The sequence below is a fragment of the Phyllostomus hastatus genome, unplaced genomic scaffold, assembly GCF_019186645.2.
Source record: "Phyllostomus hastatus isolate PE091 unplaced genomic scaffold, TTU_PhHast_1.1 phas_contig_329, whole genome shotgun sequence".
NCBI lineage: Eukaryota > Metazoa > Chordata > Mammalia > Chiroptera > Phyllostomidae > Phyllostomus > Phyllostomus hastatus.
In genome coordinates, this window is record NW_025333854.1 from 6,153,107 (window position 1) to 6,437,846 (window position 284,740).

The 284,740-nt window shown below is 50.4% G+C and overlaps 6 protein-coding genes, 1 long non-coding RNA gene, 2 other non-coding genes and 1 pseudogene across 17 annotated transcripts; 5 read left to right on the forward strand and 5 right to left on the reverse strand.

Moving 5' to 3' along the window:
* Positions 1-12,687: 12,687 nt before the first annotated feature.
* Positions 12,688-33,645, forward strand: HMGCS1 (3-hydroxy-3-methylglutaryl-CoA synthase 1). Of its 2 annotated transcripts, XM_045839916.1 has the most exons (11): positions 12,688-12,813; positions 18,341-18,399; positions 23,657-24,114; positions 24,427-24,552; positions 25,072-25,236; positions 27,252-27,417; positions 28,212-28,382; positions 28,866-28,972; positions 29,966-30,091; positions 30,321-30,484; positions 31,937-33,645. In XM_045839916.1, the coding sequence occupies exons 3-11, from the start codon at positions 23,667-23,669 to the stop codon at positions 32,024-32,026; spliced, it is 1,563 nt and encodes a 520-aa protein (XP_045695872.1). In that variant the 5' UTR covers positions 12,688-12,813; positions 18,341-18,399; positions 23,657-23,666; the 3' UTR covers positions 32,027-33,645. The 2 variants fall into 2 exon arrangements, with proteins under 2 accessions (XP_045695872.1, XP_045695873.1); XM_045839917.1 differs by lacking the exons at positions 12,688-12,813; positions 18,341-18,399 and adding an exon at positions 18,562-18,666.
* Positions 33,646-40,935: 7,290 nt separating this feature from the next.
* Positions 40,936-84,811, reverse strand: NIM1K (NIM1 serine/threonine protein kinase). 2 transcript variants are annotated; one of them, XM_045839925.1, is made up of 4 exons: positions 84,768-84,811; positions 53,112-54,097; positions 43,985-44,253; positions 40,936-41,737 (listed from the first exon to the last, which is right to left on the reverse strand). In XM_045839925.1, exons 2-4 carry the CDS (start codon positions 53,410-53,412, stop codon positions 40,988-40,990), a joined length of 1,320 nt encoding a protein of 439 aa, XP_045695881.1. In that variant the 5' UTR covers positions 53,413-54,097; positions 84,768-84,811; the 3' UTR covers positions 40,936-40,987. The 2 variants fall into 2 exon arrangements, with proteins under 2 accessions (XP_045695881.1, XP_045695882.1); XM_045839926.1 differs by lacking the exon at positions 84,768-84,811 and adding an exon at positions 54,540-54,609.
* Positions 84,812-95,704: 10,893 nt separating this feature from the next.
* Positions 95,705-125,441, reverse strand: ZNF131 (zinc finger protein 131). Of its 7 annotated transcripts, XM_045839950.1 has the most exons (8): positions 125,204-125,402; positions 124,208-124,346; positions 123,128-123,229; positions 114,016-114,160; positions 105,655-106,015; positions 105,330-105,552; positions 98,178-98,308; positions 95,705-97,561 (listed from the first exon to the last, which is right to left on the reverse strand). In XM_045839950.1, the coding sequence occupies exons 2-8, from the start codon at positions 124,329-124,331 to the stop codon at positions 96,875-96,877; spliced, it is 1,773 nt and encodes a 590-aa protein (XP_045695906.1). In that variant the 5' UTR covers positions 124,332-124,346; positions 125,204-125,402; the 3' UTR covers positions 95,705-96,874. The 7 variants fall into 7 exon arrangements, with proteins under 7 accessions (XP_045695906.1, XP_045695902.1, XP_045695900.1 ...); XM_045839946.1 differs by having other exon boundaries at positions 105,330-106,015; positions 125,307-125,441; XM_045839944.1 differs by having other exon boundaries at positions 105,330-106,015; positions 125,204-125,407.
* Positions 125,442-144,158: 18,717 nt separating this feature from the next.
* Positions 144,159-144,518, forward strand: LOC123819512 (annotated as a pseudogene).
* Positions 144,519-170,894: 26,376 nt separating this feature from the next.
* Positions 170,895-171,029, reverse strand: LOC123819568. Its single transcript, XR_006785839.1, has one exon. It is a non-coding gene; the product is annotated as a small nucleolar RNA SNORA2/SNORA34 family (small nucleolar RNA).
* A 1,416-nt stretch (positions 171,030-172,445) lies between these two features.
* LOC123819514 (annexin-2 receptor-like) lies at positions 172,446-177,147 on the forward strand. Its single transcript, XM_045839887.1, has 2 exons — positions 172,446-172,946; positions 177,049-177,147. The coding sequence occupies exons 1-2, from the start codon at positions 172,446-172,448 to the stop codon at positions 177,145-177,147; spliced, it is 600 nt and encodes a 199-aa protein (XP_045695843.1).
* Positions 177,148-179,035: 1,888 nt separating this feature from the next.
* LOC123819551 lies at positions 179,036-181,088 on the forward strand. Its single transcript, XR_006785830.1, has 3 exons — positions 179,036-179,182; positions 179,562-179,633; positions 180,816-181,088. It is a non-coding gene; the product is annotated as an uncharacterized LOC123819551 (long non-coding RNA).
* Positions 181,089-208,839: 27,751 nt separating this feature from the next.
* LOC123819515 (annexin-2 receptor-like) lies at positions 208,840-209,463 on the reverse strand. The gene has a single exon (XM_045839888.1). The coding sequence runs from the start codon at positions 209,461-209,463 to the stop codon at positions 208,840-208,842; it is 624 nt and encodes a 207-aa protein (XP_045695844.1).
* Positions 209,464-231,972: 22,509 nt separating this feature from the next.
* Positions 231,973-232,569, reverse strand: LOC123819516 (annexin-2 receptor-like). The gene has a single exon (XM_045839889.1). The coding sequence runs from the start codon at positions 232,567-232,569 to the stop codon at positions 231,973-231,975; it is 597 nt and encodes a 198-aa protein (XP_045695845.1).
* Positions 232,570-264,437: 31,868 nt separating this feature from the next.
* On the forward strand, positions 264,438-264,572 carry LOC123819569. Its single transcript, XR_006785840.1, has one exon. It is a non-coding gene; the product is annotated as a small nucleolar RNA SNORA2/SNORA34 family (small nucleolar RNA).
* Positions 264,573-284,740: the final 20,168 nt, after the last annotated feature.

Sequence of the window (284,740 nt, forward strand, 5' to 3'; positions counted from 1 at the left end):
AGACACTTACCCAAGGATGGGCAGAAGCTGCCTTGAGACTGGTAGGAAGGGCAGGGACGGGACAGGGGCTGGTACCGCTTTCATGGGTGGTGGACCCAGGGGGCCGCACGGCTGTGGGAGCTTCCTCCTCTGCCCGCCCCCCTCCCCGACAGGACTGAAACCTGGACCCCAGACCCGGCTCCCAAACACAGAGCTTGGGACCAGCCACCCATGTAGCCCCCAGTGCTGAGAGACCATGGGGTTTTTGTCTGCTGGAGACAGAACCCACTGGACACAAAGCCACTTTTTTTTCCCCCTTTTTTTCTAAGGGGCCAAAGCACAGGTTTCTCATTCATAGCTATTCACCTTGGACTCTGACGAAGGGAAGGCAGCAAGGTCTGGAGTCGCACGAGGACAGTCTGGAGCGGTATGCTGTGGGGAGGGTCAAGGTGGGACCTTGCGGGTGGGCTCCTGGTGCTGGGGCACACCTCCAAACTGTAGGGACCATCTTTCTTGAGAAGTATAAGCCTCTCCCAGGTGAAAAACAATAGCCCCACCCTGTGGGAAACCACTCATCCCAGCCTCCGGAATCCTGCTCACCCCGTCCTGCGTCTTTTTTTTCTTTTTCAAAAAATTTTATTCATTTATTTTTAGACAGAGGGGAAGGGAGGGCGAGAGGGAGAGAAACATCAGTGTGTGGTTGCCTCTCACACGCCACTTTCTGGGGACCTGGCCCGTACGTAACCCAGGCATGTGCCCTGACTGGGAAGTGAACTGGTGACCCGTTGGTTCACAGGCTTGCACTCAATCCACTGAGCCACACCAGCCAAGGCTTTTTTTTTCCCTCTTTTCTTTCTTACTTTCCCCCCAACCTGTATCTTAACCTCTGGCAAGGAGACAGCAACACAGGCAAACTCGGGGGTGTCAAAGACTGGCTTTGGCAGGCAGAGACCGGAGGAGGCAGGTCCTGCGGTGCTTTTGGTCAGTAGTTGACCCACCCCGGGCCCAGTGCGGATAAAAGCCAGCCTTGTGGAGCAGCGAGGCCCATCCCCAGTGCAGCCCTGCCCAGAGGAGACAGCCACAAACTGTGGATCACTTGTAGCTTCGATCAGGCTGCCCAGGACTAGATGCAGACAGCATCTGACCTTGGCTTACGCTCTTTTCAGACAACATCAGAGTCGTATCCAAAGGGTGAGCCCAGCAGGCAACCACTAAGCTCTGCTGAGACAAAGTTCACTTTGTTCTTTTTGATTGTTTTCCTTATTTTTTTCTTTCACATAGCTTTTCATCATTTTTTCTTATTTTTTCTTTCATATCTTTTATTTTACTCTTCCCTTTTCTTACTCCATTTTGCTTTTTCCATTCTTTTCTTATTTTTTGTTTTATTTTCCCCTTTCTTTGTTCTTTTGTGGTGATTTCCTCTTTCTATTCCTTACTCTTATTGTTTCTCTTCCTTCTATCCTCTCATAGTTATTTTTCTTTCCTGTGGTCTTCTCATATTATTTTTTCTTTTTTTTAAGATTTTAGTTATTATTATTTTTTTTAGAGAAAGAGGAAGAGAGGGAGAAAAAGAGGGAGAGAAACATCAGTGTGTGGTTGCCTCTTTCACAGCCCAACTGGGGACCTGGCCTGCAACCCAGGCATGTGCCCTGACTTGGAATCGAACTGGTGACCCTTTGGTTCACAGGCTAGTACTCAATCCACCAAGCCATACCAACCAGGGCTCTTTTTTTTTCTTATAATATCTTATTTCTTTTTTCACTTTTATTATTCTTTGCTCTTTTGCCATTAATTTTGCTGTTGTTGTTGGGTTTTGTTTTGTTTTGTTTTTTGCTTGTCTTGGTTTTTTTTTTTTGCTGTCAGTACTTGTACAATAGCATACAGACATGGTGGGCGTTGAGCCTCTCAGTCAGCCAAGGCAGAGGGGAGATCCCACAATGAATGGGCCACAATGATAAGACCAAATACAACAGGGAGAGCTTACATAGTCCACACAGGGGCATTGTTAGAGCATCCAGCTCAGGAGATCCAGGAGACTGCACACTGAGCCCCACAGGACTCCTACCACATAAGGCCACCCCACAAAGACAGGACATCGGAGCAGATCTATCTAATAAATAGAAACAAACAAAAAGAGTCAGCTAAAATAGGGAACAAAGAAACAAGCCCCAAACAAGAGAAAAGGCAGACTCTCCTGAAAAGGAGCTAAATGAAATTGAAACGAGCATTTTATCAGACAAAGTAATGTTTAAAAGGATGCTCAAGGAAATTAGTGAGAACTACAAGAAACTTAGTGGGAACTACATCAGCGTGAAAAAGGACATAGAAATTATACTTAAGAAGCAATTAGAAATGAAGAATGCAATATTTGAAATGAAGAATGCACTAGAAGGAATTAAAGGCAGGTTAGATGAAGCAGACGATCAAAAGAGCGATTTGGAAGACAATGTAGGAAAAATCCTCAGTCAAAGCAAAAAAAAAGAAAAGAGACTTAAAAAGAACAAGGAAGGTTTAAGGGGACTTTGGAACAACATGAAATGTAACAATCCACATCACAGGGATCCCAGAAAGAGAAGAAAGTGAGCAAGGGACAGAAGACCTGTTTGAAGAAATAATGACAAAAAACTTCCCTAACCTGGTGAAGGAAAAAGTCACACAAGTTCAGGAAATACAGAGAGTCCCAATCAAGATGAACCCAAAGAGGCCCACACAAGACACTTCATAATTAAAAGGGCCAAGTTTAAAGACAAAGAGAGAATCTTAAAGACAGCAGAATCAATCAGTTACCTACAAGGGAGCTCCCATAAGACTGTCAGCTGATTTCTTTTTTTTAATATATTTTATTGATTATGCTATTACAGTTGTCCCATTTTCCTCCCTTCATTCCTCTCCACCCCAAGCTGATTTCTTAAAGAACAGTTCAGGACAGAAGGGATTGGCATGAAGTATTCAAAGTCATGAAAAGCAAGGATCTGCAAGCATGACTACTCTAACCAGCAAAGCTATCATTTAAAATTGAAGGTGAAATAACGAGCTTCCCAGACAAAAAAAAAAAAAAAAGAAAGAAAGAAAAAGCTGTTGCACGTGGGTCACCGGCCAGCAGTGACCACGGAACGCTGTGGATGGCTCGACGATAAACACGCGAGAAAAAACACACATGCACAGAGACAAACTAGTTTCTGTGGGGAAGTAGGGACGAAATGGCCACCCCCCTAGTGGGGAGCGTGCCGATTTACAGTCCATACCTGCTTTTATTGGGCTCATTCTGCATAATAATTCAGGTAAAGTACAGTACTCATTAGGGGGAAGTAAGGAACCATAGAAAACAAAGAACTCTGCCGGTCTATTGAGTCGGGGTCAAAGAGCTGTAAGACTGAGGAACAAAGTAACTTCCTCCTAAAGACCCTTCTCATTCAACTGAGAGCATTCTAAACAAAGAAGGTTTCACAGTAATTTACATATTCTTTCTTAGGCCTGATCACCCCGGGGAATCCTCACTTCTCAGTACAGAGCTGCACCACCCTGTCATTGTTTCAGGCTTAGGTGGAGCAAGGGAACTAAGGCAACTGGGAGACAAGGAGGTTTTCTCCCAGACACTGAGAACTCAGGCTATGTCAAAGCCGAGGAGCAAGGGTCCATCACCCCCTTTTTGCTGCAGCCCCCCCAAGTCCTTCTTTTTGGGGGGCCTCCCAAAGTGATCGTGCCTGTCTTAGGTCGTTCCCCCCTTGGGGAATCTTACCCGTCTTTGGCTAACCAACCAAGCTTTTTGGGGTTCAGTTATGAATAAAGCAGCAGAAGCAGCATTCCTGCCAGGAAGATAAGCTTTTGTCTCCTTGCTGGCTTACGGTTCCAAGGGTGTTCCCTTAGCCTTAGCTAGGCGGGGATTTCAGCTTCTGATACCAGTCAGGGCAGTTCCCAACAAAAAGCTAAAGGAGTTCATGAACAGTAAACCAGCATTGCAAGAGATGATAAGGGGACTGCTTTAAGAAGAGGAAATGGGGAGGGGGACATAGGTATAAACAAATAAAATGGCAATGAACAAGTACCTATCAATAATAACCTTAAATGTAAATGGATTAAATGCTCCAATCAAAAGACACAGGGCAGCTGAATGGATAAGAAAAATATCCCATATATATGCTGTCCAGAAGAGACCCACCTCAGACCAAAAGATTTATACAGGATGAAAATGAAGGGATAGAAAAAAATATTCCATGCTAATGGAGACAAAAAAAGCTGAGGTAACAATACTTATATCTGACAAAATAGGTTTCACAATAAAGGCCATAACAAGAGACAAAGAAGAGACATAATACCAAAGGGATAGTTCCAACAGGAGGATATGGCCCTTCTAAACATATGTGCCCAATACAGGAACACTTTAATACATAAAGAAAATCTTGGTGGACTTTAAGGAAGAGACTGACAGCAATGCAGTCATTGAAGGGGATTTCAACACTCCACTGTCACCAATGGATATATTTTCTGGACAAAAAATCCACAAGAAAACAGCTGCCTTAAATGACACGCCAAATCAAATAGACTTAATTGATATTTATAGAATGTCTCATCCCAAAGCAACAGAATAAATGTTCCTCTCGAGTGCACATGGAATATTCCCAAAGATAGATCACATGTTGGGACACAATGTAAGTCTTAACAAATTCAAGAAAATTGAAATCATATCAAATATTTTCTTGGATCACAATGGCATGAAACTAGAATCAACCTCAATAAAAAAATTCAAAATTATTCAAATACACAGAAGCTAAATAGCATAATGAATGGGCCCTCAATAAGATCAAGGAAGAAATCAAAAGGTACCTGGAAACAAATGAAAATGAACACGCACTAACCCAACCTACAGGGCACAGTGAAAGTAGTCCTAGAGGGAAGTCCATGGCATTACAGGCCTACCTCAAGAAGACAGAAAAATCTCAAGTAGACAATCTAACCCTATACTTAAAAGAACTAGAAAAACAACAAACAAAGCCCAAATGAAATAGAAAGAAGGGAATCATCAAGATCAGAGAGAAAATGACATAGAGACTGAAAAAAATTCAAAAGATCAATGAATCCAGGAGCTGGTTCTTTAAAAAGATAAACAAAATTGATTAACCTTTGATCAGAAGAAAAAAACTACTAGACCTAATAAATGCATTTGACAAAGTAGCAGGATACAAAATCAATACTCAGAAATCAATGGCAATGGCACTACTATAAACCAATAATGAACTATCAGAAAGGGAAACTAAGAAAACAATCCCATTTACTATTGCAACAAAAAAGAAATGATGTACACAGGAATTACATTTAAGCAAGGAAGTAAAAGACCTGTATTTGGAAAACTATAGGATACTGAAGACAGAAACTGAGGAGGATACAAATAAGTGCAAGAATATACCACATTCATAGATTGAAAGAATCAACATCATTAAAATCTCTATACTGCCCAAAGTGACCTACAGATTCAATGCAATTCCTATTGAAATACCACCGACATATTTCACAGATCTAGAACAAATATTCCAAAAACTTATATGGAACCAAAAAAAAAAAAAAAAAAGACCCCGAATAGCTTCAGCAATCTTGAGACAGAAGAACAAAGTAGGAGAGATCACAATACCTGGTATCAAACTATATTACAAGGCCACAGTAATCAAAACAGTCTGGTATTGGCATAAGAACACACACATAGATCAGTGGTACAGAATAGAGAGCCCAGAAATAAACTCAAGACTCTATGGCCAGTTGATATTTGACGAAGGGAGCATAAGCACACAATGGAGTAAAGACAGTCTTCTCAATAAACGGTGTTGGCAGAACTAAACTGTACTTGCAAAAAGAATGAGACTACATCACCAATTTACACCATACACCAAAATAAGCTCAAAATAGATAATAAAAGACAAATATAAGTCACAACACCATAAAAATCCTAGAGGAAAAAAATAGGCACTACAATATCAGACATCTCATGTAGCAATATTTTTGCCGATAGATCTCCTAAAGCAAGAGAAATAAGGGGAAAAATAAACAAATGGGACTATATCAAATTCAAAAGCTTCTGCATGGCTAAAGTAACCATCACCAAAGTGAAAAAGGAATCTGCTGTATGAGAAAATATATTTGCTCATGATATATTAGACAAGGGTCTAATATCCAAAATATATAAAGAACCCATTTGACTCAACACCAGGAAGACAAACAATCCAATTAAAAAGTGAGCAAAGGACCTAAACAGAGTTCTCCAAGAGGGACCTACAGGTGGCCCATAGACATATGAAAAAAATGTTCCACATCACTAGCCATCAGAGAGATGCAAATTAAAATCACGATGAGATATCACCTTATACCTGCCAAGATGGCTATCATGAATAAATCAACAAACAGCAAATGCTGGTGAGGATGTGGAGAAAAGGGAACCTTGGTGCACTGTTGGTAGGAATGCAGACTGGGGCAGCCACTGTGGAAAGCAGTGTGGCAATTCCTCACAAAATTAAAAATGGAACTGCCTTACGACCCAGTGATTCCACTTCTGTGAATACGAGTATACCCCAAAAATCCCTAAATACCAGTTCCAAAGAATAGCAGTGTTATTTACGATAGCCAAGAGGTAGAAACAGTCTAAGTGCCCATTATTAGATGAGTGGGTAAAAAAGCTATGGTACATTTGCACAGCAGTAAAAAAGAAGGAATTATTTTTTTTTTAAGATTTTGTATGTATTTATTTTCAGAGAGGGAAGGGAGGGAGAAAGAGAGAGAGAGAGAAACATCAATGTGTGGTTGCTAGGGGCCATGGCCTGCAACCCAGGCATGTGCCCTGACTGGGAATCGAACCTGCGACATTTTGGTTCGCAGCCCGCGCTCAATCCACTGAGCTACTCCAGCCAGGCAAAAAGAAGGAATTCTTACCTTTTGTGACAACATGAATGGAAATAGAGACTATTAGCCCCGGTTGGCGTAGCTCAGTGGATTGAGCGTGGGCTGTGAACCAAAGTGTCGGGGGTTCGATTCCCAGTCAGGGTACATGCCTGGGTTGCAGGCCATGGCCCCCAGCAACCGCACATTGATGTTTCTCTCTCTCTTTCTCCCTCCCTTCCCTCTCTAAAAAATAAATAAATAAAATCTTAAAAATAAAAGAAATAGAGACTATTATGCTAGGTGAAATAAGCCAGTCGGAGAAAGACAAATACCATATATATTAACAAGCAAAACAGAATGAGAGGCACAGAAACATGGAACAAACTGACAACTGTCCAAGGGGAGGGGAATGTAGGGGCTGCCTGAGAGAGGGCGAGGGGGATTAGACAAAGGACCTAGTATCTTCTGGAGATATTATCTCCAAAAAAGAGAATTACCTTCTGCAGAGCAGGCCCCTTGTGGTACAGGCTTGCCCTGCTAGGTGAGTGTTCTAGGAACCCACCTGTTGTTGTGAGAGGCTGTGTTCAGCTTCAGTGAATTTTTTTTGAAGACTCTTTCAACCTGTGTGCCCAGCTCATGATGGCTGATCCACAAGCGCACCTGCCTGCACCGAGCTGTCAGTTTTTGAGCAAAAACGGCATGGCTCCTGTGCCCCACCCTCCCTGTTTACCCGATCTCACCCAGAGCAACTTCTCTTTGTCTCCCCAGACAAAAAACAGACCTCAAAAGGAAATGTTTGACCAACGTGGAAGAGATGAAACAAAAAACGACAGAAGCACTAAAAAGACATCAAAATCAACCCATTCCAAAACTGTTTTGAGCAGTGAAAAAAAGTCTCAATAGGTGTATTGCATCAAATGCAGAGCACTTTGAAGGTGACTGATGTTTACATGTGTTAAGAAGAAATGCACAATTTTTTATAGATAAATTCCGTTTGCGGGGGGCTCCCCCCTCATATATGCATGACCCATGGATGTGGACAAGCATAATCGCATAAACAATAAAATATTCAAAACCAAACCAAAGCGAAAAGAAGTCTGTGGAGCCCATGAGCCAGGCACCAAAGCTGTTCTAAGGTAAGATTCCCTAGGTAGCAAGAGCTGGCCCCTTATTACCCACCTTGCCTATCCGCCCCATCTGTGAGCACAGCTGTAATTTTGTCTGCGGAACAGGGGGCGGGGGAACATGGGTTCTGACATCCGAAGACCTGGGTTTGAGTTCCAGCGTTGCTACTCCGCAATTGAGTAGCTTGGAACAAGTTACCCCACCTCTCTGTGCCTCTGCGTCCTCATTTGTAATTTGGAGTTTGTATAGTAGGGTTGACTGAAGGGATAAAGTAAAAAAAGGACACATATTAGAACCTGGAAAAGAAGAAATACTCAGCAAACGCTCACTACAGATGTTGCCAAGTGAGGAATGGATTACTCTCAGGAGCACAGTGTAGGAAGGGCATTTCCTTGAACGATTCCTTCCCCTCCCCGTGGAGAAGAGAAAATGTGGCACCCGGCTCCATTACCGCTCCTTTTACCTGCAAGACCCAGCCCAAGGGAGAGTTCACGGTCACCGACCATGACTTCGACTTCCCCCGTGATTAGAGGCACAGTCCTCACAAGTGCACGCTGGATGGATCCCTTTCCCTGAAATGACTCCCCCTGCCCCTCCTCATCTTCACACCCTCTGGTCCTCGACCCAGAGAGCTCTGGGTAGTCCTTCCACACTCAGCTCAGACACGTGGGCCTTCTGTTTCCCGTTCTTCAAACAGGCTCGCCTTGGCCCCCGCTGGCCCCTCCCCTTGCATCGCGGGGCTCCCAGAGTTCTGTGGGTTGGCCCCTTCTGATCCTCAAGTGCCACTATTTCAGAGAGACCTCTCCCAACCACCTCACGTACGTATCCACCCCACCGTCATTTGCTGTCTCATTACTCTGCATTATTTTCTTTATTGTCTTGTCACTGAAGATAACTTACCAGTTTTCTTACACAGTGTTGAGTTTTCTTCCGCCAAGCCTGACCGGCTCAGAAATTGTGTCTGTCTTGTGCACGACCCAGAACCCCTGAGCCTAGGACAGTGCCTGGCACCCAGCAGTACTCCATCCGGATTTCAGAATGTGACTGACACGTGAATGAATATCACATGCTCTGAAAAGCCTTCTTTGAAAACCATAGGATGGACCGGATAGTCCTTTGAACTTACGTTATCCTTTGGGCATGTCTCTTTGTGTAGCACTTGAACCGTATCAAAACTGCCAGTTGTGTTATTTAAAAGCTGCCTTTCACCCTGGCCAGTGTGGTTTAGGTGGTTGGGCGTCATCCTACAAACTGAAAGGTCATGGGTTCGGTTCCCAGTCAGGGCACATGCCTATGCTGAAGTTTTGATTACCCTTTGGAGCGCCTATGAAAGCAACCGATTGATGCTTCTCTCCCTCTCTTTTCCTTTTCCTTCCCTTCTCTAAAATCACTAAGCATGTCCTCGGGTGAGGAAAAAATTTTTTAAAATAAAAACTGCCTTTCACTCATCCTCCCACAGCAGTGACCTTTTCAGGAGATGGGCAAGAGGAAGGGCGAGAGGTCAAACCGCAGAGCGGGCAGCGTTGGAAAACGCACTGGATTGCTGGGGCGGGGGTGTTAGATCAGCAGGGTTTCTGATCAAGTTCCCATTCAGAACTTTTGAGGGGGCCACATCCTGGGGAGAGGAGAGTATCTCCCTGGGACCCACAAGACCACTTTGGAGTGTGGCAGGAGAGTAGAACACGTGTCACTGTGCACTCAGGTAGGGACAGGCCACCCTGCCGCCCCCCCCTCCCATCCCCCTCCCCCACCGGTTCCCAAGTCCTGTGCAGGGATGACGGAAATTCCTCCTGTGGAGCAGGGGGAAGAAGATAGCCCAGCCCTGCTGGTTGGCCGGGCTGTGGGGCTTTGCTGCACACAGGCTGGGTGAGCCTGATGTGACACCTTAGGACTCAACAGCCCTGGGGACAGGCAAGGCTGGGGCCTGGCCAGCCAAGGAGGCCAGTCCCGGAACCCACAGGCAGGGCTGAGCCCCTCCTCTGATGTAACGACCCAGTCAATTCCATAAAACCCGACACCGTCTTGCCTAGTGGAAGGCTTTCGGAGAGATGGCCCTGACAGGGAATTCAACTTTGAATTGACGAAATGTTTAGGTAAATACAGCTGTTTAAATCTGAAGAGATGGAAATATCTTTGTTGGCACATTTGGAGGTTCCTCCCACCCCACCCTCTCACTCTGTAACTAGTGAGTTGCAGGCTGGAAACCCAGCCCTTGGCTCCTTGTTTTTCTCTCCTCCACTCTTCAGACTATGAACTCTTGAAAGAACAGAGTCTGGTCTTCCAACTGTCCAGCACCAGTGGAAGCTGCCTCTGTAGTTTTACATTTTCTAGCAGTTACCTTTAACACGAAAATGAAACAGGTAAAGTTAATTTTAATACTTATCTTTTTTAACCCAATATAACAAAAATATTATCTTTACATATAATCAACATAAAAATTATTCATGAGATGTTTCCCTTTCGTTTTGCACTAGGTCTTTAAAATCTGGTGTATTATTTTACATGCTTAGCACATCTCAGTGGACCAGCCACCTTTCAGATGCTCAAGAGACCCACGTAGCTAGTGTTCGCCTCATTGGGCAGCACAGGTCTAGCATGATCCCTGCCACAGAGCAGGTAGAAAGTAAATATTTATCCACTGGATGAATTTATAATACGAAATGTTATCATTACATCTTCCTGACTCTTGAGAAACTTTTGTTCCTTTCAAAGTAGTGCAGAACAATAAACTGATATACAGCCAGTTTTGACCAGTACTACTTGGCAGGACATTTAGAAACAATGTCATAAAACACATCTTACCATATGTTAATAATGCATATTCAAGTATGACACTGACTTCACTCTCCTTGTGTCCAATTGTAGCTCAAAAAAAAACCCTTGCAGAATAAATATAGGAGGAGTATGTATACTTTGTCCTCAATTGCATGGCCATATCAGATACTTGTGCCTGGTATAATCTCCTGTATTTTACAGAATCTCAGAGGCTTGTTTTTTAAAATTCAGTTGAGCCGTTCTATATTTAATTACTAACCCATTTTGTTATCCATGGCTTGGCTTCCCAGTGATCAACAACCATGCTCACTTTGTTTCAAGGAAGATGGATTGGATCGAAAAGATAGTCTGTGCCTGGTGGAAATTTCCTGTTGTACAAGATGATCGTCCTCATGACCGTCGGGCTAATCATTTCCTATTGTGTACTCCTGGAGCCGGAACTATGTGCCCACCCTTTCTTAAGAACAAAGCTGTGTCTTCTTTCTTATGTTAGCCCTTAACTGCCTCTCAATCCTTTCTAAGAGGCCAAGGATGTTTAATCCCTCTCTCAAAATTGCTGTTCATCACACTTGGGCTGTGTCTCTCCCTTTATCACCTAGTTACTCTCAGAAAGTATGAAATGGCATTGATTATGGAACAGAATGAATGTCACAGGTGACACTGTGGAGAGAACACCGTTAACGAGTGCTCCTCTCCCCTGGAAAACTTAATGCTACCACTTGTTCCATCGCCAATGTATGTTGCTACTTTGCTGCCGAGAATGTCTCTTACTAGATCAGTGTCTGTAGTGGATAATGCATTTTCTCGTAACGGCAGTTACGTGATGCATAGAATCATCAGTGACTCTTTATCAGCAGCTTCCAAGCTCAGAGGGTGAGAGACACGAACAACTCTGAACCTCCCACGGCCCCCCGACCAAAGCTAAGTGTTGGGGTTTCCCTATCTGAGGAAGAGGAGGCAGAGTCTCCTATAAGGTCCTAATTGTCCTCCTTTGGATTCTCCCAAATAGCATTCCAGCGATTTCCTCGGGCTTGACTTGCTCCCCTCTGCTTTCTGGGGGCAGTCCCTATTCTGTGGATTCCCTCCACTGAGAACCGTGGGGTGTCTTCCTTTGTCCAACAGCCTTTGATCTGGCACCTACGACATCTCAAGCTCAGAAGATGCAAGTGGGGAATAGGCCCCACGGAGCCCCTTTCTCCCAGTGCATGGGCTAGCAAAGAGCCCAGAATCGGGGTCAACTCCCCTTTCTGTCCTTGCCGGGGTCTCACCCCAATCTACCTTGTCTTGGGTTTAGTTAGGAAGGACTGTCCGACTAGCAGTCTCTTAAAAAGTCAAGGTGGCTTTGAATAGAGGTGACCATATTGGGTATTTACAAATCGGATATTTGGAACATTTACGGATTTACACATTCTGGGTGGCGTAATCTGCTCCAGCTTGTAAGGAAGGCGCACTTCGCAGCTCTGGAAACTAGAAAACGTTAAGATTGCATGTAAAACAAGTACTTCACCGATCTTACAGGTGAAGCCGAGCTCTGGTTGCTAGGCAACCTGACAGACTCTCAGCAAGGACCAACTTGTCTGGCACACTTGACTATCTCTCCCCAGTGGTGGGACGCGCCGGCCCCATTGGCCCCCGTTTCCTCTCGCTCGGCTCCCATTGGACGGAGAACCTCTCAGTCCGCTCCCGTTGGCTCTGGCCGTCTCGCGCCGCTCTGTCATTGGCAGGCCGGTTCTCGGGCCACTTCACGTCACTCTCTCACCCCACTTCCTCTGCCCTCAGACTTGGACTCCGCCCCTCCTCCCGCCCTTCCATCCACGAGGGAAAAATTTAGCGAGCTCCCGCCTCCATCTTCCTTCTGATTGGAAGAAGGCGGGCTGCGGGGCGGGCACTGCCGGCCTAGTCTGCCGGCCACGATTGGCTGCTCGAGCCTCTGCCCCGCCTTCCCCCGCCTCCCGGCGGTGCCGGAGTCGGGAGGCTGGACGGCTATAAAGCGGGTGGCGAGGGCCGGCACCGCACCCTGCGCCTTCGTGGCTCTCTTCTCCTTCTGTGCCGCCACCCGGACACCTTCGGGTGAGTGGCCCGCGAGGGGGACCGGCGCTGGGCTGCTGAGGGGCCGCGGGCGGGCTGGGGGCCGGGTGGAGGAGGTGCCCTTGACTAGGCCCGAAGGAGCTCGGGATCGGTCCGGCTCAGGACCGAGGGAGACCTGGCCCCGGGGGCGGCCCGCCGAGAGTCTGGTTCGTGCGGGTCTCTCCCCCCGCCCGCGGGACCTGGGGGGAGGAGAGGCCCGGACCCCGGTGCGGGCTGGCGAGCTGCGGAGGGGAGAAGGCGAAAGGGCGTTGAAGGTTACGGTTCTAGTGTTCCAGGCAGCCCGGAGCTGGCGGTGCCAGGGCAGGCAGGGGTCGTGACCACCGAGGGGGATGGGCCGGGGGGGTTGGGCATCAGGAGGGGCGAGAACGGAGCTGGGCCGCCGGGGCGTTCCGGAGTCCGGGGTAGATAAAGGTGGACGCCGAAGGATGGGGAAGATCGCGCTCAGGTGGTAGGTGTCCGGGGGTGTGTCTTCCTGGCGCCGCCGACGGAGGGGAACGGGGCGGGGAAGGAAGGTGGGCAGCCCGACTCCCCGGTGCCGGGTGCAAGGAAGCATCCCAACGGCGACCCGGCCTGGCCGAGCACTCGTGGTCTTCACTGCTCCGCCTGTGCTCGCCTCGGATAGCACAGATGCCTGCCTCCCCCACCTTCCCGCCTCCGGAGTTTGTATGCCTTGGTACGAAGAACAAGGTTTCGCGGTGTTCTGAAATCCTGCACCTCCCTCCTGCTAGCAGCTCCAGGACTAGCCTGACCTGCTAGGATGACTTAGTGAGCAGGCGGGCACCCACGAGCCTTCACACACAAGGACATTTCACAACCAGGTTCATGGAGTCTCTGAAACACACACACACAAAACCCCCCCAAAAGTATGTCCTGCCTTGACCAGCGGTCGAGAGAGGGTTGCTCAGAGCCACGGTACAGGAGGGATTGGACCACACAGGTAATGAGAGGTGGCCCCTGCTTGTCGGGCTTGCCCTGTGGCCTTGGGGCTTCACGGGCTCCTTTGGGTGCTCACCTCTGCTGTGGCCCTTCCCTCCCGATGCTCTCGCCGAGCGCTGCAGCAGGGTGGTGTGCTCTGCTGCTGCTGCTGCCGCCACCGAGTAACGTTTGCTCTGTTTCAGGGATGAATCAGGAAAAAGGATCACAAGGAAAATGACCAGGTTATGACAGGTGGAAGAGCTCATGTACTTGATAGATTTTTCCTTCTGAGATAGAGTGTGGCCTTTCATTGCACAGATTGTGTTGGAAGGCGGATGGAAAGTCCTTACCAAGTGTCTATGCCAAATGTTTCCTTGTAGGTTGAGACATCTAAGAAGTTTGTGTTCTTTCTTTGATCGAAACTTTAAAAAAAAATTCACTTATTTTCTTATCCACTTTGTATGGATAAGAAGAGCAGGAATAGCATGGCTTATGGGAGGGGAGTAAGACATCCTTTTCTTTGTGTCTGTCCTTTCTAGGTTTCTCTTTTAAGTGTGTAAGTTTGACCGATTTACAATTCTAGTTCAGTGTGATTCTGCTCTTGTCCGTAACTCCAGTTCTCCGGAGGTGTTTCCAATGGGGGGTTACACAGATGTTACGTTCGGAGCCATGGAAAGCCACGTCATCTGTTTTAGGCTAATTCTGGATCTTGTTTTTGATCCTGTTCACTTAAATATTCCTCCAAAGTGCTTTCACATCCTGTTTCTCTTAACAGGGATCGATTTTGAGTCTGATCAAGAGTTTAGATAGCTTTTCTCACAGGAAATGCAAAACCCCAATATTGATATAATGTGTTTCCTGGGTAGCCTAGAATGATTTAAAATCATAATCCAGTGGAACGGAATGTGGGGAGATGGAGTTGGTTGTGGGTGGAGGAGCTTGTTGGGCTACATGTCAGAATCTCTATTTAATTTCATTTAGGTAGGAACATAAAGTCTTATAATTTTATGTTGGGTTACAAAAAACCAATTATAGAAGGGTGTGGTGTTTTTGTTTCTCAAGAAGGTGGTATAGGGTAAAAAAATTGGGAAAATATTACCCAGCCTAAAGGAAGCATGGTAGGACTCAATTCTTAACCATCTATTCGTCCTGATGCCTGGCACGTGATGCTGCTCCCTTGCTGTGTTCTACCGACCGACTGAGTGTAGTCGGAGCAGTGGGGGAGAAGCCAGTCTCTCAAACTCCCAGTCTTTGTTTGTGTAGGGTTTGTGGTTGGGGGGGTGTGCCTGTGGGAATGACTGTAAGGCCCACAGATGGTCTCTTCTGATTCTGTTTCAACTCCTTACATTTTTCAGGCTAGGATCTGGGAGCAGTTGAAACCTATCATTTGCTTTGAACAACAACAGTAGAAAGGCAATTTTCTGGACACCGGTGCTACAGCTGATCTTAAAAATGATAGCAAAAAGAACGTGCCAGTGAGGGCTGCCGCAAGGACTTGCATCTACAAGATTTGTCCGCTAGTTGTTATAACTCCACATTCGGCCACTTAAAAAATGGCAGTTGAGTGCCCTTTACTCCAGGGTCTCAAAGGGCTTTCAAAAGAAACAAGATACAGTCCCTCCCCCAACAGGAGTCTAGGAACCCAGTGTGGATAAGAAGATCGCCCGTAGATTTTTGGTTTTTTTTTTTCCTTCAGAGCAGAATATGAAGACTTAGGTGTGAATGACGGGCCTGCTATAGGAGTGCATGGCCCTGATTAGAAAACTAGGAGATCTCCCTGGAAGAGGTAGCTTACAAGAGGGTCTTGAAATATGAACAGAATCTCTGATAAGCAGAGTGGTAACAGGGCGGGGGGTGGGGGGGCAGTAGGCAGGGAAATCCATGTTTTGTGCTTGGAGAACTAGACTAGCAGCGTGTACAGTGTTGGCAAGGCTTTCTTAACAGTGGTTTTGCCTCCTTACTCCTACGGTGGGAAGGCAGCTTATTCTCAGTGCCCTGGATTTCTCTCCTGTAATGGTGAAAAAGATCACTGGGTAAAACTGCCTATAGGTTACCTTGTACCAGATGAACTTCTCTGCCTACCTGCCCAAGTCTGGGCTAAAGGGGAGCCAGAGGAGGAGCGTAGAGCGCCCACTGGGCCCCAGCAGAAAGCTGCAGAGCAGGAACCTGGCTGGCCCTGGGCAGTCTGACTGACATTCTTCAGTTTTCACCTTTGCCAGACTCATTGCCTCTCAGGAATCTCCGCACCCAGTGGCTCGTCATTCTTTAACTTCGTCCTGACCTGCACTGCTCCACTCTGGCACGTGCTCTGAGAACACCTTCAGCGGGAAACAAGCTGGCCTGCCGGAGATTGGGCAGTGCTGTTGTAGTCAGCAGAGAGCCCCTCTAGCCCGAGCAGAAGAGGATGGGGAGCCTCATCCCTTTCCGACGGGCTCTTCCCCCCCCCCCAAACCCCCCTCCCACCCAGTGGAGTGGCAGTGCTGCCTGCACTTGTTCTCCAGGCCCCTTTCCCCTGCAGCCTGAGGAGCACAGCCGCCCTCTGGGACTCTGGGACTCGCCCTCTGGAACTCTGGGACTCGGATTTCCCCTTCTCCCCTCTGCCCCCTGCTCGCCTGCTCTCCCCCACCCCCCCTCTCCCCCCTCTCCCCCCCTCTCCCCCCTCCCCCTCTCCCCCCTCTCCCCCCCTCTCCCCCCCTCCCCTTCTCTCTCCTCTCTTCCCTTTCCCCTCCTCTCCCTCCCCCAACCTTCTTGCCCAATGTATTTATTTATTACTTTTTGAATTTTTGTAAGAGTTTATTTTAGCCAAACTGATGACGTACTCGGGGGTGGGGGGCAAAATCTCAAATGCACGCCTTCCTCAATGAAAATAATCAATAGTGGAAGAGGGCAAATTGGCAGTTCGGGGGAAACTTCCTTGTCATAAATAGTGTCAAATGTGTATACGTACATGGCTTCAAGAAGAAGTACCACTGTTACTGAAATAGTCTCAGCATGCAAAGGGAACGGTGTTTTTCCCCACCAGTGAGAACTGCTCTCCATGGTCTGCTTAGTTTGCAGATTATAAAAGCGTCACTTGAGATAATAAAGATCAAAAAGTAGTGTTTTTTTCAGAGTATGTATTTAATGCTTTAATCAAAGAGGGCTTTTTGGAATGTAGTCTTATTTTTTCCTGTAAAATTCAGGATTTATGTATTTTGGGAGGCGAGGGTAAACAATGAATTAAAAGGCACTAAGTCTGTAAAGAGCTCTTAAATCATGTGATGATGTAAAGGAAGTAAAGCTTTAACTAAACAGCATCTCATTGTAGTCTCTGGGCCAGGTGCCAACCTGACCAGTGATTAGCACAAAGGAGACTGTGCCAGCTAACATCGGAACTGTTGTCTCAAGGAACAATCCTACGCAACAGGTGGGCTGCAGGAAGTGCTGCAGGTCACCACATAATTTAAACGTTGATAAAGCTTGATGTTTCTTCTCTTGATCTAGCAAATGCTTGTCTTGAATACAAGTAGTAAGGCGGAAATCACTCTAAAAGGTTGAGGAGGGTGACGGTGGTTGAGTTGAAAACTAGGCGCATAAGAGTAAATAAGTGGAGATAATTACATCTTGTTAGGAAGACAGGCATTTTGTTTGAAGAACACTGAGAACTAGGATAACAGTCAATGTATTGGTCCGTTTGGCCTTGGCTGGGTAGCTCAGTTAAAGCGTTGTCCAGATACCCCAAGGTTGCGAGTTCAGTCCCGATCAGGGTACATAAACAAGAATCAGCTGATGAATGCATAAATAAGTGGAACAACAAATTGATGTTTCTGTCTCTCAATACAGGAAATTTTGTATTGGTCTGTTCTGTTACAAAGCATTATTCACATATTTTGTCTTCTCAAAAATCCCTCACAGTGAGCTGGGGAAGGCAAGTATTAGCTCCATTTTACAGATGGGGGAATTGAGGCTCGATGAGGCACAAATTATTGTTAAAGCCACAAACTCCTAAGTGCTGAGCAAGCTCTTGAATGTGTAGTCTCTTTACTCTGGAAATTTGCTAGCCCAGTACAATTTACCTATATTCCTTTCTCTCTTTTTTTTAAAGAGTTTTATTTGTTTATTTTTTGACAGAGGGGAACAGAAAGAGAAAAAGAGGGAGAGATACATCAATACGTGGTTACCTCTCATGCCCCCACTGGGGCCTGGCCCGCAACCCAGGCATGTGCCCTGACTGGGAATCAATCCAGTGACCCTTTGGTTTGCAGGCCGGCACTCAGTCCACTGAGCCTCACCAGCCAGGGCCCTTTCTCCCAATTCTTGAAAACCCAAATTTAGTAAAGAAGGCTACAACTCTCCCAGCATTGTACTTGCTTGAAAGCCCGAACATGAACTTCTGTCAGTTCGCTATCAGGATTGAACCTACCCCTGTAAGAGCTAATAAAATAAGGGGTGGAAAGTTTCATTTATAAGCTTTCAGTACTGTGTTTTTCTAAGCAAAGTCAAATTCTGTGGTACATAATGTAATTGGACCGGGAAATGTTTATTTTAACTCACTTTGAATAAGAGCCATTATTTGTTTATGACTTTAAACAGAGTTCTCATTTGAAATTTCTAGTGCCTGAAGGAGGACACACTGACAGACCTGGAGACTGAAGTTCATTGTCCCTCACACAGGTAAGGGGCGTTCCCCTGGCCGGAAGGGGGAGTTTCACTCCCCCCCCCCCCCCTCCCCGGGCAAACAGCCACTCCTCAGCACCGCCCGCCCGGCCTGGGTGACTCCTAGCTTTAACCGGGAGTGACGCAGTCCTGCTTCTGGAGCCCGTGTGCTTGTGCTTCGTTGGCGAATGGTTGAGACCTAGCACTCACTGACTTTGCAAGTTAGTGCTCACCCACAAGATAATCGACTATGACCACACGCAGCGTGTAGACAGGAGAGCACCGGTAAGCACGTATGCCCATAGCGCCTTTTGGGTTACACGCTCAACGACGCGTAGCTGGGCTGTGGACGGAGTTTCACCGATGTGTGAGACTGGACAGTGACTGTCAGTGTGTTTGAAGCAATAATCTGATTACTCACTTAAGATTCTGCTTTTTGTGTGTGTGTGCGCACACGTCAATATTACAATTTCCCACGATTACTACTGACTTCAGAAGGCCAGGAGAGATTCATTCATTCAACATTCAGCTTCTGCCATAAGCCAAATGCTGGGGTAGGTACCGCAGACACGAGGATGAATAAGACGCAGTTCCTGCTCTCTGGAAGCTTTTTGTCTAGTGCAGAGAGGCTCACCCTAAGTAACAGAGAAACTTGACGAAGTCTCCAGTAGCATGTCGACAACAGTCAGGGGTGCGTTTTGGAAAGCTCAGCAGAGTGCAGGCGGAGAACTCACCGAGGAGGCTGGCAGCAGCCGCCCGGCCAGGGGTGAATGCTGAAGTCCCTCCCTTCCTCGGCTGATCTCCCCGTCAGTCCCAGTTCTCCCTCAGGCACAGATTTTAAGTTCTCAGTGCATCGTGTTGGCCCCTACTGTGTCCTAGGAAATCAGACCTGGAGCTCCCTTTGTCTGCCGGAAGGGGCGAGCCTTCGCGTTAGAACAGACGTGAGTCTTTTGTTGGTGTGTTCTTGTTGGAAGGTAGCTTTGAAAGGTTTGCAGAATTGTGGTAAAAGTGTACCTTTACCCTCCTCTTTAAAGAAATTTACATGTTTTATTCTAAAAACAGAATTCCCATTACCCTGCTAGACTTTTTTCTTTACTGTTATGAGTACAATGCTCTGAAAAATAACGAAGTACCTTTTTATCAGCAAAAGATTAAAAAGATATGCAGATAATTTGCTAAACTGTCAGATTTTAAAAACTATTCTATTTAAAGTTTTTTTGTGATAGATACAGAATAGTGAACTAATCAGAAATACCCCATTCTCTGAGATTATGTGATTATACTTAAGGTGCTTATTTTTGAGGTTTTAATATGCACATAATTTGATAACTTATGGGCTAAGGGTAGATGCCATAATGTGAACATCTCAGATCTTTAGCTAGGCTTTTTTTTCCCCTTTCTTTTTCTAATTTGTAAGTGGCCTGCTTCAGAGAATATTTGAGAAGACAACGTAAGAACATAATAGGACAGTTAAAGGTAAACATTACAGACCAGAAACATATCCAACTTTCTGTTGTTTTAAATGCCATGGAAGCTAATTACTTCCCTGTATTTTTCCTCTTTCCCTTCTTAGTCCTATTCTTCCTTAATTTTAATCAAAATCTAAATATTTCACATGAGATGGCTTTTTACCAAGAGTATAATGAAAACTTAGCCAAGAGAATGAGCAATATTGACTGAGTTAGACAATGTAAAAAATGTTTTCCATACCAAGACTGGAGTCGTGATTCAACCTGATGTGTGTGGGCTATTTTAGTTTAGCTACATTTGTTTTCCAAATGAAACAGTTTAAGAATAACAGCTTATTTTGTAAGTGTCATAATACAAGAATTAATCAGAGCCAGTCAATGACCATAAGTAAGGTACATACAGATTAATTCGGGAATAAAAGCCTGACATTAATGGCTTGTTACAAAGTGGTTTATACCTTCAGAAGGTGATATGTCCCTGTCCGCTGGGCCGGGCAGGGGAGGCTACACTGTCTCCAGCGTGTTTGGCGCAGCCTGGAAAGTTGAAAAGAATCCATAGCGGGGGACCTTGTGGGACAGGCCGGGAAGGCACTTAGTTAATCCTCCTGCCTCCGCCCTGGTGACTTAGAAGGCAGCCAGTAGGAGGGGGTCCTCTCCTAAGTATATGGACTGGTCATTGATTTACTTGGTGCTGAAACCCAGGATCGATTTTTTTTTTTTTTTTAACACTGGTTGTAGAGCTCTTTTCTGTGGACCATGCGGAAGACTTAATCTTATTTTTGTTTTTCTCTAAACTCAGAGTCTGCCTGGTGACCTCTTACGTAGTCCTTTACATCCTCATTCCAACTTCGGTGTAGCAAGGTTTCGATGATAAATTGACATGTTGGCACGGGCATGGGCGAGGAGGAAGGTGGAACGAGGTGGAGACTTGCGTCTCTCTCTCTGTTCACGCCCAGCGTCCAACAGGGAGGCTCCCCCGGCCCAGAGCAGGGGAGGCTGCGCGCTGGGCGTCCCCCGGACGTTTCTCTTCCCGACGTCTGGGCAGTCACACAGTTCTGCCCGTTGGTTGCTTCCTCCATGTTTTTGGAAGCTGTTTGTCCTTCACCCCTTAGGCTCTGTAGGTCATGCTCTACATCTGGTTCATGACCAGTGTCTCACCTGGACTGCCGCCTCGGCGTCCCCGCTCAAGTCCATTTCCACACGGCGCCCGCGACTGGAAAGCAGTGGCCCTCAGCGAGGAGCACAGTTCACATGTGTGCGTGTAACTGAAACAGAAACCCCATGAGGAAAGTTCCCACATTTAACATGTGCTGGACAGTCTGGTGTCTTCTGGGTTTTAGATGTAAGAGTGTGTTGTTTGTCCTCCACGGACTTGATTCTAGAACTGGACGGACACTCGTCTGAACACTAAATATGACCGCGTTATTCCTGCTTTCAGTTCTCTGAAGGCTTCCCAGTGTCCCCGCGGTCACGCTGGCGCCCCCATGTCAGCAGGCCAGAGCCGTTGTGACCCGGGCAGTCACCAGGTAGACCTGCTCACTGTCTGAGCTCCTCGCCGGGCCGCACGCTTCACGTCCACAAATTAGTGACACGTTTTACGGTCCCTTGGAGGGTGCCTTTGTGTGTGCTGTCCGCCTTGCCGAAGATCTCCCCCCACCCTCGGCTTCTGCAGCGCTCAGCCGACCGCACCTCCTCATTCCTAAGACTCAGGTCGGCGGCAGGAACCGGGCAGCCCTTCCTGCCGCCGTCCCCGTCCCCGGGCGACCACGTGGTTCTCCAGCCAGACCGTGACTGGCCGTGTTGTGTCTCGCTGCTGTGTCTCGCTGCTGTGTCTCGCTGTCCCACGGGACTGGGGCTGGGGTGAGAGGGCAGGGCCCTCTGCTCTGGCACTCACCCTGATCTCTGGCAGGGAGTGTGTTTTCATCGGTTGGATGAAAAAAAAGATCAATAAGCTTCTAGTATTTAGAAGGAAGACTCAACAGATACCCCTTAAGGCCTCTGACTTAGATTATGTGATTATACTTAAGGTGATTATGTTTTTTTAGGTTTTAATGTACACGTAATTTAATGACTCACGGGCTAAGGGTAGACATCATGATTTAAGGACATCCTTTCTACTTTTGATGTTCTCTCAGGATTTCAACAGCCCACTCACGTGGCCGCAGTCTGTAATTTCGTTGTATCCTAAGACCATTCCAGAGTTCACAGAGCAGCAGGAGACAAATAACACAGATACAGGAGCTGACTGTCCATTCTCAGGGGTCAGATTAGTGGTGAGTCGGCAAATGCTGTGGAAGGTTAGCGAGGCAGTGTGACCCGGGTAACTCTCGTAAGCCAGGACCTTTGTGTCACGGGGGAGCTGACAGTCTGCCACTTAAGCAACAGCATCCTACGATGGGATACCTAAAAAGGAAATTGAGTTGCAGAGGTTAGATATGGAAAGAATTTTCTCTCTGAAAACAAGGACCGCGCCACTCCTCAAAGCCTGACACCTACAGTTCTCCGCCCCTGTGCCATCTGGGCTCTGCGAGACCCCTGGTGGCGGTGCTCCGGCGAGATCGGGAGGAGGAAGGAGGGCCCCGTGCCCTCGTGGGTGGCAGCAGGCTGGCCTGGGTCTCTGGGCCCAACTTGGCGGCAGAAGGGCTGGTGCTCGTGGCTCCGGCAGCTCTAGGGCCGGGTGGGGATCTCGGCATCTGAATGACCACTGCCCTTTGCTCCTGTAGCTTGGCCTGCAAGCTTGTGACCATTTCCCTGTGTTAAAGTCCCTCTGTTTGAAGTGTATAAAATAGTTTCCGTTCTCCTAGTTAATACAACCTCTGAAGAAATCGAGGCTCTGATAGTTTATGTGGCTTGCCCATAAGCACCCAGCAATGGTCTTGAGTGACTTTTTTTTTTTTATCATTAATAAGTGTATCTAAGACACAGCTATAAGTATTGACAGTGTGTCCAACCTTGTGGTGCCCTTTTAAAAAGAGAAGGGATGGTTTTAAGAAGCGTTATCTCAGAATTAGTTGCCATACTAATAATGTGTGAATTACCAGTTTTCAAATTTAATCAGATCTTTTCCCTAATTTAGAAGCTAAGTGATACCTTGTGGTTTTATGATCATTTATTACCTATACACTAGCTGTAGAAAGTATAGAATGTTGACATTTGACCCTGTGATAGGCTCTGGGACTTGTCTTTGCATAAAATTGCAATCATTTGGGTTTCTGGGTAGGGGGTTTCTTTGGAAGGATAGGATCATGTATCAGGCTGTGTATAGACTGGTAGACTTCTACAGTGTGGCTTTTCTACTTGCTGGGGTTGTGTAGATTAATAGAGAATATAGCATTATTTGATCTAACAATTTGTAAAGTCAGTAGCTGTGAATAACCAATGGATCTGTAATGAAGCACTGACTGACTTATTTAAACTTTGGGTGGCCGGAAATACATCAGGTACTTCGGATTTGTGGGCTGTATTACTAAATTGCCATCGTATTTCATCTTACAGTTCTTTACAACATGGCAGAATCTTATTTGAGCTTCCTTTACTTCTAATAATCAAATTATAAATCTATAAACCTGTCTAGTTTTGAGTAAAGGGCAAGCCTTTCTGAAAGATGATAATTTTAAATAATGGTACTTAGTTCTTGCATTAGTTGCTACTTCCCCATACTTGAATTTGACTGCCTTGAGAAAACATACTAAACTTAGGAAGTAAACTAATATTTTAGGTGGTAGTCGAACTCTTAATGTCAATTTCTCAAGTTTGAACTTGACAATTTATAACAAAACAGTATTTTTCTATTTTTCTTTCTAAAGCTCTTTCACCATGCCTGGGTCACTTCCTCTGAATGCAGAAGCCTGCTGGCCAAAAGATGTGGGGATCGTTGCCCTGGAGATCTATTTTCCTTCTCAATATGTTGATCAAGCAGAGTTGGAAAAATACGATGGTGTAGCTGCTGGGAAGTATACCATTGGCTTGGGCCAGGCCAAGATGGGCTTCTGCACAGACAGAGAAGACATCAACTCTCTCTGCATGACTGTGGTTCAGAATCTGATGGAGAGAAATAACCTTTCCTATGACTGCATTGGGCGGCTAGAAGTGGGGACAGAGACGATCATCGACAAGTCCAAGTCCGTGAAGACGAACCTGATGCAGCTCTTCGAGGAGTCTGGGAACACGGACATAGAAGGGATAGACACCACGAACGCCTGCTACGGCGGCACGGCCGCCATCTTCAACGCCGTGAACTGGATCGAGTCCAGCTCCTGGGATGGTACGTCTCTGTTCCCCCGAAACACTCCTGGGAGACGGGCGGGCCCCGACGACCTTTGCGCCGTTGCTGTGTGCAAACGTCACCACTCAGGCTTGTTGGCATGCACGCAGGAGGACAGCCATGACTTTCAACTTGCCTGAATTACGAATTGGTTGTCTTTATCATGTACGGTCATTATCTTGTCAAAATCTGGCCATTTTCTTTCTTTACCCAAGTTGGAAAGCATATTCTGGGGAGAATGCAACTCTTCAGTCTCCACACGTAGTGTTTACCGCGTGGGTCACCTTCTCTTGCACTGACGCTGTTTTCCAGGACGGTACGCCCTGGTGGTCGCAGGGGACATTGCTGTGTACGCCACAGGGAACGCCAGGCCCACAGGCGGGGTCGGGGCCGTTGCCCTGCTCATCGGGCCCAACGCGCCTTTGATTTTTGAGCGAGGTGAGTGTTTGGGAAGGTGGGTTTTGGTTTGGTTTCGTTTTAGCATAGTATGCTGAGGAATGTGAAAATAGAAGCTAGTGCTGACTGCGGATTCATTCAGGGCAGGCACTGCCTGCTAAGCGCTTCATGTGCATCACCATGTGTAGTGTCCCTAGCAGTTACAGGAGGCCAGCGATGTCATCCCCAGTCCGCAGAGAAGGAAAGTGGGTTTGAGCAGTCACTGAAAGGAGTCCCTTACGTGTGCTCATCTCGTCACTGGCAAGTTTGTTCTCAGTCCAGTAAAGCAACTGTGGTCTCCCACTCAGATTATGAAACTCACGCGGACATGCACATCCAAGGAGTCGTAGGCCGGTTGTGGACACGGTTGTTTCTTTTCGATTGCATATCGGCTCCACCTTGTGAATTTTATGCTGCCAGTAGCCAGAGGTGACTGGTTAAGGAAGGCCCTCGATAATGCCTCCTAACCTACAACATCCAGAAACAGAAACCCATGGACATCTGCCTTTTTGGTTTCAATAGGACTCCGTGGGACACACATGCAACACGCCTATGACTTTTACAAGCCAGACATGCTCTCGGAATACCCCGTGGTAGACGGGAAGCTCTCCATCCAGTGCTATCTCAGTGCCCTGGACCGCTGCTACTCCGTCTACCGCAAAAAGATCCGTGCCCAGTGGCAGAAAGGTGGGTTGTACTTTTCCTTGGCCTGGTCTCTGGGGAGGACGGATTGCTGGGTGCCTTCAGTGGGCGTCCTTCATCAGTGTCCTTTATTTCTTCCTCTGGGGGGGGGTGGCTCAGAGAGGGGACAGTGCTGCTGCCTGGCTTCTGGGGGGTTGCCCGGCACTTGCTCCCTTGCCCGTCACTTTTCCCACTTCTCATGTGCAACTGGCGCCCTTCCGGCTGTGGCCGTGGTGTTGAATCCCAGAGTGGGTGGGTTTGCGTACCTTTCTGAGACTATACAGGCCCTTTAAGCCGAGTCTCCTGAAAATCTGGCAGTTTCCTCCACTGTCCCAACCCCCACTGGTTTTTACAGCCAGGAGTTACGGGGATTTATCCTCCCAGTGCTAGAACCCTGGGCTATTCAGCCTAGCCCAGGGCAGGGTCGCTCGCTCCCAAGCTATCCCTTCTGACTTTTAGCCACCGCATCTGAATGTGGGATTGTCTGTTCCACTGCCGCCTCTCTGCACCACACAGTACGTCTCCCGAGCCACTCCTCCCACCTCTGTGGCTCCGCCCCTTCAACCTTCTGGGTGAATGTGGCTTTAAATCTTTGGTTGTCAGACTGCCCATACAGCTCCATTTTCTGACAGTTCTGGGCGTTACTTGTTTTGAGATCTAGTTGTAATTCTCTTTATGGCTGCTCAAGGAGGCGAAGCATGTGTACTCAAACCTCCATCTTGACTGGAAGTCCCCGTGTTTGCTTTTATAATGCCGTCATCATCTCCATCTTTAACCCTGAGAAGGTTCATCACTCCCCCCGTGCCCCGTCAGTGGTATATATTTTTTAATAATTTTTAGAAATCTGCCACAGAGCTTTTTAGAATAGGCATAATATAATATTAGGCACATGCTTTAGGATCCTCGGTTAAACAACAAGCAGTCTGTGTCTTTGATGACCACTCCAAAGAGTGGCATACTGCACAGTGTAATTTGGTTGCAGATGTCGAGACAGCCACATCATGGCGTGTTGTCTACAAAACAACATTCCAACAGTCAGAACTTCAGTAGAACCCAGCACAGCTTCAAGGGCTCAAGCACTGCTCTCTGGCCAAGTAAAGACTGCCTACAGTTTGTTGATGTATTTTGACTGGACTGAAAAATAGATGTAGTTGCTTAGTTCTTCTGGATACGACATATCTTTTCCAGAATGAAGCTGGCTCAGCTGAGAAAGTTCTGAGGTACAGAGAAGGACAGTGTTAGAGTCAGTGCTGTTAAAACACAGCGTCATATATACTCAGTGCTTTTCCCATTGTCCACCTTGCTGTGCAGAGGGTGTGGGAGGGGACTGAAAACCGATATTCAGAAACCTCATGGCTCTGGATAAGAAGCATTCTTGAAGTATGTAAAATGTCGCACTTTTTATATTTAACATCAGGTGTCATCTGAGGATATGCTTATTGGTTTTAGAGAGAAGGAGGGAGGGAAAGAGAGAAACATTAACAGGTTGCCTCCTGCATGAGCCCCAACTGAGGATTGAACCCGCAGCCTTTTGGTGTACGGGATGACACTCCAAACAACTGAGCCACCCAGCCAGGGCGTGATTTTATAACTTTATTAGGACCCAGAGTAAAAAATACACTATCAGCTATGTGTGCTAAACTCAAATAAAAATGTCACGAAATTACTTATCCATGCTGCAAATTGTGCGGTGTACTTTCTACTCTGTTACATTGAAAAGAAAAACCCTCTAATTTTTTAAGATAAAAAATAAAAATACTGGCCCTGACTCACTAAATTGATTACATAATCCACTAACAGCTTGTGACTCTTAGCTTTGAACACCAGTACTCTCTGTCCTTCCTCTGGGTGTCTCGTTGATACACATTTTAAACCACAGGGATTTTTGATTATACGGTATATTAGTATATTTTTGGTTGCGATTTAAAGATATAAAGACATCCTAGCCCTGTTCAAAAAATAAAACCTCAAAAGTTAGTGGCTTATGTGAGCTTCTTAACGTCTTTGGATTTCTTTTCCAGAGGGAATTGATAAAGCTTTCACCTTGAATGATTTCGGCTTCATGATCTTCCACTCCCCCTACTGTAAGCTGGTTCAGAAGTCTCTGGCTCGAATGATGCTGAACGACTTCCTGAGTGACCAGAACCGGGACAAAAACAGTATCTATAGTGGCCTGGAGGCCTTTGGGTAAGCAGTTATGACTTTTTTTTCTATGTGAGAATACTTTTTATATCTGTTAAACTCTGGTTTGTATAGTCCTGAAAATTTGGGAGTGACCTCGTCTGACCTCCTTGTGTCATCAGTGAAGAGACTGAGTCTCGGAGAGGCGGTGGCTCTGACCTGCAGGAGTTCTGTGGGTGTTTCCACTCAAGCTTTCTGACTCCCTCCTGGTAGCTCCCCGCCGTCACTGCGATCACGTTCCCTGCGAGTGCCCACATCTAAACAGCACCTTCACCAGCCTCAGCGGCCCGGGTGCCCCAGAGCCACCCTGCGCCCGGCCGCGATCAGAGTCTGCCCCCGTGTCCCCCCCACAGCCTTCCACTCGGAGGGCTCCCTGGCGAGCCGCGCCTGCTGAGCTCTCACCGTCTCTCCTGGCCTGTGTCCCCTGTCCGTCTGCTGAGACTCTGCTCCGCTCGTAAGACCCGGCTCCTGTAACGCAGTAACTCTTCCAACTAAGTAGACGCTGTGGACTTAAAACAGTGTATTTTGTTTGGTGGCAGCAATGCGCTAGTGGGTTCATTAACCCACTTCCATCAAGTTGTCTTAACCTGATTTAAAAAAAAAATGTGAGAAAAGGATTATCTGTCTACAGCTGCTGTGTCTTCCGTAGCAGTTAGTGTGCTGCTACTTGGCTTTTAACGTGGAGCCATGAAAAACAGAATGATGCCCGCTTGCAGGCCAGAGTGTTAGCTGGGCGTACGATCTAATGCTATAAAAAGGGTGTCTTTGAACACTAACACCGCCTTTTACACATTTTTCAGGGACGTTAAATTAGAAGATACCTACTTTGATAGAGAAGTGGAGAAGGCGTTCATGAAGGCCAGTTCCGAACTCTTTCACCAGAAAACAAAGGCATCTTTGCTCGTATCGAATCAGAACGGAAATATGTACACGCCATCCGTGTACGGCTCCCTCGCCTCTGTTCTGGCACAGTGAGTCCCGTTTCAGCTCCTCCCCTCCCTTCCCCCCCTTCCCCTCCCTGCCCCGCACATGGGGGCTGCTGGGGTTCTCAGGCCAAGTTCGGCGCCAGGTCACAGGACGACAGGTTACTTCCGGGCTCTCCAGCCGGTTGCCCACTGACTTGAAAGGGTCTGTGGGGTGAGGCTGCAGTCACTCCCGGGCATTGACTGTCCCGCTGGCCTTTCTGGCCACTGGTCCTGTGATTCCATTATTCCTGACCCACATCCGAACCGTCAGTCCCTGGTTGACAGAGTCACTTACGTTACCGTGAAAGAACTCTCACAAGTCCCATCGCTCTCCAAGGGATGAAAATGCTTGCTCCCGTCCACCTACTGTGAGGGCAAAGCGTCAGGTCAGGTCCCCGGGGCTGCAGGGCGAACTTTTGTTCCCGCCGTAGCTTCCGGCACGTTGCCGTGCGGGGCCAGTCCGCCATCCTGATCGTTCTCCCCGCACAGGTACTCGCCCCAGCAGCTGGCGGGGGAGAGGATCGGCGTGTTCTCCTACGGTTCCGGCCTGGCGGCCACCCTGTACTCCCTGAGAGTCACGCAAGATGCCACACCAGGTAAACGCCGAGGCTCTCTCCAAGAATGTGTTCTGGGCACCTACTGTGGTAACGTGGGTGCAGCCAGCTCCCCGGCAGGCACTGGCGTCTGCCCCATAGATCGGTAGTACGCTCCCTCCCCCACTCCCTCTTTCAACACAGCCCAGCTTTGACTCCTCATCTACAAATCTGCCGTATCTGGGGAAAGGGCAGGACTGTGTCCGAGTGACAGTGTCTCCTTTCCCTCCTTCCCAGGCAGAAACAAATACCAGTTTAAAGATTTCCTTTCATCTCACGTTTTACTCATATAGTCAGGGAAACAGGTAGGGTATCCACTTAATGCAGGCAGCTTTTGAGCGTTTAATGATTGAGTCTGATCACATGAGTGAACCATTTCTTCTTGTTTGCTCATATCTAAGTTACCTAGTTTTTATAGCTTTGTGGTCTTGGCCATATTTAAGGAAACTTGTGTGCCTTTCCAGAGCTGGTAGGAGCAAAACCGTAGAGAAAAAGTGACGGTGGACTTGGGTTGCTTTAAAAACTGTACACAGCCCTGGCTGGCGTGGCTCAGTGGATTGAGCGCAGCCTGCGAACCACAGGGTCACCAGTTCGATTCCCAGTCAGGGCACATGCCTGGGTTGTGGGCCAGGTCCCCAGTGGGGGGGCACGTGAGAGGCAACCACACACTGATGTTTTTCTCCCTCACTGTCTCCCTCCCTTCTCTTTTCTCTAAAAATAAATAAGTAAAGTCTTAAAAAAAATGTACAGAGGTCATCTGTAGTTTCAAACCCCACCTGCCCTCCGCTTCCTAACCTGCGTACCCACTGCCACCAGACAGACGGGCATCAGAGGCCGCGGGAAGCTGTGTCAGAGGGACACCATCTGTTTACTAAACCATAGCCAGCACTTCTGACAAACAGGAGACGATTTTTTTCCCCATTTGGCAACATTTTGTTTAGGTTTTTGGGCATGCTATTTTTAGTCTTTTAACGTTGGAATTATTTACTGTTTTAGGGTCTGCTCTTGATAAAATAACAGCAAGTTTGTGTGACCTTAAATCAAGGCTTGACTCAAGAACTTGTGTGACACCAGCGGCCTTTGCCGAAAGCATGAAGCTCCGAGAGGACACTCATCACCTGGGTAAAAATGTTACATTAAATGTACCTGAACATATGCCCAAAAGCCTGCTGGAAGGCCGTAACAACCTTAAACATGTCACGTATAAGATGAGGATACCCACGTACCTAGGCTGTATTCAGTCCTCATTCGATGGTGATGAAAAGTACAGGAAAATACGCACCTTCTGTAGTTGATTACCAGATAGTTGTGTGCTATAACTAATTTGTCACACTCTCTGCCTTTCCTTTAGCCAACTATATTCCCCAGAGTTCAATAGACTCACTCTTTGAAGGAACGTGGTACCTGGTCAGGGTGGATGAGAAGCACAGGAGAACGTATGCCCGGCGCCCCTGTCCCAGCGCCGACACGTCGGACGAAGGGGTGGGGCTTGTGCGCTCCAGCACGGCGGCTGAGGTGAGCCGGGCCCGTTGGGTCTGCTCCGGGGCTTTGGCGGGGTCAAGTTTTCCTGCCACAGGGAGCTGGCCTGCCTGGCGATGGCGAATGTAGCCCAGCCCCACTGGGAAGCCTGCAGGCACGGGCTGGCACACAGGGGCCAGGCCCACGGGTCGGCTCTCCCGTGGGGAACCAGGCCTGCATTGCGCCCAGGCTGCTCTGAGGCTGGCTCTGGCTGAAACTCCCTCACCCTGAGTTAAACAGCAAATGCTTGCTGCGTATCTTTAAAGTGACTTCCTAAAATCTGCTAATTCTCCCAAGGATGGAGTGTAACGTAACCAGACCAATCACTCTTATGCTCCCTTCCATGTGCAACATTTTTTCCTTGTTAATCTGTAAGAAGTAGTCAGTAACATCCTTTCCTTTGTTATCCGTAAAAAGTAATCACCTAAAGCAAACCTGAGCATAATGAGTGAGAACCTCCTCTGAAGAAAGCAGTAAGAGCCTGCCCAGGCAGGGGCCGGGGCGCTCTGTCTCCCAGAGACGGGCCGTGCCGTCCCTTGTTCTGCACAGGACTCGGTAGTCCGGGTGCGTTCGCTCACCGCACCCACGACGACACTCGGACCCCGCCGGACGGAGTCTGCATCCATGTGCAGGAAGCAGAGGAAGTCGGAGCGAGGTGCTAGGGTTGGGTGCCAGCTGTGCCAGTCTCCAGCTTTATAAAGCCCCGCCCTTAAACCGTCAGTGTTCTGAAAATACCAGGCTTTACTAATGCCGGGGTGTAAAGGAAGGCGGACAGAGAGAGGCTGTCTGCGGGACGTCTCCGTGCGAGAAGTCTCCAGGGCGGGGTGTGGGGCTCTGCCCGCTCCTCTCGCAGGCCGTGGTCCGCCTGGCCCCCGCAGCTGCCAGGTGATGACAGTGAGGGCCGTGCTTTGCATTCCCCCTTATGCTAGTCCTTTACTTGTATTTTGTAAGCTAATCCTCAAGGAGATCACCGTGAGGCCCATCATATTATGCCCATTCTAGAGACCAGGCTGCAGGTTGTCAAATGACTTGACCAGGATCGCAGCCAGCTCCAACCTGAGGACTTGACCATCCTGAGGTTTCCCATTTTGTCTGCGCATCCCCGGTTTGGTGGGTGCGGTCTTCTGCTGTCACACAAATCGGGCGGCAGGTCAGGCTTCTGGCGTCTGGGTCATGAATGTAACTTGTGGCGCGTCAGGCACTGTATCTGGTGGACCTGGGCCTTCCTCTGTGTCTCGCTGTGGGGATGGTTATGTGCTACCTTCTCCACAAGGTGAAGAACGGGTACTTAGTTCCCGCCATGGACAGTTACGTAGTGTATATATTTAGCTCACACCTGTCCGAAGTTATGCTCTCTGTTCTTCTATTGAAACTTTAATTAGCACTGTGGCTCAAAAAAAAAAAAGGAAAACAACAAGCCTTGAGACAACGTTTTCCCTTTGGTTTCAGCACATTCCAAGTCCTGCGAAGAAAGTGCCGAGACTCCCGGGAACGGCGGCGGACCCCGACGCGGCAGTCATCAGCAACGGGGAGCACTGAGGACTCCTGTGCGGGGGGGCGCCAGTGGGCTCGGGGGTGGGGGGGTGTGTGGGAACGGTTGGGAACGGGGTGTCTGGGGCGATATTAAATGAATACATGTTGCTTAACATTTTGTGTGACTGACACGGAGCCCGGGAAGCCGCCGCGCTCTCGGGGAGGTCTCTGCTCCGTGTGCTGTGCGCTCCCTGGTGGGGTCTGGCCGCCGCTCCGTTCCGCCACCGCCGGCGCCACCGCGAAGGGCTCTGTGCAAGTCCCCACCCCCCCGGCCGCTCGTGTGCATGAGGCTTTGTTTCAAATGCGGTTCGATGAGTCGTGTGCTTCTGGCAGAAGAGAGGTACTCGTCTTCTTCAATTTTAATGTGTCTGAACGTGGAGGAATTTTATACTTTGAACAAACAAGATTACTGAAAGTACCTGTGATTTTTGAAGGAAGTTTCTAGTTTAGGAATGTGCTTTTACGTGTGCTATACACAAACCCTGTTGGAAAGCAGATGTCCCTTTTCTGGACTTTGTACAACGTCCCGGAGAGAGAAGAGTTGGGCCGGTGACTCTGGCTCCGGAAGCGGGAATGCGGCTTCATACCCAGGCCCCAGGGACCGCTGGGCAGACGCCTGCCGCAGACGGCACGGCGCGCCGGGGGCCGTCCGTGAGCGCGGCTCTGGGTCCCTCCGGAGTCGCCGCGTGCGGGGTGAGGCCGGGCAGCACTGAGCTGTTCTGGAGCTGGGGCCCAAGGACGGTTGCTGCTGCCGTCCTTTGTACCTTATTTTGAAGAAGAAATAAACCATTTTTCTGGCTGCCTTTTGCAATTTTTAAAAAGGGAGGATGGGGCAAGGCATCATTAGGTTACTTCTGATGCTTGTGTTACAAACTCAACTGAAAAAACTGACGACCTAAATTCAAGGTGTATTTTTTTCCTTTTAGAAAAATTCTGTTTAATGAAAATGCAAAGGTAAAACCCATATTTTTACATACTTTGATCAGCCAAAACGAGTATTCTACTTCTAGACCTGGAAGTAGGATCTATAAAGGGTTTTCTCAAGACTTTCACCTTAAAAACACTATCACATAGTATGAATGAGACTGGTTAGACAGTTTGTAGATATTTTTGGTGCTGACCTAGGACATGAGCCTTATAGATTGTAAAATAGAGATCGTTGGAACTAATGTACAGAATTAAATTTCTAAAACTTCATTTGCTGTTAAATTCTGTGAAGTCTCGGTTATCTCAAACTTACACAAATATGAAATGTAATGTTTCAAATCTCAAGGTAATAATGTAATGTAGTGTTTGTAAAATACTCTTGTTTAATATTAACTAGTGGTATTTTGATTTGTACAGTCATAATTTGTTAAGATGATTTCATTTTAACATCCACTGGTACAGATTAATAATGGAAATTCAGATTTAAAGATTGATGGGGAAATGGTGCATGCAATACTTTTGCAAGTATTGGGAGTTTGTATGTTTTGAAAAGCAATTTAACCTTTGGGTGTCAGAAATGGATTTTCTCAAAGTCTATGGCCAACAATGGGCAGTCCTAGTAACACTGGCACTGAGAATTAACTGGACACCTTATTAACAGTGAGGTGAATAACTCTGAATAAAGTTTTAAAGAACCATTTCAGTCATTCGAGTATTTTTTTTCCTCTTGAACGAACATTTAGGCAATAAATCAGCTAATACTCTGTTTTTAAATAGGGGCATTCGTGTCATTTCCGCTTATTCGTTCACCAACCCATTCGCTTGTCAGCAAACATTCGAAAGCATGACATAAGCAAGGCACTCAACGGAAGTCACAAATAGAGCCGTCCTGGACTCTGGCCTTGCCTTCCGGAACTCTCCGTCATCCTGGTGACTTACACTCCAGACAAAGTGGGTCCCCAACTGGGCGATAAGCATGTGTGAAGTGAGCTGTGCATTTCTATGGAGAGAGTTACTTTGTTTTCGTAGAAACAACCTAAGACCATGAGTTGGCCTCTGAAGACTAAAAGCAACTTGAAAGCCCGCACAGAACTGCCTGCTGTCTGCTGGGGCCTCCAGCGCAGGGGCCACAGGCTTACGTGTTCCCGGTGCCCCCGGGGGCTTTGCAGAGAACGGTTGCACTGGGGGTCCTACCAGACGACGTGATCTCCGAGGATCCTGTCGACTCTCAGGATCGTATGAGTTAGGCACTAAACCTAATTTTCCAAAACCTGTTAGCTCATGTTTATCACGGCATGTCCAGATTCAATACCTAGTCATATGATTTCTCTTGTTTCCTGGGTCAGTCCCCCGTCCCTCGGGGGCATTCAGAAAAAGGCCAGTGTTCTCCAAGGTCCCTTCCACAAACTCTAGAACCCTGACTAATACGGCTTGGACAGTCCTTGCCCTTCTGATGGAACCGTTTTCCCACCTTCCGGGGTTTTGTTTCTGTGAACACCAACGAACAAGGCGAAGATGAGTGCCAGGTGACGCTAACAGAAGCAAACAACTGCTTTTGGTCCTCCTGCGACTTGGCTCAAGCATTTCACCTCGTCGGCAGTTTGCAATGTCCTGAGAAACTGAAGTGGAGACCAACACAGTAGGGACTGTGCCTTGGGGCTATGTAATCTTGACACAAAGGTGAATGAATAGTTTAAAATTTCTAGCGACTGCTCTTCATCCGGTCACAGGTTCCTCTTGGTTTCCCCCCTAATTGGTGGTGGGAGAAAGCAGATGACCCGTGATCTACCCTCCCTGCCCCCAAATACTGTAAAGGCGGTAATTTGATGCTGGAGATGTGTTGAAAACCAACCCTCAGGAACGGCCTGTATCACCAGAGCTCTAGCTGGTAATAGTAAAACACGCATTTGCATTTTAAACGTTTACAAGTGAAAAACAAGGAACTCTCTGTGTCCTGTTCCATCATTGTGCAGGCACCAACAGTGAAAAACAACAGTGAAGGTTCTTGAGTTTTGCAAAAGCTCAAACCCACCTTTGCAAGATCTTGTTGCCTGTGGAGTCGAGCTCAAGAGTGGCTTCCATCCTGCAGGCTGGCTGCCTGGCTGGCCGTACTCGGCACAGTAAGCGCTTGCCACCCTAGGCGTCCAGTTCCGCATTCAGATGCACGCTGCGGGACCAGTGCCTGCCAGTGCCACGCCCCCCCCCCCCCCCCCGCCGCCTTCTCAAACACGCCGAGTGCACTCCAGCCTCAGCACCTTCGGTCCACGCTTCAGAAACCTGGGGCCCCACTTCAGACCCCCTGTGCCCTGCGATCTCAACCAGGACCTCAGAGAACGTAATGCCCCCCCCTTTGGGTTCCTGCACACACCATTCACTTCGGCCTCACCATGGTATGGGCACCCCCCCAACCCAGAACTCACCTGGTACTCACGTTCACATCCCGGGAGTGCAGAGGGGTTAAGTTCCCACGGGTCTGCCCTTGACCAACGGCGGACGCTTGCTGGGGGTAGATGCCTTTCCTGTTCGTCCCCTGGGCAGCCACTTCTGAGAGGCATTCAGAAGATGCTGCAGAACCAACAACCAGTTTCCTATGGCCATTCAGCGATGCTTCTTTATGGTAGCGTTCCTCTTTTCTGTTTTACGCCGGTGGGTCCTGAATCTTGCAGTCATTTCCCAAGAAAATGGTTTGCTTGCAAGCTTTCGTCTCAAGCTCTGCTGTTTCGGAGATTTCAGGCTAAGACAACTGATAGCCAGAATACTCATAAAGCAGACCATCAGTCGTGGCCCACATCCCATAGCTGTCTGCAGTTGGCAGGATGGTGGCCCCACCCCCAAAGGTGACCACCTCCGGAGCCTGAGAATGTTACCCTGCATGGCGGAGGCAGGTATGATTAAGGTCAAGGACCTTGAGACGGGCGACTTTCCTAGATGGTGTGGACAAGCCAACCTCATCACATGGTCCTTAAAAACAGGGGACCCTTCTGGGCTGCGGTCAGCGGCGGCCAGGGCCGGGTGGCCGGAGAGACGCACATGGCTGGCTTCGAGGGTGGGGGAAGGGAACCTCGAGCCAAGGAATGTGAGACGCGAGTCTAGAATCAGGAAAAGGCCGAGAGACAGGTTCTCCCTAGAGCCTCCAGGAAGGAACCCGGACCTCACACCACCCTGAGTTCAGCACAGCGGGGCCCATGACGGGCTTCCACCTCGCAGAACGGCAAGATAATAACCGTGTTGTTCTACACCACTAAAGCATCGTGACATCGATAGAACACTAAGGCACTGTTGGTGGCAGGGTGCTGACAGCCGCTGGCGTGCAGGAGCGGCATGGTGACCGCCCAGGCTCACCGACGGGCGCGGGTGGGCGATGAGCACCAGATCCCGTGTGTGCCCGCCAGTGTGCTTGGACAGTGCGGGTGGTGAGAACGCCTGGGCTCAGCCAGCTTTTTTTTTTTTTTTTTTTTAATGAACTGATCTCTCTACACTAAGGAAGAACTACACCTATAGTAATTTTTTAAAAGATTTCCTTTTTAGCCCTGGCTGGCGTAGCTCAGTGGATTGAGCTCGGGCTGCGAACCAAAGTGTCGTAGGTTCGATTCCCAGTCAGGGCACATGCCTGGGTTGCAGGCCACAGCCCCCAGCAACCACACATTGATGTTTCTCTCTCTTTCTCTCTCTCTCTCTCTCTCCCCCCCTTCCCTCTCTAAAAATAAATAAATAACATCTTAAAAAAAAGATTTTCTTTTTAGAGAGGGGAAGGGAGGGATAAAGAGAGAAAGAGAAACATTGATGTATGAGAGACACATTGATTAGTTGCCTCTGGCACACCCCCACCCGGGGACCTGGCCCACAACCCAGGCATGCGGCCTGATGGGGAATCAAACCTGTGGCCTTTCAGTGTGCAGGCCGGCACTCAGTCCACTGAGCCACACCAGCCAGGGCTTGGCCAGCTTTTATTAACTGCTTTGGGAGTCTGGGAAAAAAAAACAACTAAGGAACAGGCTTAAGTCAGGCAACTATCAACTCAAGGCCTGCTGCGAAAGCACCAAGGCCTTTGAGGCAAGAGGGTGGATGGGCCTGAACATGTTGAAAGCCGGGGTCCCCTCCTGTGGGTCTTCCTTGCCTGAAGACCCCGCCGAGATCTCGAGGGAGGCAGGTTAGCAAGACAATGCTTGGCCTCCTCAAGATCCTCTGCCAAAGCCTTTGTCATCCTCCACACGGAGAACCGGGTCAGGTCCCAGCACAGCCCGAGCAGGGAAATACCACCGGGGCCTGGGAGGACACCGCTCAGACCCTGACGGGACCGCAGCCCCCGCTGGTGCGTGTTCCCAGGACCCGAGGAGCAACGTGGGTGAGTGGGTTTGGAGGGTAACGGGCCTGGGGTGGAGAGGCCGAGGGAAGAACATAAGGCAGGACAAAGGACGGCTTATCATCACGGCAGCATTCTCCCGGGACGTGGGGTGAAGGACGCACGGACGGGTCCTCACACTCCGCGGGGCGGCTGCGGAGCCCGGAGGTGCGTCTGGCTCACAGTGAACGAGGCGGGCACATTTGCATGGCCCTGGCGTGGCCTTCAGGAAGGGGACGGAGAGTTCCAGGAGGCGTGAACGCTAGGATGGAGTCATTACGTGAGACTCAAGAGCCACCTGTGTTCCCTGGGCGGCCGCTCCCTTCTCTGAGGCAACGAGAACACGCAGCACCTGTGGGGACTTGGGGGGTGGCCCCCCCGGGGGCTGCAGTGGGAAACCTGCCCGGGCACCGGACGGACGTGCTTGCGAGTGGGGAGGCCGAGGCTGGGTGTTACCACTTAAATGGCAGAGGTGGTGGGGTGGGCATGATATAACAGGTGGTAAGGCTGGACATCAGGGCGTCCTGACTTGACCTGCAGGGGTCTGTGACTGCGGAGTTCTGAGTGACAGCTGGCTGGGGGGCTCCTTGATGTGCGTGACCAAAAAAAAAAAAATGAAAGAAGAGAGGCAGGCTGGTGAGCAGAAGCCTGGTGTGGCCTGTCACAGTGAGAGAATCATGGTCCTGGATGTAAGTTAGTTTACAGATCTGGTGGAAGGTGGTGGGGTGCGGGGCAGGTCTTTGCTGCCTCAAGCACATGCAACATATACACCCATAATTTTCGAGGACTGTGGACAAAAGTCTAAACTGAGACGGACACCAGGGAAGGGAGGATCTAGAGCAGGTCACGTTTCTCTGGGCTGGACAGCGGTTGTCCCCAGGTGATGATAAACCTGCGCTACGTCAATATACCTATGTCAATATAGTCAGAAAGGACCCTGGTCACCTTGCCGTCCCGCAGAATGTCATGCTTGCCCACGGTGTCAGGCAGACTCAGCCTCAGAAAGTGGCAAGCACTCCAGACGCTCCAGGAAGGTCTATGAGAGCCAGAGGACGCATAATGGACGGCCGGAGGAAGCGGGGGCCTGCCAGGCCGGTGAAAACCTGAGAGGGCCGACCTGCGTGTTTGGTCTGCAGTGAAGGTCAAGTCCTTTACTGCACCCGCTGGCCCTGGGACAGAGGCACGGCATTTGCAGTCCTCTCTGGATTTTGCGAGCACACACGTTGTATTCAGTTTATTCCTCCAACCCACTCATCAGGGCTGCCAGTTCCACGTGGCCCCCCGCCCTACACACACACACCAAAGATCCGGTTTCAGGCTTGGGTGGAAACTGCAGTGCAACTCCAGCCACACGCGTGGCAGTGAAGACCACTGTGTGGGGCCTCAGGCAGCTCCAGGAGGGGGGTGGTCATGCTTTCTCACAACAGCTCAGACTCCTGGCGTGCAATACTGGGCACCTGATTCTGGCGCACTAAGGGACCCAGCTTTGGGGCTGTCTTCTCCCAAGCTGGGCATGGTCAGATCCAGTCACAAATGCCGGTGGGCACGGCAGTGATGTGTCCTTACCGGACTGGAATCTATTCAGGACATGGTTCGCCCTTCCTGCCCACGGCTGTTCTCCAACGCAGTCGAGCCACGGCAGAGGATGTCTGACCCATCATCGTGTGTCTCACCTAACGTCGCCTCAAGAGCCACTGTGTTTGCAAAGGCAGTGGGCCGAGGGGCACTGGATCACAGGACCTGCTTGTGTGAATACACACCTGAGCCCCCGCAGCACCAGCACCCACAGAACAAAGGAGTGGGCCGGCGAAGGCACCGGCTACAGGGCAGGGCCCTGCAGGGTGGAGGGGCTGCCCTGCAGGATTCAGTGCGCATGCGTCAACAGCGGCTGACCGACACGCGTTCCCCTCTGGTTAATGCACACAGGTTCAGGGACCCATGGGTAGACACGGGACTGACTTCTCTCACCATCTCGATCAGGGGCCCACTTAAAGAATCGCTACTTCTCTCTCCTGCGACCCAGGCTCTGCTAGATTAGAGGTTTTGGCTCCGGGGGCAGAGGGATGCTTTCGGCAGGGCAGCCAGTAAGGGCCCAGTAAATTGGGATCTATGACTGTCACAGGGTCCCTTTGGGACTGCCGTGCTAGTTGACAAGGAGGCAGAGAAAAGAGCTTTGATGATGGACCCTGACGATCTATCATAAGGAGTTAGAGAGGGGCACGTCTGGGGCCCACCAGAGTCACTCACTGGAGCGTCACTTCTGGGCCCTCTGGTAACGGTGACCATGGCCTGATAGGCCAAGCAGGGCAGCTGGAGACGTAGATGCTGTGATGACAGAGGTCTGGGTCCTGGTGCCCGACCCCGACCAGCTGAGATGCTGGCAAAGGGCCGGGAAGTTTAGAGCTGGGTGGGTCCAATTATAGGCTCAGGAGCAGCTGCCGTAGGGCCCTGGCGTAGGCGTGATCGGAGTGTGGTCCCCCACTAGCAGCAGCGTCACCCCCCAGGAACCTGAGAACCGCGGATGCTCAGGCCCCGCCCCCGCTGTACCCAATCGGAAACTCTGGGGCTGGGGCCTCCCGGGCTGCGCGGTAACGAGCCCTGCGGGTGTGTGGGATGCACCAGAGCTCGAGCTCCCCTGCTGTGGCCGCTTCTGCCAACCCTGCGGCTGGCTCCTCTGGCCCCACCCCTTGAAGGCAGCCACCCGGCAAAGGGCTGGGCGGGTGGGACGGCTCCTGTGAGCACTCAGACCCTTCTTCCTCCAGCCACTGACGCGGTGACCATCCCACCGTGCGCATCCAGACGGCTTCCCGCCGGTCCTACATGGCCAATGGTGAGGACCTCGCACTCCCCACGGCTTCTCTGACACGGGCGTGGGGGGCACTGGGGACCCACCCGCCTGGCTCCCACACAGCACCATCTGAGAGTGCAGGGCAGGCGACACCGTGGGGCCACTCTGGAGCAGACGGGTGAATGTTCTTCCCTTTGTGCCCGGGGCAGACGCCCGGGATGAGCTTCATGAGGCTCCTCGGAGGGGCCTGCAGGCCGAGCAACGACCACCCTTACACGCTTTCCCTTTACCCCCTCCCCCCACCCAGCCCCCACTCCTGCTCTCGGGGCTGCTCCCCGGATAAACTGCTCTACCTGCAAGCCTCAGTCTGGGGCTCTGTTTGGGCGGGGCCAGTCTAAGACCTCTGGCTGCCTGGAGCATGCCTGGTCTGCTTTTCAAGTTACTCCTGCTTCTCACTCACATCCCATTGTCCTCCACTGGAAGTGGCCTTTCCCAGTGATGTAGCCCAAAGGGGCAAGCCCCTCACATCAGCCACCCTGTCTGAATTCTCCATCCCTATGACAGCTTTTTCCCAAATCCTTCTGTCAGTGCCTCTGTCCAGCACTAGAATATCCCGCATAAAACAGGAAGAACCTAGCGTATGTCACTGTTTCCCCTAGCCTGGCCTATACTAGGCGCTGAAAAGGCACTTCTCGGTTCAATGAATAAATGCTAGAGTTTGAGAACAAGAGAAGATTGTAAATCAAGCCAGAACCTGAGCTAATAACACTTATTTGAGGGGGGAACACATGCATACCTTAAATTTAAATTTATTTAAAAATTACAAAAAAATATCTCCACCAAGTTGTCTGTGAAAAACTTTAAAAGCAGCAGCCATGATCCTGGTTCATCACCAGCAATCCAGCGCGATTTATAAAATTGAACAGAATTTGGACGTGTGTCTTATGCCTCTGTAGACACGGGACCCCTTCTTCAGGTCCCTGTCTGTAGGGTCTGGCAGTGTCATTACGGGGACACCTTCCAGGGCCTTCTTCCTCTGGACCCTGTGCAGAACGATCCGGTACACGCCGGTGACGGAGCTCCGCGCGTCGCGCCCCTGGTTGTTCCGGATGTGTTCCTCCGTGATCCCCAGGTGTGCCAGCGTGCTCTTGACCTCGTGCTCTTCCTCTCGGAGGGCTCCCGTTCCCGACAGATGCCTGGGGTCCAGCTGGAAAGGTTCCAGAGGGGCTGGGTACGGCACCCCTTGCATCCACTCATGGTTCATGATGGGGTCGATGCCCAGCCGCTCGCCGGGCACCGGCTGCAGGACGCCCTGGATGAGCCGCAGGCAGGGCTCCGACACGTGCGCGGGCACGCTGTACGCGCCGTCCAGGATGCTCCTCTTCAGCTTGGCCACGGTCTCCGCCCGGAAGGGCATGGTGCCCGTCACCATGAAGTACAGCAGCACGCCCAAGGCCCACACGTCCACGGACACGCCCACGTAGTGCTCGTCGCGGAAAAGCTCCGGCGCCGCGTAGGGCGGAGACCCGCAGAACGTGTTCAGCATTTCGCCTTTTCTGCTCACGGTGCTGAACCCGAAATCGCCCACCTTCACGCACGTGCTGCTGGTGTAGAACACATTCTCCGCCTTCAGGTCTCGGTGAATGATTTGGTTTTCGTGCTGCGGGAGAAGACAGACATAGGGGGAAATGATCATTTCCAAAGTGAAATACCAACATTAAAAAAAAAGGCCTTAGGCCCTGGCCAGGTAGCTCAGCTGGTTAGAGCATTGTCCTGCTATACCAAGGTTGCAGGTTCGATTCCTGGTCGGGGCACATATAAGAAGCAATCAATGAATGCATAAATAAGTGGAACAGTAAATCAATCTTTCTCTCTCTCTAAAAACCAATAAATAAAAATTTAGAAAAGGCATCAGTTGCTCGGAAACAGGGAGGTGCCCTCAGAGCAGAAGTTCAGCGGAGATGAAGCACATTCACAGGCCTCGAGAGCTGCCCTGGCCGCATAACTGTCAGCCACCCACAGGCCCCAAGGAGGTGAAAGGCTGTATCTTCCTGTGGGGTGGGGGTTGGAGCCTGTCCCACACGTGTGAACTCGGGAACTAGTGCCAGAGGTAAGACCCAGATCTTGTGCCACTAGGTGTTCCTGAACTCGATGACGTGTGAGGCTGGAGATGGGTTCTTCTGGCTGAGCAGCCTCTTGACCAGGGTCAAGTCCCAGAGGGCTCGCAGCCCTCCCCAGCTTCCCAGCCACGCTCCCTTGGCTGGGCTCCGTGGTCTCTACAGAATTGTGAGCAGGGACCCGGCCACGTGGGGGCAAGGTTCCAGCCGCAGGTGCCACTGCTGGTTGTCAGCTCATGCCCCACCCCCACCCTTGGGTTCTGACTCCAGGCACTCTGGACCCTTTCGGGCCTGGGGGCTCTTGGGAAATGGCTCCCTGGCACTGTTGCCGATTGATGGGCCTTTTGGGGTACGAATCCAGGCTTTGGAGCCCGACAGCGTGGTTAACTAACTCTAGGTTCAATGATCCCAGCTGCGTCGTGCGTCAGTGCTCCTCCTTGTCCAAAGGGGCACGGAGGGCACCTCTCGAGGGCATGGTGAGAACCGCACGTGACGCCGTGTCTGCCAGGCTCAGCACGGCGCTGGCGCGGAGCACACACACCCGATGACACTCGGAACTACGTCTTGGATTCGTCCTTCCTCTTTCCGGAGCCCGGACAGCTGGGAGAAATGGCAGGGCTCAGAGCCACGGAGGGCTCAGCCTGCACCTCTACTGCTGGGTTCTCCGCTGGGTTCTTTCCCCAGGAGACCGTGGAAGACTCCTTTCCTGGCTGTTCTGGTGTGTGACACGGGCCCGGCGTGCTCCCCGGCCCTGGGCAGGCTGGCCACAGTACAGACCACGGGAATGACCACCTTCAGGTCTGAAACACCCACCACTGTTGCGATCAGGGTCTGCTCTCTTGCTCACTTCTTCTTCCTCCCTGCTCCCTCCCTCCCTCTGGACTGCTATCTTGGGCCCCCAGGTCACTGATTCCCCTGCTGATAATGTGGTCAGAAAGTCACCAATCCCAGGCCTTGACCTCCAACATCCAGGCAGAGAAATAAACTAGAAACAGTGTCTCAACTAATACAGGCCCCGGACCAGGGTCTGTTTCCTGCCCGTTGGACTGACCGAGATCTGGGGGAGAAAAGGCTCAAACCTCTGCCCTAACAGCCGCCAGAGTGTGTGTGCTCTGCAGCCCGGGTGCTGCAGTGAGCCCAGGAACACGGCCAAGGGCAGAAAGGCTGCACGGAGCACCGGCTCCTAAGACATCTAGGGCGTGGGCTTCAGGAGCCCAGATGTAGCTGAAGGAATCATCAGAGAAGGGAACGCAGGGTGACACGATCAAGCCCGAGCACGGCGGCAGCAAGAGCGGAAGTCGAGGAAGATGGGTGCGTGGGCCAACGTGAGGAGAGTCTGGGCCTGAGGAGAGTGTCCGAGAGACAGGCCTGAGCTGGGCCGTGAAGTGTGGGCAGGGTTTGGAGGGCGAGACTCGGTCACAGGGCAGAAGGCATCCTTGACACGGGGCTCAGAGGACAAGGCTGAGAAGCAGCAAGGAGGTAGCCCTCCGGGTGATGGAAGATGGGGTTGGAGCGATGTGACCAGGGCCGGAGTGAGCGGCATCGGGCTGCTCAGAGGGACTCCTGCTAACCTGCGGGCGCCAGGGGGCCGCCCTGTGAATGGGGGCTCCTGGGTGTTGCGTCAGAGGCACGAGCACGCACGCAGCCAGGCTTTGGACGCGCACAGAAGGGGCCACTGCCTGCCCTGAGGGACGAAAGCCCTCTGGGCCCCTGGGATGCTGGCACACTGAGGCCCCACGCTCCCACTGTGGGTGGAATGGGAGCAGGACTTCCCTCTGCGTCCCACTCACCATGTGCTTCACGGCAGACACAATCTGGGAGAAGACGAGCTTGCTTTCCGGCTCGGAGAGCTTCCCTTCAGTGCTAATTTTCCCAAAGAGCTCCCCACCCCCTGCGTACTCCATCACCAGGTGGAGCTTGGAGAGCGTCTCCACCACTTCGTAAAGGCGGATGATGTTGGGGTGGTGCAGCTTTTCCATGCTGGAGATCTCACGGGACAGCAGCCGCTGGGTTTTCTGGTCTAGCTTGGTCTTGTCCAGGATCTTAATGGCCACCTTTTCTGGAAAAAAGAAAGTGTCAGAGCCAGCGTTCATGGTATTGTAGAAATTTAGAACGGGAAGGGAACTAATTAGGCCCCTTTAGTGTATGAGACACAGAGGGGGCATGGCTGTTCCCGAGCTAACAGAGCTCATCCCTGATCGTCCATGTGTCTCGTACGTTGTGGTGCCAGTGCCTGCCTCCCAAGAAGGTTTTAGTTTGGTGATCTTTACCCAGTTTTCTGGGTGCAGTTCAGGCTCCCTTGCTTAGCCGAGGAAGCCCCTCTCACGTCTTCAGCCTCCACATCCATCACTCCTGACCTCCATGCTCACCTCCCCGTGCACAGCTGGAGTCCGACCGCCACAGAGCCTTTGTTGCTCCCTTTCTCCCCGCCCCCCCGGGAACATTCCGCCGATCTGGCTCATGACCCCTTTCCTGCTCTTCCCTCGGTCGACTCCTGATGGTCCCTCAAGGCTAGCCTCAGAGCCAGCCTCTTCCAGGACGGCGTCTGTGGCGCCTGCTCTGTGACGGCCACGATGCTAGAGCCTGTGTTCTTCTCTGAACTACAATCTCAGCACGCTGGCCTGTCCGTGCTGACTTCCTCCTGCCCCACCCCGTGGGGGCTATGCTCTTTGCCAGTGCCTGGCCCCAATGGGACTTAGTGAGCAGGGGAGGTTAACCGGTACAATTCCTCAACTGTGATACCAATTCATGGTAATTTGGTGTTTATGCATCGAGAGCATTTAAAACGGTTGCACCTTTGACCCAGCCATTTCACTGTTGGCATTTAATCTTAAATAAAGCATCTGACATATGTACAAGGTTTCATGTGTGCATGAGAAGACTTCTGTGATATTGGGAATGGCTTGAGTATCCAGCAAGAGAGATGATTAACATAAAGTGTGGCTATCAAAATAATTACATGAAAAGATGTTCAATATGGAACAAGGGAGGAAAAACACACATACACAGTTGCATAGAAAATATTCTGGTCATTCACCAAAATGTTTAGAATAATTATTTTATTAATAGGGGGATCATGAATGGTTTTCTTTTAAAATTTTTCTTGCTTATCTATATTTTCTCATTTCCCTGCAACTAATTATGCACCCTAGATATAGAATTAAAATGGATTAAGTGTGTAATAAAAATGGTTGATGTTTGAAAATGAATGAATCTCTGCTCCAAGGTAATCCTTCATTCATTTTTTTGGCTCAAAGTGGACCAGACTGTCTACTGGATAAGAAAGATTTTCTAGGTCAGTAACCGGGGAGAACAAAATTGCACCCTACCTACTACACCTACTTGCAAAATACCTGCTTTGAAGAGGTTTGGCCCAGTGTTGACCCACACGGAAACAGACGCTGCTAGTTTAAAGTAGGAGTGTTATCGGTGTATCAGAGAAGGGCTTCTAGAATGGGACGAGGCGGATTTTGCTGGGGGCTGGGGCGGCAGTGCTGGGGAAGGAGGAGGAAGTAGACCCTCCAGGCCGGAACCGGGGCGGGCCATGGGCCCCAGCGATGGATCTCCGCACTGCTACCTGACACAGGAACTCCCAGTTTTGTGGAGCCTACTGGGTGTGCGGTTCTTCCAAAGCGCAGATTTCCTGGAGAGGAGGCCTCTGTCCCGCCTGGGTCCTCCCCTGGCGCTGGCCCAGGCTTCTGATAACATGCAGGCCCCTCTCGGCTGCCCACTGCTCCCCACCTTACGGCGGCTCAAGAGCCAGGTCGCCCACTTCCCTCTTCTCTCCAAGCATCTCCTCCGTGACTCCCGATGCGTCTGCACATACACCTGCCGACGCAGCCTCTCCGCCCGGTTGTTTGTCTTAGTTCGGGTTCTGCCAGAAGCAGACCCTGACGCAGAGAGTCAAATACAAGTAAACCGAGGGAGGGGACCCCAGGAAATGCTGGTAGGAGGAGGAGGAGTGAGGTAGAAAGGAAAGGCGGCCAGCAGAGTGGGTGTTGCTACGTTACCAGGTAGCCCTGCTGAGACTTGCGATGCCTACGTTTTATTGGGAGAAGAGCGAGGGAGCTGGGGTCCTTACCCATCTCCTACGCCAGTCACCGGTCGCTGGCTGTTCCTGGGGGTGTCACTTCCCCTGTCCCTGTGGCCTCCCCTGCAGGTAGCAGGAGGAAGCCCAGCGGCAGACAGATGGAGGGACTGGCATTTGCAGGGGGGGCGGGGCCTGCATGCACAGAAGAGGTAAGGCCCAAGGAGACGGTGAGGTGCGGAAAGCGTCTGCCATGCATGTGTGTAATAGACGTGTAATAAGCATGTGCAACATACATGGTCAATACTGAGCACGTGTTGCCCCCACGCCCACACCTGCTTCCCCTACACTCATCCCAACTTCAGTAAAGGCAAGTGCTCTTCTTGTCGCTGGGCAGATCAAAAACCCTGAGCACCTGACTCTTCTCCTTTATACTCACTCCATTTTCCGTCTATCAGCAAATCCCGTTACCTCTGCCTTCTACACAGAGCAGTGTCCAGCCACTGCTCCTGTCCTGACCCAAGGCACCCTTAGCCCCGGGCCTGGGTTATTGCCACAGGCTCCTAACTGACCTCTCCTTTTCTGCCTTTGACCCTTTGCAGGCCATCTTCAACGCTGCAGGCAAGGTGATCCTGTTAAGGCACAAGGCAGACCACATCGCTTCCCTGTTCCCTGCGAGGGCTCTGGTTCCCTGGGAGGAAAAGCCGTGTCCTTATCCCGACATGCTGGCCCCACGGGGTCTGCTGGCTGCTACTCGCTGCCCTCGCCCCCCGCGGCCGCTGCCAGGGTACAGCGGGCAGGCTCCCACGCCGGTGCCCTTGTGCGTGCTGTTCCCTCTGTCCGACCGCTTTCCCCCGTGTGCATCCGCGCCGGATCCCTATTTCCTTCTGTTCAATTGTCCCCTCGTCAGTCAGGCTGGCCCAGGCCGGCTTACCCAAGCCTGCAGCCCCCAGTGCTCCCGGGCCCTCCCCGCCCCGTTTCCCGTCCCGTCACTGTCCCGACCTCACAGAACGCACGACTGACGGGCCGACTTCCGTCGGCCTCTCCCCACCGGAACTGAGCTCCACGTGCCGGAGACTGCTGTCCGTTTCCTTCACTGCTGTGTCTCGGGAACCCAGACGGGGGCTGGTTACACAGTCGATGCTCAGCAACGGTCTCATTGAACCCCCACGGGGGCCCAGGGACAGCGTGAGCACCCCCGTGCGCGCTCAGCTTTGTGTCCTGCTTTTCCATTTTCTGTTGCACCCTGCACCTCTTCCATGAGGCCACACACTCTGCATTGTCGTGGTTTTTAAAGGCTGTGCAACCTTACATCCGGTGTGCGTGCTTTCATTTACTTGACTATTTCTATATTGTTGGATCATATTGCACTCCAAGGAACGCCACAATGAACACTTTTTTTTGGTAATTGTCTTTCTAATATTGGACTTATTTTTAGGATGGAGTCACAAAAAGTTGCTTACTATTTTTAAAATTTAAAAAACATGATTTTTAATTGATGTTTTTAAATTATTTTTACTTTTATTCTTTAAGATTTTATTTATCCACCTCTAGAGAGAAGGGAAGGGAAGGAGAGAGGGAGAGAAACATCAGTGTATGGTTGCCTCTCCCACGCCCCCTACTGGGGACCTGGGCCGCAACCCACGCATGTGCCCTGACTGGGAATCGAATGGGCAACCCTTTGGTTCACAGTCCAGTGCTCAAACAACTGAGCCACACCAGCCAGGGCAATCCCTGTTTTTAAAAAGGTTTTCAAGGAGAGAGAGCATTTTTTAGAATCAGTGGGTCTTCCCTATTAAGATTTTGTAGAGACTGCCAGTTGCTCCCCTCCCCCTACAGTCAGGTCATCCCAGGAGATTTTAGGAGATTAAGATGGAGACCCTCCCACAGGGCACTTCCCACCAGTGCTGAGCGTTCGTGAGAAGTTCGCACGCTAACCTACTTCACCTAACATTTGTTCGCTGTTTCTTACTGCGGGCGAACTCCAGGGATCGATATGACAAAAGGTTGGGCACCTGGGAAGTTGTGACCAGGACACCCAAGACTCTCCCTGGATTTGTTAAGGTCCAAATCTTTATTCCTTATCCATACATCATTCTCTTGGGCCCCGGGGTGGCTGTCGGACTCGCTGGCTCGTGACCTCCGTGTCCCTCCAAGCCAGTGCCTCCACGTCTCCCCCTCAAACCCATCTGTCCGCCTGCATCCGCTGTGGGCTGCTCATCGTTCAAGCCGAACCTGGGAGTCACCCCCAATTCCTCCTCTCCCTGCCCCCCTCTCCTCCCCCATCCAGTGGGCCACAAGGGTTTCCAGCACTCGGACAGATTTCTCTCCCATGCATCCCCTTCCCTCCATGCTCACGACCACGCCCCCCCCCCCCCAGCTGAGATGAACTAGGGGTCACGTTCATCGGAGCCATTAGACTAATGTTTTATTCTGACGCCCCTGACTCCGGTCGCACCCCAACTTCAGGTTCACCTTCCTCACTGAGACCGAATTCTATTAGTCGCTTGTGTTCATTGCTCGCTTTAAGCTCTTCAATGACTCCCAAGGAACCAAATGACAAAATCCAAATATGCAAGAAGATTCTCCACGGTCAGCCCCCGCCTACCTCACCCCCCGTATCTCCCGCTACTCTGCGGAGGCATCCCGGCTCCGGCCTCGCCGAACTACTTTCAGGCCCCCAAATACTCCCCAGACTGGCTCGCCCCTCCATGCAAGTTTCATCCTCCCTCTGCCCGGAATTCCCGTTGCCCTGTGTCCTGTATGATTTCCCCTCGAACCTCAAGACCCCACACAAGGCTTTCCTGGTCAACTGACCCTTTCCTGACACCCCCGGGCACAGGGGAGCCCACCCTTGGTACCTTACCGGGTGATGATGCTCACCCATTGTTTCCTGTCCGTCTCCATGACCTAGCGTGAGTCCCTATCAGGCTAGAGCAGGATCACATGCATCTCTGCAAAGGCCCAGAGCGAAGTGGGGGCACGGGAGAGTCCATTACATTTTTTTTTTAAGAGAGGAATAAGAGAACTGATAAATAAATAAGTTGGGAGGTGAAAAGAAATTGCTGCGGAAACACGAGACTAGAGCGACAGAGAGGAAGGCCAGGGGCAAGAGGTCAGGAAGGGCAGCGGCGGAGAAAGGGACAGACACCGCCCCCTCTTCTGCTTTTGTTGGTGACAGCAGATGGGACATGAAATATTCAGAGGCTGAGTGCGTCATCTCTTTTGAGAAATTTCTCATCAGCCTAGTTTCTGATCGTGCTGGCTTCAGCCTGCCCTCTCGGCTTGCAAGGCCCGAGGGAATCTGAGCTGTTAGATATAAAAATAAACCCCCGCCGGGGAGGGGGGCCTGTCGTGGAGTCTTTTTTCTAGAGACCAGGGCAGCGGGCACCTTTGTCAAAACTACCGTCCTGGGATGCCGTTCCCTTCTCTTATCCAGGCGGCCCGTGTTTGCTAGAAAACCTCGTGACAGCCCTGGGCAGGCTGGCTTTGTGTGGGGGGACCGTGCTGATACGAATCACTTTCCATTCCTACGTAATCTGACGCGGCCTGGCTAGGGGTCAGGGCGTTTGAGATGCCCAGCAAGGCTTCCTAAACCGCTCAAAAATAAATCTCCTTCCTCTTGTAGAGGTACAGATTTTAGCGGGCTGTCCCCCCTTCCCTTCTATTCCTGTCTGCTCAGAGCAGCCAAATGTCCCCTCTCGATCCACAAGACACAGTTTTCTCATCCCGACTCTGTCGTCCTGCCCCGAGCGAGACTCGGTCCCCCCGCACCTGCCTGCCCTCGCTGTCGGCATCGCCTCACGTGGATTTGCACCTGGGCTTGCACCCACCGCGTCCCCCTCTTCGGTGCCCGTCCTTCTCCTTTGCCTACTGTCCCCTGCGCTCGGGGGCTCACTGGAGGGTAGGGCCCCAGAAGACAGACGAGGCTCGGGCCAGGCCTAGGTCTTCATGAGGGGGCCTACGAGACCCGAGGTGAAGTCAGGGGTTTCTTTTTTCTGTTGCTTTCACGTGCCCAGTTACCTGCCGGCACATCTCTGTCATGTTTTGACCTCCCTCCCCCTTGGCACACATATCCCGGAACCAGGGGGGCCTTGAACCTTGGACAGCAGGGCGGGTCCGCACTGAGGATCGCGCGTCCATGAAGCCACCAAAGTGTCCAAGTGCACGGCAGGGAAATGCCTCCTCCTCTGAGCCTCAGGGGACGAGGACTGACTGACTTACTCACGACACAACGGAGCCCGCGGCGTTCTGAAGGGAGTCACCGTACACATCCAGTGGCCGGTGCTTCCCTTGCTCCGTGCGCCCTGCCCCGCCCTGTCTGCGGAATCCGGGGCTGACCAGTGTTTCTCGCTCGCTCCGCGCCCATCTCTGCGGTGGACACGGCTCTGTCCCTTTGCTGCGCTCTCTGCTCGCCTTCTCAAGGACACGTGCTTGGACCCTGGGCTCCGCGGAGAGAGCCTGGGGGCTGCTGACCCTCAGGGCTGCCGCTGACTAGACACAGGAGTGCCCGGGGCTCCAGGGGGGCCCATCGCTGGCTGGCTGGTGAGTGGTCATACAGGGGCGGGCCAAAGTAGGTTAACAATAATGATAAGAACCCTGGCTGGCGTAGCTCAGTGGATTGAGTGCGGGCTGTGAACCAAAGTGTCGCAGGTTCGATTCCCAGTCAGGGCACATGCCTGGGTTGCAGGCCATGACCCCCAGCAATCGCACATTGATGTTTCTCTCTCTCTCTCTTTCTCCCTCCCTTTCCTCTCTAAAAGTGAATAAATAAAATCTGTTTAAAAATTTAAAAAAATAATAAGAAGAAGAAATAATACCTGGCTGGCGTAGCTCAGTGGATTGAGTGCGGGCTGCGAACCAAAGTGTCGCAGGTTCGATTCTCAGTCAGGGTACATGCCTGGGTTGCGGGTCATGACCCCCAGCAACCGCATATTGATATCTCTCCCTCTCTCCCTCTCTCTCTCCCTCCCTTCCCTCTCTAAAAATAAATGAATAAAATCTTTAAAAAAAGAAATAAAAAAACAATACAATAATAAATAATAATGCAAAAACAAACTCTGTCTCACGCACTCACGTCTGTAGACCTACTTTGGCCCGCCCCTGTATTCTCCCTCGCTCTGAAGCCTGAGCTGAAATGGGACGAAACCAGTGGGCTGGAGGCGAACGAGGACGCTGAGGGATCGTGCGGCTGCGGGGCGTGCCGCAGGCAGGGATCTTGGACCGCGCGCCTCCACCGATCCAGCGGAGAGAGCCGCTCTGCGGCAAAAAGGGCGAGGGCGGCACACACCCACCAAGGGAAGTGGGAACGAGGAACCACGTGGCCCCGAGAACGAGGAGGGCTGGAGACAGCCAGCTGCTGAAACCTGGCTCCCGTCCCCGCTGCGGGTCCACAGACAGACGCGCCCTGCTCTGCGAGCTGCTGGAGCAGGCTCCCATGCCGGGAACGGGCGGCCGCGCGACGTCAGCCGTCAGCCGGAGCAGACCAGTAGCAGCGTCCTGGACATCGCCCCCTCCCGGCCTCCTCCCCTGGTTTGCCCTTATCCAACGTCTCCCCGCTTCCTGGCCCTGTCTTCTGTCTCCGGCCCCTCCCCTCCCCACGTGTTCCATCTTTTTTCTCTCATTCTTGCTCTGGACTCTTGAGAAGCAGCACCCGACCTGATTAGATCTGAGCTACAGCACAAGATCCCCTTGTATGAGTGGAGGGAGCGCTGTTATTGGCCGCATTTTACACGTGAGGAGCCTGCGGCTCACGGGAGGCCCGTGGTGCACGCAGCCAAGGTCGGTGAGCAGCCGGCACGCGGGCTCAGGGCAGCAGGGAAGGGCACTCGCAGCTCCAGTGACGTGGGAGTGTGTGTGTAAACGCACGTGTTTGTGTGTGTGTGTGTGGGGGGGGGGGGGTTAGGGTGTTTCCTCTATAGGGGCCAAACACAGGGGTGGGAGGAACGCGAGACGGGGGGAGGCGAAGGAAGGAGGACAAAAGACATACAAGAGCAGGGTGGCCCTGGAGGCAGCTGGCAGGCTGGTCCTGGCAGAGAACACGCCAGGACAGGGCCCCCAGGGAGGGGGAGGGCGGGGCCCATGGGCTTTGGAAGTCAGCAATTTATACTGAGTTGCAAGCGTTCCTCTTCTGTTTATTTTTTTAACTCCCTTTGATAATGTCCAGGCTTCAGCTAAGGGAGAGGTGACCCGGGTGAGTGCCCACGCCGCTGGGCTCTCGGCGGAGTTCCTCCCCGAGGCCAGCGTGCCGGACGCCGCTGCTCTAGAGTCCAGGGTGACTGGTGCCAAGTGGGTGTGGGCTTCGACGGACAGCCAGGAACCTCGCAGCAGCGAGGACACAGCAGGGCAGACCGAGGCACAGAAGGTCCTGAGATCAAACCCCCTTTCCCCAGATATCACAGAAGTAGCAGCCTCGGGCAGGGAGGGGACACTACACTCTGCTGTCCACAGACCGGCGCGATCTGGGAGGTCTCCCGGGCCATCCTGTGCCCTTGGTGTTGACACACACACAGACCCGAACAGGCAGTGCAAACAAGGACTCGGACTATGAGCTGCCTCGGAGCCAAGCCACACTCCACCTCCCCAGGACAGGGGCCCCTCAGTGTTTGAGTGAGTTCACCCACACGGTGTCGTGGGAGCGTTTTGGGAGTCAGGCCATCTAAGGCTGGACCGCTGAAGCCACGCTTAACTTCTCTGGACCCTAGTTTCCCTATCTATAAAGTGGAAATAAGAACAGTGCCCTCACCCCAGTACTGTGAAAATCAACTGAAATAACAGAGGATGGGGCCTCACGGGACCACGCTTCGCTGGCTTCCTTGCTGCCCCGGACCCCTAGCCCACCTCGGTCCCGTGGGGGCGGCCGCGGCCATCCCCGGGCAGCCAGACCCTACCTTTGGTTAGGGAGTGAATCCCGAGCTTGACTTGGGAGAAGTTGCCGCTTCCAATTTCCCCCCGGATTCTGTAGAAGCCGATCCGCTTCCCCAGGGTGATCTCTCTCACCACCTTCTCATCTTGGGACATGTCCTGGGTCAGCTTCTCGAAGGGCGTCAGCTGGCGAGCCTGCCCCTCCTCCTCCGCCTCCTGGTCGCACTCTGCCTGGCAGCCGCTTTCCACGCTGTCGCTGTCCCGTCGGTCCCACCTGGCATAGTGGGGGTTCACCAGGCCACCTCCGTTCACATACACCGCTGTCATCGTCACCGTCACCACGGGCTCACGTCGCCATCTCAGCACAGAGGCGCCGATCCAGGGCAGGTTGGGGAGGAGCAGAGGAGGCGGGGCGGGTGGGAGATGGGACTTAGGGACGTCCAGAGCCCCGAGTCCCCTGAGAGCCAGGGCCAGGGCCAGGGCCAGCCTGCAGCAAGTCAGTCCAGCCTGCGGGGCTCACCCGGCCCCGCCCACAGCTGCCGGCCTTGCTGGGGACATTTCACACCTTCCTTCGCGCGGGACTCTCCGTCTCTCACTGTGCAAGCGGCCCACAGCCAGCCGCCGTGGACACCTCCCTGGCAGGCTGCAGGGCCCTCCTGGCCAGCCACGCGCTCTGATGCTCCGTGGTAGGTGGCCGTGTCCCAGGACAAAGGCTCCCGTTTGCTGTCTCCTTGGGTGGCCAGCGCCCCTTTCACTCTGGAGGCCCCGGGCCCCTGCTGCCGGTCCTCGGCTCTGACCGGCCTCGTTTGGCACTAGTGGGCGGGCCCCGGAGACCCACGCATCTGGGCCTGGGCGGGAGGGCAGAAACCTGCAGATCAGCCTGCTGGTCACACGGCAGCAGCCGGAGGAGGATTAAATCCCTGCGACGAGGTCACTTTAGCCGGCCTTTAATTACGTGAGCCTTTCTCTAAGCTGTGAGCTGCCCCAAAACTTTGGCAGGCGCTGGTCCGACCTAAGAACAGAGAGGAAGAAAATGTATCAGCAAGGCCAGCGAACTGCACAGGATGTGGAATGAACGTGGGATCTGAAAGCACCTTCCGACTTTCGGCTGTGACTCATGCCAGCAGTAAACGCTTGATGATGTGTGACCTAGTAAGAAGAAAACGTACAACACACACTCCTCAGTCCACGCCTCAGAAAAGCCCTCCCAGCCTGGGAACGCTCCCAGCCAAACAGTTTTCCTGCTCTTTGAGGTTTAGGAAAATATGCGTGATGCCTTGGGTTGCTTTCAAGCCAGACTTTTAACATACAACATTGATAGTAACGATGATTAAGATGTTCTATTAATATCAGTTTTCAAAAGGTCTTACGTTGATTCAAATAGTAATGTGCTATTTCCAGCGTATTTCCAGGTGTCTGTTCTCCTACAGTTTTTCCTACACTTTGGCTCCTACCCCTTCTCTCTGTGGTCGTCCTACGACAAAGGCCGGTTCTCCTCCCAGCCTTGCTTCCTGGGTGTCTCTGATCAGGTGTCAGGCTCCAGGTCCCGCAGCTCCTTCGGAAGGTGCAGGAACAGAGGGTAGTGTTACCAAGGTCAGAGCGATAAGAACCACTGCCCAGCTAGAACGCCTTCGTGGCCCTTGGTCCCGCGCCCCAGAGTGAGAAACAATCACGTCCTCTCTCAGCCCCCGCGGCACGCGGTGCACGTTCCGGACCGTCTCGTCTCGTGAAGAGGGGCGCTGGGCTGGCTTTGTCTGCAGGTCCTGCTCCCCTCCCGTCTCCCTCAGCCTGGAGCCCGGGGTCCTGCGTAAAGAAAGTCTTTGGTGGGAGGGGGGACTGGATTGGGAGTAAAAAGGAGAAAACTGTATATGAACAATGATTAATAAAAAAAAAAGAAAATAAAAATGTTTAATACAAAAGAAAAAAAAAAAAGAAAGTCTTTGCTAAATGTGGGCTCAACTTGAGGTTTGGACTTGAGCATGCTGAACCGAAAACCTGAGGCAAAACAGGAGAGGTTGCCTTGGAAATGTGGATTTCCGGTTCTGTTTGATGAGATCACATTGGTACAGTGATGGTGACCTGCAGTTAATGACCTGGTTGTCCAAGAAGACAAGTAAGGACAGGGAGGAGGACTCCTGAGGGGCTGGGGGAGGGGGCAGCCGGAAGGGTCAAGGAAGAAGGTTTCAAGGAGCCACCTGTTAGTAACCACACACACCTCTAGGTTAGAGTCTGATTAGGATGTTTTAAAAGATGGTCTTATTGTAAAAGATCCTTAAGTAGTTTGAGGGAAATCTAAATCTGGTTCTTAAGCTTTCCGGGGTCCCAGACTCCTTTGAGATTCTAAGGAAATCTGTGACCCCATCCCCAGGAAAAAGGCACGCCCACATCATTTGTGTACACTCTTAAGGGGCTCATGGACCCTGGGAAAGCCCGCCCTGCCCCTCAGATTAAGAACCCCCTGGCACTAGATCTCAGAGCCCTGGCAGAAGGAGACCGCACAGACGAGAGGAAGGGTGGCGTTACGTGTGATCCTGAAACTTGAACTTAACGTATGCAGAGAGAGTAAGGACTCCAGACGGGACACGCTGCCTCACCATCTCACATTCTAGCCGGCTCCGTGAGGAGCTGCGCGTGGCTCTGAGTCCCTGCTGGCCGTTCACAGGACGCCCGCGTGCCTGTCTCGGGGCCTCTCAGCCCCCTGCGGCCTGTGCCGCTGACCCACCTGCACTCCAACGGGACAGGCACCTGGCAGGCAGGAACCTGCCCCTTCCTCCTCTCTCCCCCAGGACTCAGCACGGTGCCGGGCCCTTATCCAATAAAAGTCTGACAAAGAGGGAATGAATTAACTTACCAATTTATTGATCGCTACACATTTAGGTATGATTCAGTAGATGTAAACATCTTTACTTATAAACTAACGGCACCATCCCAGTATTTATGTGAATTCTTTCCAGAAGCTTATCTCCGTTCACATTCCCCCAAAGCCTGGGCTGCCTCCTACCGACCATCAGGGTTCCTGGCCCCGCCTCCTGTGCAGGTGACAGCCCGGTCCACATCCCACCATAAGACTGAGGACTGCTCGCAAAGCACAGAAAAAAAAAAGTCTCCCCCGACCTTGACCTTGCCACGTCCACAAGGCCGCCGCCCCGCCCAGGCACCCAGGCCTCATGCCTCCTGGAACGGGGTCTGGACTCCACGCAGCGGTCGGCGGCCGGGACTTTTTCTCTGCTTTCCCGGCTCCCCGACCCTCCTGACCCGCACCCTGTAGCTTCAGCTCCACTCAGGCCTGCGGTTTGCAGTCAGATTTTGGACTTGCTACCCTGATTAACTTCAGGCGCCCCCAGGAACCCGCCCCGTCCCCCCCCCCCCCAGTTCCCCGCAGAGGGGCCCAACACAGCTGCCAAGTGCGCTTGGATTACACACGCGACACCCACAGATTAAGTTTCCTGCGCAGAGGCTTCGAAACCGACTGCCTGGCCTTCGTGACCGGGGAGGCAGTGCATCTGGCTGGGTCAGATGCGGCAGTTTTACGGTTTCGAGAACGTTGCTGTGAGTTTGGATTGAGGAGGGACTGCAATTTTGGGGAAGACAGCCAGCCAACCGGAAAACACTGAACCTCTCCGTCCTGCCTACTCCAAAATCAAGGCCAACTAGATCACCTAAGCAAATGCAAAATAAATGAAACCGTAAAATACTAGAAAAAAAATCAGATTTTAAAAATGACCTCAGAGGAGGCCGTACAAGAAAACATTAAATTTGACTACATAAAACAATAACTTTCTGTTAGCCAAAAATATCATACACAAGTGAAAGAATTCAATGATAAACTGGTAGGGAAAGCTTCCCAATGTATGGGACAGACAAAGGACTAATCTCCTAGATAAGGAATTGTCACAAATCAATAAGAAAAATACCGATATCTTAAAAATCAAAGACCATGAGCAGACCTTTTACAGGAAGCACAAATGGCTCTATACGATACAAAAAGATGCTCAACTTCACTCACAACCAAAAAAAAATGCACAGAAAAACTACACTGAAATTAGAGTTTTTACAAACAGATTTGGAAACTACAAACAAATGGGGTCCTGCCCTGGTGGTAATGCAGAGGGTTTGGGGAACCGGAAACTCTCTCCCCTTTTCGGTTACTGAGAGTGAAAACTGGTACAACTGCCTGGCGGGCAATGTGGCTGTGGCAGCCTGTGAAATGCAAGTACCCAGAGCCTTTGCCTCGGCAATTTCACTTCGAGACTGTATTTTATGCACGCACGCATGCACAGAGGTATTCCTATTTCTAATATAAAAATGGGTCGGTAGATATTCACTGCTGCATTGTTTTGTAGCAAAAAAACCCCCTAGAAATTGTTTAATGACCCATTAGTAGGCAACCGATGAAATAAATTACTATACATAGATGAAATATGGCCTGTCCAGAAACTATCCAGCCATCACCTATGAAAAACAGAGATTTTTTTGAAGAAGATATAAGAAACATTGTACACAGAACAAGGATGCCTCAGGCCCCTTCAAAGTGGGCACCTTGGGACCTCACACAGTTCTCCTAATCACCATCAGCTGCCCTGTTGTATTTTCCTGAATCTCATCGATGGTCTGAAATCTCTTCCCTTTTAAAGGTGATTTTAGTTTTGGGAAAAGTCAGAAGTCACAGGGCACCAAATCTGGGCTGTAAGGGGGACTGAGTCACGTGGGTGATTTGATGTTTCCCCCCAAAATTCTGCACAAAACCTGATGCATGAGTGGGCGAGTTGTTGTGATGAAGTTGCCCATAGCTGCAGCCTTCTGAATCATCCAAATAGTTTATATGGAGGAATGCTCAAACTTAACACAAAATCTGATGCAGATTCGTTGCTCTACTCACTCAGTCTTTTTGAATGCGACAGCTACACAGTACACGTGCCCACTCAATGGCATCTACCACCCCCACTGACTACACAGTGAAGCTGTCATTGTTCACACATGCGCATTCCAGTCCACTGTCCTTGACCGCCAGGTTACTTTGATGTCACACAAACCATTTTATTATATTAACAATGGCTTGACTTTTTCTGGACAGACATTGTATACTATGGATTACTATGCACTTCTGAAAAAGCATGAGTGACAACATGCAAGATACACTGTGAGGAGGACAGAAGAATATACATAATGTGATCTCAGAAGTGTGAGAAAAAGGACCATATACCTAAGAAACTGGCAACAGTGATTGTATCTGGGGGCGGGGGGAGAACCATTGGACTGGGAATTGGAGTGAAAAGTGTGTTTCTCACTACTGATTTTTACATGATTTTCATCCCCCCCCCCACCACACACACACACTTGCATTTACCTTAAAGGAAGGAAACAAAAATGTGTCGCGTGTGGCCTCTCACAGAGCTGGTGCACAACAAGCTTGCTTGACCTTGGGCGATGCAGGGAAGTGAGCACGCCTGATTCTCTGATATCTAATGCATTGTTTTTTTAATGAAAAGATAATTAGGAACTCTAGTCAGAGAATATTTAACTTGCATTTATCCCTCCTTCCTTCTAAAAGCCGCCATAGGAACAGGAGGACAGAAGGTGCAAACCCACAGGACGTAGAGAAGAGAGGACATAGCGGCAGGTGAAAGCACATTTGGGGAAGGATGGAAGGCAGAATGAGCCAGTGAGATGCACCTTTCTGCACACTCAAGACTTCACACCCCAGGAGACCGAGGACCTCAAAGTGTGGAGGAACGAAGCAGACCAAAAACATGGGGGCTGTTGGGCTGTAGAGCTGTCCCTCCTCAAAGCCAGGTGGTCCCTCTCTCTGCCTCCCCCAGCCCAGCTCGGGGCGTGTCGGGAGGGCCGATCCATCCAGACTCCGGCTGTGGGAGCCTCTCGCCTGCTTTTGCCAGCAGTCCTGCACTCTGAGTTTCCAGAACGGAGGAAACCAGCATCTAATCCTCCAGGCAGGGGTTCCTCTTTCAGAGAAACTAAATAGCTCATGAGAAAAGACCTCCTGCAACCGGTATTGGGAGGTTCTCCTACACAAACACTGCCTGCCCACCTGCCGCTCAATCCTCCAGGTGCCAGGATCACCGGCACGGGGGAGCTTCCAGTCCGAGTTTAGTGCCTTCGCTTAGAATGAATGGCCAGTTGAGATGCACAGACCCCTGAGCGAAGGCTCCCAGATGAGAGAAAGAAACCGCACGCAACCAAAATAACAACAACAATGCAGGGAGCAGAGACAATGATGAGACAGTGTATCCAGAAAACCAGAACAAAAAGAGCTGTCTGGGAAATTGAAATGAAAGAATTTGTTGAAGAGTTGTAAAAAAAAAAAGTCTAGAAGAGATAAACAATAGAGGAAAAGCAAAGAAAACCAGGAAATCAATCCAGAAAGTCCGACACTGAATTATCAGGGTTTGACACTAGTGTGACACGACCATCCTCCCCATGAAGCGAGACACGTGCTTTCCATTGTACTTGAATTGCCAACAAGTCTCAGAAACTTCAAAAATAGTAATAAGTGGAGAAAAATTCTGCGCTCTCACATATTCCAACAGAATTAGAAAGTAGATGAAAAAATTCTTAACGGGAAAGAGAAGTCCTGTTTGGGTGCATAAATACTCATTTTTATTCTGCAAAACATTTTTTTTTCCCTAAAGATTTTTCTTGGATGCCTGGAAATAGAAACCCTCATTATGGGTTGTGAGGTTACTATAAAAAGGTTGTTTGGATGATGTCCTAGCTACATCATGCTGAAAAGTAAGCAAGTAACGGAAATCACGACATAGCTAATTGCAGATGAAACCCCTCTTTCTTAGACGCGAGTGGGATTTCTTGTCACTGCCTTCTGCCCTTTTGATTCTGACCAGTGTTTCCGGACAGTAATGAGAGCGTAGGAACCCAACCAGTCCAAACCACGGAGTCCCGTCACCGTAGATCAAAACCTCAAGTGGAGGCAAACTGGTCCTTAATTATTAACTCGCTGTTGCTGCACAGCAATGCATTAAATAAGATGAAAGAACCCAGAGCTTGCTTGGTAATTTATTTTCTTGACTTGCAACCCGCTGCGAAAATAATATCAAAGAAAACCACCTCGGCTTTGTTCTCTTTGTCTGAGTTTAAATTACAAAACTTCTGGGCCAGGCTGTCGGGCAACCCGGCAGAAGAATGGAATGGCAGCCAAGTTCTCCGCAGTGGTGCGTCCTCAGGGGGAGTTATTAGCAAACACGCTTCATTTGGAAATCACTTGTTGCCATTTAAAAACCATCCAGGGGTGTCCAACCCGTGGCCTGCCTGCGCCCCAAGATGGCTATAAATGTGGCCCGACACCAATTGTAAATTTACTTAAAACCTTTTTTTTTTGGCTCATCCGTTTTCATTAGTGTGTGTGTGTTTAATGTGCAGCCCAAGACAGCTGGTCTCTTTCCAGTGCGGCCCAGAGACGCCAGAAGTTGGACGCCCCTTGTACCACCTCAGCTTTGGCCTTTGGCTCCTCCATCCTCGCCCCACGTGTCCAGGTCCCACAGGTGGAGGTCCCACCTGGGACCCTTGAAGCAAATGGAAAACCAGTGTGAACTGGATGTGGCCTCCAGGTGGACAGCAGCGCTGTCCCTTGGTGCTGCCTCTTGTCCCTCCTGACCTCACAGGCTACTTTCTTGGCCACCCAGCCCGGGTCTCCCTCATTCCGTTGACCACCCACAGGTGTCCCGCCCCGTGGGATGGGTTGACACGGGCTCTTTCCGCACGGAGTTCTACCACGCTTGAGGCTCCCTGGACCGACGAGGTCACAGGCCCTCTGTCGAAATGGGCCAGCAGGCTTTCTGTGGGGTGCAGCCAGGCCCTGGGTGGCCCTGTTGAGGCAGCCCGGGCCCCACTCCAGCCAGGCGGCTGCACTCCAGTGCAGGCTTACTTCTTCCAGGCCTTGTAATTCCTCAAAAGCAACTGGAAATCAAGAAATTGTTGGTGAGCCCTTCTAATTTTTCAATAAGGGATTACATATTTTTTAAACATTTTGTGGCCCAGTGCACTGAACCGTCAGGCCAGATTTGGCCTTCAGATTGCCAATCTGCAGACTCCGCTCCCGGCTTTATTGATACGTCATCCAAAAAAGGAGGGAGGGCGGGCCATAGGCCCACAGTCTAGGTCTGGGAAGGTGCCCACTGCACCTCTCTTAGGTGTGTGCCTGCTCCCTCGCAGCGCGTGGTGTTCGAAACGCACAGAAGCACACAGACGGAATCTTCTCTTTGTTTGTTCCAGTGTGCTCTGAGTTTATTTAGCCATCCAATTAATGCTCACAGAACACCTTTTTGTCCTTGGCATTTTTCTTACAGCTCTGACCTCAGAGTTAGACAGAAGTGATCAAATACTCCAACTGTCAGTTAAGTATCTGTAAGAATTTGGGTCCCAAGAGGAAGATTGGAAAAACAACACGGCAGAAGATTGGATGAGTTTAACTCCCAGATGTAGTCAACTGGGTGGAAGCTGCCCAGCTCTGTGAGGTCTAGCACGACACAGTAGTTTCTTGGGGATTCAGAGTGTTTTAACATTGGGAAGATTTGGCATTAGGAACACAAGTATTATGCCCTGGCTGGTGTAGCTCAGTGGATTGAGCTTGGGCTGCGAACCGAAGCATCGCAGGTTTGATTCCCAGTCAGGGCATATGCCTGGGTTGCAGGACACAGCCCCCAGCAACCGCACATTGATATTTCTCTCTCTCTCCCTTTCTCCCTCCCTTCCCTCTCTAAAAATAAATAAATAAATTCTTTAAAAAAAAAGAACACAAGTATTAAAGAGACTTAAATTCCATAGTATTAATATTTTGTTTTGATGAGCCTGTAAAAATGGATATTTTATATACTTGTAATGTGAAGAAAATTAGGTATAGTAGAGAAACAAAATAGTTCTCTGATTCTAATTAAAAATGAAGACTTGAACAACTGATTTAGACTTATGATTTTAAGTTGAAATTTTATTGTCTATAAATAGCATTGGAATGCATTTAAGGGAACCTAAGGTCTACCCTGTTTATATGTTTAAATCATTATATTTATAAGAGTTGCTAGTATTTTGGAAGTGATTTTGTTAACCAAAGTACTTTAAAAAGAAATGAATAACTTATAAATGGAGTTTAAAATGCTAAAAAGTTTTGTTTTAAATGAAGTCAAGCATTAATCTTTGAAAATGGTTAGTCTGGACTGTGCTTCAAAATAGCCAGGAGTAGAGGGAATGCTGGGAATTTCCATGAAACAAGGCTGACCTTTTCCACTGAGTCAATAATCTTTGATGCTGGGTGGTGAGCACATGGAGGTTTATACTATAACATTCTTTGCACCATTTTTGTATTTGCTTAAAATTTTCTATAATGCAATTTAAAAAATGCTTGTTAAAATTTACTAGACCGAAAAATACAGTACTTGTGATTTTAAAATGCAAGTATTTTACAACAGGCAAGAGTGCCTGATGAATAGATGGATGGATGCATAAATGAATGGATGAAGAACAGGTTGGCCTGAGAGGTGAGCTTAAAACAAAGAACAAAAACTAAGACTGACTCCAGTTAGGAAATTGCCCCTGTTTTGTTTTGTTTGTTCGTTTGTTTTGTTGTTTAGATTCCGCATACAAGAGAAATCAAAACAGAAACATAGATCAGGGAACAAACTGGCAGCTGCCGGGTGGGGGGGTGGGGCTGGGTGAAACAGGCGGAGGGGAGTGAGAGGTGCGAGTGCGGGTTACAGAGCGGCCGGGGATGCAGCGGAGCACGGGGAAGCGACTCCATCGCGCCGCGCTACGACCGGGTCGGCTGGTGGACACACGTACCGCGGTCACTTCGTAAGGTACTCAATGTCTAATCACTACGTTGTACACCTCCAGGAACTAATACAATATTGTGTGTCAACTATAATGTATCTTTTTTTTTTCTTTAGCAATAAGCACGCCCAAGATAAACCTCACTGGCTACGATGATGCCACTGTGCAAAGCTCAACTATAATTTAAAAATAAAAAATTTTTAAAAGTCGCTCTTTTAGCCCTGGCTGGCGTAGCTCAGTGGATTGAGTGCGGGCTGCGAACCAAAGTGTCGCAGGTTCGATTCCCAGTCAGGGCACATGCCTGGGTTGCAGGCCGTGACCCCCAGCAACTGCACATTGATGTTTCTCTCTCTCTATCTCCCTCCCTTCCCTCTCTAAAAAAGTAAATAAATAAAAATTTTTTAAAAAGTTGCTCTTTTTAAAAGATGTCTTGACCATTAGCTCCATGAGGGTGGAGACGGGGGATTTAAGTAAACTTGACAAAACACAAAACATGAGGCATTTCAAACATGTGGGGAGGAGAACGGAGTCACGTTCCCATAGAGACATGGCAGAAGCTCAGGCGCTTCCCCCACAAAGATTTTAATCTCAGTTGTAATTCACTTCCAAACACCAGTCTTCTCATCTTCTCTGAGGGACTGCGCCCGCCTCCAGACCAACAGGGACCGACGCTGAGATGCTGGGTGGAGTCCCGGAGCGAATGGCATGCAGGTGGCCCGGAGCAGGAAAGCTGAACGGTTCTTCCTCGGACGTAACTGATTCAGAAAGCACCCTGCGGGAACCGTCTTGCCTATTTGCAGCTCATGGTTTATTTTGAGATTGAAACTATCTGCAAGTCAAAGCAGAAACTGCTCTTTTGCTGCCTCGTAACTTTCTGCAACTCCAGCGCCACGTGCGTTCACGAAGAACAACATCTGAGCGACCGCTCGGGGGGGACATTAGAAAAGACGTTCTTTTCACCGGAGCAGAACCCAAGACAGTCTTACAGCGGCAGGCTGGAGGCCACGGTCATGGCTGTGGGGCAGGAAAACCGTGCTGCAGAACAAACACTCTTCCCTTTACACCATGGAAAGTTCGAGTGGAACTTGGAACCTGTGTCCAGAGCTTCTCGTGCCCCCTAAGGGATCCCTTCTTGCAGGAGAGGCGACACCCCTGAGAGTTCTTAAGTGTCGGCCCAGCAGTGGAGGGACTTGAGGGGGAAGGGGGTGGCAGGGGACAGGAGAGAAGTTATTCCACGTGAAAAAGGGGGCAAGTGTCGGCATGCAATAGCACCGTGGACTAGCAGAATGGAGATGATTTATAAAAGGATTTTCATAGATATGGACATTTACTATGCAATAGAGTTGGCATTTCCAACCACTGGCAAGAGACAGATGATTCTTTAGACCACACTTGCCAGCACCGAACCAAGAGGCAGCTTAGGTAGGCCTTAGCTCTCCCGCCACCTCGAATTCTCTGTCAGAGCCCCTCCTTTGATACAGATAATTCACGCTACCTTAAATCGATGCCAGGTGCCGTGTGAACAAACAGAGGTGCACACTTTTCCCGTAGCATTACTGTCCCAGAACCCACCCATGCAGAAATTCTGGAGTCACTCCTGGGTGTCGGCACACGCGCATATGTATGCCTGTGTTTGCTTGTATATTCATGCAGAAAGGTCTGGAAGAACAGATCCTCGATGATACTCGGCAGGGGGTGCAGAGTGGGGTTCAGGTGGGAGTCACCTCCCTTACCTGTTCTTTCTTCTACAGCAGTTTCTCAGACTTGACGGCATGAATATCACCAGGGAGCTTTTAAAAAAATGCCCTGCCTCCAGAGATTACCATTGAGTTGGTTTGGGGGCGGGGGTGTTTTTTGGTCTTTTTTTTTTTTAAGTTTCCCAGGTGACTGTGTTGTGTAGCCAGGTCGGAAAACCACTATTCTAGAGCATAAAAGTTTTAGCTGGGCACAAGGCTATCCAACCGCTGTATTCCCCAGGCTCTTTTCCTAGTTAGCTTCAGCCGTGGGTCTGAGCTCCGGTCACGGGCTGTGAGCCAAAACGATAAATGCAACTTTCAGGTCGTGCCCTTGAAGGAAAGAAGCGTGCCCTCCGCCTCTTCTTGCTTCCTGTTCTCGCCATCAGGAGCAGAGACACCGCCCACCTGTGAATGGAAGCAGCCGCCTGAGACGGAGATGGAAGCGTGAATGCCAAGGGGCAGAGCCAGGAGAGGGGAGCAGCCTGCACCCCATTAGGTCACAGCCGCCAACCAGGTCAGCCCTGGATCGCTGACTTGTGTTATGATGCGACAGAAGGAGATTCTACCCTTTGTAAGCTCCTGTTGTTGCGACCTTTTTACAGCAACCTAACATTTGCGCAGCACAGCGTTATACAATGCTTATACTGTTCACATCATGAACTTTTACTTCGTATGTTTATGTCTTATAACACGTATAATAACTTTAAAAATTAGAAACGTGTGGATAGACACACAGATAGATGGACAGAAGAAAGTGCACAGGTCAAGGATAGAATAACAATTGATTAGCAATTGAGGAGACTTCAGATTTTGGTTTTCTGATATCAAAATATTTCAAGTTATTTATACCTTCATACAAAGCAAATTCACAAACACTTACTGAGGACTGGCCAAATGAAAGAAACGAAAGTGATACAAATGAATATATCATTGTTTTGCAAAGTACCATATTTACGTAATTTACTTACGAGGAAAAAGTTATTTTCAACAGACTATACCATTCCTCCTTTTCGAGTAATATTGTTAATCTAAATTGGTTTGAAGTTTTGTTTGTATTTAACTTGGTAAAATTTGTTTTGCTTTATAGATGTATACAAGCAACAAGGAAAAACAATTTAAATGAAGTTTTATATTTGTACATTTTTAGTATCTGTAATGAAGACTTTATATTTGTGTATAATAAAATAATTTCAGTCCTATCCATTCAGAAAGTTGTGATAATTCTATTCCTTTAAAAGTTATTGGTGGCCCTGGCTGGCGTAGCTCAGTGGATTGAGCGCAGGCTGCGAACCAAAGCGTCTCAGGTTCGATTCCCAGTCAGGGCACATGCCTGGGTTGCAGGCCACAGCCCCCAGCAACCGCACATTGATGTTTCTCTCTCTCTCTTTCTCCCTCCCTTCCCTAAAAATAAATAAATAAAATCTAAAAAAAAAAGTTGTTGGTATACAACAGAACTTTGAGAAACGCTGCTTTTCAGAGAGATTCTCCCTAATGAAACCACTGAATGGGGTGTGGGATAAGGACGGTGCAGAGCCAGAAGGAGGCTGGAGTCGACCTTCCCACCAGATGTCTGTGTGGCCCGAAGCAAGCTCCTCCCCCTCTCTGTTGGACAGCACGACGTCTAAAGATCTCACCAGCCCTGGCCTCTGAGATTCTCTGTTTGACAATACAGGGTGGATTCCAAAACATTTGGGGGTGGGGGGTGGGCACCTCCTCCGGAAGCTCAAGTGTCACATTGCCCCCTCCTGGACCTTTGCAGTGTTTATGTGGATGAGGTCGTTAAAAACCCACGGCCTCCAAGGACAAGCTGAAATGTTACAGCCTAGGGCTTTCCCCCTCGCCAACAATTTAGAAAGCCAGATCTGAGGTTTCCTGACAGAAGTATTAGAAGGCGATCTATGTCTCATGATCTGACTCTTTGTATTTTTTTCTGATTTGTGTGCATCGAGCCCCTTCGTGGTAAAAAAGCTAGAGGACACTCCTATTCATGATCAATTGATTCTCACTCCCCATCACCACCATCACTCATTCATTTGACAAACATTCATTCAACACCTATCATGTGCCATCAACTCCCTCTTCACTTGACGAGTTTGTTGAGGGCCCACTCAGCATCCCGGACACTCCTGTGCGTGCCCGGCTTGAAGGAGGCGATTGGCTCCTGAGATGAGAACAGCAGGTGCCCTGGCGGCTGGGTGGAAGGGGGCAGGGGCTGAGCAGCACAGGCTGGCAGTTACAGAACAGTCATGGGAATGCAGAGTGCAGCAGGGGAAACAGAGTCAATCATAGCGTGATTAACTACGTGTGGTGCTGGGGGGGACTGGAAGTATGGGGGCGGGGAACACTCTGTAAAGCATGTGATTGTCTAACCTCCATGCTGTACTTCTGAAACTGAAACAAAATAATACTGAATGTTAAAAAAAAGAATAGTGGGTATCCATCCATGTTCGATGTCTGAAGTGTGTTCTAGGTTTTTACTGAGAAAACTGACTAGAAAGGACCTGCTGTCCTGCAGTAACACAAGTCTTGATTGCACGAGTGAATTGTGTGCGAGGCTCACACACCGTGCACGTGGGGCAGGAATGTGGAGAGCTTCCTGCATTCAGCGAAGGAAATCAACATTCAGCCTCTCTACTTTAGCTGTCTAAAGGTTTGTTTCTTCAGCCTCAAGAAGAGTCTTTCTGCTTCTCAAAACAGCCTTCAATCCGTGGTTCAAATGGCCCCTCCATTTCCGTTGGTCCCATCGCCTCTGGAGCTTCTGATTTCTGAGCCCTCTGACCTGCCACAGCGCTGGTATCTCAGGCGCGAGTTCACTCACATCAACCTAATTCGACAGAAAAGAAACGGTTTTCCCTTCCTCAGCATTATCCACCCAGGGGCTTCCTCGGCCCCGGTGACCGCTGGGGTGGAGCTGGTTTTACAAAGGTAGAGCGCAGCTCTTCATCGCGGTAACCATTTCACAAAATGAAACAAATGTAAAAAAAAAAAGCGTGGTCGCTTCTTCATGGCTCAAGCTCTAAACTCAATACATGCGTACATACACTGAGAAGATGCTTAGGTGGCCAGGGAAATGGGAAACCTAATACTTTATTGAAATTTAATGGATAATCTCAATGAACGATTCTGGTCTTTTAAAAGTAATTATTATTATGTTCATAATAATAGTCCATATCATGGGGTAGGCACTATTCTCGGTGCTTTAGGTGTGTTAACCATTTAATCCTTACAAGAACTCCGGGAGGCAGGTGCCCATAACTCGCATTTACAGAAAAGGAGCTGTACTGAGCAGCAGGAGGTCAGGCGACTCGCCGGCGGTGGGGGGGGTCAGGTCCGGGCAGGGAGGCTCCGGTCTTGAGCCTCTCCGCCAACACAGCGGGCTGTGTAATTATCTCCAGACTATTTGTTCAACAATGAAGTGATATTTTCATGTCTGGGATATGGCATTTGGCATAAGGAAGGCTGAACCCTTGGCGCTGTGCATCTCTAGCCTAGTACAAAGCAGGCTGCCCACCAATGCTGTGGGTGAGGGGGTCAGAGCAGACCGTCCCAGCTCGCTCTCAGCTGCCTCAGTTGATCACCACTAGTTCTCACTGTCTAACCCCCACCCCACGAACTCGGTTAGCGCTAAATCTCTCCTGTCTTCTCTCTGCTCGGACCTAACCAGCCTGTGCTTCCCACCCCTCGTGGGCTGGGCATCCTGCCCGGATCCCGCAGGGCGAGCCGACAGTCCAGCGGGGGTGGGGGCACCAGGCGAGAACCCCAGAGGAAGCACCGGCACAGAGACACGGACCCGAGAAGAAGCAGAGGGTGTGTCCATTTGGGGGGCACAGGGGCTTCTAAGACAGACGCTCTCCTGCTTCGTCCTCCAAGATCGGCACCAGCCACGGGAGGCTCCGGTCATTCATTCAGTGCTTGCTGAACGTCCACTATCTGCCATCACGTACCGCTCCCTCAACACCACCACGACTCACACAACCTTATTCTCTTAGTCTCTTCATTATTCACTGCCACATCGCATCGGGACTCCCCCTCTGGGAGTTCACTTACCATCTGTGTGCCGCTCATTATTCACTTAGTCACATACTAAGTGAGCGCCTCCTGTGGGACAGACACCGTCCTGTCGCTGGGGCGCCGGGGACGCGATGCGGAGCAGTGCAGAGAACAGTCTACACTCACGGGGCTTATAATGGCCCAGGTCTCTCTGTACTTGCTGTCCTTTCCTCTCTCGTCTTCTTCGAAAGACGTGTAAGTCAGAGCTATAAGCCAGAGTTGTAAACAATATGTTGTATTTTTAATGTACAGAGATGTTATAAGAATAATAGCACAAGTAAAGGGGGGGGAGACAATGGAGCTGTAAAAGAATAAACTTTCTAGATCCCATTGGAATTCAGTTAGTGTACATCTCAGCTAGGTTCTGATAAGTTAAAATGTGTACTTTAAACCTTAGAGCAACTGCTCAGAAAATAAGTAGACATATATGGTTAAAAAATAATGGGAGGGCTATCCACATGCAGAAGAATGCAGTCAGACCCCTACCCCACACCACAGACAAAGGTTAACGCAACATGCATCAGAGACCCAGATGTAAGAACTCGAACTATAAGCCCTTAGAAGAAATCACAGGCATAAATCTGGACATTGGGCTAGGCAGTGACTTCTTAGGTGTGACAGCAAAAGCACAAGCAACCAAAACCACCAATAGACTGGACGTCACCAACTTAAAAATGTTTGTGCTCCAGAGGACACCCTCCAGAAAGCGAAAATACAATCCACAGTACGGGAAAACCTTTCTGCAAATCATGTGTCTGACGAGGGACTTGTGTCTAGAATCTGTAAATAAAGCCACTCACGAGAAAAAGATAACCCAACTTAAAGTGGGCAAAGAATCGGAATAGACATTTCCCCAAAGGAAAGATGCAAACGACCGATAAGCAAGTGAGAAGACGCTCCACGCCGTGTGCCGTCAGGGAACGCAAACCCCCGTGACGTCGCACTGCACGCCCACTAGGAGGGCCAGCACAGGAAAGACAGACGGCCGCCGGAGTTCGCCGGGCCGCGGAGAAACGGGGTCCCCCTCCGCTGCGGGTGGGAGTGTCCAATGGGGCGGCACCTTGAGAACCGATCTGCCAGAGTTTTAAATAGCCGAATCGAGTTCTCAAATAACCCGGCAATTTCACTCCTAGGTGCACACCTAAGGGCAATGAAACACACGTCAACTCAAAAACTCAGCATAATTCCTAACAGCCAAAGAGTAGAAACAGCCCGAATATCCACCAGCTGATGCATGGGGTCAGTGAAATGTGGTAATTCATACAATGCATTAATAAAAAGAAATGAGGTACTGATAGACACTACAACGTGGACAAACTTCGAAAACATTATGCTAAGTCCAAGCAACTAGTCACACAAGGCTGCATATTGTATGACTCCATTTGTGTGAAAGGTTCAGAATAGGCAAATCTATGTAAACGGAAAGCGGATTAGTGGTCGACCGGGGTTAGAAGCCGTGCATCTGGGAATGCCAGCAGGGCAGAATACAGCATCTCTTTTCAGCGACGTGAACATATCCTAAAATCGACTATGGTGAGGTGTGTACAACTCTGTGAATATGCAAAAAGCCATTGGATTGTATACTTTAAATGAGCGAAGTGTATGGTGTTTTAATCATGCCTCCATAAAGCTATTAAAACGCATTTAAAATAATTAAAGGAATTAAAATGTAACACTAGAAAATAGTCCCTGAACGTGAAGCACCCAGCTAACGGCCTCCAAATCTTTTTCCTTAGTCATGATTTTGAATGAAATGGAACCTAAAATTCTGCATCACTCGTGTTCCTCTGCTTCTAGTCACATCTCCGGAGGCTCGCCTCTTTCATCCACGCTCCGTGCTTGACGGCCGTCTCCTGCTTTGGCCTTTCATTTGGGTCTCGCCTCCTGGTCTGTGCCAGGCTGTCTAAAACGACCAGGACACTCACACAGTCACGGAGAGCCAGAAACAGAGGACCCTCCAGCTCCCCTCCTACCTCTTCGCCCCGTGCACTGGGAGACAGGGGCCCGGGGAGGCTGCAGGACTTGTCCTTGGTTCCCACAGTCCTTCGTCCTCCCTCACCTCCTCCAGAAAGCCTGTGTTCATTAAGGGCCAGCCTTTCTGCCCAATGTCCGATACCTTCATGGCATCAATTAAAGGTACCAAATGCACTGGTCTGAAGACAGTATTCACCTCCCAACTCAACTCTTGCATCCCAGAGGGGGAAAAGCAGCCCTTTCACCTCCACCACCGCCTCGGGCGTCTCAGCTACTTCAGTTTTTCTCCTGTTGTTGCAAACAATTCAAAATGCACAGGAGGCTGGCTTAGTACCAGCCAGGAGCAGACAGGGGATGGACTCCCTGGTTCCCAGTAAGGACATTCCCTCCACGCGCCTCCCAGGAAACCACTCCTCGGGTCTTCAGAAAAAAAAAAGAACAATTTAGTTCATATAAAATAAAGCACCTCTGTACTTTTAAACGCTCTCAGGAAAGAAAATGGCAACAAAGGGTATTGACTTTTCTTTGTGGGTTTATACCTACAGGTGTACCAGGATCAAAGAGCTGTTTTCTTTTTTAATCCGTAAATACTGGCAGAAAACGAACTCCTTCTAGACTGTACATGAAGAGAAAATACATCGAAACCCAACTGGCCTTCCACCCAAAGGGAGCCTGGTAAATACCGACACAAATCCCTCAGAGAACAGGAGTCTTGGACTCACGGTCCCGCGGTCCCACCGCCCCGGGAAAACCAAAGACACGGCTCTTCTGGAGAAGAGACTGGGCCTTCCTGAGTCTGCCTGTGCCTCTACTGCTCCGAGACTGCTGGGCGTCTGCACGGATGACCTTTGTGACCGACGTGAACGGCAAATGTCGTTAGAGTCCCCTTCTTCCCCAGCGCGGGGCCCATCTGGTCTGGGGCTGATGGCAGATGTGATGACAGGGAGCTGGGGAGGCAGCTAAGTGCTGTCCGCGGGGAGCCGGGAGGCTCCGGGGGCTAGTTCGGAGAACGACACACTGTTCTTCTGTGCGGCTCGCTAATTGACCTGGTGCTTCTGGCCGGAAAAAAAAACTCCCCCAGGGAGGCAAGTGAAAGTCGGGGATGAGCTGCCTTATCTTACAGAGCCGTTCCTGAGCACAGCTTGAGCTCTAGAGACCGGAGATTTCTTCAGTGCACAAAACTGCAGGAAGATCACAGACCGAACACGCGAAGATTCAGAAGTACGCATCCAGGAGCTTCTGCTGTGACTCTCGGCCCACGCGCCTCCTCCCACCCTGCCCGTACTCCTTCAGTTTGAACCGATGAGTTATCTATCATTGTAAAGATAAAGGGGGTCTGGGGAACCGACCGCGAGCTCTCCGAAGTGGGCACACTTCCGAGAACTTCGTAACAGTCGTCATTCATTTACGTGGAGATCTATGCATGCATACGGGAAGGTACCTGCCAAGCGCAGGAAAGTTCTGGATGCCTGCGTGCCAACTGCTGCTGCCAGGGAGGAGGGAGTGAGGCTGGAGTGGAGGTGACGAATTCAAGGAGCTCTCTCACGTGTTACCCACGTGCTTCTGCATGTGCTTTGGTTGTTGCTATTTTGACTATTTGTAATTGCAGCAGAGATTCTGGGGGGCTTAAGAGCTAAAAATATACATTTTTCTCCACCCGTCTCTGGGGAACGTGGCCTGTCTCTGATGACCGTGTGTGTAAGTGCGACTCGGCCCCGATACAATAAACTGGCCCACCCTCCCCAGACGGTCTAGCCCAGCCCTCTAAAGCGGAGGCTTCCCAAAGCTTTGGATCCAGAGACAGGGGGTGGCGTGGAGAGAAACGAAACTGGGCACCATATACATCAAGGGGTTGAAAGGTGGCACAGCTGCCCTCGGACCAGGGACTATGCCCCCAGGCAGAGGTGGGCACTCGAATCGGAGAGGGGGGTGAAGGGCCTGGGTGCTTGTGCCGCTCCCACCCCTGCCCTCCTCGGGGGGCCTGGGAGAGCGCGAGGAGGGAGCTGGAGCTGCGTCTGAGACTGTCTGCGACACACCCTGAAGTCGTTTGTGCGTTTATCTTGACGTCGGCGCTTTGGGACTCCTGAAGGGAACAGTGTGAACACAGGGCCCAGGACCATGGGGACAGTGCTCTCCCTGGCTGTGTCCTTGATGCCCCGGAATATTCAGGAAAAATCTAAACCCCAGCAACACATTTGGCTGCTGACTGGAATCTGTCCCCAGGCAGATCTGGGGACTGGGGTGGGTTAATTGCTTGTGACTTGGGATGAAGCCGTTTCTCTATCAGGGGGCCTCTCCTCCTCCTGTCGGCGAGCCAGAGCCACCGGTCCCCGAGTGAGTAGGGGCCTGGGAGGCTTTTCAAGGAGGAGCCACTGTTCAGGGAAAGACAAGGGATGGGAGAAGAGAACGGGGTGCCCGCTGAGCCCGCCCTCGGGAGCCAGGGTGCACCGGAACCTCCAGACACCACTGTGCTGAGGGCGGCCAAGTCAGAGGCTACGTCTGGGAGGGATTTCTTGGGGCCCAGGCGAGGGCGTTTTAAAGTGCCTGTTAAAGCCCGGACTAGCCCTGGCTGGCATAGCTCAGTGGAATGAGCGCGGGCTGCAAACCAAAGCGTCGCAGGTTCGATTCCCAGTCAGGGTACATGCCCAGGTTGCAGGCCATGACCCCCAGCAACCGCACATTGATGTTTCTCTCCCTCCCTTCTCTCTCTAAAAATAAATAAATAAAATCTTAAAAAAAAAAAAAAGCCCGGACTAAGCGCAGAGGAGGCTGGAGGCCGGGCAGGAACAGGGAGCAGTCGAGACCCAAAGGCAGAGCCACCACCATGACCAAGTCAGGCATCCAGGCCCCACCCCAGGCTTCTTGGTGCCCTCGCCTCTCCCTGTCGGTCCTCCCCCTTCAACACCACCCCATCCTTTACCCACAATCCCTAGGTCTGCCAGGCAGGGCCGGCTCCCACAACAGGCACAATGCACATGTTCCAGAGCATCGGCACCAAGGGCACCAAGGAGGAGGCGAGAGAAGTGTCAAATATTTTGATATTTGATTTTTTTTTTTCAGTGCATTTAAACAGCCATTATAGGGAAAATCAGAACTCGGGTTTTACTGGACTTCTTCTCCGGTGAGCTTTGCTGAAATACTGAACTGCGCGCGGGGGGCCGATGAGCAGCGCCGGTCTGAGCCCCCCTGTACCTGGTGGGCCGAAACAGCCTTCTCACGGGGGTCCCACCTCCTGGCCTGCCCCGCTCACCTTCAGTCTCCAGAAAACCGCCTGCAGGGTCTTCCTTAAAAAAACCCTTCATTAAAGTGACTATAGGATAAAATTCAGTCTCCAGGACGTGGTCTAGAAAGTTCTTCAATACCCGGTACTTGATTTTATTTTTAGTTTTATCTCCACTGCCTCTGTTTCCTCCCCTCCAGCTGGGGCTCAGGACGTGCTGCCCCAAACCATGGCACTTGGGGTGTATTGTTTGAAGCAGGAGGGTAACTCAAACTTCCTTCTCCCCTCGCGCACCTCCACTGAATCGTGTTATGAAACTGTCGGGTGAGGGGTGCCCTCCCTGTACCTGGAGGAAAGGAGGGAGCAGCCTCATCCCCAAAGACAGGGACATGAGGAAGAGTCCTCACACCCAGGCCCTGCCGAGGTCCCGCAGCCTGCTGCGCTGATCTCCCCCTCTCTGGCCCAGCGTGCCCCTCCACGACGCTCCACCAAACCTGAGCCAGACACGCGTGGCTGCTTCCTCAGGGCGTCACTCCCCTCTGAACCCTCCTGGGTGACACAAAACCGGTACCAAATACCTGTGTGTGCTTTTCTCCTGTTGCTCTGTCTTTGTCAGTTGGACTTGCAGGCCTAGCCGGGGACTCTAACAGGGGGAAGGAAAATTCCCCCTCCCCGAACACCCTGCACTTGAGGCTTATCAAAATACTTGAGATCCCATAAACGTTGCATGCTGCTCCGTGCTTCCGTGCCTTTGCCCGTGACGTTCCCTCTCCGTGGGCTGTTTTCCTCGATCCACTCCCCCATGACCCCTCAAAGCTTGACCCCTCTGCAAGGTCTTCCCTGACTTCCCTAAGTCCATGGCGCTCTCAGAGTACTTGGTGCGCCCCTCAGTTGTATCTGTCTCTCTGCGGGATCATTTGCACGAGCGTCTGTCTACCCGTCTGGCCAATGAGGGCGCTGGGGCAGGGAGGGTGTTGCCTGGCACTCAGCATCGTAGGTGCTCAGTGCTGCTTACGGAATGAACGAATGATTAAATGAATTTAAACAGGAGTGTTGCTAAGCACAAACATTATTTTAAAATTTTTGTTGTATAAGAGATTCACTCCTTTCTTTTTCTTATTTCAGTCAGGTAATGGTTGAAAGTCTACTCATTATTCAAATTGAGCTTAAATTCCCCTTCCTTCCTGTCCCTTCCCTTCCCTTCTCTTCCTGATACTCCAACCAAAATCCAGCTCTTCCTCTGGGAGTTCCCCCATGAACACCGTGTTTTCCTTCACTGTCTTCAAGTCCTGTCTGGTGTCTGGGTTACTTGTGTATGTATCTGCCCTCACTAGTGGAATACGGGTTTCTGTGAGACAGGTCCTTGGTCTTATTAATGTCAGGACTCTGGGCAACCAGGAACCAAGTGGAGCCCATAAATGCTGGCTGAATTGATTTCAATTGTACAGGTGTTCTAAAAGGTACCATGGAGTCTAAAAGATACAGAAATAGATATTTCTGTTGCAAACATCCTTCCTTGGCTGAAAAAAGAACCCAACCCACTAAAAATGACTGTTCGATAATAAAGAGGAAAAGGCAAATTTTACCAAGACAAGAATAACAAGAACTCTTTCAGGTGTTCCATCTGAAACAAGGGCAGGCTTATTGCGGGGGCAGGGGGGCAACCAGAGCACCTCTGGCTAGAAAATCTCTGCACCGTCGTGGGTTTGATGAAACGGCCCATTGCTTTTGTACAGCATTCCAAGGTGCCCAGGGAAGCACACCTCAGTGTGGGAAGACATTCCTAAGAAGGGTATTTGAATCCTAAGCGCTGGAATGTTTACAGACCAGCATTCGCTCCAGCCCACAGACAGTAAAAACAACCCCACTGTGGCTTCTTCCCCTTGGCAGGCTACCAAGGTTAAAATGAGCACAGTCAGAGTCAAAAAGGCTCCGTTTCTCTCTTCTTTTCTTTCTAAGGCATGATACGTGAGTAGCTTCCAGCAGAATTTGCTTTGTGTTAAAGCACGAGAAAGAATTCCCGCTCTATTTTCCACACCCTCTTTGCACTTCTCGGTCCCTCCCAAGTGGCGGTACAAACGCGTACACCCATGCACTTGCCTTTGCCTTTCTTCCACCTCCTTGCCTTCCCTGTGTTTACTCTTCCCCCAAGGGAGCCAGAATCAACACCAATTAGCAGCAACTTAACTCCCACCTCCAGGACACTAGGGGGGTCGGTGTTTACCCAGGGCTCCAAGGCATCCCTCAGTCCCTTTCCTCTCAAAGGCTCACAGTTAAATATCCAACCCTGAAGGAAACCTCTGAGATCTGAATCAATTATGCAATTTATTCCTCAAGCTTCCCTCCCCTATCATAAAATATCCTTTCATGCCCAGGCAGCTGTAGCACCCAGCCTGGCCCAACTGGAACACACGTGTCCCTTGTCTTAGCCTTCAGGACCCCACTGTAGTATCACCTTGACATTTTCTTCTCCCTAGTCACCCAGAAAAGGCTGAGACTCAGGAGGATAGCAAAGAATTAGAAAAGGTCACCAGGAGCAAAGATGTGTCATTAGAGACCGAGGCTAAGGTCATCCTATACCCTTATCTTCCCAATTACTTTGTACGGGTGTGATGGGTGGACAGTAGGGAAGGCTGATACCATCAGAAAGAGCAGCAAGCTGCACATTCAGGCCCTTCATGAACCCCTCCCAGTTTTCCTCTGCAGTCTTACTTCTTAACACATCCCTAGGCCTAGCCAACCGCAGGCTGCCAGCGAGTGGCTGTCTCACGGTTTCCCTCAATGACCATGACCGGGGCATATTCATGGACCTGCAGGAGCACAAAGGGGCAAGGCTGCAGGGTCACTGAACCTCTCATGGCGCATTGGAGGAACAGATTCGGGAGGTAAGGAAACTTGCTGGTCAGTGGCGAAAACAAGACGAGAACCAAGTGTCTTCACTCCATCTCCTTCCACTGAGCCAGCCCACCAAGCAGCCCGGCAGAATGAATGAATCCCTAAACTGAACGGTTGGGATGTGAAAACCAAGCTACGAAAAAATAAATAAGCACCTATATAAATATTTCTATTTGATAGTACCTCAAAAGAAAATTTGGAAAATGTAAATATTTCCTCTCGGTCCAAGAGGAATTTATTACTAAAATAGCCCCGAGTCACACTCCGTGCACGCTCCGTAAGAGAGTAATTTAGAAAATCATGGTTCTCCTCACATGCAAAACTTCAGTGGCGAGTTGTTTATGACGGCAGGAAGCATATATTTAGCTTCATATATATCAGTGGCTTTTTATTTTGTGCCCTGGGTGCTCAGAACGCGCTTAGGCCAAAGCGCGTCTTAGCATGGCACCCCATGTCCGAAAGCGTTCCTCACTCAGCGAAGGCAGCAATAATAGCTGTTTGTTGCTCGTCTTTCCAAGAAAACTCCCTGGCACACAAACTGTGTACCTTTCCAACTTTCACCCTCTGCCCAATCCACGTATCTTTCACATCTGCAGTTGCATTCGCTGCCCCACGCTCCACCTCCGCCGAGACCGGCTCCCCAAGCCGCCGGTCAGGGCACGCCTGTTTCTCCCTGCTGTAAGCCCAGCACGCCTGCCGCCTGTGCCACGCGAGCTCTCCCCGCATGGAGTCTTGGCTGGTTACTTATCTTACAGTTGCATTCTGCTTTCCTTATGAAATAACTATTCGCCGAGAGCCTGCAATAAACAGCCACTCAACACATAGGGTGAACATGGAGAATCTGTCAATCAAACCAGGACAATTTTGAAAGGAAGGGTTACTACTCATGGCAACCCTAGGACAACAGCTGGACCCCAGAGCTGTCCCTGACAAAGGGACATATGGCCACTGCATCAATTAGTGATGGTGTGGCAGTCGTTGTAGGTGGGCCGATGCCACCTGGTTGCTACTGCTCTCCCTCTTTCCTCATTGAACGGGAGGCAAAACGAAGGGGGGGGTGCGGTCCGTAGCTCGCTGCCTTCTACGGGGGCTCGAGCTGTGGGGTATGCCCAGGAGCACGGGTCTAAATTGGAAGTCCAGAAACATTTCAGAGGATCGAAAAAATCTTCGTGGTTAAATATGATCAGAGTGTATTTTATTAGCCAAGAATGGAATTAATATTCTGTACTTGAACCTTTGTCTCTGATGGGATGAGCAACTTCCACCAAGTATTCTGGCATTGAACAAAAAGGTTTAATTCACTGATGTGCCACTCTCACTGAATATTCTAGCAATGAGACAGTTTTAAGCCAAGAGTTTACTCACGTAGCACTGCTGTGAGTAAAAGAGGATGCTGCATCTTCTTTTCTATAAATATCAACAAACTCAATTGTTTTAGAGCTTGGGTAAACCTCTTTTACTTTCTCTGACAGACAGTAGCCACCACACCGCACAGAATGGTGGTCACAGGTTTTCCATGCACTATCCGAGGAGAGGGACCCTCAAGCAAGTCTGAATGTTGGCAAAACGGAAATACCCTCCTCCGCTTAAATCATCTTCTAAATCTCTCCTTGCGAAGCAGGACCACACTCCACCCAACAGCATCTCTGCTTCCCGGGGAGACCCGGGTTCTCTGGCACGGGCAGCCCGACAGGGCACGAACCTGTCACACAGATTTGTCTTGGCGTTCACACGCGGTGCTCAGAAGAGGCACGGTCTACCCTGGGGCTGCTCACGGCTTCATTCCAAAATTCCGCAAATGTTGCTAAGGGGCTGCTTCTGGCCACATATGTCCTGTGTGAGTGGAGCAGGCTGTGGGGGAGCTTTGTCCACAGAGCACCCACCCGTCCCCCACCACTGCTGAGAATAAGTCTACCAAGACATGATCTTCTTGGGGAGGAAAGGTGGCCGATCTCTCACAGGAGAAGGACCAAGAGCCTTTTCCTCAATGGCTTTTACTGGGTTCGTTAGCACAGCAATTCAGGTAAAGCTCATTACTCATTGCCGGGAAGTAAGGATCAAATAACAAGGAACTCTGAGGGCCTATTCTGAGTCAGGGTCAGATAGCTAAAGAGCTGTAAAACTTTGAGGAACAAACTTACTTCTTGCTTGGACCCTTATCATTTCATTGAGAGCATTCTAAACAAAGCAGGTTTCACAGGATTTTACATATTCTTTCTTAGGCCTGATCACCCGGGGAACCCGCCCTTTCCAGCACAGAGCTGCACCACCCTTCGTCATTGTTTCAGGCTTAGGTGGAGCAAGGGAAGTAAGGCAGCCAAGAGATTAGGAGATTTTCTCGCAGACAATGAGGACTCAGGCTATGTCAAAGCCAAGGGGTGAGGGTCCATCACCCCCTTTTACTGTAGCCCCCAAAGTCCTTCCTTTGGGGCCTCCCACATGATCGTGCCTGTTTTAGGTCATTCCCCCCTTGGGGAATCTTACCCGTTATTGGCTAACCGACCAAGCATTGGGGGCCAGTTATGGATGAAGTGAAAGGAGCAGAAGCAGTGCTCCTGCCAGGGAGATAAGCTTTTGTCTCCTTGGTGGCTTACGGTCCAAGGTCGTTCCCTCAGCCTTAGCCTTGGCAGGGGTTACAGCTTCTGATACCAGGCAGGGCGGTTCCCAATAGCAGGCTGGTGACTGTCATGCACTGTACAATAGCCAAATAGGGCCAGATCTCTCAGGAGGAGACCAGGGAAATCCAGGAAGGCCAAAAAAGGGCAGCAGCCAAGTTATTCAAAGCTCAAAGTCCTGACTTGATGAAATCAACAATAATCAGCATGTGACAAGGAAGAGTAACCAATAAAAGGAATAATTTTCCAAGTGTGTCAACATCATTCATTTACCAGAAGGGCAGAACACAACTTTCTCCCCACTGTGTAGATGAGCACAACCCACAGAAAGTTAATTCATTCTTAGTGAAAGTCATAAAACAAAAGAGTTAAGTTTCCAGAGAGAAAAACTATATATTTCATGCCAAGCATCAAGAATCAGAATGGCACTAAACTTTCAGCAACACTGGAAGCTATAAACAATGACCCAATGACATCAGAAATTTGCAGACATTAATTTCCAGGTTGGAATCCTTTACCCAGCCAAACCATCAATGAAGTGTGAAAGTACAATAAAGACATTTTCAGACGTGCAATGTCTTGAAACTCTACTTCCCATAACCCTTTTGTAAGGAGCTACGAAAGCAGATGCTCCATCAAATGAGGGCATAACCCGAGAAAGAGGAAAACCAGAGAAGAGGAGGACAGGGAACCAGCCTGGAAGGGAAGTGGGGGTTTGAAACCTCAGAAGGCCAGTGCGCGGGGCCAGAACGGAAGTGAGCCAGCCTGCCGGACTGAAGCTCCGCCTCGGAGGGCTGGAGCAGGGCAGGGGAGGAACTAACAATTGTCTGAAAGCACCAAGGAGAGCTGTTTTACAGAGCCATTAGCATATCTGGAAAGGAGGAGCAACAGGTTCCTAGAAACGGAACAAATGAAGATAATAATTATTGTCTCCAAACAGGTTGTACAGTAAAAGAAACACAATGACAGGGCACGGCCTGTGTCTGCAGTGAACAACAATTACAGTAAAAAATGTAGACTCAGTGTTATTGTCATTAAAATTGTGGTATCACCGGTGAGAGCCGATGCAGGCCCGAACTTTCCGGTGAGGCTTGTGCAAGCCCATGGCCTCGTCACTGTCATCCTAGCCCAAGACTCTAGCCCCTGACTCTGCTTCCTTATCCCCCTGTATGGATTCCAGACTGCCCCAACAGTGGCTACTAATCTGCCAGAACAATTCCTCCCTCTTCCAAGAGCCATACTCGACCAACTATTTCTGAAAGCAGCTGAATTTTGTCTGCTCTGGCTAAGGCCTAAGAAACATTTAGCCCAAAGCTAGTTACTCCTAGGAGCTTTCCCGTCCTGGTATCTTCAAATAAAGGGTTATGTTAATAATGCTCTGGTGGAATTCCTCCCACAGACCAAGCTGCAAAAATAAGGGGTGGGGGGCCCTGGCTGGTGTGGCTCAGTGGATTGAGTGCCGGCCTGTGCACCGAAGAGTCCCCAGTTCGGTTCCCAGTCAGGGAACCTGCCTAGGTTGTGGGCCAGGTCCCCATTTGAAGGCATGCAAGAGGCTATCACAAGTTGATGTTTCTCCCCCCACCTTTTCTCCCTCCCTTCCCCTCTCTAAAAAATAAAGAAAATATTTTTTAAAAAATAAATAAAGGGAGGGAAGTTGGAGGGGGGGAGTAAGAGAGCTAGGCCCTCCTCCGTGTAAGGGAAAGTGCATGGATTCTGCCTACACCGGAATCAAGGCCCAGCCGTCTGAGCAAACTGTTTGGAAATAGGGAGGTAAACCATTCAACAGCTAAGAACAGGGGGTGACTGTGTTCAAGGAGGGAACTGTTGTTTTTGTTAGAATCTTTTAATACACTCTAATTCATAAAATTAGATGAAGGCATTATTTTGATAACTATTTCAGCCACTTTTTAAAAGTAAAAACTTTTTTAAAAAAGTAAAAACTTTAGCCCTGGCTGGCATAGCTCAGTGGATTGAGCGCGGGCTGCGAACCAAAGTGTCGCAGGTTCGATTCCCAGTCAGGGCACATGCCTGGGTTGCAGGCCACGGCCCCCAGCAACCGCACATTGATGTTTCTCTCTCTCTCTTTCTCCCTCCCTCCCCTCTCTAAAAATAAATAAATAAATCTTTAAAAAATATATTTAAAAAAGTAAAAACTTTCAATCTAAAGCAAAAAAATGCAATTATATAATCAAGTATGTTTATAAAATATCCCAGATAATTGTCCCCACAAATGGAGATATACAAAACGTGAGGCAGATGCCCCGGCCCCCACCACTGCCATGGGAGGCAGGGAGCCCGAGCTCGCACAGGTCTGCTGCTCAGGCCTCCCAGACCCGCTCTGCCTCCGAGGATCTTGCTGGATGGGGTATTGGGGCTTTCTGGAAAAGCACCAAGTTCTCTGCTGTTCATGGAAGATGAAGAGTAGAGTTCTTTTTAGCTTCCTGTTGTCCAACTCCCTCCCTCCCTCCCTCCTTTCCTTCCTTCCTCTCTTTTCATTCTTCATTGTCTTTCTCTCTTTCTTTCTTCTGTGCAACTCTCTTTACCCTGGACTTTTTCTCTTTTATTCCCTCTCCCTTAATCCGTAAGTTTTCTCCTCACTTCGGATTCTTTTTCTCTTTGGCTTTATTGTTCTTTTTGGTCATAAATAAATTCTTCCTGCCATTCCCACCCTGTCTCTCTTCTCATCTCCACACTCTCTAAGTCTTGGCTGATGTGCATTATTTTGCCTCTTAATTTTCCAAGTGGTTAGCCGAAATGACTTGAGTCTTTTGAAGGAAACTCGCCCATCTGTAAAATTGGTTAATATTCTTTGGGATGCTTAAAATAATGGCTGAGCCATCTTTGAAGTTTTTGAGAGAAAATAATTTAAGAGCTGTGATCTGCTTAGTGCAAAAAGGAGACTATTGTCTTCATAAGTCATTTGAATATTTCCTTCTCTTGAAATTTACAACTTCAATTCTAGAGAACTTTTCTTTAATGACAATAAGAAATGGCAACAACAGAATGTTGCCAGAAGAGTTTTATGAAGTCCTTTCAACAACGGAAAGAAAAGCAACCAGTGAATTAAGGCTCCTTTCCCCCTAGAAAAGTGTCTCAAAATGGAAATACATATTTGACCAAAAATATTAACCGACTAAGACAAAAATCTTTGCTTCTTTTAAACGGTAAGTCTAGGGGTATTCAAATGTTCCAATCCTGTGTTATCAATGCATAAGACTGATTTCTAGGATTTACTGCTCACGACTTACGGATGTGTAAAGAACTACGGCTCTTTAAAGGCACCGAGATTTGCTAAATTTGAATGTACTGATGCTCTCCCTAAATTCATCCACTTTCACTGGAGATCCAAGGTTGAGCCAAGAGTGCCGAGGGCTCTACAGCCTGCCTGGGAACTGCAGATTTCACACAAATCTTTACTTTACTTTCACTGTAGGTTGGTTATTAGGAAAAATAGCGCAGACCTCCAGCTAAAGAGCCAATCCGCATTTCTTCCTAACACAGAAGGAGGCCTCTCTGAAGGTATTTCCAGGCTGACCACTGAACAGTGGTCAAGCCAAAAATAAATCCACGAGTGCTTGACTGGGCAAGTTCAACAGCACACAAAACACTAGCCCATGGAGAGTTGGACTTTGCTTTTCCTCCCCATTAGCCTCTTTCTGGGGCACCCCCACCCACATCCCCCCACCTCCTAATGAGAAGGCTCATTAGGAGTCCGAGTTTACACGCTGCGTGGGGAGGGAGTGGTGGGCGGCCAGGAATCCTCTAAGATCAAGCACTCTCCTTCTCCCTCCTCGGTGAGTGCGGTGAGGTCAGCGCCGGGAGTGGGGAAGACAGCCCCGCGGGCAGGGCGCGCTGCCTGCAGGGCGGGGTTTACGTTCTTTAGTCTGAGAGGGGAGATCTGTGTTACAAATGGCAAACTCTGAAAAAATAAAATTAAATTAAATAAAACAGCAACAGCCGCAGTAGGAACAGGCCTTGGGCTTTTAGAACTTTAAGAAACAAGTATCTCAGAAGCTCAATCCCTGTTTCCATGGTAACTGGAGGGGACCCGAGAAGAGCTGCTCAAGAGCAGCTCCTGGTTCCAGCTCGGGCAGCGTCTCCACAGTGCGGGGCGACTTCTCAGTTACCACGGCAACCAAAAATTAGAAGTGCCTTTGCAACACTAACAGAATACGATCTTTTGAAGCGCTTCTGTGAATCCCGTTGAATGCTGACGGTGCCAGCCTGAGCTGATCCATTAAAAAACAACAACAAAATTGCCCCACCGCGTTGCCCTCAACAGAAGCTCGTTCGGATTCCCCTTTGGAACCTTGGTTCGACTGGGAAGAGGCGTCTCCGTCTCGTTCGGTTTGTTTTCCTTCTGGATTCCCGCGGCCACGAGGGCAAACGCGATTTGTTTCACTTCCCAACTTGTCTGAACTGCGCGAGTACGAGCGCCGAGCGCGGTCCCTCTGCTCCGGTTCTGAAGCGGGGTGAGGAACAGGGTTGGGGCAGGGAGGCTCCAACAGAGTCCTCTTGTCTGCTGAGCCCGGGAGGACGAAGTGGGGGTGCGGCGCTGGAGGCGCAGGGGGTGGGGGCACGAGGAGGGAGGGTGAGGGGACGGGGAAGAAAAAGTGCAGGCGGCTGAATCTTCGCTGCCCCGCGAGGGCTCGGACCGCGGAGGTCTGGACCTCTGCATCCATCCGCCCAGATGCTGTGCAAGGCACACGGAGCTGGTCCGAAATGGCACGTTCAAGACCCCGTCGCGATCCTTTGCCCTTTCCCGGTCGTTACCGCCGAGTCTTGGAGCCTCGAGTATGCTGGAGGGGTATCCGGCAAGCGAGAAGAGAGAAGCTCTTTCTGACTAGGGCTGTCTTTCCAAAGGGGGCGTCGTGGTGTGGGGAGTGGTGGCAGGGTCATCCCCTGCGCCTCGGCCCCTCCACCCCTCGCTGCCAGTCCCGTCCGCCGCCCGCCCGGCTCACGCTGGTCCCCAGCCCTGGTGACAGCCTGCAGACCTGGGCCGGAGCACCGGGCGCGCTGGGGCGAGGCGCCAGGCGGCCCACCTCGGCTCACGTGCGGCGCGCGCACAGGCACGGGCGGCGCACAGCCGGGGACGGGGGGCCACACGCGACCATACCCGTGGGCGCCACAGAGGCGCCGGGCCACGCGCGCGAGCACTCGGTCGCCTCCCGCCCTGACGCCCTCTCCTGCGATGGGCCTGGGAGGGGGCGCCCCCAGGAGCGCCTCGCCTTCTCCTGACCCCAGCTCGACCCTCCTTCCCCCCGGAGTGTGTCTCCCCTCGCCCTGGAGCGGCGGGGAGGACCGGCGAGCGTCCCCCGCCCCCGGGGCTGCAGCGCGGCGGAGGGAAGCGCGGGCGGGATGGGGGTGCTGGCGGCGAGCCCCGCGGCCCTCCCTTACCTTCCCGGCGGGCCCGGCTCCGGCTCGGCTGCGCGGCTGGCGCTGGGGCGGCCGCGGGCGCGGGCGGCGCGGGGGTGTCGCGGCGCCAGGAGCACCCGGGGCTCCCCAAGCTGTCAAAGGCGGCCGACCTGAGCGACAGTGGCGATCCCCGCCCGCCGTCCCCTGCCAGGGATCAGCCGCGGGGACCCGGGCGCCCCGCAGCGTTTCCCGAAGGACCAATCGGGAGCGGGGGGCTGGCCCGGGGGAGGGGGCTCGGGGCGGGTCGGGCGGGAGACTCGGGCCGCGCGCGGGGAGGCCGGTTTCTATGGCAGCCGGGAGGGAGGGGCGGTAGGGAGCGGGGCGCCCGGCTCCCGGGCGCCCGTGCGGACACCCGAGGGGGGCGGGGGTTGGCCTGCGGCAGAGAGGACCCTCCCAGAGCAGACACGGGAAGCGGCGACACAGCCGAAAGGGGGTGGACCCAACTCCCCTCAACTCCCGCCTCACAGGGAGCTGCTCCAGCCTCTGGATCAAAGGTTTCCGCGTCCTGGAGAGACCGCCACCCGGTAACCAACTCCCCAGCAGAACAGGGGATGCCAGCGAACACTGCGACCGCTCCTTCGGGTGAGGCTGGCAGGGCCCTGGCTCTGCAGAAAGAAGTACTCTTGCCGCCTTCTGCGCGGATTCCTCGCAGACACTAGGCCGGTCCTTGGGTATCCCTTACGCAGTGGCCCCCCGGCCTCCTGTTTGCTCCCCAGCTACGACCCTCGGCTAATGAATGGTAAGTGTCAAACATTTTCTAGGTTACAAACAAGGAAGCCGAGGCATCCACTTGAGTGTAGACCCCGGAATGCAGTTCATAGAATACGAAAAGCAGAGAGGTTCTTTATTGAAGTTCAAGTGCTGCGTTTTACAGAGGAGGGAGCTGAGGGCAGAGAAGTCAGTTCACTTAGCAAGGGTCACGAAGCTGGTTAGTGGCAGAGCCAGGACCAGCCGAGCTACGCCCCAGCTCCGCGAGCACTCTCTCTCCTCCTCCGCATGCTCCCAGATCCTGTATTTCACGGTCACCGGGCAATACGTGCAAAAGCAAGAATGCTGAGGAGAAAAATAACAGAGCTTTAAAACCCTTTTATGGTAGAAACCAGAGGACCCAAAGATTTCTCTTTTTTTTTCTTCGGTTTTTTGTGTTTTTTTTTTTCTTTTTGCCAGGCACTGTTGTAAGTACTTTCACAAAGATGATTAAATCCTCAAAATAAACTAACAAGTCAGTGACTCTTGTTTCCACCCCCTTGTTGACAGATGGGGAAACTGAGACCCAGAAGGTGGTTTGATGTACTCAAAGTCACACCGAAGTCTCGTGCCAGGGCTGGGATTCAAACCCAGGCAGGCCGGCTCCAGAGTCGGTTTTCTTCTTCACTATCCTCTGCTGCTTCCTTGAGTGATGCCAAAAGGGCCTTGGGACAGGAAGGGCAGGAAACAAAACCTTGGACAGCTCCAGGGACCGGCCCTTGAGCGTGGCAGCAAACCAAGAGAAACCACAATGAGCCTTCCCTGGTTCGTGAGAGTGGGGAGGTCGCCCGCCTGTGTGGGACGGGGGCTCTGTAAGAGAGGGTTGTGTTTGAAGGGCTGCCCTCCACTCAAGGGTCAGGGGCGTTTTCAACACAAGGGTCATCTTTAAAGTGATACATGCCATCAGTCTCTCTTGTCTTTTAAAGCACTAAAACACAGGATGAAAGTTTGCCTTTTAAACAACATACTATAAAAGTCATTGAATTCTTTAACACGACAATACACGGGATAGGATGTCACAAGGAAATGGCCTAGAACCTGAGACCCTCAAACACCAAACCTGACACAGGCCCTCCCATCCTGCTGGGTTCCGGGGCCCCCGAAGGTTCTAGAGACTACCACTGAAAAGGAGAATTAGAACTCAGCATCAGAGGCAGCTTCTAAAGCCCACTGGCCAGATTCCACTCCAGCACATCCCCCCACCCGGACACCCCCATTTCTCTTGGAGCCATGCTGCTCGTGTTGTTGGGACCGGCTACTTCTCACATCAGAGCCTTTTCTTTTGTCTTCCCCTCCCTGGGGCGTCCCCGGGACCCACCGCCACAGAGGACTGACCTCCCCTTCAACTCCCTACACTTGGAAAGGTGTTGCTTGTCTCCTAAAAGGGCCATTCCACAACACGTTGATTACAATGTAACAAAGTTAAAATTTTTTGTTTTGAATGGTACAGGGGAAATATTTTCAACATATTAAGTAAAAACAAAAGTTACCGAACAGGATGTTTTTGTTAGCTGGTGGAATCACAGGCGATTTAAGGGGTCTTAATGCCTCCCAGTGTTTTGTTTTTAGAAAAATACTTATCTCAGAAAAAGATGATTTTCCAAAAGAATTGGTGGAATTGTCAGATCCATAAGGATGGAGTAGGTTGTTTCACGGTTATTGGGGAGCTCATGACAATTTAGTCAGCTAGGCCCTGGCTGGCTAGCTCCGTTGGCTAGAGCATCCGCTGGATACACCAAGGTTGTGGGTTTGACTCCCGGTCAGGGCACATGGAAGAATCAACCAGTGAATGCGTATGTGGAACAACAAATCCATCTCCCCTCCTCTCTCCCCGCCCCCCAAAGCAATTAGAAAATTTAGTTACCAAAACCCTGCCCCCCTGTGTTGGCAGGAAAGAAGTCAAATACATGCTTAGAAACAACGGCGTGTGATTCTTACGCCGGAGGGACTTGTTCTGCCCTTCGAGAAACATGGATGCTGGCTGAAAGTTTAGACTCGCGAGACACGACCCTGCACCCTGACCTCACACTTTCCATCCTCATCTGTAATCTGGGTGGCAGTGTGAGAAATAATGAGATAAAATTTCTGACAAGTGAAAAACTAGGTTTTCTTAGCCCGTTGTCCGTGGACGGTGGTTGGCAGGAGGATCCCCTGCTGAAAATGTGCAAAAGTCCTTTCATCACAGCCCTACGCGGCAAGGCCCCAAGGGGGCCAGAACCTCCTCTTATAAGTGCCCAATCAGTGGCAGCTGTTACTCCGAGTAGCTGTTACTCCGACGATTGCATGTGCTGAGGGGTCTCCGCACACTTGGTGCTGTCCTAGGGCAGGCAGACACATTCCACTCGCACTTCTTGGTCGTCTGGTTACCCGCTGCACCCCGTCCCTGCTGGAAGTGAGCCTGGGCTATTCGCGGGGACGCCCCCCTCCTCCCTCTGCAGGGGGTGTCTGACACACCTCGGGAGAGGAGGCGGCGCCCGGACTGCACGGTGCTGTCGAGTTCAGTCTGCAGTTCAGAAAGGCATACCCCGTTCTAGGAAAATGTGTCTGATTTGTCCCGTTCAGGGTCTGTGTCTGCCTCGTGTCTTTTCTCCTGCTTTCCCGATGTTCACCTTTCTGTTGACCTTCTTTTAAAGCTGAGTGATTTCTTCAGACCGGTCTTCTGTTTCATTGGTTCTGTCTTGCGCTGTATGTAATCAGTCAGCTGTTCTAAACCTTGACAAAGAGGCGGAAGCATGAGAATGCCACTTCATATCATTTCACAGCAGGGGGTCAACTGTCCGTTTAAAATTGAATCACAATAATTAGTATTTAGTAAAACCTTTGTTTAATTTGCCCTGGCTGGTGTAGCTCAGTGGATTGAGCGCGGGCTGCAAATCAAAGCATCGCAGATTCGATTCCCAGCCAGGGCACATGCCTGGGTTGCAGGCCATGGCCACCAGCAAATGCACATTGATGTTTCTCTCTCTCTATCTCCCTCCCTTCCCTCTCCAAAAATAAATAAATAAAATCTTAAAAAAACAAACAACCCCTTTTTTTTCATTTTATGGGAAACTTTAAAAGTTCACTTGACATTGTCCTGACTCATCATTTAGTCATGAATGTTCAATATTGAATGCTCTTTCTAAAGGTAAAATACAGAGAAACAACCAAATTGTGACCTTGAGAAATTTGTATTATAAAAATAATTTTCATTTTTGAGTTCCTGAGAGTCTCCCTATAGCAGCCACTACACTACAAAGTTTCCTTGAATACGTAGCCATGTTTGGCAACGACTGTCACCTTTTCTTGTGATCAGCACTGGGCCGTTTATGATCGGACGGCGGAGGATGGCTGAAGGCCCCGGGCCCACCGATACTTCTGAAGCAAACTGGTTTCTAGGAAAAGTTCTAAAGATCAACTCTGAATCACTACCTTTGCTTTATTTCACTCTCTAGTCTTCCACAAGCACCATTTCCATCGGGCTAGGGTTCTGAACCCACGTTGTCGCCCTGCAGTTCTTCTCAGCTCCATCTGACAGGTAACTGTGAGGTCATGGGCATAGCCACCACTCTCGTCTTGGAGTCAGTCTCCCAGGACCCCTGAAGCAGTTCAGGACCAGCTCTTCTCTTCAGTGAATTCGTGCACTGACACTTACTTCTTAGCACAGGTTAGCTAAATTTTGTCTTTCAAGTATATCTGAGTTACCCGGACAAAGTGAACGTATCCCATTAGGGTAGCACATGACCACACTATATGAACCTGAAGAGGGTAGGGAAAGGTTCATGCCACTGGCCAGTTCTCTGTGCCCCCTTGAGGGGCCCTGCGTCTGTTTCCTCCAGGTGTGGGTTCAGGACTAACAGCATCACCTGGAACTTGTCAGCAATGCCCTTTCTCCGGCCCCAGCCAAGGCCAGCCTAGTCAGCAACTGTGGTGTAGGGGCAGGCGACGGGCATGTCAACCATCCCCCTGCACACTCGGCTGGAGAACCACCGCCTACATGACATCATCTCGGGGTGAGGAGAGCTCCAAACGCGAGTTGCTGCCTGTCTCTGGCCAGCACGTAGCCCCCACTTCCTGCACCCCTGGACCCCACCATCAAGGGCTGGTGTGGAGTCCAGAAAGCAAGCGGGTGTTTTCGCCTGCACTCCGTGCCGACCGGTGTTGTCGACTGCAGAGCTCCTACGGCAGGAGGACGAGAGTGGTCTGCGTTCAGCTCCTGATTTCAAATACTGGCTCCACCCCTCATTAGCGGTTCCTCTTCTCCTCCTCCTCCTCATAGGTTCCTCCCCTTGTATCGACCTCAGCAGGTCACTGAGATGCTTCACTGCAGAGTGCTTGACACAGAGTAAGTGATTCACAAATGTGATGCTATTACGTTACACTGACACTTTTCTTTCCTAGCCTACATTTTGGCTCAGACATGAGGTAGGCATTGCTTCATTTGAGTGTGTGCCATATTAGGTTCCCCAGGAAAGGGGAGGAGGGAAAAGTGTTGAATTCATAGTCTGCCTTCCTATTTACTGTGTCAACAGAATTTATGAAGAAACATTTATAGAACAATGGAGTAATTTTAAGAGATCCTGTCAATTCGGAATACATTTAGGATAGATAATGCCAGCTTCTCATTTACCTTTGAAAGCAACACACGTCTAAGCTATCAACTAGGAAAGATCCTGAAAAACGGTGGTGGTGAGGGCTTGAAAGTTTCGCTTGCTGCCGCTTCTCATTTGGATCCTTTGCGACAAACTTTGTCAGCGCGAGAGCCCAGCTCATTCCACCTGGAAATCATCCGGCCTAGGTGTCCCTCTCCTGGTGTCACTGATGAAGGCCAAGCTGTTGCATTGTGTCCAACGGAGCCAGCCTGCCAAGGTCAGGCATTCCTGGAATTTCGCACGGCCGTGACAGAACACTATTTCCACGCGCACGCCTTCACGATGGTCCGATCGTTTAGAGCAATGGACGCTGTTGAATTGAAGACATGCGTTAAAACCCACGTGATATTTTCTGGCGGAGGCTTCTGTACACATTCAGGCCTCAGACGGTACCGCTGGCTTACTCCGAGAGCTGCAGAAGTGGACAGTTACAGTCTGGAGGCCCTCCACTGCCGCTCCTGGTCCTGACACCTTTACTTCCAAATTCAGTGTAGCGGGAGCGGTTACATCGCCGTGAAAGAATCCCCATGGGAATAGTATAGGAAGGTGGCAGCCTTTTTCAATTAGCGAGACTATATTAAGAGCCTTCTGGTTTTATACAAATTCACAAGATTTCTAGGCTTTTTAAAAAAAAAGATTTTTAGAGAGGGAAGGGAGGGAGAAAGAGAGAGAGAAACATCAATGTGCGGTTGCTGGGGGTCATGGCCTGCAACCCAGGCATGTACCCTGACTGGGAATCGAAACTGCGACGCTTTGGTTCGCAGCCCGGGCTCAATCCACTGAGCTACGCCAGCCAGGCGGTTTCTAGACTTTTAAATGCACAGACATTAGGGTTCCGTTTAGCTCCCCTTTGACTCTCGGATGGTAGGTGTGGAATAATAAGATGTATTTTGTCTTGGTCCCTGGTTCCTGGCGCTGAGCCCTAAAACCATTGGCATTTCCTGATACACCATCCTATTCCTTTACTCCTACCAAGCCTCTTCGTTCCCAAGCCCGAGTTTGTGCTAACCATTAGGTGGCTCCTGGCCTCGGCTGCCCGAGGACCCGCCCACATGGGGGCGTCAGGACTATACCAGCTCCAGCCAGTCTGTGGCCACACCACCCTGAAGGCGCCTGAGCTCCTCTGGGCTCAGCAGCTGAGCAGGGTCAGGCCTGGGGAGTGCTTGGATGGGAGACCCACCCGCTCCACCCCAAGATCTCCAGGGAGGAGGCAGAGGACAGTTCAATAACCAACGGGCAGTGACTTAATCAGCCCTGTCCAGGTGATGGAACTTCGATGAAGAAGGTCAAGGGAGCCTCCCGGTGGAACGCACCCACGGGCCCGGGAGGGAGACGCCCCAGGAGAGGAAGCTCTGCCCCCAACCCCTGTGACTGCCCCTCCTCCCCCACCATCTCAGGCACCCCCTCCACCTGGCTGCTCCTGGGGTGCATCGCTTGTAAGACAACTATTACTACACGTACGCTTTTTCCCGAGCTCGTCCTTCTGGGGAAGGACTGACCCTGAGCGGGTACAACGCCCGGCTTTGCCCCTGGCCAGGCAGAACGCCGCCAACCTGTCTGAAGTGGGGGTGGTCTTGTGACCGCAACCTCTGGAGTCCCAGCTCGCTCTGCGGTGTCCGCCTGAGTGACGGGAACCCACTGGGGTCGGAGAACAGAGCTGCTCCCGGAACGGGGGAGCGTGGGAGAGACAAGGGGCCCCGTCCCTCGCCAGGGCGCCTGGGACTCCTGTGAGAACTGGGGGCGGGCGCTTCCCTGCCCCGAGACGCTAGCACCCTGGAGACCCAGCGAGAGCCCTCAGTAGGAATAAGGCCGTGGGAGGAACAAAACATCCAGTTCAGGACTGGAAGACTTTAATTGCTGTGTTATGTGTAGTATGCTTGCAAACTACAGGTCAGTTAGGTTTATTACCAGTGGGTAGCTTTCTTCTCCTCTGCAAGCAAATTCTGTGGCACTTGGAAAGCATGGACAGAGCCTGTCGCCTCTTGGGAAAAGGAAAATGAACTACATCTGCCCCCAAACCTTGCCTTGGAAGTCCTTGCTGAACCTGAAAATTCATATGGTAATTTTAACTTCATTGGGCCTTCCTCCCTGATCTCCACCTTGTGGTCAAAGCTCTTGAAAGGCTGTTTAAGAATAAACCTTGTGGCACACCTTGGCTTCAGGGCACAGCATGAGCTACTGTCAGCCTTCAAAATTTACCAGCAATTTGAGTGCTTGAGACCACTATCAGGGATTTTTTAAAAAATATTTTATTTTTAGAGAGGGAGGGAGGGAGAAAGAGGTAGAGAAACATCTATGTGTGGTTGCTTCTCACGTGGGCCCCACTGGGGACCTGGCCCGCAACCCAGGCATGTGCCCTGATTGGGAATCGAACTGACAACCCTTTGGTTCGAGGCCTGCACTCAATCCACTGAGCTACACCAGCCAGGGCAGGACTTTTTTTTTTAAACTACAACGATCTCAGGAATATGGACATCGTAAGACAAAACTGAAGATGTAATTTTAATTCTTTCATCAGTATTGGAGTTCAAAGAAAAAAATATATACGATTATATATAGTAATGTTACTATATTTATTACATATTACTATACATTACATATAATCATATATATAGGATTAAAAAATATATATACATGCTTTATAGTAGGTACCCAACCACCGAACTCCACACCTGAAAATGTTCCAACCTCTAAGACGGCAGCACAGGCAGACACGGCTCGCCTCTTCGCACGACCACATCAAAGCTACAACTAAGATCCAGAACAGCCATCACTCAGAACTGACAGAAGTCGAGTTGAGTGGAACTGACAGCTACAGAACTAAAGAAACCACACCCACCCAGACTGGTGGGAGGGGCACAGATGAGGGACGGGCTGGTCCCACATCCAAACGTGGTGATAAAAACTTGGGAGGGGTATCTCGGGAGCGAGGAGTCCTAGGCCCAAACAGGTCCCCCAGACCAGGGTTCCAGAGCCAGGAAGGTAAGTCCCCGTAACTTCTGGCTGCAGAAACCAATGGGTATGGATTCGGTGGGAGAAACTTCTGGGTCCCCAAGCACCCCCACACGGACTCACCTACTCAGACTCACTCCCTCCGAGCTCCAGCAACAGGGTGGCAGCTTGAAAGGCACCGGTGGTACACAGGGAGGAAATGAAGTGTCTGCCAACAAAGTGGGCAGAGGCCATTGTCCTTTTTCTAAACTCTACCCCCCCCCCCCCGAGCCAGGGATCGGGTGCCACATCTGAGACTCCGTCGACCTGTACAACACTGACCCGTCTTGGGGATCCCCAGAGACTCTGCCCCACCCAACTTACAGGCCCACCCAAGCTGCTTTTCCATGCGAACGGCTGGTCTTGGCTCATGTTGCACAACTTCCAGAGTCCTCTCCAACCAGCAACAGCAGGCCTCCGTGAGCCCCAGGCCCAGCACTAGCAGCAGCCAGCCCAGATTCACAGCTTGGCTTCACCTGGGAATCTCCAAGCCCAGCACAAGTAGCAGCCATCTCAGACTGCCTTATAGCTCAGGCAGGGTGGCCCTGGGAAGAACACAAGTGGAGGCTGGCCTTGGCACGCACCACACCGGAAACCCCAGGGCCTGCACACAGAGACAGCTCCAGACCATGTCAGAGCACCTCCGCCCTGCCGCTGCACGGCTGATCCTCCACAGAGGGCAGAGGTTGGTGGTTTGTGGTCACTGCCAGTCCTTGCCCCTGACTGGCCTGGGTAAATCCCTCCCATCTATTTGCCTAAAGCCACCAAGGCTCAACTACAAGAGGAGCAGGTACTCAGCCCACATGAAGGGTGCACCTCAAGTACACAGACTGGGTGATTGGGGAGGTTGTGCACCTTGGGCCCTATAGGGCACCTACTACATCAGTCCACACTACCAAGACATGGAGTCAAACCAGGTCTACCTGATACATAGGCACAAACACAGGAAGGCTGTCAAAATGAGGAGACAAAGAAACATGTCCCAAATGAAAGAACAGATCAAAACTCCAGAGAAAGAGCTAAACGAAAAGGGGACAGCAATCTATCAGATGCAGAGTTCAAAACACTGGTTGTAAGGATGATCAAGAATTTAGTGAGGACCTCAACAGCATAGAAAAGATCCAATCAGAAATGAAGGATGCACTAATTGAAATACAGAACAATTTACAGGGAAACAACAGCAGAGTGGATGAAGTCAAGAACCAAATCAATGATTTGGAACATAAGGAAGCAAAAAAACAATCAGAATAAAAAGAAAGCCCCCAAAATGAGGCTAGTATTAAGTAGCCTCTGGGACTTCAAGAGATTACACCCCAACATTCTCATCATAGGGGTGCAAGAAACATAGGAAGAGCAAGAAATTGAAACCTTATTTGAAAAAATGATGGAAGAAAACTTCCCTAATTTGGTGAAGGAAATAGACATGAAAGTGCAGGAAGCAGAGTCCCAAACAAGATAGACATGGAGAGACCCACTCCAAGACACACCAGAACTAAAATGCCAAAGGTTAAAGATAAAGAGAGAATCTTAAAAGCAGCAGAAGAGAAGAAGTTAGTTACCTACAGGGGGGTTGCCATAAGACTGTCAGCTGATTTCTCAAAAGAAACTTTGCAGGCTGGAAGGGACTGGCAAGAAATATTCGAAGTCATGAAAGCAGGGACCTACAGCCAAGATGGCTCTAGCCAGTAATGGAAGGGCAGGTTAAGTGCTTCCCAGATAAAAAAACTACGGGAGTTCATCATCATGAAACCATTATTATATGAAATGTTAAAGGAACTTATTTAAGGAAAAAATCAAAACTATGAATAAAATGGATGACCGTTAACAAACTATAAATGAAATATATTAAAAACAAAGAAACTGCTCATATATGCATATTTTACCTTAAAAACACAATGTCCACCCTGGCTGGTGTGGCTCAGTGGATTGAGTGTCAGCCTGTGAAGCAAAGGGTTGCTGGTTGGATTCCCAGTCAGGGCACATGCCTGCATTGGGGGCCAGGTCTCCAGTAGGGGGCCCACGAGAGGCTACCACACATTGATGTTTCTCTCCCTCTCTTTCTCCTTCCCTTTCCCACTGTCTAAAAATAAAATGAAAACTCTTAAAAACAGACAAACAAAAACCCCCTACGCTGTCCTATTCCCGGTACCTCTAAATCTCTGACCTCCCCAGTGTGGGGAGCCCTTCTAGCCATTCTCTTCAGCGACTTTGTAAGTGAGACACCTTTAACACCAGGGCTACCAAAGAAGTGTAAGTTGAATCGATCTCTTGAATTTAACACGCTACTAAGTAGAAAAAGTCATTTTAAAAAGAGGCGGTTGTGCCCACTGTTTACTAACTGCAAATATCGCCCTGTTCCTCCTTCCTTTTTTTGAACTAGTCTTTGGGGACTGGAAGTGTGTACTGGGAATTTTATACCTCAATTCATGTATCAGTCATGTCAATGTTGGTGTATAAAATCATGATAAATACAAATCAGAACACACCTGACCATAAACCAACTTCCACACCGGTAACTGAGAGAGGGGGAGAAAAAAAGAGCCATGAACACATCATTTTACAATTTACTTTAAAAATGTAAGTATCTCCCAATATTTAACAGGTAAAGAAAATAGCATTGGTTTATGCGGTTGCCATTTTATTTTCCAAGTAATACTGATTAAAAATATTTACACGCCTACTTTTAAGTCCACAGTTTAGCACTCTTATCTGTATGGCTTTAAAAGTTATAGCACGAGACCTTTACATTACGGTTGGGGAAAAGATTCACTCAAAACAAAGCCTGATATCTTATATACACGGTTTTTTTTTTTCTGTACTTTATTTTAAATACATTAATTTTTAAATGATGCTCATCTTTTTTTTAATCTGGTGGTAAAATACTAGTGCAATGTTTCAACCAAAATAAAGTTTACCACAGATAGAAATGAATTTTTCCCAATTGAAAAACATGGCCCTTTGGCTGCCATTAAATGAAATTCTCAACCTAACTTAAGTGAAAAAGAATTGGTCGTTGCCGTCATAAGCAAAAATATAAAGTACTATTACAGCATCATCTACATCGCTCCTGTAACACACACTTTGAAAGAACCAGAGATGCTTTGTAGAAGTGTAGTTGGTTTTGACAAGGCACATGGGTGTGGATTGTTTTACATTCTGGAAACTCGGCCGCCGCCGCCGCTGCCGCACAGCCGACACCTGGGACTGCCAGGGTGGACGAGGACGCTGTTCAGACCGGAGAAAGCCAGAAGCCAAAATTTAACTGCACAGTAACAACGCACTTTTCTTCATGCAGCCTGTGTTCCTACAGATTCGATTTCCTAACATGCATTAGAATACAAGTGCTTGTATCCTAATGATTTTATGTTTGATTTGACAACACGTAACAACAGAAAGAACACAACCTGGAGAGAGAAGGGAAGGGGGAGGAACCCTCACCACAATGAAAATAGATACATTCGTACCCAACCATATAAGAATATAATCCATTTAAGTTTGCAGAAATATACTTCTCGAAACTTCCCATTCACGTACAGGAAACATCCCTCCTCCGTGGCATTAGCCAGGAGGAGAAATCAGGCGGTTTCAATGGAAACAGTTCAGCACAACAGGAAAGAGTTTAACTTTGGTCCACTTGTCTGTTAGCTCAAGGACAGTCACACTGCCCGACATCAGTTCAAAAACCCAACACGTACGTTTAAAAATATGTTCATTTGTGGTTCATTCTAAAACCGGCACAGGGGTTCTGTTCTCGCCGCCCGCACTTTCAGCTCGAGAGCCCACCGCCGGCCCGGCCCCCAGACCCACGGCGTGCGCGTGAGCCTCTCCGGCCGCCTCGGGGGCGTCCTCCTGGCCCGGCTCCCTCTCCTCTGGGTTCATGAGGTCGGGGGTCACTGGATCCAAGTCTGCTTCCAGAAGCTCGGTGTGGACTTCCAGGGGCACCTGGTTCACCCGTTCGACATGCAGCTCCTCCACGTGCACCTCAGTGCCCTCTTCAGTCTGAATTCGACCCACCTCCAGGTAACTCACCTGGACCTGCTCCGGGAGCTCACTCATGTGCGCGTCGTGCACCTGGCCGTCCTGCAGCAGGTCGGGATGGACCTGCTCCACGGTCACTTGTGCCGAGTCCACCTGGACCTGAAGCAGCGGCAGCACGTGCACCTTCCCCACCTGTTCTATGATAGTCATGGAGGTCACGGGCTCAGTCTGCACGCGGGTCTCCACCGAGAGGACTTCTTCCGTTATCAGACGCTCGGAAATGTTATGCGATTCACTGAGATGCCTCCTCAACTCGTTCCCTTGCATAAACCACAAGTCACACAAAGTACAGTGGTTGGGTTTATCTCCAGTGTGGATTACCAAGTGATCTTTGAACTGGTCCCAGCTGTTAAACACACTGTTACAGACCTGCAAGCACCAAACACAAAACCGTGTGACCAACACTTAATAGTCACACTAAGAAAAAAAGGATTAAAAAAAGACTCATTTATTCTCCGGAAAAGAAGAGCTGAAGATTTTTCTAAAAATGTCATGAATATGGTATTTGTAATGTAATCTCGTCCAAGGGATTTCATAATTATTTTATTTGGTTTTGTAGCAGATGTAGCTAACAAATTAAATATATTTTGGGAAACATTTTAATACTGCCTTCATTGTTAAAATGTCTTAAGAATTCTAAAAATATCAGTAAATTATATTTGTCACAGTAACAAAATTTACAGCCACGCACTAATCACAGAAGGACTGGTTATGGCTGGCCTGCCTCTCGCCACTCCCCTCCTGCCTAGTGTCAGCCCACCTACGATTTGAACGTGACTTTATTGACACCAGTGTCACGTGGGGCTAGGAGTTTACACGGTGGGCCACCATAACCCCCTTGTGAAATCAAAATAATGACGTTCTTGCCTCTCATTTCTTGCCAAGCCGTCAGCACCAACCCTCTGCTCTAGACTCTGCTACCCTTCACTTTTAATGATTTCAAACACGGACTCCTCTGCTCAGGACAGACTACAGCCACACATACCTGGCATTCGTAAAGCTTCTTTCTTCCTTTTTTCGCCCCCACTCCTGTTTGGCACGCAGTCAGGTGACATTTGAGGGTGCTATTTCTAGCAAATCGCTCATGACAGTTTGGACATTCAAAAGGCTTTTCACCTATGAGAATAGAAAAAATTGTATCCACAAATTAAGATAAACAGAAAAAGCCAACACAAGCTGGTTCTTCTGACAAAACTTGGATCTAAGTTCTGTTCCTTATTTTTGCATTTCTTAAGAGACCGTCTATTTTCCTTTCAATTAAAAACTAAGATCAATCTCTACTTTGGGGAAAGGCACCACTGCCCGCCCCACAAGCATCTCTGAGCATTTCCCACGTGCCAGACCACATGCTAGGTGACAAAGATGAACAAACTGTCCTTGTTTTTAACACCTTCGCACCGCAGGCCAGGGGGCTTCACGGAGACGACCGCCCTGGCGGCGGCGGCCTGCTCCCGACGTGGGGGCAGCGGGGAGGTGGGAGCACAGGGAGGCCGGTGGCCCGCGCTATCCGAACCGGAATGGGAGAAGGGGGACACAAGAAGGCAGGCTGTTCTAGGCCGCGGCACAGAAGGGTGAACGGCGTGGTGGGCGAGGGGAAAGGAGGGAGGGATCAGTGATGGCTCTCAGCTCTCTGGCCCAGAATGTCAACCAGAACAAAGGACAGGGGAGTCCAGGCAGGTCTGCAGTGGGGGGTGCCGGGGAAGACCATACACTCGGCGTTGTGTCTGCTGAGTTCAAGGCACCCAGAGCAAATGGAAAAGGCCAGCAGGTGGCTGCACAACAAATCCGGAGCCAGACAGGAGATGGACTGATAGAACGGAAGTTACTCCAGGTGGCAGGAGAACCCTGTGATGTGGGTAAGACTCTCAGTGCGTGACATGACGGCAGAATCCGGTGAAGTATCAAGTGAAAAGCAGCAGGCTGATGAGGCAGCAAAGGGAACAGAGAGAGAACCACCAGAAGCAGCAGCAAACACCAAGGGCCTTTAAACAAGGCGAGTCCAGGAAAGAGCACCCAGCCAACAGCAGGCAGGTGACGGTGGTGACGCGCGGCGGTCACTCACGCCCCGGCAAGAACGGTGCGAGCAGCACCAGGGGCTGGACCGCAGCGGGACGAGGGAGGGCGAGTAGGAGGCAAGTCAGCGAAAGGTCAGCACAGAAAACTCTCTTCAAGAAGGGAGTCTGCAACAGTGAAAGACTAGGACAGCCCTGACAGGTGGGGCTCAGTGGCTGGGTGCTGTCCTGCGAAGCCAAGGGCCACCCCTTTGGTCCCGGGTCAGGGCAGCCATCTGGGTTGCGGGCTCGGTCCCCAGTCGGGTGTGTGCGAGAGGCAACCGATGTTTCTCTCCCACTTCCCCCTTCCTTCCCTCTAAAAGTAAAATCTAAAAATAATAATAATAAATGAAATCATTTTTTTTAAAAGACTAGGATCAACCTAAGTATGTAGCAACAGGAGAGGTGAAGCAAACTGCCGCGCACTCATACACGCGCGTGCCAGGCGGACACAGTGAGACGGAGGTAGACTCACGCATGCTGTGTGTGTCAGAAAGAGTTCGAGAAAAGTTAAAGCGCACAGCACCGCACTGCAGGCTCCTGCTTGTCTTCCTAAGAGCCCCGTGTCTCTCTCCGGTCACCTGGGCACGCAGGGACGCGCGGAAGGGACGGCGGGCGAGAGAACGGGCGGCCGCCACTCCCGCAGAGGGCTGCGGACGCGGGGGAGGCACTTCACACCGTGGTCACCTGAGCGCTCGCTATTGAAAAAGTCAGTCTAACGGGCCCGGTAAAATCTCAAACTAGCGCCCGGCTCATTATGTTTTAGCTGTGTGGACAGCGCAGTCTCAGAGCGCTTCTGTTGCGCTGTCTTCCTTGTGAGGCGGCCCCAGGAGGCAGGCATCGTCTCCCCTGTTCGCACAGACAAGGCGCGGCCCAGGGACACGTGGCCCGTCAAGGGCCCCACGCTGGCCACGGCCAGAACTGGAGCAGGGACCCAGCTCTGACTCCCAGACCCACCCTTGCTGTGACTGCACACGCCCGCCCCGGGAGGCCTGGAAACAACTATTCGCAAACATGGTTACAGGTCACCTTTCGGTTCCCTTTCACACTGGTGGCCCCCAGGTGCACCTGTCTGATGTCTCCCCCACCCGCACAGTGGTGCTCACCCTTCTCTATTTTTCGAGGTGAATTAGCTTCCGGTCAGGCAGCCACCCTACTCAGAAAGCGGGCGTCACCCTCACCTGCTCCCACCCCTCACCGATCACCCAGTCCCGTCGGTTCTGCGTACCCCTGTCTCACTGCCGCTGTCACTGCCTCTACTTGGCCCCTTCGCCCCGAAAGCTCCCTAATGAGACCCAGAAGGTTTCAGCACCCCAACCCATCCTGCCAGGCATGTCTCTCTAAAACACAAATCTGAAGAGATCTTTTCCTGGCTTAAACGTCTTTAAAATGACCCAGAGCCTTCCCAAGATAAAATCCAAACTCATCTGCAGCCGTTACGAAAACACCATTACCAACACGCTCCTAGCCTCCCCTCCCACTGCCTCCCCTGTCCCCTGAACCGCACTCGGGGACAACCCACGGTGCCTGCGTAAGTGCACGCCACGCCGCCGGCCAGCCCGACCGTCAGCGGCACCTCCTGGCCTCCCTTTACTCGGACCCAGTCGTCAGGCCGCGATAACCCTCCAGCCGAGCTCGTTAGGAGCTGCGCCCCCGCTTGTGTGTGCCTGTGTGCGCTTCACGTCATTCCCTGGGGTGCTGGGCGCCTGGCCAGCTCCTGCGGCCTCCGGGAAGCCGCCCCGTCTCCCCGTCATAAGAAAGGAGCCCAGGCAGGCACTCCCGTGAGACTCGGGGCCCGGCATCGGCACTGGGCCTAACACACCGACTGTGCCCCGAAGGCAGGAGTCCAAAGTTCCTTTGTCTCTGTGACCCGGCAGAGTAGCACTGTCATTGCCACTTTCCAGGCGGAAACAAAACAATTCAGAGGACGAACTGCCCAGGTTTTACAAATCAAGCCCCAGAGTACGGCACATGCTTTAAGAATATACAGGAAACCAAATCACTACACTAGTAAAAGCATGCAAAACATGAAACTCACGGGGGGCATTATGTATATTTTGATGGTAGAAAACAGGAAAAGGATTGTTTGTTTTCCTTGTAACAAACTACGTGTAAAAGAAAGAAATCATCGATCCTTTATGAATACAAACAATTTAGGCATGTTTACTTATGCCCCCTCTTGACTCGCCAGCGCACAGGTCCCATCGGCAACTATCTTGCCACTAATTAGTGGTGCAACAATGGAGGCTAGAAAGACAACCAAGTTCAGTTTGCTTTACGTGCTTGCTAAACTGTTCCTCCCATGGGCATCTGGTTCTGTAGTTTCTAACAACTAAAGCCACCTCACGTCACTTTGGAAGAAAGGACAAAGGCATTGGACAAGGCCCTTCAGCTCTACATTCTGCTGTTCCACCCAGAATACAAAGTGCGGGACTTGGAAAGCACACCACAAAACTTCCAAAGTGATCCGTCGCCTTCCTCTCCAACAGGCTAGTCACTAGGTAACGTTTTCAGTGAAAGAGAGTCCCTTCCACTTCCACACTACCGGGACGTAACACACAAGTGATTACCTGTTGCAGACTGGAAACCCCCACCAAAGCACGCTAGTTACTGAGCTACATCCTCCTGCTAATTTAATGGGCTTTTGGTACGTGTATTCTTTTGCTAAATGACTCTAGTTACCACCAAAATGTTCACCAAAAGATGATTAAAAGAGATGAATTATTTTAAAGGACCGATAACTGTAGTCAGTTTCCAAACATACAATAGGTGTGTGTGTGTGTGTGTATATATATCTATAATGTTTGAAAACAAGAAGCCATTTCCCCCAAAGATTGCATAAATACCTATTAATTACCCAAATTAGTACCCTAAACTCTTTTATCCCAGACAAGAAAAAAGATAACAGAGTTCACCACCACCCAATCAGTATTACAAAAAATGTTAAAGGGACTTAAGTAAAAAGACCCCATAAATATGAGTAAGAAGATGGATAATGGCAATACCTACATCCTCATCACAAATCACTTTAACTGTAAATGGATTAAATGCTCCAACCAAAAGACACGGGGCAGCTGAATGAATAAGGAAACAAGACTCAGGAGGTATATGCTGCCTACGATGGACTCACCGCAGATGAAAAGCAGACTCAGAGTGAAAGTGCAGGCACGGAAGAGACGTTTCGTGCAAATGGGGAGAAAAAAAAACACAAAGCTTGGGTAGCAATACTTGCATCAGACAAAACAGACTTTCGCTTTCGAGATCAGACGAGATCGGGTGCATTCAGGCTGGTACGGCCTTCGACCAGAGAAAATGGACTTTAGAACAAAGCCTACAGTAGGAGACAGAGGGGACACTACGTAATGACGAAGGGAACCGAAGAACAAAATGATACAACCCTGCAAACCTTTAGGCACCAAGACGGGAGCACCCAACTAGGTAAAGCACGTGCACAGAAAGGGAGAGCACGACAGTAACGCAGTCACAGTCGGGGGCGCGCACACCCACTGACACCCATGGGTACATCTGCCAGACTGAAAATCAACCAGGAGACTGCAGCCTCGAATGACACATTGGTTCAGAAGAACTTGATATTTTTGGAGGATTTTACCCCAAAGCAGAACATATGTTCTCGTTAAGTGTGCACGGAACTGGCATTACTCACAATGACCCAGCTGTGGAGGCAGCCTGAGGGTCCCTCAGCGGGCACCTCACACGACAGAGTGCCACACGGCCACAACAAAAGACGAAATCTCACCACCTGCGACAGCACCGAGGGACCCAGAGAGCAGTATGCTCAGTAAGTCAGAGAATGACAAACACCATGTCACTCGCAGGTGGACCATAAAGAACCAAACAAAACAAACAAACAAACAGAACAGAAACAGTCACACAGGCAGAGAACAGACCAGCCTGACGGCTGCCAGTGGGAGGGAGCTGGGAGCTGAGAAAGGTGGTGGGATCGAGAGGCACAGACTGGCGGTGACAGAACGGTCACGGGGATGTCAGGAACAGCACAGGGAAAAGAGCCAATACTACTGTGTGACGGTGAGTGGTGCCAGGTGGGTGCCAGGACCACCGGGGGGGACTGACGCTGTAAAGTATGCCTGTGTGTCTAACCACTGTGCGGCACACCTGAAACTGATACAATACTGAATATCAACTATAATTCAAAAAGAGAAAACAACAACAACAACAAAATGCCTCTTAAATCCATACTGAGCCGTAAGTACTGGGTGGTTTAGTTTTTTCCTGTATGTTGGCTCTCGTAGTGCTCAACTGTCTAACTCCAATCAGAACAATTTGTTAGACTACACCGTGACAGCTGTCACATCAGCCAGCATTTAAAAAAAACAAAAACATCAAACCTGGTGAATTTTTGTGCAGCTGTTTTAATACTGAAGTTCATGGAAGGAGACACCCAACATTTTTGGCATATTATATGCTTTATTATTTCAAGAAAGGTAAAAACGCAACAAAAGACTTGTGCGGCGTATGGAGAAGGTGCTGTGATGGATCGAACGTGTCCAAGGTGGTTTGTGAAGTTTCTTGCCACTACTGACATTTTGGCCAAATACTTCTTTGCCGTGGGACTGTCTGTCTTAGGCACTGGAAGATGTTCAGCAGCACCCTGGCCTCTACCCACTAGAAGCCAACAGCGGGAGAGAGCCGACATACTCAAAATACCCCAATCAATAAAGCTATTGGCGAAAATGAAAAATGTGTCTTTTATTTTACGGAAAAACGTAAACGGACTTTTTGCCAACCCAATTTGAGATTCCCTTGCTATTTGCAATATTTATTCAGTTCCTGAGTATTGATAACAAGTATCTGAACGGTAAGGGATCCCACATTATTTGAATCTATCTGGTTTCTCAGTTTCAAGCAGTGTGTAGCAAAGGACTCTGAACAGTGGAGGATCTATTAAAATATCTCATCCAAAGTTCTCCAAACTCGCTCTGACTGGTGTGGCTCAGTGGTTAGGCGTTGTCCTATAAACAGAAAGGTCGCCAGTTCAATCCCTGGTCAGGGCACATGCCTGGGTTGTGGGCCAGGTCCTCAACTGAGGGCAGGCAAGAGGCGACCAATTAACATTTCTCTTGCACAATCATGTTTCTCTCCCTCCCTTTCTCTAAAAACAAATAAGTAAAATATAAAAAAAGAAAGTTCTCCAACCTGCAGCATCAAACAGGAAGAGTCTGGACAGTGTGGGACAGCTCTCCGGTGTTCACTGTGTAACAGTCTACACAGCCTCACGACCACCACGCACGAGGAGGGCTTGGAAACAAGGGTCCAGGCGCCTGACCCTTAGCTCACTGCCACCCCCACACCTTCGTGAAGTGGGCCCAGGGACTCCCCGACACTCAAGCGACTGGCGGTAGCTCCCGTGTCCGGACAGGAGATCTTGCGGAGACTGCTTAAGGAGTGGGAACAAGGACAGGGGACCCGGCAGTGAAGCAGACAGGCACAGGGGACGGAGGCAGGGCCGCGAGGGCCGCACGCCCTCCGGCAGAGTCCCCGGGACCTCCCCGAGTGCCTGCGGAGGGTCCAGGAGGAAGACCTGACCCTTCCCGTGCCCCGGCTGGCCCCCGCCTCACCGCGTTTGTCCCCGGACCGATGGGCGGGGGCGCGCGTACCCTGCCACCTATCCAGCAGGCCGACACAGACAACCAAACGTACACCAAGGCACGCACAGATCCAGGACCGTTCATAAACGCACTCATCTACGTAATGTGTTAACGTAAGACAGGAAATCTGAAGTAGCTGGTAAGTTTTACCCTAGTTAAAAATGTCATGACTTAAGACCCTCAGGAAATAACCACAGACTGTACTTCACATATTTCTTTTAAAAATATAGAAATTGGCACGGTGCAAGAGTGATGACTATTTTCAAGCTGACCCCGATGCTGCCGCCAGCCAAAGCATCGGCACCCCCACAAACCAACGCGGTAACAACCATGCACGCAGCCCGCACGCTGGAAAACACGGGGGCGGCGGCTGTGGTGCTGATGAAAAAGGACTCGGACATTTAGACTTGAAGAGGTTTGGGAAAAACGTACTTTTAACGTAAGGTGTATGCTAATTACCTGTGTGTTTTCGGAGATGCTCTTTAAAATGTCCAAAGTGGTCAAACTGTTTCTCACAGTACTGACATATGTGAATTTTTTTCCCAGTTCTTTGCTTCTTACTGACCCCACCTTCCTCAAGGTGGTAACAACTGAGGTGCTGTTTCCACGCGCTCTCCCGGAGATACCTTTTATTGCATATTTCACACTTGAAACTCTCAGTGGAGTGTGATTTCATGTGCTCCTTAAAATGGTAAAACAATTTAAATGAACGGTTACATTTCTCACAATGGAACAAGTCCTTCACATGTGACAGCTGAAGTTCCACAATTTCAATACCTTCTACCTGTTTGCTTGTGGGGTCAGATGCACAGCCGTCGTCTTTCACCTGCCCTTTCCTGTCACCTTGGCGGTACTTGCTGGTAATGTCTGCCAGCAGGGCCAGAGCAGAATCATCAGAGGAGGACACGCTCTGCACGTACTCCACGGCCTGCTTGGCGGAGGCCACGCCCTCCTCCAGTGCCTCCATGCCTTCCTCTTCCACTTCGATGGTGCCCTCCGCGATCTCCACCTCAATTTCCACGGGTTCCGACTCCACCGACGGCAGGGACTCAGTGATGACATTTGAAGTTTCTGCGATCTTTCTTTTTTTGGCCTCACTCTTTCCCGTGGTAGCTTCCTCTAGTGGAGTGGCGTTTTCTTTGTTCCTGAAATATATTAATGTACAAATTCAGAAACTGGTATGATCGATCAAAGCCCTGGTAGGCTTTTCTGGAAAAACTGATTAGCTGATCCCAAACTTTGTGCGGAGAGGCAGGAAAGAGGATGGGGGGGCTCCCACTACCCGACGTCGAGACTGACTGTCGAGCCCAGCGAGTCAGGACGCGTGACACCAGCGACAGGACTCCCGAGAAGGGTGGTGGGACAGAGACAGACTCACATTCGACCCGGCCAAGTGGCTTTTGGAAAAAGGTTCCAAGGTAATTTAATTAAGAAGAGATCAGCCCTGGCCGGTGTGGCTCAGCGGACTGAGTGCCAGCCTGCAAACTAAAGGGTCCCCTGTCAGGACTGGGTTGTAGGCCAAGCCTGGGTTGTAGACAAGCCTGGGTTGTAGGCCAGGTCCCCAGTGCGGGGTGCGTGAGAGGCTATCGCACATTGATGTTTCTCTCCTTTCTCCCTCCCTTCACCTATTTCCAAAAATAAAAAAATATTTTTAAAAATCATCTTTTAATGTGGTGCTTGTTATCTACATGGGAAAAACAAACTTTGTTATCCTTATACCATACGCCAAAAATTCAAAATGGTTCACATTAAGTGTAAAAACCAAAACTTCTACGAGAAAAACAGGAGAAAATGTTTGTAATATTGGGTTAGTAAAAGATTTCCTAAATAGCATACAAAAAAGAAAAATCTCTACCAGTTTTTTGCTACTGCAAAAACTGGTAAGGTGGATTTCGTGCAAATTAAAAATCTGTGCCCTTTGAAATACACAGCTAACAGAAAGTCAAGTCACAGGCCGGAAGAAAGGATCTAAGAATGTCTTCTTCAAAGGCCTTGTGCAGAGACGGTAGAGAGAACCCGCACAACTCAACAAACCCGGGACGAGGAGACAACTGTTGGGGGAGGCCCTCCCCAAGCCTCTCATGTGTCCACCCGTCTCACGAACTGAGGGCTCTGGTCCGGGCCTATCTTCTCAGGGGGGTCTGCGCGGAGCCAGCTGCGTGGGGACACAGAGACTGCGGCTCCCTCTGGACAGGAGGGAAGCGCCGCTGACTGCCCAGTCATGTCCCCCTCTGGGACAGAGGTCAGGCAGGTTTGCTTCTAGCCCATTATGAAAGATCTGGGTTTCCGGAGATTCTTCAGCCGTGATGTGAACCTCCCGCCCCCCCAGCATTCACCCGAGCCCCTCGAGGCCCCCGCTGTCTGTGGGGCCTGCGGGAGAAGGGGGACCTGGCACTCACAGGAGACCCACGTGCTTGCTGGGCAGACAGCAATGAAGTCCCTTCTTTCTCACCTACAAGCCACGCCTCCCATCAGCACCCACAGGACTGTGGCAGAATGACCTGTTGTCACCTTGCAAGGAGGGTAAGATCTCCGATCCCCCACAGGTCTTGCCATGCTCGCTGGGGCAGGAAGGAGGAAGCCTCTCGGAGCACTGGACGGAGCGGAAGGAAGTCCATGGAGCTGGCATCCAACGTGCTGAACAAACTGCATGGCTGACTAACCAATAACTGTTCCCCTCCCCCCCGCCCCCAGCCTATTGCTGAGGTTACCAGAAAGATACAGTCAGGTCCTGATGCCTGACACCTGTGAATGTGACCTCATTTGGAGTCTTAGAAGACACAGTCAAGTCCAGACGGGGTCACCAGATGGGACCCACTCGAATCCCACTGTGCCCTCACGAGGGGAGGACGTCAGCACACACACAGGAGAAAGCTACACTGTGGGGACGACGGCAGAGACTGGACTCTCCCCACCACAAGCCAAGGGCCCCAGGGCAGTCAGAAGCTAGAAAAAGCGGGCCTACCCTCGCCCTCTGGAGGCTTTTGAAAAAACACAGCCCTTGCTTCACCCTGCCATAGGGCTCCAGCCTCCAGAACTGTGAGATGCGAGTTTCTGCGGCTGAGCCAGGCGGCAGGCGGTGCTCTGTGACAGCAACCCCAGGAAAGGAAAACAACTTTCAATGAGGAAACCTGGGAAGGTGGTTGCAGCATGAGTCTGGGGCAGCAAGTTCAAGGACACCTGCAGACCGGTGCCTGGTTTTGCAAACTCTCCTGAGGTATGGGGGTGGGGGAGGGCTTCCCAGCCAAGCTGGTGTGCAGCCCAAAGTCCACCCCATCCCAACAACTAACCCTAATGTCCACGTGACTGCTAATGTTCACGGTGAGGGCGTGGGGTCAGAAGATGTCGTCCCTTCACAGACGAGTTACCGTGGCATGCACACAAAGCACGTGCGACAGGAGAGGTTCGCAGCACTGCTCCCGGAACCCAGCTGCGTCAGCCAGAGGGCCTCGCTGGCCTACCCGGTCAGTCAGATGAGGGGCACCGTGATGCTTACTCGGGAAGACCGGTGCACCTGGGCCACCCCTGGGCTCAGCCCTTCCTGCAGTCTGCCGTCCGCCACGGCCACCTAGGGACCCCTTGCGGATGACCATAATAGGTCTGAGTTTCTTGCAGTGGGTCCTGGCTGCCCTAGGGGTGCTCTGGGGCTCTTGGGGAAACACACACCTAGGACAATACATTCACTAGTTAGCGTTTTCCTGCCCAGCTGGCTTACAGGCCCATGAAGATGAGTCACTGGGGAATGAGAAAAGAATCCCAGACAATGTAGATCCCTGGGATCAGGCCCACTGAAAAGCCCCAACTTTTATGTGAAAGCAGGCAAAAGCCTAGGATGCCACCATGACAACGGGCAGCACACGCCCACGACCCAGGGACACCGTCTCAAGAAGCCTGCACTGCGCAGGTGCGGTCTGAATGAACCAAAAGGGGCGAGGCTCAGGGCCCAGCTGGAAGGCCAGGTGGACGGGGCTGCAGAATCCCGGGTGCCCCACGCTGAAATCACGGCGCCCGTCGGGGTGGCCGTGCTGCCAGACCCGGGCTCTGGGCGGGCTGGGGACACCGCAGGGGTGTCTGCTGGAGCTCCGTGCGGCTCCTGCACAGGCTGAAGCCAAAGCAGATGGGCCGCACTCACTGCAGCCCCGCTCTCCCTCACGCCTCTTCCTCTTCCTCCCCCACCTTCGCCTTCCCTGCCCTGCCCCCTCGACTCCACCTGCTTGGGAGAAGGACAGTCAGGGGTGGGGCCAAGGTCTCCCTGTTCCCACGGGCACACGAAGGAGACTCCACATGCCTGTCCCAGAATGCTGACAGGAACTCAGCAGTGACAGGGACCCACACTCTCACGGCTCTGCTAGATTCGGGTGTTGAACGTGCCACCCCATCAGGTTCCAGGGAGAAGAGACGCTCGCGTCTGACTGCTGGGGTCTGGGCCTGTCCTGACCCTGGGGGAGGGGTTGGCTCCGCCCGCTGTCGCTGCCTTGACACCTGAATGTGCAGCAGCGCCCGCGCTTCCCCGTCCTCTAGGCACCAGAAACGGGCCACCCCGACGGCAAAGAGCCGCGTGTGCAGGAGAGCTACCGGCACGCAGGCCCCGCCCGCCACCTGCCACCAGTAGCTGGGTTGGGACGAGGCACACGCGTGCTGTCTTGCGCAGTCTGCAGGCTGCACTCGACTGATGCCACCCTGCTGACTGGCCAGGGGGGCCGCGCCGGCCAAGGCCCTGCCTGCAGCGCCACCACAGCCCCCCGACCAGCAGGGGCTGCTGAGAACCCCGCGAAGCCGGGACCTGCCCACCATGTCAAGTTTTGGGGGGCTTTGCAGCTCGATTCACAGCTCAAACCCTCCAGCAATGAAAGAAAAACTGCTGCTCCTGCTCTCCCGCTCCTCCCCACCAGGAACAAGGCCCAGCACGCACCGACACCCGGGTGCTGCGAACACATGTGCCCCCCCGCCCCAGGCACGCTCCCCCCTTCCTCGCGGCAGTCCGTCTGCAGACCAGCACAGTTTGGGGGGCTCCGGCCGCCAGGCTGCACTGGCAGCTGTCCACCAAGCTGCGGTGCATCTTCTACCCCTGGGGCCCCACAACCCGAAGGCCCCCGTGGGCTGCAGGTCTCTGAGACGGCTGCTTCTGGCAAAAGGGGGCGCCTGCACCCGCACCCGAAGGTGTTCCTCGGATGTCAGACTTGCCAGTTCCCTAACGCACTCCCAGGCGCGCTGCTCCCTCTGACGACGGAGGACTAGCCCATGGGGCTCCTGTTGAAACCGATGCCTGACAGGGACCCCGAGGCCCCCTGGCCTGGCGCTGCCATCGGGAGTGCGCCAACGCGGGCCTGGTGACCGCCAAGGCGGGACGTGCCCGACAGGTCTCACCGGTCACACACGGACAGCGCAGTCGGGGGCCAGCTGGCCTCCTGGCTTGCGACATGAGAAAGCGGTAGCGCCCCCACTCCGCTGCCCAGAGGGAACCACGGATGGACGGGGGGTCTTGGCCTCACCGGCGGTCCAGCTACGCCGAGGGCTGAGGGCGCTCACCGGCTGCTGCAGGTGTTCAGCCGGACCACCGGCGACGCAGACAGCAGGCGCGGGTGAGGCTGCTCTGCTCGGGGGCAGAGCCCCCGGCTGTCTCCGCAGCTCCGGACGACACCCCCACGTCACTTCTACTGGCCTGCGCCGCTGCCGATGGCCCAGCTGCCCGGAGACCTGGGAGTCTCGGCAGACCCGAGACGCCCACCTTCGGGCCGCGACCACGGGACGAGGAACGCCGGCCAGCAGACCCGGCTCTCCGGTCGCCGGCTCCGAGGCCCACCGCAGGGCCTGCGCTCCAAGGACACAGCCAGGACCACACTGCTCTGAGGCCGCCCCGCCGGACTCCCACCACCACCCCCTGCAGCCGTCCCCGCACACGGCGACACATCTACCGCCACGAACGGACGCAGAGGTTGCCGTGCACGCCGGACCTGTGACACCTGCCTAAGGCTGGCCTGTCGGCCTCACGGTGAAGGAGGCCACTCTGCACCGGGCGCCGTGCTGCCCCCAGACGCCCCCGGTGGACGGACCACACCCAGCCCCCTAGCCCCTCGCAGGGCTCTCCCGCTGACGCTCCTTCAGGTGACGCTGCTGCTGTCCTGTCTGAGCAGCCGGCTCTGGCCACACCGCCACCACTGTGGCCCCTGAGACGAGTCGGTGTGTTACGGTCAGCTCGGCCCCTCTGCAGTCTGGTAACGACGTGCCAGAAGCCCCCGGGTCACTGGCTGGAAGTCAAGGTATGGCCGGACCTTCCAAACTCCCCGCCATCCATGGACGCTGGCCGTGCAGAGCACCGGAGTGGCCTCAGTCCCTGACTCAGAGCGACGTCTGGCTCCATCTCCCCTACCTCCTCCTTGGGCAAACACCCGAGGAAACAGGCTGGCCACCAAACTCAGCTGTCCCCAGAGAGAGATCATCTCTAGTCAGGTGCTTCCTCGGTCACGATCAAGACAGAAAGGGCGGGAAGCTGCATAAACTCACTTGGAAATCCAGGATTCTGCCCGACCACTCTTAGACACGATCCTCCCCTTCCCCGCAGTGGCAACCCCGGCGCAGCCTAGGTCAGTGGCCCTTCCGGGCAGGGGCCTGGTCAGAAGCAGGCCCCGCAGTTCAAACTTAATTCGGGTCCAGCCACCTGGGTCCTCTTAGCGACCTGGAACCTGGCATCATCCGAGATCCTAAGAATAGCAACCATTTCACTGAATATACTGCTTGCCAAGTACACTTGCTGGTCCCCGTGAGCCAAAGGGGGAGACACAGCTGGTCTCTAAGTTTTACGAAGATGCCCCTGTCCCGGCCATTCAGGGCGAGAGGTCTGGGTGGGGAGAGATGCCTGGAACAGGGATGAAGCTGTGGCTACCAGCAGGGCACACGCTGGCACTGGGCCGGGGAAGGGAGAGCGACAACCCCAGCACCGGGGAGAGAACATCTCAGACTCCAGGGGGCAGGGGCGAAGGGACACGAACCGTCTCTGTCCTTCAGAAGTGCCCAGGCCCCTCCTCGGGTGGGAGAAGGCCGGTGCGGCTCTCCTCGACCACTGCGAGCGTCTGAAGTCGTCTGCAGGATGTGCCGTCCGCCACCGCCGCGGGCTCTGACCGCAACCTGTGCTCCAGTTCCCTCACCTTCACCAAGGAGTATCTTGGAACAGCCGGGGGGTGGCCCAGCTCCCGCCCGGCCCATGGGAAGCACCAGAGGTCTGTCCCACTGCCATTCCCAGAACCGAAGCTTGCTCTGCAAGGTCAGTGACTGCCTGCCACTCAGCGGACATTCGGGGGCTGGTGACGAACAGGGCAGACTGCCCTGACCCCCTTCAGACAGTCCCTCCAAAGGAAGGTCTAGCCCCCGTCTTCCTAACTGAGCCGGGAAAGGGGAGGCCACGTCCCCCTGCCTCTGACTGACGAAGGTCCCCCTCCGGGGCACAGACAATAGTGAACCGCACTTTCCTTCAAAAACACCCACGGGACTGTACTTCTTGCGTGGGCGCCAAGCACTGAGTTCCTTCCCTGCCAGAACTGTGACAGCTCACGACTCAGGGGTGGGCAGGAGAGACCGTCGGCGTCGAAGGGAACACCACCGGTGGGTCGGTCCCATTCTCAGACGACTGGGGAGGCCGCTCCAAACGGGGCTCCCCTTGGTTACTTGGAGGAGCCTTCCGGAGTCATGACTGACTGGTCTGTCTATGCACGCACCACGGATGGTCCTCCCCAAGACGGGAATCACCCAATGAAAGGTGGTACGAACTCTGCGCCCGACGTAAGTCGACGTGGTCAACGGCACCACTCGGGCTTTGGGAGGCACTCGTGTCAGCCTCGAACCACTGGCCAGCGTCATGCGAGATGACAGGCTTACCTTCGCCTTCCTCCCTGTGGGCCAATACGGAGACTGTGCAGTTGCTAAAGCATCTTGCTACTCTTAGATTAATGCATAGGGTAAGTCGAAAGCTCAACCCAGAAACTCCAGGAGAGAGCCACCTGGCTTTCCAGGGACTTGCTCGGCTGGCCGAGTCCAGGCTTTAGGGGAACGGGTGCAAGGTCAAGCCCAGCGCAGCCACACCCCGCCGCCCGCAGTTCTGCGGACAGTTGCCTACATTTAGTCCGGTGTGAGAAGAGGCGGATGCATGAGGTCCCGGGGTGGTGTGCCCGCGGGAAAATCCACCAGAAGCTGAATTAAGGGAGAAACAAGGACGCTGCCGGCAGCCAGTTCTGCAAGGATCCCTGATGTTTCTCACGCCTTGCAAGGACACCGACAGCCTGCTGTTCTGCAGCATCATCTCAAGGGTGCTGGTGCAGCAAACGGCCTCCGAAGACAGGACAGAGCCTGTCTTCCTCCACAGCGGAGGGCAGCCCCGCCGACGGACAGCGGGCTGGAGACAGCAACCCTCCGGGGCAGAGGCCGGGCAGGCCTGCCCGCCACTCATTATGGAGGCTCTGGGTTTCCTGAAGCTCGGCCTTCCCAACTGCGACCCGAACCACTGGGGGTGCAGCACACACTCAGGTCACTACGCCGCCCCCGTGGAATGTTGGGGGCGGGGGCAGGGGAAGGGAAGAACAGATGCAGACGTGAGGTTCACGCTGCGCGAGAAATCAAGTCCTCTCTCTCGGACTCGGGAGTCTCGTGTCTGTCGGCAGCATGCATAAAACTTAGCTTGCAAATAGGGTGAAATCTCAGACCCTTCGCAGTTCTTGACCAACACCCAATTTTAAAAATGGGCAAGAGATGTGGACACCTCACCAAAAGACAAAGGGATGGCAAAAAAGCTCACAACACACACAAAAGCTCAACATCATCAGTCTTTGGGGAAATGTGAATTACAGCCACCACACACACACACAGTGAGTGGTGGAGCTGGGGCAGTACCCAGGCAGCTTCACTCCAGAGGGTGCTCGTTCTGAGTCACTAGGAAAAAACAGTGGAGTCTTTTAATGTTTAACACTTCGCATGAGAAATTTTGTGTTTTAATACTAACTGCATAGGAATGGCTCCTAAGCAATGAATACGTTCTCGCAGTATAACTGTGAATAACGTAACTGAGTGTTTTTTCCTTTTTCTTTGCACGAGGTGCTTCAGAACTCGAAGCTGCACTTCGTCCAACTAGTGAGCGTGCGGTTAACTGAGTGCTTACCTGACTTCAAGAGCTTTGATAGCTTCCAGCATTTGCAGAAACTCGGCTGCTTTCCACACATCATTGGCTTCTTCTTCTCCTTGTATCATTAATTTTGCTGTATATGTGAACTCAATTAAATGGCTAAAGGCCATTTTACTTACACCTGCAAAAAAAAGATGCGCATTAGCATGTATTCATGTTGATTCAACTCTTGTAACATTTAGGGGGAAAAATGCTTGGAACCTGATTGGTCCTTGTTACTTATAAAGATTATTTCCTGGCAGAATTCACATTATCGGCACAACATTACTGTAGCTAAGTTCCAGCATTAACTAGCAAACGACTTTAAGACCTTTCCCGAAGACTCCCATGGCCCTCACAGAAGAGTAAAACCTGTCACTCAAACAGAGGAGCTGGCCCACTCGTCCGTGTCAGACGTGCCGTGATACCGGCCAGGGAGCCCTGCATCAACGAACGCAGCTCCAAAACCGCCGCCGGCTTTCCGCAGCTTAGCGAATCAAGTTCAGCGCCACGCTGCCTTTTGCGTCCAGGTTGTTCACATTTTTTTCCTCTTTCTCGCTATCTTCCCTTCCACCTTTTAAACTCTATCACACACTCTATACTGATTCTCCAGCCCACTCATTCCTAAGAGATTCCTCGCCTTCACGAACACCTGCCCTCTTTCCTGAATGCACGTTTAATCGCTTTATCTCTGTACCAATCCCGCAACCCTTGAGGGCCCAATTCTAATGCCACACCTTTAATGAAACCTTCTTTAGTGCTTCCCCCAGGCTGAGCTCTGTGCCTGGTCTGATACGAGGTGTCATCTCCGACGACAGGCGATGAAGTACCTGACACAATGCTTCCTAAATGCAGGCAGGCCACAAAGTAGAAATAAATGCTAAAATCGCTTTCAAAAATAAACTTCTATGACTCCAACTTTTCTTTAAAAGTTTTGTGTTTAAATTCTGGCCCAAAAGGATACTCTATTTCCCTGTGCCCTTCAATGCTATAGGTTATCAGTCTGCCAACGCAAGGCTAAAAATGCTGTTAATAGGAACAAGGAGAAAACTACACTTACTAGAAATTTTTTAATGCTAAGAAATGCCCAAGTCCAAACTACACACAACATACACCACTGCAAACACAAAAATATGTTTATGTTCTCCCCACCCGATGCACCTCAGCATGGCCTCGGGACCACAGTGAAAATACTGCTGGGACTCCCAGCAGCCCCTGCCTGTATAAAAGGACATCATTCGGGGAGTCAGAACTTCAGAGTTTTAGTTTAGACCCAGCTCTCCGAGACCTGTGTAACTTAGGACCAATCAAGACCCCTGGGCCTCAGCAGACTCTTTTCAAAATATATAAAAGCAAGCTTGATAATGGGAGAAAGACCATAAAATACAAAGTGATACGACCATGTTACACGCTTCCAAAAAGCAAACTAAAAACTGGGTTCACGGAAGGCTAGTTCATCTGGGTCTGCTAAACCTTCCTTTCCCCTGGTTGTCTCCTGACCACGTTGTTCTTGATTACAGATGAAAACAGCCTGAGGGATGGGCAACCAGATTGTTCTGGGTTTTTCAATTTTTGAGGGAATTCAAAAGGACATCGAGCAAATGTCCTTTTGAAACACAATGCGTAAAATTTTCCTATAACGGAATGAAATTTTGACTGTTAATAGAACATATTTAATGTTTTAAACATGAGATATACACATGCATACCACAACACTAAATACTTTACAAGTACTATCTCATTCTCCATGATAACCCTATGAAGTACTTACTGTCATAATCTCCATTTTGCAGACGAGGAAATCAAGACACAGAGAAGTTTGGTAACTTACCCCAAGTCACTCAGTCAAGTGAAAGTAAAACTAGGATCAGACTCCCAGTCAAGATCGCTGCATAGGCAGACACGGCTTGCCTCTTTGCACAGCCACATCAAAATTACAACTAAAATACAGAACCACCGTCACTGAGAACCAACAGAAATCGAGCTGAATGGCAGTCTGACAACTACGGAATGAAAGGAGCAACACCCATCCAGACTGGTGGGAGGGGCACAGGTGAGGAACGGGCTGGTCCCACATCCACATGCGGTGGATAAAAACTTGGGAGGGGTATCTCAGAGGCGAGGCCCCCCAGCGCAGGGTTCTAGCACCAGCGAGACACATCCCCACAGCTTCTGGCTCCAAAAACCACCAGGGTTTGAGTAGGTGGGAAGAAACTGCCGGAGCCCCAAGCAGTTCCCCTTAGAGCACCCACACACGGACTCACCTACTCAGATTCCCTCCCTCTGAGCTCTGGCAACAGAGAGGCAGCTTGAGGGGCACCAGTAGCAAGCAGGGGTGGGCTGAAGTGCCTGGCATCAAGGTGAACAGAGGCCACTGTCCCATTTCTAAACCCTCCCCAACCCCACAGTCGGCAAGCTGGTGCCACATCTGAGACTGCGCCACCCTGGCTAACACTGTTTGACCCGTCCTGGAGATCCCCAGACTCTGCCCCACACAACTTACAGGCCCACCCAAACTGCTTTTCCATATAAATGGCTGGTCTTGGCTCATGCTGCACAACTTCCAAAATCCTCTTAAACAAGCAGCAGCTGGCCTCCGTGAGCCCCAGGACCAGCACTAGCAGCAGCCTAGATTCACAGCTTAGCTTCACCTGGAGATTGCCAAGCTCAGCACAAGTAGCGGCCATCTCAGATTGCTTTGTAACTCAGGCAGGGTGGCCTCAAGCAAAACATAGGGGGAGGCTGAGCTTGGCCTCCACCACACAGGAAACCACAGGACCAGCAGTGCCCAGTGGGCAACTACAGACCACAATGGAACACCACCACCCTGCCCCTGCACAGCTGATCCTCCACAGAGGGCAGAGGTTGGTGGTAAGTGGTCATAGCTAGTCCTTGCAGTTGACCTAACTGGGTAAATCCTTCCTATTGATCTGCCAACAGCAACCAAGGCTCAGTTATAAGAAGAGGGTGTACTCAGCCCACATGAAGGGTGCACCTCGAGTACCCAGCTTGGGTGATAGGGGAGGCTGTGCCACTGGGCCCTACAGGACATGTACTGCATAAGGCCACACACTTCCAAGACACAGAAGCTCTACCTAACACACAGAAACAAACACAGGGAGGCTGCCAAAATGAGGAGACAAAGAAAGTTGGCCCAAATGAAAGAACAGATCAAAACTCCAGAAAGAGAACTAAACAAAATGGAGATAAGCAATCTATCAGATGCAGAGTTCAAAGCACTGGTTATTAAGGATGATCAAGGAATTTAGTGAGGACCTCAGCAGCATAAAAAAGATCCAGTCAGAAACAAAGGATATAGCAAGTGAAATAAGGAACAATTTACAGGGAAACAACAGTGGAGTGGACAAAGCCAAGAATCAAATCAATGATTTGGAACGTAAGGAAGCAAAAAGCAACCAATCAGAACAGGAAGAAAACAGAATCCAAAAAATGAGGATAGTGTAAGCACCTAAACTTTAGGACAACTTCAAGAGGCCCAACATTCACTTCATAGGGGTGCCAGAACGGAAAGAAAAAGAACAAGAAATTGGAAATCTATCTGAAAGAATGATGGGAAAAAAAAAAAGAAAAAAAAACTTCCCCAATTTGGCGAAGGAAACAGACATGCAAGTGCAGGAAGCACAGAGTCCCAAACAAAATGGACACAGAGAGACCCACTCCAGGGCACATCGGAATTAAAATGCCGAAGGTTAAAGATAAACAGATGAGGGGGTGAGGGAGAATGGGTGAGGGGTGAGGGGATTTACAAGTACAAAGAGGCAGCTACAGAATATCCACAAGGATGCAAAAGGGAGCAGCCAAAGAACTTCCACATGACTCTTGGACACGAGCAAGGGCGGGGGATGGCCTGAGGGAGTGGGGGGTGCGGGGGTGGAGAAGGGCAAAGGGGGAGAAATCAGGACTGTAATAGCATAATCAATAAAATGTAAGTTAAAAAATATATACATCCAATAAAAAGAAAAATACCAGGAGCAAACAGATGGCCCAATTCCAAAGTCCATGATGAAGATTTTTAAATCGAATGGCAGGAAATGTTCCTGCTGGGAAGAATGTGAATGAACACCCATGGTATTTCATTCACCACAGGCCCAGAATCTCGTAATGTATAATCCCAAAGTCCTCCAATCTCTTAAAACCAGTTTTCTCATAAATTTGGCAGCAAAACTTGATCTGAACTAAGGCTACTTATAATCTTTATCCCTATTAAGAGTAAATAGTAGCCCTGGCCACTGTGGCTCAGTGGACTGAGTGCCAGCTTGTGAACTGAATGATCGCTGGTTCGATTCCCAGCAAGGGTACATGCCTAAGTGTTGGGCCAGGTCCCCAGCTGGGGGCGTGTGGCAGGCAGCTGATCACTGGATCTCTCACACATCCATGTTTCTCTCCCTCTCTTTCTTTCCCCCTCCCTTCCCCTCTAAAATAAAATAAATAAAATCTTAAAAAAAAAAAGAGTTAATAGTGATGTACTACACTGCTGAAATATGATTGGGTTACAGTGTGGCCTTAGACCCCACTGGGAGTATTTTGTAACACATGTACTGTATTACTGCAGCAAATTCTAAAAATGTGTAATTTCAAGAAACATCTGGACTCCAGGATTTAAATACGTGGACTCTACCTGATCTTAGTTCACCCGTCACCTGCAGACTCAATAAATGCAGGGGCTTGCCCCTGTGGGCCAAGGTTCGGGGTTTGATCGGGGTCAGGGCACATATGAGAGCCAATGAATGCATGAGCGGGCAGAACAGCAGATTTTTGGTTTTCTCTCTAAAATAAATAAATAACAAGTAAAAAAATATATATATATTTAATGCTCCTCTGCCTATGGAGTAATATATTATCCATTCTGCCTCGCTAATAAACTTTCACTTTAAACACCCCCCACCCCCACCATCCCATGGGCCCCTGATCTCCCCTTCAGAACCGGGATGGGAAACTTTTTTACAAGCACCCCTGGTGCTTCTTCCGTGGCCAGGCCCACAACAGCTGCAGGAATAAACAACTCCGCTGAGTAATCAGCTACCACGAACTACCCTGGTAGCTTCGGCCCAGGGAAGCAAAGCAATGGCAGGTGACGGGTGGGCGTGAAAACGCTTGATTCTCCATCAGGACGAGTTTGGTAGCTTTCAAATCTCAGCCCATTTTTCTCACCAACCCCTTACTTCTTTCATAATAGAAATGTGCCATAGAACACGATTTTTCTAAATAAGTATCTAAGGAAAATGTTACACCTTAATCTGAGTCTTCTTTTTTCCCCAGGGAAACAGAGAGGAAGAATTCTGAAATTTCTCTAGTCCTAGGGAATTCCCCCAATTAGTGAAAACTCCCACTCAGAAAGCACATGCCTGAACCCGAACTTGGGTGTCCTGACCTTGACAGTAGGGCCCAAGTCTGACGTGCCTGCAGAGCTGCTGCGCGAGGGAACACCAGGTGCCCGTGGCCGCGGCTGCAGGGGGAGCGGAGACAGAGCGGGCTTAGAAAACCGGAGGCCCGGGTTAGAGGGCTGCGTTCCGAGCAAAGAGATGAACGTTCACTGGAGATTTTACGGGGTGTGAGTTCAAGTCACAAGCCACAAAGCAACTGGCTTTGGGGACAAGAATTTCTATCCGAAGCCAAAGGTGAACCTACGGCTTGAACCAAAGGTAACTCACTTCCCTAGGAGTGACGCAGAAAACAGGGAGGGGCACGGCTCAGTTTGCACCTAGTGACAAGTGATACAGAGCACATCAGAAGTGAAATTTCTTTTACAAGCCCATCGTTGGCTTTTACAACGCCCTATGAAGCGGTGGTTCTCAACACTGGCTACAGGGTAAAGTGGTTCTGGGGCACCGCTGCCCTGGCTTTGCTGTACACAGGAATCATCTAAGGGTCTTACACTGACCCAGTGGGCCTAGGGTGGAGCCCAAGAGCCTGCGCTTCTAACAAGCTCCCAGGTGATGCCCATTCTCATCGGTCCTCAGACCACACCTTGAGTAACAAGGGCCTAGACAACTTTTAAAAACAGATGCTTGGACACTCACCCTCCAAGACAGCTCTATTGGATCTGGAAATGCGGCCTGGGCACCGGTACTTGCAAAAGCTCCCCTGGTGTTTCTAATGTGCCACTAAGGACCGAGCCATCACTACAGGTCCTTATTCCCATTTTACAGAATTCGTGGGGTGGGGGGTGGTTCCCAGTTCTGGCTAAGATGGAGAAAGCACACTCTACCCTATCTTCTCCATTGATCACAACTACAAATCCTGGAGAAAATGCATAATGCAAATAAACAAGGACTCTGAAAAATAAATGGAAGCAAGCAAACTGGAGAGAGAAACCAAAACTCCAAGAGCGAGGAGTTTCCTGGGTTTTCTCCGCCCACCCCCCCCCCCCGCCCCCAACATATCCCAGCTGAGACTCCAGGACAGCCCAAGTCCCAGGACCTCGCAGCAGGTGAAAGCAGAAGCAGCTTCAGGACAAACTCTCTCGGGCCAGAGGCCCAGGGAAGACGACGGAGAGCGTGCGTGGGGGTGAGGAAAAAATACTTGGTTTCTGCTCCTCCGTCTCAGCCCTCCCTAACGGCAAGCCCCGGGTCCGAGGCGGCACACCTGGGATGGGGCACCAAGGAAGCCCTTCCAGTTGGGGAGGGAGGTCTTCTCTCTGACGGAGAAACGAGGAGAGAGGCTACAGGGTCAAGAGCACGAAGAGAATTCCTATTATTTCGTTCTCTCCCTTTTCTCTCACCGTTTTGTCCAAGAAGTAGATCCCATGGTGGGAAGTGGAGATAGCACAGGGCGGCTGAAGCCCCCGATTTTTAGCTGGGGGCTCGTGTGCAGAGACCAGACAGGTCAAGAGAAAGGCCTTCTCCATCCACGTGCGGCCTCAAGCTCCCCGCCCAGCCACACGCGTGTGGAACGGACCCGTGGGGACGCAGCGAAGGCTCTGACACCGTGGCGTGAGCCGCCCCCCAGGTCAGCACACCTGGGGCCCGGACAGCACCACACAGGTTTTGAAAATGAAACTGGCACTGGATCCACAGCCCACATAAGGCAGCCTGACCCTGACCGGGTTGATGACCTCCTAAAATAAACCAAACTCAAAACGACGGAAAGCATTCCCCAGCACACCCAGAGTGTGATGGCCCAATACTCAAAACATCCACGACAGGGCCCAAAATCACTTATTTTCAGATTAAAAAAAGAAAGCCAACGTGCCCGAGGCCACACAACCGACAGTACTGCCAGGACTACAACTCAGGTTTCCCAGGGACACCCTCAGGCCCTTCTGGACGGCCAGGTGAGAGCAGTAGACCGCAGAGCAATCCCACGGTTAACAGGTTCAGGAGCCGCTGAGCCAAACTAATTCTTTAAACCTGAATCCGGCAAGTAACAAAAACAGCAAGTGCTCTTACCTATTACTTTCTCACGGGTCTACAGTTTAAACACCGAAGGCTTGCATGCGCTGCACCACAATGGACACGGCGGTCAGAGGCACCACGATGCCCAAGACACGTGCCAAGGGGACTGACTGGTCTTCAGGAGCGCAGACCCCGCTTCTCCGGCAGGTAGTTCGGCAGTCCTCGCTGCACCAGCAATCCACACTCTGGCCTAGCCATGGATTTTCTGACTTTCTAAGAGTCTGCTCCGGAGTCAACTCCTCTCTGCAACCTTTCCCATCTCTCTAAGGTAGACCAACCGCCCGTGCTCCCTCCACAGGGACGCCGTTCCACAGTAAAAGTCTGCCACCCTTTCTGCACTCTTTTCTTTACCTGTTGCTTCTCTGTGATTAAATTTGCAAATTTGTAGAGGGATGTCTTATTCTATTGTTTATGTCCTACATAAACAATAAGTATTCAACTGACAAATAGCCTCAACTGATTAAGCTTTGACAATCCACTAAACACTATGCCAGGCACTCCGCACGTTATTTCAATTAATCAAGCCCAATAACCCACTTTTCAGATGAGGAGGCTAGTACGCAATTAAGGTAAAGTAACCTGCCTGGGGCCACACAGCACCTCAGGTGGATAAGTGCATGAAATCTTACCTTGCAAGAGAAACCAATGCCATCCAGGCAGCGAGACCCCCAGGTCAGTAAGCTCTGTGGATCCCCATTACGCCTGTGCGCTGTCCATCACACACAATCAGCAGATGACCCACCCGTGGACAGAGCAGGTGGAATGCTAGGTAAACGGGGATGTGCTAACACAAAAGGATGCTCTTAACTTCTTACATTTTCTTTACTCCCTCAGGCACAAAAAATTTTCTAAGGGAATAGCGTTTCTAGGCAACCCATTCACAACAAAGAGTATATACACGCGGTAAGAGAGATACAGAACCCAAAGTCAGAAAGCCCTGAAAGAAGCTAAAACTCGGTATTTATGCACACAAGCTGATTTATTTCATAGTTCTGGACTGTGACTCCCTTGTTAGCTAGGCAACCTTGGGCAGGTTACCTTTGGAGCCTGTCCCCTGGTGTACTAATTGGAAAAACACCGCTTGCTTCAAAGGACTGCTGCTGTGAGCCTCAGAAACCGCAGACTGCGCAGCACACCTAGCCTAGCAGCCCGCAGGCCATTATCACGGAAAAGTCGGGCAGATACAAAAGATCACTTACTATCACCAGACGGCATCTGGCAGATAACCTCTTCCGTCCCTGACCTTCTACAGCCACCACAACTTCTGAATGCTGGTTCAGTTCACCTTTCACCCTTTCCACACCACGGCAGCCACTTCGCACCTGCACCTCTGCTAGGAGAGGCCTCTCCACTACCCTTCAGCACCCCGCAACCTGAGACACAAGCCCACTGAGCAGAGATGGGACTTTACTGTAGTATGTTTTCAAAAGACAGTGAGTGACTGCGGGTTTTAGCAGTGGGAAAGGCTCCTTTCAGAGACCAGCACCTACCACCTAACAGAAGTTTTTCCTGGCGGATCACTGCGCCGGGCACTCGGCTGAAAGTAAGAGTTCTCAGGTGTCAAAATAACGATTTATGCAGTCACCTAACAGAACCCCTGATGCCTGCGTCCCATGGTGTCTTACTAATTAACTGCCTAAAACCTCATCAACCATAATGTTTGCTGAATAGTTTTATTTCAAACAAGTATTTACCTTCTATCTCCACCAAAGGTTCCTGAGTAAACTCCTGAAAGAATTTGTAGAAGAACTTACTGCAAGCCGCCAACACAGCCTTGTGGGCCTTAAAGTGGTGACCTAGACAGAAAGGAAATAAAATCATACATATTCACAAACAAACATAAAGACTAGGAGACGAACTGAGAAAATCACATGAAGCAAATCTTCATAATGGAATTACACAACAACGTAAATTACTGAACTAAAGTCAGAATATTCTTGGCAGCTGTCTCGACAAATTTTAATCTCAATGAGACACAAAGCTAGACCTTTACCTCAAAGGCCTCATTAAGTCAGTTTTATAAAGGCCAGTTTACAATACTTCAGGAGGCAGGAGCCTCCTACCACTTAATTAAACAGTGAAAGGCATATCCTATTCAGTGGAAACTACTAAATATAACCACCACCCAGAAGGTTACAGATCATTTGGAAAAGAAAGAGAAAAAAAGCCACAGGACGGGCACGAAGCTGCACGTGTTTGCTATGAGACACATCTTAATATGCCTAATATTTGGAAGCAGCATATTTTCACTCGATTGAAAGGACACCCAAGCTGGGTTTGCCTCCATTACAGTGACAACACCCAAGACTGACAAAGACCCCATTTTACTTTGGGGGTTCCCAAAGAGGGTGGGTACCAGTGCTGCAAAGGATCCTTAGCCTCCCTCCAAGACCATTTGAGAAACGAGGGAAAAAAAAAAAATCAACCTTCCCACATGACTCCTGTGGGACACTCAAAGCAGCTTACCCAGGGAAGCCACTAACCAAACATTTAGAGATGTCCTCACTGTCCCCACCCCAAAATCCCGCACTCAGGTGTGCAATGGGAAAACTTCCAGGAGTTAAAACGCCACGGTTCTGTCCAAATCGTCCCTGCCCGCCAACGGAGCCTCCGCAGGCCGCCGGTCCATGTGAGCGGCACTGACAAGCGCCCTCCGGCCCAGCGCGCACTTTCCGCGGACTTTGGTAGGGAGCTCCGAGCGGCCGGGAAGAGGGAGGTGGGAACCGAAGCCCCAAGCCCGCCCGAGCCCACCACCCCACCACCCCACCACCCACCGTCGACAATCAGGGTGATGTCAGTAAACCGGTCCTGCTCTCGCTGTTCATTCAATCGGTCCAGGATCATTTTGTGATGTTCCGGGAACTCCTGAAGGCAGTCCATCGTCTCTTCGGCCTCCATGGCCGGCGGGTTGCTCTACAAAAGAGGAGCATGATAGTGTACACCCATGAGCTCGGGCTGGGCAACAGAACCCCGAAAGCAGAAAACAACAAAAACCAACACCCCAGCAACGTGAAAAGCAGGGGGGAGGGGGAGGCGAGAGAAGAAAGGCGAGCCGCCGGGGGCCGGAGTGGCGGCCGCGGGACTTCGAGCCTGACCTAATTGGAGTCGGGAGACGCGCGCTGGAGCGGGGTGGGCGCCGCGCCGGAGGCTCCGGGCGCCCGGGAGCGCAAGTCCGGCGGGGGCCGGGCCGACAGCCGCCGCGGCCCTCTAACGGCCCGCCAAACCCTTCTGCGCGGCCCTGGCTCCCGCCGCCGCGGAACCCGGTCCGGCCCGCGGCCCACAACGACTCCCGGATCGCCTCTGCCTCCCCGGCCCCCCCTCTCCTCCCCCGCCCCGACCGGGCCGGCACTCACTCAAGGAAGGAGGAGCGGCCCGGACCTGTGCGTCACTTACGTCCACGTAGAGCGTCACTGCGTCAGGCTTCGGCTGACGCGGCTGCCTGAGAGCGCAGACCACCGAGGGCCGGGCCACGCACCCAGCGGCGGGGAGGGGCCAACCGTGGGGACTTGGCGCTCGGCGCCCGCGAGGCCGCGCGCGCGCTCCGGAAGGAAGGAGTCGGGCCGCGGGGGGCTGGGCCGGCGGAGGGCCTGGCGGGGCCGCGGCGGGGATCTCCGCTCTCCGCCCGCCCCGGTCCGACTGCGGGCGTGCGCGCTCCGACCCGGCCTCAGGATCCACCCGCCACGCGCACCCGCGGGGTTTTTATGCGGCTGCTCGCTGGCCCCGCCCCTCCCCGCCCCCTTCCTCCTCGGCTCGCGATCGACCCGCCTTACCTAGCTCGGAATCCTCCCTCGCTCCTCTACGTCCCTCAAAGCCTCTCCTGCCCTGCTCTGCTCTCCCCTCCCGGGGCGGAACTCGTTCCACACCTCTCCCTACCCCTAAACAGCGCCTCGCCCTCCATGTCTGCGCGAGTGCCGGGCGCTCCTTCCGCTCAGGTCCGGCCGGCGCACGTGCGCTCGCTCCAAGACCCGGGGGCCGCGGCGCGGGCTGGGCGGCCACGGGCGCGAGCACGTCCGGCCGCCGGGATCGGCTTCCCGGGTGCCCGCCCTCTCCGTGCTTTGCGGCCAGCACGTGGGTGCCAGGCTCCGGACCCGGTGGATCTGCTGCGATTACTTACACGTGATGCCGTTACTCCGGCGTAACACCCTACTCTCCACACCGCCCTGCTTAAAGAGGCCAGTGACCCATGGTCAACCTCAAGTGACTGTCTCCTTCATTCGGGGAAGAAAATGTTTTTTTAAGGAAAAGGAGATAGATGACATTTATTTTCTCAAAGAGAGAAGAGGGTGGGAATCAGGGAAGACCTCAAATAGCGAAGTGAATGTAACCATTATTCCAACACACATCGATTGAGAGTCAACGCTGTGATAGGCGCTGCTTTGAAGGACTGGAAAATCCGCTGGTGAACGAGGCTTGTGGGGTTTCTGCCTTCCGAGTTTTGGTCTGATAGACATCTCAGACAGTTCATTGCCTGGGGGCTGACTTTTGAGTATTATGAGATGTGAAGAACAAAGTAATCTGGGGGTCAGGGAAAGCCAAGTGACCTTGAAGAAGCACCCCGAACTCGGAGCGTTCTTAGCCAAGACGCAGAGACTGTAGAGCATTCTGGGAACTGGAAGAATGTCGCTGAGGCAGATCCACAGGGGCTTGCAGGCACTGTTAACGATGTCAGATTTTTCCGCATGCTGACGCAGGGAAGCCTTGAAGATGGAACACAGTGGTGACTTAGTAAGATTTGCCTGTTAGGGTGAGAATTCTAGCCTGAATATGGAGAACAGATAATGAGACAAGATGCAAGAGTAGAGACCATCTGGGAGGCTGTTAGCAACCTAGACGAAACCGTGGTGGCAAAGGGATTAGAGAACTATGGAATCTAGTAGTGGTAGAGTCAGGGTTGACTGGAAGGTATGCCATAGGGACTGAACATGCCACACTGCATACGCTCTCGACAAGAGAAGACCAAGGAGAACAATCAAGGACGGCTCTTAGGTTTCTGGCTTAAGCAGGCTGGCTGTTGGTACCATAACCAAAGGAGGGAGTACAAGTGGAGGAACCGGTCGGGGAGAGAGGGATGGGGAGGGGAGGGGAGGGATAATTTTAAGGACACAGCTGAATGGAGGTAATGTCAACAATTCGCTAGATACAAACCTGAAAAGAGAGTCTAGGTGAGGGCTCTCCTTAATGATTTGGAGCATCGCGTGGGTATTGAAGCCATGAACATGGATGAAATTGTTTAAGGAAAATATGCAGGGATAATAGACTAGCAGCTTATAGGTTGAAGTGGACTACTGGTATTTTACTATCATCATTGTCATTATTATTCACACAAGTTTTTTTTTAAAGAATTTATTTATTTTTAGAGAGGGGAAGGGAGGGAGAAGGAGAGAAACACTGATTGGCTGCCTCTCACGCACCCCTAGCTGGGGACCTGGCTCTCAACCCAGGAACAAGCCCTGACTGGGAATGGAACCTCGACCCTTTGGTTTGCAGGCTGACACTCAGTTCACTGAGCCACACCAGCCAGGGCCACACGCTGTTTTTTTTTATGTTGAAGAAACTATACATAGAAATAGGTCTTTTGGAAGTTCAAGCATATAGGGCTGCTTTCCTACAGAACAAAAACTTGATTAAGTTAAATGCAGATTGCCCTCTCGAATGGGGTGTGAGCTATCCACCCACCACAGCCTTCATCAATGTCTCATGTCTTAGACCCAGATTACATTATTCTTTTTTTACTTGCCTTGTTTCTAAAGCATTGGGGTTTGAACTCTTGGTCTAGGGTCAGAACAGAAGAGGGTGTCGTAGGACTTCATCCCTGAGAAGTGCCACTGTGCGTGGGTTGCGTAGGAGAGGAAGAAAGGGTGGCATGGCAGCTGGAGAACGGAGGAAAACCAGAGGAATGTAACACCCAGGCCAACATTTCAAAAGAGAGGGTAGGAAGAGTGATGCCAACACCACCAGCTCGTTGAGCGAAACGGAGGGAAGGAACGACCCGTTAGAATCAGCGTTATGTGTGTCTTTGGTAGAATACCTTAGTAAGAACAGCTTTAGTTAAGTTCTATGGGGGTGGGGGGTGGGGAGGGGAGGGTGGAAATTCTACATCCAAGTAAGTTAAGGACTAATTAGGGAAAGAAATCGAGGTAACAAGGACAGGACTCGAGTTAGGGAGGAGAGAAGGAGTTGCCTGTAGAGGGTGATGGGTCGAGGCAGTTTGAGTTTGTGTTTGGATGGGAGAGACTCAAGCCGCTCAAATGCTGACAGGGGCGGGTCCAGCAGAAGACAATGATGAGAATATAAGAGAAAAGGGGGGCTAATTTTACAAGGAAAAAGGGGGCTAGAGAAGATGAAGTTAAGAGAATAGGTGAATGAGTCAGCCCTAGTCAGGAGGAAGGACATCTACTCTTACTGAAAGGGTTAACGGATTGGGTGCTTTTAGGCATTGGTCCCCAGACTTTTTGGCACCAGGGACCGGTTTCACAGAAGACAGTTTTCCCACGGACCAGGCTTGGGTGGCGGGGGATGGTTTCGGGGTGATTCAAGCACATTGCGTTCAAGCCCACCTCCTGCCGCGCGGCCCCGTCCCAAACAGACCGCTGCCCAGGTGCCAGTCTGTGGCCGGGGGATTGGAACCCGTGCTCTTAGGAGGGTGGACTTGCTTTCAAGAAGTTGAGAATACTCCTAACCGGAAAAAAACCATCTATTTTCTCCATGAAATAGGTGGCCAGATTATCTCCTGTAATTCTAGATTGGGAGAAGAGGGGTGTGCGTGTGTGTTGGGGAGGAGACACTTGAGATTGGAAGAGGTACTAGTTATTTAAGGCTGTGTGACGAATTGCCACAAAATGTAGTGGCTTAATACGTTATGATTATATCATAGTTTCTGTGGCTCAGAAATGTGGATGCCACTTAGCTGGGTTTTCAGGGCCTTTCACAAGGTTCCAATCCAGATGTCAGCTGGGACCACCGTCGTCGTCGTGAGGCTCAGCTGGGACAAGATCTGCTTCCGAGGCCATGTAAGTGGCTGTCAGCAGGGTTCAGTTCCTCCTGGGCTGTAGACTGAGGACTTCGGTTTCCGGGGCAGGCTCTGCCGCCATGTGGGGTTCACCCTAGGGGCTGAGAGCTAGATTCCACCAGGAAGAGCAAGGGACAGAGCGGGACAGAGTGGGCAAGACAGAAGCCAGCGTCTTTTTGGAACCTAACCTGAGAAGTGACCTTCCCTCCCGTTCTCTGAGCCCGTTTGTCGGAAGCAAGTCACCAGATGCAGCCCACAGTCAACGGCACAAACGCCAGGAGGCCTGGCCACTGGGAGGGGTCTCAGGGGCTGCCTACCACGGAGCAGAGAGGAGAAGACCTGCCGTGGATCCCAGACAGAGTCACGTCCCAGCAGCAGCAACAGGGCCAGTAAGAGTCGGCGGCCAAGAGTTCATGCGACAGCATCTGCCGGCCGCGTGATTGCCTCCGGAAGCATTCGGTAATCAGGCACCTACAAGGGCAGGCAACATAGAAGTGAAGTGAGTGTTAAAACAAAGTTCCCTGTGGTGCAAACTATTAAAAAATTAAATTTATTAGGGTGCCATTGGTTAATAAGGTTATGCAGGTCTCAAGTGCACAGTGCTGTGGTACATCATCTGTATGTTGCACTGTGGGCCTACCACCCAGAGTCAGATCTTCTTCCGTCACCGTGTACTTGACCCCTTGACCCTTTACTACACTCCCCCGCCCCCACATCCCCTTCCCTCTGGTCTCTGCCAGTCTGTTCCCTGTGTCTATGTGTTTTCATTTGCTTTTCTCGTTTGTTCCTTAGTTGCTTTCAGTTTTACATCCCGCTTGTGAGTGAAATCACATGGTTCTTCTGTGGCGCAGATTTTGTGTCAGTTAATGATAACCAGGTTTATACACGTTCTCTGGGGTTAATATGGGTTCTTCTGACTTAAGGAGGATTGGCAAGTAGTTCTGGCTGCCTTAGTGGTATCCTTTCATATTCTTCAAGGCCACGTTGGGAAGGAGATGGTGCGGTGGCCGAGCTTGGTCCAAAAGACAGCCTGGGTTGGCGTCTTCGTTCGACTTTGTTGGAGCTGGGTGACTCTGGGCAAACCGTTCCCCCTCACTGCACCACACTGCTCGCCTGTCCAGCAGCGCTGCTGTGGGAAGCGAAGGAGGTAGCACGTGGGCAGCACTTGGGTCGGTCCCCGGCCTCCGGTAAGCTTTCCGCGATGGTGTTCTTTGTTATGCCCCAGTGTAACGTTTATATTGCTACCGTGTAGGATTTTTAAAAAGTCATTTATGGATTAAAGTGGAGGTCTTCTTTGTGACTGCCCAAAGGAACGGAAAATGGAGCATGTCCCCGATGAGTCCAGATACAGCAAGCTGAAAAGAGATTTGACAAGTCCAGATTTTTTGTACGGGCAAGCACTATCTGAAGTACGCAGCAAATAAAAAAAACTGACCAAATGATTAGGGCTATTATTTCCCCCTTTTCGTCCTGCAGGCAGCGAGCCGGGCTCAGGCCGGCAGCAGGTTCTCGAAGGCAATCACTTGGTTGCCTCCAGCTTGGAGGTGACTCGTGTGGCAGTTAACCAACGCTGGCTGGGAAACTCCAAGTCAGGGGGTCACTCAGTCGTCTTGTGGTCCGGGGAAGAAGGCAGGACAGTGGCCAGGGAGCAGAAGTCCCCGGAGATAGCAGGCTAAGCGGGAGGTGACACACCAGGCCAGGCCCAGAGCGTCCTTTTCAGCATTGTTGTCTCAAGGGGCTGAGTGTTCAAGTTCAGCCCCGGCCCCATCTCGGCGCCACAACAGTAGGAAAATGCATCAACATCCAGTTGTGGGAAAGGTTACCGTCCTCCTGGACGTTGGAGAGACTCCAGAACGTTGCTGCTGTCACAGGGTCCTTTAGATCTGAGCACGGCTGGGGCTTTTCTCTTATTTCACTTTGTTTTATTTTATTTTATCGCAAACATGCAACTCACTGGCTTCTGTTTGGTGTCTCTGGGGATAGTCTTTTTCTTGAGCTCTTAGTATTAGAGCACCCCAGTCTATTATTTTTACTGTCACTCTAATGTATTTGGGATTAAATTTATGATGTTAATACGGTGTTTTCTACTTGTCTTACTGTCATGTTACTTCTCTCCTTTCTTGCCTTATGTTGGATTGATTTTTAAAATTACTCCAGACTAAGATGACTTCCAAACAAGTCCAGAACTAGGGTGAAGTGAGGAGCCTCTTGCCTGAGGTGACAAACTTAAGACGGGACCAAGACTCAGAACTCAAAATAAATAGTATTTTTATACATTTTTTAAAAAGCAAATAAATGCAAGACTTCCACTTCCAGGAAGATGGAATTGATGTACTTATCCCTATTTCTCCCACTAAGCACAATGAAAAACCTTGGGCATTGTATAAAAATGTTTTCAAACTGAACTCTTTTAAGAATGATTTATTTGACTTCTGGACGTCAAGAGACCAGACTGTGAATATTCTATCCTGTCTCCAGCACTCCTAAAGTTCTGTTCTACACACAATTTTGACTCCTTGCAATGGTGTTACTGAACGTCCAAGCATAATTGTCCTTCATGTTTTCCTACACTAATTAAATATACTTTTTAAAATTATATTTTATTGATTATACTATTACAGCTGTCCTGATTTTTCTCCCTTTGCTCCCCTCCACCCAGCACCCCCCACTCCCTCAGGCAGTCCCCCCGCCATTGTGCGTATCCATGGGTCATGCATTAGTTCTTTGGCTGCTCCATTTCCTCTGCTGTACTTTTTACATCTCCAAGGCTATTCCGTAATGACTTATTTGTACTTCTTAATCCCCTCACCACTTCGCCCATTCTCTCCCTCCACCCTCTCATTTCGCACCCTTCCCATAACTAAGTTTCTTTCTCTAGAATAACTAAGCATTCTTACATGGAAAAATCTAAGTCAAGTTCAACAAAGTATGTGTGTGTGGAGGGGGAGAGAGGAAATAAACACAGAAAATCTCTCCCTCAATTTCTGACCCCATCAGCCCATTTCCTTAGGGCTGAGCCCAAGGGATGACTCCATCAGAGAACTTTGGACCCATGTGAGGTGTATGCCAGAGTAGATGAAAACTCTAGAATGTCCTAGAATCATCTCAGGCTCCCCCAGACTGGGAAGCCCCAGGCCATGGCTTTGGGGCAGTGTGAGATCCCTGGGATGAGGTGCCCACCCTTCCGCACCCCACATGCCCAGCGAGGGGTCTCACCCCTGGTCCTGCTCAAGGAACAGTCCAGCCCTGTGTCTCCAGCTCTGACCTTGCTGCTGGTCAGCTCCGACTGGTGGCTGGTGGCAGGCCCTGGGGATGCCTCAGAGCTCCCTCTTCTGCACGTCACACCTGCTCCTCTCACCGAAACTGGGCTCTTGGTCACTGACACCTACATCTGCCCTCTAGTGGAATGAGTCATACACCGGAAAAGAATTTCTTTTGGTTTCCCCCCCACTTTTCTCCCAGTCACACACATGCATCTCATCAGTATATTACAAAGTCTTGGGGATTTACAGCCCCTAATAATTCTCAGACCGTTGAGGAATACAATTTCTAGAACACCCTTGAGCACTTTTGATGAAGAGCGTTAGTTTCCTATCCTTTCACAGTCCCTACAGCACTACGTAAATCACAGGTACAATAAATCCCCAAACTTTATGGAGATGTGTGAGCACAGGCATAGCAAGAAGTGAACAAAAAATGCAACAAAATGGTAACGCTGGCTGTGTTCTGATCCCGGGATGAGAATGCTGGTTTTCTTCCTTACAAGGTTTGATATTTTCTCAAAGCTTCACACCAAACCTGTGCCGCCCTTGAACATGAGCTCCATGAAGACAGATAAAGTTTTTGTTCTCTTATATATTTGAAGTGCTGAGAACAGTGTTTTACACATAGTAGGTGCTTAATAAATATTTGTTGAGTAAATGAATCTTTATAATGTAAAAAATAATATGAAAAGGAATAACCATGCTGAAAGTCCTTTTCTTCCTCTGCCTGGGCTCTGTCTTATTTCAAGACAACTGCCACCCCTTCCTTTAGACGCCCCGTGGCCGACACGCTCAGCCCTGGCCCTGCCTGCAGGCCTCATCCCGGCTGTGGACTCCTTCCTGGCCGCCCCTGCCCAGACCTGCCCGCCAGTCTGTCCCTCCCCTTCCCCAGCAACACTGCCAGGCACACGGGCCCCAAATCAGTTTTCCCAGCAGTGACAAGAGCATCGTGGAGGGATAAGCTGTCTTTGTCTGGCCCTCAGCATCAGTAAACTGCCCCCCCACACACACACAGAAATGCATTGTTGGGAGCCGTGGGACCCAGCACCCATGGCCCCTGGAGGAGCCTCAACCACCTGTCTGTCAGGTAAGAGTCTCATGGACCTGCTGTGGGTCCCGCAGTGCCCTATGAACCGGCTCAAGCCCTCCTGGCTGTGGTCTTGCAGCCCCTGAAAACACACTGCCCTAAGACAATTACCAACGGACAAGAAGAGCCTTTCTGGAAGTCTAGGTTTCCATTGGATTAAAAAAAAAAGAGTTTGGATGTATTGGCGAAAGAAGGAAACAACTTGAGTTTCTATGCATGACCCCTGCCCCGAAGGCAGCACAGCTGAGGGTCAGGAGAGATCTTCCCAGCCTGTGATTTCTCGAGGGGGTGGGGTGGGAGGGGCGGGGGATGGGATGTAGGATGCTGGAGGCGCAGGAGTGTGTGCGTGAGCACCGCTCCCCTAGCTGTGTGGACGCTGACAATGAGGTACTTCCAGGCTGTTGACAGTGAGCACTGGCGGAAAGCTGGCTGGGACCTGCAAGCCAGAGGAAAACCGCGAACTTGAGCTTGAGCGCCACCTTTGGGAAAACTGAAGAGAGGCTGTCAGCCCTAGTCCTGCTTGGTTCATGGCGAGACCAGAGAAGGCAGGCGAGCTCCAGAGTTCCGCCACTAGAGGGCGCAGGAAGCGCGGAGCGGGGGTGCCCACGGGTCTGAGAGAAAAAACCTGCGTCCTCTGGCGTTTCTCTGCCGGAGTCAGCGAGCGCTGGAGGAGGCGACTGCTGTTTCCAGCGCAAAGACAGAAATGTAAACCTTCAAGAACATGAAAAACCCAGGGCACATGACACTACCGATGGGTCATCATAATCTTCCAGTAACCAACACGAAGGCTGTGAGGTTCTGCTAATTCCTTGATAAATAATTCAAAATAGCTACTTTGGGGAGGCTCAGTGAACTACCAGGAGACACAGAAAAACAATTCAAGGAAATCAGGACACTGTTGGGTCAAAGAATACATAAAGGGAAACAACTTCTCCAAGCAAACGAAAAAGGAAACAGCGCACACCAAACCTGGGAGGCAGCTGACGCCGTGTCCCATCTGGCCCTTTTCAGCAAGTTGGCCCACGAGGCAAACCACTCCCCCTGCCTGCAAATGCAATAGGACATTTACATGATGTGTATGGACTTAAGACCTTCAGGTCACTTTCCTTTCAAAAAAATTCAGGACCAAGTACACGTCTGTCTGCGCTGCCCAGTAAGCAGACTTCCCCTCACCACTGTCCTTTATTACCGTCCTGTCCTGACCCTTACACTGGACACAGCCGGTGACTGAAGCAGCTCACCCGTGAACAGGTCCACATGCAGGCCTCCCAGGTCCACTGTCCGTGGCAAACAGGCACAGCTGTGACCTGAATTCCTGGGGCACAGGGAGATGGCGTTGGGCCCTGGGTCACCTACTCAGTTTCCTGATGAGTCCTGGGCACTGCTGGGCTCATTTCTGACTGCGCCGTAGCACGGGTGCTGCAGCACTCACCCACGTGTATGGCTCAGTGAGTCTGAGCAGCTGGATTGTCTTGGGCATTTCCAGCCCCACGGTCAGGTGCCCGGGCTGTGTGTTGGGGACATTGGGTCATGTGGCCGAAAGTGCACATTAGCTCCTTCAGCAGCTTTGTCCTGCCCTGGACAAGGTCCCTCTCCTCCTCGGGGCCCCATTCCACATCCAGAGACTCATGAGTCCCGGACTAAATGGGTGGAGTGCTGTCGTCAAGAGCGATCTACACTGTCTTCAAATCCGAAAGCCGCCCTGGCCGGTGTGGCTGAGGGGGTTGGGCCCCCGTCCTGCAAACAGAAAGGTCCTGGTTCTGTTCCCGGGCAGGGCCCATGCCTGGCTCCGGGTTTGGTCCCCTGCCAGGGACCAGGCAAGAGGCAAGTGAGCCACGTTTCTCTCTCTCTCACATAGACGTTTCCCTCCTTCTCTTCCTCCCCCCATTCCCCTTTCTTGAGAATCAATCCAGAAAATTAGGGATAAAAAACGTCAAAGAGGCCCCAAATGCTCTTCTCATCTATAGTAAGGGTTTCAAGATACAATAAACTTTCCTATAGTTGGTGTGGCCTGGACCACTGGTACCCTCAAAACGATATCAAGGTGGCATGCCCCAAATTTCTGTAGGATTTACAGTATCTACTGGAATCCAGACCAGTGGCACTGTGGAAAATCGTGATTTTCAAGGAATGTGTCTTTTATCTAAACTTTGAAATTTGTTGATATAAGGTTACTTATTCTATCATGATAATCTCTTTATTGTTACAGATTCTGTGGTGAGGTTCTTTTTTATTCCTGATCTTATGATACTATGAATTTACTCCTCCTCATTTCTGTTTCTTATTAGCTAAGCTTATGAGGGGCTATCTATTTTGGTCTCGTTAATCATTTGTAATGTTGTTTAATGGCTACATCATGAATGTTTATTCTTTTAATTATTTCCTTCTAATTTCTTTGGACTCAATTTCCATTAGTTTTCTCATCTCTTCAAGTAGATCCTTAATTAATATTACAGGTAGTAGTTTTTTAAATATGGTTATTTGAAGGTGAATATTTATCTCTCCATATGATTTTGGGCATATCCTTCAAGGTTGATGTTGAATATTCATTAATAATCAATTAAAATATTTTATAGTTTCCACTGAGATTTTTTTCTGTGACTCATGGGTATTTAGATGGTTATTGCTGTTTCATTTCCAAATATTAGACATACTGTGGTAACTTTTTGTTAATGATTTTAAATTACTTGTAATGGGACATCTGTTGAAATCATTTTAAGAGCATATTGGAATTTAGTGTACAATAGTGATAATTATTCAGTAAATATGTGCAGCATCAACTGGCTACTCCCAGGGATAAACATAGGTGGCTCCCTCCCTCACTCTCTATTGCAAAGTAAATCTCCAGTGAACAGAATGTTCAATGTGTTTATTAATAAAAGATTTCAAAGAAAATATTTAATTATATGTGAATAAAAGATTTCAAGATTTATATGGAAGAATAAACACATTAGAAGTAGTTATTGGCCCTGGCTGGTGTAGCTCAGTGGATTGAGCATGAGCTGCGAACCAAACCATCGCAGGTTCGATTCCCAGTCAGGGCACATGCCTGGGTTGCAGGCCATGTTTCCCAGCAAACGCACATTGATGTTTCTCTCTCTCTCTCTCTCTCTCTCCCTCCCTTCCCTCTCTAAAAATAAGTAAATAAAATCTTAAAAAATATATTTTTAAAAAAGTAGGTCATTGGGTGATATTTTGGAAAACCCACCTTTTCATTTTTGTTTACATGACACATGTCAAATTTTTAGCAAATTATTACAATTCATGCTTGGAAAAACATGCTGTTTTATTTATTTCATTCCATTCTTTTATGTTGTCTTATATCCAACCACTTCTTTTCTTGCCTCATTCTAATTTTTCAGTATTGTAAAAATTATGTATGCATCCATGTAAATGAGTGGGATTTGAATGTGACTGTGTTTTTGATGCACATAAATGATATACTCAGACACATATTTCTGTTTCCATTATTCACTCATCACTATGATTTTAAAGTCAGCGTTCCTGTACCTGTGGCTTGTCTGTCTCCTCTAGCTGCTACACGTGTTTTGCAGTGAGAATCCACCTCGTTTGGTACCAACACTCACCTACTGCTGAATATCGCGGTGGCTTCCAGCCCCCCGTGTGACGCATAGGAGCACGATGATGTCATCACGTACACACTCTGCAGGCCTGAGTTGGGCGTTTGTTCTGTGACATAGTCCCGGGTGCGCTGTGGAGGGACAAGGGGAAAGGGTACAAAGCTCCCGTGCACACGACCACACTGCTGTTCCGAATTCACACTCACACCAGTCCCGACGGAAGGTGTTTTCTCAAGTCCGCACCAACTCTTTGAACTACTCACCTTTCCCATCTTTCCCCTTTTGACAGCTTTGTGGTGTCAACCTTTCCTTACCTGTGATGCTTTTGAGCCGCTCTCCACACACTCTTCAGCCCGCATGTGTTCCGTACAGGTTTCCTTGATACCTGCAGGCACAGTGCTCGTATGCAGCTTTCTTCAACTGAAACAGCAGAGAGCAAAGAAATTAATGTAAATGTACACGAAAAATATTGAAGATATTATTTATTTTTAGAGAGGGGGAAGGGAGAAAGAGAAACCTCAATGTGGGGTAGCCTCCTGTGTGCCTCCTCCTGGGGAAACTGACTCACAACCCAGGCATGTGCCCTAAATGGGAATCGAACGGGTGACACTTGGGTTCACAGGCTGGCAGTCAATCCACTGAGCCACAACAGCCAGGCCTATAGGAAAACAATGGGAGCATTCCCAGACTCCAAATACCCTACCAAATTATACCAAATAACAGATAAAACCCCAAATAACACGGACATATGGTAAAAGCAGCACAACATTGTTTGCCAAAAAACTTCCACAGCCAAAAGCTCCTTAAAAGAAAGGGCTCACGAAGCCAAATGCTCATCTGCAAAGGACCAGGTCCTGGGGATGAGCCGAGTCTACGGGGAAAATGCAAGTCTGCGTCCTGGAGTCGGTGGGCTCTTCTTTGGGGACAAAAGACAGAAGTTGTGTTGCAAGAATTCGCGTTGGCTGTCGATAAGGGGGTGGGTGAGATAAGGGGGTAGATGCAGGCAAAACTGGGTTCGCTCTGGGACGGAGACTCAGTCCATCAGAACAATGGTTTGGTGCTCTGGCTCCGGGGCGGCAGCCCTCCTGAAGGCTCCTGGGGAAGCCCGGAGCAGAGGCCCCAGAAGACCCGCGGCACTTGGCTTTTCCCTTCGACACTCACACAGATGGGCACCTGGAAGACGCTCTCTCTCCACAGAAACTCAGGGATGAAAGCAGAGTCTTTCTGGTTCTTCCCTGTAGCTGCTCACCTCTCCTGTCCCTCCCTTCCTTCCTGTGGCCGGCTCTAATTAATTCAGGGCATCTCAGAAGTTTTTTCTTGTCAATATGATAAATATACAGACTATATGAAGTAGAAGTAATGTGTTCATAGGGTAGTTTCACTTATTAAAAAACACTGACTTGATTTCCCCTTCAATATTGTTGTAAGAGAATGGAATACTGCACTTTCTGTACCTGCCAATTCACGCAAGCAGCTCTCTGTTCATTTTTCCATGACTGCATGCCGACTCCATGGACCATGTGCTACTAGAGGACCACTAGTGACTTCAGCAGCTTTCCGGGTTCTTTCTGTCTGCTTGTACGTAGTGTGCATGGCAGACACAGGCAGGCTCAGTGCCTGCACAGTGTCTTCATTCACTGGGATATAAATGCTTCATTACACCAAATTTATTCTAAATGTAACACCCCACAAGCTCTTGTACGCTTTCCTCATACCTAACAGATGCACAGACTGAACTAAGATAAAGCACAGAGGCTCACTGGCACAGCTCAAAGCCAGGGCATCTTGATGCTCAGATGCTGACATGTTGAGGTGCTGAGATGCTGAGATTTGGAGCGTGGCCCCTGGGGAAGGAGCTAGCCAGGCCACTCTCGCTGCCCCAGGTGCACACTGCCTCCCTAACAGCTGGAAAAAGATGCCGAATTCCACTTTCCCTTCTCACCTGTTTTCACAACATCAAAAATCCTTTTGTGATTTCTCTCTAATAGTGAAAATAGGTACTTATGGAGAGCTTTCAGAAAATCGAAGGGGTGTAAAGAGAATTTTTGAGAAGCAGAGTTTACCTGTATGGTCCTATTCTTCTCTGAATTACCTGTTCACAACCCTTGAAAATTTTCCTTTGGATTTCCTGCCTTATCATTTTGATTTGTACAGGCTGCATGTGCTGTGTATACACAGTTATTAGTTCCTTGTGAGTTTTAGACTCTGAAATGATCTTCTTTCAATTGTCATCTCACAGTTTTTCCCATGTGGTATACCTCCAATATGTAGAAATATTTCTTTCTACAGACTATCTTTCTAACCATATTTTTGATAGTGTATTATGACATTATTTCCAGAGTATATAACTATTACACACTACTTTTCGCAACTGATGTTCTATTATTTAATTTGAGTTCTGCATCATTGTTGTCATAAGTGAGATATTATTGGTTGTTTTGAGGATAAGTGCACACACATTTGAATTGTACTAAATTCTCAGTGCTCTAAAAAGTGGGGTAGTTGTGATTCTTTTCTAAAGAGTCATTCCAGTGACTTTCCAGATTAAAATTGGGAGGCGAATTTTCCCTAATAGAATGTCAAGCACCGAGTTCTCCCATGCAAGCTTCCACTGAAGCGTGGTCCTCACCCGGAAGCTTCTCAGACAATTTCTTTGCTGTCTGTGTCCTGAGCGCTTCCATGCTCCAAACTGTCTGTAACATTGAAATTGGGAGGTTGTTACAAATTTATGACTCAGGGTTTTTTCTTCAAAACATTTATCTTAGCTCAGTCTACATCAGAGGATGAGGTGCAATGATCAACGAAGTCGTTTTGAGCATATCAATGAAAACCAAAGTGGTTTCTACAAACTTTTCCTAATAAATGGAACTCAGTCTCATGGGAAAAGGGACTAATTGCAGGTCAGAGGCCAGAAAAGTGGAAGCTGCCCCCTGGGTGGTAGGTTAGTGTATCAGAAACAAGGAAAGTGGGAAAGACTAGGAGCACGCCTCAAAAGGGGGCGAAGTGAGGTTGATGGGCCTTCACCGACCTAAGGGAACAAAATCTGACTATCAAAAAAAATTACCCACAATGAGATACCACTTCACACCAGTCAGAATGGCCATCATAAACAAGGCAACAAACAACAAGAGTGGGAGAGGATGTGGAGAAAAGGGAACCCTAGTGCACTGCTGGTGGGACTGCAGACTGGTACAACCACTATGGAAAGCAGTATGGAGCTTCCTCAGAAAACCGAAAATGGATCTGCCTTTTGACCCTGCATTTCCACTGCTGGGACTATATCCTAAGAACCCTGAAACACCAATTCAAAAGAACCTTTGCACCCCCATGTTCATAGCAGCACAGTTTACAATAGCCAAGTGTTGGAAGCAACCTAGATGCCCATCAGTAAATGAATGGATCAAAAAACTATGGTGCATTTACACAATGGAATTCTATGCAGCAGAAAGAAAGAAGGAGCTCCTACCCTTTGCAACAGCATGGATATAGCTGGAAAGCATTATGCTAAGCGAAACAAGCCAGGCGGTGAAAGACAAATACCATGTGATCTCACCTTTAACAGGAACCTAAACAACAAAACAAAGACACAAGCAAAATATAACCAAAGACACTGAAATAGAGGACAGACTGACAGAGTTCAGAGGGGAGAGGAGAGGGAATTTCAGGGGCAATGGGAAGGGTTCATGGGAATGAATTTAAAGGACACATGGACAATAACTAGAGGGAGGGTGGTCATTGGGAGGGAAGTGGGGAGGGTTGGGAGGGTGGGCTGGATTGGGAGTAAAAAGGAGAAAACTGTATTTGAACAATGATTAAAATAAAAAAAATTAAAAAAAAAGAAATTTTTGAAAAGAAATTTTTATGTATGGTCAAACTCACTAAAATTAAAATAAATTTACTTAAAATGAATTTTAATATTAAAAAAATAAAATAAAATAAAATTTAAAGAAAATTGCAAGTACAATGAACTTAAACACTGTCTGGTTCTGGAGGATGCAGGGATGAAATTAGGATTTCAATTTTTCTGAAAGTGAAGCTTACTACCTATGAAAGGAAAAAGCAAAAGGAGAATCAGATGAGAAAACCTTGCAGAGTGCAATGCAGATCTGACCCATTTTCCACCGGGTCAACGGGTGGAGGCTGAAGCAAAGATTACTCATTAAGGCTCTGGTTCAACACCTGGCTGGGTCCCGGGCTGCTGGCTAACTCGGAACCCGTGTGTCCTGGACTCCGAAGCTGAGGCAGGCTCCCCAGGGACTGAGAGCTGGAGGCTGTCAGAGAGTGAATACTCTGCCTGGCCGGGCGTGGGTTCCTCCAGGGGCGGGGATGGGCGGGGCGAGGTGGGGCAGGAAATCTGAGCAGGTAGTGTCAAATTAATCAAATACACTAAAACCCAGGTGTTCAGTGTATAAACACACTTAACCTAACAACCCTCCTTAGTTATCATTGGATATTGCTAGGATGTATCTTTTTTCTGCAGACTGACAAGGAGAAATAATTACTGATCCAGCCATTGGTGTATGAATTGCATTGTAGTCAAAGAAAAAATTATTGAAATTTGAAAAGATATCAGCACCCTTGTGTTCATTGCAGCCCATTCCTGAGAGCTAAGATATGGGAGCAAGTTAAGTGCCCATCGGTAGATGAGTAGATAAAGAAGTTGTGGTACTCATATAGAAAGGAATATTCCTTGACCATAGAACAAAATAAAATCTTAGCATTTATGAGAACATGGATGGGCCAAGAGTGAAATAAATGAAATAAGACAGAGAAAGACAAATACCGTATGATGTCACTTCTATGTGGAATATAAATGACAAAATAAATAAACAAACAAAACAGAAAGAGACTCAGAGACCCAGAGAACAAACCAGGGGTTGCCACATGGGATGGGGTTTGGAGGGGTGGGTGAGACAGGTGAGAATATCCAGAAGCACAAATTGGTGGCTCCAAAACAGTCACAGGGATGTAAAGTCAACATAGGAGATATACTCAAGATTATTATAAAAACTATGTAAGGTGACAGGTGGCTACGTCATTTTGGGGGGGAATGCTTCATAAACCATACAAATGTGCAAGGACTATGCTCTGCACCTACACTACAATCACATGAAATAATGTTGACCTCCAACCATGATGGACAGAAACCCACATCATGTTGCATACCTGAAACATGTACAGTTTTAAAATAAAAATAAACCTATTTTATGACTGAAAATAAAAAGAAAACTATTAGTGAGAAAAGGAACATTTCTACAGCAGACACCCACCTAATAAATGAAGATGAAAGACAAGGTGAAGTACTCATCATTTTCCAACGCCCCCCGCCATATAATTAATGTAGGTAATGATCACTACCAGATGTTAAACCATTGACTGAGACATTAGTGGGGACATTTGTCACACAGGGATGAAGCTTACATCTCCAAAATCCAGGCACAGTTCTTAACCTTGCTGTCAGGTAAAATGGACCTCTTGATTCATAGGAAGACACAGCATCACTTATGAAGTATTTTTGCCTATAAAATTCAGACTAAATGCAATAAACGTGAACATCTTTGGTCCACAAGGACAATGTGGAATAAAAGAAAATTAAGCAGCACCTAGGGCTCAGTCAGCCAAATTCAGGAAGTGGAAAATTCTACGGGACAAATTACCTACACTTTGAAACAATAAAAGGCAAGGGAAAGAGGGGATGATTGACGTGGACCCAGCTGGTGGGTCCTACATCGTGGATGAGGCACCAGAAATTCACACGGACTGCCGAGTCCTGTGGAGGAAAAGGGACACATGGCTTTTCTCTCAAGGGGAGAAAAAGCGGTGGCCTCCGCCATGACAGGCTTTTATTTCTTTTCCTGGCCCCATTACATGATGGTCCTCAGTTACTATGCACAGGTTCGCTTTAGGTGGTTTACCTTTTACAGAAAACAAAGGAGCAGATGCCGCTAATCATAAAAGAAGGATATTTGCAAGTGAAAAGGGAAAAGTGGTTGAACCCCTTACACTCATCCTTGGAAGGTTTAGCATGGATTTTAGGAAGTTACTTTGCAGTAAATGTGTGCTGCCTCAATTCAGAATGAGGGAGTTTTAGCAAAAGCAAGTCTCAAAGCAGACTAGGTGCAATGCAAGCCTGATTCCCCACGGGAGAACCTATCCATGGGTGTGGGTCCTGTGCATCTCTGAGTGGGAGCTGGTCCCACGCCTCGCAGAGTGGTCTCCTACATTTCCCCCCTTGTTTTTAGCTAGAATCGGTATAGATCCCACAAAGCTTGCAACTTGCTGGTCTCTCACACTACCCTGGCAAAACAATTCACAAATGTGTCCAACTGCACAGAACAATATTACAATCAGTGAGCAACCAGCGGTTCCAAAGACCCACATTCTCAGATTAAGCCCCTCAGTCATTGTCTGGCAGTAAGGACCAAATAGACAACATTCAAAGAACTCTGAGGGCCTATTTTGAGTCAGGGTCAGATAGCTAAAGGGCCTTAAAATTTTGGGGAAACAAACTCATTTCAGGCTTGGACCCTTACCATTTAAATCGAGGGTACCAGCAAAGTAGGCTTCATAGGATTTTATGCTTTCTTCCCCTTTCTCTTAGGCCTGCTTGCCCGCAGGGAACCAGCCCTTTCCAGCAGAGGGACATACTCACCTCCGGCATTGTTTCAGGCTGAAGTCAGGCAGGGGAAAATAAGGCAGCCAAGAGATTAGGAGACATTAGGACTCAGGCTATGTCAAAGCCGAGGGGTGAGGGTCCATCACCCCCTTTTTCTATAGCCCCCCAATTCCTTCCCTGATGGTCTCCTCATGATCGTGCCTGTCTTAGGTCGTCCTTGCTTTGAGGAATCTGACCAGTCACTGGCTAACCAGTCATCCCCCAGGGTCTACCAGGGGAAGGTGAAAGGGGCAGAGATGGAGATCCTGCCAGGGAGATAAGCTTCGTCTCCTCAGTGGCTTAGGGTCCCAAGGTCTCTCACTCAGCCTTAGCCTTGGGGGGGTTACAGCTTCTGAAACCAGGCAGGGTGGTTCCCAACAGATAACGAACAACTCCAAATCAGAAATATTTTTGTGAGACAAATCAAGCCTGTGCAATGGGTGGATCTTCTGTGAATTCCGAAGGGAAGACGCCCACTGCAGATGCATTTCAGAGGCGGGGCAGTGGGGATGCTGACTGCTGATTAGGCAACAATAACAGTATCTTTAAGCCCCGACCCTGTGGCTCACTGGGTTGGGCATCACCCTGCAAACCCAGAGGTGGCTGGTGAGATTACCAGTCAGGGCACAGGCCTGTTATGGCCAGGATCCTGGTTAGGGGCCTGTGAGAGGCAACCAATTTATGTTTCTCTCCCTCTCTCTCTCTCCCTCCCTTCCCCTCTCTCTAAAAAAATAAAATAAAATCTTGTAAAAAATTATTCCTGAAACAATACAGTATAAAAAACATCGTGAGTGTAAAAGAGGCGGGTCTGCTGTGGACAGACACGTGCACTGACGGGGAGACTGACACCCCGTGCGTGGCTGACATGACCGCACTCTGAGGAAGACAGAACGCACAAGAAACCTCCAGGAGGGACGGATGGAACACGGTTGTCCGATGCTGAAAACTGTAGAGCCTGGGGGAGGGGTACATTTGGGCCCTTGAAACTATTATTTCTCTGTAGGAATGCTGATATTTTCATAATAACAATTTAAAATAAAATAGAACTATACCAAAAAGTACCCAAGAGATATGACTGTAACTCATTCAGAATTTAAGGGACGGTGCTAGGCCCCAGGGGTGCTGTGGAAATGGGCACGTTTATGAAACCCGGGGAGGTGGTGCTGGCCCTGGCTGGGTGCTGCTTCGGATGCCAAGTGGTCATCATGAAGAACATTGATGACCTACAGACATGCTCTGGGCGCTGGAATTCCCCACTGTCCCCACAGAGTGACAGCAGCCATCGGCAAGAAGAAAATCGCCAAGAGGTCTAAGACCAAGTCTTCTGTGAACGTCTATTTCTGAAAGACCCCTGCTGTGAAACACAAGGCCCCAAGGGAGGCCAGGTCAAGTGCGAAGACAGATACAAGACCAGCGAGATCAAATGGTTCTTCCAGAAGCTGCAGTTTCAGATCTTTTCTGTTTCAGTCATCAAAAATCCAAAAGACTAAAAAAAACACTTAAGGACAGTTATGTTCACATGTGTAACATGTGTAAAATATGTTATGTTCATATGTAAAAGAGATACAAGTACAAATATGTTAAAAATCTGCTGAGCTTCCAGTGTCTGGGTCACGAATGACTCAGGTTCCTATGCAGCCCCGTCCTTTCTGACCTTAAGAGCCTTCCCTAGTCCAAAGGGAGATTTGGTCAACATTCACACCCGAGTAGGAAAGCCCAGGGACCCTCCAGTTCCTGCCCATCATCGTGGATTTTGCGGTTCCCATTGTTGGTGACGGACACCGAGTATCTGCAGACCCACCCTGGGCTGGGGCACTTCGCTTCTAGAGGAGCCAGGCACCGATACTCCAGGACTGGGGTGGGGGACCCGTCCGAGTGACGACCTCTGGGGACAGCCACTGCTGCCCGTCCCAGGCAGGGGATCTGAAGCGCTGTGGCCCGGACGACTGTGGCCAGCAAGAACCCTGAGATTTCCTCACCACCACCCTCCCCGAGCAAAGTGTCTTCAGAGTTCTCAGACGACTTTCTTTCGCTCCAAAATCAAGACCAAAACCATGCCAGCCTTTTATTTCTCCGTGTGTTCCTAGCTGGTCTGTAGGGAAGGACCAGGCAGGGGAGGGGCTGCTGGGCTTTACTGGGTTTGGTGGGAAGAGGACCCAGGTGAAATACGCCCGGCAGGCTGCATTGTAAGTGAATGGGCCGGCCTTGGAAGCCACAGTTAAAATACACTTGTGATGACTTTAGACACTTGCAAATGAATGGAAAAGAAGGAGCGAAATTACGTACATGTATGCATCACTTTACTGAATTTATGATGAAAGACTATCACATATTACAAGACTGACAGAAAAATACAGGGTAAAAATTGCTCCTAATGGGAAGAATTCAATGGGAGGAAGGAAAGCAGGGAACAGGGAACCACTAATAACAGAACGCACACAATCCCATAAAACTGGACAAGGGTTTTGAGGAAACACTGGGAAATGTGTCGTGAACTCAATGAATTCGTGCATTAGGTGTGAAACCACAGGCCATTGAAAGTCTTTCCTGATTCTGACATTCCAGGGTGGACACACATAGAAAGTTACAATTTCCAGTAAGGTCCTGGACCCTCCTTATCGACCCCGACTTAATCACTCCGGAACCCCTTTCCCGACCTGCGGTGGGGTCGCGCGGACCTGAGGGCCTGCAACCACGGTCCCGCCCCAGAGGTGAGGACCCGTGATCTCGGTGGATCTGAGCGCTGAGACTCCCACCTCCGAAAGCGGACGGTCCGCGCGGCGGGCACGCAGAGACGACGCCCTGGAGAAGTGGAGTTTCCCTCTAGGTGTCGGAGACTGGCCCAGAGGCTTTCTACAGAGAGGACCAAGGGTCTGACCCCACCCTTCTCCACCCTAAGGACCTACCTACTCCGCCCTAACCTCCTCCCGCCACTTTCAATCAGGGAGCTACCCCTCAGGCCGTCACTAGGGCCTTCCTAGGGGCTGAGACCCTTCCCCTTATTGGCCCCAGGCTCCGAACAATTTGCAATGCAAATGAGGGTCATTCATTCAGAGTAATCTCCTTTCCGAGGGAGTTCCCGCACCCACAGTATAAAAGGCACAGTCTGTACCTGCCTGAATCATTCGCTTCTTCCCCTGGACTCCTAGAGCGTTTCCTCCGACTCTGCCAGCTGAAGCGATGGAAGCGGACCCGCCCGCCTGGGAGGACCAGCCCTGGATGTGGGAGCGTCCGCAGCCCAGCGTGCCTCCGGGCCTGGACCGAGAGCTGGCCTGGGCCTGGGCCACGGACAACTTCCCCGCGCTGTGCCGCCCCTCCTGCGCACCCGGCCCGCGACTCGGAGAACACAGCTACGGTGCCCACGGGCTGCTGCGCCGCGACGGCACCTGGCGCGTGGATGTTCCGGGAGCCGAGAGGGGCCAGAAACGCTGTGGAGACCCTCGCGTCTACTGCCCGGAGCCTGCATCTGCCAAGGACCCACAGCCACCTCAAGGAGGTGCCAGCGCCACAAGGGAGGGCGACGCAGATGCTCCTGGTGCCGCGCTGAGCCCAAGCCCACCCCGCAAGAGGCTGAAAACCCAGGCTTGACCCGGGAGGAACCCCGACAGAAGGCCACCCGCCCTGCTCCGCGCAGGAGCAGAGCACCCACACCCTGCAAGGAGCCCACACAGCCCACGAGGGGTCCTCACACCGCCCTGCGGAGCGGCCCTGGTCGCCTCTTCCTTCCTGAGAGACTCGTGGGTTTTCAGGGACAACTTACCTCTGGGAGTGGAATCAATAAAATCCCAGGGAACTGGGCTTTGCCATCTACTTCTCATTGTCTGTGTTCCCTTCTTCAATAGTGCACTGAGACGCACCCATTGAACCCTTGTCCTCTCCTCCCCAGGGTAAGTGATTCTCACCAGGGGTATCGGGATTGCAGGAGGCAGCGGTGGTCCCAGGGGCAGGGAGGAGCTGCGGGTGGACTGGAGGACTCTGAGGGAAGTCCTGGGTGTTATTCAGGGGGAGGGGGGACATTAGGATGACACCAAGGGTAGGTGGGTTTTTCTTAGTGTGGTCTCCCTCCAGCTGAGCGCAGAGATCAGGCCACAGTAAAGGCTCCTTGAATGTTTGAAGGGCCCATTAGTGGGATGGGGGAGGGGTGCTGATTAAGGCCAAGGAGTTCAAGGGCAAGACCTCACCCCTGTGCCACCTGAATGCACAGCCTTGTTGTGGGGCACCAGCCCCGGGTCAGACCCTTCCTGGCAGCTACAGAAGGCTCCCCTGCTGGGGCTGGATGGAGCCAGGACCCACGTGGTGCAGGGGAAGGGGGCGGGGCCTGGAGGGGAGAACACCAGCCTAGGACCTGGAATGTGTGCCCTGTGGGCTCAGATGCAGGACCTGGCACTCGGGCTGACAAATCCCTGTTCCCTCGGGCTGCCTGGCCCAAGAAGCCCCCTCTCCCTGGCACAGGGAGTGAGTTCTAGTCCTCCCGACGGGCCGTGAGAGGGGGCTCTGGGTCCCCAGGGTTCCCAAGTCACCACCTGGAGGGCTGTCAAAGCACAGCAACCAGGCAGACCCCCTCCAGGGCGTCCTCTGGGCACCTGGGTCACACCCAGCTGGACACAGGGTCCTCAGGGCAGAGACCCTCTGGGGCGCCTCCTTCCTCCAGTTCCTGCTACAGGGAGACATGGCTGAGATCCCTGCATCTGCTTGGAGTGGACGGGCTCTTCCTGGATCTCCGAGCTGAGCGGCACAAGAGGCCACCTGCCATCTGACACTCAGAAACTGAGACAATTCAGCTTGGGAATCTTTGTTGCCTCTTCTTTACAAAGGTTCTCCGTGAAAACCTCTCTCATCCTCTTACTGTGTCTTCCTCTGAACAGACAACGGGGTTCAAGGGAGCCTCTGTAGTTGCTCCACAGTGATGGGAGAAGTTGTGTTTGTGTTGGCCTGTATAGAAATGTTGTCATCTCTTCGATAAAACTGTGCATAAATGCCAAGGAGTTTTGGTGTCAGTGTGAGTCTCTGGGGTGGGGAGGGACGGGAATCGGACGTCTCTCGGGGAGGGGTGGGAGTTGGAGCTGCTGTGTTGCTGGCTGTGGGTCTCAGCTGGGTGTGGGCAGCAGGAGAGACCAGAGATCACCTTCGGGCAGGGCAGTTCGTGATGGAACCGAGTCATTCAGCAAAACACTGCCACCCTGCAGGCCTGACAGTCAGCCCTTAGAGCTGGCAGGTAGGACAACAGGGGGAAGAGGGTGCCTTAGAGAAACACAATTGAGAGAGAACGTCTCCCCACAGGCCTGTGAGTTGTTTTCCCCGGTCCTACCTGAGGGGCCCTGCAAGCATCTCCCGGGAGCTCTGCCATCTCCAGCAGCGCTTACTGGACACGCCTCTCCGCCACGGGGGACAAATTTGAGCTCCTTGTTGGGTATTACCTGATCTTACAGGAAGTCCAAGGAAGAGCTGCCTATGGTGCTGGGGGGGATCCGCTCTGGGTAGGGGGTAAGTCTGGGGACAGTGGTGGCCCACACACGGTGTCGCCTGCCACCTGGCCTGGGAGGCCTGGCACTGAAGCCCTGGGACCTGGCATGGCGTCTGGGGTGGAAGGTTTCCCAGCTCTGCTTTTCAGAAGTTGGTTGATCTCGGCAACCTCATTGTCCATGTTAAGAAAACAGTTTAATGATCCTCCAGACCATGTCATTGTCTTGAAGGGATGAAGTCTCCCAGGCTCACCCCAGGCTCAGTGGGAACTCAAAAACGTTCACTGGGACTTCGCTAGACAGATTGGGGGACAAGATTTTCTGCACAACAAGCTCTGAGGTCCTTGGAAGCTCATGCTGTTCTTCCTGTAACTTGTTCCCTAAACCCTCCCTCCTACCTCGTTATTTCCTAAGAGACCCCCCCACCCCTACATGCTACCCTGTGGCAGGGTCCTCCGTGCCACCCTCAGGGAGCTGAGGATGCAGGACATCAGCTCGGGCTTTTTCATGGAAAACTGTGAAAGCATGGTTCGCGCCACCTGCTGGACCACAAGGACAACTGTCTGTTATTTCCATCAACTCCATGTCATGCAGCCAAGGTGTGCAGGCTGGATCCCTGCTCAGGGCACACACCTGGGGTGTGGGTTCCGTCCCCGGGCCTGAAGCACACGGGAGGCCACCGATCCATGCTTCCCTGTCACATCAGGGCTTCTCTCTCCCTCCCCCCGACTATCCCCGACTTTCTCACCCAGGAAAGTCCATCCCTGCCTACGCATCTTTGTATCCCATCATCTAACAAATCCACATTCTGTCCTGCTACCCCTTCCCCTACCAATAGAACAATGTCTCTTGCTGGTAGAGCCAAATCAAGAGATGGAGGAAGACTATGTTACTCCCAAATCCATCTACATTGATGTGACCTCAATGTTAGTGGTCCATGGCACAATCTATAAAATTTTCCCTCTGTCTTCCCCTCCTGAAACCATCCCATTTCTAGTCTTGAGAACATCTTCCCCTGAAGATTCTGTCGGGGCTCATGTCCAGTCTCGAAGGGTGAGCTTGCCCACACTGGCGCTCCAGGTCAGTGGGACCTCCCTCCTCCTGATGCTCTGAAAAGGTGTTTGTCAGTGACACTTTAAAGTACAGATACCACATTGCCATGGGCACACGCTTTTCTTCAAAAAATGAAAGGAAAACTGCAAGAGGTGTGGAACACTTACATGTTAAAACAGGTTTTACATCGTCCAGCCATAGTGGGTAGAACTGGTCTGAAGCCAGGCGATCCCCACTGTGTGCATGATGGGCACTGACCATCTGCGGTCTGACTACGCTCCTGGTTCTCACTGCAGGGCCCTCTCTCCAGGTGCATCTACCGCAGCGGCCAGCTGGCCCTAAGTTCCCTGGTGGAAACGACTGTCCCTGGGGTTCAACTGTGCCCTGGGAAGGTCCCACACCACCATGCTGAGCCTGCAAGGGGAGCACAGTGTTGAACCCGTGTCAGACCCCCACTCAGACCCAGCCCAGCAGAGCCTTCTGGCTGGAACACCCTCCTCCCAGGCCGCGGGGCCGCAGGAGAGCTCGCCTGTTGCTGCCGTGAGCCCCGTGGATGCACCACCGCGGGCTTCCTGGGTCAGAGCTCCCCGCCCTCTGCCTCCTGTGTCCTCCAACACTTCCATCCTGTCTTGTTAGTATTATTTTCAGGTTTTGTTTTGATATTGTTCCCTCTTTGTTCTGTTTTCTATTTCTCATCTTTACCCCTACCATCATCTTATCCCCTAAACTCACATGAGAAGACTGGCTTGGATGCCAGATGTCACAAACACTGAAAGTGTTCCTTCCAGGGGTTCAGTCAACCCCCATAGGGAACAGGAGCTGGCGGTGTCCTCAGGGCGAGTTTGCTGTCCCCAGAAAGCCTGAGCTCTGCCAGAGCAGGCGCCAGTGCTGCTCTGCGTGGGGACCGCCCGACACAGCACCTTGACCGTGGCAGGTGATGGATACAGGCTCGCTGCCCTGACCAGGGTGGCTCAGAGGGTCGGACTTTGTCCCACAGGAGGGAAGGTTGCTGGTTCGGTCCCGGTCAGGGCGCTTGTCTAGGCTGCAGTCCCATGAAGCATGTGAGAGGCCAGCGATCTGTGTTTGTCTCTCATGTCTGTGTTTCTCTCCTCCCTCTCACAAACATATATAAACAAACAAATAAATAGATAAATAAATAAATAAACAACCATGCTTGCAAACTCTTGGAATTGCCCAGCGTTGTTGCACTGAAGATAACTGTTTGACCATGGCAACCCAGACAGGACGGCCCTGGCACGTTGCCCGCAGACCGTCGGACAGGTGAAGAAGCATGTCAGGAAGCACCGTTTTACCATGGACTTGACACAGGAAGGGAATCCATCCACGAAAAGTTAACTCACACAAAAGAAAATTCTACCTTTGCTATTTACTGATGTTACCTTTATATCCGTGATCATACCACTACTATTGAAAGGAAGATAATAATCTTTGTAATCATGTTTATCATTACAATTTATATTCTGTAAGGAAGTATCTGATTACTTAGCCTTTGTCATCCAATGGAGTCAGAAAAGCCACCTCATCCAATGTTATGTGTCAGCTCTGTCCCTCGGGTAAGAGCAGGAGGACAGCAGAGGTTAGGGAACTAGCTGAGTGTCACCTGTGTAGGGATGATGGACCAAAATGTGCCCAAACAGTTGGCATCCGGATCCCTAGACCTGGAACCCCTGTCCAGCACACTCGAGAACTGAAATTCCGAAGTCACTGGAACTTAGAAACCCTCAGGCAGAAGCCCAGGGTGTGAGCCTGCCTTCTGTCACTGAGCTGCCCTCGGGCTAAAATCCGACGGCACGTTCCAAGCCAAAGGGCTGGGAGAGTCCGTGAACCGGAAGCTACCTGCAAGTGTCAGGCCCCAGGCATGTTTTTTAAACAGATTACCTTCCCAATAGGATCTTTGGATCAATCCCCTCCGTGTTCTTTCAAATGTTCTTTCAAAACAAAGAAACCTTCATCCTGTCAACCAGCAACATTCTCTCCACTTGGGATAACTCCACCCAGGATGATTGGATTGCCCTTAATCTCCTTGGGTCCCGCCTTCTGAAGCATCTGCACCGGAGAAGGCGTCCCCGCCCAGCCCTCATAAGCGCTGGCTGGACGCCTAAGAACCCAGAACGGTGAATGCGCCGGGAAGGGGCGGCTGCAACCGCCCCCCCTCAGCAGCCCGACCCATGGAGCAGCACCTTCCCCGCTGTGTGCGCGGGGCCTGGGGGTCCGTAGACGGGTGGCCGGCCCCGTTCATGCCTCTACCCTGGTTCCTGGAGGAGGAAGCCACTTCCTGGTCGCTCCCTCTCTACCCTAAGCTGGGCCACCTCACTTGGGACCGCCAAGCCGACCAGGAGTTGCATTCCACTCCCTGCGGGCTCCTAGTCGCAGACTGCTGGCGACACGGGCCCAGGGCACAGAGCACCTCCCAGGCGGGAGGCAGAGCTGCCGGATCCCAACCCGACACCTGAGACGGAGGAGCCAGATTTGCCGCCAACAGTGGAGGCTGCGGCCCAGACCCCGACCCAGGAGCCAGATTCCCCCCCAGGAATGGGGGCTGAGGCCCAGACCGCGGTGGAGGTGCCAGATTCACCCCCAGGAGTGGTGGCTGCCGCCCAAACCCCGGCCGACCACTGCCCTGAAGACTCTCTTCCCTGGTCGCCTGGCAGCCGGGACAGACGACTGGAACCAGAGAATTCTGAGGAGCCAGCCCTTCCACCTGACATCCCGGAGCTGCTGGCTGCAGATCTGCCCGACAGTGGCCGCCAAGACCAGGGGCTGCCTCTGCTGCCTTTGGCCCCCCAAGGGTCCCTTAGACGTCCTCTGAGACCTCCCTGGATGATCTCTGACTGAGACACATGTTCTTCGAATAACACTTCTCGGTTTAGCGGTCTTGTAAGAAATTTACCGTCACAGTCATTTGTGAGATGTTCTTTGGCATAGCTAATAAATGACACAAAAATTCCACCATCTTTCTCCTGTGTGTCTCTGCTTTGGTTGTTTGGGGCTGACTAGGCCAGGGTCCTTCTAAGTGGCCTGACTTTGTCTGCTGGGAGGCCCCGGGGTCTCCTGTACACACCAGGTGCGGGGGTGGGAGGCTCCTGGCTCTTCCAACTGGGACCGGCTTTCTGGGCCTCCAAGGGTTCCGCAGAGAGGCAGCCTGTGGCCCTGAGAACTCCGTTGAGCCCACACATGCTTCTGCTCCCTGACCTCTTCCCTGTCTGGTCCATCTCGGTGGCCTTCCAGTCCCCTTCCCATGACCCTGCTGCCCTCCCTGCTGCAGCCCCTCCAAACCCACCTACAGGTACTAGCCCCCTATGGCCCAGAGCTTCTCTCTCCAGAAGGCATTCTCCTGAACACATCTCTCCTTCTTGTAGCTCTCCCCAAATCTCATTTCCAGCACACACAACCAGGGGACCTGGTGCAAGCCAGCCGGGGTCCAGTGGGAAGGCCTCGGTGCCAGGGGCACTGGTCAACCAGCCACTACTAGTCCTCTGTAGAGTGGGCTTTCTGTGCCCACACTCTGAGCGGGCACGTTCCTCTCCCATCCCAACTCCAAACTCGTGACTTATCAAAGCTCTTACCTATTGCGGACAAAGAACAAAAATTCCACTAGTGAACTGACATATTTCAGAAAGGCACTCCCGGGGTTTATCCGTAACGACAGGTTTTCCTAGGAAGGGGGTGGGACAGAGGAGGTATTAGGCTAAGGAAAGAAAGGATCATTTTTAGCCCAGGATGTCTTCTTTGGAGGGGAGGAGGGAGAACAGAAACATTTTTTTCTATGCAGATCCATCTTCCCTGGGGGAGGGGGCAGAGATGCAGAGGTTCCCAGTGACAGGTTACCTACCTGGTGCTTGCTGGGAAATTCCGAACTGGTGACTGAGACTGTATTTCTTGGAAAGGTTGAAATTGCCGTTAAATCAGGCATTAAGGCTAGACTCAGTGTCATGGGCTTTTAGCATAAGTGACAGCATTTGGGGTGTGTGGTATCTCTGTAACATTATCAAATGCAGCTGAGCTACAGTAGCCAGCGTATCCAGGTCAGAAACGCGAATTCCAACAGTGTCCAGCAAAGTGCAAATACTCAATAAGTGTCCACTACGATTATTCTTCTACTCAACCAACTGCCGAGATTCCTCTGGGTCAAAGCAATTCACTGAGACTGAACCCCCAGGTGTCTCAAAGTGCAGCCTTTCTCCCTCAGGACCTCCTCCTACAATCCCTTCATCTGGCTTCTGCCACCCCAGCCAGCCCACCTCCCCCTGCTTCCTCTTAGGACTCCAGGTGTCACCTGTCTGTAGACCTGAATGCTGAGGCTCACCCACTGTAAACATTCTGTCCTGTCAGGGAATTGGAAACTTCTCCTGAATGCGGACACCATCTCCCTGACAGCACTGTTATTTGCACCAAGAGGGATACGTGTGCTTGGCAGCACCATTTGCCGCCACCACTTGGGGGATGCACGTGCCTCTCACTCCTTGGCACCAGGGGGGAACATTCTTGCTGTCCACACAGCCAATCGTTCCACAGACAGATTTTCTCGGTGGCAATGCCACTGCTTTCACGGACTCACTCATTGCCCGGGAACAGCACGTCTCATTGCACCCAGGGGACAGTTTCTAAGTTGCAGGTTCCCCACTCAGGGAACTTCACCGTGACAGTCTCAGCCACCGCAGGTCCTGTCCATAGCAAGTTCGGGTGTAGGCCCGACTGCGATTCCTTAGCCGTGCATGTCAGGGTTCAGCCCTAGCATCCGGGTTTCACTGTGCCTGGGAGATCTCTGAGTCTGAGTGAATCCAGCTGAGCCCTTTCTTAACCGTAGTGAAAACCGGTTTTGAAGTAGCAAATCCGGTGGCTCCAGGAAGCACCCTCTACCCGGAACCGCTCACCCAGCCCCACCCCCTGAGGTCCTCTGTGGCTTCTGTCTGGTCCTGGCTCAGCCAGTGCTCCTTACCTTGCTGCTCCTTACCGTCGTTTGCAGGATACGTGCTCCTTATACCCACTTGCAATTTCCCTGGAGGCCTGTAGATGGCGATATTTTTCTGTCACAACCCGTGTACGCGGAGAAGTTTCTGCAAGATGATGGCAGGGTGCACTCACTATTCCGGTGAAAGAAAATACGAAGAGCTGGACTTCGTACGAATATTCCCTCGAGGGAGGAACAAGCTGATCTTGAACGGGGCCGCCTCACAGCCACGGAAGGCTAGTGTGAAGCTCGAAAGCAGGAAGCTCCAGGACGGCTCCTAAAGCGAACGTTCTAGTGAGCGGATTAACCCTGTGATGATGAATACTGACAATGGAGGTTTCCAGACGCATTGATTTCCTTAAAAGTGATTATCCTGTACGGTTTTGAATTTCTTTTAGGATCATCAAAACTTTATACGGGGAAAAAACCCTCAGTTTCTCCAGTATTCATGAAGTAAGATAGATTTCATTTTCCTAATGAAACTTATATATTTTGTCAGTGGGTTTTTTCCTGGTCTGGTTTATTTTATTTCACTTAATTTCAATGTTAATTTTGTATTATTGTATGTGTGAGCCTTTAGGATATTTATTTTTTAAAATGTTTTATCAAGATATTGAATGTGTAAAATTTATTTTACATTTTAAAATACCTTAAAATGTATAATTTTTATAACTGTTTCACTTTTCATTGTTTTCATTACATTTTCCTTGATGTGCCTATTCTGTTTAATTTATAGTTGAATATTTCAAATATTAAATTGTATTAGTTATGTATTAATAAAAATTTGCTGAGAAATAAGATCACCTAAAGTAAGTGCATTAGAAGTATACATAGTAAAATAAAATTTCAGAAATATTTAGCAACCACATTTCTACTTCATTTATTTTTAATTATTTTAAAATATTTTTATTTCTTTGTTTATAGTAGGTGAAGAGAGGGAGAGAAACATTAATGTGCGGTTGCCTCTCATGGGATGCCAGCTGGGAACCTGGCCCACAACCCAGACATGTGCCCTGACTGGGAATCGAACTGGTGACACTTGGGTTCCCAGGCTGGCACTCAGTCCACTGAGCCCCACCAGCCAGGGCTATAGGAAAACATTGGGAGCATTCCCAGCCTCCAATCACCCTACCAAATGATACCAAATAACACATAAAACCCCAAATAACATGGACATATGGTAAAAGCAGCACAACATTGTTTGCCAAAAAACTTCCACAGCCAAAAGCTCCTTAAAAGAAAGGGCTCACGAAGCCAAATGGTCATCTGCAAAGGACCAGGTCCTGGGGATGAACCGGGTCCACGGGGAAAATGCAAGTCTGCGTCCTGTAGTCCGTGGGCTCTTCTTTGGGGACAAAAGGCGAAAGTTGTGTTGAAAGAATTAGAATTGACTGGAGGTAAGGGGGAGGGTGCAGGTGAAACTGGGTTGGCTCTGGGGCAGAGACTCAGTCCATCAGAAGAAGGGTTTGGTGCTCTGGCTCCGGGGCGGCAGCCCTCCTGAAGGCTCCTGGGGGAGCCCAGAGCAGAGGCCCCCGAAGACCCGCGGCACCTGGCTTTTCCCTTCGACAGTCACAGAGACGGGCACCTGGAAGATGCTCTGTCTCTACAGAAACTCAGGGATGAAAGCAGAGTCTCTCTGCTTCTTCCCTGTAGCTGCTCACCTCTCCTGCCCTCCCTTCCTTCCTGTGGCCGGCTCTAATTAATTGAGGGCATCTCAGAAATTTTTTCTTGTCAATATGATAAATATACAGACTATATGAAGTAGAAGTAATGTGTTCATAGGGTAGTTTTACTTATTAAAAAACACTGACTTGATTTCTCCTTCAATATTGTTGTAAGAGAATGGAATACTGCACTTTATACACCTGCCAGTTCACTAGAGCAGCACTCTGTTCATTTCTCCATGACTGCATGCCGACTCCATAGACCATGTGCTAGTAGCAGGACCAGCGTTAATTTCAGCAGCTTTCCGGGGTTCTTTCTCTCTGCTTGTAAGTAGTGTGCACGGCAGACCCAGGCAGGCTCAGTGCATGCACAGTGTCTTCATTCACTGGGATAGAAACACTTCATTACACCAAATTTATTCTAAGTGTAACACCCCACGAGCTCTTGTATGCTTTCCTCATACCTAACAGATGCACAGACTGAACTAAGATAACGCACAGAGGCTCACTGACACAGCTCAAAGCCAGGGCATCTTGATGATGAGATGCTGAGATGCTGAGATGCTGAGATTTGGAGCGTGGCCCCTGGGGAAGGAGCTAGCCAGGCCACTCTCACTGCCCCAGGTGCACGCTGCCTCCCTAACAATTGGAAAAGGCGATGCCAAATTCTACTTTCACTTCTCACCTGTTTTCACAACAGCAAAAATCCTTTTGTGATTTCTCTCTAATAGTGCAGACAGGTACCCATGGAGAGCTTTCAGAAAATCAAAGGGGTGTAAAGAGAGGTTTTGAGAAGTAGAGTGTACCTGTATGGTGCTATTCTTCTGAGAATTACCTGTGCACAACCCTTGAAAGTTTTCCTTTGGATTTCCTGCCTTGTCGTTTTGATTTGTACAGGCTGCATGTGCTGTGTATGCAGCTATCAGTCCCTTGTGAGTTTTAGACTCTGGAATTATGTCTGAATTGTCAACTCACACTTTTTCCCGTGTGTTATACCTCCAAGATGTAGAAATATTTCTTTCTACAGACTATCTTTCTAACCATATTTTTGGTAGTGTATTATGTCACTGTTTCAAGGGTCTATAACTATTACACACTACTTTTGGCAAGTGATGTTCTATTATTTAATTTGAGTTCTGCATCATTGTTGTCATAAGTGAGATATCATTGGTTGTTCTGAGAATAAGTGCCCACACATTTGAATTGTACTAAATTCTCAGTGCATGTACCAAAACTCTATAAAGTGGTGTAGTTGCAATTCTTTTTTAAACAGTCATTCCACTGACTTTCCAGATTAACATTGGGAGGCGAATTTTCCCTCATAAAATATCAAGCACCGAGTTCTCCCATGCAAGCTTCCACTGAAGCGTGGTCCTCACCCGGAAGCTTCTCAGACAATTTCTTTGCTGTCTGTCTCCTGAGTGCTTCCATGCTCAAAACTGTCTGTAACATTGAAATTGGGAGGTTGTTACAAATTTATGACTCCAGGTTTTTGTCTTCAAAACGTTTATCTTAGCTCAGTGTACTTCAAAGGACCAGGTGCAATGATCAATGAACTCCTTTTGAGCATATCGATGAAAACCAAAGAGGTTTCTACAACTTTTCCCAAGAAATGGAACTCAGTCTCCTGGGAAAAGGGAGTAATTGCAGGTCAGGGGCCAGAAAAGTGGGAGCTGCCCCCGGGCGGTAGGTTAGTGTGTCAGAAACAAGGAAAGTGGGAAAGACTAGGTCCACGCCTCAAAGGGGCGGGGGGTGAAGTTGATGGGCCTTCACCGACCTAAGGGAACAAAATGTGACTAGCAAAAAACATTGCCCACAATGAGATACCACTTGACACCAGCAGAATGGACATCATAAACAAGGCAACAAACAACAAGTGTTGGAGAGGTTGTGGAGAAAATGGGACCCTGGTGCACTGTTGGTGGGACTGCAGACTGGTACAACCACTATGGAAAACAGTATGGAATTTCCTCAGAAAACTAAAAATGGATCTGCCTTTTGACCCAGCAATTCCACTGCTGGGACTCTATCCTAAAAATACTAAAACACCAATCCAAAAGAACCTGTGCACCCCAGTGTTCATAGCAGCACAATTTACAATAGTCAGGTGCTGGAAGCAACCAAGTTGCCCATCAGTAAATGAGTGGATCAAAAAACTGTGGTACATTTACACAATGGAATTCTATGCAGCAGAAAGAAAGAAGGAGCTCCTGCCCTTTGCAACAGCATGGATGCAACTGGAAAGCATTATGCTAAGCGAAACAAGCCAGGCAGTGAATGAAAAATACCATATGATCTCACCTTTAACAGGAACCCAAACAACAAAGAAAGAAACAAGCAAAATACAACCAAAGACACTGAAATAGAGAACAGGCTGACAGTGACCAGAGGGGAGAGAAGAGGGAATTTCAGGGGACAGTGGGAAGGGTTCACAGGAACAAATTTAAAGGACACATGGACAAAAACTAGGGGGAGGGTGGAGATGGAAGGGAAGTGGGGAGGGTGGGGAGGGTGGGCTGGATTGGGAGTAAAAGGGAGAAAACTGTACTTGAACAATGATTAAAATAAATTTTTTAAAAATTGCGAGTACAATGAACTTAAACACTGCGTGGTTCTGGAGGGTGCAGGGATGAGATTAGGCTTGCAATTTTTTTCTGAAAGTGAAGCTTACTACCTATGAAAGGAAAAAGCAAAAGGAGAATCAGATGAGAAAACCTTGCAGACTGGAATGCAGATCTGACCCATTTTCCACCGGGTCAGCGGGTAGAGGCTGAAGCAAAGGTTACTCATTAAGGCTCTGGTTCAGGGACCTGGCTGGGGCGCCGGCTGCTGGCTGACTCGGAACCCGTGTGTCCCGGACTCCGAAGCTGAGGCAGGCTCCCCAGGGACTGAGAGCTGGAGGCTGTCAGAGAGTGAATAGTCCGCCTGGCTGGGCCTGGGTTCCTCCGAGGGCGGGGCTGGGCGGGGCCGGGCGGGGGGAGTCCGGGTTGGGTGGGGCCAGGTGGGGCAGGGGATCTGAGCAGATAATGTCAAATTAATCAAATGCACTAAAACCCAGGTGTTCGGTTATAAACCTATTCGGTTATAAACCGCTTCGGTTATAAGACGCTTAACCTAACAACCCTCCTTGGTTACCATTGGATGTTGCTAGGATGTATCTTTTTTCTGTAGACTGACAAAGAGAAAGAATTATTTATCCAGCCATTGCTGTAGGAATTTCATTGGCATCTAAGAAAAAAAATATAGGAATTCGCCCTGGCTGGCATAGCTCAGTGGATTGAGCGTGGGCTGCGAACCAAAGCATCACCAGTTCGATTCCCAGTCAGGGCACATGCCTGGGTTGCAGGCCATGGCCCCCAGCAACCGCACATTGATGTTTCTCTCTCTCTCTCTTTCTCCCTCTCTTCCCTCTCTAAAAATAAAATAAATAAAATCTTTAAGAAATTATTGAAATTTGAAAAGATATCAGGAACCCTGTATTTGTTGCAGCCCATTCCTGAGAGCTAAGATGTAGAAGCCTTTTAAGTGTCCATCGGTAGATGATCAGATAAAGAAGTTGTGGTAGTCATATACAAAGGAATATTCCTTGACCATAGAACAGAATAAAATCGTCCCATTTGTGAGAACATGGATGGGCCAAGAGTGAAATCAATGAAATAAGACAGAGAAAGACAAATGCCGTATGATATCACTTCTCTGTGGAATAGAAATAACCAATAAACAAAGAACACGGAAGAGACTCACAGGAACAGAGAGCAAACCAGTGGTTGTCAGACGGGAGGGGTGTGGAGGGCTGGGTGACACAGGTGACAATATCCAGAAGCACAAATTGGCGGCTACCAAATAGTCAGACCTCCTCTACAGCCGTGCTCTGGGTGGGCTGGAATGGACCACTGTCCCCACAAAGTGACAGCAGCCACGGGCAAGAAGAAAATCACCCAGAGGTCGAAAACCAAGTTATTTGTGACAGTTTGTGACTACAGTCACCTCATGCCCACCAGGTACTCTGTGGATATCCCCTTGGACAAAACTGTCGTCAACAAGGACATCTTCAGAGACCCTGCTGTGAAATGCAAGGCCCCAAGGGAGGCCAGGGTCAAGTTCAAAGACAGATACAAAAGCAGTGAACCCAATGGTCCTTCCAGAAGCTGCAGTTTCAGATCGTTTTTGCCTCAGTCATTAACAAAAAAAAACTACAAAAAACTTAAGGGCAGTTATGTTCATGTGTGTGTGTGACTAAAATAGATAGATGTAAAAATATGTTAAAAATCTGCTGAGCTTCCAGTGTCCGGGTCACGAATGACTCAGGTTTCTATGCACCCCCGTCCTTTCTGACCTTAAGAGCCTTCCCTAGTCCAAAGGGAGATTTGGTCAACATTCACACCCGAGTAGGAAAGCCCAGGGACCCTCCAGTTCCTGCCCATCATCGTGGATTTTGCGGTTCCCATTGTTGGTGACGGACACCGAGTATCTGCAGACCAACCCTGGGCTGGGGCACTTCGCTTCTAGAGGAGCCAGGCACCGACACCCCAGGACTGGGGTGGGGGACCCGTCCGAGTCCGACCTCTGGGGACAGCCACTGCTGCCCGTCCCAGGCAGGGGATCTGAAGCGCTGCGGCCCGGACGACTGTGGCCAGCAAGAACCCCTGGGATGTCCCCGGAGTCCCCTCCCTGCACCACCCTCCCCAAGCAAAGTGTCTTCATAGTTCTCAGACGACTTCCTTTCACTCCAAAATCAAGACAAAAACCATGCCGGCCTTTTATTTCTCCTTGTGATCCTAGCTGGTCTGTAGGGAAGGACCAGGCAGGGGAGGGGCGCTGGGCTTTACTGGGTTTGGCGGGGAGAGGACCCGGGTGAAATGCGCCCGGCAGGCTGCATCGTAAGTGAATTGGCCCGCCTTGGAAGCCACAGTTAAAATACACTTGTGATGACTTTAGACACTTGCAAATGAATGGAAAATAAGGAGCGAAATTACATGCATGTATGCATCACTTTATGAATGTACGATGAAAGACTATCACATATTACAAGGCAGACAGAAAAACACAGGTTAGAAAATTGGTCCTAATGGGAAGAATTCAATGGGAGGAAGGAGAGCAGAGAAATGGGAACCACTAATAACAGAAGGCACATAATCCCATAAAAACCGGACAAGGGTTTTGAAGAAACACTGGGAAATGTGTCGTGAACTCAATGAATTCGTGCATTAGGTGTGAAACCGCAGGCCATTGGAAGTCTTTCCTGATTCTGACATTCCAGGGTGGACACACATAGAAAATTACAATTTTCAATAAGGTCCCGGACCCTCCTTATCGACCCTGACTTAACCACTCCGGACCTCCTTTCCCGACCTGCGGTGGGGTCGCGCGGACCTGAGGGTCTGGAACCACGGTCCAGCCTGAGGTAAGTGCCTGTGATCTCGGAAGGATCTGAGCTCTCAGACTCCCACCTCTGAAAGCTGACGGTGGGGCACGCAGAGACGACCCCCTGGAGAAGTGGGGTTTCCCCGTAAGTGTCGGAGACTGGCCCAGAGGCTTTCTACAGAGAGGACCCAGGGTCTGACTCCACTCTTCTCCCTAGGGACCTACCTACTTCACCCTAACCTCCTCCCGCCCCTTCCAATCCAGAAACCAACTACTTAGACTGTCAGTAGGGCGTTGCCAGAGCCTGAGACTCTCCCCTTCTTGGCCCCAGGCTATGAAGCAATTTGCAATGCAAATGAGGGTCATTCCTTCCGAGTAATCTGCTTAGCGACGGATTTACCGAAGGGACAGTATAAAAGGCACAGTCTTTACCTGCCTTCATCAGTCGCTTCTCCTCGACTCCCTGCACCTCTCTTCGGGCTCTGCAGGCTGAAGCGATGGAAGCTCATCCACCCGCCTGGGAGGACCAGCCCTGGATGTGGGAGCGTCCCCAGCCCAACATGCCACCGGTCCTGAACCGAGAGCTTGCCTGGGCCTGGGCCATGGACAACTTCCCCGCGCTGTGCCGACCGTCCCGCGCACCGGGCCACCAAGCCAGGGAAGCGCATCCACCCGCCTGGGAAGACCAGCCCTGGATGTGGGAGCGTCCGCAGCCCAGCATGCCTCCGGGCCTGAACCGAGAGCAGGCCTGGGCTTGGGCCATGGACAACTTCCCTGCGCTGTGCCGCCCCTCCTGCGCACCCGGGCCACCAAGCGATGGAAGCGGACCCGCCCGCCTGGGAGGACCAGCCCTGGATGTGGGAGCGTCCGCAGCCCAGCATGCCACCGGGTCCTGAACCGAGAGCTTGCCTGGGCCTGGGCCATGGACAACTTCCCCGCACTGTGCCGCCCCTCCCGTGCACCCGGCCCCGCGCTCCGATAACGCACCTACGGCGCCCACCGGCTGCTGCGCCGCGATGGGACCTGGCTCGTGGGTCTTCACCACAAATTACCTCTGTGAATGGAATCAATAAAATCCCAGGGAACTGGTCTTTGCCATCTACTTGTCATTCTCTGTTTCCCTTCTTGAATAGTTTACCGGGGATGAACACATTGAACCCTTTTCCTCTCCTCCCCTGGGCAGGTGATACTCACCAGGGGCATGGGGAATGGGGGAGGCAGCGGTGGTGCCGAGCTGGAAGGGACCAGGGCTGGGGGGTGGAGTGGAGGACTCTGAAGGAAGTCCTGGGTGTTATTCACGGGGGAGGGGGTCATCTGGATCGCACCCAGGGGAGGCGGGTTCTCTGAGTTTGGACCCCTCCAGCTGAGTTAGGAGATCAGGTGTCCAAAAAGGTTCCTTGAACGTCTGAAGGGTCCATTAACGGGATGGGGGGAGGGGGTGCTGATTAAGGCCAAGGGAGTTCAAGGGCAAGACCTCACCCCTGTGCCACCTGAATGGACAGCCATGAGGTTGTGGAGCACCAGCCCCGGGTCAGACCCTTCCTGGCAGCTACAGAAGGCTCCCCTGCTGGGGCTGGATGGAGCCAGGACCCACGTGGTGCAGGGGAAGGGGGCGGGGCCCGGAGGGGAGAACACCAGCCTAGGACCTGGAATGTGTGCCCTGTGGGCTCAGATGCAGGACCTGGCACTCGGGACTGACAATCCCTGTTCCCTCGGGCTGCCTGGCCCAAGAAGCCCCCCTCTCCCTAGCACAGGGAGTGAGTTCTAGTCCCTCCCTGGACGGAGCGCGGTGAGAGGGGGCTGATGGGTCACCCAGGGTTCCCAAGTCACCACCTGGAGGGCTGTCAAAGCACAGCATCCAGGCAGAGCCCCCTCCAGGGCGTCCTCTGGGCACCTGGGTCACACCCAGCTGGACACAGGGTCCTCAGGGCAGGGACCCTCTGGGGCGCCTCCTTCCTCCAGTTCCTGCTACAGGGAGACATGGCTGAGATCCCTGCATCTGCTTGGAGTGGACGGGCTCTTCCTGGACCTCCGAGCTGTGGGGCACAAGAGGCCATCTGCCATCTGACACTCAGAAACAGACAATTCAGCTTGGGAATCTTTGTTGCCTCTTCTTTACATAGGTTCTTTGTGAAAACCTCTCTCATCCCTCTCACTGTGTCTTCCTCTGAACAGACAACAGGGGTTCAGGGAAGCCTCTGTATTTGCTCCACAGTGATGGGAGAAGTTGTGTTTGTGTTGGCCTGTATAGAAATGTTGTCGTCTACTCAGTAAAACTGTGCATAAATGCCAAGGAGTTTTTCGTGTCAGTGTGAGTCTGTGGGGTGGGGAGGGACAGGGAATCGGACGTCTCTCGGGGAGGGGGTGGGAGTTGGAGCTGCTGTGTAGCTGGCTGTGGGTCTCAGCTGGGTGTGGGCAGCAGGAGAGACCAGAGATCACCTTCAGGCAGGGCAGTTCGTGATGGAACCGAGTCATTCAGCAAAACACTGCCACCCCCGCAGGCCTGCCAGTCAGCCCTTAGAGCTGGCAGGTAGGACAACAGGGGAAGAGGGTACGTTAGAGAAACACAATTGAGAGAGAACGTCTCCCCGCAGGCCTGTGAGTTGTTTTCCCCAGCCCTACCTGAGGGGCCCTGCAAGCATCTCCCGGGAGCTCTGCCATCTCCAGCAGCGCTTACTGGACACGCCTCTCCGCCATGGGGGACAAATTTGAGCTCCTTGTTGGGTATCGCCTGATCTTACAGGAAGTCCAAGGAGGAGCTGCCTATGGTGCAGGGGATCCACTTGGGGAAGGGGGTAAGTCTGGGGACAGTGGTGGCCCACACATGGTGACACCTGCCACCTGTCCTGGGAGGCCTGGCAGTGAAGCCCTGGGACCTGGCATGGTGTCTGGGGTGGAAGGTTTCCCAGCTCTGCTTTTGAGAAGTTGGTTGATCTCGGGCAACCTCATTGTCCATGTTAAGAAAACAGAGTTTAAGGATCTTCTGAACCAGGTCAGTGTGTTTAATGTATGCAGTCTCCCAGGCTCACCCCAGGCTCAACGGAAACTCAAACATTCACTGGGACTCTCTTCTAGACAGATTGCGGGACAAGTTTTTTCTTTTTTTCTTTTTTTTTAGATTTTATTTATTTATTTATTTTTAGGGAGGGAAGAGAGAGAGGGAGAGAGAGAGAGAGAGAGAGAGAGAGAGAAACATCAATGTGCGGTTCTGGGGGTTATGGCCTGCAACACAGGCATGTACCCTGGCTGGGAATCGAACCTGGGACACTTTGGTTCCCAGCCCGCACTCAATCCACTGAGCTATGCCAGCCAGGGCTGGGACAAGTTTTTCTGCACAACTAGCTCTGAGGTTCTTGAAAGCTTGGGCAGTTCTCCGAAATGTGTTCCCTAAACCCTCCCTCCTACCTCTTTGTTTCCTAAGAGACTCCTAAACCCTCTTCCTTCCTGTGTGCCTCGGACACTGGGAAATCAGGCTCTCGTCCTCTGTAGAGTGGGCTCTCTGCGTCCTCACTCTGGAGCAGGCACGTTCCTTTCCCATCCCACCTCCAAACTGGTGACTTATCAAGGCTCTTCCTTATTGCTGACAAAGAACAAAAATTCCACGTGTGAACTGACAGATTTCATTGGCTCTGTTAGAAGTTTCACGAACCAGGCAGCATCCCATCCAGCAATGAGAAAGGCACTCCCGGGGTTTATCCAAAATGACAGGTTTTCCTAGGAAGGGGGTGTGAAAGAGGAGGTATTAGGCTAGGGAAAGAAAGGATCGTTTTTAGACCAGGACGCCTTCTTTGGAGGGGAGGAGGGAGAATAGAAATGTTTTTTTTTATGCAGATCCATGTTCCCTGGGGGGTAGGGGGGCAGAGATGAAGAGGTTCCTTGTGACAGGTTACCTACTTGGTGCTTGCTGGGAAATTCTGAAATGGTGATTGAGACTATGTTTTTTGGAAAGGTTGAAATTTCCATTAAATCAGGCATTAAGGCTAGACTCAGTGTCATGGGCTCTTAACAACAGTGACAGCATTTGGGGTCTGTGGCATCTCTGTAACATTATCAAATACTGCTGAACTAGCGTAGCTATTGCATCCCGGTTAGAAACTAGGCCCTGATGCCAACTGTGTTCAGCAAAGTGCCAATGCTCAATAAACATCCACTACAATGATTCTTCTACTCAACCAACTGCCAAGATTCCTCTGGGTCAAAGCATTCACTGAGACTGAACCCCCAGGTGTCTCAAAGTGTAGCCTTTCTCCCTCAGGACCTCCTCCTACAATCCCTTCATCTCACTCTGCCACCCCCAGCCAGCCCACCCTCCCCCCTGCTTCCTCTTCCGATTCCATGGGACACCTCTCTGTAGACCTGAATGCTGAGGCTCACACACTGTAAACATTCTGTCCCTGTCAGGGAATTGGAAACTTCTCCTGAATGCGGACACCATCTCCCTGACAGCACTGTTATTTGCACCAAGAGGGATACGTGTGCTTGGCAGCACCATTTGCTGCCACCACTTGGGGGATGCACGTGCCTCTCACTCCTTGGCACCAGGGGGGAACATTCTTGCTGTCCACACAGCCAATCGTTCCACAGACAGATTTTCTCGGTGGCAATGCCACTGCTTTCACGGACTCACTCATTGCTGGGGAACAGCACGTCTAATTGCACCCAGGGGACAGTTTCTAAGTTGCAGGTTCCCCAGTTGGGGAACTTCACTGTGACAGTCTCAGCCACCGCAGGTCCTGTCCGTAGCAAGTTCGGGTGTAGGCCCGACTGCGATTCCTTAGCCGTGCATGTCAGGGTTCAGCCCTAGCATCAGGGTTTCACTGTGCCTGGGAGATCTCTGGGTCTGAGTGAATCCAGCTGAGCCCTTTCTGAACCGTAGTGAAAACCGGTTTTGAAGTAGCAAATCCGGTGGCTCCAGGAAGCACCCTCTACCCGGAACCGCTCTCCCAGCCCCACCCCCTGAGGTCCTCTGTGGCTTCTGTCTGGTCCTGGCTCAGCGCTGCCCGTTACCTTGCTGCTCCTTACCGTCGTTTGCGGACTTCTGGTCCCCATACCCACTTGCAATTTCCCTGGAGGCCTGTAGATGGCGATATTTTTTCCGTCACAACCCGTGTATGCGGAGAAGTTTCTGCAAGATGATGATGGCAGGGTGCACTCACTATTCCGGTGAAAGAAAATACGAAGAGCTGGACTTCGTACGAATATTCCCTCGAGGGAGGAACAAGCTGATCTTGAACGGGGCCGCCTCACAGCCACGGAAGGCTAGTGTGAAGCTCGAAAGCAGGAAGCTCCAGGATGGCTCCTAAAGCGAACGTTCTAGTGAGCAGATTAACACTGTGATGATGAATACTGACAATGGAGGTTTCCAGACGCATTGATTTCCTTAAAAGTGATCATCATTTGAGGTTTTGAATTTCCTTTGCGATTATGAAAAGTTTTTCAAGGAAAAAACCCTAAGTATCTCCATTGTTTATGAAATAAGATAGATTTCGTTTTCCTAACGAAGCTTATATGTTTGGCCCGTTGGGTTCTTTCCTGGCCTGGTTTGTTTTATTTCACTTAATTTCAATGTTAATTTTTTATCATTTTATGTGTGAACATGTAGGATTTTTATTCTAAAAATATTTTATCAATATATTGAATGTATAAAATTTATTTTACATTTTAAAGTAGCTTGAAATGCATAATTTTTATAACTGTTTCACTTTTCATTGGATTTTCTTTTACTTGCCTATTTTGTTTAATTTACAGTTCAATTTTTCAAATATTAAATTTTAGTAGTTATTTATCCGTAAAATTGATGAAAAACAAGTAAATAAGTTAACCTAAAGTGAAATGCATTACAAATACAATATAGTAAAATAAAATTTCAAAAATATTTAGCAATGACATTTGCACTTCATTTATTTTTCATTGTTGTTAAAGATTTTTATTTCTTTGTTTTTAGAGAAATAGTAGGTCAAAGTGATGGAGAGAAACATCGGTGTGTGGTTGAGTCTCATGGGGCCCCAGCTGGGGACCTGGCCCACAAGCCAGGCATGTGCCCTGACTGGGAGTCAAACTGGTGACACTCTGGTTCCAAGGCTGGTGCTTAATCTACTGAGCTGCAGCAGCCAGGGCTGTTTATTCTAGTTTTTAGAAAACAATTTATGTGTTTAATTTTAGAGAGCAGGAAGAGGAGGGAGAAAAGGAGGGAGTAAAACATCAGTGTGAAAGAGAAACATCAATCAGCAACATCAAGATCGTATCACCAACATCATACAAATAATTAAGTTAAAAATAAGTGCTATAGAAATAAAATATGTAGCAATGAATAAGAGAATAATTTTATATAATATATAATATACAATATGAATGATGAAAAAAAGAAAGGAAGAAACATTCAACAAAAAACTGTAAGTTACAAACCTGATTCGTTAAAAATAAAAGGATCTTAGGTTAGAATGATGCACAGTAGATTAATTATAGATTACTATAGTATTAAATAACTGGGGTGCTTTTTTATGTGGTATAGAGATAGCATTTTCCCCTTTATCTGTATAGGAGATAAGGAGAGAGAAAGAGAGGGAGACAACCATGGATATGGGAGAGAAAAATCAACCCGTTGCCTCTTGTGAAGCCCCAACCCAGGACTGAACTTGCAACCCAGGCATGAGCTGTGACCGGACATGCAATGAGGATCCTTTGCTTTTACAGGAGGTTGCCTCACCAACAGAGACATAGGGGTGAGCGCTAAACTTTTAAATTTAAATCAATAAACATTTCATTTAGATACTCATGAAATGTTTTAAGTAGAAAAGAGTGTCATAGTAAAATAACTTAGTAAAAACATTTCGTTTAGTGAAAGTTTGTAAATTTAAAAAGTAAGTAAAAGGAAGTTTAAAAATAAAGTATACACAATTTAATGAAAAAATTGAAAAGAATTGAATTTATTTTAGCCCAGGCTGGTGTCATTCCTTGGATTGAGCTTGGGCTGCAAACCAAAGGGTCAAGGGTTTGATTCCCAGTCAGGGCACATGTCTGGGGTGCAAGCCAGATGCCCAGTAGGGGGTGTGGGAGAGGCAACCACACATTGATGTTTGTCTCCCTCTCTTTCTCCCTTTCCTTCCCCTCTCTAAAAAATAAATAAATAAAATCTTAAAAAAGGAAAATAATTTATTTTTTAAATAATTTCTTAAATTAAAATTTGAATGGATATTTTAGTTGAAACATAATATAACCTTTAACAGTATATTTTAAGAAAAATTTCAGTTATTTACAAATTTAAACTTATTTGATGTAGAGAGAGAAATATGGATTCCTTGTTTCATTACTTGTGTATTCATTTGTTGGTTCTTCTCTTTTCTCATCCTCACCCAAAGATATTTTTGTACATGGATTTTAGAGAGAGTCAGGGAGTGGGAGAGAGCTGGGGAGAGAGAGGGTGGGGGGAGAGAGAGAGGGAGAGGAGGAGAGAGATAGATGTGAGAGAGAAACATCTATCATTTGCCTCCTGCATGCGCCCAGGGGACGGGGGAAGATCCAACCCAGAGCCTAGGTGTGTGCCTGAAGGGAAGGCAACACTCAGTCTTCGGGTGCAGGGAGCCACTCCACCCAACTGAGCCATCCCACCAAGGCCACTTGTTGATTCTTGCAGCATCAGCTCTGACTGCGGATGGATCCCACAAACTTGACCTGTCACGGTGGCCCACTAACCAGGTGAGCTGGCAGTTAGGTTTAAAAACAATTTAAAAATGTATTCACTGCATTTCATTGAAAATAGCAAAATGGACGAGAATTAAAACAATGAATAAAAACTGTAATAATACAATTACTGAAAATAAAAATAAATATGGTTAAATACAAATATTTTAAATTAAAAATTATAAAAATGTGATCAAATCATTTCAAATACTTTCTTTTTATATTTAAAATAAAAATTAAATGAACACAAAGAATAAAATAAAGTCAAAGAATTTTTAAAGTACAAAGTAATGAACATATTTACATTTTAATGTTGAAAAAATACAATAAAAAATGTGAAATGCTAAGGTAACCAATTATATAGCTTGGAAATGTTGTAACTAAAATTTTTTAAAGAAAACATTAATAAGAAGGATGTTATTTAAAATTATACATTATAATATTTTATTGCCTTATATTGAGTATTCAACTTACCATAAAGTTATATTATTATCAGGTATTAGAAATAAGATAAAATTAAAATGATTTGAAGAAAAAACAGAATACATGTCAGTAACTAAAAAACAAATACTTTATAACATTATTTAGTATTTCAAGCTTTTACATTTAAAATATTTGAAAATTATCATTAATATTTTCTTTTAAGATTTCATTCATTTCCATTAGCAAGTGGGGAAGGGAGGGAAAAAGAGAGGGAGAGAAATGTCAATGTGTGGTTGCCTGGAACTGGCCTGCAACCCTGGCACATGCCTTGACTGGGAATCGAACTGTCCACCCTTTGGTTCCCAGCCAGTGCTCAGTCCATTGGGTTACATCAGCCAGGGCAATGGACATTAATATTATTTAAAAAATCCATTTAAAACTTAAAATAGGAAAAAACTGAATACCATAATGATAAAGTAAATTTTAAAGGATCATACAAAATTAAAAAGAAATAACTGTAACTAATAAAATACATAAATATTATCTTTAAAAGTCAAAATATATTAAACTAAGTAATTTAAAATGTATAGTAGTTATATTATTATAAAATCATATGAAAGAAAAAGGGAAAATGTTAAAAAAACCTAAAAATATACAATAATTTTACTGCAATATTTTCAAATAAAATGTTAACTTTAAAATACATTAAATAAAAGTAAATCTTCTTAAGTTAGATATATAAAAAATATAATTTAAAATTCCTTTATATTAACAAGTAAAATATAAATGAGTTTACTTATAATTTAAAAATATAATTGAGTAAAATATAGTAATAAAATTTAGTAATATAAGTAAAATGTAAAATATTTACTTATGACTTTGAAAATATAATTTAAAAATTTTTATACTAACAAGTAAAATATAAATTCCTTAAATATGCTCCATATATAAATTAAATAATAAATCATCCATGCAACATAAATATTTAAACAACAAAATGTATAATTCATATGACATAAATGAAATAAACATATGAAAAACTAAGTCATACAAATAATTGAATTAAATATTAAGAGGTAGTACAGATATAAAATATGTAATGATAAGAAAATAGTTTTCTAAAATATATAATAAAGAATATAAAAGTGAATAAATAGAGGGGAAGAAATCTTCAACAAAAGTTATGAATTAAAAGTTTTTTCTTCTTTTTCTTTTTTTCTCCTTTTCTTTTCTTTCTTTTTTTCCCCCAGATGTTTCTTTCTAATGGATTGACCATTACATTTCCTAACTTCTGAAATGGCCAACAGACCATAGAAAGACATTGCTTTAGGCTCCTGCTTGAAACCAGCAGCTTGAATTAAAGATTTAATTATTCAAAAATAAAACACCTTAGGCTAGAATGCTAGGTTACATTACACAGCAGTTGAATTCTACATTACTGCAGTATTCAATCAATAACTCACGGTGCTTTTCATGCAGTAAGAAGCGTTAGCCACGGAACACCGGTCCTTCCGCTCACCCGCGTGTTTCACAGGGCAGCGCACTGTGCTCCTCCTGGGAAGCGCACTCGTCTGCCCCTGCAGGGGTCCGGGTCTTTGGGGAGTGCCCGTTCCCTTCTCTCTCTGCCACCGCTGTCCGGCTCCAGCGCCGCTGATTTCTCCGGTTTCTCTCCTGCCCTGTGGCCGAGGGCGCAGAGCCCGAGGGGGCAGCGGCTGCGCGCTGATTGTCCCGGAGACCTGTGCTTCCTGGCAGTCCCGGCACCGCTGGCTGCTCCCTGCGCTCTGCAGGGTTAGTTCTCTCTAAGGTCCGGGCCATATCGTTCTGGGTCTCCTTCTGCCCGATATGGATATCGTCCTGTACATCGTTTTTCTCTGTTATGTATATCGTTGTGTCTGTTCTGAAAATCGTTCTGACAGAACGATTCTTCCCTGCTCTGTGTTCATTTTCTCGTGTCTCATTTAGGCATACCGATTTTGTGGGCTTGTTAGTGGTGAGTAACATCGTTTTGTATTGCTCATTTTCGTCTGCATCTGGCTGGTATCCGCCCCCCCCCCACCCAGGACAGCATAAATACCCGGGCTGCTTGCTCTCGGCAGGTGAGTTCTCTCTGGGGGTTGCTAAAGGTTCTCGCTGTATCGTTCTGCACATCGTTGTGTGTGTGTTGTATATGGTTCTGTACATCGTTGTGTCTGTTCTGTATACCGCTCTGGCGGAATGACTGTTCCCTGCTCTGTGCTCATTTCTTCATAATGCATTTGGGTGTACCGACTTTCTTGACTTTGTCAGTGGTGGGTGACACCGTTTTGAATTTCTCGTTTTTGTTTCTTTTTTAGATCTGGCTTGCATCCGCCCACCACCCAGGAGAGCACAAACACCCAGGCTGCTGTCTGCAGGTTAGTTCTCTGCAGGGTTTGCTAAAGGTTCCCACTGTCCAATTCTGTATATGGTTCTGATTTGTATATGATTTTGTATATCGTTCTGTACATCATTGTGTCATCATTCGGTACATCAGTTTGTGTGTTCTGCATATCATTCTGTCTGTCTCTGTATTTCGTTCTCACGGAATGACTGTTCTCTGCTCTGTGCTCATTTCTTCATATTGCATTTGGGTATACCGATTTTTCTTGACTTTGTTCGTGGTGGGTGACACAATTTTGAGTTACTCGATTTTTTTACCTCTGGCTTGCATCCGCCCCCCCACCCAGGACAGCATAAACACCCAGGCTGCTCCTGCCCCTGCAGGCTTTGCCTCCTGCATCAGCTCGGACGCCCGTGTCCTCCTGGTCCGAGGTGTGTGCGATGGAGCTGCCCTTTCTCCACGCTGTGAACCTGCCTTGGGACGACCGAGACGTGGTGCCACAGCCCCAGCCTCCGTGGATGGAGATCTCCGCCGACTCCGGGCCCTGGGTGCTGCCCCTCTACCCCGTATGCGGAGAGTCCGCAGGCCCCCACGGCACTTATAATGGGCAACTGCTTTCCAGTCCTTGTTGGCAGCTGCCCTCGGTCCACGAGCGGTACAGAGTCTTAAGCGGAACCCAGAGCCCCCGGGAGCCAAGCGCAGCGCAGCCCAGTCCCGGCTTCGAGGCGGGGACTTGGAGGACGCCCCCAGAACCTGCCGGAGCTCCCGAGCCCACAAAGGACACCGCGTCCCAGCACCTTCAGGTGGCCCTGCCGCCGGATGGCGAAGACACACCCGAGCCCACCCAGACCTGTGACAGCGCGCAACCTTCAGAGTGCCGCCCACCTCCGGCCCCCGCTGGGTGGCGCCCGCAGCCCTTTTCCTGGGGCTGCCTGCAGTGGGTGCGTCGCGCTGTCTGCACTCTGAGGCGCTGGGCGGCTGTCTGTTTGGGGACCTTCTTGGACTAGTCCATGTCCGTGGCTTTCCAGGGCCTTCCTAATACTCTGTTTCCTACTATTCTTACAATATCACTTCTCAGTTTAACGTTCTTGTGAGACATTTACCTTCACAGACATTGGTGAGATTTTCTTTGGCACACCTAATAAATTACACAAAATTCCACCATCTTTTTGTGTCCCTGCTGCAGTTTTGGGGGGCAGACTGGGAGGGTCCTCCTAAGTGTCGAGACTTTGGTTCATGGGCAGGTGGTGGGGTCTCCCGCACACACTGGGGTGGGATCGGGAGGCTAGTGGGTCATCAAACTGGAACCAGCTTTCTGGGCCTCCAAGGGTTCCGCAGAGAGGCAGCCTGGGGCCCTGAGAACTCCCCTGACCCCACAAATGCTTCTGCTCCCTGACCTTTTAACTGTCCAATCCATCTCATTGGCCTTCCAGGCCCCTTCCCATGACCCTGCTGCCTTCCCTGCTGCAGGCCCCCCAAACCCACCTACAGGTACTAGCCCCCTATGGCCCAGAGCTTCTCTCTCCAGAAGGCACTCTCCTGAACACACCCCTTCTTCCTGTAGCTCTCCCCAAATCTCATTTCCAGTGCACACAACCAGGTGGCCTGCTGCAAGCCAGCCGGGGTCCAGTGGGAAGGCCTTGCTGCCAGGGACACTGGTCAACCAGCCACTAGTCCTCTGTAGTGTTAGGCTTTCAGCATCCAGAATCTGGAGTGGCCATGTTACTTACTCATCCGAATTCCAAACCGGTGACTTATCAAGGCTCTTCCTTATTGCTGACAAAGAACAAAATTCCACTAGTGAACTGACAGATTTCATTGGCTCTGTTAGAAGTTTCACAAACCAGGCGGCATCCCATCTAGCAATGAGAAAGGCACTCCCGGGGTTTATCCAAAATGACAGGTTTTCCTAGGAAGGGGGTGGGCAGAGGAGGTATTAGGCTAGGGAAAGAAAGGATCATTTTTAGACCAGGACGTCTTCTTTGGTGGGGAGGAGGGAGAACAGAAATGATTTTTCTATGCAGATCCATGTTCCCTGGGGGGAGGGGGCAGAGATGAAGAGGTTCCCAGTGACAGGTTACCTACCTGGTGCTTGCTGGGAAATTCCAAACTGGTGACTGAGACTGTATTTCTTGGAAAGGTTGAAATTGCCGTTAAATCAGGGCGTTAAGGCTAGACTCAGTGTCATGGGCTTTTAGCATAAGTGACAGCATTTGGGGGCCTGTGGTGTCTCTGTAACATTATCAAATACATCTGAACTAGAGAAGCATGTCCAGGTTAGAAATCCTAATGTCAACAGCGTCCACAAAGTGCCAATGCTCAATAAACGTCCACTACGATGATTCTTCTAATCAAACCAACTGCTGAGATTCCTCTGGGTCAGAGCAATTCACTGAGACTGAACCCCCCAGGTGTCTCAAAGTGCAGCCTTTCTCCCTCAGGACCTCATCCGACAATCCCTTCATCTGGCTTCTGCCACCCCCAGCCAGCCCACCCTCTCCCTGCTTCGTCTTCCGATTGCATGGGACACCTCTCTGTAGGACTGAATGCTGAGGCTCAACCACGCTACAAATTCCGTCTTGTCAGGGAATGCAAATTTCTCCTGAATGCGGACACCATCTCCCTGACTGCACTGTTTTTTTGCACGAAAGGGATACGTGTGCTTGGCAGCACCATTTGCTGCCACCACTTGGGGGATGCACGTGCCTCTCACTCCTTGGCACCAGGTGGGAATATTCCTGGAGTCCCCTGGGCCAGTTGTTCCACGCTTATTTTCTCGGTGGCAATGCCACTGCTCTCACGGACTCACTCATTGCCCGGGAACAGCACGTCTAATTGCACCCAGGGGACAGTTTCTAAGTTGCAGGTTCCCCAGTTGGGGAACTTCACTGTGATGGTCTCAGCCACAGCAGGTCCTGTCCGTAGCAAGTTCGGGTGTAGGCCCGACTGCGATTCCTTAGCCGTGCATGTCGGGGTTCAGCCCTAGCATCAGGGTTTCACTGTGACTTCGAGATCTCTGGGTCTGAGTGAATCCGGCTGAGCCCTTTCTTAACCGTAGTGAGAACCGGTTTTGCAGTAGCAAATGCGGTGGCTCCAGGAAGCACCCTCTTCCCAGCACCACCCACCCTGGCCCACCCTGTGGGGTCCTCTGTGGCTTCTGTGTGGTCCTGTCTCAGCCCTTGTGGGACCTTCAATGGCAGGATCTGCTGCTCATACCTACTTACAATTTCCTTAGTGCAGCTCTCAGCACAGGTTTAATAACTAGATTAAATGTGCTAGGTTTAATGTACTAGATTTCGTTACAAAGAGCAAAATGAAATAAAATGAAAACATTAAATAGAAAGTGTAATAATAAAATTATTGAAAATAAAAGTAAATTTCTTTTATAAAATATCTTTGAAATGAAAAATTATAGAAATGTGATAAAATAATTTAATCTTGTTTCTTCTTATATTTAAAAGAAAAATTAAATGAATACACACAATAAATATTAAGTCAAAATACAATTTTAAAGTACAAAATGATGAAAATAAAATATTTAAAATTTAGTGTCTAAAAATAATATAAAAACTGTAAAATTCTAAGATAACTGATATTACAATGATAAATTTTGTAAATAAAAACACTTCAAACAGAAAATTATTCAGAAATATTTAATACTTAAAAGTACATATCATTATAATCCTTTCAAACATTGTATCAATGATTAAACTTACCAAATAGTTATGTTCTTATAAAGGTATAAATTATAGTCTCGTTTACAGTATAAATAATACTGAAGATAAAAAGTTTTGATTAGTATGAAAATAAATGTGTGCACCTCACAAAACAAATAGCAAATAAAATTAGTTAGTATTTACAGATTTTAAGGTGCAAATATTTGAACCTTGTCATTAATATTATTAATCAATGAATTGAAAAGTTGAAAAGAGTAAAAAGTGAACACAATAATAATATAAAATTGTAAAGCATCATAAAAATATAAAGTAGAAACAAATATAATTAATAAAACATGTAAATATTGTTATCTTTCTTTAATGAAAATAAAAATACATTGAACTATGCAAGTTAAAATTTCATATTAAACAAATCCATATTATAAAAGAAGATGAAAGTAAAGAAACTTTTAAAGAATCTACAGAATACAAAATAGGTATACTGCAATGTTATCAATCAATGTGTTAACTTAAGAATGCACTAAACAAAAGTAAATCTTCAGCAGGTCAATATTCAGCCCGGGCTTGTGTAGCCAGTGGGGTGACAAGGGCTGCGAATCAAAGGGTTGCCACTTGGATTCCCAGTCAGGGCACAGGTCTGGGAAGGGGGCCAAGTCCCCATCGGGGTGCACAGGAGAGGCAACCACACATTGGTGTTTCTCTCCCTCTCTTTCTCTTTCCCTTCCCCTCTCTCTAAAACAATAAATAAATAAAGTCTTTAAAAATTTTTTTTAAAGTTAGATATTTTTAAATGTAATTGAAAATTATTTCTCTAAATAAAATATAAATGACTTAAACATTATCTTTATAAATTAAATAATAAATCATCTCTGTAACATAAAAATTTTTAAAAAATGACATACGTAATTCATAGAACAGAAATAATGAAAATAACTGTATGACCAAACAATATTTGTGCAAAGGATTAAATTAAAAGTAAATAAGTAAAATAGAAATAAAATATTGACAATAAATAAAAATAGATTTGTAAAATATATAATAAACAACATAAACAATGAATGGAAAGAAAGGAAGAAACATTTAACCAAAAAATACAAATTAAAAATGTGATTACTCGAAAATAAAACACCTTAGGCTAGAATGCTAGGTTACATTACACAGCAGTTGAATTCTATATTACTGCAGTAATCAATAAATAACTCACGGTGCTTTTCATGTAGTATGAAGTGTTAGCCACAGAACACCGGTCCTTCCGCTCACCCACGTGTTTCACAGGGCAGCGCACTGTGCTCCTCCTGGGAAGCGCACTCGTCTGCCCCCTCCAGGGGTCCGGGTCTTTGGGGAGTGCCCATCCCTTGTCTCTCAGCCACCGCTGTCCGGCTCCAGCGCGGCTGATTTCTCCGGTTTCTCTCCGGCCCCTGTGGCCGTGGGCGCAGAGCCCGAGGGGGCGGCGGCTGCGCGCTGATTGTCCCGGAGACCTGTGCTTCCTCGCAGTCCCTGCACCACTGGCTGCTCCCTGCGCTCTGCAGGGTCAGTTCTCTGTAGGGTTTGCGAAAGCTTCTCCTTATACCGTTCTGTCTGTCCTGTATGTCCTTTGGTCTGTTCTGTACATCGTTCTGTCTGTTCTGTTCATCGTTCTGTCGGAACGGTTGTTCCCTGCTCTGTGCTCACTTTTTTGTGCTTCATTTCAGTAAACCCATTTTCTTGACTTTGTTAGTGGTGGGTAACACTGCTCTGAATTCGTCACTTTTTAGTTACCTGTCCTGCATCAACCTAAACTTCTTTTCAGCGAGAACCTTGCAGTATAACAGCTTGTTTGAGAGCCACCTCTCTATTCAGTGAATATGCATCATTTAATTTAACACTGCAAACTTTTGTCTTACTTATATCTGTGTTAACTACAAGTCATTTAATGAGTAGCAATGGATTAGACATTAAACAGGGATCTATCATCTCAATTTCTTTTTCTCTTGGCTGACAGATTCGGTAAGATAGAGAATGCAGAAGCTTACTGAAGGAGCAACCCCCGGTAGGAAAAAATGTGTTTGTTTGGGTTACATTTAACATTGACAACTGTGAAAACAAGCCAGCTTTGGTTAAACCAGGGCACTTAGACCCATGTGTATTTATCAAAGATCATTCCAGATCGCGTGAACTTGAAAATATTTGAATTAGTGTCATTATTTCTGAGGTTTAGCCCATACTGAAATTATAAACGGCTTCTTTTTTTAAGCCAATATATAGAGCTCTTTTAAAACATCATATACATAATATACATACATACACACACATCAACTTGTAGACAGACACAAATAGAAATACTGTTTGATAAAGATTTCATTGAAATCTTTTATTCGGTGTCAGCCACAGTGTTACAAAAGTCGAAGAATCGCTGGAGCCTGACTGGGTTTGTGGGAGGTGGGACAAGTAATGGAACCTGCTCCCGTGGCTAGAGCTTTGCACTCAAGATTTTTAAAACTCTGCACCACAAGGATTCCTCTAGAGGAGCTATTTTTGGAGTTGTTCTGTCTTTTCAAAGTCTCCTCACCCGCCTCACGGAATGCGTCCTATTTTCTCCCGGAGCTTCTGGGATCCTCTGTGTCACCGCCAGCCCTGAGGCGGACGACATTGTGCAGGTGAACGTGTCCCCAAAGCGGCCACTACGAGTCCAAACTATCCAGAACGTCACCCACGGGCCCAAACGACATGGGGACCCTGGTCCAGGTTTCGGCCCAGGTGGAGGCAGCCCGCTCCCCTTTGCTGTTAGACTTCTTAAAGCAGGGGAATTCGGACGGACCCTGTTTGTCAAAGTCCCCCAGGGCTCTCGCCCGAAAGGGTGGTTTACTAAGCAACTTCAACCAAACTGCCTCAACCACACCAGAGAGCCCACGCGAACGCAGTGGAGCTCCCCGCTGGGCTTGACCCCCCCAACCCCGAGCTGAGAGGGCGGTGGGCGCCGGGGCACCGGCGCCGCTACTCACCGGCTGCGGGGCGGCAGGGCTCCCCTCCGCACAGCCTTGAAAGAGTGTTCAGAGCGCCTTACGGGACCCGAAGACCTAGACTGTCTGAAAGCCAGCAGGGCGCACAGGGTGTGAAGAGGAACGCAGGAAGCGCGGTGACCTTTGCAGCGATTGGTCATCGCAGCTGCGGTTTGCAGAAGCCGGAGGATCGGTTGAAAGCGGCGGCCTCAGACCCAGTCATTTCCACGAAGTGAGTTTGCAGGGATGTTGTGCGACATCCGCTGCGGGCATTCCCCAGCCTGGTCCACATTTTGTGTTCTTGTAGCTGCTGGGAGCCCGGGCTTTCGGGTTAGCGCCGCTCAAGTCCCCGAGTCCGCACTTTTTTTGGGGGGCAGCACCCCCGTCCGCGCAGAGAAAGGTTTTCCTTTGGAGCCACCCCGCTGCGTGCTCCTTGCGGGGGCCCGGCACCGAGAGATGAGAGATGCGCCGCGTCCTCGGCCTGTTCTCCGTCCCCGCGGCGCCGGCGCCTTGTCGGACGCGGTATGGAGCACAGTCCACCTGGCCCCTGGTTTCTCCTTGTAGCCCCGGGGTTGGCGGCCATCCGGTGGGTCTCCGTGGTCACCCCGCTCTCCGTCTTCCCCCTGCCCCGCAGGTTGGGGGTAGGCTGGGGCCGGCTGGGGCGCCCCCGGGCAGGAGCCGGATCCCGCGGGCGGGCTGCGCTCTGGCCCTGCTTCTCCTCTCCCTCCCGGGCCGCCCGGCCCGCGGGGCGGCGCTGTGAGCGCGGCAGACGCCGCTCAGCGGCGGGGGAGGTTTGTCCGCGCTGGGAGTCCGGGTGAGGCGGCCACAGGCGCTGGTTTGCGCCTGGCAGCGAGACCCTGGCAGTGCAGCCTGCAAAGGCCTTTGCTGTCTCTTCCCCCAGACGGCGTTTCCCTCGAATGGTTTGCTCTTCAGGGGCCAAGTCAGGCCAGGGAGGCTCAGGGGCCTTCCAGAGGTAAGGAATGGGTGAGCGTCCTGGGGCTTCCAAGGGGAGGGGAGGGGTTCACGGGTCAGTGAGTGGTTTGCCCTGCCGTAGAGATAGGCTGTTCGGAGAGAAAGGTGGACCTGGTAAGTACCGTGAACCAGGCCCTTTAACGCTTTTAGGTAGCTGAGGGAGGGGTCGAGGTTTTTCTTGAATCTACTGGGCTTTGATCGCCTTCAGCTTAAAACAGTCCAAGGTGACCGGTTTGGGAGAGGCTACTTCTGAACTCCCTCAGTACCAGCAGAGAAGACGAGTGTGATCGAATTAAATAGTTAACATAATTACAGTGTAAGCTCTGTGCTGTTTTCAGGAGATAAACAAAATTCAAGGACATTAGGGCTGAAGATGAAGGAATGCACAATGTATTCGTACATTTAATTAATTCTAAGAGTTATCTCCTTTTCTCAAATCCTCATCTTTGACATATATGTAGGTGGTTTCCTACCATTAGTGCAATATTTAGTACCAGTTTTTCCTCGTAGTGGTATGGAAACTCCTGACACAACTCAACCGTGGTTGGCTTCTAAGAGTCAAGGATTAGGATTCCAAAGCACTGGGGGCAAAAGCTGGGCAGTGCAGCTGTAGTTGTACACTGGGCTTCACTGCTCTCTACACGACCAGAACAATTGTGGAGGGAACAGCTCACTTATGGGAAAGGGTAGAAGATATGCCTGATCCTCATAACCATGAAGAAAGTAATGCAAAGAAAGACATTGAAATTGGTGAAATGAATATAAAATACTGCAAAATAAAGAATCAGGACAACATGGGTGTCACCCTTCCTCTGTCCATCTCAGGTTCTGAGCTGGTGGGTGGTTAGAAATACAAGTTTCTCCCCTCCCAGCCAGACTGAGCTCAGCCCCTGGGGGAGGGGGCGCTGGCTCTGCCCTGTTCTCAGCTGCAAGCACTTCCTGAGGCCAGGGGAGGGAAGCTCAGGGCCCCACCCTCTCTCCCTAAGACCAGAGGGGAACATACTGCAGAGAAGTCAGAAGATTTGGGATTACTATATGTTAATCATAAAGTTTCATTACAGTTTAGAAAAGTTGAGTGAACAACTTTCTCTGAAAAAGTTACTGTTGAGTCTCTGTGGTCTGGGGTTATTTGGGGGAGGAGGACTGGTACATTAAATAACCCCATTTCCTTTCTGAAAAACAGAACAAGTCACTTCTCCAGTCTGGCTACAGAGATGTAGCACTCACCCAAGATGGCTCGGTGCCGCCACAGCAAAGGCACCTGACTGGTCTGGCCAGTGGGCTGTGTGTCTTCCTGAGAACTGAAAGGTCGCTGGTCCCCTTCTCCTCGGACACACGCCCGGGATGCAGGGTCGGTCCTCGTTTCAGCGCAGCCAGAGGCAACCAACTGAGCCTTCTCTCCCTCTCTTTCTCCTTCTGTTACCCTCTCTCTCAAACTAAATGAATAAATCTTAGAAATACCAACTGCCCCCCAGAGTGCTAGGATATACTCTAGGCTCTAAGGGGAAGTCTCAGAAACATCCCCAGTGGCTACAAGAAGACATTTGGTTGGAGTCTGGTGTTCCTTTCAGTCACCTTCCTTGTTTGCTCGGTGCTGAAGGAGGCGCCTGAGCTCAGTGCAATTGGAGCTTCTCTCGGTGTCACCAGGGGCTTCTCTGCACAGCTCACTCACTCCCCTGCCTGGGCCCCCTCTCCCCCTGCTGGCAGCAGCTCTGTGGGGTGACCCTCCTGAATCGTGCCCCTTGCTTCCTCGTCAAAGCATTTCTGATGACATCCCCTGGCCTGTGCCCTTTAACCTTTCACCGAACATCGTGAGGAGCCTGATGAAAAGTATGGGACCTGGAGCCTCACGCACCATCACATCCAGACACTCATGGGCTAGACTTTCCCCCACATCACGTACATCGTCCTTGCCCCTGAAACCATCTCTGTTCTGGTCAGCTGTGTTCAGCCTGTTTTTGTTCAAACATGGTGAATCCACTGGGTGTTGCCCACCGGGGGTGCTTCTTGGTGGTCCTGGTCTTTGCCCTTTTGCCCAATAAGGGGGCAGTTAGATCCTCCGGCAGCTGCGAGGACCGGGTCTTCAGTGGCCCCTCTCCCTGCCCCGGGCGCCGCCATCAGCACCCTTCTGCTCCCAGCCAGGTGTGGAGTCTCACCTGAGGAGGACCAAGGAGAATGTAGTGGGAGGCGACCTGGAGAGGAAAACATTGGGGTGTGAACAGGGCGGAAAAGGAGGGAAGCTCAGCACAGGAGCTTGTCCTTTCCTGGGGTCAGAGTCCTCCTGGGGAGGCTCTCTCAGGGCAGAGGGCGGGGAGCTCCGCCCACAGCCCTCTTCCTCCCTGTCTAGGCTGAGGTCTGTGCTGGACATTTTCACAGGGCAGTGGGTCTCTGGGCCGTCTGATTCACAGGGCCCCGCTGGAGAACCCGAGCAGGGTCCGGGAAAATATACTCTTCCATCACTAAGGGTTTCAAAGCTGTCATATACATGTGGGTGAGTTTGTGCCTAAAGTGTGTCTGCTTGTGAAGGACAATGGCCACCGATGGAAGTGGACTCCCAGAGATGTTAAATACAAGGATGTCTCACAACTTGATAATTTCCATGTTCAAGAGCAAGCATCAACCAGGTAAATTTGCAGTCTTCACAATGCTGCTGCTCAACTTCCAACGCATAGTTTTCCCTGATGTTTTCCTGCAATAACTAAGCATTCCTTTTAAAGTTATATTGTGTTGATTATGCTGTTACAGCTGTCCTGACTGCCTCCCTTTGCTCCCCCCACCCAGCACCCTCCGCTCGCTCAGGCAGTGCCCCCACCTTCACTCATGTCCGTGGGTCGTGTGTGTAAGCTCCTTGGCTGCCTCACTTCCTCCACGGCACTGCACACCCATGGCTGTTCTGCACTACCCAGTGGTACTTCTTACTCCCCTCACCTCCTCGCCCATTCTCTCCTTTCCCCTCCCATCTGGCAACCTTCTGACATGAACTTCTTTTCTCTTGAATAATTAAGCATTCTTACATGGAAAAATCTAAGTCAAGTTCAACAAAGTATGTGTGTGTGGAGGGGGAGGGAGGAAATAAACACAGAAAATCTCTCCCTCAATTTCTGATCCCATCAGCCCATTTCCTTAGGGCTGAGCCCAAGGGATGACTCCATCAGAGAACTTTGGAGCCATGTGAGGTGTATGCCAGAGTAGATGAAAACTCTAGAATGTCCTAGAATCATCTCAGGCTCCCCCAGACTGGGAAGCCCCAGGCCATTGCTGTGGGGCAGTGTGAGATCCCTGGGATGAGGTGCCCACCCTTCCCCACTCCACACGCCTAGCGAAGGGGTCTCACCCCTGGTCCTGCTCAAGGAACAGTCCTGCCCTGTGTCTCCAGCTCTGACCTTGCTGCTGGTCAGCTCCAAGCTGGTGCCTGGTTGCAGGCCCTGGGGATGCCTCAGAGCTCCCTCTTCTGCATGTCACACCTGCTCCTCTCACCGAAACTGGGCTCTTGGTCACTGACACCTACATCTGCCCTCTAGTGGAATGAGTCATAAACTGGAAAAAGATTTCTTTTGGTTCCCCCCCACTTTTCTCCCGGTCACACACATGCATCTCATCAGTATATTACAAAGTCTTGGGGATTTTCAGCCCCTAATAATTCTCAGACCGTTGAGGAATAAAATTTCTAGAACACCCTTGAGCACTTTTGATGAAGAGCGTTAGACAGTTTCCTATCCTTTCACAGTCCCTACAGCACTACGTAAATCACAGGTACAATAAATCCCCAAACTTAATAGAGATGTGTGAGCACAGGCATAGCAAGAAGTGAACAAAAAATGCAACAAAATGGTAACACTGGCTGTGTTCTGATCCCGGGATGAGAATGCTGGTTTTCTTCCTTACAAGGTTCGATATTTTCTCAAAGCTTCACACCAAACCTGTGCCACCCTTGAACATGAGCTCCATGAAGACAGATAAAGTTTTTGTCCTCATATATTTGAAGTGCTGAGAACAGTGTTTTACACATAGTAGGTGCTTAATAAATATTTGTTGAGTAAATGAATCTTTATAATGTAAAAAATAATATGAAAAGGAATAAACATGCTGAAAGTCCTTTTCTTCCTCTGCCTGGGCTCTGTCTTATTTCAAGACAACTGCCACCCCTTCCCTTAGATGCCCCGTGGCCGACACGCTCAGCCCTGGCCCCGCCTGCAGGCCTCATCCCGGCTGTGGACTCCTTCCTGGCCGCCCGTGCCCAGACCTGCCCGACAGTCTGTCCCTCCCCTTCCCCAGCAACACTGCCAGGCACACGGGCCCTAAATCAGTTTTCCCAGCAGTGACAAGAGCATCGTGGAGGGATAAGCTGTCTTTGTCTGGCCCTCAGCAACAGTAAACTGGCCCCCCCCTCACACACACAGAAGTACATTGTTGGGAGCCATGGGACCCAGCACCCATGGACCCCAGAGGAACCTCAACCACCTGTCTGTCAGGTAAGAGTCTCATGGACCTGCTGTGGGTCCCGCAGTGCCCTATGAACCGGCTCAAGCCCTCCTGGCTGTGGTCTTGCAGCCCCTGAAAACACACTGCCCTAAGACAATTACCAACGGACAAGAAGAGCCTTTCTGGAAGTCTAGGTTTCCATTGGATTAAAAAAAAAAAGAGTTTGGATGTATTGGCGAAAGAAAGAAACAGCTTGAGTTTATACGCGTGATCCCTGCCCAGAAGGCAGCACAGCTGAGGGTCAGGAGAGATCTTCCCGCCTGTGATTTCTCGAGGGGGTGGGGTCGGAGGGGCGGGGGATGGGATGTAGGATGCTGGAGGCGCAGGAGTGTGTGCGTGAGCACCGCTCCCCTAGCTGTGTGGACGCTGACAATGAGGTACTTCCAGGCTGTGACAAGAGCACAGGCGGAAAGCTGGCTGGGACCTGCAAGCCAGAGGAAAACCGCGAACTTGAGCTTGAGCGCCACCTTTGGGAAAACTGAAGAGAGGCTGTCAGCCCTAGTCCTGCTTGGTTCATGGCGAGACCAGAGAAGGCAGGCGAGCTCCAGAGTTCCGCCACTAGAGGGCGCAGGAAGCGCGGAGCGGGGGTGCCCACGGGTCTGAGAGAAAAAACCTGCGTCCTCTGGCGTTTCTCTGCCCGAGTCAGCGAACGCTGGAGGAGGCGACTGCTGTTTCCAGCGCAAAGACAGAAATGTAAACCTTCAAGAACATGAAAAACCCATGGCACATGACACTACCGATGGGTCCCCATAATCTTCCAGTAACCAACACGAAGGCCGTGAGGTTCTGTTAATTCCTTGATAAATAATTCAAAATAGCTACTTTGGGGAGGCTCAGTGAGCTCCCAGGAGACACAGAAAAACAATTCAAGGAAATCAGGACACTGTTGGGTCAAAGAATACATAAAGAGAAACAACTTCTTCAAGCAAACGAAAAAGGAAACAGCGCGCACCAAACCTGGGAGGCAGCTGACGCCGTGTCCCATCTGGCCCTTTTCAGCAAGTTGGCCCACGAGGCAAACCACTCCCCCTGCCTGCAAATGCGATAGGACATTTAGATGATGTGTATGGACTCAAGAGCTTCAGGTCACTTTCCTTCCAAAAAAATTCAAGACCAAAGTACACTTCTGTCTGCGCTGCCCAGTAAGCAGACTTCCCCTCACCACTGTCCTTTATTACCGTCCTGTCCTGACCCTTACATTGGGCACAGCCGGTGACTGAAGCAGCTCACCCGTGAACAGGTCCACATGCAGGCCTCCCAGGTCCACTGTCCGTGGCAAACAGGCACAGCTGTGACCTGCATTCCTGGGGCACAGGGAGATGCACTGGGCCCTGGGTCACCTACTCAGTTTCCTGATGAGTCCTGGGCGCTGCTGGGCTCATTTCTGACTGCGCCGTAGCACGGGTGCTGCAGCACTCACCCACGTGTATGGCTCAGTGAGTCTGAGCAGCTGGATTGTCGCGGGCATTTCCAGCCCCACGGTCAGGTGCCCGGGCTGTGTGTTGGGGACATTGGGTCATGTGGCCGAAAGTGCACATTAGCTCCTTCAGCAGCTTTGTCCTGCCCTGGACAAGGTCCCTCTCCTCCTCGGGGCCCCATTCCACATCCAGAGACTCATGAGTCCCGGACTAAATGGGTGGAGTGCTGTCGTCAAGAGCGATCTACACTGTCTTCAAATCTGAAAGTGGCCCTGGCCGGTGTGGCTCTGGGGGTTGGGCCCCGTCCTGCAAACAGAAAGGTCCTGGGTTCCGTTCCCGGTGGGGCCCATGCCTGGCTCCGGGTTTGGTCCCCTGCCAGGGACCAGGCAAGAGGCAAGTGAGCCACGTTTCTCTCTCTCACGTAGACGTTTCCCTCCTTCTCTTCCTCCCCCCATTCCCCTTTCTCGAGAATCAATCCAGAAAATTAGGGATAAAAAACCTCAAAGAGGCCCCAAGTGCTCTTCTCATCTGTAGTAAGGGTTTCAAGATACAATAAACTTTCCTATAGTTGGTGTGTCCTGGACCACTGGTACCCTCAAAACGGTATCAAGGTGGCATGCCCCCAATTTCTGTAGGATTTACAGTATCTACTGGAATCCAGACCAGTGGCACTGTGGAAAATCATGATTTTCAAGGAATATGTTTTTTATCTAAACTTTGAAATTCGTTGATATAAGGTTACTTATTCTATCATGATAATCTCTTTATTGTTACAGATTCTGTGGTGATGCTCTTTTTTATTCCCAATCTTATGATACTATGAATTTACTCCTCGTCATTTCTATTTCTTATTAGCTAAGCTTATTAGGGGCTATCTGTTTTGGTCTTGTTAATCATTTGTAATGTTGTTTAATGTCTACATCATGAATGTTTATCCTTTTAATTATTTCCTTCTAATTTCTTTGTACTTAATTTCCATTAGTTTTCTCATCTCTTCCAGTAGATCCTTCATTAATATTATAGGTAGTAGTTTTTTTAATATATTTTATTGATTGTGCTATTACAGTTGTCCCATTTCCCCCTTCACTCCCCTCCACCCTGTACACCCTCTCCCACCCACTTCCCCACCCTTTACTTTACGTCCATGTGTCATACTTATAAGTTCTTTAGCTTCTACATTTCCCATACTATTCTTACCCTCCCCCTGTCTATTTCCTACCTACAATCTATCCTACTTATTCTCTGTACCTTTTCCCCCTCTCTCCTCCCACTCCCCTGTTGCTAACCCTCCATGTGATCTCCATTTCTGTGGTTCTGTTCCTGTTCTAGTTGTTTGCTTAGTTTCTTTCGGTTTTGCTTTAGGTGTGGTTGTTCATAATTGTGAGTTTGCTGTCCTTTTTCTATACATGTTTTTTCTGTATGTTCTTTTCTTAGATAAGTCACTTTAGCATTTCATGAAATAAGGGCTTGGTGATGATGAACTCCTTTAACTTGACTTTATCTGAGAAGCACTTTATCTGCCTTTCCATTGTAAATGAGAGCTTTGCTGGATAGAGCAATCTGGGATGTAGGTCCTTGCCTTTCATGACTTGGAATACTTCTTTCCAGCCCCTTCTTGCCTGTAAGGTCTCTTTGGAGAAGTCAGCTGACAGTCTGATGGGAACTCCTTTGTAGGTTACTGTCCCTTTATCCCTTGCTGCTTCTAGGATTCTCTCCTTCCTTTTTACCTTGGGTAATGTAATGATGATGTGCCTTGGTGTGTTTCTTCTTAGGTCCAACTTCCTCGGGACTCTCTCAGCTTCCTGGACTTCCTGGAAGTCTATTTCCTTTGCCAGAATGGGGAAGTTCTCCTTTATTATTTGTTCAAATATGTGCTCAATCTGTTGCTTTTCCTCTTCCCCTTCTGGTACCCCTATATTTCGGATGTTGGAACGTTTAAAGATGTCCTGGAGGTTCCTAAGCTTCTGCTCATTTTTTTGAATTCTTATTTCTCCATTGTTTCCTGTTTGGTTGTTTCTTTCTTCCTTCTGGTCCACTCTATTGTTCTGAGTCCCAGTTTCCTTTTCATCACTACTGGTTCTCCGTGCATCTTCCTTCATCTCTTTTATGGTAACCTGCATTTGTTCATCTAATTTGCGCCCAGAATCAACCAATTCTGTGAGCTTCCTGATCACCAGTGTTTTGAACTGTGTATCTGATTGATTGGCTATTTCTTGGTCTCTCAAAAGGATGAGTCCTGGGGGACTGATCTGTTCCTCTGTTGGAGTCATGTCTCTCTCTCCCTCCCTTTTTTTTTTTCCGGTCTGTTCACTCTTGTTACAGTGAGGGTCAGAGCCTTAGGTGTTCACTGGGGCTGGGTACCCCAGCCGCTAGATTGTGACGTTGTATGTGGGGGCGGGGGCGGGGGCAGGAGGGAACGATGGCAGTAGCTCCGTTCTCCTGGGACCTCAGTCCCTTCCCTGGGATCCTGGGTTGCACGCTCTGCCCTGGTCCACAATGCCGCCTCACTGGGTCCGCCAGCTGCCGCTTGCACACTCAGGGTCCACTGCTGCAAACTTGTGCGTCCCGGATGGCTTACTCACTCCCGGTTGCCTTATACGCCCAGTTCTCCCCGATCTCGTGCTGCAACCCGCACCTCCTCTCCACTCCTCTTACTGGTCTGGATGAACGGGTCTACTTCAACTTCTTGGCTGTCTGACTTCCATTCAGATAAATTCTCTATCAGTTCTGGGTGTTATTCTGGCTTTAAATTGATGTTGTTCTAATCTTGGTTGTGCGTGGAGGTACGGTGCCTCCACCTATGCCTCCATCTTGCTGGAAGTCTAGGTAGTAGTTTTTTAAATTTGGTTATTTGAAGGTGAATATTTATCTTTCCACATGATTTGGGGCATATCTTTCAAGGTTCATGTTGAATATTCATTAATAATCAATTAAAATATTTTATACTTTCCACTGAGATTTTTTTCTGTGACTCATGGGTATTTAGATGTTTATTGCTGTTTTATTTCCAAATATTTGGCATACTGCGCTAACTTTTTGTGAATGATTTTAAATTACTTGTAATGGGACATCTGTTGAAATCATTTTAAGAGCATATTGGAATTTAGTGTACAATAGTGATAATTATTCAGTAAATATGTGCAGCATCAACTGGCTACTCCTAGGGATAAACATAGGTGGCTCCCTCCCTCACTCTCTATTCCAAAGTAAATCTCCAGTGAACAGAATGTTCAATGTGTTTATTAATAAAAGATTTCAAAGAAAACATTTAATTATATGTGAATAAAACATTTCAAGATTTATATGGAAGAATAAACACATTAGAAGTAGCCATTGAGTTCATTACTGTTAAAAAAAAAGTAGTCATTGGATGATATTTTGGAAAACCCACCTTTCTTTTTGTTTACATGACACGTGCTGAGTCCTTAGCAAGTTATCATACTCCATGCTTGGAAAAACATGCTGTTTTATTCATTTAATTCCATTCTATTATGTTGTCTTATGTCCAACCACTTCTCTTGCCTCATTCTAATTTTTCAGTATTGTAAAAATTATGTATGCATCTGTGTAAATGAGTAAGATTTAATTGTGTGACTGTGGGGTTTTTTTGTTTTTTTTTAAATTTTATTTAAATTGTTGTTGCAGTACAATTTTCTATCTTTTACTTTCATCCCAAACCACCCACCCAACCCTCCCCTCCTCCCTCTCATTTCCACCCGCCCCTAGTTTTTGTCCATGTGTCCTTTATACTCGTTCCTATAAACCCTTCCCCTTTTCCCCTGAAATTCCCCTGAAATTCCCTCTCCTCTACCCTCTGGTCACTGTCAGCCTGTCCTCTATTTCAGTGTTTTTGACTATATTTTGCTTGTTTGTTTGTTTTGTTATTTAGGTTCCTGTTAAAGGTGAGATCATGTGGTATTTGTCTTTCGCCACCTGGCTTATTGCACTTAGCATAATGCTCTCCAGCTCCATCCACGCTGTTGCAAAGGGTAGGAGCTCCTTCTTTCTCTCTGCTGCATAGAATTCCATTGTGTAAATGTACCATAGTTTTTTGATCCATTCATTTACTGATGGGCACTTAGGTTGCTTCCAGCACTTGGCTATTGTAAATTGTGCTGCTATGAACATTGGGGTGCATAGGTTCTTTTGGATTGGTACTTTAGTGTTCTTAGGATAGAGTCCCAGCAGTGGAATTGCTGGGTCAAAAGGCAGATCCATTTTTAGTTTTCTGAGAAAATTCCATACTGTTTTCCATAGTGGTTGTACCAATCTACAATCCCACCAACAGTGCACCAGGGTCCCCTTTTCTCCACAACCTCTCCAACACTTGTTGTTTATCACCTTGTTTATGATGGCCATTCTGACTGGTGTGACTGTGTTTTTGATGCATATAAATGATATACTCAGACACATATTTCTGTTTCCATCATTCACTCATCACTATGATTTTAAAGTCAGCGTTCCTGTACCCATGGCGTGTCTGTCTCCTCCAGCTGCTGCGCATGTTTTGCAGTGAGAATCCACCACGTTTGGTACCAACACTCACCTGCTGAATATCGCAGTAGCTTCCAGCACCCTGTGTGACACACGGGGCACGATGATGTCATCACGTACACACTCTGCAGGCCTGAGTGGGGTGTTTGTTCTGTGACACAGTCCCGGGTGCGCTGTGGAGGGACAAGGGGAAAGGGTACAAAGCTCCCGTGCATAGCACCACACTGCTGTCCCGAATTCACACTCACACCAGTCCCGACGGAAGGTGTGTTCTCAAGTCCGCACCAACTCTTTGAACTACTCACCTGTCCCATCTTTCCCCTTTTGACAGCTTTGCGGGGTCAACCTTTTCTTACCTGTGATGCTTTTGAGGCGCTCTCCACACACTCTTCAGCCCGCATGTGTTCCGTACAGGTTTCCTTGCTACCTGCAGGCACAGTGCTCGTATGCAGCTTTCTTCAACTGAAACGGCAGAGAGCAAAAAAATTAATGTAAATGTATTTGAAAAGGATTGAAGATATTATTTATTTTTAGAGAGGTGGAAGGGAGAAAGAGAAACCTCAATGTGTGGTAGCCTCCTGTGTGCCCCCTGCTGGGGAACCTGGTACACAACCCAGGCATGTGCTCTGGCTTGGGAATCCAGCCTGAGACCCTTTGGTTCACAGGCTGGCACTCAATCCACTGAGCCAAACCAGCCAGGGCTATATGGAAAAAATTGTAAGCATTCCCAGACTGCAAACACCCTACCAAATTATACCAAATAATACATAAAATTCAAAATAACACTAACATACAGTAAAAGTAGCATGATATTGTTTGCCAAAAAACTTCCACAGCCAGAAGCTCTGTGAAAGAAAGGGCTCACGAAGCCAAATGCTCATCTGCAAAGGACCAGGTCCTGGGGCTGAACTGAGTCTACGTGGAAAATGCAAGTCTGCGTCCTGGAGTCGATAGGCTCTTCTTTGGGGATGAAAGATGTAAGTTGTGTTGAAAGAATTAGCAATATACACATTATATGAAGTAGAAGTAAGGCTTTTGTAGCATAGTTTCACTTATTAAAAACACTGACTTGATTCCTCCTTCAATATTGTTATAAGAGAATGGAATACTGCACTTTATACACCTGCCAATTCACTAGAGCAGTACTCTTTTCATTTCTCCATGACTGCATGCCGACTCCATAGACCATTCCCTACTAAAGGGCCAATGGTCACTTCAGCAGCTTTCCAGGCTCTTTCTCTCTGCTTGTAAGTAGTGTGAATGGCAGACCCAGGCAGGCTCAGTGCCTGCACAGTGTCTTCATTCACTGGGATATAAATGCTTTATTACACCAAATTTATTCTAAGTGTAACACCTCACAAGCTCTCGTAGGCTTTCCTCATACTTAACAGATGCACAAATTGAACTAAGATAAAGCACAGAGGCTCACTGACACAGCTCAAAGCCAGGGCATCTTGATGATGAGATGCTGAGATGCTGAGATTTGGAGCGTGGCCCCTGGGGAAGGAGCTAGCCAGGCCACTCTCACTGCCCCAGGTGCATGCTGCCTCCCTAACAGCTGGAAAAAGATGCCGAATTCCACTTTCACTTCTCACCTGTTTTCACAACAGCAAAAATCTTTTTGTGATTTCTCTCTAAGAGTGCAAACAGGTACCCATGGAGAGCTTTCAGAAAATCAAAGGGGTGTAAAGAGAGTTTTTGAGAAGCAGAGTTTACCTGTATGGTGCTATTCTTCTGTGAATTACCTGTGCACAACCCTTGAAAGTTTTCCTTTGGATTTCCTGCCTTATCATTTTGGTTTGTACAGGCTGCATGTGCTGTGTATGTAGCTATCAGTCCCTTGTGAGTTTTAGACTCTGGAATGATATGTCTGAATTGTCGTCTCACAGTTTTTCCCATGTGTTATACCTCCAAGATGTAGAAACATTTCTTTCTACAGACTATCTTTCTAATCATATTTTTGATAGTGTATTATGACATTCTTTTCAGGGTATGTAACTATGACACACTATTTTGGCAACTGATGTTCTATTGTTTAATTTGAGTTCTACATCATTGTTGTCATAATTGAGATTTTATTGTTTGTTTTGAGGATAAGTGCCCACACATTTGAATTGTACTAAATTCTCAGTGCTCTAAAAAGTGGGGTAGTTGGGTTTCTTTTCTGAACAGTCATTCCAGTGACTTTCCAGATTAACATTGGGAGGCGAATTTTCCCTAATAGGATATCAAGCACCGAGGTCTCCCATGCAAGCTCCCACTGAAGCATGGTTCTCGCCCGGAAGCTTCTCAGACAATTTCTTTGCTGTCTCCTGAGAGCTTCCATGCTCCAAACTGTCTGTAACATTGAAATTGGGAAGTTGTTACAAATTTATGACTCAGGTTTTTTTTCTTAAAACCGTTTATTTTAGCTCGGTCTACTTCAAAGGACCAGGTGCAATGATCAACGAAGTCCTTTTGAGCATATCGATGAAAACCAGTGTGGTTTCTAAAAACTTTTCCCAAGAAATGGAACTGAGTCTCCTGGGAAAAGGGACTAATTGCAGGTCAGTGGCCAGAAAAGTGGAAGCTGCCCCCTGGCGGGCGGTAGGTTAGTGTATCAGAAACAAGGAAAGTGGGAAAGACTAGGTCCAGGCCTGAAAGGGGGGAGAAGTGAGGTTGATGGGCCTTCACCGACCTAAGGGAACAAAATCTGACTATCAAAGAAAATAGCGAGTACAATGAACTTAAACACTGCATGGTTCTGGAGGGTGCAGGGATGAAATTAGGCTTGCAATTTTTTTCTGAAAGTGAAGCTTAATACCTATGAAAGGAAAAAGCAAAAGGAGAATCAGATGAGAAAACCTTGCAGACTGGAATGCAGATCTGACCCATTTTCCACTGGGTCAGCGGGTGGAGGCTGAAGCAAAGGTTACTCATTAAGGCTCTGGTTCAGGGCCTGGCTGGGTCGCCGGCTGCTGGCTGCCTCGGAACCCGTGTGTCCCGGACTCCGAAGCTGAGGCAGGCTCCCCAGGGACTGAGAGCTGGAGGCTGTCAGAGAGTGAATACTCCGCCTGGCTGGGCCTGGGTTCCTCCAAGGGCGGGGATGGGCGGGGATGGGCGGGGATAGGTGGGGCAGGGGATCTGAGCAGATAGTGTCAAATTAATCAAATGCACTAAAACCCAGGTGTTCGGTTATAAACTGCTTTGGTTATAAACCGCTTTGGTTATAAGACGCTTAACCTAACAACCCTCCTTGGTTACCATTGGATATTTCTAGGATGTATCTTTTTTCTGCAGACTGACAAAGATAAAGAATTATTTATCCAGCCATTGCTGTATGAATTGCATTAGAATCTAAGAAAAAAATATTGAAATTTGAAAAGATATCAGCACCCCTGTGTTCATTGCGGCCCATTCCCCACAGTGAAGATATGGAAGGAAGTTAAGTGCCCATCGGTAGATGATCAGATAAAGAAGTTGTGGTAGTCATATAGAAAGGAATATTCCTTGACCATAGAACAGAATAAAATCTTCCCATTTGTGAGAACATGGATGGGCCAAGAGTGAAATCAATGAAATAAGACAGAGAAAGACAAATGCCGTATGATGTCACTTCTCTGTGGAATAGAAATAACCAATAAACAAAGAACACATAAAAGACTCACAGGAACAGAGAGCAAACCAGTGCTTGTCAGACGGGAGGGGTGTGGAGGGCTGGGTGAGACAGGTGACAATATCCAGAAGCACAAATTGGCGGCTACCAAATAGTCAGACCTCCTCTACAGCCGTGCTCTGGTGGCTGGAATGGACCACTGTCCCCACAAAGTGACAGCAGCCACGGGCAAGAAAATCACCAAGAGGTCTAAGACTAAGTCTTTTGTGACAGTTTGTAACAGCAGTCACCTCACGCCCACCAGGTACTCTGTGGATATCCCCTTGGACAAAACTGTCGTCAACAAGGACATCTTCAGAGACCCTGCTGTGAAATGCAAGGCCCCCAGGGAGGCCAGGGTCAAGTTCAAAGACAGATACAAGAGCAGTGAGATCAAATGGTTCTTCCAGAAGCTGCAGTTTCAGATCTTTTTTGCTTCAGTCATTAAAAATGAAAAAATAAATAAAAATAAAACTTAAGGGCAGTTATGTTCATGTGTGTATGTGACTAAAATACATACACGTAAAAATATGTTAAAAATCTGCTGAGCTTCCAGTGTCCAGGTCACGAATGACTCAGGTTCCTATGCAGCCCTGTCCTTTCTGACCTTAAGAGCCTTCCCTAGTCCAAAGGGAGATTTGGTCAACATTCACACCCAAGTAGGAAAGCCCAGGGACCCTCCAGTTCCTGCCCATTATCGTGGATTCTGCAGTTCCCATTGTTGGTGATGGATACTGAGTATCTGCAGACCCACCCTGGGCTGGGGCACTTCGCCTCTAGAGGAGCCGACAAGCAGCACCCCAGTCCTGGAGTGCAGGACCATTTCGAGCGCCGGCCTCTGGGGACAGCCACTGCTGCCCGACCCAGGCAGGGGATCTGAAGCGCTGCGGCCCAGGACGATTCTGGCCAGCAAGACCCTGAGATTTCTGTGGAGTCCCCTCCCTGCACCACCCGCCCTGAGCAAAGTGTCTTCAGAGTTCTCAGGCGACTTCCTTTCGCTCCAAAATCAAGACAAAAACCATGCCGGCCTTTTATTTCTCCGTGTGTTCCTAGCTGGTCTGTAGGGAAGGACCAGGCAGGGGAGGGGCTGCTGGGCTTTACTGGGTTTGGCAGGGAGAGGACCCGGGTGAAATGCACCCAGCACCTCCATGCTAAGTGAATTGGCCCGCCTTGGAAGCCACAGTTAAAATACACTTGTGATGACCTTAGACGCTTGCAAATGAATGGAAAATAAGGAGCGAAATTACGTGCATAGATTGATCACTTTACTGAATTTTAGATAAAAGAATGTCACCTATTACAAGGCTGACAGAAAAGCACAGGTTAGAAAATTGTTCCTAATGGGAAGAATTCAGTGGGAGGAAGGAGAGCAGAGAAATGGGAACCACTAATAACTGAACACATATAATCCCATAAAACCGGACAAGGGTTTTGAAGAAACACTGGGAAATGTGTCGTGAACTCAATGAATTCGTGCATTAGGTGTGAAACCACAGGCCATTGGAAGTCTTTCCTGATTCTGACATTCCAGGGTGGACACACATAGAAAGTTACAATTTTCAGTAAGCTCCCGGACCCTCCTTATGGACCCCGACTTAATCACTCTGGAACTCCTTTCCCGACCTGCGGTGGGGTCGCGCAGACCTGAGGGCCTGCAACCACTGTCCCGCCCCAGAGGTGAGTACCTGTGATCTCTCGGAAGGATCTGAGCTCTCAGACTCCCACCTCCGAAAGCCGAGGATCCGCGAGACAGGCGCGCAGAGACGACGCCCTGGAGACCTGGGGTTTCCCTCTAGGTGTGCGGGACTGGCCCAGAGGCTTTCTGCAGAGAGGACCCAGGGTCTGACCCCACCCTTCTCCACCCTAGGGACCTACCTACCCCACCCTAACCTCCTCCCGCCCCTTTCAATCAAGAAACCACCCGCCCAGACTGTCAGTAGGGCGTTGCCAGAGCCTGAAACTCTCCCCTTCTTAGCTCCAGGCTATGAATCAATTTGCAATGCAAATGAGGGCCATTCCTTCCCAATAATCTGGTTAGTGACGGATTTCCTGAAGGGACAGTATAAAAGGCACAGTCTTTACCTGCCTGCATCAGTCACTTCCTCTCCTCCACCCGCTGCACCTCTCCTCGGGCTCTGCAGGCTGAAGCGATGGAAGCTTATCCACCCGCCTGGCAGTACCAGCCCTGGATGTGGGAGCCTCCGCAGCCCATCATGCCTCCAGCCCTGAACCCAGAGCTGACCTGGGCCATGGGCAACTTCCCCGCGCTATGCCTCCCCTCCTACGCACCCAGCCACCAAGCAATGGAATCTTATCCACCCGCCTGGCAGTACCAGCCCTGGATGTGGGAGCCTCCGCAGCCCAGCATGCCCCCGGGCCTGAACCCAGAGCTGAACTGGGCCATGGGCAACTTCCCCAGGCTGTGCCTCCCTGCCTGCGCACCCGGCCACCAGGTGATGGAAGCTTATCCAGCCGCCTGTGAGTACCAGCCCTGGATGTGGGAGCCTCCGCAGCCCAGCATGCCCCCGGGCCTGAACCCAGAGCTGACCTGGGCCATGGGCAACTTCCCCAGGCTGTGCCTCCCCGCCTGCGCACCCGGCTACCACGGGGTGGAAGCTTATCCACCCGCCTGGGAGCACCAGCCCTGGATGTGGGAGCCTCCGCAGCCCAGCATGCCCCCGGGCCTGAACCCAGAGCTGGCCTGTTCCTGGGCGCTGGGCAACTTCCCCGCGCTGTGCCTCCCCGCCTGCGCACCCGGCCACCAAGGGGTGGAAGCTTATCCACCCGCCTGGCAGTACCAGCCCTGGATGTGGGAGCCTCCGCAGCCCAGCATGCCCCCGGGCTTGAACCCAGAGCTGGCCTGGCCTGCGCCATGGGCAACGTTCCCGCGCCATGCTGTCCCTCCTGCGCACCCGGCCCTGCACTCGGATAACGCACCCACACTGCCCACGGGCTGCTGCGCCGCGACCGCACCTGACACGTGGATGTTCCCGGAGCCCAGAGGGGCCAGAAACCCTGTGGAGACCCGCGTGCCAACGACCCGAAGGCTGAATCCACCAAGGACCCACAGCCACTCAAGGAGATGCCAGCGCCACAAGGGAGGGCCACACAGATGCTCCTGCTGCCGCGCTGAGCCCAAGCCCACCCCGCAAGAGGCTGAAAACCCAGGCTTGACCCGGGAGGAACCCTGACAGAAGGCCACCCGCCCTGCTCCATGCAGGAGCAGAGCACCCACACCCTGCAAGGAGCCCACACAGCCCACGAGGGGTCCTCACACCGCCCTGCGGAGCAGCCCTGGTCGCCTCTTCCTCTCCTGAGAGACTCTCGGGTTTTCATGACAACTTACCTCTGGGAATGGAATCAATAAAATCCCAGGGAACTGGGCTTTGCCATCTACTTCTCATTGTCTGTGTTCCCTTCTTCAATAGTGTACTGAGACGCACCCATTGAATACTTTTCCTCTCCCCCCTGGGCAGGTGATACTCGCCAGGGGTATCGGGATTGCAGGAGGCACCGGTGGTCCCTGGCAGGAAGGGACCAGGGCTGGGGGTGGAGTGGAGGACTCTCAGGGAACTCCTCAGGGTTATTCAGGGAGTGTGGGGTCATTTGGATCGCACCCAGGGGAGGCGGTTTCTCTGTACTTGGCCTCCCTCCAGCTGAGTGCAGAGATCAGTTGTCCAAAAAGGTTCCTTGAAGGTTTGAAGGGTCCATTATCAGGATGGGGGAGGGGTGCTGATTAAGGCCAAGGAGTTCAAGGGGAAGACCTCACCCCTGTGCCACCTGAATGGACAGCCTTGAGGTTGTAGGGCACCAGCCCTGGGTCAGACTCTTCCTGGCAGCTACAGAAGGCTCCCCTGCTGGGGCTGGATGGAGCCAGGACCCACGTGGTGCAGGGGAAGGGGGCGGGGCCCGGAGGGGAGAACACCAGCCTAGGACCTGGAATGTGTGCCCTGTGGGCTCAGATGCAGGACCTGGCACTCGGACTGACAATCCCTGATCCCTCGGGCTGCCTGGCCCAAGAAGCCCCCTCTCCCTAGCACAGGGACTGAGGTATAGTCCCCCCTGGATGGGAGGGGGGCGGTGAGAGGGGTTGATGGGTCACCAGGATTCCCAAGTCACCACCTGGAGGGCTGTCAAAGCACAGCAACCAGGCAGACCCCCTCCAGGGCGTCCTCTGGGCACCTGGGTCACACACAGCTGGACACAGGGTCCTCAGGGCAGGGACCCTGTGGGGCGCCTCCTTCCTCCAGTTCCTGCTACAGGGAGACATGGCTGAGATCCCTGCATCTGCTTGGAGTGGACGGGCTCTTCCTGGACCTCCGAGCTGTGCGGCACAAGAGGCCATCTGCCATGTGACACTCAGAAACTGAGACAATTCAGCTTGGGAATCTTTGTTGCCTCTTCTTTACAAAGGTTCTCCATGAAAACCTCTCTCATCCCTCTTACTGTGTCTTCCTCTGGACAGACAACGGGGTTCAGGGGAGCCTCTGTATTTGATCCTCAGTGATGGGAGAGGTTGTGTTTGTGTTGGCCTGTATAGAAATGTTGTCGTCTCTTCGATAAAACTGTGCATAAATGCCAAGGAGTTTTTGTGTCAGTGTGAGCCTGTGGGGTGGGGAGGGATGGGAATCGGACGTCTCTCGGGAAAGGGTGGGAGTTGGAGCTGCTGTGTAGCTGGCTGTGGGTCTCAGCTGGGTGTGGGCAGCAGGAGAGACCAGAGATCACCTTTGGGCAGGGCAGTTCGTGAGTCATTCAGCAAAACACTGCCACCCTGCAGGCCTGCCAGTCAGCCCTTAGAGCTGGCAGATAGGACAACAGGGGGAAGAGGGTACCTTAGAGAAACACAACTGAGAGAGAACGTCTCCCCGCAGGCCTGAGTTGTTTTCCCCGGCCCTACCTGAGGCGCCCTGCAAGCATCTCCAGGGAGCTCTGCCATCTCCAGCAGCGCTTACTGGACACGCCTCTCCGCCTCGGGGGACAAACTTAAGCTCCTTGTTGGGTATCACCTGATCTTACAGGAAGTCCAAGGAGGAGCTGCCTATGGTACAGGGGATCCACTTTGGGGAAGGGGGTGAGTCTGGGGACAGTGGTGGCCCACACATGGTGATGCCTGCCACCTGGCCTGGTGTCTGGGGTGGAAGGTTTCCCAGCTCTGCTTTTCAGAAGTTGGTTCATTGATCACGGCAACCTTATTGTCCTTGTGCAGAAAACAGAGTTTAATGATCCTCTGCACCATGTCAGTGTGCTTAACGGATGCAGTCTCCCAGGCTCACCTCAGGCTCAATGGGAACTCGAACATTCACTGGGACTCTCTTCTAGACAGATCGGGGAACAGGTTTTTCTGCACAACCAGCTCTGAGGTCCTTGAAAGCTTGGGCAGTTCTCTCTGAAATGTGTTCCCTAAACCCTCCCTCCTACCTCCTTATTTCCTAAGAGACACCTCAACCCTCTTCCTTCCTGTGTGCCTCAGACACTGGGAAATCAGGCTCTCGTCCTCTGTAGAGTGGGCTCTCTGCATCCTCACTCTGATTGGGCACGTTCCTTTCCCATCCCAACTCCAAACTGGTGACTTATCAAGGCTCTTCCTTATTGTGGACAAAGAACAAAAATTCCACTAGTGAATTGACAGATTCCATTGGCTCTGTTAGAAGTTTCACGAACCAGACAGCATCCCATCTAGCAACGAGAAAGGCACTCCCAGGGTTTATCCAAAATGACAGGTTTTCCTAGGAAGGGGGTGGGACAGAGGAGGCATTAGGCTAGGGAAAGAAAGGATCATTTTTAGACCAGGACGTCTTCTTTGGAGGGGAGGAGGGAGAACAGAAATGATTTTTTTCTATGCAGATCCATCTTCCCTGGGGGGAGGGGGCAGAGATGAAGAGGTTCCTTGTGACAGGTTACCTACCTGGTGCTTGCCAGGGAAATTCCGAAATGGTGATTGAGACTGTATTTCTTGGTAAAGTTCAAATTGCAAATAATCAGGCATTAAGGCTAGACTCAGTGCGATGGACTTTTAGCGAAGCGACAGCATTTGGGGCCTATGGTGTCTCTGTAACATTATCAAATACGGCTGACCTGGCATAGCCAGCATGTCCAGGTTAGAAACTGGGCCCTGATGTCAACAGCATTTATTGAGCAAATGCTCAATAAATGTCCACTATGATGATTCTTCTAATCAACCAACTGCTGAGATTCCTCTGGGTCAAAGCAATTCACTGAGACTGAATCCCCAGGTGTCTCAAAGTGCAGCCTTTCTCCCTCAGAACCTCCTCCTACAATCCCTTCATCTGGCTTCTGCCACCCCAGCCAGCCCACCTCCCCCTGCTTCCTCTTAGGACTCCAGGTGACACCTCTCTGTAGACCTGAATGCTGAGGCTCACACACTGTAAACATTCTGTCCCGTCAGGGAATTGGAAACTTCTCTTGAATGCGGACACCATCTCCCTGACAGCACTGTTATTTGCACCAAAAGGAGTACTTTTGGTTTTACAATGGGGGTTTTCAGGCACATTAACTTCCTTAAAAGTGGTTATATTTTATCATTTTCATATCTTTTATGAATATCAGTAGTTGTTCAAGTAAAAAATATAGTTTTTCCAATATCTGTGAAATGAGATAGACTTAGTTTTCATAATGAAGCTTAAATGTTTTGTCACTTGGGTTTTTTTTCTAGCCTGGCGTATTTTATTTTAGTTAATTTCAATGTTAATTTTTTTATTATTTTATGTGTGAACATTGAACATATCATATTTAAAATATTTTATCAATATTTTGAAGTTTCAACATTTTTCTTCATTTTACAATATCTTTAAATGTATAACATTTTATTTTGTATTTTTATGTATTTTTTATTGATTATGCTATTACAGTTTTCCCAATTTTCCCCCTTTATTCCCCCTCCACATTGCCTCCCCAACCCTCCTGCATTCACCCCCTTCATACGTAGTTCATGTCCATGGGTTGCACATATAAGTTCTTTGAGTCCTCTGTTTCCTGTACCATTTCTTATCTCTCCCCATCTGTTTTATGCCTACTAAGTATGCTTTATTTTCCCTGTACCTTTTACCCCCCTCCCTCCCTTCCCCCTCCCCACTGAACTCCCTCTGTGTGATGTCTATTTCTCTGGTTCTGTTCCTTTTCTGGCTGTTTGCTTAGTTTTTGTTTTTTGTTGTTCTTCTTTTCTTTCAGGTTCATTTGTTGATAGTTATGAGTTTGTTGTCACTTTGTTGTTCATATTTTTTTTTAAAAGCAAGTCTTTTCTTGCTTTTTTTTTTAAGATTTTATTTATTTATTTTTAGGGAGGGAAGGGAGGGGGGAGAGAGAGAGAGAGAGAGAGAGAGAGAGAGAAACATCAATGTGCGGTTGCTGGGGTTATGGCCTGCAACCCAGGAATGTACCCGTGCTGGGAATCGAACCTGGGACACTTTGGTTCCCAGCCTGCACTCAATCCACTGAGCTACGCCAGCCAGGGCTGTTGTTCATATTTTTTATCTTATTCCTCTCAGATAAATTCCTTTAACATTTCATATAATAAAGGCTTGGTGATGATGAACTCTTTTAATGTGACCTTATCTGGGAAGCCCTTTATCTGCCCTTCCATTCTAAATGAAAGCTTTGCTGGATAGAGTCATCTTGGATGTAGGTCCTTGCCTTTCATGTTTTCAAATACTTCTTTCCAGTCCCTACTTGCCTGGGAGGTTTGTTTTGAGAAATCACCTGACAATCTAATGGGAACTCCTTTGTAGGAAACTGTCTCCTTTTCTCTTGCTGCTTTTAGGATTTTCTCTGTGTCTTCAATCTGGGGTAACTTAATGATGGTGTGTCTTGGTGTGTTCCTCTTCGGGTCCAACTTCTTTGGGACTCTTTGGGCTTCCTGGACTTCCTGGAAGTCTATTTCCTTCACCAGATTGGGGAAGTTTTCCTTCATTACTTGTTCAAATAAGTTTTCAATTTCTTGCTGTTGCTCTTCTCCTTCTGGCACCCCTATAATTCAGATATTGGAACGTTTCAGATTGTCCCAGAGAATCCTCAGCCTCTCTTAATTTTTTTGGATTCTTCTTTCTTCATTCTGTTCCAGTTGGATGGTTATCTCCTCCTTTTGTTCCAAATCGTTGCTTTGAATCCTGGTTTCCTTCTTGTCACTGTTGGTTTCCTGAATATTTTGCATTGTTTCATTTCAGGTATCTTTCATTTCTTCTTTCATTTTTCAACCAAGCTGAATCAGTTCTGTGAGCATTTTGATTACCAGGCCTTTAAATTCTCCATTAGATAGGCTGGTGATCTCCTCCTCAATCTCCTCCTCCCCTAGCTCTCTTTTCTAAGGCTTTCCTCTGTTCTTTCATTTGGGCCATATTTCTTTGTCTCGGTGCAGCTGATAGGTTGTAAGGGGACAGGGCCTTAGGTGTTCACCCTGGCCAGGCAGCCCTCCTTGCTGGGGTTGCTGCTGCGGGCTGCCTGTGGGGGAGGGGCCAGAGAGGGAACAGTGCAGCTGGCTGCTGGTCTCCAGTGCACTTTCCAAGGAACTCGAACTCTCCCGCGTCAGACTGGGAGAAACTCCCACCAAGGCAACCCCAGCTGAGGCCCACAGCCACCTCTGAGTCCCCTTAAGTCAGCCCCTCCCTGGCAGCCGGCCCTGCTCAGCCCCCAAAGCTGCCCTGTGGCCCAGGCTTTTCTGAGTTGGCCTTTGTGGTCCGCTTCCTCACTGGTCTGATTGCTCCCCCTGACTTTTCCTGTAATCCCTCGCTTGTCAGAGTTCCATGCAGTTTGATTTTTCTGGCACTTCTGGTTGTTTGTTGATTTTAGATTGGTTGTTACCTTCTTTTGGTTGGGCGAGGAAGCGGAGGGTTTCTACCTAGGCCTTCACCTTGGCCAGATCTCCCTAAATGCATAACATTTTAGAATTGTTTTCCTTTCCAATTGTTTTATTATCTTTTATTTTACTTACTATTCTCTTTTATTTAAAATGTAACATTTTAAACATTTGAATTTATTAACTGTTTATTTATAAAAACTTGATAAAAGTAGCAAGTAAATGAGATAATCTAAAATGATATGTATTAGAAGTCTAGTATAGTAAAATAAAAGCACAAAAATCATACCTTTTCATGGGGCAAGCCACGCCCACAGACCACAGAGTTGCAGTGGTCAAAAAAGCAATATTTGAAAATAGAGTTAATCCACACTAGCAACGTTGCCATCAAAAAACCCATACACCAAATGAAAACAACAAAAGGAGTATGATGCCTGGAACCATGAGTGGGTCAGAACAATGCAGCAGGACCCATTAGCAACCAGCAGAGGGAACTAACGGTGCAGACGGCAGGAAGCAGCCAGGCAGGCAGGCAGGCAGGCAGGCAGAGAACCCACAGGTCCCCCTGCACACAGCACACAGCACACAGCCATCGCCCCCGGGGCTGTGTGTCCACAGAGACTTTGCTGGAGAGAAACCTGAGAAGTGAGCCGCCCTGCACCGGGGCTGCTGGGGCAGCCGGCCCATGGCTACTCGTGCTCACTACCCAGGTCAGTGTGTGTGTTTTCAGAGACAGGCGCTCACTCAACTTTGTCTGCACTGTAATGAAATTTTATCATAACGAGTAATAGTAATTCCAAATCTTCTGACATCTCTGCAGTATGTTCCCCTCTGGTCTTAGGGAGAGAGGGTGGGGCCCTGAGCTTCCCTCCCCTGGCCTCAGGAAGTGCTGGCAGCTGAGAACAGGGCAGAGCCAGCGCCCCTCCCCCAGGGGCTGAGCTCAGTCTGCCTGGGAGGGGAGACACTTGTATTCTAACCACCTGTCAGCTCAGAACCTGAGATGGACAGAGGAAGGGTGACACCCATGTTGACCCGATTCTTTACTTTGCAGTATTTTATATTCATTTTACCAATTTCAATGTCTTTATTTGCATTACTTTCTTCATGGTTATGAGGATCAGGCATATCTTCCAACCTTTCCCATAAGTGAGCTGTTCCCTCCACAATTGTTCTGGTCGTGTAGAGAGCAGTGAAGCCCAGTGTACAACTACAGCTGCACTGCCCAGCTTTTGCCCCCAGTGGGCTGGAATCCTAATCCTTGACTCTTAGAAGCCACCCACGGTTGAGTTGTGTCAGGAGTTTCCATACCACTACGAGGAAAAACTGGTACTGAATATTGCACTAATGGTAGGAAACCACCTACATATATGTCAAAGATGAGGATTTGAGAAAAGGAGATAACTCTTAGAATTAATTAAATGTAGGTATATTTTGTCCACTCCTTATTTTCAGCCCCTAATTTATTTTTCTGTTTACCGCTTGAAAATAACAGAGTTTACAGGTAATTTTGCTAACTATTTTTAACAATATTTTATTTATTCATTTCTAGAGAGGGGGAAGAGAAGGAGAAAGGGGAGAGAAATATCAATGTGTGGTTGCCTCTCACACGCCCCCTAATGGGGACCTGGCCTGCAACCCAAGCATGTGCCCTGACTGGGAATTGTGTTGCTGACCCTTTGGTTCACAGGCAAGCATTACATCCACTGAGCCACACCAGACAGGGCTCATTTTCAGAACTATTTAATTCTATCACATTTGTCTTCTCTCCCGGTAGTGAGGGAGTTCAGAAGTAGCCTCTGCGAAATGTGCCACCTTGGCCTGTTTTGAGCTGAAGGCGTCAAAGCCCAGCAGACTGAAGAAAAACTTAGGCGTCTCCCTCAGCTACCTAAAAGCGTTAAAGGGCCTGGTTCGGGGTACTTACCAGGTCCACCTTCTCTCTCTGCACGGCAGGGCAAACCACTCACTGACCCGGGAACCCCCGCCCCCTCCCCTTGGAAGCCCCAGGACGCTCACCCATTCCTTAGCTCAGGAAGCCCCCTGAGCCTCCCTGACCTGACTTGACCCCTGAGGAGCAAACCATTCGAGGGAAACGCCGTCTGGGGGGAATAGACAGCAAACGCCTTTGCAGGCTGCACTGCCAGGGTCTCGCTGCCACCCACAAACCAGCGCCTGGGGCCGCCTCACCCGGACTCCCAGCGGGGACAAACCTCCCCCGCCGCTGAGTGGCGTCTGCCGCGCTCACAGCGCCGCCCCGCGGGCCGGGCGGCCCGGGAGGGAGAGGAGAAGCAGGGCCAGAGCGCAGCCTGCCCGCGGGATCCGGCTCCTGCCCGGGGCGCCCCAGCGGGCCCCAACCTGCCCCAGCCTGCGGGGCAGGGGAAGACGGAGAGCGGGGTGACCACGGAGACCCACCAGGATGGCCGCCACCCCCGGGGCTACCGGGAGAAACCATCGGAGTAACCCGGAGCGAGATGGGTTGTGCCCCAAAACTGGGCTGAAAAGGCGCCGGCGCCGCGGGGACCTAGAAGAGGCCCGGGACGCGACGCATCTGACCGTGCAGGGACCACGCAAGGAGCACGCAGCGGGGCGGGGCGGGGCGGGGCGGGGGCGGGGGGCGGACAAAGCAAAATCGGTCTCGGCTCGGAAGAGGGTGCTGTCTCCCAGAAATTGCGGACGCGGACTGGAGCGGCGCTATTGCGAAAGCCCGGGCTCCCAGGACTGACAATAACACAAAATGTGGACCAGGCTGGGGAATCGCCCTGGCGGATATTTCACAACATCCCGCAAACTTATTTCGTGTAAATGACTTGGAATATCGGAAACGAAATTCTGCCATCTTCCCAATATGGACTGAGGCCGTGGCTTTCAGCCAATCCTCCGACTTCTGCAAACCTCAGCTGCGATAACCAATCGCTGTAAAGGTCACCGCGCTTCCTTTTTCTCCTCTTCAAAAGCTGTGGGTCCTGCTGGTTTCAGACCGTCTTCCCCTCAAGCAGGAGCTGCAAACATCCTGTCAAGGCTGTGGGCAGCGGAGAAGAGTCCTGGTGAACCCCCCTCGCCTGTGGGTAACGGTTCTGGTGCCCCGGAGCGCACAGGACCTCAGACTCCCGGAGGACCTGGACTGCAGGGTGACGTCAGGGACCCCTTGTTCCTTGGCCTTCCAGCCCCATTGCCTGTTCTCCAGGGCACTGCCTTGTTCTCCCGACTTTGCTGTTGCTTCTCCTGCGGTGTTTCCGTGGGATGATTGCGTGGTGTCCTCCGACTTCTGGAGCAAGTGCCTGGCTGCATTTTCTCGGGCATCATACGCCCTGATCAGCTCCGCTGCTTCTCCGTTTCTCATCAGCAGTTTTGCTCTGGGCTCATCAGCCTAGAGGGTGGTGAGTGCAGGCTGACTTCAGGGACTGTGGTTTCCTCGCCTTCCCCTGCAGCTGCCTGCCCTCCCCCTACTGGGGGCTTTGCTGTCTAGGTTCTTCCCGGGTCTGGCTGTGCTGTGTTCTCCGTGTGCTTGTTGTCTGCCCTTCGCTCTCCAGAATGTTCCTTCGTGTTTCTTCGTGTGTGTTGATTTTGTCGACTTTGTTAGTGGTGCCTGGGTCTGTTATGAATTCCTTGGTTCTTTCGATATATCAGGCTGGCATCCGCCCACCACCCAGGAGAGCATAAACTCCCAGGCTGCTGGCAGCGCTGCAGGCTTTGGTTCCTGCATCACCTAGGGAGCTTGTGTCCTCCTGGTCTGCGGTATCCGCGACGGAGCAGCCCTTTCTGGATGCTGTGAAGCTGGCTTGGGAGTCCGCAGGCTGGCAGCTGCAGCCCCAGCCCCTGTGGATGCTGGCCTCAGAAGACTCGGGGCGGTGGCCAATGCCCCTCTACAGGGCAGGGGGAGTGCCCTCTGGCCACCCCAGTATTTAGGACAAGCTTTCCAGTCCCTGTTGGTGGCTGACCTTGGTCTGTTAGCAGCACAGACTCTGAAAAAAGCCCAGAGCCCCTGGGAGTCAAGAGCAGCGCAGCCCAGTCCAGGTGTCCAGACAGAGACACAGAGGAGCCCCCAGCACTTGCCAGAGCTCCTGAGCCCCCAAAGGAAAGTCCATCTAAGCAGCTTCTAGTCACTCTGCCGCCTGACGACACAGAGGGACCAGAGACCCTAGAGACCTGTGACCACATGCAAACTTCAGAGTGCCTCCCCCACGTCGGGGCCCCGTTGGATGGTGCCCCCACCATCAAGGGGGTCCTGCAGTGAGCAACGCTCTATGTGCAGCAAGTTTTCATACTTAACGTTCTGCACTCCATGTATAGAACTGGGCCGCAGGGCCTGGGAAAGCCACTGGATGCCTGTTCCTTTGTTAGCCCAACCTCTCCGGTGGGTTTCCATGAGGTCTCCAGCGTCTCTGGCGTCTCTGACAGTGTCTGGCGTCTCTGGCCAGGGGCCCAGACTGGGCTACTGGGCTGGCCTCCCAGGGGCTCTGGGCCCACTGAGGAGTGTGTACCTTTCGTAAATGGAGGGCAGCCGCCAGCAAGGACTGGAAAGCAGTTGCCCGTCGTAAGGGTCGCGGTGGTCTGTGGACTCTCCCAGTGCTGGGTACAGGGGAAGTGGACCCGGGCCCCCGCAGTCTTCTGACACCACCAACCACGGAGGTAGGGCCGTGGCGCCCAGTCGTAGGCGTTCCAGGCAGGCTTCACGACTTCGAGAAAGTGCTGCTCCATGGCGAAGACGTCGGACTGGGAGGACGCCAGTGTTGGAACTGATGCAGGAGACAAAGTCTGCAGAGGGACCAGCAGCCTCGCTATTTATGCTCTCCTCCGAGGTGGGTGGATTCAAGCCTGATGACAAAAAAAAAAAAAAAAAGGAAGAAAAAAAACAACGAACCGGCCTTTTGAAAACGGAATTACCCACAGCTAACAAACGCAACTTGCTGTGCAGAGAGGAAAGAAATACGGAACGGTGGCGGGACCCCACGGACCAATCAGTAACACAGGACAGGGAGGGAGAACCAGTAGCAAAGCGCAGGAAGAAGTAACTGTGCAGAGCGGGGACAGACCCGTTAGCGCTGGAGGGTGACGACGAGCCCACGGTCCTCCCTGACATCAGGGCCCACACACTCCCTCTAGCGTTGCGCCCCCAAGAGGCATGGCTAGAGAGACACCAGAGAAATCCCACGCTCTGCAACAACGGGGTGATGGATGGCACAGCGCACAGCACAGCTGTGCTCCAAAACTGCTAACTGAAAGCCGAGTTAATCCGCACTAATAACCTCAGCGTCCACAGGTCCTTCACACCCACTGAAATACAAATAGGAGAGCAGAGTGCACCAAACACCTCCATGCCAGAGCTGTGTAGCAGGAACTTTTTGTATAAGGGACAAAGAACTCCCACTGCAGCAGGGGGACAGAAGTTAGGGGTGCAGGGCGCTCCGACACCAGCTTGTCTCTAAAATCCCCCCACACCCAACCCACTGGGTCTCAGGGCCCAGAGTCACATTCCTGGAGAAAAAAACGGAGACGTCTTACACTGTGCCACGGGTCCAGGGAAAGCGCAGGCAAAATGCAAACGGTGCTCCAGACACCGTCACTGAAACCTCAGTGAGTCCGCAGTAACACCACCGGCACGAGCTCCCTTCCCCAAAGGAAATGTGAACGGCACTCTCAGAAGCTCCTTCCACCCCAAGAAATATGGACGACACTGTCAAAAAAACACCTTTCACATCAAGAAATACGATCGGCATTCCAAAAAGCTCTGTTCCCTACTACAAATATGGTGACAGGATGAAAAAAAACCCGTTCAGCATGTCAAATGTGACCGGCACTCTCGGTAGCTCAATTCACCACAAGAAATATGGGGGACACCATGAAAAAACACCGTTCACCTCGGGAAATGTGAACGGCACTGTCAGAGTTGCTCTCTTCACTAAAAGAACCACGGAGGACACGGTGCAAAAACACCGTTCACCCCTGGAAATACTCGTCGCAGTGTCAAAAGTTGTGTTCACTGAAGGAAATAGGAATGACACTGTCGATACCTCCGATCACCAAAGGAAATCGGTTACAAGGAGCCTAGTGTGAGCACAGTCACCCCGCTGTGCCGTTGCCCGTGGAACGAGTGCCGTCCCGGAGTAAAAGTCTGTAAGTCACGGTGTCGGTTAGCACGAGCAGCCGGCAGTCAGTGAGAGCCAGTAAGACACAGTGGGAGGGAAAGGCTGTAAGTAAGAGAAAGAAGTGGAGAGGCAGGAGGGGCGAGGCAACGGCAGCGACCCGGCTGCAGGGAGAAAGGGGCAATCACTGACAGGGGACACCGAGGCACAGCAGGCACTTTTATTGCAAAGGGAGACCCTTCCCCCGCCCCTCCCCCCGCACGTCCCCCAGGCTCCCTCCCGCCGCAGTCTCAGGGCTCTTTCACGTCCCAGAAGGTCCCGCAGCAGCCGGCAGCGGCGCGCCTCAGGGTGCACACAGCGCGCCGGACCCACCGCAGGCAGCCGCAGAAACCCGGGCGCCGGCCCCATCCCCCTGGAGCCCTCGCGGGGCGGCGCTCTGCAGGGCCCCCGTCTTCACACTTCTCCTCCGTCTGCAGGCCGACTCCGACGCTGGGCCACTCGGCCTGGGACAGCCTCTGGGACTCGGTTTCCTTTCTCGGCTCAGGCTCTCGGGCGGGTTCCGGTGGGCTGTCTGGCGTCTCCGGAGTCTCTGGTGTCTGTGGCGTCTCCGGCGTCTCTGCAGTGTCTGGCGCGGGGCCCAGACTGGGCTGCAGTGGCCTTGCCTCCCAGGGGCTCTGGGCCCGGCTGAGGAGGGTGTACCCTTCATGGATGAAGGGCAGCCGCCAGCAAGCACTGGAAAGCAGTTGCCTGTCCAAAGCGTCGCGGTGGTCTGCGGACTCTCCCAGTGCCGGGTACAGGGGGAGCGGCCCCGGCCCGGAGCCTTCTGACACCAGCAACCACGCAGGCTGGGGCCGTGGCGCCCAGTCGTAGGCGTCCCAAGCCGGCTTCCCGACTGCGAGAAAGTGCTGCTCCATGGCGAAGACGTGGGACCGGGAGGACGCAAGCGTCGGAGCTGATGCAGGACACAAAGCCTGCAGAGGGACCAGCAGCCTCGCTATTTATGCTCTCGACCGCGGTGGATGGATTCAAGCCTGACGGGGGAAAAAAAAAGAAAAAGAAAAAAAAACAAAGAAAGAAATACCGTGTTTTTCAAAACGGAATTACCCACAGCTACCGAACTCGAGCTGATGTGTAGACCAGAAAGAAATACGGAGTGATGGAGTGAGACCACGGAGCAATCAGTAGTAGGACAGGACAGGGAGGGAGAACCAGTAGCAAAGCACACGAAGAAGTAACTGTGCAGAGCGGGGAGAGACCAGTTAGCGCTGGAGGGAGAGGTCGAGCCCTGGTCCTCCCTGAGATCAGCTCCCAGGCACCCCCTCTAGGGCTGCGCCCCCTAGAGGCATGGCTGGTGAGAAACCAGAGAAATCCCACGCTCTGCTACGGGGTGAGTCACGGCAGAGCGCACAGAATAGCTGTGCTCCAAAAACTACTAACTGAAAAACGAGTTAATCCGCACTAATAACCTCAGCGTCCAAAGGTCCTTAACACCCATTGAAATACAACAACAACAACAACAACAACAAAAACAGGAGAATAGCGCACCAAAAACCTTCAGGTCAGAGCTGTGTAGCAGCAACTTTTATATAAGACACAAAGAACTCCCGCTGCAGCAGGATGACAGGAGTTAGGGGTGCAGGGTGCTCGGAAACCAAGTTTTCTCAAAAATCACCCCACAACCAGCCCACTGGATCTCAGGGCACAGATGCACATTCCTGGAGGAAATCAGAGGTGTCTTACACAGTGCCATGAGTCTAGGGAGGCCCAGCAAAACTCCATACTGTGCTCCAAAATGCTTAACTGAAACCTCAGCCAATCCCCAGGAACATCACCCACATGAGTCCATTCCCCCAAAGGAAATACGGACAGCACGGTACAAAGCGCTGTTCACCCACAGGAATCCCCCTTGCAGTGTAAAAAGGTGCCTTCAGTAAAGAAAATGTGGACAGCAGTATCAAAGCCATTCCTCCAAGAAAATACCCTTTGCAGTGTTAAAAGTTGCCTTCAGTAAAGAAAATACGGACCTCACTGTCAAAGGCTCTGTTCACACACGGAAATCCCCTTTGCAGAGTTAAAGTTACCTTCAGTGAAGGAGATACAGAGGCCACTGTCAAAGCTCCGTTCACCCACGGAAATCCCTGTGGCAGTATGCAAAGTTGCCTTCAGGAAAGGAATGTGCACGGCACAGTGAATCCGTGTTCTTCCAAGCAAAGGCATTAGCAATGTCAAAGCTGTGTTCACGCACGGAAATTCCCGTTGGCAGTTTCAAAAGTTGCCTTCAGTGAAGGAAATACAAACCGCACTGTGAAAAGCTCCGGTCACGCACGGAAATCCCCGAAGCAGTATCCAAACTGGCCTTCAGGAAAGGAAACAGGGACCTCACTGGCAAAGGCTCTGTTCACACGGGGAAATCCCCTTTGCAGTGTTAAGGTTACCTTCAGTGAGGGAGACAGAGAGGCCTCTGTCAAAGCTCTGTTCAAGGGAAATCCCCGTGGCAATGTCAGAAGTTGCTATCAGTTAAATATATATGGACCACACCGGCAAAAGCTCTGTTCACCCACGGAAATCCCCGAGGCAGTATCCAAAGTTGCCTTCAGGAAAGGAATAAACACGGCACGGTGAAGCTGTGTTCATCCAAATAAATGCATTAGCAATGTCTAAGCGCTGTTATCGCACGGAAATCCCTACTGGCACTTTCAAAAGGTGCCTTCAGTGAAGGAAATACAAACTGCAGTAAAAGCTCTGTTCACTCACGGAAATCCCCGTGGCTTTATCCAAAGTTGCCTTCAGTTAACGAAATGGGACCTCAGTGTCAAAGGCTCTGTTCACAGAGGGAAATCCCCTTTGCAGAGTTAAAGTTACCTTGAGTGAAGGAGATACAGACGCCACTGTCAAAGCTCTGTTCAACGGAAGTCCCGGTGGCAGTGTTAAAAGTTGCCTTCAGTTAAGCAAATAGGGACGGCACTGTCCAAAGCTCTGTTCACCCACAGAAATCTCAGTGGCTGTGTGCAAAGTTGCCTTCAGATAAGGACATTTGCACGGGACTGTCAAAATCTCTGTTCACCAAGGAAATCCCCTCGGCAGTGTGAAAAGGTGCCTTCAGTAAAGAAAATGTGGACACCAGTGTCAAAGCCCTTCCTCCAAGGAAATACCGCTGGTAGTGTCAAAAGTTGCCTTCAGTGAAGGAAATACAAACTGCACTGTGAAAAGCTCCGTTCACCCACGGAAATCCCCGAGGCAGTATCCAAAGTTGCCATCAGTAAAGAAAATACGGACCTCACTGTCAAAGGCTCTGTTCACACAGCGAAATCCCCTTTGCAGTGTTAAAGTTACCTTCAGTGAAGGAGACTAGGGGCCACTCTTGAAGCTCTGTTCAAGGGAAATCCCCGTGGCAATGTCAGGAGTTGCTATCAGTTGAATATATACGGACCACACCGGCCAAAGCTCTGTTCACCCACGGAAATCCCCGCGGTAGTGTCAAAAGTTGCCTTCAGTTAAGGCAGTACGGACAGCACTGTTCAAAGTGCTGGTCCCCCACAGAAATCCCCGAGGCTGTATCCAAAGTTGCCTTCAGCTAACGAAATTCTGGGGGGCCTGTCAAAATCTCTGATCACCAAGGAAATCACCTCGGCAGTGTCAAAAGGTGCCTTCAGTAAAGAAAATGTGGACAGCAGTGTCAAAGCCATTCCTCCAAGGACATACTGTTGGTAGTGTCAAAAGTTGCTTTCACTGAAGGAATTACAAACTGCAGTGAACAGCTCCGTTCACCCACGGAAATCCCCGTGGCTTTATCCATAGTTGCCTTCAGGAAAGGAAAATGCACAGCACTGTGAAGCTGTGTTCATCCAAGCAAATGCATTAGCAGTGTCAAAGCTCTGTTCACGCACGGAAATCCCCGTGGGCAGTTTCAAAAGTTGCCTTTACTGAAGGAAATACAAACCGCACTGTGAAAAGCTCTGTTCAGCCACGGAAATGCCCGAGGGAGTCTATAAATTTGTCTTCAGAAAAAGAAATTAGAATGGCACTGTCCAAAGCTCTGTTCACCCACAGACATCCCCTTTGCAGTCTACAAAGTTGCCTTCAGTTAAGGAAATACGGACCTCACTGTCAAAGGCTCTGCTCACACAGGGAAATCCCCTTTCCAGTGGTAAAGTTACCTTCAGTGAGGGAGATACAGACGCCACTCTCAAAGCTGTGTACAAGGGAAATCCCTGTGGCAGTGTCAAAAGTTGCTATCAGTTGAATATATACGGACCGCAGGGCCAAAATCTCTGTTCACCCACGGAAATCGTGCTGGCAGTATGTAAAGTTGCCTTCAGTCACCAAAGTACCCCCCACACTGTGCAAAGCTCCGTTGATCACCGGATGCGCACACGCCATTGTTAAGCTGGGCTCACCCACGCCAACACCGGCGGCAGTGGGAAATGGTGCCTTCCGTGAAGGGCATGCGGGAAGGCACTGTCAATAGCTCCGACCAGCAAAGGAAATACGTTAAAAGGAGGCTAGTTGTGAACGCAGTCAACCCGGCTCTCATGTTGCAGCTGGAACGCGGCCCGTCCCGGAGTAAAAGTCTGTAAGTCAGGGTGTCAGTTAGCACAAGTAGCCGTCAGTCAGTGAGAGCCAGTAAGACACAGTGGGAGGGAAAGGCTGTAAGCAAGAGAAAGAAGTGCAGAGGCAGGAGGGGCGAGGCAACGGCAGCGACCCGGCTGCAGGGAGAAAGGGGCAATCACTGACAGGGGACGCCAGAGGAACATCTTGCAGTTTTATTGGAAACCGAGAGGCTTTTGTAGGGACGGCCCCCCGTGGCTCGCCTCCCGCCGCAGTCTCAGGGCTCCTTCACGTCCCAGAAGGTCCCGCAGCAGCCGGCAGCCGCGCGCCTCAGGGTGCACCCAGCGCGACGGACCCATCGCAGGCAGCCGGAGAACCCCGGGCGCCGGCCCCCGGCAGCTGGCGCCGGCGGGGGGCAGCGCTGAGTGGAGCGCGGGTCTGCAGAGTTCTCCGGGACAGGCCGTCGTTCTCGGGCGCTGGGCCGCTGGGCCTGGGACAGCCGCTGGGACCCGGTTTCCTTTGTTGGCTCAGGCTCTCCCGCGGGTTCCCATGGGGTCTCTGGGGTCTCTGGGGTCTCCGGCGTCTCTGGCGCGGGGCCCAGACTGGGCTGCACTGGCCTTGCCCCCCAGGAGCTCTGCGCCCCGCTGAAGAGTGTGTACCCTTCATGGATGAAGGGCAGCCGCCAGCAAGGACTGGAAAGCAGTTGCCCGTGGTAAGCGTCGCGGTGGTCTGCGGACTCTCCCAGTGCCGGGTACAGGGGGAGCGGCCCCGGCCGGGACTCTTCTGACACCAGCAACCACGCAGGCTGGGGCCGTGGCGCCCAGTCATCGGCGTCCCAAGCCGGCTTGCCGACTGCGAGAAAGTGCTGCTCCATGGCAAAGACGTCGGACCGGGAGGACGCAAGCGTCGGAGCTGATGCAGGAGACAAAGCGTGCAGAGGGACCAGCAGCCTCGCTATTTATGCTCTCCTCCAAGATGGGCGGATTCAAGCCAGACGGCAAAAAAAAGAAAAAACCTGTTTTTGAAAACGGAATTACCCACAGCTAACAAAGCTCAAGTTGCTGTGTCCACCAGAAAGAAATACGGAGTGATGGAGTGATACCACGGAGCCAATCAGTTGGACAGGACAGGGCAGGGCAGAACCAGTAGCAAAGCACAGCAAGAAGTAACTGTGCAGAGCGGGGGAGAGACCAGTTAGCGCTGGAGGGAGAGGTCGAGCCCTTGGTCCTCCCCTGACATCAGCGCCCTTGCTCCCCCTCTAGGGTTGGGGAGGCCAGAGAGACATTGCTGGAGAGAAACCGGAGAAATCATATGCGCTGCAATGGGACGAATGATGGCAACAGCTCACATCGTTGCGGTGTTCCAAAAACTCCTAAATGAAAACGCAGGTAACCTGCACTAGCAACCTCCCGGTGAAAATATCTGTACACCAAATGAAATATGAAAAAAGAAGCCTAGTGCATGGAACCCCCTACAGGTCAGAGCGACGTGGAAAGAAGTATTGCCATAATGTACAAAGAACTCTCGCTGCAGCAGGGTGACGGAGGTTAGCACTACAGGGGACAGGGAAACCAAGGGTCCCACTGAAATCAGCACCTACTTACACCATCCCAGGGCTCTGAGCCCCTAGTGATATTGCTGGACACAGCCCACAGAAATCTTCCAGGCTGCAACCAGGCTGCACTGCACAGTGCACAGCGTTGCTGTGCTCCAAAATTTGTATTTGGCATTTTTTTTTTTTTTAGATTTTATTGGTTTAATTTTAGAGAGGGGAAGGGAGGGAAAAAGTGAGATTAACATCACTGTGTGTTTGTCTCTTCTATGCTCTCAACTGGGAACCTCGGCCTGAAACAGAAATGTGGGCTGAGAGGGAATTGAACCTGTGATCCTCTGGTTCACAGGCAAGTGCTCAACCCTTGAGCTACAGCAGCCAGGAGTAGGAAACTGTTTGAGAACAGACTTAAGCTAACAACGTCAACATCTAGAATTCCGTAGACGCAAAAAGCTGAACAAAGGAGCATAGAGCAGGGAACAATCTATAGGTCAGAGCTACCTAGGAGGGACCGTTTGCAAAACCTGCACACAACCATCTCTGCAGCCAGGGGACAGCAGTCAGCTGTGCCGGGAGGACTTGGAATCAGCATTCTTCCTGTACCCGGCTCGTCGGCGCACCCTTCTAGGGCTCTGTGCCAACAGGGACCTTGCTGGAGGAAAGCCAGACAAGTCACTCGCACTCCAAGGCAGCGAACCGAGGCAGAGCCATCAGTGGTGCGCTGGTGGTCCAAAGACCCCTAACCCGAAATGGAGTTCATCCACGCTAACCCCTTCAAAGTCGGAAAACCCTTACACCCGATGAAGGTCGTAAACGGAGCATAGCGTAGGAACAGTCTGTAGGTCGGAACTATGTGGCAGGAACTGCTAGCAATTGGTACGGAGAACTGTCCCTGCCACAGGGGGACAGCAGTTAGCAGTGCAGGGGGCCAAAACCTTGTCATTGAACACGGTGTCCCTCTGCACTAAGTACTTCAGTGTCAACCTGAAGAAAATCTGTATATCCCGTGAAATAGGAACAAAGGTGCACAGATGGCAGAACCATCAGTGGTCAGAACAATGCAGCAGGACCCATTAGCAACCAGCAGAGGGAACTAACGGTGCAGACGGCAGGAAGCAGCCAGGCAGGCAGGCAGGCAGGCAGGCAGGCAGAGAACCCACAGGTCCCCCTGCACACAGCACACAGCCATCGCCCCCGGGGCTGTGTGTGCACAGAGACTTTGCTGGAGAGAAACCTGAGAAGTGAGCCGCCCTGCACCGGGGCTGCTGGGGCAGCCGGCCCACGGCTACTCGTGCTCACTACCCAGGTCAGTGTGTGTGTTTTCAGAGACAGGCGCTCACTCAATTCTGTCTGCACTGTAATGAAACTTTATCATAACAAGTAACAGTAATTCCAAATCTTCTGACATCTCTGCAGTATGTTCCCCTCTGGTCTTAGGGAGAGAGGGTGGGGCCCTGAGCTTCCCTCCCCTGGCCTGAGGAAGTGCTTGCAGCTGAGAACAGGGCAGAACCAGCGCCACTCCCCCAGGGGCTGAGCTCAGTCTGGCTGGGAGGGGAGAAACTTGTATTTCTAACCACCCACCAGCTCAGAACCTGAGATGGACAGAGGAAGCGTGAAACCCATGTTGACCCTGATTCTTTATTTTGCAGTATTTTATATTCATTTTACCAATTTCCAATGTCTTTCTTTGCATTACTTTTCTTCATGGTTATGAGGATCAGGCATATCTTTCTACCCTTTCCCATAAGTGAGCTGTTCCCTCAACAATTGTTCTGGTCGTGTAGAGAGCAGTGAAGCCCAGTGTACAACTACAGCTGCACTGCCCAGCTTTTGCCCAAAGTGGGTTGGAATCCTAATCCTTGAATCTAAGAAGCCACCCACGGTTGAGTTGTGTCAGGACTTTACACACCACGAAGAGAAAAAGGCTGGTATCAAAATCATACACTAATGGTAGGAAACCACCTACATGTATGCAAAAGACCCGAATTTGAGAAAAGGAGATAACTCTCAAAAGTCATTAAATGTAGGTATATTTTGTCCACTCCTTATTTTCAGCCCTTCATGTATTTTTCTTTGGTTTACCTCTTGAAAATAAGATAGAGTTCACAGGCAATTTTGTTACCTATTTTTAAAAAGATTTTATTTATTCATTTTTAAGAGAGGGGAAGGGAAGGAGAAAGAGGAAAGAAACATCAGTGTGTGGTTGCCTCTCACACGCCCCCTACTGGGGACCTGGCCTGCAACCCAAGCATGTGCCCTCACTGGGAATTCTATTGCTGACCCTTTGGGTCCCAGGCAAGCCTTACATCCACTGAGCCACACCAGACAGAGCTCATTTTCAGAACTATTTAAATCGATCGCATTTGTCTTCTCTCCCGGTAGTCAGGCAGTTCAGAAGTAGCCTCTGCGACATGTGCCACCTTGGCCTGTTTGGAGCTGAAGGCGATCAAAGCCCAGCAGATTCAAGAAAAACTTGGGCGTCTCCCTCAGCTACCTAAAAGCGTTAAAGGGCCTGGTTCAGGGTACTTACCAGGTCCACCTTTCTCTCTGCACGGCCTATCTCTACGGCAGGGCAAACCACTCACTGACCCGGGAACCCCCGCCCCCTCCCCTTGGAAGCCCCAGGACGCTCGCCCATTCCTTAGCTCAGGAAGGCCCCTGAGCCTCCCTGGCCTGACTTGGCCCCTGAGGAGCAAACCATTGGAGGGAAACGCCGTCTGGGGGAAGAGACAGCAAACGCCTTTGCAGGCTGCACTGCCAGGGCCTCGCTGCCACGCGCAAACCAGCGCCTGGGGGCCGCCTCACCCGGACTCCCAGCGCGGACAAACCTCCCCCGCCGCTGAGCGGCGTCTGCCGCGCTCACAGCGCCGCCCCGCGGGCCGGGCGGCCGGGGAGGGAGAGGAGAAGCAGGGCCAGAGCGCAGCCCGCCCGCGGGATCCGGCTCCTGCCCGGGGCGCCCCAGCGGGCCCCAGCCTACCGGGCGGGGAAGACGTGCGGGCCACGGAGACCCACCGGGATGGCCGCCAACCCCGGGGCTACGGGGAGAAACCATCGGAGTAAGCCGGAGCGAGGTGGGCTGTGCCCCAAAACTGGGCTGACAAGGCGCTGCGCCGCGGGGACCTAGAAGACGCCCAGGACGCGCCGCATCGGACCGTGCAGGGACCCCGCAAGGAGCACGCAGCGGGGGGGGGCGGACAAAGCAAAATGGGTCTCGGCACGGACCGGGGTGCTGCCCCCCAGAAACTGCGGACCCGCGGACTGGAGCGGCGCTATCGCCAAAGCACGGGCTCGCAGGACTGACAAGAACTCACAATGTGGACCAGGCTGGGAAATCCCCCTGGCGGGTATTTCACAACACCCCGCAAACTTAGTTCCTGGAAATGACTCGGAATGTAGGAAACGAAATTCTGCCATCTTCCCAATATGGACTGAGGCCGTGGCTTTCAGGAATCCTCCGACTTCTGGAAACCCCAGCTGCGATAACCAATCGCTGTAAAGGTCACCGCGCTTCCTTTTTCTCCTCTTCAAAAGCTGTGCCTCCTGCTGGTTTCAGACCGTCTTCCCCTCAAGCAGGAGCTGCAAACATCCTGTCAAGGCTGTGGGCAGCGGAGAAGAGAACTGGTGAACCCACTTCGCCTGTGGGTGACCGTTGTGGTGCCCCGGAGCCCAATGGACCTGAGACTCCCGTAGGACCTGCACTGCAGGGTGACGTCAGGGACCCCTTGTTCCTTGATCTTGGGGCCCCGTTGCCTGCTCTCCAGGGCACTGCCTTGTTCTCCCGACTTTGCTGTTGCTTCTCCTGCGGTGTTTCCGCGGGATGATTGCGTGGTGTCCTCCGACTTCTGGAGCAAGTCCCTGGCTGCATTTTCTCGGGCATCGTAGGCCCTGATCAGCTCCGCAGCTTCTCCGTTTCTCATCAGCAGTTTTGCTCTGGGCTCATAGCCTAGAGGGTGGTGAGTGCAGGCTATTTCAGGGACTGTGGTTTCCTCACCTTTCCTGCAGCTGCCTGCCCTCCGCCTACTGGGGGGCTTTGCTGTCTAGGTTCTTCCCGGGTCTGGCTGTGCTGCTTTTGTCCGTGTGCTCGTTGTCTGCTCTTCGCTCTCCAGAATGTTCCTTCGTGTTTCTTCGTGTGTGTTGATTTTGTTGACTTTGTTAGTGGTGGCTGGGTCTGTTATGAATTCCTTGGTTCTTTCGATATATCAGGCTGGCATCCGCCCACCACCCAGGAGAGCATAAATTCCCAGGCTGCTGGCAGCGCTGCAGGCTTTGGCTCCTGCATCCCCTTGGGCGCTTGTGTCCTCCTGGTCTGCGGTATCCGCGATGGAGCAGCCCTTTCTGGATGCTGTGAAGCTGGCTTGGGGGTCCGCAGGCTGGGCGCCGCAGCCCCAGCCCCTGTGGATGCTGGCCTCAGAAGACTCGGGGCGGTGGCCGCTGACCCTCTGCAGGGCAGGGGGAGAGCCCAGGGTACGCCGCACAACTTAGGACAAGCTTTCCAGTCCTTGTTGGGGGCGGACCTCGGTCTGGAGCGGCACAGACTCTGGAGCGGAGCCCAGGGCCCCTGGGAGCCGAGCGCAGTGCAGCCCAGGCCAGGTGTCTGGACAGGGACACAGAGGAGCCCCAGCACCTGCCAGAGCTCATGAGCCCCCAAAGGAAACCGCTTCCGAGCAGATTCCTGTGGCCCTGCCGCCTGTTCCAGGAGATGGACCAGAGACCCCCGAGACCTGTGACCACATGCCAACCTCAGAGTGCCTCCCCCACCTCGGGGCCCCACTGGGTGACACCCCCACCATCCTGTGGGGCCCTGCGGTGACTGGCGCTCTATGGTCATGGGCCTTCAAAGTTCCTCGGGATCTGCAGTCTGTCTCCAGGATGGGAGACAGGACCTGGGAAAGCCGCTGGGACCCAGATTCCTTCAGGCTCAGGCTCTCCCGCAAGTGCTCCTGGGCACCCAGGCACAGGGACCCAGGGCACCAGCTGCACCAACTTGGCTGGAGTGTGCGCCTCAGCCCCGGGAGGGGCACAGGACAGCGAGGGCTCTTGGTAAGGTTGTAGGGTGTGCTGGGTTTCAGAGAAAGAGATTCCCTCCAAGGTCGCCCCATCTTGGGGCCACTTTGCATCTGCACCCTCTGCAGTAAGCAGGAGCCTTGCTCTCCCTCCCAAGCATCTGCCGCATTTCCCGCGGGCGCGGGTCGAGCAGTTAAGAGCCACCAGGGCGCTCGCCGCAATAAAGACACCCGTGAGAGGATAAGCTGGGACGTGGACCGGGACAGAACACTAGGTTTCCTGCCAGCTGCAAGCAGAAGTCCACGCAACGAGAGGCACACTGTAAAATCACTCCCGAGCCCATCCCCGCGGCACCACCCCCAACCAGGTTTTAGGCTTGGGAGAGAGAGCAATGAGTTTTCCTTCCAATTGGCTTTCATAGTCCAAGCGCCTCGGCGCATTCTTTCGTTAAAAGCTGCCTTTTGCAGCCCTTTTGATTTTGCCTTTTCCCTCCGCCTGCCTGTGGACAGAAAAGCAGAAAGGAAATGAGTGTTTCGGTTTCAACCGGACTCCGAAGATTGCTTTCAGAGCTCAGTGTTAGTTCCAGTTCCAGGGTTGTTTATGAGTGTCTTGGCTTCTTGCTGAGCACCGAAGAGAAGAGGCATTCCTCCCTCCGGCTTGAGATCTCAGGCGCTGCTACGTGAGTAGGGGCCTTGCGGAGGTGTCTGGGGTCAATCCCTGAGACGTGCAGGGGCCTCACAGGGAATTCCCCTCACAGTAACTTAACTCTCGGCTCATCCAGGAAGCGCGATATGAAGGTCGGTCACCTAGCGCTTTGAGCCCCCCCTTGCAGTTTTAGACACTTGGGGGACAACCTGAGACCCATAAGCGGGGTGAGGGTACTCGGGAAGTCGGGTACCCCTCTCCCTGACGGTCTTTCCCCAACAGCACATTTCGACCCACTGCACTCTGCTCACTAGAAAGAAGTAGGATTCAAAGGTGCAGGCGGAGAGAAAGCAAACCTAAAACTGGCTTTGTCATCGCCGCGCTTGCGGTTGGAGGAGTGTCAGAAAAGTTGCTTTTACTTCTTAAATTTTTTTCTTTAAAGGTGTCTACAAATCCTCTACCATGGGGAACAGGCTCTGTAAGGAACAAGAGCAATGTTGTTTTTTTTTACTAACTCAGCCACTTTTTAAGGCTGCTGGACATGTCCCAGATAAGGGATCTTTCGATTTGGAACTGTGGGGAATAGCCGGGCAGAGGAGCCCTCACAGTCGGGAAAGCTTAGAGAAAAGAAAAGCGACCCCTGCAGGTGAGCCCGGCCCTTCCCGAGGTTTCCCCCAGCTGCAGGGAAGGTCCTGCCCCGCCCAGGGAGCGCAGCCTGGGGCGAGGGTGTGCACGCACTCACAGCCTCACTGGGACAGCTCTGTGTGCAGACTTGCCGTGCAGTGGAATGGGTCTTTCTGCCAAGGACTGCAGCGGCGGAGTGGGCGTTGGTCCCCCTCGCCTCTCCTCTCCCCTTGCAGCCGGGACAACCTGTCCCCACGTCCAGCACCAGGCCACGTCCCAATCCACACGCTCTGCCCCCCGGGGCCTCAGTTCTGCACAGCACCTGGCCTCCGTGGGCACCACCAGCAGCAGCCTTAGAACTGGCCCAGACAGCACGTCTGAAGGAGCTGCAGCCAGGTCGTCCCCGAGATAAGGGATAACAGCCCCTCTCTTTGGGAGGCCCCTGCGTGCTTAGTCTTGAAACAGGGAAGAGGGATTTGTATTTTGCTTCCATTTCTACAACTGGAATGGGGGCATTTCTGAACCCCGAAAAGGTGGGTACTTTCTAAAATGTTTTGGTCGAAATGGGCAGGTCAGACGAATTGACCTTAGGACCTTTTCTCCCCACATAAGACCTGGGGCAGGGACCTCCTCACTCTGTGGAACGCAAATCACCGTCCTGTATAAAGTTCTGGCAACCAATGGCAATACGGACGCTCTGGAAATACAACCATCACCAAAGGCAACATGGACACAGCTGGAAAGAGCACTGTCAGTAAAGGCAATACAGAGGGCGTTTGAAAAAGCACTGCCACCAAAGGCGACAGACCACCCTGTAAACATCACTGGTCCCCAAAGGCGATAGGGACGGTGCAGTAAAAATCACAGTGACTACAGGAAGTACTGATGGCGCTGTGAAAGCCACCGTCACCAAAGGTTGTAAGGATGGTACATTAAAAGCACCCTCACAAAGGCAGTAAGGACCGTATTTTTAAAGTTACCCCCACCAAAGGCAGGGCAAACTGTATTTTCAAAAGCTCAGTTACCAAAGGCAATACTGACCATATTTAAAAAAAACACCATCACCAAAGGCAATAAGGACCGTATTTTTAAAAGCACTCTCATGAAAGGCAGTAAAGACCTTCTTTTAAAAAGCACGGTCACCAAAGTCAGTAAAGACCATATTTTCAAAAGCAGTGTCACCAAAGACAGTAAGGGCCATATTTTAAACAGTACCCTCACCAAAGGCAATACAGATGATCCTTTAAAAAGCACCCTCACCAAACCCAGGAAAGACCACATTTGAAAAAGCGCCCTCACCAAAGGCAGTACGGAGTGTATTTTAAGAACTACCCTCACCAAAGGCACTAAGGACCGTATTTTAAAAAGCAACGTCACCCAAGGCAGTGCAAACAATATTGTAAAAACTAGTGTCACCAAAGGCAATATGGACGGTATTTTAAAAAACACCCTCTGCAAAGGCAGTAAGGACCTTCTTTTAAAAAGCATTGTAACTAAAGGCAATACTGACACTATTTTAAAAAGCACCGTTACCAATCGCAGGAAAGATGGTATTTTAAAAAACACCCTCACTAAGGCAGTACCAATGGTATTTTAAAAAACACCCTCACCAAAGGCAGTAAGGACGGTATTTTAAAAAGTATGGTCACCAAAGGCAATACGGACGGCACTTTAAAAAACGCCCTCACTAAAGGCAGGAGGGACGGGATTTTAAAGAGCACCGTTACCAAAGGCCGAAAGGACGGTACTTTAAAACGCACTCTCCCCAAAGGCAATACGAACGGTAAATTAAAAAGCACTGTCACCAAAGGACCCTATTTTAAAAAGCACCATCACTAAAGGCAATCCGGACGGTGTTTTAAAAAGGACTCTCTCCCTGGCTGGCGTAGCTCAGTGGATTGAGTGCGGGCTGTGAACCAAAGTGTTGCAGGTTCCATTCCCAGTCAGGGTACATGCTTGGGTTGCAGGCCATGACCCCCAGCAACCGCACATGGATGTTTCTCTTTCTCTCTCTCTTTCTCCCTCCCTTCCCTCTAAAAAGAAATAAATAAAATCTTTAAAAAATTTATTTTATAAAGGACTCTCACCAAAGACTGTAGAACTGGTATTTTAAAAGTACTGTCTCCCATGGCACTAAGGACCATATTTTAAAAAGCACCATCTCTAAAGGCAATACTGATGGTATTGTAGAAAGCACCATCACCGAAGACAGTAAGGACCATATTTTAAAAAGCACCCTCACCAAAGGCAATACAGACAATACTTTAAAAACACCATCACCAAAGGCAGTAAAGACCATATTTCAAAAAGCACCGTCTCTAAAGGCAATACTGACGATATTTTACAAACCACCATCACTAAAGGCAATACACACGGTATTTTAGAAAGCACTGTCACCAAACGCAACACAGATAGAACTTTAAAAAACACCTTAGTAAAAGCAGTAAGGACCTTATTTTAAAAGGCACTGTCACTAAAGGCAATAGGGTTTGTATTTTAAAAAGCACCCTCACCCAAGGCACCATGGACCATATTTTAAAAAGCACCCTCACCAAAGGCATGATGGATGGTATTCTTGAAAATACCGTCAGGAAAGGCAGTAAGGACCGAATTTTACCTAGCACCCTCACTAAAGACAGAACTCACTGTAGTTTAAAGAGCCCTGTCACCAAGGCAATAGGGGCCCCACAGTAAAAAGCACGGTCACCAAAGGCAACACGGACGGTGCTGTAAACAGCAGAGTTCACCAAAGGTAACAGAGATGGGGCTCTGAAAAGCTCCGTTCCCCCTGGGAAATACGGAAGAAGGAGCATGGTTTAGAACGGACTCAACTGGATGGAAGGTCTCGTCTGTAACTAATCGCGTCTAAGAGTCCAAGTCTATAAATAACAGTGTCAGCTCGTCCAAGTGACGGCCAGCCAGTCCGTGAGAGCCGGTGAGAAAGTGTGGAAGGGAAAGGCAGGGAGCAACAGCAACAAGGGGAGAGGTAGGAGGGGCGAGGAAAGCGCAGCGCCCAGGGGTGCAGGGAGAAAGGGGCAATCACTGACAGGGGACCCCGGAGGAACAGCATGCAGTTTTATTGGAAAGGGAGGTTCTTCCCTGCCCCCACCCCCACTCCCCGCTCCCGGCCGCCCCCCTGCACGTGCCCCCAAGGCTCCCTCCCGCCGCAGTCTCAAGGCTCTGGAACGTCCAGGAAGGTCCCGCAGCCGCCGGCAGCCTTGCGGACGGCGCGACGGGCCCAGCGCAGGCAGCCAGAGAAGTCCGGGGGACCGCGCCGTCCGGCCCGTGCCCGCGCGGGGCGGCGCTCTGCGGGGCGCACGTCCTCCAAGGTCCCCGCGATGTGCAGTCCGTCTCCGGCGCTGGGCGACGGGGCCAGGGACAGCCGCTGGGACCCGGTTTCCTTCTCGGGCTCAGGCTCTCGCGCGGGGTTGGCTGTGGTCTCTGGGGTCTCTGGCGTCTCTGGTGTCTCTGGCGTCTCTGGAGTCTCTGGTGTCTCTGGAGTCTCTGTGGTCTCCGGCGTCTGTGGGGTCTCTGGCGTCTCCAGCGTCTCTGGAGTCTCTGGCGTTTCTGGCGTCTCTGGCGTCTCTGGGGTCTCTGGGGTCTCTGGGGTCTCTGGCGTCTCTGGCGCGGGGCCCAAACTGGGCTGCACTGGGCTTCCCTCCCAGGGGCTCTGGGCCCCAATGAAGAGTGTGTACCCTTCATGGATGAAGGGCAGCCGCCAGCAAGGACTGGAAAGCAGTTGCCTGTCCAAAGCGTCGCGGTGGTCTGCGGACTCTCCCAGTGCCGGGAACAGGGGGAGCGGACCCCGGGCCCGGAGCCTTCTGACAGCAGCAGCCACGCAGGCTGGGGCCGTGGCGGCCAGTCATCGGCGTCTCAAGCCGGCTTCCCGACTGCGAGAAAGTGCTGCTCCATGGCGAAGACGTCGGACCGGGAGGACGCAAGCGTCGGAGCTGATGCAAGACCCAAAGCCTGCAGAGGGACCAGCAGCCTCGCTAATTATGCTCTCGACCGGGGTGGGGGGATTCAAGCCTGACGGGGGAGGGGGGGAGAAAAAAAAAACAAAGAAAGAAATACCGTGTTTTTCAAAACGGAATTACCCACAGCTACCGAACTCGAGCTGATGTGTAGACCAGAAAGAAATATGGAGTGATGGAGTGAGACCGCAGAGCAATCAGTACAAGGATAGGACAGGACAGGGAGGGAGAACTGGTAGCAAAGGACACAAAGAAGTAACTGTGCACAGCGGGGAGAGACCAGTTAGCGCTGGAGGGAGAGGTCGAGCCCTGGTCCTCCGTGACATCAGCGCCCAGGCGCCCCCTCTAGGGCTGCGCCCCCTAGAGGCATGGCTAGTGAGACACCAGAGAAATCCCACCTCTTTTCGGGGTGAGTCACGGCACAGCGCACAGCACAGCTGTGCTCCAAAAACTACTAACTGAAAGCCGAGTTAATCCGCACTAATAACCTCAGCGTCCACAGGTCCTTCACACCCACTGAAATACAAATAGGGGAGCAGAGTGCACCAAACACCTCCATGCCAGAGCTGTGTAGCAGGAACTTTTTGTATAAGGGACAAAGAACTCCCGCTGCAGCAGGGGGACAGAAGTTAGGGGTGCAGGGCGCTCCGACACCAGCTTGTCTCTAAAATCCCCTCACACGAAAACCCACTGGGTCTCAGGGCCCAGAGTCACATTCCTGGAGAAAAAAACGGAGACGTCTTACTTACACTGTGCCACGGGTCCAGGGAAAGCACAGGCAAAATGCAAACGGTGCTCCAGACACCGTCACTGAAACCTCAGTGAGTCCGCAGTAACACCACCGGCACGAGCTCCCTTCCCCCCAAAGGAAATGTGAACGGCACTCTCAGTTGCTCGGCTCACCACAAGGAACATGGCGAAACAATGAATAACCAGCGTTCACCACGGAAAACAAGAAGGGCACTCGCAGTTGCTGTGTTCACTAAAACGAACATGGCGACACAATGAAAAAACACCGTTCACCACGCCAAATGTGAAAGGCACTCTCAGAGTTGCTCTCTTCACTAAAAGAAACACGGAGGACACGGTGCAAAAACACCGTTTACCACGGGAAATACTCGTCGCAGTGTCAAAAGTTGTCTTCACTGAAGGAAATAGGAATGACACTGTCGATACCTCCGATCACCGAAGGAAATCCGTTAGAAGGAGCCTAGTGTGAGCACAGTCACCCCGCTGTGCCGTTGCCGGTGGAACGAGTGCCGTCCCGGAGTAAAAGTCTGTAAGTCACGGTGTCGGTTAGCACGAGCAGCCATCAGTCAGTGAGAGCCAGTAAGACACAGTGGGAGGGAAAGGCTGTCAGAGCGAGCGGGAAGGGGAGAGGCAGGAGGGGCGAGGAAACGGCAGCGACCCGGCTGCAGGGAGAAAGGGGCAATCACTGACAGGGGACACCGAGGAACAGCTTGCAGTTTTATTGCAAAGGGAGGCCCTTCCCCCGCCCCTCCCCCCGCACGGCCCCCAGGCTCCCTCCCGCCGCAGTCTCAGGGCTCTTTCAGGTCCCAGAAGGTCCCGCAGCAGCGGGCAGCCGCGCGCCTCAGGGTGCACACAGCGCGCCGGACCCACCGCAGGCAGCCGCAGAAACCCGGGCGCCGGCCCCATCCCCCTGGAGCCCTCGCGGGGCGGCGCTCTGCAGGGCCCCCCTCTTCGCACTTCTCCTCCGTCTGCAGGGCGACTCCGACGCTGGGCCACACGGCCTGGGACAGCCGCTGGGACTCGGTTTCCTTTCTCGGCTCAAGCTCTCGGGCGGGTTCCGGTGGGCTGTCAGGCGTCTCCGGCGTCTCTGGTGTCTCTGGCGTCTCCGGCGACTCCGGCGTCTCTGTCGTCTCCGGTGTCTCCGGCGTCTCTGCAGTGTCTGGCCTCTCCGGCGTCTCTGGTGTCTCTGGCGTCTCCGGCATCTCTGGCTTCTCTGCAGTGTCTGCCGTCTCTGGCCAGGGGCCCAGACTGGGCTGCACTGGGCTTGCCTCCCAGGGGCTCTGGGCCCGGCTGAGGAGTGTGTACCTTTCGTAAATGGAGGGCAGCTGCCAGCAAGGACTGGAAAGCAGTTGCCCGTCGTAAGCGTCGCGGTGGTCTGCGGACTCTCCCAGTGCCGGGTACAGGGGGAGCGGCCCCGGCCCGGACTCTTCTGACACCAGCAACCACGCAGGCTGGGGCCGTGGCGCCCAGTCGTAGGCGTTCCAGGCAGGCTTCACGACTTCGAGAAAGTGCTGCTCCATGGCGAAGACGTCGGACTGGGAGGACGCCAGTGTTGGAGCTGATGCAGGAGACAAAGTCTGCAGAGGGACCAGCAGCCTCGCTATTTATGCTCTCCTCCGAGGTGGGTGGATTCAAGCCTGACGACAAAAAAAGGAAGAAAAAAAAACAACGAACCGTCCTTTTGAAAACGGAATTACCCACAGTTAACAAACGCAACTTGCTGTGCAGACAGGAAAGAAACACGGAACGGTGGCGGGACCGCACGGACCAATCAGTAACACAGGACAGGGAGGGAGAACCAGTAGCAAAGCGCAGGAAGAAGTAACTGTGCAGAGCGGGGACAGACCCGTTAGCGCTGGAGGGTGACGACGAGCCCACGGTCCTCCCTGACATCAGGGCCCACACACTCCCTCTAGCGTTGCGCCCCCAAGAGGCATGGCTAGAGAGACACCAGAGAAATCCCACGCTCTGCAACGGGGTGATGGATGGCACAGTGCACAGCACAGCTGTGCTCCAAAAACTACTAACTGAAAGCCAAGTTAATCCGCACTAATAACCTCAGCGTCCACAGGTCCTTCACACCCACTGAAATACAAATAGGGGAGCAGAGTGCACCAAACACCTCCATGCCAGAGCTGTGTAGCAGGAACTTTTGTATAAGGGACAAAGAACTCCCGCTGCAGCAGGGGGACAGAAGTTAGGGGTACAGGGCGCTCCGACACCAGCTTGTCTCTAAAATCCCCTCACACGAAACCCACTGGGTCTCAGGGCCCAGAGTCACATTCCTGGAGAAAAAAACGGAGACGTCTTACTTACACTGTGCCACGGGTCCAGGGAAAGCACAGGCAAAATGCAAACGGTGCTCCAGACACCGTCACTGAAACCTCAGTGAGTCCGCAGTAACACCACCGGCACGAGCTCCCTTCCCCCAAAGGAAATGTGAACGGCACTCTCAGTTGCTCGGCTCACCACAAGGAACATGGCGAAACAATGAATAACCAGCGTTCACCACGGAAAACAAGAACGGCACTCGCAGTTGCTGTGTTCACTAACACGAACATGGCGACACAATGAAAAAACACCGTTCACCACGCCAAATGTGAAAGGCACTGTCAGAGTTGCTCTCTTCACTAAAAGAAACACGGAGGACACGGTGCAAAAACACCGTTTACCACGGGAAATACTCGTCGCAGTGTCAAAAGTTGTGTTCACTGAAGGAAATAGGAATGACACTGTCGATACCTCCGATCACCAAAGGAAATCCGTTAGAAGGAGCCTAGTGTGAGCACAGTCACCCCGCTGTGCCGTTGCCGGTGGAACGAGTGCCGTCCCGGAGTAAAAGTCTGTAAGTCACGGTGTCGGTTAGCACGAGCAGCCATCAGTCAGTGAGAGCCAGTAAGACACAGTGGGAGGGAAAGGCTGTCAGAGCGAGCGGGAAGGGGAGAGGCAGGAGGGGGCGAGGAAACGGCAGCGACCCGGCTGCAGGGAGAAAGGGGCAATCACTGACAGGGGACACCGAGGCACAGCATGCACTTTTATTGCAAAGGGAGACCCTTCCCCAGCCCCTCCCCCCGCACGTCCCCCCAAGGCTCCCTCCCGCCGCAGTCTCAAGGCTCTGGAACGTCCAGGAAGACCCCGCAGCAGCCGGCAGCCCTGCGGACGGCGCGACGGGCCCAGCGCAGGCAGCCGGAGAAGTCCCGGGGCGACCGCGCCCATCCGACCCGTAGCCCGCGCGGGGCGGCGCTCTGCAGGGGCGCACGTCCTCCACGTCCCTCGCGATGTGCAGTCCGTCTCCGGCGCTGGGCGACGGGGCCAGGGACAGCCGCTGGGACCCGGTTTCCTTCTCAGGCTCAGGCTCTCGGGCGGGGTCGGCTGTGGTCTCTGGGGTCTCCGGCGTCTCTGGGGTCTCCGGCGTCTCTGGGGTCTCTGGCGTCTCTAGTGTCTCTGGGGTCTCTGGGGTCTCTGGCGTCTCTGGGGTCTCTGGGGTCTCCGGTGTCTCTGGCGTCTCTGGCGTCTCTGGGGAGGGGCCCACACTGGGCTGTGCTGGGCTGGCCCCCCAGCGGCTCTGGGCGCCGCTCAAGCGCATGAACTCATCGTAGACCGGGGGCAGCTGCCAGCAGGGACTGCGAAGCAGTTGCCCGCCGTCAACGCCGAGGTGGCCCGCGGCCTCTCCCAGTCGCGGGTAGAAGGGCAGCGGCCCCGGCCCGGACTCTTCGAGGATCGGCAAGGGCGGAGGCTGGGGCCCCAGCGCCCGGTCGGCGGCGTCCCAAGCCCGCTTCACGGCGTCGGGAAGGTGCTGCTCCATCGCGGAGACGGCGGTCGGGGAGGACACCAGCGTCGGAGCTGATGCAGGAGCCAAGCCGGAGGCCGAACCAGCGGCTTCGCTATTTATGCTCTCGTCGGTGGAGGAAGGAAGCAAGCTTCACGTCAAAAAAAATCCCCGTGTTGTTGAAAACGAAATCGCCCAAAGCTAACAAACTCAAGACAATGGGTAGACCAGAGAGGAAACGCGGCACTAGGGCGACAGGAGACGGAGCCGTCGTCAGGACCGGAGAGGCAGGGGGCCCAGCCCTCGGGGCTCCCTGAAATCAGCGCCCGGGAGACCTGGCTGGCGAGAGAGTCGGAGAATGACCCCCCGCTGCCACAGGGCGGGCTTCGGCAGAGCCAACAGCGGGCCCGTGGTCCCACACCCCTTCATGGAAAACGGGGTTCATCTGCACCGACGGCGTCAAACTCAAGAACACGGCAGACACACAGGCAGACACACAGTCTCCTTGGCATATTGGAGCACACAGCTGGGGGCTAACCGCTGGGTCCGAACAAGGCGGCCCCACCCGTCTGCTCACAGGTCGGAGCACCGGCCCCCCGGAGCCCAGAAAGCGGCTAGCAGTGCAGGCAGGGGAGGCAGCCAAGGGCCTCCTGAAAGGACGCTCACACAGCCCGCAGTCTAGCGCTCTGCCCCCGGAGACGTCGCTGGAGAGAGTCCGGGGAAATCCACTCCCTTGGGTCTGGCAGTGGGTGCCAGAGAGCCCATGCAGGGGCCGTTGTCCCTCTGCCAAAAGCGTGTCGTGGAGAACGGAGACAACCCTGTCTAACGTCGTATCGGTGAGGAATCGTGGACGAGTCAAAGTCTGTATCTAACAGTGTCAGTTCTTTAAAACGCACCCTCCCCTAACACAGTAGGGAAAGTATTTAAAAAGCACTTTTAGCAAGGCAGTGGGGACGCTATTGTGAAAAGCACCGTCAGCAGGCAGTAGCGATGGTATTTTGAAAAGCAATGGCACCAAAGGCAGTAGGGACATTATTTTGAAAAGCACCAGCACCAAAGGCAGTAGGTATGATACATTAAAAAGCACCAGATCCCAACACGGTATAGATGGTATTTTAAAAGGCACCGTCTCCAAAGGCAGTAGGGACGGCATTTTACAAAGCACCCTTAGCAAGGCAGTGGAAATGGTATTGTAAAAATACTGGCACCAGAGGCAGTATGTGAGGTACATCAAATAGCACTGGGACCAAACAACGTAGAGAGGGTATTTTGAAAAGAAAAAAAGCTTCAGTAAAGGCGGTAGGGACAGCATTTTAAAAAGCACTGGACTCAAAGGCAGTGGGGACGGCACATTAAAAAGCACTGGGACCAAACACCGGAGAGACTGTATTTTAAAAAGCACGGTCACCAAACACCTTAGGGGCGATCTTCTAAAAAGCACCGTTACCAAGCCGGCAGGGTCGGTATTTTGAAAACACCGGCACGAAAGGCGGTTGGTAGACACGTTAGGAAGCAGTGGGACCAGCAGCGCTGGGGACGGAACATTGAAACACACTGGGACCAAACACCGGAGAGACGGGCTTGTAAAAAGCACCATCACCAAAGTTGGTAGGAACGGTACTTTAAAAAGCACCGCCAGCAAGGCAGTAGGGACGGTATTTTAAAAACCACTGTTAGGACCCTGGCTGGCTTAGCCCAGTGGATTGGACCCTGGCTGCGACCAGGCATTGCAGGTTCGATTCCCAGTCAGGGCACATGCCTGGGTTGCAGGCCACGGCCCCCAGCAACCGCACATTGATGTCTCTCTCTCTCTCTCTCTCTCCCCCACTTTCTAAAAATAAATAAAATCTTTAAAAAATGAAAACGGGGTTCATCCGCACCCAAAACGTCAAACTCAAGAACACGGTAGACACAATCTCTTTGGCATAATGCAGCACAGAGCAGTGGGTAACCGCTGGGTCCGAACAAGGCGGCCCCACCCGCCAGCTCACAGGTCGGAGCACCGGCCCCGCAGAGCCCAGAAAGCGGTTGGCGGTGCAGGCAGGGGAGGCAGCCGAGGGTCTGCTGAAAGGACGCTCACACAGCCCGCAGTCTAGAGCTCTGCACCCCGGAGACGTCGCTGGAGAGAGTCCGGGGAAATCCGCTCCCTTGGGTCCGGCAGGAGGTGCCAGAGAGCCCGCAGAGGGGCCGTGGTGCGTCCGCGGAAGGCCGGTCGTGGAGAACGGAGTCAACCCTGTCCAACGTGGTATCGGTGAGGAACCATGGACGAGTCAAGTCTGTATCTAACCGTGTCAGCTCGTCCAAGTGACGGCCAGCCAGTGAGAGCCGGAGAGAACGTGTGGAAGGGAAAGGCAGGGAGTAACAGCAACAAGGGGAGAGGTAGGCGGGGCAGGGAAAGCGCAGCGCCCAGGGGTGCAGGGAGAAAGGGGCAATCACTGACAGGGGACCCCGGAGGACAGCACGCGGTTTTATTGGAAAGGGAGGTTCTTCCCTGCCCCCACCCCCACCCCCCGCCGCCCCCCCGCACGTCCCCCCAAGGCTCCCTCCCGCCGCAGTCTCAAGGCTCTGGAACGTCCAGGAAGACCCCGCAGCAGCCGGCAGCCCTGCGGACGGCGCGACGGGCCCAGCGCAGGCAGCCGGAGAAGTCCGGGGGACCGCGCCATCCGGCCCGTGCCCGCGCGGGGCGGCGTTCTGCGGGGCGCACGTCCTCCAAGGTCCCCGCGATGTGCAGTCCGTCTCCGGCGCTGGGCGACGGGGCCAGGGACAGCCGCTGGGACCCGGTTTCCTTCTCGGGCTCACGCTCTCGGGCGGGGTCGGCTGTGGTCTCTGGGGTCTCCGGCGTCTCTGGGGTCTCTGGGGTCTCTGGCCAGGGGCCCAGACTGGGCTGCACTGGCCTTGCCCCCCAGGAGCTCTGAGCCCCGCTGAGGAGTGTGTACCCTTCATGGATGAAGGGCAGCCTCCAGCAAGGACTGGAAAGCAGTTGCCCGTGGTAAGCGTCGCGGTGGTCTGCGGACTCTCCCAGTGCCGGGAACAGGGGGAGCGGCCCCGGCCCAGCGGACTCTTCTGACACCAGCAACCACGCAGGCTGGGGCCGTGGCGCCCAGTCATGGGCGTCCCAAGCCGGCTTCACGACTGGGAGAAAGTGCTGCTCCATGGCGAAGACGTGGGACCGGGAGGACGCAAGCGTCGTAGCTGCTGCAGGAGGCAAAGCCTGCAGAGGGACCAGCAGCCTCGCTATTTATGCTCTCGACCGCGGTTGATGGATTCAAGCCTGACGGGGGCGGGGGGGGAGAAAAGAAAGAAAAAAAAAAACAAAGAAAGAAATACCGTGTTTTTGAAAACGGAATTACCCACAGCTACCGAACTCAAGCTGATGTGCAGACCAGGAAGAAATACGGAGTGATGGAGAGAAACCACGGAGCAATCAGTAGTAGGACAGGACAGGGAGGGAGAACCGGTAGCAAAGCACACGAAGAAGTAACTGTGCAGAGCGCGGAGAGACCAGTTAGCGCTGGAGGGAGAGGTCGAGCCCTGGTCCTCCCTGACATCAGCGCCCAGGCACCCCCTCTAGGGCTGCGCCCCCTAGAGGCATGGCTGGTGAGAAACCAGAGAAATCCCACCTCTTCTTCGGGGTGAGTGACGGCACAGCGCACAGCACAGCTGTGCTGCAAAAACTACTAACTGAAAAACGAGTTAATCCGCACTAATAACCTCAGCGTCCAAAGGTCCTTAACACCCATTGATATAAAAAAATAAAAACCGCAAACAAAACCGGAGAATAGCACAGCAAAAACCTTCAGGTCAGAGCTGTGTAGCAGGAACTTTTATATAAGACACAAAGAACTCTCGCTGCAGCAGGGTGACAGCAGTTAGGGGTGCAGGGCGCTCGGAAACCAAGTTTTCTCAAAAATCATCCCACAACCAGCCCACTGGATCTCAGGGCACAGATGCACATTCCTGGAGGAAATTCGAGGTGTCTTACACAGGACCATGAGTCGACGGAGGCCCAGCAAAACTCCATACTGTGCTGGAAAATGCTAAACTGAAACCTCAGCCAATCCCCAGGAACATCACCCACATGAGTCCATTCCCCCATAGGAAATACGGACAGCACGGTACAAAGTGCTGTTCACCCACAGGTATCCCCATGGCAGTGTCCAAAGTTGACTTCAGTGAACGAAATTCCGACGGCGCTATCAGTAGCTCGGTTCCCACAAAGAAATGTGCAGGAACTGTCGAAGCTCTCTTCACCCACAGACAATCCCGAGGCAGTATCCAAAGTTGCCTTCAGGAAAGGAATGTGCACGGCACGGTGAATCTGTGTGCATTCAAGCAAATGCATTAACAATGTCGAAGGTCTGTTCACCCACGGAAATCCTGGTGGCTTTTTCCAAAGTTGCCTTCAGTGAAAGAAATGGGACCTCAGTGTCAAAGGCTCTGTTCACAGAGGGAAATCCCCTTTGCAAGGTTAGGGTTTCCTGCAGTGAAGGAGATACACACGCCACTGTCAAAGCTCCCTTCACCCACGGAAATCCCTGTGGCAGTATCCAAAGTTGCCTTCAGGAAAGGAATTCACTGTGCACGGCACAGTGAATCCGTGTTCTTCCAAGCAAAGGCATTAGCAATGTCAAAGCTGTGTTCACTCACGGAAATCCCCGTTGGCAGTTTCAAAAGTTGTCTTCAGTGAAGGACATACAAACTGCAGTGAAAAGCTTGGTTCAGCCACGGAAATCCCCGAGGCAGTATCCAAAGTTGCCTTCAGTAAAGAAAATACGGACCTCACTGTCAAAGGCTCTGTTCACACAGGGAAATCCCCTTTGCAGTGTTAAAGTTACCTTCAGTGAAGGAGACTAGGGGCCACACTCCAAGCTCTGTTCAAGGGAAATCCCGGTGGCAATGTGAAAAGTTGCTATCAGTTAAATATATACGGACCACACCGGCCAAAGCTCTGTTCACTCACGGAAATCCCCGTGGCTTTATCCAAAGTTGCCTTCAGTGAAGGAAATGAGACCTCAGTGTCAAAGGCTCTGTTCACAGAGAAAAATCCCCTTTGCAGTGTTAGAGTTACCTTCATTGAAGGAGATACAGACCCGACTGTCAAAGCTCTGTTCAACGGAAGTCCCGGTGGCAGAGTTAAAGGTTGCCTTCAGTTAAGCAAATAGGGACGGCACTGTCCAAAGCTCCGTTCACCCACAGAAATCTCAGAGGCTGTATGCAAAGTTGACTTCAGATAAGGACATTTGGACGGGACTGTCAAAATATCTGTTCACCAAGGAAATCCCCTCGGCAGTGTGAAAAGGTGCCTTCAGTAAAGAAAATGTGGACAGCAGTGTCAAAGCCGTTCCTCCAAGGAAATACCGTTGGTAGTGTCAAAAGTTGTCTTCAGTGAAGGGAATACAAACCGCGCTGTGAAAAGCTCCGTGCACCCACAGAAAATCCCGAGGCAGTATCGAAACTTGCCTTCAGGAAAGTAATAAACACGGCACGGTGAAGCTGTGTTCATCCAAATAAATGCATTAGCAATGTCCAAGCTCTATTCACGCACGGAAATCCCCTTTGCAGTGTTAAGGTTACCTTCAGTGAGGGAGACAGAGAGGCCTCTGTCAAAGCTCTGTTCAAGGGAAATCCCCGTGACAATGTCAGAAGTTGCTATCAGTTAAATATATACGGACCACACCGGCAAAAGCTCTGTTCACCCACGGAAATGCCCGTGGCAGTGTCAAAAGTTGCCTTCAGTTAAGGAAATACGGATAGCACTGTTCAAAGCGCTGTTCACCCACAGAAATCCCCGTGGCTGTATCCAAAGTTGCCTTCAGTGAAGGAAATTTGGACAGCACTGTCAAAGCCATTCCTCCAAGGAAATACCGTTGGTAGTGTCAAACGTTGCCTTCAGTGAAGGAAATACAAACCGCACTGTGAAAAGCTCCGTGCACCCACGGAAATCCCCGAGACAGTATCCAAAGTTGCCTTCAGTAAAGGAATAAACACGGCACGGTGAAGCTGTGTTCATCCAAATAAATGCATTAGCAATGTCTAAGCTCTGTTATCGCACGGAAATCCCCACTGGCACTTTCAAAAGTTGCCTTCAGTGAAGGAAATACAAACTGCAGTGAAAAGCTCTGTTCAGCCACTGAAATCCCCGAGGCAGTATCCAAACTTGCCTTCAGTAAAGGAAACAGGGACCTGACTGTCAAAGGCTGTGTTCACACAGGGAAATCCCCTTTGCAGAGTTAAAGTTACCTTCAGTGAAGGAGACAGAGGGGCCACTGTCAAAGCTCTGTTGAAGGGAAATCTCCGTGGCAATGTGAAAAGTTGCTATCAGTTAAATATATACGGACCACACCAGCAAAAGCTCTGTTCACCCACGGAAATCCCCGTGGCTATATCCATAGTTGCCTTCAGGAAAGGAATAAACACGGCACGGTAAACCTGTGTTCATCCAAATAAATGCATTAGCAATGTCAAAGCCGTGTTAACGCATGGAAATCCCCACGGGCAGTTTGAAAAGTTGCCTTCAAAGAAGGACATACAAGCTGCAGTGAAAAGGTCTGTTCAGCCTCGGAAATCCCCGAGGCAGTATCCAAACTTGTCTTCAGGAAAGGAAACAGGGGCCTCACTGGCAAAGGCTCTGTTCACACAGGGAAATCCCCTTTGCAGAGTTAAAGTTACCTTCAGTGAAGGAGACTAGGGGCCACTCTCGAAGCTCTATTCAAGGGAAATCCCGGTGGCAATGTGAAAAGTTGCTATCAGTTAAATATATACGGACCACACCGGCCAAACCTCTGTTCACCCATGGAAATCCCCGTGGCTTATCCAAAGTTGCCTTCAGTGAAAGAAATGGGACCTCAGTGTCAAAGGCTCTGTTCACAGAGGGAAATCCCCTTTGCAGTGTTAGGGTTTCCTGCAGTGAAGGAGATACACACGTCACTGTCAAAGCTCTGTTCAACGGAAATCCTAGTGGCAGTGTTAAAAGTTGCCTTCAGTTAAGCAAAGAGGGACGGCACTGGCCAAAGCTCTGTTCACCCACGGAAATCCCCGCGGTAGTGTCAAAAGTTGCCTTCAGTTAAGGCAGTACGGACAGCACTGTTCAAAGTGCTGGTCCCCCACAGAAATCCCCGAGGCTGTATCCAAAGTTGCCTTCAGCTAACGAAATTCTGGGGGGCCTGTCAAAATCTCTGTTCACCAAGGAAATCCCCTCGGCAGTGTGAAAAGGTGCCTTCGGTAAAGAAAATGTGGACAGCAGTGTCAAAGCCATTCCTCCAAGGACATACCGTTGGTAGTGTCAAAAGTTGCTTTCACTGAAGGAATTACAAACTGCAGTGAACAGCTCCGTTCACCCACGGAAATCCCCGTGGCTTTATCCATAGTTGCCTTCAGGAAAGGAAAATGCACAGCACTGTGAAGCTGTGTTCATCCAAGCAAATGCATTAGCAGTGTCAAAGCTCTGTTCACGCACGGAAATCCCCGTGGGCAGTTTCAAAAGTTGCCTTTACTGAAGGAAATACAAACCGCACTGTGAAAAGCTCTGTTCAGCCACGGAAATGCCCGAGGGACTCTATAAATTTGTCTTCAGAAAAAGAAATTAGAATGGCACTGTCCAAAGCTCTGTTCACCCACAGACATCCCCTTTGCAGTCTACAAAGTTGCCTTCAGTTAAGGAAATACGGACCTCACTGTCAAAGGCTCTGCTCACACAGGGAAATCCCCTTTCCAGTGGTAAAGTTACCTTCAGTGAGGGAGATACAGACGCCACTCTCAAAGCTGTGTACAAGGGAAATCCCTGTGGCAGTGTCAAAAGTTGCTATCAGTTGAATATATACGGACCGCAGGGCCAAAATCTCTGTTCACCCACGGAAATCGTGCTGGCAGTATGTAAAGTTGCCTTCAGTCACCAAAGTACCCCCCACACTGTGCAAAGCTCCGTTGATCACCGGATGCGCGCACCGCATTGTTAAGCTGGGCTCACCCACGCCAACACCGGGGCCAGTGGGAAATGGTGCCTTCCGTGAAGGGCATGCGGGAAGGCACTGTCAATAGCTCCGACCAGCAAAGGAAATACGTTAAAAGGAGCCTAGTTGTGAACGCAGTCAACCCGCTCTCATGTTGCAGCTGGAACGCGGCCCGTCCCAGAGTAAAAGTCTGTAAGTCACAGTGTCAGTTAGCACAAGTAGCGGTCAGTCAGTGAGAGCCAGTAAGACACAGTAGGAGGGAGAGGCTGTAAGCAAGAGAAAGAAGTGCAGAGGTAGGAGGGGCGAGGCAACGGCAGCGACCCGGCTGCAGGGAGAAAGGGGCAATCACTGACAGGGGACCCCAGAGGAACATCTTGCAGTTTTATTGGAAACCGAGAGGCTTTTGTAGGGACGGCCCCCCGTGGCTCGCCTCCCGCCACAGTCTCAGGGCTCCTTCACGTCCCAGAAGGTCCCGCAGCAGCCGGCAGCCGCGCGCCTCAGGGTGCACCCAGCGCGACGGACCCACCGCAGGCAGCCGGAGAACCCCGGGCGCGGGCCCCGGGCAGCTGGCGCCGGCGGGGGGCGGCGCTGTGTGGGGCGCGGGTCTGCAGAGTTCTCCGGGACAGGCCGTCGTTCTCGGGCGCTGGGCCGCTGGGCCTGGGACAGCCGCTGGGACCCGGTTTCCTTTGTTGGCTCAGGCTCTCCCGCGGGTTCCCATGGGGTCTCTGGGGTCTCTGGGGTCTCCGGCGTCTCTGGGGTCTCCGGCGTCTCCGGCGTCTCTGGCGCGGGGCCCAGACTGGGCTGCACTGGCCTTGCCCCCCAGGAGCTCTGCGCCCCGCTGAAGAGTGTGTACCCTTCATGGATGAAGGGCAGCCGCCAGCAAGGACTGGAAAGCAGTTGCCTCTCCAAAGCGTCGCGGTGGTCTGCGGACTCTCCCAGTGCCGGGTACAGGGGGAGCGGCCCCGGCCCGGACTCTTCTGACACCAGCAACCACGGAGGCTGGGGCCGTGGCGCCCAGTCATCGGCGTCCCAAGCCGGCTTCCCGACTGCGAGAAAGTGCTGCTCCATGGCGAAGACGTGGGACCAGGAGGACGCAAGCGTCAGAGCTGATGCAGGAGACAAAGCGTGCAGAGGGACCAGCAGCCTCGCTATTTATGCTCTCCTCCAAGATGGGCGGATTCAAGCCAGACGGCAAAAAAGAAAAAACCTGTTTTTGAAAACGGAATTACCCACAGCTAACAAGCTCAAGTTGATGTGTCCACCAGAAAGAAATACGGAGTGATGGATTGATACCACGGAGCAATCATGGACAGGACAGGCAGGCAGAACCAATAGCAAAGCACACCAAGAAGTAACTGTGCAGAGCGGGGAGAGACCAGTTAGCGCTGGAGGGAGAGGTCGAGCCCTTGGTCCTCCCCGATGTCAGCGCCCACGCTCCCCCTCTAGGGTTGGGGAGGCCAGAGAGACATTGCTGAGAGAAACCGGAGAAATCATATGCTCTGCAATGGGACGAATGATGGCAACAGCTCACATCGTTGCGGTGTTCCCAAAACTCCTAAATGAAAACGCAGGTAACCTGCACTAGCAACCTCCCGGTGAAAATATCTGTACACCAAATGAAATATGAAAAAAGAAGCCGAGTGCATGGAATCCCCTACAGGTCCGAGCGACGTGGCAAGAAGTATTGCCACAATGTACAAAGAACTCTCGCTGCAGCAGGGTGACGGAGGTTAGCACTACAGGGGACAAGGAAACCAAGGGTCCCACTGAAATCAGCACCCACTTACACCACCCCAGGGCTCTGAGCCCCTAGTGATATTGCTGGACTCAGCCCACAGAAATCTTCCAGGCTGCAACCAGGCAGCAACTGCACAGTGCACAGCATTGCTGTGCTCGAAAATTTGTATTTGGCATTTTTTTAGATTTTATTGGTTTAATTTTAGGGAGGGGAAGGGAGGGAAAAAGAGATCGAGAAAAACATCACTGTGTGATTGCCTCTTCTGTGCTCTTAACTGGGAACCTTGGCCTGAAACACGAATGTGCGCTGAGAGGGAATCGAACCTGTGACCCTTTGGATCACAGGCAAATGCTCAACCCTTGAGCCACATTAGCCAGGGAGAGGAAACTGTTTGAGAACAGACTTAAGCTAACAACGTCAACATCTAGAATTCCGTAGACGCAAAAAGCTGAACAAAGGAGCATAGAGCAGGGAACAATCTATAGGTCAGAGCGACCTAGGAGGGACCGTTTGCAAAACCTGCACACAACCATCTCTGCAGCCAGGGGACAGCAGTCAGCTGTGCCGGGAGGACTTGGAATCAGTATTCTTCCTGTACCCGGCTCGTCAGCGCACCCTTCTAGGGCTCTGTGCCAACAGGGACCTTGCTGGAGGAAAGCCAGACAAGTCACTCGCACTCCAAGGCAGCGAACCGAGGCAGAGCCATCAGTGGTGCGCTGGTGGTCCGAAGACGCCTAACCCCGAAATGGAGTTCATCCATTTCGCTAACCCACTTCAAAGTCGGAAAACCCTTACACCCGATGAAGGTCGTAAACGGAGCATAGCGTAGGAACAGTCTGTAGGTCGGAACTATGTGGCAGGAACTGCTAGCAATTGGTACGGAGAACTGTCCCTGCCACAGGGGGACAGCAGTTAGCAGTGCAGGGGGCCAAAACCTTGTCATTGAACACGGTGTCCCTCTGCACTAAGTACTTCAGTGTCAACCTGAAGAAAATCCGAATATCCCGTGAAATAGGAACAAAGGTGCACAGATCGCAGAACCATCAGTGGGTCAGAACAATGCAGCAGGACCCATGAGCAGCCAGAAGAGGGAACTAACGGTGCAGACGGCAGGAAGCAGCCAGGCAGGCAGGCAGGCAGAGAACCCACAGGTCCCCCTGCACACAGCACACAGCCATCGCCCCCGGGGCTGTGTGTGCACAGAGACTTTGCTGGAGAGAAACCCTGAGAAGTGAGCCGCCCTGCACCGGGGCTGCTGGGGCAGCCAGCCCACGGCTACTCGTGCTCACTACCCAGGTCAGTGTGTGTGTTTTTCAGAGACAGGCGCTCACTCAATTCTGTCTGCACTGTAATGAAACTTTATCATAACAAGTAACAGTAATTCCAAATCTTCTGACATCTCTGCAGTATGTTCCCCTCTGGTCTTAGGGAGAGAGGGTGGGGCCCTGAGCTTCCCTCCCCTGGCCTCAGGAAGTGCTTGCAGCTGAGAACAGGGCAGAGCCAGCGCCCCTCCCCCAGGGGCTGAGCTCAGTCTGCCTGGGAGGGGAGACACTTGTATTCTAACCACCTGTCAGCTCAGAACCTGAGATGGACAGAGGAAGGGTGACACCCATGTTGACCCGATTCTTTATTTTGTAGTATTTTATATTCATTTTACCAATTCCAATGTCTTTATTTGCATTACTTTCTTCATGGTTATGAGGATCAGGCATATCTTTTACCCTTTCCCATAAGTGAGCTGTTCCCTCCACAATTGTTCTGGTCGTGTAGAGAGCAGTGAAGCCCAGTGTACAACTACAGCTGCACTGCCCAGCTTTGCCCCACAGTCCTTTGGAATCCTAATCCTTGAATCTCAGAAGCCACCCACGGTTGAGTTGTGTCAGAACTTGACACACCTCGAAGAGAAAAAGGCTGGTATTAAAATCATACCCTAATGGTAGGAAACCACCTACATGTATGCAAAAGACCCGAATTTGAGAAAAGGAGATAACTCTCAGAATTCATTAAATGTAGGTATATTTTGTCCACTCCTTATTTTCAGCCCTTAATGTATTTTTCTTTGGTTTACCTCTTGAAAATAAGATAGAGTTCACAGGCAATTTTGTTACCTATTTTTAAAAAGATTTTATTTATTCATTTTTAAGAGAGAGGAAGGGAAGGAGAAAGAGGAAAGAAACATCAGTGTGTGGTTGCCTCTCACACGCCCCCTACTGGGGCCACCTGGCCTGCAACCCAAGCATGTGCCCTGACTGGGAATTCTATTGCTGACCTTTTGGATCGCAGGCAAGCCTTACATCCACTGAGCCACACCAGACAGGGCTCATTTTCAGAACTATTTAATTCTATCACATTTGTCTTCTCTCCCGGTAGTGAGGGAGTTCAGAGGTAGCCTCTGCGAAATGTGCCGCCTTGGCCTGTTTGGAGCTGAAGGCGATCAAAGCCCAGCAGATTCCAGAAAAACTTGGGCGTCTCCCTCAGCTACCTAAAAGCATTAAAGGGCCTGGTTCACGGTACTTACCTGGTCCACCTTTCTCTCTGCACGGCCTATCTCTACGGCAGGGCAAACCAGTCACTGACCCGGGAACCCCCGCCCCCTCCCCTTGGAAGCCCCAGGACGCTCGCTCCTTCCTTTGCTCAGGAAGGCCCCTGAGCCTCCCTGGCCTGACTTGGCCCCTGAGGAGCAAACCATTCGAGGGAAACGCCGTCTGGGGGAAGAGACAGCAAACGCCTTTGCAGGCTGCACTGCCAGGGCCTCGCTGCCAAGCGCAAACCAGCGCCTGGGGCCGCCTCACCCGGACTCCCAGCGCGGACAAACCTCCCCCGCCGCTGAGTGGCGTCTGCCGCGCTCACAGCGCCGCCCCGCGGGCCGGGCGGCCGGGGAGGGAGAGGAGAAGCAGGGCCAGAGCGCAGCCTGCCCGCGGGATCCGGCTCCTGCCCGGGGCGCCCCAGCGGGCCCCAACCTACCGGGCGGGGAAGAAGTGCGGGCCACGGAGACCCACCCGGATGGCCGCCAACCCCGGGCCTGCCAGGAGAAACCACCGGAGTAAGCCGGAGCGAGGTGGGCTGTGCCCCAAAACTGGGCTGACAAGGCGCCGGCGCCGCGGGGACCTAGCAGACGCCCAGGACGCGCCGCATCGGACCGTGCAGGGACCCCGCAAGGAGCACGCAGCGGGGGGGCGGACAAAGCAAAATGGGTCTCGGCGCGGACCGGGGTGCTGCGCCCCAGAAACTGCGGACCCGCGGACTGGAGCGGCGCTATCGCCAAAGCCCGGGCTCGCAGGACGGACAAGAACTCACAATGTGGACCAGGCTGGGAAATCCCCCTGGCGGGTATTTCACAACACCCCGCAAACTTAGTTCCTGGAAATGACTCGGAATGTAGGAAACGAAATTCTGCCATCTTCCCAATATGGCCTGAGGCCGTGGCTTTCAGCCAATCCTCCGACTTCTGGAAACCCCAGCTGCGATAACCAATCGCTGTAAAGGTCACCGCGCTTCCTTTTTCTCCTCTTCAAAAGCTGTGCGTCCTGCTGGTTTCAGACCGTCTTCCCCTCAAGCAGGAGCTGCAAACATCCTGTCAAGGCTGTGGGCAGCGGAGAAGAGTCCTGGTGAACCCCCCTCGCCTGTGGGTGACCGTTGTGGTGCCCCGGAGCGCACAGGACCTCAGACTCGCGGAGGACCTGGACTGCAGGGTGACGTCAGGGACCCCTTGTTCCTTGATCTTGGGGCCCCGTTGCCTGCTCTCCAGGGCACTGCCTTGTTCTCCCGACTTTGCTGTTGCTTCTCCTGCGGTGTTTCCGCGGGATGATTGCGTGGTGTCCTCCGACTTCTGGAGCAAGTCCCTGGCTGCATTTTCTCGGGCATCGTAGGCCCTGATCAGCTCCGCAGCTTCTCCGTTTCTCATCAGCAGTTTTGCTCTGGGCTCATCAGCCTAGAGGGTGGTGAGTGCAGGCTGACTTCAGGGACTGTGGTTTCCTCGCCTTCCCCTGCAGCTGCCTGCCCTCCCGCCCTACTGGGGGGCTTTGCTGTCTAGGTTCTTCCCGGGTCTGGCTGTGCTGCTTTTGTCCGTGTGCTCGTTGTCTGCTCTTCGCTCTCCAGAATGTTCCTTCGTGTTTCTTCGTGTGTGTTGATTTTGTTGACTTTGTTAGTGGTGGCTGGGTCTGTTATGAATTCCTTGGTTCTTTCGATATATCAGGCTGGCATCCGCCCACCACCCAGGAGAGCATAAATTCCCAGGCTGCTGGCAGCACTGCAGGCTTTGGCTCCTGCATCCCCTTGGGCGCTTGTGTCCTCCTGGTCTGCGGTATCCGCGATGGAGCAGCCCTTTCTGGATGCTGTGAAGCTGGCTTGGGAGTCCGCAGGCTGGGCGCCGCAGCCCCACCCCTGTGGATGCTGGCCTCAGAAGACTGGGCATGGTGGCCGCTGACCCTCTGCAGGGCAGGGGGAGAGCCCAGGGTACGCCGCACAACTTAGGACAAGCTTTCCAGTCCTTGCTGGGGGCGGACCTCGGTGTGGAGCGGCACAGACTCTGGAGCGGAGCCCAGGGCCCCTGGGAGCCGAGCGCAGCGCAGCCCAGGCCAGGTGTCTGGACAGGGACACAGAGGAGCTCCAGCACCTGCCAGAGCTCCTGAGCCCCCAAAGGAAACCGCATCCGAGCAGATTCCTGTGGCCCTGCCGCCTGTTCCAGGAGATGGACCAGGGACCCCCGAGACCTGACCACATGCCAACCTCAGAGTGCCTCCCCCACCTCGGGGCCCCACTGGGTGACACCCCCCACCATCCTGTGGGGCCCTGCAGTGACTGGCGCTCTATGGTCATGGGCCTTCAAAGTTCCTCGGGATCTGCAGTCTGTCTCCAGGATGGGAGACAGGACCTGGGAAAGCCGCTGGGACCCAGATTCCTTTCAGGCTCAGGCTCTCCCGCAAGTGCTACTGGGCACCCAGGCACAGGGACCCAGGGTACCAGCTGCACCAACTTGGTTGGAGTGTGCACATCAGCTCAGGGAGGGGCACAGGACAGCGAGGGCTCTTTGGTAAGGTTGTAGGGTGTGTTGGATTTCAGAGAAAGAGATTCCCTCCAAGGTCGCCCCATCTTGGGGCCACTTTGCATCTGCACCCTCTGCAGTAAGCAGGAGCCTTGCTCTCCCTCCCAAGCATCTGCCGCATTTCCCGCGGGCGCGGGTCGAGCAGTTAAGAGCCACCAGGGCGCTCGCCGCAATAAAGACACCCGTGAGAGGATAAGCTGGGACGTGGACCGGGACAGAACACTAGGTTTCCTGCCAGCTGCAAGCAGAAGTCCACGCAACGAGAGGCACACTGTAAAATCACTCCCGAGCCCATCCCCGCGGCACCACCCCCAACCAGGTTTTAGGCTTGGGAGAGAGAGCAATGAGTTTTCCTTCCAATTGGCTTTCATAGTCCAAGCGCCTCGGCGCATTCTTTCGTTAAAAGCTGCCTTTTGCAGCCCTTTTGATTTTGCCTTTTCCCTCCGCCTGCCTGTGGACAGAAAAGCAGAAAGGAAATGAGTGTTTCGGTTTCAACCGGACTCCGAAGATTGCTTTCAGAAATCAGTGTTAGTTCCAGTTCCAGGGTTGTTTATGAGTGTCTTGGCTTCTTGCTGAGCACCGAAGAGAAGAGGCATTCCTCCCTCCGGCTTGAGATCTCAGGCGCTGCTACGTGAGTAGGGGCCTTGCGGAGGTGTCTGGGGTCAATCCCTGAGACGTGCAGGGGCCTCACAGGGAATTCCCCTCACAGTAACTTAACTCTCGGCTCATCCAGGAAGCGCGATATGAAGGTCGGTCACCTAGCGCTTTGAGCCCCCCCTTGCAGTTTTAGACACTTGGGGGACAACCTGAGACCCATAAGCGGGGTGAGGGTACTCGGGAAGTCGGGTACCCCTCTCCCTGACGGTCTTTCACCAACAGCACATTTCGACCCACTGCACTCTGCTCACTAGAAAGAAGAAGGATTCAAAGGTGCAGGCGGAGAGAAAGCAAACCTAAAACTGGCTTTGTCATCGCCGCGCTTGCGGTTGGAGGAGTGTCAGAAAAGTTGCTTTTACTTCTTAAATTTTTTTCTTTAAAGGTGTCTACAAATCCTCTACCATGGGGTACAGGCTCTCTAAGCAACAAGAGCAATGTTGTTTTTTTTTATTAACTCAGCCACTTTTTAAGGCTGCTGGACATGTCCCAGATAAGGGATCTTTCGATTTGGAACTGTGGGGAATAGCCGGGCAGAGGAGCCCTCACAGTCGGGAAAGCTTAGAGAAAAGAAAAGCGACCCCTGCAGGTGAGCCCGGCCCTTCCCGAGGTTTCCCCCAGCTGCAGGGAAGGTCCTGCCCCGCCCAGGGAGCCCAGCCTGGGGCGAGGGTGTGCACGCACTCACAGCCTCACTGGGACAGCTCTGTGTGCAGACTTGCCGTGCAGTGGAATGGGTCTTTCTGCCAAGGACTGCAGCGGCGGAGTGGGCGTTGGTCCCCCTCGCCTCTCCTCTTCCCCTTGCAGCCGGGACAACCTGTCCCCACGTCCAGCACCAGGCCACGTCCCAATCCACACGCTCTGCCCCCGGGGCCTCAGTTCTGCACAGCACCTGGCCTCCGTGGGCACCACCAGCAGCAGCCTTAGAACTGGCCCAGACAGCACGTGTGAAGGAGTTGCAGCCAGGTCGTCCCCGAGATAAGGGACAACAGCCCCTCACTTTGGGAGGCCCCTGCGTGCTTAGTCTTGAAACAGGGAAGAGGGATTTGTATTTTGCTTCCATTTCTACAACTGGAATGGGGGCATTTCTCAACCCTGAAAAAGTGTGTAGTTTCTGAAATGTTTTTATCTAAATGGGCAAGTTGGTCGAATTCGACCTTATGTCTTTTTTGCCTCACTTAAGACCTGGGGCAGGGACCTCCTCACTCTGGGGAATGCAAATCACCCTGCTCTCCAGTTAACTCCAGAGCATTGCTACCTCAAATAATTTGGGAAACAGATGTTACTCACTATCCCTGTATTCATTTCATAAAATACTCCTTAAATCAAACACTTGGCAATCCCATCAGGCTTAAGTTTTAAAAGACTTGTTATGCTTGTATTGCAATGTTATGTGCATTACGTATGTTGGAGAAGGTTCAAGTAAGTGGTAGATGGTCTGGAAGGAAGTATTCAGAAAGTGAAGGAAAGTATAGGATTGTGAAGGAGAAGGGTAAGAAGGAATAAAGGACAAAGATAGATACCACATTCCTGTGTGACATGGAAAGAAAGTACATTGGAGAGAATGGCTGACGAGGGGAAGTGGAAACGGAAAGGAAATAAGAGGAATAGTAAGCATCTAAGTCTTTGAAACTCTGCAAATTCTAGACCTAGGAACCACCAGGTCCTGAGAGCAATAACATAATTAACTCGCTGCTCAAACTCATTGCAGCTGGCAGGAGCAGCAGGTGGCCTGTCTTTCCCAGCAGACACTAACTGAGGCAATCTGCAGGCCACCCCCCTCCTCACTGGGAATCAGCAAAGAATGTTAGAGCTAGAGGCCTTTAGTCACTAAGTCTGTCCACAAGAAATCAAGAGTAATAACTGCCCGGGACATATTGCACTAACCACTCAGAGTTTCTTAGAAACATGGGGAATGGCGCATATAACAGGTATCCCCTATAATCCTACAGATCAAGCAATTGTTGAAAGAGCTCACCAAATGTTTAAAACATTATTAAACAAACAAAAAAGGGGGAGTCAGGAAACATCCTTCAGAAATTTAACTGTGCTGGCAATATATATGCACAATCCCTTGAATCATGATGATAATTTAAAGTCGCCCATAGACAAACACCCTGTGCAGGATAGGCCTGCAGTCCCATACCCCTTGGTCTCATACAAAAACGCGTTAGGGGAAGGAAGCTGGGAAGGCCCAGTTGCACTATTAACTTGGGGAAGAGGGAATGCTGGAGTTTTCTCTCCAGAAGGACCTTTGGAGCAGTTGACAAAGAGGGTGTAGCCATATCATAGAAAAGGCTTCCCTCGCAGCGACCCTCCTCCACCCCATTGGACTCTTCCAATCCAGGATTCTCCAAGCTGCAGTGCACTTCCATCCAGCACTCCTGGGGCGATATTCAGCATCACTTAACAGGGACTTTTCCTACCAATTGAAAAGAACAGATTGATAAATTGCAACTACAGCTAGTTACATCAGCACCTATAGGGCATTCAATGCTTGATTAAGCAAAAGGTTTTTGAAACCCTCCATGACAATCTCAGAGGCTAAACCCCCTCCACCCAAAAAAAATTGCTTTGGAGAACTTCACCAGAGTGAGGGTCTTTGAAGCCACTGGTTGCTTACTGCTTATAAAAAAGCTCTGTGTACTTTGACACATTTGGAATTTATATACCCATGGTCATGTAAGAAGACAAGCAAATAGCAATCTTTGTGGGATCTATAGCAGTCCTAACTAAAAACAAAGGGGAGAATTACAGGGAACCGATCAGCAGAGCACCATGGCAGTGGGGATGTAGCCCAGCATCAAACCGGAACACCTAGGAAATGTGAGGTGGCACACAGGTCCCAGGTGTGCACATGGGCTTTGCCATGGGGAACCAGGCTGGCCTTGTGCCTACGCTGCTTTTAGCCTTGCTTTTGCTAAAGTTCCCTCACCCTGAGTCAAGACTACACATGTTTAATATATATCTCTGAAGCAACTCCCTAAAGTCTGTGCTAAGCCATCCAAACGATGAAATGTAACCAAATCAATCATTTTTATGGTTCCCTTGCATTTGCGACATTTTTTCCTTTGTTATTTGTAAGAAATAATCACTGAAAGTCAATGTGAGGATAATGAATGAGAACCTTCTCTGATGTAATGCGACTGGAAAGCAATAAAGGCCTGTCCAGGAGAGGTTCGAGGTGCTCTTCCCTTGAGAGAGTGGCCAAGACGCACTCTCTCTCTGAGAGTGGCCGTGCCGTCCGTTTTTCTCCACAGGACTTCTGCAGTCTGCGTGAATTTGTTCTCCGCATCCACAACACACAGACTCCGCTGGCCAGAGTCTGCATCAGTCCAGAGCTCAGGGTGTCCAGGAAATATTAGGGGAAAAAAAATATATGTATGATATCCTCACCCCCACAAGTCTGAACTGGGGGATGGGATGCAAGGAGAAGGGCCATTGAGAATTGTTTTGAATAGCAACAGCATTGCAGCTAACCTCTGGCACGGTCATTTAACAAATCTATAACCTTAAACTGGTTTCATGGATATGTTAAATAGTTGTGGCTAAGCTTTGAGCCAGGGGGATGGGAGTGACTTCCACGCAAGAGGTAATCAGGAGGCATCTGCCCCTGGTTACTGTGCCTATGTGAGAGCTTGGTGAAGTTTAGCTCGTCACCACGGGGGCCATGCCTCTGGGACTGACTATGGCAGCTCAGAAAAGCTGGAAGAATACGGGAATGCTGGCAGGTGAAGTAAGTTGTGAAGGAGTCAGAAATGGAGCTGCAGTGGAAAATTGGTGCTGGGATTTTAACCTAGGTGCAGCAACCATACTAGGAGGGGAACACGCAGCTTTGGAGTGCCCCCTTGTGTCATTTGGCTTAGCAAGCAGGAGAGACATTGCCTGGAAGAGAAGGGGTGAAAAGAGTCTTGCTGGTGGGTCATGAGAAGGTGCTACATGGCTGCGGATTAACTGGAGATGGTGGCGGTGACACAGCTGATGGTTCCAGGAACAAGAACCAAGGACTTCTACTTCTTTTCCTCAGATACTGTTCTCCTGACTGAGCAGAGGCAAGAAGGAAGGACTGTGTGTGTCTGTGGGTATTCTAAAGGATTTTGGTATTTTTTAATGAAGACATTAAGTCATTACTCTAAGTCTGCATAGCTTTTAAATAAATAATTCCTTTCCTTTTCACCAATCTCTGGCATTGAGAGTCGTCCTGTTGTCACAGTTGGGCACAGGTAACCAGGTTCTTAGTGATCGGGACAAAGAATCGAACCGAACACCCAGAGTTCATAGAAGAGAACATGGGAGCAGGCCAACTCCAAGCAGAAATTGACCTCATGGGCTGGAGGGACTCTATTCTTATAGGGAGGGTCCTTCCTGGCTAGTTTTGGTGGGCTTTTACTGAGTATGTACAAGTAGTTGTATTACTTTAAAGCTACTGTGTATGTGGTTTCCCGTGATCCTCCCCGATTGGCCACCAGGGAAAAGGGTCCCACAATGCTACCTAATTGACCCCCATTTCTCCTGGGCCCCCCCATACTAGGTTCACCTTTCCCTAAGCCAGAGAATTATAGCTCTCTATGCTTGAGATTGGTGCAAAAGAAGAGTTATTTATTCAAGTTATACAGACTAAAAGTAATGATTTAATGTCTTTGTTAAAATCCCAAAGTCCCTTGAAACACCCACAAACACACACAGTCCTTCCTTCCCCCTCTTTGCCCAGTCTGGGGTACTGTATCTCAGGAAAAGAAATAGAAGTCTGTGGCTCAGGCAGCTCTCGGTTTTTCCCAGTAATTTGTGCTCAGCTGGCAGGCCTTCCTTAGTTCCCAGCACCATTGGTTGTGTTGCTGGGATCTCCAGCTAAAGCCTCGTGGTGATTCTTCTCAAGGCAGCGGGGGGGGTGCGGGGGGGCGGGGCGGGGGGCGGGGAGATCCCCCTTTCTGGGAGAGTGCCGGCCGCGGCAGCACCACCACCAAGAGGGCCAGCGCGGAGCTCATGGCGTCCTGGCCAGAGCAGGTGGCTGCGAGGTTGGCTGAGCCCGAGTGGTGAGAGCGCCCGCGCAGCGTGCGGAGGCCTGGCGGTGGCTGGGGCGGCCGGGCAGTGACCTGGTGCTCCCGAGCCACTTACTGGTGGCCCCTCGTCGGGGCTGCGGCTGCAGAGCCGGCTGGGGCTCGGAGCCGGGCGGTAGAGAAGCAGCAGGCGGCTGCATCACGGACCGTGTCTGCACGGCTGCGGGAGTCCCCACTCTGCTAAAGCCGCATGGTTCTCTCTCCTCAGTGGCTGCCGTCCTCCCTGCACTGCCACAGCTGCATGGCTCTCCCTTCAACGGCCGCCAAGTCTGGGTTTTAAATCCCCGCGGCCAATCTTCCTCTGCAGCCCCATTTCCGACTCCTCCCACACTCAGCCTCACATGCCAGAACTCATATCCTTTACTGGACTGCCATCATGAGTCTGGGCAGCCGTGGCCCCATGTCATGGAGCCAATCTTCTCTGAGCTCCCACGCAGGTGCTGTAACCCAGGGGACCTGCCCCCCAGTTACATCTGGGTGGGGAAGTTACTTCCATTCCCCTGGCTCAGAGCTGGTCACAGCTATTTAACATGTCTATGCAACCAGTTAAAGGTTATAGATATGCTAAATGCCACGCCAGAGGTTAGCTGCAAGGCTGTTGCTATGCGAAACAGCTCTCAATAGCCCTGCTTCAGGTGTTCCTTCCCCTGGGGTGGAGGGTGAGGACATTCTATATGTTTTTCTAATATTTCCTGGACACCTTGAGTTTTGAACTCCATTACAAATCCTTCTTTGGGGACCCTTTGGCTGCACCCTCCTACACTGTCCAGGGTGACAGGTGTGTCGACCCAAGTACGGGGTGGGGGACAACCCCCAGAGAAAAAGGGGGGACTCTTTCGGTAATAGTATATCATCCCCACCCCCTTCTGTACTATAACAGCCTGAGAACTCTCCCAGTACTGGGTAGAAGGGCAGGGGCCACAGCCTGGAGTCTTAGGAAATCAGCGACCACAGAGGCTGGGGCTATGGCGCCCAGTGAGTGGTTTCCCAAGCTGGATTCACACCATGGAGAAAGTGCTGTTCCATGGTGGAGACCTTGATAGGGGCTTAAGACTTGGGAAAATTTAGCTTAAGGTAAATAGTCATAAATCTAGCAAGTAATGTGAATGTTAAGTTTTTGTTTCCGTAACTAGAGATAAGGCCTATCCTGGTGCCTGAGAATAAGCAGATGACCTCTTGGAGATGTCTGTACCAGGAAGAAGCAAGCGACTACCCTTCCCCCTTGGAGGCAACTGTTGAATTTCAAAGGCTTTCGCTGACACCTTCTTTGCCCTCCACCAACCCCCTTATAAAAGATCTGGCTGGGAAAGAAAGAGCTAGATGGTTTGTTAGGGTATGAACCCGCCATCTTCTCGGATCACTGGCCATCTGAATAAAGCGCCTATAAAAGATTCAATCACTGTCATTGCTCATTGGATTTGGTAGTGACGGGCAGCCCGAATGCCCATGTCTTTTCCGGTTACAACCTCAGACCAGCAGGACACAAGCATCCCAGCTGATGCAGGAGCCAAAGCCTGCAGCCGTACCAACAGCCTGGCTATTTGTTCTCCTCGGTGGTGGGCAGGTGCAAGAAACAAAGAAAACACAAACAAACAAACAAACAAACAAAAACCCATGTAGTAGAAAACGCAATTACCCCCAGCTAACAAACTCAAGTTAATCAGTAGACCCAAAAGAAACAGGAAACAATGGGGACAGAGCAAAGAGCAATCATTAGGACAGGACAGGTAGGGAGAAGCAGTAGCCAGCAAGCGGAGAACTAACCGTGCTGCTGCACGGGGCGAGACCAGTTAGCACTGCAGGGAGGAGACGAACCCACAGGTCTCCCTGAAATCAGAGCCCAGGCACCCCCTCTAGGGTTCCGCACGCTGAGGAACACTGGTAGAAAGCAGAGAAATCATAAGCGCTGCAACAGGGCGAGCGGCTGCACAGACCACAGAGTTGCTGGCTCCAAAAACTCGTAACTGAAAACGGATTTAATCCGCACTAACAACGTCACCGTCCAAAAATCCGTTCACCAAATAAAATACGAAAAAAGGGAGCACAGTGCATGGAACACCCAACAGGTTAGAGCTATGTGGCAGGAACTGTTAGCAAAACATACACAAAACTCTCCTTGGTGCAGGGGGCTAGGAAACCAAAAATCTCCCAGAAATCAGCACCCACTTACACCCCTCTCGGGCTCTGAGCCCCCAGCAACATTGCTGCAGACAACCCACAGAAATCTTACAGTCTGCAACGAGGCTAGCGAAGGCACAGCCCACAGCATTGCTGTGCTGCAAAAAAGGCTTATTTGGGGGTTTCTTTTTAGTTTGTTGATTTATTTTTAGAGAGAGGGGAAGGCAGTGAAAAGAAGGGCGAGGGAAACATGAGTGTGGGGTTGCTTTTTCTGTGCTACCAAATGGGAACGTGGCCCACAAGCCGCGCGTGTGCTCTGATTGGGAACCGATCCACTGACCCTTTGCTTGCCGAGCAAGTGCTCAAGGCACTGAGCCACACGGGCCAGGAACAGGAGTGGGTGTTTGAGAAGAGGCTTAACCTAACAAAGTCAACGTCAAGAATTCTGTAGACCTAAAAACACTAAGAAACGACCATAGAGGTAGGAACAATCTATAGGTCAGAAGAACCTGGGAAAAACTCTTTACAACACGTACAGAGAACTATCCCTGAAGTCAAGGGAGAGCCGTTAGCTGTGAAGGGAGGGCATGGAATCACTGTTCTCCCTGTAATCCGCGCTGGGACGCTGCTATAGGGCTCTGTGCCAACAGGGACCTCGCTGGACAACAGACTGAAATCATACGCGCTGCAACAAAGCCACCTACAGCTGGGCCAACAGCGGTGCAGTGCACCAAAACTGTAACTCAAAACGCAGTTAACCCTTGCTAACGTCAGGGTCAAAAAATCTGTACACCAAATGAAATACAAAAAACGGAGCACAGTGCACGAAACAACCTATGCGCCAGAGGATGGGGCAGAAACTATCAGCAATGGGTACAGAGAACTCTCCCGGCAGCAGGGAGACAGCAGTTGGCGGTGCAGGGGGCTAGGAAACCGGTTTGCCTCTGAAATCAGTGCAGAGTCAACACCACTGGGGCTCTGCACCCAGAGACACATTCCTGAGAGAAATCGGAGAAATCTTATGGGGTGCAACAGCTCTAGGGAGGCAGCTTCCTCGGCACTGCTGGCTCCAAAAAGCAGTAACTGAAAACGGAGTTAATCCGCACTAACAACGTCACCATCCAAAATCCGTTCACCAAATGAAATACGAAAAAAGGAGCACAGTGCATGGACACCCTATAGGTCAGAGCCATGTGGCAGGAACTGTTAGCAAAACATACACAAAACTCTCCTTGGTGCAGGGGGCTAGGAAACCCAAAGAGCTCCCTGAAATCAGCACCCACTTACACCACCCCAGGGCTCTGAGCCCCTAGTGACATTGCTGGAGACAACCCAGAGAAATCTTCCAGGCTGCAACCAGGCAGCGACTGCACAGTGCACACCATTGCTGTGCTCCAAAATTTGTATTTGGCTTTTTTTTTTTTTAGATTTTATTGGTTTAATTTTAGAGAGGGGAAGGGAGGGAAAAAGAGAGCCAGAAAAAGGTCACTGTGTGGTTGTCTCTTCTGTGCTCTCAACTGGGAACCTCGGCCTGAAACAGGAATGTGGGCTGAGCGAGAATCGAGCCTGTGACCCTTTGGTTCACAGGCAAGCGCTCATGCCTTGAGCCACAGCAGCCAAGAGAAAGCTGTTTGAGAACAGACTTAAGCTAACAACGTCAACGTCTAGAATTCCGTAGACCCGAAAAGTCGGACAAACAGCATAGAGCAGGGAACAATCTATAGGTCAGAGCCACCTAGGAGGAACCGTTTGCAAAACCTGCACACAACCATCTCTGCAGCCAGGGGACAGCAGTCAGCTGTGCCGGGAGGACTTGGAATCAGTATTCTTCCTGTACCCGGCTCGTCAGCGCACCCTTCTAGGGCTCTGTGCCAACAGGGACCTTGCTGGAGGAAAGCCAGACAAGTCACTCGCACTCCAAGGCAGCGAACCGAGGCAGAGCCATCAGTGGTGCGCTGGTGGTCCGAAGACGCCTAACCCCAAATGGAGTTCATCCATTTCGCTAACCACTTCAAAGTCGGAAAACCCTTACACCCGATGAAGGTCGTAAACGGAGCATAGCGTAGGAACAGTCTGTAGGTCGGAACTATGTGGCAGGAACTGCTAGCAATTGGTACGGAGAACTAGCCCTGCCACAGGGGGACAGCAGTTAGCAGTGCAGGGGCCAAAACCTTGTCATTGAACACGGTGTCCCTCTGCACTAAGTACTTCAGTGTCAACCTGAAGAAAATCCGAATACCCTGTGAAATAGGAACAAAGGTGCACAGATGGCAGAACCATCAGTGGTCAGAACAATGCAGCAGGACCCAATAGCAACCAGCAGAGGGAACTAACGGTGCAGACGGCAGGACACAGCCAGGCAGGCAGGCAGGCAGGCAGGCAGGCAGGCAGAGAACCCACAGGTCCCCCTGCACACAGCACACAGCCATCGCCCCCGGGGCTGTGTGTGCACAGAGACTTTGCTGGAGAGAAACCCGAGAAGTCAGCCGCCCTGCACCGGGGCTGCTGGGGCAGCCAGCCCACGGCTACTCGTGCTCACTACCCAGGTCAGTGTGTGTGTTTTCAGAGACAGGCGCTCACTCAATTCTGTCTGCACTGTAATGAAACTTTATCATAACAAGTAACAGTAATTCCAAATCTTCTGACATCTCTGCAGTATGTTCCCCTCTGGTCTTAGGGAGAGAGGGTGGGGCCCTGAGCTTCCCTCCCCTGGCCTCAGGAAGTGCTGGCAGCTGAGAACAGGGCAGAGCCAGCGCCCCTCCCCCAGGGGCTGAGCTCAGTCTGGCTGGGAGGGGAGACACTTGTATTTCTAACCACCTGTCAGCTCAGAACCTGAGATGGACAGAGGAAGGGTGACACCCATGTTGACCCGATTCTTTATTTTGTAGTATTTTTTATTCATTTTACCAATTTAAATGTCTTTATTTGCATTACTTTCTTCATGGTTATGAGGATCAAGCATATCTTTTACCCTTTCCCATAAGTGAGCTGTTCCCTCCACAATTGTTCTGGTCGTGTAGAGAGCAGTGAAGCCCAGTGTACAACTACAGCTGCACTGCCCAGCTTTTGCTCAACAGTCATTGGAATCCCAATCCTTGATTCTCAGAAGCCACCCACGGATCCGTTGTGTCTCGACTTCACACACCACGAAGAGAAAAAGGCTGGTATTAAAATCATGCACTAATGGTAGGAAACCACCTACATGTATGTGAAAGACTGGGATTTGAGAAAAGGAGATAACTCTCAGAATTCATTAAATGTAGGTATATTTTGTCCACTCCTTATTTTCAGCCCTTAATGTATTTTTCTTTTGTTTACCTCTTGAAAATAACATAGAGTTTACAGGCAATTTTGTCACCTATTTTTTAAAAGATTTTATTTATTCATTTTTGGAGAGAGGGGAAGGGAAGGAGAAAGAGGAGAGAAACATCAGTGTGTGGTTGCCTCTCACACGCCCCCTACTGGGGACCTGGCCTGCAACCCAAGCATGTGCCCTGACTGTGAATTGTGTTGCTGACCCTTTGGGTCGCAGGCAAGCATTAAATCCACGGAGCCACACCAGACAGGGCTCATTTTCATAACTATTTAATTCTATCATATTTGTCTTCTCTCCCGGTAGTGAGGCAGTTCAGAAGTAGCCTCTGCGAAATGTGCCGCCTTGGCCTGTTTGGAGCTACAGGCGATCAAAGCCCAGTAGATTCAAGAAAAACTTCCACCCCTCCCTCAGCTACCTAAAAGCATTAAAGGGCCTGGTTCACGGTACTTACCAGGTCCACCTTTCTCTCCGAACAGCCTATCTCTACGGCAGGGCAAACCACTCACTGACCCGGGAACCCCCGCCCCCTCCCCTTGGAAGCCCCAGGACGCTCGCCCATTCCTTAGCTCAGGAAGGCCCCTGAGCCTCCCTGGCCTGACTTGGCCCCTGAGGAGCAAACCATTGGAGAGAAACGCCGTCTGGGGGGAAGAGACAGCAAACGCCTTTGCAGGCTGCACTGCCAGGGTCTCGCTGCCACGCGCAAACCAGCGCCTGTGCCCGCCTCACCCGGACTCCCAGCGCGGACAAACCTCCCCCGCCGCTGAGCGGCGTCTGCCGCGCTCACAGCGCCGCCCCGCGGGCCGGGCGGCCCGGGAGGGAGAGGAGAAGCAGGGCCAGAGCGCAGCCCTGCCCGCGGGATCCGGCTCCTGCCCGGGGCGCCCCAGCGGGCCCCAACCTACCGGGCGGGGAAGACGTGCGGGCCACGGAGACCCACCGGGATGGCCGCCAACCCCGGGGCTACAAGGAGAAACCAGGGGCCAGGTGGACTGTGCTCCAAACCGCGTCCGACAAGGCGCCGGCGCCGCGGGGACCGAGAACAGGCCGAGGACGCGGCGCATCTCTCATCTCTCGGTGCCCGGCCCCCGCAAGGAGCACGCAGCGGGGTGGTTCCAAAGGAAAACCTTTCTCTGCGCGGACGGGGGGTGCTGCCCCCCCAAAAAACTGCGGACTCGGGGACTTGAGCGGCGCTAACCCGAAAGCCCGGGCTCCCAGCAGCTACAAGAACACAAAATGTGGACCAGGCTGAGGGAATGCCCGCAGCGGATGTCGCACAACATCCCGCAAACTCACTTCGTGGAAATGACTGGGTCTGAGGCCGCCGCTTTCAACCGATCCTCCGGCTTCTGCAAACCGCAGCTGCGATGACCAATCGCTGCAAAGGTCACCGCGCTTCCTGCGTTCCTCTTCACACCCTGTGCGCCCTGCTGGCTTTCAGATCAGTCTAGGTCTTCGGGTCCCGTAAGGCGCTCTGAACACTCTTTCAAGGCTGTGCGGAGGGGGAGCCCTGCCGCCCCCGCAGCCGGTGAGTAGCGGCGCCGGTGCCCCGGCGCCCACCGCCCTCTCAGCTCGGGGTTGGGGGGTCAAGCCCAGCGGGGAGCTCCACTGCGTTCGCGTGGGCTCTCTGGTGTGGTTGAGGCAGTTTGGTTGAAGTTGCTTAGTAAACCACCCTTTCGGGCGAGAGCCCTGGGGGGACTTTGACAAACAGGGTCCGTCCGAATTCCCCGTGCTTTAAGAAGTCTAAAGGGGAAGGGGAGCGGGCTGCCTCCACCTGGGCCGAAACCTGGACCAGGGTCCCCATGTCGTTTGGGGCCGTGGGTGACGTTCTGGGTAGTTTGGACTCGTAGTGGCCGCTTTGGGGACACGTTCACCTGCACAATGTCGTCCGCCTCAGGGCTGGCGGTGACACAGAGGATCCCAGAAGCTCCGGGAGAAAATAGGACGCATTCCGTGAGGCGGGTGAGGAGACTTTGAAAAGACAGAACAACTCCAAAAAATAGCTCCTCTAGAGGAATCCTTGTGGTGCAGAGTTTTAAAAATCTTGAGTGCAAAGCTCTAGCCACGGGAGCAGGTTCCATTACTTGTCCCACCTCCCACAAACCCAGTCAGGCTCCAGCGATTTTTCTGAGTTTTGTAACACTGTAGCTGACACTGAATAAAAGATTTCAATGAAATCTTTATCAAACAGTATTTCTGTTTGTGTCTGTCTACAAGTTGATGTGTATGTATGTATGTATGTATATTATGTATATGATGTTTTAAAAGAGCTCTATATATTGGCTTAAAAAAAGAAGCCGCTTATAATTTCAGTATGGGCTAAACCTCAGAAATAATGACACTAATTCAAATATTTTCAAGTTCACGCGATCTGGAATGATCTTTGATAAATACACATGGGTCTAAGTGTCCTGGTTTAACCAAAGCTGGCTTGTTTTCACAGTTGTCAATGTTAAATGTAACCCAAACAAACGCATTTTTTTCCTACCGGGGGTTGCTCCTTCAGTAAGCTTCTGCATTCTCTATCTTACCGAATCTGTCAGCCAAGAGAAAAAAGAAATTGAGATGATAGATCCCTGTTTAATGTCTAATCCACTGCTACTCATTAAATGACTTGTAACTAACACAGATATAAGTAAGTCAAAAGTTTGCAGTGTTAAATTAAATGATGCATATTCACTGAATAGAGAGGTGGCTCTCAAACAAGCTGTTATACTGCAACATTCTTGCTGAAAAGAAGTTTAGGTTGATGCAGGACAGGTAACTAAAAAAGTGACGAATTCAGAACAGTGTTACCCACCACTAACAAAGTCAAGAAAATGGGTTTACTGAAATGAAGCACAAAAAAGTGAGCACAGAGCAGGGAACAACCGTTCCGACAGAACGATGAACAGAACAGACAGAACGATGTACAGAACAGACCAAAGGACATACAGGACAGACAGAACGGTATAAGGAGAAGCTTTCGCAAACCCTACAGAGAACTGACCCTGCAGAGCGCAGGGAGCAGCCAGTGGTGCAGGGACTGCGAGGAAGCACAGGTCTCCGGGGAACCAGCGCGCAGCCGCCGCCCCCTCGGGCTCTGCGCCCACGGCCACAGGGCCGGAGAGAAACCGGAGAAATCAGCCGCGCTGGAGCCGGACAGCGGTGGCTGAGAGACAAGGGATGGGCACTCCCCAAAGACCCGGACCCCTGCAGGGGCAGACGAGTGCGCTTCCCAGGAGGAGCACAGTGCGCTGCCCTGTGAAACACGTGGGTGAGCGGAAGGACCGGTGTTCTGTGGCTAACACTTCATACTACATGAAAAGCACCGTGAGTTATTTATTGATTACTGCAGTAATATAGAATTCAACTGCTGTGTAATGTAACCTAGCATTCTAGCCTAAGGTGTTTTATTTTCGAGTAATCACATTTTTAATTTGTATTTTTGGTTAAATGTTTCTTCCTTTCTTTCCATTCATTGTTTATGTTGTTTATTATATATTTTACAAATCTATTTTTATTTATTGTCAATATTTTATTTCTATTTTACTTATTTACTTTTAATTTAATCCTTTGCACAAATATTGTTTGGTCATACAGTTATTTTCATTATTTCTGTTCTATGAATTACGTATGTCATTTTTTAAAATTTTATGTTACAGAGATGATTTATTATTTAATTTATAAAGATAATGTTTAAGTCATTTATATTTTATTTAGAGAAATAATTTTCAATTACATTTAAAAATATCTAACTTTAAAAAAAATTTTAAAGACTTTATTTATTTATTGTTTTAGAGAGAGGGGAAGGGAAAGAGAAAGAGAGGGAGAGAAACACCAATGTGTGGTTGCCTCTCCTGTGCACCGCGATGGGGACTTGGCCCCCCATCCCAGACATGTGCCCTGACTGGGAATCCAAGTGGCAACCCTTTGATTCGCAGCCCTTGTCACCCCACTGGCTACACAAGCCCGGGCTGAATATTGACCTGCTGAAGATTTACTTTTGTTTAGTGCATTCTTAAGTTAACATATTGATTGATAATACTGCAGTATACCTATTTTGTATTGTTTAGATTCACAAAAGTTTCTTTACTTTCATCTTCTTTTATAATATGGATTTGTTTAATATGAAATTTTAACTTGCATAGTTCAATGTATTTTTATTTTCATTAAAGAAAGATAACAATATTTACATGTTTTATTAATTTATTTGTTTCTACTTTATATTTTTATGATGCTTTACAATTTTATATTATTATTGTGTTCACTTTTTACTCTTTTCAACTTTTCAATTCATTGATTAATAATATTAATGACAAGGTTCAAATATTTGCACCTTAAAATCTGTAAATACTAACTAATTTTATTTGCTATTTGTTTTGTGAGGTGCACACATTTATTTTCATACTAATCAAAACTTTTTATCTTCAGTATTATTTATACTGTAAACGAGACTATAATTTATACCTTTATAAGAACATAACTATTTGGTAAGTTTAATCATTGATACAATGTTTGAAAGGATTATAATGATATGTACTTTTAAGTATTAAATATTTCTGAATAATTTTCTGTTTGAAGTGTTTTTATTTACAAAATTTATCATTGTAATATCAGTTATCTTAGAATTTTACAGTTTTTATATTATTTTTAGACACTAAATTTTAAATATTTTATTTTCATCATTTTGTACTTTAAAATTGTATTTTGACTTAATATTTATTGTGTGTATTCATTTAATTTTTTCTTTTAAATATAAGAAGAAACAAGATTAAATTATTTTATCACATTTCTATAATTTTTTCATTTCAAAGATATTTTATAAAAAGAAATTTACTTTTATTTTCAATAATTTTATTATTACACTTTCTATTTAATGTTTTCATTTTATTTCATTTTGCTCTTTGTAACGAAATCTAGTACATTAAACCTAGCACATTTAATCTAGTTATTAAACCTGTGCTGAGAGCTGCACTAAGGAAATTGTAAGTAGGTATGAGCAGCAGATCCTGCCATTGAAGGTCCCACAAGGGCTGAGGCAGGACCACACAGAAGCCACAGAGGACCCTCACAGGGGTGGGCCAGGGTGGGGGGTGCTGGGAAGAGGGTGCTTCCTGGAGCCACCCGACTTGCTACTTCAAAACCGGTTGTCACTACGGTTCAGAAAGGGCTCAGCTGGATTCACTCAGACCCAGAGATCTCCCAGGCACAGTGAAACCCTGATGCTAGGGCTGAACCCTGACATGCACGGCTAAGGAATCGCAGTCGGGCCTACACCCGAACTTGCTACGGACAGGACCTGCTGTGGCTGAGACCGTCACAGTGAAGTTCCCCAACTGGGGAACCTGCAACTTAGAAACTGTCCCCTGGGTGCAATTAGACGTGCTGTTCCCCAGCAATGAGTGAGTCCGTGAGAGCAGTGGCATTGCCACCGAGAAAATAAACGTGGAACAACTGGCCCAGGGGACTGCAGGAATATTCCCACCTGGTGCCAAGGAGTGAGAGGCACGTGCATCCCCCAAGTGGTGGCAGCAAATGGTGCTGCCAAGCACACGTATCCCTTTCGGTGCAAAAACAGTGCAGTCAGGGAGATGGTGTCCACATTCAGGAGAAATTTGCATTCCCTGACAGGACGGAATTTGTAGAGTGGTTGAGCCTCAGCATTCAGTCCTACAGAGAGGTGTCCCATGCAATCGGAAGACGAAGCAGGGAGAGGGTGGGCTGGCTGGGGTGGCAGAAGCCAGATGAAGGGATTGTCGGATGAGGTCCTGAGGGAGAAAGGCTGCACTTTGAGACACCTGGGGGTTCAGTCTCAGTGAATTGCTCTGACCCAGAGGAATCTCAGCAGTTGGTTGATTAGAAGAATCATCGTAGTGGACGTTTATTGAGCATTGGCACTTTGTGGACGCTGTTGACATTAGGATTTCTAACCTGGACATGCTTCTCTAGTTCAGATGTATTTGATAATGTTACAGAGACACCACAGGCCCCAAATGCTGTCACTTATGCTAAAAGCCCATGACACTGAGTCTAGCCTTAACCCCTGATTTAACGGCAATTTCAACCTTTCCAAGAAATACAGTCTCAGTCACCAGTTTGGAATTTCCCAGCAAGCACCAGGCAGGTAACCTGTCACTGGGAACCTCTGCATCTCTGCCCCCTCCCCCCAGGGAAGATGGATCTGCATAGAAAAAAATCATTTCTGTTCTCCCTCCTCCCCTCCAAAGAAGACGTCCTGGTCTCAAAACGATCCTTTCTTTCCCTAGCCTAATACCTCCTCTGCCCACCCCCTTCCTAGGAAAACCTGTCATTTTGGATAAACCCCCGGGAGTGCCTTTCTCATTGCTAGATGGGATGCCGCCTGGTTTGTGAAACTTCTAACAGAGCCAATGAAATCTGTCAGTTCACTAGTGGAATTTTGTTCTTTGTCAGCAATAAGGAAGAGCCTTGATAAGTCACCGGTTTGGAATTCGGATGAGTAAGTAACATGGCCACTCCAGATTCTGGATGCTGAAAGCCTAACACTACAGAGGACTAGTGGCTGATTGACCAGTGTCCCTGGCACCGAGGCCTTCCCACTGGACCCCGGCTGGCTTGCAGCAGGTCACCTGGTTGTGTGCACTGGAAATGAGATTTGGGGAGAGCTACAGGAAGAAGGGGTGTGTTCAGGAGAGTGCCTTCTGGAGAGAAAAGCTCTGGGCCATAGGGGGCTAGTACCTGTAGGTGGGTTTGGGGGGGCCTGCAGCAGGGAAGGCAGCAGGGTCATGGGAAGGGGGCCTGGAAGGCCAATGAGATGGATTGGACAGTTAAAAGGTCAGGGAGCAGAAGCATTTGTGGGGTCAGGGGAGTTCTCAGGGCCACAGGCTGCCTCTCTGGGGAACCCTTGGAGGCCCAGAAAGCTGGTTCCAGTTTGATGACCCACTAGCCTCCCGATCCCACCCCAGTGTGTGTGGGAGACCCCACCACCTGCCCATGAACCAAAGTCTCGACACTTAGGAGGACCCTCCCAGTCTGCCCCCCAAAACTGCAGCAGGGACACAAAAAGATGGTGGAATTTTGTGTAATTTATTAGGTGTGCCAAAGAAAATCTCACCAATGTCTGTGAAGGTAAATGTCTCACAAGAACGTTAAACTGAGAAGTGATATTGTAAGAATAGTAGGAAACAGAGTATTAGGAAGGTCCTGGAGAGCCACGGACATGGACTAGTCCAAGAAGGTCCGGCAACAGACAGCCGCCCAGCGCCTCAGAGTGCAGACAGCGCGACGCACCCACTGCAGGCAGCCCCAGGAAAAGGGCTGCGGGCGCCACCCAGCGGGGGCCGGAGGTGGGCCGCACTCTGAAGGTTGCGCGCTGTCACAGGTCTGGGTGGGCTCGGGTGTGTCTTCGCCATCCGGCGGCAGGGCCACCTGACGGTGCTGGGAAGAGGTGTCCTTTGTGGGCTCGGGAGCTCCGGCAGGTTCCGGGGGCGTCCTCCAAGTCCCCGTCCCGAAGCCCAGAGTGAGCTGCGCTGCGCTTGGCTCCCGGGGGCTCTGGGTTCCGCTTAAGACTCTGTACCGCTCGTAGACCGAGGGCAGCTGCCAACAAGGACTGGAAAGCAGTTGCCCATTATAAGTGCCGTGGTGGCCTGCGGACTCTCCCCATACGGGGTAGAGGGGCAGCACCCAGGGCCCGGAGTCGGCGGAGATCTCCATCCACGGAGGCTGGGGCTGTGGCACCACGTCTCGGTCGTCCCAAGGCAGGTTCACAGCATCGAGAAAGGGCAGCTCCATCGCACACACTTGGGACCAGGAGGACACGGGCGTCCGAGCTGATGCAGGAGGCAAAGCCTGCAGGGGCAGGAGCAGCCTGGGTGTTTATGCTGTCCTGGGTGGGGGGCGGATGCAAGCCAGAGGTCAACAAATCGAGTAACTCAAAATTGTGTCACCCACCACGAGCAAAGTCAAGAAAAATCGGTACACCCAAATGAAATATGAAGAAATGAGCACAGAGCAGAGAACAGTCATTCCGTGAGAACGATATACAGAGCAGACAGAATGATATGCAGAACACACAAACTGATGTACCGAATGATGACACAATGATGTACAGAACGATATACAAAATCATATACAAATCAGAACCATATACAGAATTGGACAGTGGGAACCTTTAGCAAACCGTGCAGAGAACTAACCTGCAGACAGCAGCCTGGGTGTTTATGCTCTCCTGGGTGGTGGGCGGATGCAAGCCAGATCTAAAAAAGAAACAAAAACGAGTAATTCAAAACGGTGTCACCCACCACTGACAAAGTCAAGAAAGTCGGTACACCCAAATGCATTATGAAGAAATGAGCACAGAGCAGGGAACAGTCATTCCGCCAGAGCGGTATACAGAACAGACACAACGATGTACAGAACATATACAACACACACACGATGTGCAGAACGATACAGCGAGAACCTTTAGCAACCCCCAGAGAGAACTCACCTGCTGAGAGCAAGCAGCCCGGGTATTTATGCTGTCCTGGGTGGGGGGCAGATACCAGCCAGATGCAGACGAAAATGAGCAATACAAAACGATGTTATCTGCCACTAACAAGTCCACAAAATCGGTATACCCAAATGAGACACGAGAAAATGAACACAGAGCAGGGAAGAATCGTTCTGTCAGAACGATTTTCAGAACAGACACAACGATATACATAACAGAGAAAACGATATACAGGACGATATCCATATCAGGCAGAAGGAGACCCAGAACGATATGGCCCGGACCCTACAGAGAACTAACCCTGCAGAGCGCAGGGAGCAGCCAGCGGTGCCGGGACTGCCAGGAAGCACAGGTCTCCGGGACAATCAGCGCGCAGCCGCTGCCCCCTCGGGCTCTGCGCCCTCGGCCACGGGGCAGGAGAGAAACCGGAGAAATCAGCGGCGCTGGAGCCGGACAGCGGTGGCAGAGAGAGAAGGAACGGGCACGCCCCAAAGACCCGGACCCCTGCAGGGGCAGACGAGTGCGCTTCCCAAGGGGGCACAGTGCGCTGCCCTGTGAAACACGCGGGTGAGCGGAAGGACCGGTGTTCCGTGGCTAACGCTTCTTACTGCATGAAAAGCACCGTGAGTTATTTATTGAATACTGAAGTAATATAGAATTCAACTGCTGTGTAATGTAAGCTAGCATTCTAGCCTAAGGTGTTTTATTTTTGAATAATTAAATCTTTAATTCAAGCTGCTGGTTTCAAGCAGGAGCCTAAAGCAATGTCTTTCTATGGTCTGTTGGCCATTTCAGAAGTTAGGAAATGTAATGGTCAATCCATTAGAAAGAAACATCTGGGGAAAAAAAGAAAGAAAAGAAAAGGAGAAAAAAAAGAAAAAAGAAGAAAAAACTTTTAATTCATAACTCTTCTTGAAGATTTCTTCCCCTCTATTTATTCACTTTTATATTCTTTATTATATATTTTAGAAAACTATTTTCTTATAATTACATATTTTATATCTGTACTACCTCTTATTATTTAATTCAATTATTTGTATGACTTAGTTTTTCATATATTTATTTCATTTATGTCATATGAATTATACATTTTGTTGTTTAAATATTTATGTTGCACGGATGATTTATTATTTAATTTATATATGGAGCATATTTAAGGAATTTATATTTTACTTGTTAGTATAAAAAATTTTTAAATTATATTTTCAAAGTCATAAGTAAATATTTTACATTTTACTTATATTACTAAATTTTATTACTATATTTTACTCAATTATATTTTTTAAATTATAAGTAAACTCATTTATATTTTACTTGTTAATATAAAGGAATTTTAAATTATATTTTTTATATATCTAACTTAAGAAGATTTACTTTTATTTAATGTATTTTAAAGTTAACATTTTATTTGAAAATATTGCAGTACAATTATTGTATATTTTTAGGTTTTTTAACATTTTCCCTTTTCTTTCATATGATTTTATAATAACATAACTACTATACATTTTAAATTACTTAGTTTAATATATTTTGATTTTAAAGATAATATTTATGTATTTTATTAGTTACAGTTATTTCTTTTTAATTTTGTATGATCCTTTAAAATTTACTTTATCATTATGGTATTCAGTTTTTCCTATTTTAAGTTTTAAATGGATTTTTTAATAATATTAATGTCCATTGCCCTGGCTGATGTAACCCAATGGACTGAGCACTGGCTGGGAACCAAAGGGTGGACAGTTCGATTCCCAGTCAAGGCATGTGCCAGGGTTGCAGGCCAGTTCCAGGCAACCACACATTGACATTTCTCTCCCTCTCTTTTTCCCTCCCTTCCCCACTTGCTAATGGAAATGAATGAAATCTTAAAAGAAAATATTAATGATAATTTTCAAATATTTTAAATGTAAAAGCTTGAAATACTAAATAATGTTATAAAGTATTTGTTTTTTAGTTACTGACATGTATTCTGTTTTTTCTTCAAATCATTTTAATTTTATCTTATTTCTAATACCTGATAATAATATAACTTTATGGTAAGTTGAATACTCAATATAAGGCAATAAAATATTATAATGTATAATTTTAAATAACATCCTTCTTATTAATGTTTTCTTTAAAAAATTTTAGTTACAACATTTCCAAGCTATATAATTGGTTACCTTAGCATTTCACATTTTTTATTGTATTTTTTCAACATTAAAATGTAAATATGTTCATTACTTTGTACTTTAAAAATTCTTTGACTTTATTTTATTCTTTGTGTTCATTTAATTTTTATTTTAAATATAAAAAGAAAGTATTTGAAATGATTTGATCACATTTTTATAATTTTTAATTTAAAATATTTGTATTTAACCATATTTATTTTTATTTTCAGTAATTGTATTATTACAATTTTTATTCATTGTTTTAATTCTCGTCCATTTTGCTATTTTTAACGAACTGCAGTGAATATAGTTTTAAATTGTTTTTAAACCTAACTGCCAGCTCACCTGGTCAGTGCGCCACCCTGATAGGTCAAGTTTGTGGGATCCATCCGCAGTCAGAGCTGATGCTGCAAGAATCAACAAGTGGCCTTGGTGGGATGGCTCAGTTGGGTGGAGTGGCTCCCTGCACCCGAAGACTGAGTGTTGCGTTCCCTTCAAGGCACACACCTAGGCTCTGGGTTGGATCTTCCCGCGTCCCCTGGGCGCATGCAGGAGGCAAATGATAGATGTTTCTCTCTCACATCTATCTCTCTCCTCCTCTCTCTCTCTCCCCCCACCTTCTCTCTCCCCAGCTCTCTCCCACTGCCTGACTCGCTCCAAAATCCATTTGAAAAAATATCTTTGGGTGAGGATGAGAAAAGAGAAGAACCAACAAATGAATACACAAGTAATGAAACAAGGAATCCATATTTCTCTCTCTACATCAAATAAGTTTAAATTTGTAAATAACTGAAATTTTTCTTAAAATATACTGTTAAAGGTTATATTATGTTTCAACTAAAATATCCATTCAAATTTTAATTTAAGAAATTATTTAAAAATAAATTATTTTCCTTTTTTAAGATTTTATTTATTTCTTTTTAGAGAGGGGAAGGAAAGGAGAAAGAGAGGGAGACAAACATCAATGTGTGGTTGCCTCTCCCACACCCCCTACTGGGCATCTGGCTTGCACCCCAGACATGTGCCCTGACTGGGAATCAAACCCTTGACCCTTTGGTTTGCAGCCCAAGCTCAATCCAAGGAATGACACCAGCCTGGGCTAAAATAAATTCAATTCTTTTTCAATTTTTTTCATTAAATTGTGTATACTTTATTTTTAAACTTCCTTTTACTTACTTTTTAAATTTATAAACTTTCACTAAATGAAATGTTTTTACTAAGTTATTTTACTATGACACTCTTTCTACTTAAAACATTTCATGAGTATCTAAATGAAATGTTTATTGATTTAAATTTAAAAGTTTAGCGTTGACCCCTATGTCTCTGTTGGTGAGGTGACCTCCTGAAAAAGCAAAGGATCTTCATTGCATGTCCGGTCACAGCTCATGCCTGGGTTCCAGTTCAGTCCTGGGCTGGGGCTTCACAAGAGGCAACGGGTTGATTTTTCCCTCCCATATCCATGGTTCTCTCCCTCTCTTTCTCTCTCTTTATCTCCTATACAGATAAAGGGGAAAATGCTATCTCTATGCCACATAAAAAGCACCCCAGTTATTTAATACTATAGTAATCTATAATTAATCTACTGTGCATCATTCTAACCTAAGATCCTTTATTTTTGACGAATCAGGTTTGTAACTTACAGTTTTTGTTGAATGTTTCTTCCTTTCTTTTTTCATCATTCATATTGTATATTATACATTATATAAAATTATTCTCTTATTCATTGCTACATATTTTAATTCTATAGCACTTATTTTTAACTTAATTATTTGTATGATGTTGGTGATACGATCTTGATGTTGCTGATTGATGTTTCTCTTTCACACTGATGTTTTACTCCCTCCTTTTCTCCCTCCTCTTCCTGCTCTCTAAAATTAAACACACAAACTGTTTTCTAAAAACTAGAATAAAAGCCCTGGCTGCTGCAGCTCAGTAGATTAAGCACCAGCCTTGGAACCAAAGGGTCACGGGTTTGACTCCCAGTCAGGGCACATGCCTGGCTTGTGGGCCAGGTCCCCAGCTGGGGCCCCATGAGACTCAACCACACACCGATGTTTCTCTCCATCACTTTGACCTACTATTTCTCTAAAAACAAAGAACTAAAAAATCTTTAACAACAATGAAAAAATAAATGAAGTGCAAATGTCATTGCTAAATATTTTTGAAATTTTATTTTACTATATTGTATTTGTAATGCATTTCACTTTAGGTTAACTTATTTACTTGTTTTTCATCAATTTTACGGATAAATAACTACTAAAATTTAATATTTGAAAAACTGAACTGTAAATTAAACAAAATAGGCAAGTAAAAGAAAATCCAATGAAAAATGAAAGTTATAAAAATTATGCATTTCAAGCTATTTTAAAATGTAAAATAAATTTTACACATTCAATATGTTGATACAATATTTTTAGAATAAATATCCTAAATGTTCATACATAAAATGATAAAAAATTAACATTGAAATTAAGTGAAATAAAACAAACCAGGCCAGGAAATAACCTAACGGGCCAAATTTATAAGCTAAGGAAAACGAAATCTATCTTATTTCACGAACACTGGAGATACTTAGGAATTTTTCCTTGAAAAACTTTTCATAATCGCAAAGGAAATTCAAAACCGCAAAGGATGATCACTTTTAAGGAAATTAATGCGTCTGGAAACCTCCATTGTCAGTATTCATCATCACAGGGTTAATCCGCTCACTAGAACGTCCGCTTTAGGAGCCATCCTGGAGCTTCCTGCTTTCGAGCTTCACACTAGCCTTCCGTGGCTTTGAGGCGGCCCCGTTCAAGATCAGCTTGCTCCTCCCTCGAGGGAATATTCGTACGAAGTCCAGCTCTTCGTATTTTCTTTCACCGGAATAGTGAGTGCACCCTGCCATCATCTTGCAGAAACTTCTCCGCGTACACGGGTTGTGACAGAAAAATATCGCCATCTACAGGCCTCCAGGGAAACTGCAAGTGGGTATGGGGACCAGAAGTCCGCAAACGACGGTAAGGAGCAGCAAGGTAACGGGCAGCGCTGAGCCAGGACCAGACAGAAGCCACAGAGGACCTCAGGGGGTGGGGCTGGGAGAGCGGTTCCGGGTAGAGGGTGCTTCCTGGAGCCACCGCATTTGCTACTTCACAACCGGTTTTCACTACAGTTAAGAAAGGGCTCAGCTGGATTCACTCAGACCCAGAGATCTCCCAGGCACAGTGAAACCCTGATGCTAGGGCTGAACCCTGACATGCACGGCTAAGGAATCGCAGTGGGGCCTACACCCGAACTTGCTACGGACAGGACCTGCGGTGGCTGAGACCGTCACAGTGAAGTTCCCCAACTGGGCAACCTGCAACTTAGAAACTGTCCCCTGGGTGCAATTAGACGTGCTGTTCCCGGGCAATGAGTGAGTCCCTGAAAGCAGTGGCATTGCCACCGAGAAAATCTGTCTGTGGAACGATTGACTGTGTGGACAGCAAGAATGTTCCCCCCTGGTGCCAAGGAGTGAGAGGCATGTGCATCCCCCAAGTGGTGGCAGCAAATGGTGCTGCCAAGCACACGTATCCCTCTTGGTGCAAATAACAGTGCTGTCAGGGAGATGGTGTCCGCATTCAGGAGAAGTTTCCAATTCCCTGACGGGACAGAATGTTTACAGTGTGTGAGCCTCAGCATTCAGGTCTACAGAGAGGTGTCCCATGGAATCGGAAGAAGAAGCAGGGGGAGGGTGGGCTGGCTGGGGTGGCAGAGTGAGATGAAGGGATTGTAGGAGGAGGTCCTGAGGGAGAAAGGCTACACTTTGAGACACCTGGGGGTTCAGTCTCAGTGAATGCTTTGACCCAGAGGAATCTTGGCAGTTGGTTGAGTAGAAGAATCATTATAGTGGATGTTTATTGAGCATTGGCACTTTGCTGGACACAGTTGGCATTAGGGCCTAGTTTCTAACCGGGATGCAATAGCTACGCTAGTTCAGCAGTATTTGATAATGTTACAGAGATGCCACAGACCCCAAATGCTGTCACTGTTGTTAAGAGCCCATGACACTGAGTCTAGCCTTAATGCCTGATTTAATGGAAATTTCAACCTTTCCAAAAAACATAGTCTCAATCACCATTTCAGAATTTCCCAGCAAGCACCAAGTAGGTAACCTGTCACAAGGAACCTCTTCATCTCTGCCCCCTACCCCCCCAGGGAACAAGGATCTGCATAAAAAAAAACATTTCTATTCTCCGTCCTCCCCTCCAAAGAAGGCGTCCTGGTCTAAAAACGATCCTTTCTTTCCCTAGCCTAATACCTCCTCTTTCACACCCTCTTCCTCGGAAAACCTGTCATTTTGGATAAACCCCGGGAGTGCCTTTCTCATTGCTAGATGGGATGCCACCTGGTTCGTGAAACTTCTAACAGAGCCAATGGAATCTGTCAATTCACTACGTGGAATTTTTTGTTCTTTGTCAGCAATAGGTAAGAGCCTTGATAAGTCACCGGTTTGGAGGTGGGATGGGAAAGGAACGTGCCTGCTCCAGAGTGAGGACGCAGAGAGCCCACTCTACAGAGGACGAGAGCCTGATTTCCCAGTGTCCGAGGCACACAGGAAGGAAGAGGGTTGAGGTGTCTCTTAGGAAACAAAGAAGTAGGAGGGAGGGTTTAGGGAACACATTTCTGAGAACTAACTGTCCAAGCTTTCAAGAACCTCAGAGCTAGTTGTGCAGAAAAACTTGTCCCAGCCCTGGCTGGCATAGCTCAGTGGATTGAGTGCGGGCTGGGAACCAAAGTGTCCCAGGTTCGATTCCCAGCCAGGGTACATGCCTGTGTTGCAGGCCATAACCCCCAGAACCGCACATTGATGTTTCTCTCTCTCTCTCTCTCTCTCTCTCTTCCCTCCCTAAAAATAAATAAATAAATAAAATCTAAAAAAAAGAAAAAAGAAAAACTTGTCCCGCAATCTGTCTAGAAGAGAGTCCCAGTGAATGTTTGAGTTTCCGTTGAGCCTGGGGTGAGCCTGGGAGACTGCATACATTAAACACACTGACGTGGTCCAGAAGATCATTAAACTCTGTTTTCTTAACATGGACAATGAGGTTGCCGAGATCAACCAACTTCTCAAAAGCAGAGCTGGGAAACCTTCCACCCCAGACGCCATGCCAGGTCCCAGGGCTTCAGTGCCAGGCCTCCCAGGCCAGGTGGCAGGTGTCACAATGTGTGGGCCACCACTGTCCCCAGAATTATCCCCTTCCCCAAGTGGATCCCCTGCACCATAGGCAGCTCCTCCTTGGACTTCCTGTAAGATCAGGCGATACCGAACAAGGAGCTCAAATTTGTCCCCCATGGCAGAGAGGCGTGTCCAGTAAGCGCTGCTGGAGATGGCAGAGCTCCCGGGAGATGCTTGCAGGGCCCCTCAGGTAGGGCTGGGGAAAACAACTCACAGGCCTGCGGGGAGACGTTCTCTCTCAATTGTGTTTCTCCAATGTACCCTCTTCCCCTGTTGTCCTACCTGCCAGCTCTAAGGGCTGACTGGCAGGCCTGCGGGGGTGGCAGTGTTTTGCTGAATGACTCGGTTCCATCACGAACTGCCCTGCCCGAAGGTGATCTCTGGTCTCTCCTGCTGCCCACACCCAGCTGAGACCCACAGCCAGCTACACAGCAGCTCCAACTCCCATCCCTTCCTGAGAGACGTCCGATTCCCGTCCCTCCCCACCCCACAGACTCACAGTGACACCAAAACTCCTTGGCATTTATGCACAGTTTTACGGAGTAGATGAGAACATTTCTATACAGGCCAACACAAACACAACTTCTCCCATCACTGTGGAGCAAATACAGAGGCTTCCCTGAACCCCGTTGTCTGTTCAGAGGAAGACACAGTGAGAGGGATGGGAGAGGTTTTCACAAAGAACCTATGTAAAGAAGAGGCAACAAAGATTCCCAAGCAGAATTGTCTGTTTCTGAGTGTCAGATGGCAGATGGCCTCTTGTGCCCCACAGCTCGGAGGTCCAGGAAGAGCCCGTCCACTCCAAGCAGATGCAGGGATCTCAGCCATGTCTCCCTGTAGCAGGAACTGGAGGAAGGAGGCGCCCCAGAGGGTCCCTGCCCTGAGGACCCTGTGTCCAGCTGGGTGTGACCCAGGTGCCCAGAGGACGCCCTGGAGGGGGTCTGCCTGGATGCTGTGCTTTGACAGCCCTCCAGGTGGTGACTTGGGAATCCTGGGTGATCCCATCAGCCCCCTCTCACCGCCCCCGTCCGTCCAGGGAGGGACTAGAACTCACTCCCTGTGCTAGGGGAGAGGGGGGCTTCTTGGGCCAGGCAGCCCGAGGGAACAGGGATTGTCAGTCCAAGTGCCAGGTCCTGCATCTGAGCCCACAGGGCACACATTCCAGGTCCTAGGCTGGTGTTCTCCCCTCCGGGCCCCGCCCCCTTCCCCTGCACCACGTGGGTCCTGGCTCCATCCAGCCCCAGCAGGGGAGCCTTCTGTAGCTGCCAGGAAGGGTCTGACCCGGGGCTGGTGCTCCACAACCTCATGGCTGTCCATTCAGGTGGCACAGGGGTGAGGTCTTCCCCTTGGACCCCTTGGCCTTAATCAGCACCCCTCCCCCATCCCGTTAATGGACCCTTCAGACGTTCAAGGAACCTTTTTGGACACCTGATCTCCTAACTCAGCTGGAGGGGTCCAAACTCAGAGAACCCACCTCCCCTGGGGGCGATCCAGATGACCCCCTCCCCGTGAATAACACCCAGGACTTCCTTCAGAGTCCTCCACTCCACCCCCAGCCCTGGTCCCTTCCAGCTCGGCACCACCGCTGCCTCCCCCATTCCCCCATGCCCCTGGTGAGTATCACCTGCCCAGGGGAGGAGAGGAAAAGGGTTCAATGTGTTCATCCCGGTAAACTATTCAAGAAGGGAAACAGAGAATGACAAGTAGATGGCAAAGCCCAGTTCCCTGGGATTTTATTGAATCCATTCACAGAGGTAATTTGTGGTGAAGACCCACGAGCCAGGTCCCATCGCGGCGCAGCAGCCGGTGGGCACCGCAGGTGCGTTATCGGAGCGCGGGGCCGGGTGCGCGGGAAGGGCGGCACAGTGCGGGGAAGTTGTCCATGGCCCAGGCCCAGGCAAGCTCTCGGTTCAGGCCCGGAGGCATGCTGGGCTGCGGACGCTCCCACATCCAGGGCTGGTCCTCCCAGGCGGGTGGATGAGCTTCCCTGGCTTGGTGGCCCGGTGCGCGGGACGGTCGGCACAGCGCAGGGAAGTTGTCCATGGCCCACGCCCAGGCAAGCTCTGGGTTCAGGACCGGTGGCATGTTGGGCTGCGGACGCTCCCACATCCAGGGCTGGTCCTCCCAGGCGGGTGGATGAGCTTCCATCGCTTCAGCCTGCAGAGCCCGAAGAGAGGTGCAGGGAGTCGAGGAGAAGCGACTGATGAAGGCAGGTAAAGACTGTGCCTTTTATACTGTCCCTTCGGTAAATCCGTCGCTAAGCAGATTACTCGGAAGGAATGACCCTCATTTGCATTGCAAATTGCTTCATAGCCTGGGGCCAAGAAGGGGAGAGTCTCAGGCTCTGGCATCGCCCTACCGACAGTCTAAGTTGGTTTCTGGATTGGAAGGGGCGGGAGGAGGTTAGGGTGAAGTATGTAGGTCCCTAGGGAGAAGAGTGGAGTCAGACCCTGGGTCCTCTCTGTAGAAAGCCTCTGGGCCAGTCTCCAACACTTAGGGGGAAACCCCACTTCTCCAAGGTGTCGTCTCTGCGTGCCCCACCGTCAGCTTTCAGAGGTGGGAGTCTGAGAGCTCAGATCCTTCCGAGATCACAGGCACTTACCTCAGGCTGGACCGTGGTTCCAGACCCTCAGGTCCCCGTGACCCCACCGCAGGTCGGGAAAGGAGTTCCGGAGTGATTAAGTTGGGGTTGATAAGGGGGGTCCGGGACCTTATTGAAAATTGTAATTTTCTATGTGTGTCCACCCTGGAATGTCAGAATCAGGAAAGACTTCCAATGGCCTGTGGTTTCACACCTAATGCACGAATTCATTGAGTTCACGACACATTTCCCAGTGTTTCTTCAAAACCCTTGTCTGGTTTTATGGGATTATGTGCATTCTGTTATTAGTGGTTCCCATTTCTCTGCTCTCCTTCCTCCCATTGAATTCTTCCCATTAGGACCAATTTTCTAACCTGTGTTTTTCTGTCTGCCTTGTAATATGTGATAGTCTTTCATCGTACATTCATAAAGTGATGCATACATGCACGTAATTTCGCTCCTTATTTTCCATTCATTTGCAAGTGTCTAAAGTCATCACAAGTGTATTTTAACTGTGGCTTCCAAGCGGGCCCATTCACTTACGATGCAGCCTGCCAGGCGCATTTCACCTGGGTCCTCTCCCCACCAAACCCAGTAAAGCCAGCAGCCCCTCCCCTGCCTGGTCCTTCCCTACAGACCAGCTAGGATCACACGGAGAAATAAAAGGCCCGCATGGTTTTTGTCTTGATTTTGGAGTGAAAGGAAGTCGCCTGAGAACTCTGAAGACACTTTGCTCAGGGAGGGTGGTGCAGGGAGGGGACTCCGGGGACATCTCAGGGGTTCTTGCTGGCCACAGTCGTCCGGGCCACAGCGCTTCAGATCCCCTGCCTGGGACAGGGCAGCAGTGGCTGTCCCCGGAGGTCGGCACTCAGACGGGTCCCCCCTACCCCCAGTCCTGGGGTGTCGGTGCCTGGCTCCTCTAGAAGCGAAGTGACCCCGGCTCAGGGTCGGTCTGCAGATACTCGGTGTCCGTCACCAACAATGGGAACCGCAAAATCCACGATGATGGGCAGGAACTGGAGGGTCCCTGGGCTTTCCTACTCGGGTGTGAATGTTGACCAAATCTCCCTTTGGACTAGGGAAGGCTCTTAAGGTCAGAAAGGACGGGGGTGCATAGAAACCTGAGTCATTCATGACCGGGACACTGGAAGCTCAGCAGATTTTTAACATATTTTTACGTCTATCTATTTTAGTCACACACACACATGAACATAACTGCCCTTAAGTTTTTTGTAGTTTTTTTTTTTTGTTAATGACTGAAGCAAAAAAGATCTGAAACTGCAGCTTCTGGAAGAACCATTTGATCTCACTGCTTTTGTATCTGTCTTTGAACTTGACCCTGGCCTCCCTTGGGGCCTTGCATTTCACAGCAGGGTCTCTGAAGATGTCCTTGTTGACGACAGTTTTGTCCAAGGGGATATCCACAGAGTACCTGGTGGGCATGAGGTGACTGTAGTCACAAACTGTCACAAATAACTTGGTTTTCGACCTCTGGGTGATTTTCTTCTTGCCCGTGGCTGCTGTCACTTTGTGGGGACAGTGGTCCATTCCAGCCACCCGAGAGCACGGCTGTAGAGGAGGTCTGACTATTTGGTAGCCGCCAATTTGTGCTTCTGGATATTGTCACCTGTGTCACCCAGCCCTCCACACCCCCTCCCGTCTGACAACCACTGGTTTGCTCTCTGTTCCTGTGAGTCTCTTCCGTGTTCTTTGTTTATTGGTTATTTCTATTCCACAGAGAAGTGATATCATATGGCATTTGTCTTTCTCTGTCTTATTTCATTGATTTCACTCTTGGCCCATCCATGTTCTCACAAATGGGAAGATTTTATTCTGTTCTATGGTCAAGGAATATTCCTTTCTATATGACTACCACAACTTCTTTATCTGATCATCTACCGATGGGCACTTAAAAGGCTTCTACATCTTAGCTCTCAGGAATGGGCTGCAACAAATACAGGGTTCCTGATATCTTTTCAAATTTCAATAATTTCTTAAAGATTTTATTTATTTTATTGTTAGAGAGGGAAGAGAGGGAGAAAGAGAGAGAGAGAGAAACATCAATGTGCGGTTGCTGGGGGCCATGGCCTGCAACCCAGGCATGTGCCCTGACTGGGAATCGAACTGGTGATGCTTTGGTTCGCAGCCCACGCTCAATCCACTGAGCTATGCCAGCCAGGGCGAATTCCAATATTTTTTTTCTTAGATTCCAATGAAATTCCTACAGCAATGGCTGGATAAATAATTCTTTCTCTTTGTCAACTGCAGAAAAAAGATACATCCTAGCAACATCCAATGGTAACCAAGGAGGGTTGTTAGGTTAAGCGTCTTATAACCGAAGCGGTTTATAGCCGAATAGGTTTATAACCGAACACCTGGGTTTTAGTGCATTTGATTAATTTGACATTATCTGCTCAGATCCCCTGCCCCACCTGGCCCCACCCAGCCCGGACTCCCCCGCCCCGCCCCCGCCCGGCCCCCGCCCAGCCCCGCCCCGCCCATCCCCACCTCGCCCCGCCCATCCCCGCCCATCCCCGCCCTTGGAGGAACCCAGGCCCAGCCAGGCGGACTATTCACTCTCTGACAGCCTCCAGCTCTCAGTCCCTGGGGAGCCTGCCTCAGCTTCGGAGTCCGGGACACACGGGTTCCGAGTCAGCCAGCAGCCGGCGCCCCAGCCAGGCCCTGAACCAGAGCCTTAATGAGTAACCTTTGCTTCAGCCTCCACCCGCTGACCCGGTGGAAAATGGGTCAGATCTGCATTCCAGTCTGCAAGGTTTTCTCATCTGATTCTCCTTTTGCTTTTTTCCTTTCATAGGTAGTAAGCTTCACTTTCAGAAAAAAAATTGCAAGCCTAATCTCATCCCTGCACCCTCCAGAACCACGCAGTGTTTAAGTTCATTGTACTCGCAAATTTTAAAAAATTTATTTTAATCATTGTTCAAGTACAGTTTTCTCCCTTTTACTCCCAATCCAGCCCACCCTCCCCACCCTCCCCACTTCCCTCCCATCTCCACCCTCCCCCCTAGTTTTTGTCCATGTGTCCTTTAAGTTTGTTCCTGTGAACCCTTCCCATTGTCCCCTGAAATTCCCTCTTCTCTAGCCTGTGGTCACTGTCAGCCTGTCCTCTATTTCAGTGTCTTTGGTTATATTTTGCTTGTTTCTTTGTTTTGTTGTTTGGGTTCCAGTTAAAGGTGAGATCATTTGGTGTTTGTCTTTCACTGCCTGGCTTGTTTCACTTAGCATAATGCTTTCCAGTTGCATCCATGCTGTTGCAAAGGGCAGGAGCTCCTTCTTTCTTTCTTTCTGCTGCACAGAATTCCATTGTGTAAATGCACCACAGTTTTTTGATCCATTCATTTACTGATGGGCAACTTGGTTGCTTCCAGCACTTGGCTATTGTGAAATTGTACTGCTATGAACATTGGGGATGCATAGGTTCTTTTGGATTGGTGTTTTAGTATTTTTAGGATAGAGTCCCAGCAGTGGAATTGCTGGGTCAAAAGGCAGCTCCATTTTTAGTTTTCTGAGGAAGTTCCATACTGTTTTCCATAGTGGTTGTACCAGTCTGCAGTCCCACCAGCAGTGCACTAGGGTCCCCTTTTCTCCACAACCTCTCCAACACTTGTTTGTTGCTTTGTTTATGATGGCCATTCTGACTGGTGTCAAGTGGTATCTCATTGTGGGCAATGTTTTTGCTAGTCACATTTTGTTCCCTTAGGTCGGTGAAGGCCCATCAACCTCACTCCCCCCCACCCCTCTTTGAGGCGTGGACCTAGTCTTTTCTGCTTTCCTTGTTTCTGATACACTAACCTACGGCCCGGGGGCAGCTCCCACTTTTCTGGCCCCTGACCTGCAATTACTCCCTTTTCCCAGGAGACTGAGTTCCATTTCTTGGGAAAAGTTGTAGAAACCTCTTTGGTTTTCATCGATATGCTCAAAAGGAGTTCATTGATCATTGCACCTGGTCCTTTGAAGTAGACTGAGCTAAGATAAACGTTTTGAAGACAAAAACCTGAAGTCATAAATCTCTAACAACCTCCCAATTTCAATGTTACAGACAGTTTGGAGCATGGAAGTGCTCAGGAGACAGACAGCAAAGAAATTGTCTGAGAAGCTTTCAGGTGAGGACCACGCTTCAGTGGAAGCTTGCATGGGAGAACTCGGTGCTTGCTATTCTATGAGGGAAAATTTGCCTCCCAATGTTAATCTGGAAAGTCAGTGGAATGACTGTTTAAAAAAGAATTGCAACTACACCACTTTATAGAGTTTTGGTACATGCACTGAGAATTTAGTACAATTCAAATGTGTGAGCACTTATTCTCAAAACAACCAATGATATCTCACTTATGACAACAATGATGCAGAACTCAAATTAAATAATAGAACATCAGTTGCCAAAAGTAGTGTGTAATAGTTATAGACCCTTGAAACAGTGATATAATACACTACCAAAATTATGGTTAGAAAGATAGTCTGTAGAAAGAAATATTTCTACATCTTGGAGGTATAACACACGGGAAAAACTGTGAGTTGACAATTCAGACATAATTCCAGAGTCCAAAACTCACAAGGGACTGATAGCTGCATATACAGTACATGCAGCCTGTACAAACCAAAACGACAAGGCAGGAAATCCAAAGGAAAACTTTCAAGGGTTGTGCACAGGTAATTCACAGAAGAATAGCACCATACAGGTACACTCTACTTCTCAAAACCTCTCTTTACACCCCTTTGATTTTCTGAAAGCTCTCCATGGGTACCTGTCTGAACTATTAGAGAGAAATCACAAAAGGATTTTTGCTGTTGTGAAAACAGGTGAGAAGGGAAAGTAGAATTCGGCATCTCCTTTTCCAATTGTTAGGGAGGCAGCGTGCACCTGGGGCAGTGAGAGTGGCCTGGCTAGCTCCTTCCCCAGGGGCCATGCTCCAAATCTCAGCATCTCAGCATCTCAGTGTCTCATCATCAAGATGCCCTGGCTTTGAGCTGTGTCAGTGAGCCTCTGTGCTTTATCTTAGTTCAGTCTGTGCATCTGTTAGGTATGATGAAAGTGTACAAGAGCTCGTGGGGTGTTACACTTAGAATAAATTTGGTGTAATAAGTGTTTCTATCCTAGTGAATGAAGACACTGTGCATGCCCTGAGCCTGCCTGGGTCTGCCATGCACACTACTTACAAGCAGACAGAAAGACCCTGGAAAGCTGCTGAAATTAACACTGCTCCTCTACTAGCACATGGTCTATGGAGTCGGCATGCAGTCATGGAGAAATGAACAGAGTGCTGCTCTAGTGAACTGGCAGGTGTATGAAGTGCAGTATTCCATTCTCTTACAACAATAGTGAAGGAGAAATCAAGTCAGTGTTTTTTAATAAGTGAAACTACCCTATGAACACATTGCTTCTACTTCATATAGTCTGTATATTTATCATATTGACAAGAAAAAACTTCTGAGATGCCCTCAATTAATTAGAGCCGGCCACAGGAAGGAAGGGAGGGACAGGAGAGGTGAGCAGCTACAGGGAAGAACCAGAGAGACTCTGCTTTCATCCCTGAGTTTCTGTAGAGACAGAGCATCTTCCAGGTGCCTGTCTCTGTGACTGTCGAAGGGAAAAGCCAGGTGCTGAGGGTCTTCAGGGGCCTCTGCTCCGGGCTCCCCCAGGAGCCTTCAGGAGGGCTGCCGCCCCAGAGCCAGAGCACCAAACCCTTCTTCTGATGGACTGAGTCTCTGCCCCAGAGCCAACCCAGTTTCACCTGCACCCTCCCCCTTACCTCCAGTCGATTCTAATTCTTTCAACACAACTTTCGCCTTTTGTCCCCAAAGAAGAGCCCACGGACTACAGGACAAGGACTTGCATTTTCCCCATAGACCCGGTTCATCCCCAGGACCTGGTCCTTTGCAGATGACCATTTGGCTTCGTGAGCCCTTTCTTTTAAGGAGCTTTTGGCTGTGGAAGTTTTTTGGCAAACAATGTCGCGCTGCTTTTACCATATGTCCATGTTATTTGGGGTTTTATGTGTTATTTGGTATCATTTGGTAGGGTGATTGGAGGCTGGGAATGCTCCCAATGTTTTCCTATAGCCCTGGCTGGTGTGGCTCAGTGGACTGAGTGCCAGCCTGGGAACCAAAGTGTCACCAGTTCGATTCCCAGTCAGGGCACATGTCTGGGTTGTGGGCCAGGTTCCCAGCTGGCATCCCATGAGAGGCAACCGCACATTAATGTTTCTCTCCCTCTCTTCACCTACTATTTCTCTATAAACAAAGAAAAATATTTTAAAACAATTAAAAATAAATGAAGTAGAAATGTGGTTGCTAAATATTTCTGAAATTTTATTTTACTATGTATCCTTCTAATGCACTTCACTTTAGGTGATCTTATTTCTCAGCAAATTTAGGTGACTTGTTTCTCAGCAAATTTTTATTAATACATAACTAATACAATTTAATATTTGAAATATTCAACTATAAATTAAACAGAATAGGCACGTCAAGGAAAATGTAATGAAAACAATGAAAAGTGAAACAGTTATAAAAATTATACATTTTAAGGTATTTTAAAATGTAAAATAAATTTTACACATTCAATATCTTGATAAAACATTTTAAAAATAAATATCCTAAAGGCTCACACATAAAATAATACAAAATTAACATTGAAATTAAGTGAAATAAAATAAACCAGACCAGGAAAAATACCCACTGACAAAATATATAAGTTTCATTAGGAAAATGAAATCTATCTTACTTCATGAATACTGGAGAAACTGAGGGTTTTTTTTCCCCGTATAAAGTTTTGATGATCCTAAAAGAAATTCAAAACCGTACAGGATAATCACTTTTAAGGAAATCAATGCGTCTGGAAACCTCCATTGTCAGTATTCATCATCACAGGGTTAATCCGCTCACTAGAACGTTCCCTTTAGGAGCCGTCCTGGAGCTTCCTGCTTTCGAGCTTCACACTAGCCTTCCGTGGCTGTGAGGCGGCCCCATTCAAGATCAGCTTGCTCCTCCCTCGAGGGAATATTCGTACGAAGTCCAGCTCTTCGTATTTTCTTTCACCGGAATAGTGAGTGCACCCTGCCAGCATCTTGCAGAAACTTCTCCGCATACACGGGTTGTGACGGAAAAATATCGCCATCTACAGGCCTCCAGGGAAATTGCAAGTGGGTATGAGGACCAGAAGTCCGCAAACGACGGTAAGGAGCAGCAAGGTAAGGAGCACTGGCTGAGCCAGGACCAGACAGATGCCACAGAGGACCTCAGGGGGTGGGGCTGGGAGAGCGGTTCCGGGTAGAGGGTGCTTCCTGGAGCCACCGCATTTGCTACTTCACAACCGGTTTTCACTACGGTTAAGAAAGGGCTCAGCTGGATTCACTCAGACCCAGAGATCTCCCAGGCACAGTGAAACCCTGATGCTAGGGCTGAACCCTGACATGCACGGCTAAGGAATCGCAGTCGGGGCCTACACCCGAACTTGCTACGGACAGGACCTGCGGTGGCTGAGACTGTCACAGTGAAGTTCCCCAACTGGGGAACCTGCAACTTAGAAACTGTCCCCTGGGTGCAATTAGACGTGCTGTTCCCGGGCAATGAGTGAGTCCCTGAAAGCAGTGGCATTGCCACCGAGAAAATCTGTCTGTGGAACGATTGACTGTGTGGACAGCAAGAATGTTCCCCCCTGGTGCCAAGGAGTGAGAGGCACGTGCATCCCCCAAGTGGTGGCAGCAAATGGTGCTGCCAAGCACACATATCCCTTTGGGTGCAAATAACAGTGCTGTCAGGGAGATGGTGTCCAAATTCAGGAGAAGTTTCCAATTCCCTGATGGGACAGAATGTTTACAGTGGGTGAGCCTCAGCATTCAGGTCTATAGACAGGTGACACCTGGAGTCCTAAGAGGAAGCAGGGGGAGGTGGGCTGGCTGCGGTGGCAGAAGCCAGATGAAGGGATTGTAGGAGGAGGTCCTGAGGGAGAAAGGCTACACTTTGAGACACCTGGGGGTTCAGTCTCAGTGAATTGCTTTGACCCAGAGGAATCTTGGCAGTTGGTTGAGTAGAAGAATCATTGTAGTGGATGTTTATTGAGCATTGGCACTTTGCTGGACACAGTTGGCATCAGGGCCTAGTTTCTAACCGGGATGCAATAGCTACGCTAGTTCAGCAGTATTTGATAATGTTACAGAGATGCCACAGACCCCAAATGCTGTCACTGTTGTTAAGAGCCCATGACACTGAGTCTAGCCTTAATGCCTGATTTAATGGAAATTTCAACCTTTCCAAAAAACATAGTCTCAATCACCATTTCAGAATTTCCCAGCAAGCACCAAGTAGGTAACCTGTCACAAGGAACCTCTTCATCTCTGCCCCTACCCCCAGGGAACAAGGATCTGCATAAAAAAAAAAAAACATTTCTATTCTCCCGTCCTCCCCTCCAAAGAAGGCGTCCTGGTCTAAAAACGATCCTTTCTTTCCCTAGCCTAATACCTCCTCTTTCACACCCCCTTCCTCGGGAAACCTGTCATTTTGGATAAACCCTGGGAGTGCCTTTCTCGTTGCTGGATGGGATGCTGCCTGGTTCGTGAAACTTCTAACAGAGCCAATGAAATCTGTCAATTCACTAGTGGAATTTTTGTTCTTTGTCAGCAATAGGTAAGAGCCTTGATAAGTCACCGGTTTGGAGGTGGGATGGGAAAGGAACGTGCCTGCTCCAGAGTGAGGACGCAGAGAGCCCACTCTACAGAGGATGAGAGCCTGATTTCCCAGTGTCCGAGGCACACAGGAAGGAAGAGGGTTGAGGTGTCTCTTAGGAAACAAAGAAGTAGGAGGGAGGGTTTAGGGAACACATTTCTGAGAACTGTCCAAGCTTTCAAGAACCTCAGAGCTAGTTGTGCAGAAAAACTTGTCCCAGCCCTGGCTGGCATAGCTCAGTGGATTGAGTGCGGGCTGGGAACCAAAGTGTCCCAGGTTCGATTCCCAGCCAGGGTACATGCCTGTGTTGCAGGCCATAATCCCCAGAACCGCACATTGATGTTTCTCTCTCTCTCTCTCTCTCTCTCTCTCTCTCTCTCTCTCTCCCTCCCTTCCCTCCCTAAAAATAAATAAAATCTAAAAAAAAGAAAAAAGAAAAACTTGTCCCGCAATCTGTCTAGAAGAGAGTCCCAGTGAATGTTTGAGTTTCCGTTGAGCCTGGGGTGAGCCTGGGAGACTGCATACATTAAACACACTGATGTGGTCCAGAAAATCATTAAACTCTGTTTTCTTAACGAGGACAATGAGGTTGCCGAGATCAACCAACTTCTCAAAAGCAGAGCTGGGAAACCTTCCACCCCAGACGCCATGCCAGGTCCCAGGGCTTCGGTGCCAGGCCTCCCAGGCCAGGTGGCAGGTGTCACCGTGTGTGGGCCACCACTGTCCCCAGAATTACCCCCTTCCCCAAGTGGATCCCCTGCACCATAGGCAGCTCCTCCTTGGACTTCCTGTAAGATCAGGTGATACCCAACAAGGAGCTCAAATTTGTCCCCCATGGCGGAGAGGCGTGTCCAGTAAGCGCTGCTGGAGATGGCAGAGCTCCCGGGAGATGCTTGCAGGGCCCCTCAGGTAGGGCTGGGGAAAACAACTCACAGGCCTGCGGGGAGACGTTCTCTCTCAATTGTGTTTCTCTAAGGCACCCTCTTCCCCCTGTTGTCCTACCTGCCAGCTCTAAGGGCTGACTGGCAGGCCTGCAGGGTGGCAGTGTTTTGCTGAATGACTCGGTTCCATCACGAACTGCCCTGCCTGAAGGTGATCTCTGGCTCTCCTGCTGCCCACACCCAGCTGAGACCCACAGCCAGCTACACAGCAGCTCCAACTCTCACCCCTTCCTGAGAGATGTCCGATTCCCGTCCCTCCCCACCCCACAGACTCACACTGACATGAAAACTCCTTGGCATTTATGCACAGTTTTACTGAGTAGACGACAACATTTCTATACAGGCCAACACAAACACAACTTCTCCCATCACTGTGGAGCAAATACAGAGGCTTCCCTGAACCCTGTTGTCTGTTCAGAGGAAGACACAGTGAGAGGGATGGGAGAGGTTTTCACAAAGAACCTATGTAAAGAAGAGGCAACAAAGATTCCCAAGCTGAATTGTCTGTTTCTGAGTGTCAGATGGCAGATGGCCTCTTGTGCCGCACAGCTCGGAGGTCCAGGAAGAGCCCGCCCACTTCAAGCAGATGCAGGGATCTCAGCCATGTCTCCCTGTAGCAGGAACTGGAGGAAGGAGGCGCCCCAGAGGGTCCCTGCCCTGAGGACCCTGTGTCCAGCTGGGTGTGACCCAGGTGCCCAGAGGATGCCCTGGAGGGGCTCTGCCTGGATGCTGTGCTTTGACAGCCCTCCAGGTGGTGACTTGGGAACCCTGGTGACCCATCAACCCCTCTCACGGCCCGTCGGGAGGACTAGAACTCACTCCCTGTGCCAGGGAGAGGGGGCTTCTTGGGCCAGGCAGCCCGAGGGAACAGGGATTGTCAGTCCGAGTGCCAGGTCCTGCATCTGAGCCCACAGGGCACACATTCCAGGTCCTAGGCTGGTGTTCTCCCTCCAGGGCCCCGCCCCCCTTCCCCTGCACCACGTGGGTCCTGGCTCCATCCAGCCCCCAGCAGGGGAGCCTTCTGTAGCTGCCAGGAAGGGTCTGACCCGGGGCTGGTGCTCCACAACCTCATGGCTGTCCATTCAGGTGGCACAGGGGTGAGGTCTTCCCCTTGGACCCCTTGGCCTTAATCAGCACCCCTCCCCCATCCCGTTAATGGACCCTTCAGACGTTCAAGGAACCTTTTTGGACACCTGATCTCCTAACTCAGCTGGAGGGGTCCAAACTCAGAGAACCCGCCTCCCCTGGGTGCGATCCAGATGACCCTCTCCCCGTGAATAACACCCAGGACTTCCAGCAGAGTCCTCCACTCCACCCCCAGCCCTGGTCCCTTCCAGCTCGGCACCACCGCTGCCTCCCCCATTCCCCATGCCCCTGGTGAGTATCACCTGCCCAGGGGAGGAGAGGAAAAGGGTTCAATGTGTTCATCCCGGTAAACTATTCAAGAAGGGAAACAGAGAATGA

What these genes read in the sequence shown, in the direction of transcription:
- HMGCS1 (XM_045839916.1), top strand. Translation starts at nt 23,667, where the DNA reads ATGCCTGGGTCACTTCCTCTGAATGCAGAAGCCTGCTGGCCAAAAGAT. An exon ending in CCGTGCCCAGTGGCAGAAAG is followed by an intron (nt 25,237 to 27,251) that starts GTGGGTTGTACT and finishes TTTCTTTTCCAG; the next exon opens with AGGGAATTGATAAAGCTTTC. An exon ending in CACGCAAGATGCCACACCAG is followed by an intron (nt 28,973 to 29,965) that starts GTAAACGCCGAG and finishes TTACTGTTTTAG; the next exon opens with GGTCTGCTCTTGATAAAATA.
- NIM1K (XM_045839925.1), bottom strand. Translation starts at nt 53,412, where the DNA reads ATGACAGCGGTGTATGTGAACGGAGGTGGCCTGGTGAACCCCCACTAT. An exon ending in GATTCACTCCCTAACCAAAG is followed by an intron (nt 44,254 to 53,111) that starts GTAGGGTCTGGC and finishes TCTTTTTTCCAG; the next exon opens with AAAAGGTGGCCATTAAGATC. An exon ending in TGTCTGCCGTGAAGCACATG is followed by an intron (nt 41,738 to 43,984) that starts GTGAGTGGGACG and finishes CTTCTCCCGCAG; the next exon opens with CACGAAAACCAAATCATTCA.
- ZNF131 (XM_045839946.1), bottom strand. Translation starts at nt 124,331, where the DNA reads ATGGAGGCCGAAGAGACGATGGACTGCCTTCAGGAGTTCCCGGAACAT. An exon ending in ATCAAAGCTCTTGAAGTCAG is followed by an intron (nt 106,016 to 114,015) that starts GTAAGCACTCAG and finishes AATATATTTCAG; the next exon opens with GAACAAAGAAAACGCCACTC. An exon ending in GCATCTCCGAAAACACACAG is followed by an intron (nt 98,309 to 105,329) that starts GTAATTAGCATA and finishes CTATTCTCATAG; the next exon opens with GTGAAAAGCCTTTTGAATGT.
- LOC123819514 (XM_045839887.1), top strand. Translation starts at nt 172,446, where the DNA reads ATGGAGCTGCCCTTTCTCCACGCTGTGAACCTGCCTTGGGACGACCGA. An exon ending in CCTGGGGCTGCCTGCAGTGG is followed by an intron (nt 172,947 to 177,048) that starts GTGCGTCGCGCT and finishes CTTGTCTCTCAG; the next exon opens with CCACCGCTGTCCGGCTCCAG.
- LOC123819515 (XM_045839888.1), bottom strand. Translation starts at nt 209,463, where the DNA reads ATGGAGCAGCACTTTCTCGCAGTCGGGAAGCCGGCTTGGGACGCCTAC.
- LOC123819516 (XM_045839889.1), bottom strand. Translation starts at nt 232,569, where the DNA reads ATGGAGCAGCACTTTCTCCCAGTCGTGAAGCCGGCTTGGGACGCCCAT.